The sequence below is a fragment of the Sphaeramia orbicularis genome, chromosome 20 (genome assembly GCF_902148855.1).
Source record: "Sphaeramia orbicularis chromosome 20, fSphaOr1.1, whole genome shotgun sequence".
Lineage (NCBI taxonomy): Eukaryota > Metazoa > Chordata > Actinopteri > Kurtiformes > Apogonidae > Sphaeramia > Sphaeramia orbicularis.
In genome coordinates, this window is record NC_043976.1 from 6,061,768 (window position 1) to 6,274,267 (window position 212,500).

The window sequence follows — 212,500 nt, forward strand, 5'->3', positions numbered from 1 at the left end:
ATCTTGTCCTTCACGGTGAACAATTTCGAAGTTTCATCCACCATAAACAAACCATGTGTTTACAAACAGAGCTGGGAGGTAACGCGGGCATCTTTGGAATTTTGTTGCGATGCGCATTGTGGGAAGCGGAGGTTTGCGCAGCTGCCTGGCAATGGCAGCACAACCATATGATATTATGTGACTGCAACAAACACGAAGTGGAAACGACTGAAACACGGAAACGGCTGGAGGGAAGCGGAGCTCCAGCTGTTTCCGCGACGTGTTTCTTGCAGCTATATACATATATACATATATATACATATATATATATATATATATATATATATATATATATATATATATATATATATAGTATAATTATTATTTCTCTCCAGTATGGCACTAACAAAGAATTATTATATCCCTTCCAAATAACTATTTATTGGTTTAAGTGATTATTGATTACTGATAATTGATAAATGCTTTGGCCATTAAAAACATATTAGTTGATCCCTAATAACTGTGTTTGCTACTGTAAGCTTGAAGATGATGTAACTTTCTTATTTTACTCCTAAACATGATCTTTTTCCAACCCTAATGTTCATGTGCCTAAATCTCAAACTAAAACTTACATATGAAACTGTCACTGTGAAATAAAACAGTCCAGCAGTATATCTTTATGAAATTTGTGATACTAGTGCAAACTGTGTGAATAAGTGCAACATTGGGAGTGATTAGTAACCAACCTATTCTGTCACTTAGGTATGAGAATGTGTTGTGAGGAGTGTTACCGTGCTACACACAGTGGTGGCTTCACTGCTGCCACATTTAAAGGATGACAGCGGCGAATTGTAGTAACCACAGATCATTTACACAGCAGTCTTACTACTGTTTCTAACTGTGCTGAAGCTTTAAATGGAGAAGCTGTGTCATATATTTTGATGCCACATATACACTAAATTAAGCATCAGCGTGTTTGAAATAAATTAGGGCTGAACTCTAAACTAAGAACTTTCAATTCCAAAATCTTAGTTCAGTCTGTCTGGTTACAAAGAAACAGAGCTGACCTCACACCACAGTGAAAAATGTGGAAATCAACACACCGTTTTGTCAGGTTAAATAATCAGATTTCTTTCAAAACCAGCAGTGGTTTAGTCAAACTATGCATACAGTATATAAAATATATTTTCATTGGCCATCTGATTTATAATGCAAAAAAACCCAAGATATGCATCTTGAATTGCTTTTAAAACAGGCTCTGTTGGAGCTCAGGAGGTGGGCAGCAGGTCATTCATTAGTGGGTAAAGTGGACCGACACGTCCACATTAATGCCTTGAGGCATTCCTGGAAAGTTTTGGGAGAAAGAGAGACAGAGGGGGAGGGAGGTGGCTGTTTGATATAAAAATAATAGGGTGAAAACATTGTGCTGGAGTAGAAAGGAAAAAGTCCAGGGATACGTCCTTCAGCACAGGTCAACTTAACCTCTTCTATTCTGGATGTTAATCGTAGTTCATCAGCTCAATACTCAAAGAGCATAAAGAGCATTTTGTGATTTCAACCTTTTCCAAACTCATTTCTGACATAATCAACTAGTAGTGCTTGAAAATAATTTGGTCCAGACACACAGAACAAGATGACATCATGTAGTATGCAATAGACCAAACTATTACAAGCCATAATGTGCAAATTTCCTGAAATGAATGAAAACCAGGCTCAGTCACCCAGATAGAACACTAAAACTGAAATCAACAAACACCCACCTAGCACATAAATCCACTCAGTGCAATATTACAGCCAGTAAATAACACAGACTTTCCAAAAAAAGAAATCAATCCTTAAATGGCAAATATCTCATCTTTACAATTTTAAACTGTATATCTGCAGTGAAGTCAGTTTCACACTGTAAAAACATATAGATATAATTATATTAACGGTAATTAACAACCATTCTCTAAATCCATTGCATTCACTCCTCAATTCTTCACTCAATGTCTGGTTCAGACACTTTATTAGGCCCGAGCCACACAGGCACTAGTCGGCGAGGGCCTATTAAAATCGCATGGTTCTGTATTATTATTCTGTTGCTACTTTGAACGCAAATTTGACTCCCTAAACGTTAACAAAAAGTCAATTTTATTAAACCAAAAATTCAAGCCTGGCGAAAAATTTATTTATTATTATTATTATTTATTTTACAAGAAAAAATATCACAAAATGACTTGGCCATGCCCCCTCAAAAATCAAAATGCATTACGTGGATGGGAGCCCTCCCCAAATTTTTTTCATCATACAAAAACATGAAACTTGGTACAGACAAAGCCCATGATAGGACAAGTAAAAAATTACGTTATGGCCCAACCCTGAACCCAACAGGAAGTTGGCCATATTGGGTGGAAGTGTGGACCTATAAAATCCCACCCCTCATACTTTCATCATCTCCTCCTAGGGTTTACATCCAATTTGGATCAAACTTGGTGAAAATCACCTACACATACACGTGACCAAAAGTTACCAATTACATTTCTGATCAAATGTTGGGCGTGACTGTGATGACCTCACAACGAAGCAGCCATTTTGTAAAGTATAAAAGTGTTTATATCTCACACACAGAGTGTCAAACTGAGTTGGACCCAAAGTAACATTTGTGTGGAATGACAACCTGAACACGATATGTAGCTCGTATAGTTGGATTGTAAAATGGCTCTCTCACGTCCCCTAGAGTTTTTGAATGGGAGTGAATTTTTTTTTGACATAGTCAAAAGAAATTTGGCACACACATCCCTCATGCCAAACTGAACCAAAAAGCCAATGAACCACCACTATTTACAATCGTGTTGCTATGACGACACCAAAACTGTGCAATTCAAATGAATGGGGTTTTGGCACAACAACGCTATTGATGAAAAACTCTTTGTGTCACACTAATGGTACACAGACTGAAAATTACACTGTGGAAAAGTAGATTTTTCCAGCAAGAAGAATTTTCAAAATACTGAAAAATGACTTGGAAATATGAAATACAGTGCGCGGATGGGAACCCACCTAAAAAAAATTTCCAGGTAGAAAGATAAAACTTGGTACAGACACAGCCCATGGTAGGACAAGTAAAAAATCATATCATCTCAGCCCCCACCCCCCCGATCACCACCAAAATTAAATCATTTGTTCCTTGTGCCAGTATCAACATTTCCTGAAATTTCATCCAAATCCGTCCATAACTTTTTGAGTTATCTTGCACACAAACAGACAGACAGACAAACCAACGCCGACAAAAACATAACCTCCTTGGCAAAGGTGAAAATGAAAAGACATAAAAAGAACCATCTCTAAATTATGGGAAAAAGGTACAAGGGGCTACAGATATTACAGAGCAATGATTACTGGTATAGAGGGAGGCAGAGAAACATAAAGCAGATCTTTTACTGGCCCTCTGCTTTGTTACATTTGAAATTGTCCATAGGTTGTCCTCCAAATTACGGAAGTTAATTGAAAATATTTACATTAGCATGACAGGTGGGAGAGGTTCAGCATCCTCTGTGGACATACAGGCAAGAAAATGGGCCTGGGCTAATTAGCAACACGGCTGATGAAGTCCATGCTCTGGTGTATTTAAGTGAACCAAGGCCCGGCCAATCATGCTCAACACAGTAGAGAGTTTGTGTATGTATATAAAAAAAAAGAAAAGAAAAAGTTGCGAGTGGTTTTCATTTCTACACTAACCTCATGGTTGTTTAAAAATTGCTGTCAGAGGATGTGAAATGAAAACTCATTCCTTGAGTGCATCTCTAGTCTTTTCTTGATGAATGGAAATAGATTGGAAGGAATTGAGCTGAAAATTTGGGGAATGTTTTCTTCCATCTGTGCCTGGGACATTCTTGTCTTTTTAGAAAAAAAAAAAAAATCACAAACCTAAAAAGGAAAAGCTGTGGAAAAGCTAGAACTTACTGATGGTATGGTTGGTCCAGAGAAAGATTTAAGTCTTTGCTGTTGCACCTGGCTTTTCCAATTGTTCCATCGTTCGCTGGCAACATTTGTCCCCCAACCACAAACCAGAATGAGAACCTGCTAAATTCATTTCAAGAACTTGGCAGCTTCTAAAGCTCTTTGGAGGCTTTGTAAGACCAGCTCCTCCAGGAAAGTGTTAACAATTCCATCAGCTCGAAATACTAAAAGGACGTTGAGAGTGAGGTGTTGTAAATGAAATACTCAATGTGACTGATTAATATGAGGTCTGCTTTGTCGATCACAGTGGGTGATGACAATCTAAATTAAGGTGCCACCACATTGGGAAGCTCATTTCTGGGACTGGGGGTCATGGGACTGCTAGGCCAGGCCACCTGGGGCTGCAAAACTCTGAGTGACACGCTAAGTTCTGGAAGTGATGTGTGTCACCACACTGGAAAGGGAGCTCTTTTATTAAAATCTACAGTATGCCTCGTACAGTGCCAAGTTTGACAGTCGTAGAACTCCACACTCACAGCAGACAGCTCTGTGTGGGAAGAGATGCATTCACAGCTCATGGATATACACTTCCTTTAACATTGGTGGAGACACACTGAGCAGGGGTCAAATGTCTTTCACAAGGAAAATTCAAGCATTATAGTGGATTTTGATGCACTAAGGGCCAGATCTACTAAGGTCCCAATTTGCATGTACTAATTTGCATGTGCAATCTACACTGAAAACAAAATATAAACGCACCACTTTTGTTTTTGCTCCCATTTTTCATGAGCTGAACTCAAAGATCTAAAACTTTTTCTGTGTACACACCAGGTTTATTTCTCTCAAATATTGTTCACAAATCTGTCTAAATTTGTGTTAGTGAACACTTCTTCTTTGCTGAGATAATCCATCCACCTCACAGGTGTGGCATATCAAGATGCTGATTAGACAGCAGGATTTTTGCACAGGTGTGCCTTAGGCTGGCCACAATAAAAGGCCACTCTAAATGTGCAGTTTTATCACACAGCACAATACCACAGATGCCACAAGTTTTGAGGGAATATGCAGTTGGCATGCTGACTTCAGGAATGTCCACCAGAGCTTTGCCTGTGAATTGAATGTTCATTTCTCTACCATAAGCCATCTCTAAAGCTGTTCAGAGAATTCATGAAGAAGACTGTGCGAGGAAAATGGTGGTCACACCCCAAATACTGACTGGTTTTCTGACCCCCCTGGACCACCAATACAGTTAAAAGTGCACATTTAGAGTGGCCTTTTATTGTGGCCAGCCTAAGTCACACCTGTGCAATAATCCTGCTGTCTAATCAGCATCTTGATATGCCACACCTGTGAGGTGGATGGATTATCTCAGCAAAGGACAAAGGAGAAGTGCTCACTAACACAGATTTAGTCAAATTTATGAACAATATTTGAGAGAAATAGGCCTTTTGTGTTCATAGAAAAGTTTTAGATCTTTGAGTTCAGCTCATGAAAAATGGGAGCAAAAATAAAAGTGGTGCGTTTATATTTTTGTTCAGGGTAGAATTTGTGTGTGGGGTTGAACCGCCATTTTGCAGGTGATTTAATAAGATTGCTTGTGCAAATGTCAACAGGTACAAAGTCTTGGAGACCACCCTATTTAAAAGTGGAATTTTGTGTGCGCCAGTGGAGACAGCACTAATGGTAACAGTACGCTGAATGATTCAGAGGCACAGAAATGTAACGTTGGAGGAATTTGTCATAGAAGGTATTACATGAGTCATTCATTCATTTATTTTTCATTTTAGAGGTGTGGGGGCCATGGGGGTGTTGGGTTGACTGTCAGAGCACATCATTTTGTCACACTGTAGCCTAATGATGGTCAGTAAATGTTGTATTTTCAATCACAATTGTTCAGATCAAGTGGAAAAGAATCATTCCAAAAATGTTCACACGAGGTGAAAAATGCATTCCCTCCATGTTGTTTCATTGTTTTGATGTCTCCTTTTTGCGACAATAACCATTTCAATGTGTGCACAATTATGCATCCAAACTGTTTGCACCTCCCTTTGACACGTGTTAAATATAGATGCAGTTTCTATGACCAAAATTGCTTTGGGGTTTGATAAATTCACTATGAGTGTGCTAATTAACATATTCACATTTTCTCCTCCCAACACATGCACAATTGCATTGGAACACCCCATATTACATATTCATTGTGGCAAAACATATTAACTGGATGCAGATGTGGAATGTTGCACCTTTGAAAACATGCAACCCTTGGTGCGCATTGTTAGAAAATCTGTTTATACATTTTTTGCATGTGCAATGAGTTTGCACATGTTTTTTCTACATGCAAACCTTTAGTAGATCTTGGTCCTAATTGTACTAAATTCTGTTTTCTGGTATTTTGTTCCTCTATGTATGAAAAAAGAATATTAAAAATAATCTAAAATTTGGGTGAGGTGACGAGTACTATTCATTCATCATCATTATCTGAACCTGCTTTATCCTCACTAGGGTCATGGGGTCGCTTGGAACCTTATCCCAGCTACTTACGGGCAAAGGCGGTACACCCTGGACATTTCGCCAGTTTCATCGCAGGCTGAATATAGAGAAACAATCACTCTCACATTCACACTTATGGGCAATTTAGATTAACCTATCAGTGCAGTCTTTGGATGGTGGAAGGGAAGCCAGAGTACCCGGAGAGAATCCACGCAGACACGGGGAGACATGCAAACTCCACACAGAAAGGTCCCACCCCCCATCGACTGGTGTTGGAATTGAACTCAGGACCTTCTTGTTGTGAGGCACGAGTGCTAACCACTGCACCACCCAATCGAGTACTAACGTTAACTTATTGAAATACTACATGTTGTTATGTTAAACACTGCCAAGTCATTTCCTCTAAGCAAAACAACATACATTTGTAAAAACAATGGAAGATTTGCATAATGTAGAAACAGTACTAAGTAGGAGGCTAGCAGCTAAATTTAATACAAATTACTTCTAACCGAATGCCACTAGTAGCTAATGTCCCTAAGGAATTACAAATGCCAGGTATAATTAACCAACTGTAAATGTCATGAAAAATTTGCACAAAAAAATGTTAGTGTAGCTCCTTCAGAATATAGTCTTGCTGTTCTTTTTTTGGGGTGGGGTGCATATCTTTTCCTTTCTGTATTAAATTCTGGTCAAATTAGAGCTGGACAACACAGCTAAATAATGAAATCTCTTTTTTCAGTGTTAATATTCAACAATTTTTATCAATTCTATTCTGGTTCCATAAATTGAAAACAAACATGACCTAAAATACTCCTTTACTAAATCTATGCACCATATCTGATTAAAGAAACACATTTACATGTCACTATTAAGAGAACCAACCATTCTGAATATTTGTTAAGAAAAAGCTCCTGAAGAGAATCATTTAAATTTTGCTTTTTTTTTTTTTTTTTTTTTGTTACCATTTTCAGACAGCAAAACCTCAGTCAATTGAATTAACTCAAAATATTGAGGTTAGTATTAGGTTTTTCAGCTTTTCAACAATACTTTCAAATATGTATTACTCACCATAACTCACCTTGATTAAATGTTCAATGTGCATGCTTCTGTGCTTATGCTAAGTATATGTCTGGTTTGTGCTGGGAGCTAGTTGTAGTAGCAGCTAACTGTTTCTAACCTTTGACTCCATTGCCGGAATTCATTAAAACAGTACACTAATTTCTATATAAAAGACATGGGCAAGTTTTTTCGATAAAATCCATATGGTTCTCTTTATCTGTTCAATGCCTTCCTGCTGCTCTACAGTGATCAACACAGGTAACATTAGCTTTAAAATGGACTTAGCGTCATGTACACATGAACACACAAAAGATGCATATTGAACCATTAAACACTCATGTTTTCAGCGATGATTTACAGTCATGTTCAAAACAGGTAACATATTCTCGGTTTTGGGATGATTTATGGAAATACTGAAGCTAACTCAAGGCCTGCAACACATTTTGACCCAAACCAATTAAAAATTACGATCGAAGCTAAGAGTGAAAGAGAGCTTATTAAAAGCTCTCTTATGGGAATAATTTCATTTACAGATTCAGTGATTGTATTAGCTCACATGTCATAATATTTCTGAAATACATAAAAGATCCATGGTGGGGGAAAAATTATCTACCCCTGTTGGACATATTTCTGTTTAAAATAAACGTCCTCTACTTTCATATGTTTGCCAAAGTTGTACTCACCGACCAGTACAACCAGTCTGTGCTTGGCCCCACTCTGCCGGCGGTACGCAGTGACCTCCTCATATGTGGGCACGTCTGCCATGTCATACAGTTCACTCTTCTTACACTCATACATGGACTTGTTGGTCTTCTTGTCCTTCCTGCTGAGACGGAAGCTTCTCCTGAAACCAGCTGGATGGACGTTGAGATGAAACGAGAGAGGACAGGACGGAAGACAAAGAAAACACTATTAATCTACAAAAAAAGAACATGTGTGTAAATTCAAAGTGCAACTGTACTGTATGTACACATAAGCCCACAGCTGTGCACTTGGATTTATGGTCTTTTCTGTGTCTTGGCAAACACCTCTTCGTAGGTCGATGTCCAATACCTCATATCGTATCATGCAGCTCTGTTTTATGACACCTATCTTTGCTGTGGGTGAAAGAACTACAGTGTAACACTCAGCCAGCCTAGTTTCCCTGGATATCACACTCAAACACTTTATCACATTTTCCCCTGGTGACATGTAATGGATTTTAATTTTCTTCTTCTGTGCATTCCCATATAAGTTGGAGACTGGTTTAATGTTTGCAAAAAGCTCCAACAACATTACTGAATTTTCTTTTTTTTTTTTTTATTAGTTTTATGCCGTTTACTCAAGACCCAGTTTTGTTTTTTGGGTTTTTGTGCAACATTTTGGGACCTTCTTGTTCTTAGCGAGAAACATAATAATAATAACAATAACAATAACAAAAAATAATAATAATAATAATAATAATAATAATGGATTAGATTTATATAGCGCTTTCTATGAAACACATACTCAAAGCGTGTGCAGTGGATCCATTATTCATTCACTCACACATTCACCCTCTGGTGGTGATAAATTATTTATGTAGCCACAGCTGCCCTGGGGCAGACTGACGGAAACATGCGCTGCCAATTTGCGCCTACAGCCCCTCCGACCACCACCGAACATTCATGCACCAGTGTGAGTAGCAGCACTGGAGGCAAGGAGGGTGAAGTGCCCAAGGACATGCACATGACTGGGACAGGGCGGGATTCGAACCGCCAACCCTTCAGTTAGTGGGCGACCAGTCATACAACACAACGTGAATTTACAGCTAGATCCCCAATAGTTGTTCATATCACGGCCAGCTATGAGTAGCTATGCATTTACATTGATGTTGTAATGGTGGGATTGTGTGTGTGGATCTAAGTAAATGTAGCATGACTGCCATTATATATAACATGTTTCAAGGAGACAATCATCACTAATTTGAGGACAGAAGTTTTATATTCATGGGTCAGTCCAAGTGAACTCAACAGAGGTCTCCCAAATGACCCATCTCCAATTCACCTCATACATTCAGAAATAATGTTATTTGTTCTAGTAAACCACACACAATTTCAGTCTTTGCTTTTTGGAATCAGAAGTAACAAGAATTAAAGCCGCAAGCGGCATTGAAAGGCCCTTGCCATGGGCACGTCGAATACAAGTATGTCCATCATTCAGCAGGTGCGCTCTAGCACCAAATTTTATGTCTTCTGATGTAGGACTGTTAGATTGTGTGCCAGTTTTTGTGGCTGTACGACAACTTTACGATGGACGTGGTCCCATTGGCATATGTATTTCACTTTTCAAGGGGGCGCTGTGGCAACATTCTTTACCGACATCTACGAAACCTATATGTAAATTCAATTTCACGCACTTCTGAATTTTGGGCAAAATTTGGTGGGATTTCGTAATGTTCAGGGGTCAAATTTTAGCTCAAGGGTAGGAGAAAGAAAAATAAAGCAAAAAATAAATAAAAAATCTGAGCAAGAAACAATATATCCGTTTTCGTGGCAACCACGCATTTGGCTTTATTTGAAAAGTCTTGAGGTCCCCTACGTCTCTGTGGGGTCCAGTGTCTCGTGCATGTACATGTCTGAAAAGGTCTTCATTACCCTGAATGTAAATATGAGTGAGAGTGGCAACAGTGACGAAAGGCGACTGCGTTAATGGCGATGTCGTCCCCATGCGCCCACTGCAGACTCAATAGGCCCTGTGCCGGCATTACTCAGCTTGGGCCTACTAGACAAGAGGGAAAAGTTGAGGAAGACTGAGGGGTTTAACTCACCAAGCTAAATGTACATTACAAACTGCTGATCAGAAATGTTGAGTTAAAACAGTAATTTCAACTACTTAACAAGTATTAAAACATTACAGATGAGTTTGATACGAGCTAGGTCGTATTAGTGGTGTTCAAATCCACAAGTCAGCAGGCTTGTCCACAGACTATGAAATACAAAATTGAGTTAAAGATAACATTAGCTAATATGGCTATGTTCTTCTGTTAAGATATTTTGACTGTAGATTCCTAACCAAACAGAGCTGTCTGTAAGAGGAAAAAACACTTCATTCAATAAACACAAGCTCTGAATGTCCAAATAATCAGATGTTGTCAATCACACCAGTAATATCTAAAATTATCTTCATTATTATTAATGTAGAAATGATTTACAAAATAACAACTTCTTATCTTTTGAGTGTCCAAATAAACAAATCAAACCACAATGACATTTGGAAAAAAACATGACAGTTTTTTCCAGTGGGAATCAAAGAAGCCAGTATATAGTGTAGTGTTACACTTGTTTGAAGAGGAAAATCTCCAGAATTTAACATGTGCAATGTCCTATTTCTGTTAGTACCCTGCCTTTAGCACTTGAGATTTTTTAGATAAAATGTAAAGTGCATTACAAATAAAATTTATATTATTATTTGTAGTCATGGCTTGTTTTCTGCCTTTTGTTCATTATTTCAGTTTTCAGATGCACAGCATAACAAAGGGTGCCAGTTTGTGACCGAAAGGAATTGGTGTGCGAACGATGAAACAGAGGTCAAAGGTCAAGGTCAAATACATTGGCTTTTTGTATGCCCTTTCCCATAAGTATGGTATTTCAGGATTTTTTTTTTGTACCAATACTTTCATTGAGTCAGCATGAACTGATCTTTTTGGCCAAAGGTCAAAGTCACCGGTATTGTGACCTCACAGATCACTTTTTAATGCAATAAATGCTAGACAGTGATAGAGCTGCATGAACAGATTATGATGCAATGACAGTGGATGTATCTAATTGAACTTCTTGGTTCTTATTCATCAATATGGTAATAAAATCCATTAAGGAGGACAAAAATGATGAAGAACAGGGACTCTGTTCATAGAGTTAGTATGAGTGTGCATTCTTCTCAGCTTGTTCTTTCCAAAAAGTTTCTGAATAAGTGATAGAGCTACAGACCTGCCCTGAGCTACAAATGAAACACAATGTCCATAACCAGAGGAGAATATGAATGTTTATGCATAAGCCTTGTGTATACATACACACACACCAGAATATAATGTTACACTGAACATTCAGGACAGACTTTGTTCCACTGTGGGCATACTGTGGCTTACATCGTCTGTGCCATTTCTCCTGTGGTTAATCTCCTCATTCAGCACCCTCACCCCCACCCCACCCCTACACAGTGCTGTGGCCTATCCCCACACATGTTGTAACCTCCCTGCCACCACAGTGGAAAACATACACCACTCATCTGCATTTCTGCTGTAAGACATCAAACTGTAACCAATATCCTTCAGGGCTGACATCAGTACAATAAACATTAAGAGTATAATGTTAATGATATCCTATTGAAGTTCAAACCCATAATAACACGTGGTCAGTCATTTATCACAATATAAACACACTAGTAGCTAATTAGGCTTTAACTAATACTAAAGAAGTCATTTATTCTATCTGTCTCGGAGTCTGACAAACTGCCATGTCCTATAGTAATCTCTGATTCTTTCCACAGGGCAGGCAGGTGCACAAGGGTTTCATTAACAATGCTCAACCGCAGTACTGCTACTCTCTAATGCAGTGCCCCCTCAAAATCACTTAAAAAACAGCTTCAACCAATTAATGGAGAGAATTCTCCTTGCTCTCTCCCTCAAGTGTTGCCAAGGAAAAATAAATAAAAGCCTAATGCAGCAGCAAGTCACACCATCCCTCACCAAAAACCAACGAAGTTGCATCCTCAGTAGTGGCGAAGGCTGGGTTATATGTACAAAGGGATCAAAATTAATTCAATCCCGAATTAAGGAATGATTCAAGTCTGTCTGAATTAAAAAATCTGTCTGTTTGTCATTAAAAGCCTTAGCTATGTTGGAACACTAATATGTTTGTTGCAGGATGATCCAAGCACACTGACGGGGAAAGAATGATGCTATGTGTGGCTTTGAGAACCAGTACCTCTTTTTTTGTGATGGGACAGGTTGCATCAGGTTTGTTGACAATAGATCGGTTCTGAATTTCTCCAGAATGAGAGCAGAGTAGTGGAAGTGTACTGGTGAATTTTTCCACACCAGAACGTCGTGTCTTTCGGGAATCAAGTTAGTTTTCCTTGCTTGTGTCCCACACACATACACATGCACCTCCTAATGGTGTGCACCAGGCCGTGACTGGGTAATTGCCAGAAATGCAACTGAAAACTTGCGTGCATGCACACCTCCCTACACTCATCACTCTCTCATGCACACACTAGCATTTCAATTGAAAGAGTTTTTGGTAAACACAAAAAAAGCGGAGGAAAAAGGATGAGCATATTTAACACAGTGTAAACACAAGCTGTGACTACACACATGCATGCACACGCAATGTGCTTGGAAATCACCAGCAGTCCTGCAAGCCCACTTTCCAGTGTGATAATATCTCACAGCCACGTAGGAAATTCAGCATGTGTTGTAGAGAAAGCACCGGATGGCCTCTGCAAACTGTGAATTCAAACTGCCCACTCGGTCACTAACATCCTGTGAATAGCTACGACCACGCATCTTAAAAAAAAAAAAAAAAGAAAAAACTACGACTGTAAAGGAAAAAAGCAGTACAGTAAGACAAATGTTCCTAAAAAAAATAACAGATGACTCAAAAAGACTTGTGTCGTGCCAATAGGTGTCTGAAAGTAGAGAAGCCTGAGAACAATTCGAGCATCAGGTCTTCCAGACGTCATGCGTAGGCGATCAGTTAGACGACAACGCTGAGAAGAATAAAAATGACTGCCATTTTCCTTCCAATCAAACTTCATTTTCTACAGAGAGGGAGAAAGAAAAGTGCTGCAGAGCTAAAAGGAAAAGGCTCATAGTGAAAGCACCTGTTGCAATGAGGTGCAACAAAGGCCACCGTCTGGGCCCTGTAGGTCTAACTACAGGAGACCGTGTTGACAGCTCCAGTACCATCCTGGCTCTCCTGGTGGGGGCCCGCTCTCCACAGGACTAATGGAGACGACATCTATGGAATTAAGTAGGCATGGCAGCTGGGGATTAAGTGAGCCTATGCTTTCGGCTTGAAGCCGCCTGCTGCGGTTTAACGCTGTAACACTTAGTTCCCGTTTGTGGGCACCAAATGTGGGAAGCATTACCGGCTCTCTCAGCCTCATTATATGTGCCTATTACTGGCTAGGTTGGAAGCAATGAGGAAGACGCGTAGTAGGCAGCAAGAGAGGACAACACTTTCCACACTGTCAGCCATTATTACCCCAAACAGTGAATAATAAAAACAACAGGAGCGTTGCTCCTCATGATGACAAAAATACAAAAGCACAGGTTGGGGTAAAGACTTCTACACTTGATTTATCCCCAGTTTGATTTGCTTGCCGCAATCAGAGTCTCTGCTGATTTTAACAAGTTAAATGTAAGACTTTTTAAATCCAATTTGTGAGCCAATTGTGTATTGACATGAGCTAAGTCTAGCCTAGTTGTAACCTAATTACTATCTTGGTTGCCTACATCCATGATACCTACTCAATGGTGTATTTTTTTCTCAAAAATCTTTATGCTTGCTCTCAAGTTCTTCAGTATCTTGCACCTTCCATTACTGAACCTTTCAGACCAGTCAAAATCATATTTCATTCAAGTTAAGACATTTCAAGTACTAAAATTGAGCTTTAGGATTTTAAATACCATTTCACACCAGGAGATGTAAAATATAATGCAAAAAAAATTGTAAAATCTGCATGGGAATTTCTGCACATGACAACTACACCCATCATGTCCGGTGTGATGATCCACATTTCCATGTTAAATATTGTTGAAAAAAGCTTACTTTGGAAAAGGAAAGAGTCAAAGAACAGTTAAGAAGAAGAGCACAGAACATGGTGAGTCCCAGCTGTCATTTCAGGTATATTTTGAAATCATTATAGGGCAAAGGTGTCTTTGAAAGCCATTGTGGTCCACTGTCCTGTGGTGGTCAAGTAACATCAAGCCTTGGAGAGGCTTGACTCCCGTCCAGGCACAGAGCCTTTTGTTGTGTTGTAATGACAGTGTTTTGTAGATGATAGATACACTGCTGTAGGTTAGATTTGTAATGAAAGATTTTATTAGAAAACTGAATTTACAAAAGGAGAGAATTCTCTGTCTGTGTGAACATTTCTCCTCTTGAGTTTTTCAATGTTTTTCAAGTGGACAGCAAAAATTCGTAAGACCCTATTATATCATCAGTTTTTATACAATGTATGAATTTTTTCCGCATGAAAATTTTGGCTTGGTGTGGAATGACTTTTGAGACTTCTTGAGGAGCCACTGAAACCCTGATAATACAGGAAGCAGCCAAATGCTCCCATACAACTGCTAACATTCATGTGTGAAAGGGATTGAGATTTGATTGCATCAATCCCATAAATGTTTCCTGACAGAAGAAGTGTTGACAGGATCACAAACAGTGCTTGATCTAATCTTCCGTCTGTAGGGATTTCAACAAGATGATTTTCCTCTCAGTGTCCTTCAACCTTTGAGAGATAAATACACTGAATGCAAAAAACAAAACACATGAGTATGACAGTTGAACATGTAAAAATCCATTGTGGTGAACTCATTAGAGTGTTATCTCTGGAGAACACATACTGGGAGTAGTTTCCACAGATCCTACACTAAGTGTTTGGAAAGTGGTACCCAGCCCAAGTGTTACAGGCTTATACGATGGAACAGTGCTCTAGACCTCTGGCTGCAAGAGGTCCGTTTGTGTCGAGCACTATTTGTTTTTCCCCTCCGTCTTATCCCACAGCTCTTTGGGCTCAGGAATGTCTCGTCTCTAAAATGATGCCTGATGCCTTATGTGTTAGCAAAAACACACACACACACACATACACGCGCGCACGCGCGCGCGCACGCACGCACACACACACACACACACACACACACACACACACACACACACACACACCACACACACACCACACACACACACACACACACACACACACACACACACACACACACACACACACAGCTTCTATTGGAGTCCTTGAAGCCACTATCAACATGCCAAAAAGGCCCTCCAAGTGCCAGGATTTCTGGGGCTAAATGCCTGCTTTCCTGTTTGTCTCATCAGTCAGATGTTCAGATGAAGAAGATGCTCTACAACAAAGCTTAAGTCAGGGAAATTCCACATTGCTTTTCCGTCTCTTGAAAACACTGGAATGGCTGGTTATAAAGCTGATAAGGCATACTTGTCAACCTACACTTATCCAAATGTTAGATATCTATTAAGATCTAGGTAATCTTATAAAAGGCATATTCCTCGGCATCAGATCTGGTTTCAAGGCAAAGTCTGTGTGTATTGGCTCTTGCTCATCTGAAGCTAATGAACCTGCAGTTGGATGAACTCATCTAATTTTGGAAATGGAGAAATTTTATGTCAGTTCATAACACTTCACAATTTTTTCCATCACTGTCACTGGGTTGTGAGGAACTGATGGATATCCAAGCCCTGTTTGCTTCAGCTTTTAACTGATTTGGAGGTTCTTGCCTGCCCTTCATTCATCTGTCCCTCTTTCCCTTTGAACATTTGTACTTACACATACAAATCACATTGTGGGTATTCCAAGGTGCATTGATGTGTACAAAATACACTGGAAAAACAACCATTTTAACTTACCTGATTAATCATTGCTATAAATGTGTTTTCATGTAATTGTCTAGAGAATTTGACAAAAAATTGCTTGTTTCCATTACTCAGTTTGGAATTAATAAAATAAGCTGTGCAGTGTTGTCAGAAGGTGGAGGTATAGGCTACATTATGCAAGGCTATAATGAACAGACTACAAGATGCGGAGACTATGTCCAAGCCCTAACCCTTAACTTCTAAGAAAGCATGAAGACATGTTTTTGTAAAAAAGGCAAAAACCAGTTAAAGCTATACTACATGATCTGACAATTTTACACTTTTCTTTTGTAATCTTAAAATGGTCCTAATAAGCAGCTGTCAAACTAAAATGTAAAAGAAATCCACCAAGTTTTGAAACTCAAAAAATTTTAATTCTCATAAATTTCTGATAAAAAGTCTGACCATTCATTTTATTCAGTCTGAATAAATGATTGGCTGAGCTTCCTGTCTGTCATTCATTGCCGCGTCCTGCGTCAGTTACTGATGCCTCTGAATCTGAGTCAGTTGACCAGTTTCAGTCATGCTGCTCCTCCTGTCAAGGGTGTGAATGGATAGGACTCAAATGCACGGTGCTGATAGGAAAAAACTGATTTATTAACAGAAGAAACAACCAAGGGGAACAAACAGAAAAACCCGACTGCAGCAGTCACAGTCCAGTGAAAGAAAGATTGAAAGATGGTGCTAATGTCTGGGTTATTGAGGGGTGATGAGGCAGGCACACCTGCAGAGTGAAACTGTGAGGTATGCATGGGGTGGGGGTGGGGGTTGTTGGTGAATAGTTTGTAAGACTCAGTATGCACTCAGCATGCACAGGCTGCAGGCGCCAATGTGATGAAGGTGAAGTCAATGACCCTTAAATACAGCTCCTAATGAAACAGGAGCTGTTGCTGTGCAATGCACAGCAGGTGGATGATGGTGTGTCTGATTGCTGACGATTGCAGCCACGCCGGAGCTGACCATGAACCTTCACCTCTACCTCTGGGAGGAGGTGAGCGTCAGTGGTCAGGCAGTGGGAAAAGGGCAGGGCTTTGGAGGGAGGTGGGTTTTTTATGTTCAAATTTTTACTAAGTGCTGTGCGACATGCCACATCAATAGGTATAGCTTTAAGTTAGTAAGTTTAAAAAAGGAGCTCTTCTGAATTGCTTTCTGTCAACTTTTTCTGATGCATAATTTCAAATGTGGAGAAACTACACTGAACAAAAATATAAATGCACGACTTTTGTTTTTGCTCCCATTTTCATGAGCTGAACTGAAAGATCTAAACTTTTTCTGTGTACACACAAGGTTATTTCTCTCAAATATTGTTCACAAATCTGTCTAAATTTGTGTTAGTGAACACTTCTTCTTTGCTGAGATAATCCATCCACCTCACAGGTGTGGCATATCAAGATGCTGATTAGACAGCAGGATTTTTGCACAGGTGTGCCTTAGGCTGGCCACAATAAAAAGCTACTCTAAAATGTGCAGTTTTATCACACAGCACAATACCACAGATTCCACAAGTTTTGAGGGAATATGCAATTGGCATGCTGACTGCAGGAATCTCCACCAGAGCTTTTGCCTGTGAATTGAATGTTCATTTCTCTACCATAAGCCATCTCCAAAGCTGTTTCAGAGAATTCATGAAGAAGACTGTGCGAGGAAAATGGTGGTCACACAAAATACTGACTGGTTTCTGACCCCCCTGGACCACCCATACAGTAAAAGTGCACATTTAGAGTGGCCTTTTACTGTGGCCAGCCTAAGTCACACCTGTGCAATAATCATGCTGTCTAATCAGCATCTTGATATGCCACACCTGTGAGGTGGATGGATTATCTCAGCAAAGGACAAAGGAGAAGTGCTCACTAACACAGATTTAGACAAATTTATGAACAATATTTGAGAGAAATAGGCCTTTTGTGTACATAGAAAAAGTTTTAGATCTTTGCGTTCAGCTCATGAACATGGGAGCAAAAACAAAAGTCGTGCATTTATATTTTTGTTCAGTGTATGTTAATGGAAACATGGCTAGTTATTGTCCAAGTAAAAATGACCAACACTCCTTAAATGTCACTATTTTCATCAGAAAAAGTTGTAAGGACTGTAAGTACCTAATGAAAAAGCATCTTCTGACATTGTATTGATTCTCCTTAGTTAGATTTCATTCTTTGGTGTGCCTGCTTTAAAACTCAACCATCATCTCTGAGTTCAAGAATCTGCTTGCCCCAAGTAGTCTCAAGGATTTCTTCTGGCAACAGACCCTGCAGACATTGCATCACTAAGAGAGGCATGAAGGGAAAACAAACCAAACACTAAGGACAACAACGGCCGACCCCCTCCCACCGCCTCCTTTATTTCCCTATGCAACCTCAGTAGCATTGCAAAAGCATCTGCAAGTTCTAAGATTTTCAAACTTTTAGGGATGGGCCAACTCTAAATCATACAACCACATCCAACAGGCTTGAAAAGCCATGCAGCAAGTACTCTCATGGAGAAGATGTTATTATAGCTCACTTTTTTTTCTCCTCCTCCTCCAGAGGTTCTCTCATTTCATGTAAATCCCGTTCTGGGCTGCTGGAGTCAAGAAATGCTGCTAAGCCGTTTGAGCACTGGATGATGTTTGGGTACCAAAAAGGAAGACAAGAGGTTGAGGTCATTGTCCTCATGGCAGAGTCAGGGTTATGGTAAGGTCAAGCCCGAAGGGGACAGAAAATAGTGGAAAAATGGACTGGTGTTTGGCATAATTTAGCCAGTGGAAGTGATCCTGATTGAGCTTGGCAGACATGGCTCAAACTCAGTATTTATAAACTTGCATGTGCACTGAATATCCCGCAAAATCTTGAGACCCAAACGGTATAATGTGAAAGGAGAGTTCACCTCTTGACCTCAACATCCGAATATAGACAAAAGAGACAGACAGAGAAAGAAAGAGACAGAACCAGAGATGGACTGACAGAGCATTTGTACATGAGCCAGCTAGGACGGCTTGTGGTCCTCCAAAGGGACGACACCTTATGATTTGTCAGGAAACTGACAGTGGTAATAAAAACATGATGGGGAACATTTTTTGTACAAGACAGGGAATTGGAAGCAGCTCTTTGGAAAGGGCTACAGAAACCAAAAGCTGGTAACGGTAATTGTCATTAAGTCTGACCAGGACCACATCAATGAGGCTGTCGCTTGGCCGGACCTCCAGAACAAAGCATGGAAAACAAGCCGTCCATTTAACCCAAATCTACCCAGAACCATTCTCAAAGATGTGCTCAGACCCACAGCAGAGGCAGAACAGGATAAGTACTACATTCTGCAAATCCATGACATGATCTGCCAGTGCACTCATGCTGTCAGCGAGGGGGCAGAAATAGCACATCGTAGGCTAGTGCACCACTCCAGAATAGTCTGTGTTTTACATGGGGGTCCAAATTGAATCAGATGTACCAAAAACACTTTGGGCTTTAGCATGGCATGTCAAGAGGATTAAGGTAAACAGGTAAGTCATTGTAACATGAAACAGACTATAAAGGACTGAATGAGGTGAAAGGGTAAAAAGGATGAGGGAAGATTACAGAAAGGAGACACAATCTTGGCTATTAATTTCACTGTTAATGCATTGACAACAGTCACATCAGGAGGGGAGAGGACAGAAGTAAAAGAAGAAGAAGGTATCGCTCACCTAGGTGGAATCCACTACTATAGTCGGCATCCTCTGGTAATAAGGCAAAGAACGAAAGGAAGCAGAATCCAGAAGAGAGGCACAGAGAAAGTTAAAGAAAATATTCAAACATGGTACCTACCCTTCATCTACACAGTAGAAAGAGAGGAAAAAAGTAAAATGTATGTACAAGATTAAATCAAGACACAAAACAGATTGATTTGTTTCTTTGTGTCTTTAATCTTCATAAACGTTGCCACTTTATCCAGAGTCAAAGTCATGATGTAGTGGAAAGAAAAGTCTTCAAAAATCAGAAGTATTTGGTGTACAAAAACCTGGCTGATAAGGATAAACTGAATTTTGTTTTGCACTCCACTACATCCTTGACCATTGCTTTGGTTGTACTTTCAAAAGAATAATTTTAGTATTGTGAGTGAGTGTGGTGCGGTCTTACTGGAGGCGTATACATGAATGGGTGACTGTCCAAACATTGTCTGCTCTTACAAAAATGACAGGTTAGCTGTGAAAGATGAAGCTTCAAGCGCCAGCAACCTGTTTTATATGTTTTCTCCAAGTTTTTGTTGGAGAAACTGAAAGCGATGCCTGATGTTCCCCTTTTATGAATGATTAGCTTTGACATAAGAGGACAAGCCAAATGAAAACAGGAAAGTATGGAAGCCAGGGGTGAGAGGTAGACCTTCGATTACACAATATTATCTTGAAGGGGAACTCATGAAAATGGGTTTACTGTCAGCTTATGATCTGGGAGAGTACTATTCAGCGAGTTGTCAGATGAGTAGTACCTTCAATCTCCTCAGCTGTGTGCCACAGAAGCAAAGAATGAATATAAGTCAAAGTTAGAGAGAATGCTAAATTATTGAAGTTAAAGGGAGGGGGGAGAAATAAGGAGAGAACACCTACCGAACTCTATCTCCACATCATCTTTAAAAAGAAAAACAAAAGAACAAATGACAAAACAAGAGTTAAACATTTTTATAGCTTTATACAAACTCCTTATTTAAATATTGACGTGAGCTGAATAATTTTTCAGAAAAAATGCTTGCATTTTGGAACATTTATGAAAAATGCTCAGCTCCACCACCACATATTTAAATAAATTACTCTACACACATCACTAATGCAGTACATCTATGAGTGAAATAACTGTAAATATCATAACTCATGTTCATTTACTAGCTTTTTTTAGAGCTTTCAATTGCACATCAGTAGAGTTTATTTAGCTACTCAAACATTAAATGTCTGTGTATTTTAAAGACAAAAGATTCATCCATACAATAACTGATCCATCTTCATTACAATTACTGAAACTAAATCTGCTACAGAAGACTGCAACATGCTGTGAAAGCTCAAAAAAAAGTTGTCAATCTAAATTCTAATGTTAAGGCTACTTTTTCCATTCAAGAATCTTTGAGCACCTTTAGATAATGTTCTAAGGTTCTACTGTTTCTATTTTCAAAGACGGCATATTTATATACATTGTTACCTAGAGAAACACAGTCTGTGGTACATGTCTGAGGTGCATCCCCTGTGACTTCACAGAGAGAAACATATTTAGAGTCAAAAGCCTCCTAAAATCAACATCTAACAGTGACCATTTGAATATCTTATATAGTAAAGCAGTTAATTGTCATTCAAGGTAGCTTTCCAAATGTGGCCAGATGTTTAAGCTTCCATCTGAAGAGCTATAATACGGTAGCAGAGTGAGTATGTATTTGGTTTAAGGTGCAGTGAACATTTGGAGGTACTTAGAGATGCTTCCTTCCCTTCATATGTTCCCATTTTGGCAAAAACAGGGTCAATGAAACATACACAACACCATCTACCACAGTATGGGGCTCGCGTTAACTGCATTGCATTAGAGCATGTTGCAGATTGAGGAGATGTTGCATCACAGCTGGAGTTAATGACTAGCCAAAAAAGCAGTCAGGGCTGATAACAGTAGAGGTTTTGTGCAAGAAATGTCAAACGTGAGAGCGGTGACTGTTTTGACGTGCAGAGCCAAAAGTGTAAGCTTTTATCTGACTTCTTGTCTCACATGTTAAGCGTTCACGCTGCAACAATCCTACTGATGTTGCCCTATGCCCGTTATAATGTGATGTGATAAGTTAAACCATGCAGTACCTAAAGAGGATTTTGAGAGGGGAAACGGTAATTTATAGAGGGGAAGACGGAGGAGGACATGAAAGAGGAAACAGTAAGCCAATGATAAAGATACTTAAAATCCTTCCAAGTGCTGCCCTCATTACAGCTTTCATCTGGTGCCTATCGGCCACAGGAGTGATTTGTATTTCTTAATGGCCTTGTAGCATTGCACACTAACATTCCAGGTCTAATGAAAAAGCATGTGATAACACTGCAACATGTACATTAACAGGGAGTGGCCTATCTGGGAGAACGTCAATGATGGAAGCAAACCTTGGACTTTTTGGAGGTACATTTCACCCGCCTGACCAAACAGCGATGACAATGCACTGAAGTCATACTCCCGATGTGGATGTATGTGGACAGCCAGGCCTGCAGTGATGGTGGCAGCCAAGCCTATCATTTACTGACTGCAGGGAGACATGGCCGCCCAGATTATGGCCACAGATTTTCTCAGACATTCTTAGTGTGCAGTCAACCAGTCTACCAGTCAGCTAACCAGCCTTACAGGGTGCTTCATGACCAACTCCATCCCTGGAAAGGGACGCACGCTTAGAGGTATATCACATGTTGCCCGCATACCAAAGATACGCCACAGAGAATGACAGAAGGGGTGAGATGAGAGTAGCACTGGAATCAAGTGAAAGGATGGAAGGCAAAGGGAGAAATATGAGTGGATGTACTGTTTGTTAAAAAATAATTGTAGTTCATTACATAGTGGGTCTTGTTTTCATAGTTCTGCCTGTTATTTTTATCCATTATGATAACACCATAGTCATTAAAGTAAATGCGAAGACTTGGAAATATGACGATGTCACAAAAAGAAACATGAGCAGTGAAACAATCAGAAGGGTTGTAAACACACCAGCAGTTTAGACAGACTATTGCTAACCATTTAAAAAAAAGTATGCCCTTAATGTCTGTAACAATCTGTGCTTGTAACGGAAACTGCATGGAAGTTGGACAATGTTAAGGAAACAAGGCCAAACCCTTGGTTCAGGAGATGCCTACAACAGATGTAGTTCTACTGTTTATTTGTATTTCTTCCTTTTGTAAATGTGGTAAAACCACTGTCTGGCATAATGCGCTTGAACATCTCAAAACTTGTGTTTCTTGCCCCAGCAATGCTACTTAATTGTCTACCTTTTTTTGCTTGGTGAAATACCTCTCCTTAGCTAGTTTCTATGGCAGGAATCTTAGAAGGTCCTCAGCATGTACCCACTATAGGGTCAACAGTCCACATGTAATTCCAGGGACTTTACCCCCCTCCCCAACAGTCTTTGCCTTTAGTCAGAACTTTTATCATATTACTTCAGCCACCTTAAGACAATCTAATTTTTCTAGCACTTTTTCTTTGTGCTTATGAAAAAAGGACTGACAACATAGTGCAGGCCTTTTGTGTAGTTGCAAACAAAATGTATGAAATGTAAAAACTGCTATCGCTTTTTCACACACCAGTGGAATAAAATGTCTAATCTCTGTGGTGGAAATGCAGGCACCCAGCCATCAGCAATATTTTTGTTCCTGTGACTATGGTTCCAGAACTATGTGTTTTCTCCATTTCGATCATACTACAAGACTATAGTTGATGCATCCAACTGAGCAGGTCATGGCAGTTGATTCATAACACCAATTAGATCAAGATAAAACTGCTGGTATCTTTTGCTCGTTACATGTTTTTGAGTCTACATCTGACTTCAGAGTGTTTTGTAGATTTACTCCTTCCTCCAGCAGTGTGTCAGCGCTACATGCAAGACGCCTAAAAAATCTGTCAGCTATCTCCTTCAGTCGGAGGAAGAGACAAAGGACCGACCCCTAGTCAGCACCCTATAAATGTGCTTGAGTATGAGATGATGTCACCTTCGGATCCAGGCAGTTTACAGATGGACTCCTCCTTGAAAAGACTGGACGATGTCACTTTCTTTCCTGCTTACTATAGCTCTCTTTTTAAAAAAAAAAAAAAAAACAGAATGAGACCACTGGAATTCTCCAGATGACACAGAAGAAGATTGTCATGCATCTTTTGGCCTTCAAATGCAGAAGCTGATTATTCAAAGTCAGGATAAGGAGCAGAGCTGGTACACATTAAGACACACTCTTTCTGTATGTCTGTTATAAAATAAAGATTTAACAAATTAACTCATCATGGCAATGCAGAGAATGTAGTGATACACAAGAAGCTTTAATGCAAGGGAAAAAAAATAACAACTGGATCTACGGAACTCTATGGGTGGTCCCTGCTGGTTTATCTAGACTTAATCTTTGGGACTACAATGGAACTTTTCTCCTGCACCCAATGCAACTCTGAATCGAGTCTGTGAGCACTGAAGTTGAAAAATGAAATGGATGGATAAATTCAACACAGGGCCAGGTTCAGGGCCACTTAAGACCAATCCTGGGCGGTGTTTTGAAATGGTTCAGTCGTTCATTGGAGGCAAAAGGAGCAAGTGGACAAGGGCTGTTTTTTTTTTTTTTTTCGCTGTAATGTACAGACAGAGAGACAAAGGGAGACCCAAAGGTGAGCGATAAGTGTGTCCACGTGTTTGGCAAGCTACAAACCAAACCAAACAATCAGACAGTGAAAAGGTTTGCATGTCAGATGCAGGAACAGACATGCTGTAAAAAAAGCCCAGAGAGCCGTCAGGATGTTCACAGAGCAGATGGTGAAGCTGGAGGACAGCCAGATATGGATGGAGGGGAGCTGAAGTACGAAACAGATAGGTAAAACTGGAGGTAAACCTGTGTAACGGATTAATAATTGGCTTACACAGGGAGACTGATGGTACTTTAAATACCTGTTTTTTAACTGAAGAATGCGTCTAGAAGCAGCGATTGTGACCATGAGGGAAGAGATTATTTATATCTTGCAAATGTTAGGCGTAAATGGACACGGTTAAGCAATGCGCACTGCAGCCCCTCGCCAAGACCAATATTGTTGCAGCCGACAGAGCTCCCGGGCTGGAAAGAGAGAGGAAAAGAGAGAAAGGAACCCCCTCCTCAATCACCACCTCGGTCCACCGCTCGGTAACAGCGGGGTCTCCATGGTATCCTTCAATTAGGCTGTAGTTTATGGCCCGGGGCTGAGCCCAGTTGAACTGAGCAGGGCCTGCATGAGGCCTGTGTCCAAGCCTTGTCTCCCTCCATCTCTCTTGACCCAGCCACCACCGCTCCACAGGGCCACATCTGCTACTGAGTATGACCTGTGTACCACTCCTCTCTCCATCTTTTCCTCCCTCCACCCATCCATATTCCTATATTTTTTATATAGTACTGTATTGTGGACTTTTTCTTACTCACTTCACTTTAACACACTTGACTCATTTCTTACTCTCTGCCTGGATCCAACATTTTTCTCTAATTGAGTGTTTTGTACGCTTGAATATCAGTGCCATGTCTCTGCTGGAACAGAGACTGAACTGTTATCATTCCCCAGTTATTCAACAAGTCCTGAGAGTGCCATGTCAAGGTACTTCCTACTACTGCTGCTGCACTTACACACAGAGCTAATTCTTATAGTATGTATGACATTAGGAAGAAAGTATTGCTACAATTCAAAGAGAGACTTATGTTCTTTTGCTTGGGGCCTCAACTGACTCTACTACATTTTACACCTGTCCTCTGTGTATAGAGAGGAGGGCGTTACAAATCCCATAACTCATAAGAGGAACTGGACCATTAAAATGAAATAGTAAGGGAACAGTAGAGCACTGTCTGTCGAAAACTTTTTAGCAGGCTATTTTGGCCATACTGCACCATGTATGCCAGTATGCGGTTTGAACATAACCAGGAAATGACAACATCCATAATTCACCAGAGGTAAAAGAGCCTAATGCTATGTTTAGAGGTGGTCAGCGTAGCTCTGTTGGTTATTTAAAAGCTACATATTGGAAGAGTCACATTACATTAAGGGCTCACCGCCATGTTGGGGGAAACAAGTAGTCAAATGGACATGTCCGCCTGAAAATTGTAATCTACAGTGAAAAATATGGCCAATATGGACTAGGTTTCGGTTCAACAGGGTCATTGTGAGACCGGAGCTTGCTTATGAAGCCAAGTACATGTGTAATGTGCTCTCCTCAGGGTTCATATATTTGGAGAAATGAAAATGAAAGGAGGGAGAGAGAAGCTGAGTGTTACACAGCAGATTCTTTGTGCATGTTTAGGCCTTAATATGTGGTTATGAAGATGAAGATATCTGTGACGGATGGGCAAGACAATAAAAGAGGGACTGAAGGTAGAATTAAACACATTGGTACAGATGGAGGGTAGGTTGTAGTAAAAACCTTGAGGGAACTGCATTAACAAGAGTCAATTCAAAACCAATGAATTCACGGTACACTTTACATTATATAACCTGAAACCTTAAAACTACTTTGAAATTCAGAATAATTCAATGTTAAACTTCTTTTTAAACCTCAGGCTTTTTTTTCTAAGTTTTGATAAAAAATATACTTTTGTTGCATCAAAAATTTTTAACTCCATTGCAAAATGTATTGCAGTATTAATGTTAACTTACACTTGAGGAGGTCCTAACTTTGAAAATGTGTTTTTAAGATAGATTGCATAAAATGAAACGCTCAAAGACAGTCAAAGGAGCTGAAATTAGGAGAAGCCTCAAACTCCATTTTATTGGCACAAATCAAAGACTATATAAATATAGATGCCTTTTCATGCAACTGCAGAAAAGAGAAGACACTTTTCTTCTGTGTGGAGAGAGACTAAACCTGTGCCTGATCAATGCCCCATCCACACTTGTGAATTTGTTTTTACCTTTAGTTTGTATGTCTTTGTGTGGACAGGGAAACAGTGGTGTCACAACCCAGTTTATTCATGTCTATTATTGCTTTGTCTAATGAAAGTGCAGGAACGGAAGGAATACTCAGCAGCTGGAAGTCCCCCTTTATTCATTTATCATGTATCTGATTTCTGATTAATTTCAAACTGGGCAAGCAAACATCTCCATACTGATAGAAAATCTAATTTGGATGACGTCAATAAACTTGGATTTACAAAACAGATTAGTTTTTAATTGTGCAACAGCGGTCCTTTTAACCTTAGAGCTGAATTACATCAATCATCTTAAATCATTCTCACTGCTGACATACATATTATTCCATCTGTATAGTTCATGTTGTTGTTACTTTGGTGTTGAAGTAAAATGAGCAGAGTTAAGTTACTGAATAATTTGGTGACAAGGTCTATGTGGCCCTGCATCACATATTGGCATTTCATCATGCTGTGCTTCAGGTGGACACATGCAATGCACAGCCACAGTGCCAGCTGGATGGATACCCCTTTCTGCCTTCGTTCGTGCACTGTGGGCTATCCATAAACAAAGCTAAGTGGTGTTTGGCAGCGGTTTGTAAATCATAACTAATGTCTGTTCCTTTTTAAAAACAGAATAATGTCAGGTAATCCTTACAGAGCTTTTGCAGTCAGGTGCAACAGAAAGTCCTGCGGCTGCAATAGTTGTGGTATAAACAACATTTGGCACACAAGGGCATTGTCTTAAAAAGCCAGACATTAACTGCACCTATGCCAACCTGCATTTCTTTCTGGTGACTGTTTGGAAAGTGTACAAGAGGTCACTAAGTCAACACTCTAGTTAGAGCTACTTCATCATAATTCCATGTCCACCTCACCATATCAGGGAACTATGTGGACTAAACTGTACATACTTCTATCAAATCCATGACTACCTTCCAGTGGGACACCACCTGCCAAATTCTATGCAATTACCAGCACAAATTTAGATTTGCAGAGTACAGGTGTATATGAAGAAAATAGATATGGTGAGAGCTGCACAACAATAAAAATATTTTTAAAAAAGGTGCAATTGAATATAACAAGATAAAACGTAAGATGGAGTTTACTAATACCCCGCTTGGTTGCACAACACTTCCTGCTCACTGATACGCTGCCTACCCAGGGATTAATTGTGAGTCTTAACTTCAATCTTTGAAAACTTGTAAAAAAAAAAAAAAAAAAAAAAAAAGAGAGAGAGAGAGAAAGGCATACGTAAATAACATATGTGAAATTGGAAAAGAATCAGGTTAATAATGTACGAGAAATTGGTCCGTCTTGGACAGACAGACAAAATTCCTGGTATATCTTTTTACCCTGCCCTCTGGGGTGGGTGGGTAAAGCGTCCCATGCTCATCCAGGAATGGGTCATACAGAGTTAAATTAGCAGTCAGAAGAGAATGACAGACTCAAAAAAACAAAAAATCCTTCATGAGTAGGCCAATGTAACTGAACTCAGAAGATTCATCTTTAGGGCTCGTATCCATGTCTTCATGTAGACTCAGAAAGGAAACACACTGGCCTATCCACAATGGAATCATGTAACCTTTTTTATATGATCACTGTATATGAAAATACTGCTGTTTGACAGACAAATAAACTGAAGATTTGAAATGATTCAGCTTATGTAATTTTGGAATGAAGTACAACTAGTTTGCTTGCAGCTTTGATACCATTTACACAAAAGGTAGTTGTATCAATATTGATTTATGAAGTGCCCTTTTGTGTATGTGTTGCGCTTAGGTGTGTGTTTGTGATGTGTGTTAGCATGAAGAGGGCCATGGTATTGAGACATGTAAGAAGTGTGAAAGCTGCTGATGGTTTCATTTTTCAGCAACTTACTGCTTTTTTTTTAATTTCCAAAGAGTGTCCATGGAATTCTGATCTTTACAGAAAACAAACTCACAGCTTCACTATTGAGCACCCACTGTCCTCATGACAGTTAGAAGAGATAAAGCCCTTAAAAAATTATTTGTGATTAAGGTTTCCTTCTTTTGCACATAAATAAACTATCATTTCCCTGAGTTTTGCTGATTCGCTACAGCAGGCTTGTTACACTATTGTGAAATGTTCTTGCCCTTTCCCTGTGCTGCGTTGTACCACACAGAAGACTGATGTCATTGAGCAGGGTTATTAATGTGATCTACAGAGCAGCAATGAGCCTCTGAATCTTTAGATCATGTTTAGGTCTAGAATGAGATCATTAATCCATCATTATGGCTCTTGAGTTGAGAAGAGGTGAGCTGGATGGGCAGGAAGGCTGGTGTTTAAGCTGGAGGGCTTGCAGAGGTATCCATAAAGCAAACCTCCCTTTCCACCCATTGAAAGCCTCTACATGGACATTGACTGCATGACACATGGAAAAGCAGAGAAGAAACGGAGGCAAAAGAGCAGAAAGATTGAGAAAGAGGCTGAGAGAGTGAAACATGGAGCAGATGGAAAAATAAGGAGGGGTGAATCCAGAGACACAACATTTTCTCTGATGACAGGCATGAAGCACTGCTACAGTCATGGCAGCGGGTTAAGTGGGACTCAGTCTGTGTTAGGTCGAGCACCAGCAACGGCCCTGTCAGACAACCTGTTTTTTCCTCGTCACGACCTATTCCCCTTGCATCACCTCTTATTAGCCCGCTCACCTGTTTGCAGCATGTTGTCCTGTTCTGACCCATCACAACAGATAAAATATGCTTACATGCCCGCCGGGGTCAGAGCTTCTCAGGGATGGGAGAGTCGTAACAGATCGACGCAGTCGAATCTCCTGGAAAAAAAAAGAGGATAGAGAACAGAGAGGCACAATAAAACCATTAGTTTTTTATGATCATGTAGGGAATAATAAACACTCCCTGTTACACTACAGAGAACCCACTTTCCAATATCCACAGCTTCTCTTCTCTCAGTTAAGAGAGAAAGAAGGACCAGGAACTAAGAACTGGCAAATTTGAATGTGAAGTCAGCATCGCTTTGTTCGTCTCCTTCTTTCTGGTGTATTTTTATGTCTTTAGGGTGCTCCGTGGATGATGCCAAGAAGATGCCCCTGCATCCCGAGTCCGCATTGCACATCATGCGCATGGCATCTGAGCATAAACACACACCTACATACACCGATACATGGATTTTCCATCCACTTCCATCCAAAGTGGACTGGTACCAGCGCTATCATTTTCTGTCATTACTTATTTCAGGCCAGACATTGTGTGGAAATCCAGACAATTTTGGCAGTGTGAAGCAAGAAAGAAAAAACAGAGGAAAGAAGGAGAGAATGAGAAAGATGTTAAAATCTCTGTGACTATGACAGCAGCAGTGAGTGCTGTTTTAGAGGCAGCAGGAGATGAGGGAGAAAGTAATGTTGAGGTTGTGTGCAAACTATTCCATCATATTCAAAGGAGCTCAATTGTTCATGGTCAAAATCCATTAAATACAGCATTTATAAAACAGTCTAATAAGCTTTTGTTTATAGTGTTGGAATATGAATAATAAGGAGAAAAGAGTCTGCATCTGCTGCTTCCTGCTTCTGCATCTGTCAGTACAAAGAAACTGAAGATGAGGAGAACAGTTCAGTGAGAGATGCTGTTTATTTCAACAAAAACAGTATTGGGATTTTGTTATTATATGTATTTCATTTATAATATTATGTTATGACACATTTTACCTTGGTCAATTGAGATGTTACACTTGGCCATATTGTGTTTTCGATAATATTTCAATAAAAGTTTAACTCTTCCAACAAATTTGTGAAGAGGGTGAGAATGGAGTGATCAGTGTATTAATGTGCAGGTGTGGATGTGAGACATGAGCAGTTGAGGGACATCTGTAAGACAGAGAATCACATACTTATACAGAACCATATGGACCTGTGAAAGTGTTAGTTTGGGTTATCATACTGGTTTTATCACCAGAAAGAAAGGCCCACCTAAGCACTTACATGTACAGTTCATTAGATTAGTTTTAACACTTTTTCTTGCTCTCATACTATCCTTTTCCACAGTGAACTGATGCCTTGCTGCCTTTTAAACCAATCAGATGTCACCACCAAAAGAGCAACGCTGCAGCCTGTGTTTTTCTGTCATTGTGGTGTTTACAATAGGCAAATTAAGGGATCGAAGCAGTGGATTATATGGGGCAAAGTCACTGCCCTCCTTTGCATTGAGTTGAATTCATCTATAAAATGCAGACTTATTTGTACATTTTTGTGTGTATTATCATTGGTCTTAATGTGTTTCATCAAATTAAATATTCTGTTTACTGTTCAAAAAATGTTCAGTGTTTAGTATCACTTCAATCTTCATCACTATTACAGTGTTTCAACAACTTATTGAGATTCAAAGCTTCAGTCACGCCACTTTGTGGATGATTTGTCAAATATACTCTGAACATGAGGAGTTTCTATTAAATTTCAAGTGAATCTGAAGCAAACTTTTGAATAATTGCAAAAAGAAAATGCATGCAAATTAGAAGTATTTCCATAAACTGGTTTGGTGAAAATAAACTAGCGAGCAACATTAGTCAGACATTACTCTAATAACCAGAGTAGAGGAAGAATATTGCGCTGTTGTTAATCTACAAAGATGCTGAGGATCGGTCAGCCAATCAGATACATGAGTTTCAGTCATGGTTATTCAACTGAGGTAATTTCCTCCGCCAAGGAGGTTATGTTTTTGCCAGGGTTTGTTTGTTTGTCTGTCTGTCTGTTAGTGTGCAACATAACTCAAAAAGTTATGGACAGATTTTGATGAAATTTTCAGGGTTTGTTGGAAATGGGATAAGGAAGAAATGATTAAATTTGGGTGGTGATCGGGGGTGGGGGGGCCCACGGGGGGGGGGAGGGGGACTGATCAGCCTTGGCGGAGGTCTGCGCTCTCCGAGTGCTTCTAGTTTTAATGATGTTTTTTTTCTCATGTTTCTATAAAAACATAATGAACTTCAAATTACTTTGTTCTGCCATTTTTGACCAGGAAAACAAAAGATGATAAAAATTCAGTCATTATTCTATATTCAGTTTTTACTTTCTGTTTCTGAAAACATGACAGAAATTACATAAATTTATAAAGCACTGGAGTAGAAAAAAAATAAATAAATAGAATTAAAGCTGCAAGCAGCATTGGGCGGGACCTCGCACCGGGCACTCCGCCTCCCGCACGATCCGCCTCCAGTGACCGTTGCCACCTCAGCTCCACTCACACCTCTCCGTCCCGATACCAGCTGCCACCCTTTTGTGTCTGTCATCCTTACATCCCTACAGAACACCAGCGGCCCTCTGCTGGAACCACCATCACCTTTAAATGAGACTTTTATTTTGGAACCCTACTGTGTGTATGTGCGGTTGTGTGTGTATGTGAGGGACAGAATTAGTTTGAAAAAAATGAATTGAAATTGTATGAATAATTGAGCATAAAAGTGATGATTTATCACATTTAAGGCTACTATTTTGGAAAAACCCTATGTGTGTCTGTTAGAATACTTTTTAATGAAGAAACATTGTACAAACAGTTGAGTGTTTGGTCATAAAAATGAAAAGAAGTTATTTAATAGACATTATTATTTTTAATAAGGCTTTATTTTGAAAAAAAAAGTACTCCGTGTACTTTGTAATGTGTGCAAAATGTCCAATGTCCACAATACAATGCAGCAAAACCTGTTTTAAAAATGTGTGTGTGTGTGGGGGGGGGGACATACAAATTCTATGTCTGGCTTGGGATTTGAACATGTGACCTCCTGTACAATGAGCAGCAGCTCTCACCACTACTCCGTTCTCAGACACTTGCAATCATGCACCACTAAGCCTTACATAAGGATTTTTTTCAATGTGAAAAATGAAACAAAGTACTTTTCAAAAAATCACAATTATTCCATAACCGTAGGTCCTATCTCAAAAATTCTTTCATTTATTGATTCTTCAGACTTGTGGGAATTTGATGATTATAACTTTTATGAAAAATGTCCGAAATTAATGAGCAGTAATTGCAGGAACATGGAGTAACTTTTAAAGGCCGATTGCCAAATCCTCTTGGTGTTAGCTCATGGGTGTCAGTGTATGATTTGTCGGGCTCAATCAGACCAACATTTGACGTTTGTTTCATGTGTCTGTGACATTCCTACTGGCCGCTAGGGCAGTTTTTGTGTGTTTTTTAGTACATAGGTGGCGCTACAGAATCCATTTTGGCACCCAAGGGGTTAATTTTGATATTTTAGGAAAGTGCTTACCAGCCATGACATACATGGCGAATTTGGTGAGTTTTGGAGCATGTTAAGGGGGTCAAATGGCAGTTTAAAGTGGAAAAAGTACGAAAATAAATAAATTGTAATAAATCAATAACTGTACATCCTATCTCAAAATTTTTTGCATGTGAGAGTTGTGGTCAGTCCCGTGAATGGATAGATATGTAACATGTGGGGAAAAAGTCCAAAGTGAAAATGAGTTCCAGACATCGCAACTTTCCGGGCTTCTAAAAAAAAGCTAAGACAGTTATGGAAAAAGTGCGAGATCACTGTTTTTGAGAAGGGTTCAATCTATCTTTTGGTGCTATTTAGAAGTCAACACAACAAACGGTGTCAGACGAGTTAAGTTTTAGAAATTTTATTTTGAAAGGCTTATTGCGACCTTCCTGTTGGAGTTAGGTCATGGGTGTCAGTGTATCATTTGTAGTGCAACATCCAACAAACATTTTGGCGTTGGTTTCATGTCTGTACGACATTCCTACTGGCCACTAGGGCCGTTAACGTTTTTTTTCACATAGATGGTGCTAGAGAGCACCTATGGGGTTAATTTTTACATTTTGTCAAATTTTTCGCCAGACCTGACATACGTGCCAAATTTGGTGAGTTTTTGAGCATGTTTAGGGGATCAAAATCCAGTTGAAAGTGGTGTCTGAATAATATAAAAATGAACGAAAAAACAACAGGGCCTTGCTTTCAAGGCAAGGCCTCTTACTGTGTGAGAGGGCCTTATCTTTCGGCTTGGTCCCTAAATATATGGCAACGATAACTCATTGTTAGTAGTTAATGATGCGTTTCCACTATGTGGTAACTGGTTCGACTCAACTTGACTCCGCCTATTTGTGTTTCCACTATGTAAAAGAACCTGGAATCTGGTACCCAGCACTAGTTTTTTGTTATCTACTCCGCCGAGGTTCCAAGACGGGGAAGAGTAAACAAAACGTGGCGTGTAAATACTGCAGACCACTAACTGGTCAGAGAGTTGTCTCTGAATCATTGTGTCATCAATGTGCGACCCGCCATTTAAAAAAAAAAACAGATACAGGAGTTATAGTAAATATACCAGTAGACTAATCCACAGGATGGCAGCCCGCAAAACTACACCATGGTCAGTTCAGGAGATTCAGACATTTCTGTCCCTTGGTGGCCAACAAAAAATTCAGCGTGAGCTTGACGGGCCAACATGCAACGAGTGAGTTTATCAGCAACTCTCTGAGCAGATGTCACGGAAGTAACGTGCTGCGTCGCTATGACGTCCAGGTACTCTAAAGTTCGTAGTATCCTGTAATAGAAACAGTCTCCAGGAATAGTACCTTGTACCCGGGTTGAGTCAAGTTGAGTCCAGCCGGTTCCACGTAGTGGAAACGTGGCATTAGAGACTCCTCAAAATGACACAAATCCTGTTTTCAGGGCTCCCGTCTCATAAGAGAAGCAGAGCTCCCCGACTTCCTTGTAGTTCACTCTCTGCTCTTACCTCTCTTGAAACTGTTTGGACGGGATTAGGCCGGCACGGGGATTGGCGTCCCCCTCATGTTTAGCCTGCCACCAGGTTGCATCATCCTGACTCATGATTTGAAGGATGTCACCCTTCTTGAAAGCCAGTCCAGCCTCTTTACATGGGATGGCTTTGTCATCCATAGGGTCGTAGTCAAAGAGTGCCTTCATATAGACCTAGACGTACAGCAGATGAGGGAGGGGTGAAGAAAACAAAGAGCTGGATTGAAGGCACAACAGGAAAAAGCAACGCTTCACTGTAATTTATTTCTACTGGATGGAGTGTGAACTCATCACAGTAAACACAGAAGGTGCTTCACCAATGCTCAGGGTGATTATTCCAGAAAGGTCATTGCAATCAGAAGTTGAAATCCTCCAATGTTTGCCAAGGTAAACCTCTCCAAGTCATTCCATCTAACATTAGAGGCGACTAAGCCCTGTCACCAGCTTCCAAGACTTTACATCTCCTGAGTCAGAGACTCCACTTGGAAGTGCTCTGTTCCTACCACTGGCTTTCTCTAATTCTTAACACAAGCTAATATCAGTAATCTTTCCACACTGAGGATCAAACCAATGCAGAGAAATAGCTGTTTTCTGTTTTCAAGGACTCTTGGTTCAGTTCGCTTTGGCAGTGAGGGTGGGACACACCTCATCAACACAAAGGAGGTTGGACCCTACACTGGAAAATTCTCTGACATCTCTCCCTTTTGTGGGTAACGCACTGCAACCTACAGCACCTTGCTGTGCCTTCTTTCCAAACTGAGCATCATCAAGATGAGTTATCACTCCTAAGACACCTTTTAACATGTGGGAAGAGCAGAGAGAAAGAAGGAAGGAGAGTTCGAGTGAGGGAAAGCACAGGACATGGCGGGAGAAATGACATATTTCAATGTCCCACTGATTTAAAGGGTTCCTTGTGCCATGTAGTGGGATTACATTTCAGACAGAGATGTTTTGTTGGGGTCAAAACAGCCGATGTGGTGGCTAAATCCTCCAGCAGAATGCACTTATACATCTCCACCCTCTGCTCTTCAGGTTGATTTTGAGTAGCCAAGTGTTTGGCACATGCATGCTGTTTTTCAGCCAGACAGATTCCACCATTACACAATGACATAGGGTCTAAGTGGTCCACTCTATCCTGTACGCCTTGGTTACACATGCAGGGTGGGCTGAGTTGTGAATAATGATGCGCTGCCTCTGACCTTGGAGCTTAAAAGTGGGGAATGGATCCAGCCTGAGCTACTGATAGATGAGTGTAAGAAAAATGGTCTATCAACACCCCAGTGGGTGAGGATGGTGGTATGCTGGTTGGAGTAACAGTTAAACCACCCTCAAAATAGATGGCTACCAGCTACTGTCCACTGTGGCTCGGCACAACACTAAAACATATTCCTGTAAAAATGTAATGTGTTTTGGTCAAAACCAAACGTACATATAACACAGTAACAAGTAGAGTGAAAAAAGCTACAATTGAATATCTGGTTTTATATGAGATCTGCTTCACTAAAGCTGTATGTAGACACACAGGTGGCACTCACATGTTACAGCAGCCTATTGTAAGCCTTAATAAACAAGTAACTTATATTCTGCTGTAAAATTATTTTAACATGGGGGTATATGAGGAATGAATTGCTTTTAAAGCTAAACTCCAGTGTAGTGCAGTATAGACACTTATGCCTCATCATAAACTTTCATCCCTGGACTTTGCCACTTGCTTCATATTAGGAGCTTGTAAACGGTATTGTTTAAATAGAGCTCAATAAACATGATGATTAAGGCAAGACAGGGCCCACCTTAGGCTCCTTGGTTGTTGCATCCTCCTTGAGACCAGGAACCACCTTAAAGGTGATGGCTCCTTGAGACTGGGCCTGGATTTCAGGAAAGACAAGACAGATACAATAAGCTACAGTAAGAGGCGGAAGGAAACAGCACTCATCTGCACTGTGAATATTTCACAAAGCACCTAATTCAATGAAGTCACATAATGCAAAGCCCTGTTTGATTTTTCAACAAAGGAAGGGTTATTAGGATTGGATGACGCTGCCTGGCAGGGATAGAGTGTATGCGTGGGGAAAAAGTAGGAGGAGTGTTGAGAGCTGTCATCTGCTTCGGAGACTGCTGTGTCTATGAAGGCTACAGAGGCCTCCAGAGTTTAAGAGACACCCCCCCCCCCCAAAAAAAAAAAGAAAAAAAAAAAAGGGTACAATCCACACCAAGTCAGTATGAGGCCTGTGGCAGAGCTGGCTTGGAGGAACTACTGAGCATCAGTCTCTTCCAGGGGGACTGTGTGGCTCAATGCATGTGGTCTAAAGGCCAGGAAAGACTTTTAGAGAAAGGCCAGTGTTTGATTTTTCAGCATAGCCATGGGAGGTGAGCCGTCTTTGGATGAGTTAGTAGAAGTTTTTGCCATCACAAACAAGAGATTTTCATGTTGCCAAAGGGAGTGGAGCACAGGAGAAATCCTTGGACAACATACACACAACCACACATGCACAAACAGATGAGGCCTACCAGAATACGAATAATTTCCTCTGGTTTCTTGTCATCCACAGGGATTCCATTGACCTCCTTCAGTTCATCCCCGACATGAATCAACCCTAATGCACACACAAACAGACATCATACATATCCAAAAATTGTTCTGATATTAAATTTTTCTAATTTTTTGGGAAATATTTCCTGCGATAAATCCCCAAAAACCTGAGATAAGTAAGCTACTGTGTTAAAGCCCGGTGCTCAAAAAGCCCGGGGTTGTGTGCAGTACACCAGATTAATGTTTATCGTCATGGTGGCATTTAGGATTGGAAAGGAATCAAAACGTTATTGTCGACACATGTGGAAATTTGCCTTTGGCTTCACTGTGGCAGAACTGCAAAACAGGACTGGACACAATGAAAACTAAATCAAACAAAAAACATGTGCACAAGGTAGCAGAATTTCAGTGTGCCTGTCAGCAGGAACTGTATTTACAGAGCACTGAAGGAGAATTAACTTTACCAGACTGCAAACTCTTATATAAATGTTTCAGAAGAACTGACCACTTCTGTCAGCTGCTCCTCCTCTCATGATCCGAGCGATGAGGATGGCTCCTGTTTGTTCGTCTCGACTTATCGTTGCTCCCTGCACAAGAAATGAAAGAGAAAAATAAGTAATTGGTTAGGTAGGTCAATAAGTCAAACTTCAGATGGGATAGAATCTTGTAAGTTATTTCTTCAAGGAAAAAAGCAGATTCATAACCAAAGACTATGAACATGAAGAGAAGTCAGCATGTATTCATGCAAAGATCAGGGGTCCTTATTAAATTAACAAAAGTTCACTGAACTAAAAAGTCTGTCACTAGTTCTAAGTTGCTTGAAATTGAGTGATTCAACGAATTCAAGGCAGGTAAACACATCTCACTGAAATGTTCTTATTATACTGTACTAAGGTTATACCCTGGTAATCCTAATATGAATTTAAAAAAGGATATTGTTGGAATTATTGCTCTCTCATTGAAAAGGTTGAGGAGGCAGATGGTGGATAAATTGATGTCTCTGAGACTCCTCTTAGAAAAAAAAAAATGCCATCAGATGTGATCAATCTTGCTTTCACAATATCTTTTGTCCCACTGTGTGATTACATGAAAACAGAATGAGCCTGTATGATGAAAAAACTTCCATGTTTGTCTAGAGGTATATATATATATATATATATATATATATATATATATGTCACAGTAGAGATTGAAACCCAGTAGGATTTGTAATCCTACTAGGACAGATAGGAATTTTAGTTTGTCCTAGGACAAACTAAAATTCCTATCTGTCCTAGTAGGATTACGAATCCTACTGGATTTCAATCTCTACTGTCACACACACACACACACACACACACACACACACATCATATATATATATATATATATATATATATATATATATATATATATATATATATATATATATATATATATATATATCCTTACCATGCATGGAGGGTTTCACCCTAAGTCCAGCATCCTGAGGCTGTACACAAAGTGAAAGTACGGGGGCAGAGGACTAGTAAGTGTCACAGCTACTGTCCAGAAGAAAACGACAAACCTCCAGGAATTTATCAAGAAGGTGGCCCCGAATGACCAACTACTAAGTGAATGCCTCAGACAACAAAGGCCCAGAAAGGAGGAGAAGCCTGAGGGGCTATCATGCAAGGACAAGGCCTTGCATGACATGTACCACCAGCAAACTAAAGTGGCTGATATCGAGTAAACATGTCAGTGGCTAGAAAAGGCTGGACTGAAAGACAGCACAGAAGCACTACACATGGCTGCACAAGAACAAGCCCTGAACACCAGGGCAATAGAGGCTGGGGTCTAACATACCAGACAAGACCCCAGGCTGTGTAGAGAAGCCCCTGAGGCAGTCCAGCACATCAAGCAGCAAGATGCTGGCAGGCAAGGGATACATGGAGTGGCATAACCAGGCACCGGGCATTGTGTAAAGGAACATCTGTACAGAGTATAGACTGGAGGTCCCAGGGTCAAGATGGGAGGCACCCCCAAAGGTGACAGAGAACAAACAGGCCAAGATCCTGTGGGACTTCCAGATCCACACTGACAAGATGGTGATGGCCAGCCTGACATAGTGGTGGTCGATAAACATCAGAAGACAGTGGTGTGATAGATGTAGCAATCCCACGTGATAGCAACGTCAGAAAGAAAGAACATGAGTAGCTTGAGAAATACCAAGGGCTGAAAGAGGAGATAGAGAAAAAGTGGGATGTGAAGGCAACAGTGGTACCAGTAGTAATCGGGGCACTAGAAGCAGTGACCCCAAACTGAGAGGATGGCTCCAGCAGATACCAGGAACAACATCAGAGATCTCTGTCCAAAAGAGGGCAGTCCTAGGAACAGCTAAGATCCTGCGCAGAATTCTCAGACTCCCAGGCCTCTGGTAGAGGACCCGAGCCTGAAGGAGGTACCTCCCAGGTGGGCAAGAAAAACATGTTTTTTAAAAAAATATATATATTCTGGTATAAATATGTGTCCTTGTATTTGTAACATTATAGGGACATAAAAGTGACTCCTCTCCATGATGTAAGTTGTTGAAAGTGGTTTTAGGTCAACTTAAAGGGTTAACTTTAGACATACTGTCAGTTCGGCATATTGTAGTAAGTCTCCTCAAAATGAATGGAAACATAACATGTTAGTATAAGTTTGTGTGAAGTTGTGATTTAAGTCAATAAAAATACTTCAGGTAAAAACATTAGGTGTATACATCATACTTTGGAGATATGGGTTTTACATTACATTTCTGTTCTTTGTTTCCATGTACTTTCTTTTTATTTTTTATTAATTGCTTCTGTGTTTCATCATCTCATGCTGTTCAGATGGTTCACAGCATCTTCCATTATAGAGCTTGTCAGCCTGTCGGTGAGAATTATAAAAATATGGGTGTGTTTTCCATTTTTAAAACACTGAACTGATGATGATCCAAGAGGGATCAAAATGTTGTCACTAATAAACTTCTGTGGCTTGGATGGAGTATGCAGACATTACATTTTTCATGAATGATATATGAGCATGCAAAATAAAGTAAGAATTCTCCAGAAACAGCAAAGAGAGTGACACGTAAAAATGATTTGTTTGGTACCGAGTTATCTTTCATTGCTGCGATTGTTGCACAGGCAATAAATATATTTACACAAAGTGATAGTCTAGACAGAGAGGGTCAATGCTGAAGCAAATAGAAGGTATTAGACCCAAACACACACAGTAACTTAAACCATCCGTGTCCTCCTTTATGAGCCTGGTGCTCAGCCAGAAAGACACACTGAGAAGAGGATAGTGTTTCGACTTCCTTATTTGAAATCTGAAATGATGCATTTAACAGTAAACCCAAATAGTCTTTTGCTTTTGCAATAAAACAGTGGTCTTAATGGGTGTCAACCTCTCACAGCATTTGGGATTTAGGATGGAGGAGGACAGCAAACTGTGACCAAACATGCGGTGTCATGCTAGCTTAGTCTGGATGTCCCACACCAGACAGATGTGTCGTCTAGGCGACACAGTTTGTTGCAGCTGCAACTCATCCTTCCACCCATTCCTACCTGCTATTCCCATCATCCCCAAAGACTGTTTTTATTTCTGGTACAAAAAGAACAAGCATGAAGCTCTCTTCTCTAACTTTCGTCAGCAGTTGTGCTTTATTTCAAACTGTCCTACCCCATTGCTGCCCGGGGGTCAACTATGACTGAGTAACAACAGCCCGCCATGTGTCACGCTGCTCCGGTTTGTGTCACTTTCCCCTTCGCCTTTCTCCAACAAGGCCTGAAGTACTTCCTGTCCACTGCTGTTGATGAGAAGTGCAGTAGGGGGGAGATGCCCAAAAAAAACTTTAGCTCTTCAAAGAACAAAAGAGCCTCTGGATTGTGCCTCTTCACTAATGCTATTAGCATGTCATCTTGGTTGTTTTCATGACCTTTTCACACCTAATGGTTTTCCTCCTAGATAATGGTTTCCTCAAGGCCTTTGGAGTAGAGATGGAAATAGGGAATGACAACAGGATAAGACAGTGGTCGAGTCTGCAGAGAGTTGTGGACCTAATAGAATAATTAGCCTCATTAAGGAAACCTGAGAGATTGCAATAAGACAGAAGTCAGTGAAGCAGGTCATTGAGAGGGCAAGACACTGTCAGACCCCAGAGTCAGAGTCACATAAAACGGCTGAGGGTGACTTAGAGCAGCTGGCTCTGATGCAACAGCCCCCAGACAGAAAGGTCTTTATATGAGTGTGTGCCTTAAATAATTGAGCCCTGGATGGAAAGAGATGGACTGTGACAGACAACAGGCTAAGATGGGGAGTTTGAGGGAAATCTCACAAGACTATTCAGACATGTGGTCATTTACTTTCTCTCTTTACCTCCATCTTTCTGTCTTTTTTGTAAGGGATGTTTAGATAGAGTCCCCTGGGCTCGCTGGTGGCTATCTAAAGGCTAACTAAACAGAGTCAGCCTTGGATTTCAAGTCGACAATGAACTGTCTGCACAAACTCCACCAAAAGACTGTACACACCGCATGTCTACGACTATCTATAGAATCTACGCGCATATGGTGTGGAGATATAAATCGTGTTTTGACACATATGGCTTAAATCACAAGTTGAAACCCCGATGCCATTTAGATACACCACTTTTATGACCTCTCTTTAGCAAGTGGCAAGGGTGATTATAGAGCTGCACATTTAGCATGCAAACACGAACAGAAACGGTCATGAACCCTGTGAGTGGGTCATTTTATCCCCACTCAAACCACCAAGTTTTAGTGTTCCTACACTGGTAGAGAAACAAACATTGGTATCATTACACTTGCCTGCAATAGTTTTTTCTTTTATACTTCACTGACTTCTGCTCGCAGCTATTGAAGCGCCAGTCATTTTAAAACATTTATACTTTGCGATTCTTATCTGACCCACTGCCCCTGTACGTGATGGGACCACGTAGGCTGGCCAAGGCAGCAGCAAGGGAGTAGGGAATTTATGAAGGGTGGATGGAGCCTCTTTTCCTAATCTGGCCAGCCCCAGCCTGAACTCAGCACTGGTACGGTAGCCAAATGAGCTCTGTCTGATAAGCAAACCTGAGAGGCCAAAACACTCCAGTGGCAATATGAGCTAGGGTAAGTGGAAGAACAGAAGAGAGTTAGGAGTGCTAAGCTGACTGAGTGGAAGTTCGAGGAGGATGAATTAGTAGTGTTTTGATACAAATGTGAGTAATGTTGGGATGGTTACTTTGGAAAGAGAAAAGGCTAAAAATTGCTAGTTGCCCTTATAAAACTGGAATCAATAATGTCACTCTTAATAACTTCATCAAGCCAAATAGTTCTAAAAACAGAAGCTGTATAAACCTCACGAGTATCCAACATTGACAACCATCACACGTTAATTAAAAATTTTTCAATCTGACTGCAATTCAGATTGCACAGTGACCAAAAAAACTGAACAATTCAAAGATACTCTTTGTCACTGAAGCATGGTGTTCTCTTTGGTGTAGACAGTGGGAGCAGACTCAGGATGCTTAAAGCAATATGCATAGACTGAATTGGCAGATAAGAGGCTGCAGACAGATTTCTACTGTGATGGTGTTGCACTCAAATTTGCCACAGCTATATTCTATTTGCTGATGCATGCAGTATATAGTTGTGGGACATTTGCTGATGTCTGTAAAAAATAAACTAAATAAATACAATGCTGTATTCAACATATAAGCTGTTTAAAGAAAACAACATACTGAGATGTACAATGACATATTTGTGTAACACATTAACAGTTTTTAATTTGGAAATTCATAATGTTGTTGAATGTGAGAAGTGTCTCCTCAAAACTGTTAACAAACCAAACCTGATATATTGTTTTTTTCCCATCATTCCCAGTGAATTATTATTCCTCATATGTGCAGGTCCTTGATAGTGTGCTACACTCTTCCCTCCACCTCATTACAACCTGTACATGTAGTTCATGCTCTAAATCACAGGTGTCAAACATGTGGCCCGGGGGCCAAATGTGGCCCGTGGTGCAAAAATGACACTAAAGATATTAACAGTCCAGGGTGTTCAGCTGGTTTTAGTTCAGGGGCCACATTCAGCCCAATGTAATCTCAAGTAAAAGAATAAAATAAACAATAAAATGTAAACCTGGAAATGAAGTACAATTTTAACAATGTTTTAGTAACTGTTTTGTGCGTTTTTAGATCAGATCTGTAAGTCGTTAATAATAATCTGACACATCATTCCTTTTTAAGGTCGAAATTCCAAACTTCAAAATGTTAACAACATTATGTCTGTTACCAAATATTTGTGTAACATTTTACATGTAATGCACATGTACAAATGATAAGTTGAGGCATAATATTGTTAAAATCATACTAATTTTTCTTCAGAAATTTCAGTTTTTCTGGTTATTCACATCTTTTTTGTGAAAGGGCAGTTCATAAATGTGAATATTTTCATAATTTTCTGTTTTTTTTTTATTGCACTAAAACAAAGAGAAAACCTTGGAGTTGTCATTATTTATAGGTTATTATGCTGTTATTTTAATGGTTTGGCCCGCTTGAGATCAAACTGGGCTGAATGTGGCCCCTGAACTAAAGTGAGTTTGACACCCCTGCTCTAAATCCTCCAGGGGTACATCAGCCTGTGCTGGAGGCCTTATGAATTCCTTGGAAGCACTGAGAGAAGGCTGGAATAAGGGGGGCAAACCCAGCGTTTTGAACTCGGCATCACCTTCCTTTGTGCCTTGATACCCTGTGGGTGCTATCATCAGCATCCAGCGATGCGTGGCTACAATGAGGAGTCTCTACTCTGTTAAGCAAATACATAAACAGTCAGGCTAGAAGCTGCTAAATGAGCATGTGTATGGGCACATACACATAATGAAAAAACAAGGCAGGTAAAGACCTTCAAGCACTAAGCTGGGCTTCCTGGTGTTGCAGCATAACATTAGCACAACATGATGGGTTGTGCTAATGTTTACACCAAACCTTCAACGCCTGCTGGCACATGGAAGCCATTTCAGACTTTTCCTTCTGCATGGAAACAGTGCAGGAAGTCAGAGGGGGAATGTCTGCATCTGTCAGAACACATACACGCATGAGTGACAGCATGTGTAGGTGTGTTTGTGTGTGCATGCAAGCATGTCTGAGTGTGTGTTTTATGAGAGTGTGGCCATGAGCTTGCACCTGAAGTCAGGCCAAACAGGCTTGGGAGAAACCTCAAAAGACTGGATGATTGATGCTGGACAGTTGCTAAGCCTGATGAATGGGGTACGCTATGTTAACAATTAGAGACAAGGCGCCACTTAACCATCAAGTGGCTCAACTCCACAATTTGCATGGATAAAGATAATATGGTGTGCACACAAGATTATGAAAACACTTTTATGTTGTTAAAGATCAATTCGTTCTTCCTGTTTTCTGATACTGCAGCTGGTGCCCTCTTGATGAGTAAAAATAGCCTCATAAGAGCTAGGCTGTCCGGATATTAAATCTTGGAGGGCAGAAAAAGAAATGCACAGTCAAAAAGAGACAGACGGGGGGGGTCATCTTGGATGAAGTGGGCCTTCTAGCTGTGGTCAATTAGTCATCAGTAAGGCGATCCGCAGCCTCCCCTCCTAACGTGATCAGCTCCATATGCAGCTGCTGTTCCCGGCTATCGTCCTCTATTTCTAAAACATAAATGCTTTAGATTGTTATTGTTGGGCTGGCCCAAATGCAATGGCTCAGTCCCTTCTGTGTGATGAGGAGAACTGGAGTGATGCTTGTCCATATCGAGCCATCACCACCACCCCCTCGCATGTACTGAAGCGCACATACTGACATGGCAGCCACATTAAGTATGTGATGACAAATGTCTCACACCTCATAGAGTGCAGAAAAAAGAGAGAATATGGACTGAAATTTGGATCTCGTCATGTACGCGAGTATGTGTATATTAGAGGGAAAGGAATGGAGGAAAGATTGTCCAGGGAGCTGTCAACGCACAGAAGTGCCATGAAACTTCAGCAGATAAGGAATAAGGACAAGCTTAATGTTGAATGTCTAGTTACGTTGGCTTGGCTGGAGTTGGACACAATGAGCATCTGGCAAGCTTAGTCTTCATGGGGCAATTAGAGTGCCCTCTGGCTGATGAACTGGATGGATGGCTGGATGACATGGTGGAAGCTGGCTGGCTTCTAGTCTGGTTGTATAGATGATGAGAAGGCTGGCTGGCTGATTGTCTCGGCCTGGCTCATTAAGCATTTTGTGGCCTATAGGGCAGGCTATGTGTGGCCTGTCTACCAAGTGCCATAGTGGAACAGATGAATCCTGATCTTCTTACCTCAGACACGGCCACAACTAAAAGCCAAGCCACCAAGTCGTAACCTTTTTCCGCCAGGGAAAACAAGCACACAGGCTCCATTTCAAACACACACCCCTCGGCCTGTAACGACCACTCAAAACATCGCCCTATGAACCGAACTGAATGCTGTGGCATTTGACAAACATTATTCCTCCTTCCAAATTGAGAGCGACAAGGGAAAACAAACCCGAGCGGCTGGGGCAGAGAGGGTGACGTGTTTTGACATGATGTCACTTAACAGCAAAAGTGTAACGGCGACAATAAACTCCTGCTGACTGCTGTGTTGACTGCTGTGTTTAGAGGTATAAATACAAGTGTAGTGGAAACACATGCTGGCCTTCTTCACACCAGATGTCGACCATGGAAAAACCAAATAGAAAGTGGGAATGGGCCTCCTGGACATTAAAATACAATTACCTCCAATCATATCTGGTGTTGGAGTGTGTCATTTCATCTTACCTCACTGAGATGGCAAAGAGCCCCACACACATGACCGCTGCCCATACTGAACTGAGCATCTTTATGAGTTTTTACATATTTCCTCAAGAGCTACAGTTCCCACTACAGCTAAGTAAAATCTTGTAATAACTGTATTCAGCCATGATCAGAATACCCATTTAGTATTATGGTCACCTATAAATATAAATACAATGCTGTAAAGAATAAGCAACAGCCTTGATGGAAATCTGCACTCTAGATGCAAGAGAGGGAAGGAAAAAGAGAGCAATGAATGGTACCTGAGGTTTTATATCAAATGGTTTTTTGAGCTGATGTAACAGGGCCACCACTTCAGGCCAGTCCCCTCTGGGTGACCCATTGCATGCCTTTCCACCTGTTTTATTAAATCACATGTGATTGCAACTAATAAAAGCTACTCCTCCACCTTCTTCATTCCGACTCTGTAAACCAAGGCTCCAGTTTCTCGTTTTATTTCCTTAACCCCGATCTTGACCTTGCAGTCATAATTAACAAGTATACTGAGAAAAAGGAAAATTGCGGGTCATTATTATGATAATTATAGTGAGCAGGAGGGATTCCAGGAGGAGCTGCCAGGTAATGTAATGCAGAGGGTCCTCTGACGGGACGGCTTACCTTCATTTCTCTTCCTCCACCCCCTCTTTCCTCCTCCTTTGCCTCTTTAAACCTAAATGCTGGAGCAAGTCATTACCTAGTTGCTATGAAAACATACTTAGCAGCCCACCTTAGTACTTCAGACAGGTGCTGGTGGATTTGGGTGTGTAAATCTGTGTGTATATGTGACTATCTCACCAAGTGTGTGTATTTTTTTCCATACTGTCCAGATGAATCACTGAGTGGAATTGCCGCCTCTTTGCTAAAAGCTGGACAGTGCCAGATATTTAGTCATTATGTTCAGTGTGAGTATGTGTCTTGTCTGGGAGTCCTGCATGAGCTGTATGAGTGTATACAAAGAGACAGTTGTGTCGCAGAAAGAGGTCTATCTCTGCTCTGGGATTGTTTAGTGTTTTCCCTGTCGTTATCCCTAGCAAAGAAAACAGCACTTTCACATGTCACTTCTCATTTCCAAAATGGGCTGGGAAGCAGGGCCGCTGAGGAGCACCCAGCCCGACAGGCAACAATGCCTACATTCAGCCTCCGAGGTCTCTGGCTCTCGCAGCGTAAAGAGGAAAAGCGAAGCAGAGCCAGGATGTGTGTCCACGTTTATGATTACATTTGATGAGGGGAAGACGTTTTATTTAAGAGGGCTGCGAGATTAGGATCTGGGAATGCTTCAGATGTGGCTTTGGAAGTCGTGCATGTTTTCAGATTCACAACTCAACAGGCCACAAGAGTGGTGTAATAGCAGGATGTTGTTCAAGTACGAACATCTGAACAAATGCAAATATTGTACTGTACTGTTTTATGCAGTACTGAATTTTTAGCATTTTTGTGTCTATTTATAGTAAATGCTAGATTTATGCAAATATATTTCATGACATTATTGCCCATAACACATGCCCTTACAGAATATGTTGATGAACAGCACTGACATGATAACCTGTCACAGAGCTGATGGCAATTGGACAGAATGATCAAATACATAGAACAAAATTCAACATTTAAATTTTGTAAAATTCTTTAACTGCAGAAATGGAGCATAGTATTCATTATTTTTATTAAAAATAATGAAAATCTTTAGAGGGCCATGTAGAGTACATTACCCGCCCCATCACACACAATGACATGATAGGTTAATCTCATATCTTAAAATGGGTCAAAAATATACTCTAATGAAGGCATCTTTTGCTGCCATCTTCAAGATGGGTATGTACTTTGTAAAAAAAACAGCAACACTGTGGCCAAAAAAGGAGTGCCAAAAAAGTAGTTCAACATCACATAGCAAAGGAGGTAGGCTATTGTTAAGGTGTTGGAACTAAAGATAGCATGAGATAAAACTCTGCCATGTGAGAGGGCAGGCTAGGCTACAACCTTGACCTACCAACCAACCAATCACCAAATTGTATCAACAACTGAGACATTAGGTTACATACTAATTTCAAGTTTTCCTAAAAAAAAAAAAAAAAGTCATACAAACTTGCACTGTTTTTCCTGAGCCACAACAAAGTCTCATTTCTCCTCTCCCTCCTCTTTGGATTTGTTTTAGTTTTATATATAATTATCCCAATTGTAACAACAAAACATTTAGCTTAATTTTATTAGCTTACTTTAGATTTGACATATGGTAATGATGTTTTACTCGTGTGCACTGATTTGTGTCATAACCTCAGAATCAGCAGCTGATGCCATTGCATAGTCTGCAAACATGTCATTCCAGTATCGCTGGCAATAAACTTGTAAGAAAGCTGGAATCTCACAATACACATCTTAAGGGAAGCTGGCCATTCTGTTGGCTCCAACCTTACAGTTCAGTGTGTAATCCCCGGATAACACTGGGGATTACACACTGAACCTTCAATGTTAAGGGCCATAGAAGGTGGATCCCTCATTGGGATTATAGGTTTTATGGATCTTATTCCAAATCTGTTATATGAAGCAGGTAATGCTTTTGACAAATATTTTGAGGCCATATATTTTGGTTACTGAGCTGCCATGTTGATTCTGTGGCAAATTTTGGAACCAATGTCTACCCAGTAGAAACACGGCGGCCTGGCTGGATGATTTGCATCCTCCCTCAAGTCTGCCAGACTCTTGACAGTGATTGGTCATTATGGCTGTCAACCACCTGTTTTTTACATCATCAAATAACTTATTAAAAACAAAGCAATCAGACAGATGACGAATTGAGCACAAATCAGCCTGATGAAATCTTTCTAAAAAGACAAAAATCACCTTCGGGAAACATTTATTGCATATGTACTTTGAATTTTTCATTTGGCTGGGTGGCAGGGCTCATGACTTATACTGAAGCCCACTAGGGGGCAATCAATATACTCCGACTTCACTTCAGGAGGCTGTCCCATCGTCTATCTGAAAAACACACAGTGAAATTCTGCAAATGTTACCTAGACTTGAATAGAATTTGGATATTTATCTGTTTAACTGCAAAAAAACCCAAACATAAATACATGATAAATAAACATCTGTCCTAAAATAATACAGAGGCAAAGGAAAAAGAAACAATGGACAGTTGAACCAAGGTTTTCTCATGCAAACACAGATGACACAAGACAGCAGTGCTCTCCACTTGTCTTCATGTTTTAGAGAGTGGTGGGCTCCATCTTTCTTTGCAATGCTCCCAAGACACTGTGGCTTAATCTATCAAATGAAAGATGTATTGCTTTTAAAGCACATGGGTCTATCTGTGAAACACTAACATGTGTGCTGTCTGCTCTAATCTCATTAGCTGCTCCATTAATTCCCAGCCAATGTCATTACTTTCCCCTTGCTTTCCACATTCTGATGTAAACAGACAAGAGAAAAGTCACTTTAAACACACTGTTCCATCTAGTTTCTCCCTTTGATAACTCTCTCAGTTCAGAACTTCCCTCCAAGGTTTTCAGGAATACACAGCCTTTTTGTGTAAACCTGCCTTTGAATACATTCACAGCAGCATGTGTTGAATGTGAAAGGTGTTTAGACTCAACCGGGAAGGACACTGACTGCAACTATTTGAATGAATGTGTTTGTGAAGGCAAAATGAATCAGAGCAACCATGGTCCAACTGTCCTAATTTTGTCAGGGAGAGGAGGCCCGTGTGCCGCAGATGAGAAAAGCATGGCATGTCAAATTGCCAATAGCTCATGCAAGCCCCTGCCATTCATGGAAAACTAAGTTCGTCACAAACTAAATTGATCACAAGACTTTCCTGTCTTGTTGCAATTATCAGCTCTCTTATTAAGTAAAGAAAATCCTGTGGCATCAATCACACACTTGGATCTTTTACAGTAATAATGTTGGGCATGTCATCTAGATTTGTATGTGCAGCAACTTCTGAAGGTGTGCTGGTGCTATTTCTGGATCTGTGATGGGAAGTCCAGGCAATCCACTAGTATCCAGTGGTTGGGGCGTCTGGGTGGCCATGCCGAGGAGAGGTATAGCTCTATTGATTGGCTCTAACTGGTGCCAGGCAGAACATTATGTAGACTGGCATTGCCAAGCAGATGGCACAGACCCTGCAGTCTACAGTTTCCACTTAGCTGCACCCACTGACACCCAGTCATGATGGGAAAACCAATCCACTGTGTGCAACAACACAAAGCAGAGAGGGAAAGGGAGGAGGAAGAGACTGATAGTGCCTGACATTGATCCTGTCACATTCCTGGCAGAGAGGGTTTCATGGCTGCTTAATGATGCCTAACGACCTGGGATGGAAGAATGGATGGAGAGTGGGATGGATGGAGTGTCAAATTTGCGCTGTTAAAAACAACTGCACACAAATCACCAACAATGTAGAAATTTGCATTGAAATCTATAAAACCGAGCAACAGGTGTCCATAGAAGGGATACTTCCCTTGTCCTACCACCAGATTTGAATAATGCTGACCCTAACCCTGACCTAGATTAGTCATTTAAAGTAATAATAATAATACATTTTATTTGTAAAGCGCTTTTCATGGAACTCAGACACTTTACATACAGCAGATAAACACAGAAATCAAACACATTAAAAACAGATAAAAGCAGGTGCAGAAAGCATGCATATAAATATAAAACAGTTTAAACATTAAAAGCAATCTTAAATAAGTGAGTTTTTAAAAGATATTTGAAGGTGTTGAGGTCGGCGAAATGTCGAATGATAGGTGGGAGAGAGTTCCAGAGGGTTGGGGCAGCAATAGAGAAAGCTCAGTAACCCCAGGTTCAGTGCTTGGCTTTTAATGGTGGGGCGATGAGGTAGGGGGGGCCTGGTGATGGAGGGCTTTGTGGGTGAGGACAAGGATCTTGAATGTTATTCTATGTTTTACAGGGAGCCAGTGGAGCTGTTGGAGGACAGGGGTGATGTGTGCATGTGATCGGGTGTGGGTGAGGAGACGGGCGGCAGAATTTTGAATGAGCTGGAGTTTATTGAGGAGTTTTGAGGGTAGACTGTAGAGAAAGCTATTGCAGTAGTCGAGTCTGGAGGTGATAAACATGTGAATGAGTGTTTCAGCTGCAGGAAGGGTGAGAGATGGACGAAGACGGACTATGTTTTTTTACGTGAAAAAAGGAAGGTTTTGTGACCTGTTTGATGTGCTGTTCAAAGGTAGGGTTGGTGTCGAAGATGATTCCAAGGTTGCGGGTGTCGGAAGAGGGAGTCAGGGATGAATTATTGACAGTGAGACACATGTCGGGGACGGACTGGGTAAGGGATCTGGGGCTGATGATTAGGAGGTCAGATTTATCACAGTTGAGGTAGTTGGTTTGCATCCAGGTTTTTATTTCAGAGGCAATTAGACAGGTAGAGAGGGTGGAGGAGGTGATGGATTCGGAGGACATGCAAAGTTGAACATCATCAGCATAACAGTGGAATTTGAGACCGCGATGACGAATGATATTGCCAAGGGGGAGGATGTAGAGGATGAAAAGCAGGGGGCCAAGCACCGAACCTTGGGGGACACCCTGTGATAGGGGAGCAATGGAGGAGGAGTGGTTATTTATGTGCATGAATTGCTGTTGGTTGGAGAGGTAGGATTTCATCCAGGTGACTGCTGAGCCAGTGATGTGAAGTGTGTTTTCAAGACGTGAGAGGAGGATGGAGTGGTGGATGGTGTCAAAGGCAGCAGTGAGGTCCAGGGGGTTAAGAATGGTAATATGGCCAGAGTCTGCGGAGAGGAGGAGTTCGTTTGATATTTTGAGGAGGGCTGTTTCAGTGCTGTGTTTGGAATTAAAACTGTACTGAAATGTTTCAAAGAGGTTATTGGAGGTGAGTTGGGTTTGGAGCTGAAAAGCGACGGCACGTTTGAGTATTTTAGAGAGCAAGGGAAGGTTGGAGATGGGGTGGAAGTTGGAAGGGATGTCAGGGTCGAGTCCAGGTTTCTTTAGAATGGGAGTGATGGCGCCTAGTTTGAGGATGTCGGGGACTGATCCGGAGCAGAGGGAGGAGTTGATAATGGTAGTGATGAGTGGGGAAAGGACAGGGAGGCAGGTCTTAACTAGGTTGGATGGGATGGGGTCCAGGGTGCAGGTCGGTGTCTTCATGTTGGTCATAAACTGGGAAACTTGAGCAGGAGATATGGGAGTGAACTGACATAGTGACTAAGCAGTGGAGGGGGAGGGGCACAGGAGGGAGGTGGAGCAGGGGGCGCAGGTATGGAAGCTACTGTAGATGGAGTCAATTTTGGATTGAAAAAATGACAAGAAAGTCTGGCATTTGTGGGACATGAATGTTGAGGTAGTGTTGTCATGTGGTTTCAGCAGGGAGGTGATGGTGGAGAACAGTGTCTTGGGGTTATTGGAGCCTGAGTGGATGATGTGTGAGTAGTAATTTGATCGGGCAGAATTGAGTGCGTTTCTGTAGTTTTGGATGTGGTCTTTGAAGTTTTGAAGATGAATTGTGAGTTCAGTTTTCCTGTGGAGTTGTTCAAGTCTGCGTTTCTGTGTTTTCATTTGGTGAAGTGCAGGGGTGTGCCAAGGGGCAGAGTGCGTGAATGAGACTGTTTTGGTTTTGTTGGGGGTGAGTAGGTCCAGACAGGAGGAGAGGGTGTTATTATAGTGAGTGACAAGATCAGAGGGATTGTCAGATGGTGGTGGGGGGAATGTGGCTGGTCAATGGCAGAGTGTAGTGTTGAGAGCCGAAGGAGTGATGGATTTTATATTACGGAAATTTATGGTACGTTTGAGTTTGGGGGGGGCGGTGGGAATGCCTATGTCCATTTTGATTAACAGGTGACCAGAGATGTGAAGGTTATGGCAAGATGGCGGTGATATCTGGACACCAGTGGAGCAGACCAGGTCTAGTATGTGGCCAGGGTTGTGAGTGGGGAAGTGGATGTGTTGTGTGAAGTTGAAACACCGCAGGATATCAAGAAATTCAAAGGCCTGTGTACAGCTGGGATTATCGATGTGGATGTTAAAATCACCAAGGAGGAGGACGGATGTAGATATGGCACAGAGCTGTGTAAGAAAGTCAGAGAGGTCAGTGAGGAAATCTGGGTTTGGTCTGGGTGGGTGGTAAATGACAGCAGTGATCAGAGGGGTGGGGCCAGGGAGTTTGTATGTTACGTGTTCAAAAGAGGTGACTGGTGGGGTGGAGACAGTAGTGATTTTAATGTCCTTTCTATGTATTGTAGCAATACCGCCACCGCGTGTTTCTGGACGGGGTTTATCGATGTAGGTGTATCCTGCGGGTGTTGCCTGGTTAAGTGTGAAATAGTCCAGTGGTTTGTGCCATGTTTCAGTTAAACAGAGGAAGTCCAGGTTATTGTCCAGAATGAATTCTTGAAGGGTGAGGCTTTTGTTGGTGAGAGAGCAGGTGTTAAACAGGGCCAGGTGCAGATGACATGTGTCAGAGGGTGTGTGTGTATTCCTAGGAAAAAAGCGTAGATTGGATGGATTCATGTGGTGCTGTTTGTTGTGATGATTGTAATCCACTCTCAGAATAACAGTGGGACCAGATAAATGGGATGGAGTGCAGGGTCGATACCGGAGGTGGACAGTAGGGGGCGGTGTTTACAATGGATGGCTCAGTGACAGGCAGGGGTGAATCAGTGAAGGAGGCGTGAGGTGAACGCCGCTAGTCAGTCACGTGGCGTTGTGTGTACAGCATGCTGGATGTTGGCCGCTAACATGGAACTACCGAGCCTGTTGGGATGGATTCCATCATTGCAGAAGGGTGGTGGCCTATTCCAAAAAAGATTAAAATTGTCAATACAATGAAGGTCACACGCACCACAAAATGAGTGCAGCTCAGGCTGAGGAGATGGCTGAAGCGGTCCACGTTCTGAGACACCGTTAGCAGCGGACCGCTCATGAAAACAGACTTTCCACAGTTTTTAAGAGAGTCGAGGAAAACTTTAAAGTCTCTTTTCATCACTTTGGATTGATGGCGAGAAAGAAGTGTCATTGAAGCCAACGTGGATTATAATACGGTGGATGGATGAAGGAAGAGACTGAAGGAGACCTGGGATTTTATCAGCGATATCAGTGACAGTGGCTCCGGGAAAACAGTGTGCGGTGGTGTTAAAAAAGCAGATGCCTCTGATGATGCTGTCGCCCACTATCAGGGTGGTGGGAGCAAATAGTGGACGTGGTGGAGGATGTTAGGACATAATCTTGGAAGGGTTATGTAAGACAGGAGTCCCCGCAGGTATGCAGCCAGGATGATCAGCTGCAGGAGGAGGCTGTGGGTGTGGTGGCTGGGCTAGTGGGCATTCACAACAGGAGCCATCAGGTCGAAGATGAGGTGATGTGGTGGCCTCTGGCACAGGTGGACAGGGGCTGCCATCACGGAGCGATGCAGAGGCAGCAGGCCGGTGGAGTTTCTGCGAACTGGCTCCCTCAGTAGTCTCCTACAGGAGGCTGAGGACGATGTTCGGGATGTGGACGGTGGTCAGGACATTTGCCGAGATGACTGTGTCCACTGCCAGACACCGGCGGAGGGGGGGATCCCCTGTTGGTGCCAGGCTGCACCCGGATGCCACCACACGCCAGCGCAGAGGTCAGCGCCACACAGGCACCAGGCAGCGCCTGGATACTAGTCGAGACCAGAGAGGAGGCTGCTTGATCCATGGTTTGGGAGGCTCTGGAAGTTCTGGTGATATGCAGTGGGGGAACCCTGGGGACTCCGCCGGGTACCCCTGCCAGAGCCTTGGGAGATCCGGCAGCTGGTGTGGAGGATGAGGCAACAGCGTCACCGCTGATCTTGGTCTGGCTCTGAATGGTGGTTGGTGGTTGGCCCAGATGTGACAGAGCCTCGAAGTGGTTGGAGAGGGAGAGACAAACTGAGGAGATATTGCTGTCGGTGTCTTTTTTCCTGCCATGGACCACGACTTCAGACCACAGCGGCTGCCTGTTGGGTGTAGAACTGGAGGTGGGCCGAGGACTGGCGTGGTCCCATATGACCGTGTCTTGGAGGGCTGCCTTCAGTGAAGCGATATACAAGGACTGTTCATGGGCAACATCCACGCAAGAGGACAGCAGCTCCGATTTTGACCTCAGTTCCTCATTGAGTCTGTGGATGTCCTCCCTGAGGTGAGTAATGATTTTTGCTTGTTTGCTGAGCTCTGGGTTCTTTCCTTCGTTAGTTAGCTGCTCCTCATGCTCCACATGATGCTCCTCATCTTGTCCCATTAGAACTCATAGAGATCCAAAGAGAACTTAACCCATAAAGACTCAAACATCCATCGTTGACCCATCGTTGAAGAAAAAGAGTTTCCAATACATACCACATATACAGGGTGGGGAAGCAAAATTTACAATATTTTGAGGCAGGGATTGAAAGACAGTGTATGACCAATTAGTTTATTGAAAGTCATGAGAATTTATTTGCTACAAGAAAATTTACATAATAGAAAATGTTTTTATTCTATGTGTTCTCCTTCTTTCTCAGTAACTGCCTTCACACGCTTCCTGAAACTTGCGCAAGTGTTCCTCAAATATTCGGGTGACAACTTCTCCCATTCTTCTTTAATAGTATCTTCCAGACTTTCTCGTAATAGTTTTGCTCATAGTCATTTTCTTCTTTCCATTATAAACAGTCTTTATGGACACTCCAACTATTTTTGATATCTCCTTTGGTGTGACGAGTGCATTCAGCAAATCACACACTCTTTGACGTTTGCTTTCCTGATTACTCATATGGGCAAAAGTTTCTGAAAAGGTATGGATAATAGTGTTAGGTATGATTATGACATCAATATATGTTTGGTTTCAAAATAATTGGCGTAGTGCCTGCTGAGAAAAAACAACTAAATGTTCATTGTAAATTTTGCTTCCCCACCCTGTATAGGGTGCATTTGAGAAGTCCTTGGTCTAAGGTAGAAGGAATTAATAAAAAAATAAATAAATAAAAAAAAAAGATTGTTACTTATCCAATTATAAAACCTAAGTGACCGTTGTGTGCATGTGTGCATGTATGTGTATCTGCTTTATAAGTGAAAAACTGGAGAGAGCTAGCTTTTGCCTTTTGCAGTACTTATGTATTTTGGGTCAAGGATCAGACAGGTGAAAACAGCTTCTTGATTTGACCAATACTTTTGGTGGCCTACAGAAGAATCCAGTCACAGCTGCAAAGGGGGGGGGGGGGCTGGATCTGGATCAATGTAACTGCTGGGACACAAAGGGAGAACCGGGTCCAGCTGTGATCACACACAAGGTCGGTCTGGTACTTACTGGGGCCTGGTTCCACTCCACTGGTCCCCGGTTAGACAGGTTACACCAGTAAGCTTAGTCAAGTCATCAAGTAATGTGAATGTGACAAAGTCATACAGTAATGATGTAAAGCCCTTTCAAACAAATATATAAGGTAACTATGAATGCATTCTTATCTGTTACTTTTGATTTCAACACAAAACAAAATGAGGGCCATTTTATTTTTTCCTAATTTGAGTATTACACCAGTAATCTTAGCTCAGCTCCCCATTTGATCAACTCTATTGCTTCTAAAACTGGTGGATTCCCAAGGGTACTAGTTTAATTTATCCTGATAGTTCCCTGATTGTGGAACATGCGTGTCCCTTCTTTGTCTTGGACTTCCAGAGAGTGGTCCACAGCAGTCAGTGGCAGTTTCTGATACAGGCGAAGTGGTCAATCGCCCAGGGTGGCATTTCATGAGGGGGGCCATGAGCTCTTTGAAAAAAAGTGCTCATTTGGCCCTTTTCCACCGTAGGAATTTTGCAGGCACTTTGAGCATTACCCTGAACTTTGAAAAACCTGGTGTGTTTCCATCTAAATTACCCAGATAAAAATCTTTCCCTTGCCCCCAAACTTTCCCCAAGGAAGTTCCTGGTAGGGAGGTAGTACTTTTCAGATTACCTGGAATTCTTAGGGGCAAGGCTGTGTGCTGGAGAACGCTGATTGGTCAACTAAACTGTCATTTCCACAAGCTTTGTATTTTGATCATTTGGAAAATGGACCAAAAGAGAAGTTATAACAAGTGGATGGATGACGAGGTCCAGGCTCTTTTGAGCATTTTTGCAGAGGAGGAAATTCAGTGGGTAAAATTAGCCAACAAATCACAGAACTGGATGTATTTGTGTTGTCGCCATGATTGGAACACTGAATTATTCTTTATGTATTGTGATTTCCACCTGAAATGGACCGGATGGACTTGCCTCTTTTTCCGAACCTGGGCTTGTTTGTGCCCTCGTCCATCATCTACTGCTCTTTACAACGGCCCAGGTAAGACATTTCACATGTAACATCATACTAGCTGGAATCTTTCATCATGTATTCTGTTATTCATTTTTGCATTTTTATTACTTTTTATGTAGGAAAGCAAAAAAGTGAGCGGGACCAAGGAGTTCCAGACTGGCTGTCATGGACCAGCTGGTCCAGACACTGGTCCAGAAGCCTGAACCTTTCATAGATGTTTCCCTTTTAATCTCAAGGCACCTTGTTTTTTTTTGCACCTTTTGTTTTGTTTCAATTTTTAATAATTAAAAAAAAAAAAAATCTAACCAAATATTGTCTGTTCATTTACAAAGCATCAAAATATAAGTAAAGTATAAGTATTCTTTTAAGTAACATGCAGTAGAATTAAATGTAGGCATTTGAGTAAATCTGTGTGATTTAAGGGTTGAACCTGGACTATATCAATAAAACAATAGAAATGAAAAGAACTATCTATCACACTTAAAGTTAGACCTGATTTAGTTTAATGACTAAGAAGTTGAAAATACATATTCTACCATTTTTAAATTGAAATTAAGGATATATAATGATGGTTAACTTAATTTGAAATGTTTTCCAGATGGATTAAGTGATTCAATAACCAGCAAAGCCTTGCACCCAAACCGTCCACTTAAAGTACTGTGTAATTTTATTGTGCAAGAGCTTAGTTTCTGAATGTACGTGAACTGTACTGCAGTTTCTTTTACCCCCATATATCATCAGCCTGATTTGAATAAATTACCCTGAACTTTGGGTGTGATGGAAATGCAAAGCACACAGATTACACAGTAATAAAAGTTCCTGGTGTTTTGGTGGAAAAGGGCCTATTGAGTCAATCAATCACAGTGTGGCAAGGAATTGGCTAAATGGCGCCCCCTCTGCTGTGCAGATGCCCCTGCTTGCTGAGATTGTGCCATGTGGCATGTGCACAGAAGCCTTGAGAGAAGGGAAGGGGACGGATGGGACAGTTCACCTCTGGGCCTCTCAGGTGCCCAGTTTGGAAAAAAGAGGAAAAGAAGATGAGGAGAAACAGGCAAAAGATTAAGGTATGCAGATGTTCTCTCCATATAACTATGCATGTCATGAAAATAGGGCTAAGGTTAATTAGGCAAGTTATAACTCTTACATTTGTTAGCTTTTGCTATGATGCTTCCTATTCTCTACTACTGCAATATTTCGGTTGAACTGAACTAACAAACATGATATATAATTTCACCACAATGTGTGCTGGAACAAGACAGTGCTACAAGTTCAGTTATTTGTATCAATCATTTGGGTTAACATCATTGGGTCCTGTCCTGTAATACGCTAACGGAATTTACAATGTGAAGTAGTTTCATAGACAAACATTTGTTAGGCTAATTGCTAAAGCTCTGTTTGGTGATAAAGGTAGCCTATATCTTAACAAGTTGTCACTGAGAGTATGCCCTGTTCCTCCCTGAAAGTTAGATTAATAGGGTGTAAGGACAGACATTAATAGCATGCAATGGCATGTTTATTTAAATGTACACTTCATGGATGTTTTGCATCAGAGATTCAGAGTTATAATGTACTGCTTTTTGATGCACTTTCAGGGGCACTTTTAAAATATTTTGGATCATTCATCCCATGCCACTGGTCAGGATGAGCCGCCATCTACTCCCTCAGCTTCTGGAATAATCTCAGTGCCTCAGGATGAGAATTTGCCATCTACCTCCTCAGCTACATAGGCCTCTGGAATGATCTGGACACTTGAGGAACATCCACCATCTATGTCCTCAGAGACAGTGTCTCCAATAATGTCTAATACCGAGGATGAAGACTTATTTGTTTCCATTTCTCCCCAGCAGGAGGATCCTTCAGGTGTTTTTTTGCATATGTGTGTGTGTATGTGTTTGTTTCCTGCAAACATTTTGAGCATACAGTAGCTATTTATGTGATTTTAATATTTCTGACAATTTCTGAGTAGGCTTATGTGTTATATTCCACTGTTACGTGCTTTGAGTAATGCGCCGATATGCTGTCTGATAGAAATGGCTGGAGCTGAACCCCCACTGAGTCCCACTGCTGATCATGAACCTCTGTCAACTGACCATGGCTGCCAATTGGCCCTCACCTCTGACTAACAGGATTTGGAAAGAGTTGGTTCCGCAGAGGACCAAGTAAGACACCACCTGACTGTTTTCCATAGGATTGAGAGTGATGGGAGAAGTTGCCACCACCAATATTTCAAGAAGACATTAGTTAGTGGTGAAAAGATGGTTAGAAATTGGCTGATACATTTAGAGAACAACAGCAGCCTTTTTTTGCTTCTGCTGCAAATTGATTTTAAAGAGGATCATTCATTCATTTAGGAATGGCAAATTGGAAATATGTGAGCACTTTACTCACATCACATGACAATCGGCTATTGTCGGCCTATTGTCTACTTAATTTAAATTACATTACTATTTTTTTCCACACAGATCCTGTTCTTTTTTCTATATTTTTAGATGACCTTTGTGGACATATAATAAAACATTACAGTTTGTGTTTTTTGCTTTTTTTTGGGGGGGGGGGGGGGGGGGGGGGGGGGGGTCTCACTCAGGGTGTCATTCAAGCTACAACTGCATCTGATAGCAGTGATGACATGATCATCAGTGTCAAAACAGCATCACTCAGTTCTCTCTTCATCTTGGGCAAAAGGAAATGGCTAAGGTTGCCAAATCGCGTGTATAGAGCCAGTGTTCAATAAGGTTGAAACCTTGGTATTAGCCAAGACATTGCTACATCCTGAAGGAAAACTACTCCTTGTCTTGTCTGTGTCCCACGCTGGATGATCCTGAAAAACCATGTGCCGTTTCATTATTGATTATATCATGATTCTTGTCTGTTGTGTGGTAGTCATCTTTCAGGCTGCTCCTATCATGTTTCAATTCAGTTCCTGACCTCTTCTGTGAGAAGGGCATCCTCCCCTTGTGATGCCACCATGTTCTCAAAGACCTCCTGGAGTGTCAAAGAGCTTGAGCTCTTGCGGTGTGCAACTAGTTTAAGAAAAAAAAACAACAAAACAAACAAAAACTAGAAAAGCACACAGACAGGGCAGACCTCCGCCAAGGCAGATCATTCCCCCCCAATCACCACCAAAATTTAATCATTTGTTCCTTGTACCAGTATCAACATTTCCTGAAAATTTCGTCCAAATCCATCCATAACTTTCTGAGTTATCTTGCTAACAGACAAACAAACAGACAAACAAACAAACCCCGATGAGAACATAACCTCCGCCATTCCTTGGCGGAGGTAAAACCCCCAAAACTAAAAACCTTCAAACTGTCCTCATATTTATCCATAGGGTCAAACAGTACAGAGATTTTCAATGCATCACCTCCTACATTAGACAACAAACTGATCAGTAACACCTGAATGTGCGAAGATCAATATAACTCTAATACTTGTTAAAAGGAAAGGCTCTACAGAAGAACCTGCTATCTTAGCATAACATTAAGACTAGTTACAGGGAGAAACAGCCTGCTCTGCCTATTCTGTGCATACCAAGACGATAAAGCTTACTAATAAACAGCCATTTCTTCAATGGAAGCTTATTTGCCAAAACTAGGTAACATCAGTCTTCTTCATGTAACCTAAACCCTAAGTGAAAGTTCATTTAATGTTTACTCTGGGTTAGGGTTGTGCTTCTATCAGAGATTCTAAGATAATTTCATTTGAAAGGGAACATCATCTAGTTTCTGTGTTTAGCATGTGGCTAAAACAGAACCTAAACTACACCAGATCAAACATGAGTCACGATGCTGAATGATTAGAAGCATTAATATCTTGATAACAGCTTAAATAAAGTGTTATCCAAATATTTAAATAAACAAGTGACAAATCAAAGTGGGGTTAATACAAATAAAAAAAAAAAAAAACATATTGAATGAATTCAAGCCATAGTGAAACCCAAAAAGAGAACTAAGGCATATTGAGGGAGCACAACTGAAGAAGAACTGAGTGGGTACATGAACGCCTCTCAGACAGTGATGAGAGTAGGCGAACTTGACAGAGTGGCATAGATGTATAAAACAAACATGAAAAAAGCAGGCTGTGTGCAGTGATAATCTCAAAGTCTGCTATTTACATTTGCATCATCGCAGGGCTTCGAGAACATCCAAATGAGAGGAGCAGAGCTGGCCACAGTAGACTTGTCAGCCTCTAATGTTCTCACATTATGCTGATGGTCACCCGAGCAGCTGTGGTGTACCCTACTGTGAGCGTTCCAAGTCATCTTTTGTGACATTTGGTATGTGCGCGCGCCCATTTTTTGAGGATTGTTTATGGAGGGGATGCTGTGGCTTGTGCACTGCAAAAATGTATTACAAATATTAAACTTAGAAATACAGCACATGACTATAGTTCATTCAGAGAAAACACTTCTTAAGATGGACTTCTTGGCCTTTCCTTTCTCTTACTCCTGCTCCAGGCTCATGGGCTTTGTTTTTTTTGGCATGGGGACATAAATTGTGTAACACCAGTGCATTCTGGCTTACTCTGGCTTTTTGTCTACATTTCTCTTATTAGTGAGTGTGCACTTGAGCCCTTTATCACCAGAGGCCACATGCTGAAGTCAGCCCTGACGCAACCCCCCTAACATTCTGCTCAAATTTAGACCCCCACCGTAACCGTTCTGAAACCTTATCCAAAATAACACATTCTTTCAATAAAAAGACATGGCTGGGCCTATGTTTCTGTATGCACACATGTTTATGCCGCTCTCCAAACCCAGTTATTTCATTGTCCCGACACTTGAGCTAATAAATTAGCTGGTTTGGGATAGCAGCAGGAGAGTAGGGAAAACAGGAAAAAAAAGAGGAGGGAGAAGAAAGAAGTTGTCCTGGACGATAGAGTTTTTATAGTTTCACTGAAATGTGGCATGAAGTCACGCTCTGAGAAATGATAGCAATTAATCAGAGCTACTGAATACAATCCACCACAGTAATCACAATTAACTTAATGGATGAGTCACCAGGAATGGGGATCTGCATGGTAACTGCAGCCCATTCCCAGCACCATCCAGAACTATAGATTGAGACAAAAGCAGAGTACAAAAGAGAACAAGAAAATAAAAGAAGTAAGTAAAGACGGAGAGGAAATTAGATATTGTACAGCCCTGCTGTTATGATGTCAAGTTTGAGAATTTCAGGCTGATTATGTGAAATTGCAAGTTAAAGGGCACTTCTAAACCAATTTGGTGAAGCGGCAACTGAGGACTCGGCACAATTAGAGGGTTTTTTATTGGTCAGTAGAATGGCCATGACTTCACTGAGAACATTTGACCTGCTGCCCGCTTCCTTAATGTACGATCGCAGTGTTCATTAGGGTCAGTTTCCCATTTTAAGACATACAGGATGACAATTACTCCCGCATTTAGGGACCACGGGTACTGCAGATGGGTAGGTACAGAACTTCAACATTAAAATTACCTCTACAATGACACAGAAAGAAGGAAAATTATGGTCATTTTTAGGGCTGGGTAAAAAAATCGATTTAATCGATCATAGATCGATCTCATTTTAATTTTGCGTAATCGATTAATAGTGGATGAAATCGATTTTTCAGAGCAGGACTGTGAGTACACGGAACTGGGGGCGGCTCCATCTTGCGAACCCCTGGGGAAGACTTGGTCTTGCTCATGACAGTTCTGACATGGAGGAAGGGTGGCTCAAACTCGAACCCGCAGTGTGAAGGAACTGGCCGCACGGCGAGTCGCGGAAGCTGGTCGTTCTTGGAATAATAACTTGGATCCATACTATCCCCTATGGCTGAGTATGGAGTTAGAGGAATGGTAAAGCGACAATGTCCAACCGCTATGCTAACCCCCCCCCCCAAACTCCCTGACCAACATTCATGGGGCGCGCACCCACCCCAGCCCCGCTCCGACCAACAATCATGGAGTGCACCCCCGATGAAGTCCGTTCTGATCCACTGTAGAAACATGGCAATGTTTCTGTCCTGATCATTATTTCAGAGCAGATTCAGCTACTTACTGCTGAAATGTCAGATTTATTCCTTTCTAATATCAATATTGATCCCAGTATTGATGTGTTGCATGACTGTGGTACTCACATAATCAGGTTACAACTCAAAATTGTACTTTGGTGTCACTAAATTAATCTGAATGAATCAATTAATACTGAATCGAATTGATATTGAATCGAATTGAATCGTGATTAATCGATTCAGAACCTTATGAATCGAAATCGAATCGATTATGGAAATTGGCCATGATACCCAGCCTCAGTCATTTTACACCAGGTATATGAAATTTAAATGCATATCAATGCCATGTCATCACATGCATTTACTTTATAGGGTGTCTCAGGATAAGAACAGTCATGCTGTATTATATGTCTGTTCAGAGCCAGCTCTCTTTCAAGATTTCCCACAAACACAGAATTCAAAATTTGACCACCAAAGTAGATTCCTAAAAACTTACTATGTAGTTATTAGTTGCTTATTTATTGAAATTATCTGCTCAACTGGTTCTTAAAATAAAGTAAACTAGATGAACAATTTCCACACAGTCTAGAGTCTGGTTGGTAGAGATATGATTCTACATTTATAGAATAGGAGGTGGTTATTTATTGGATATTATGTCAGTTTGAAATACAGCTACAGATAAGAAGGAAGTTAAATCAATAAAAGTACAATATATGTATATTTAACAATTACTGAGTGGTAATGTATGGCTGTTTTAAGAGTTGCGTTGCAATGGAGGAAGACTGAAAAAAAAAGGAGCTGTACAACAGCTGTGGAGTTCACAGGAGGCAGTATATTCACAGGTTTCACTTCTACTGCAGATCTTATTTACAGAGATGTATGAAGGCTTGCAGGATGTATGAGGTCAACATGGGTTAAAATGTCAAATTACAGGCCATAAATTAGTTTGGGGGCGGGGGGCTTAATATCAAATACCACATTAGCCCTGATTTTCTGATGTAACAAGATGTTCTAAGCACTCCTGTGTAATTTTTTTTTTTTTTTTCATTTTCATCCATAAACCTCCCCCCACCCCGAAAATTACTTTTTTAACTCTGAAAATCACAACTTTCACAGCTTCTCCACTCTTTTGTCCAGTGCAATGCATAAATATGTTCATGATGGGCCATTTAATGATCTTGTAAGTACCATATTGTATCGTAAGAGTACTTTGCACTATGAAAAGTCTAATGTCAAGGTCATGTTGTAGGTTAAAGGTCACCAAAATGCCTAGTTTTTTTTTTATTTTTTTTATTCATACCGTTCTGACATTTTATCAAATATGTCATAAGTTATCTTCCCTCAGGTTTCCACCAAGGCCTTTGGCCCTTTCAAAGCCACATTAGAGACAAAGAATTGCAACATGTACATTCCATTTGAATTTGCCAGCATTAGTGTGGCGAGACTAGCACACCTTTTGGTGGGAGTCACTAACACTTCATTCATTCCTTTTCTGAACCCGCTTTATCCTCACAAGGGTGTATGTTTGATTCTGACATTGGTGGGGACACAAAAGTGCTCCAAGGCAGCACTCGTGAAAGTTGATGTTTTTTTGCATTTGCGATCATAATTTCATGTCATGTAGAGCTGATCAAACAAGCAAACAATCATAGTCAGTTGGTGCTAGCCATTTTGGCAGCCTAGGCAAGATATGAATTTGGTGCCCCCCCCCCCCCCCTTAAAAAACACACACATGCACACAAACACACACACATACATATGGGGGGGGGGTGCACACGAAGAGGAGATACATGAAGCATGAGAGGAGATGCACAAAGCAGCCAGCAGTAAACCATATAGAAACATATATCAAACAGCCGACTAACAGTAAACCACACAGAAACATAAATAAACTAGAAAAGCACTCTGAGAGCGCAGACCTCCGCCAAGGCAGATCAGTGCCCCCCCCCCGATCACCACCAAAATTTAATCATTTGTTCCTTGTGCCAGTATCAATATTTCCTGAAATTTTCATCCAAATCTGTCCATAACTTTTTGAAGGATCCGGATCAGTCTTTGCCATTTGATAGAACACCCCATTGTAAATCCCTGAGTCAAATTGCATGAGATTTGCACAATTCCCCCATATTGTGATTTCCACTATAAATATTAGTCCCGTATTTATTTTACTTATATTTTAAGATTCCTTGACCATGAAAACATACCATTAGCAACTGGGTTCATAATTATATCCTTATTAGTTCAATAGTTATTCATAAAAATCACATTTCTTGTAATGGGGGTTTTCTTCTGGATCTAGCTCCTTAAGTATTAAAGCTACATGAAATCCGGTGGCATACTCCCGATGCGGAACTGACTGAGCTACACGATGGCGCTTGTCAGAAATTTCTACCTTTAATATTAAAGGCACAGTAGGCCAAAAAGTAAGGGCACCCCCATTTTTTATATAAATTGAGATAAAATCCGCCTTCTGGATCAGATCCGGATCAGCCTTTGAAATGTGATAGAGGACCCCATTGTCAATTCCTGAGTGAAATTTCATGAGTTTTGGTCAATAATTAAGCGAGATATTGGGAAACGAAAATTTTGGCCCCATTTACCACAATGTTAACGAAAATTTCAAAGTGATCCAGAATCCAGGATTTCTTCCGGATCACCCCCAAAAGTTAATCATTTCTTCCTTATCCCATTTCCAACCAACCCTGAAAATTTCATCAAAATCTGTCCATAACTTTTTGAGTTATGTTGCACACTAACAGACAGACAAACAGACAAACAAACAAACCCTGGCAAAAACATAACCTCCTTGGCGGAGGTAATCAGATAGAAACATTCATAAATCACAAAGGAACATTTATAAACCAGCCAACCAGCAGTAAACCATATAGAAACATACGTAAACCACATAGAAACATTTATAAACCAGTGAACCAGCAGTAAACCATATAGAAACATATGTAAACCATATAGAAACATTTATAAACCAGCCAACCAGCAGTAAACCAGATAGAAACATATATAAACCACATAGAAACTTATATAAACCAGTTCAGCAGCAGTAAACCACACACCTTAGCAGATATCTCATAACTTAATCATCTACAGTTCCATTATTAGCCAACTTCTCTTCATTTCAGTTCAGCTAGCTGTTGCAAGCAACATAAAGCCTTTTTGACATTATAACAGGTAACACCCCTCTATAACTGGATTACTTTTCTGCCTCCTTTTCTCTCCTCTTCTAAACTGTGCAGCTAAGGGCTTGGAAGGCCTTTTCATGGTGATATACTCCCCAACCTTTACCTGGATGCTAGTTCTACACCTGTCTGACTGTCATTCAGCTCAGCTCTGTCTCTGTCACTCACACACACAGTGAGCACCGGTCTGGGAGAGCTCACCTGAGAAATTACAGGGGGGGTTGTTGTTTTGTTTTTTGCTTTTTTTCCTCTCATTTCCTTATTTTTAAGACAATTAATGAGAAATATTCATGTTATCAGTTATCAGCCTATGCCACGAACTGGCCCTGCATGCACGGACACGCATACGCACGCATGCACGCATGCAGGCAAACAGACACATGTACAAATGTACATGTAAATGACACCTCTGATATTCAAATATGTCTAGCTGATGTGACCCAGGCAGAACAAATGCAGACATGTTGACAACTTACGCTAAGCGGTTGCAGATATGAACTGCCTCCTGTCCAGACCAACTTTTTTTTTTTTTCCTGTCCTGTCCAACTAGTGGGTAACTGTAGCTTTTACAAGTAGATGGAGTAACAGCGGGGATGGCCAATCACATGTGCGATAGCAAAACTGTAGAGCCAATTGGAGAATGATAATCAGGTTAGAGGCGGGACTTCTAACAGACACCGACTATTAACTCTTTGTGTGCCACAATCACTGACTAAACACTATGGACAGCGGTTGGATTGGTAGGGAACACACCGTAGTGGCTGGATATTGGTAGGGACGTGTCCCTATGCAGTTCTACGCCCATGTATCCTCACTAAGGTCATGAGGGGCCTATCCCAGCCACTTACGGGTGAAGGCGGGGTTCACCCTGGACATTTCGCCAGTTCATCGCAGGGCTGACATATAGAGACAAACAATCACTCTCCCATTCACACCTCTGGGTTATGGTTATGGTATAGATTAACCAATTAACCTATCAGTGCATGTGTTTGGATGGTGGGAGGAGCCAGAGTACCTGGAGAGAACCCACACAGACATGGGGAGAACGTTCAAACTCCACACAGAAAGGTCAGAAAGGTGTTGGAATCGAACCCAGGACCTTCTGTCACTATACCACCATGTCGCCCATCACTAACACTACATTACAATCCATTGTCATGGAGCTACAAGTATTGCAACGGGACATTCATTCATTCATTTTCTGAACCCACTTTATCCTCACTAGGTCACTTGGAGCCTATCCCAGCTACTTATGGGCGAAGGTGGGGTTCACCCTGGACATTTAGCCAGTTCATCTCAGGGCTGAACATATAGAGACAAACAATCACTGTCAAATTCACACCCATGGGCAATTTAGATTAACCCATAAGACTTTCAGTGCATGTGTTCGGGTAGTGGGAGGAGGTGGTGGGAGGAAGCCGGGGTACCCAGAGAGAACCCACACAGACACGAGGAGAACATGTAAACTCCATACAGAAAGGTCCCACCCCCGTCGACTGGTGTTGGAATCGAACCCAGGGCCTTCTGTCTGTGAGGCACCAGTGCTATCCACTGCACCACTGTGTCACCCACAATGGGACATATACATGTAAATTACAAAGTCATGTGAAACTACCATTTGTTATTTTTGACATGTCTATGTGAATAATACACTGAGTAAATAGTTTTGTTTAATGTGCCTTATTGAATGGAAGTTGTTTGTGGTCAATAGATGTACTATGAGGAGAGAACCTGAGCCGGACATTTTGAAGAATCCACATTAACAGCTTAATTCCATGAAATATGCATTTCTGATCATTTGGGTGACCTTTGACCTATAATTTGACCTTGACACTACACGTTTTGTAGTGCAAAGCACTCTTAAGACACGACATGTCTCACAAAAAACATTTAAGGGCCCAGCATGAGCATATTGCTACATTGTACTTTATCAAAAGTGAAGAAGGTTTGAAAGTTGCCAAAAAACCCACGTTTTCAGGGTTGAAAAAGTCATTTTCAGGGTGAGGGTGGGGGGGTTTGGGCTTGATTTGAAATTTTTTCACATTTTTGTATTCCCAAGACATGGGAGCATGAGAAAATCTGGGCTAAAGTTGAATCTGAAAATTTTCCTGAAATAAGCCCCCCCCCCCAGTTTAAAGAAAGGCTTTCAGCTACACAAACTACAAGATACACTCTAGAGTAACTGAAAACATCAAGTTTTGGGTAAAAAGCACTGCAGTATTGCAAAGTTTTTACTTCATTCTCAACGAAAGTAGTTTATAAATGAAGAGCAAGCTAGCAGTTTACACCCACCAGGTCACCGGTAACCCATTTTAAAATAGTGGTTAGGGTTTGTTGAAGCCAATAATGTAATAACGACCCATAATGTAATAACGACCCATAACATAATAAATTTGCCATTTTTAAAATGTAATAGGCCAATAATGTAATAACTGGCCAATAACATGATAAAAGTCCTGAACCGATAACGTAATAACTTTTGGCCAATAACGTAATAACTTATTACGTTATCGGTTGGTTATTACGTTACTGGCCTGATAGAAAAAAAATTCTTTGCAAATGTAATAACTGAGCCAATAATGTAATAATATATTAATATCAATGTATTTAAGTTTCATTTATTAGATATAACTGTGAGAAAATCTCTCTCTCTCTCCATGTATTTGTCTATTTAACTTGATGGTTAAAATGATCTCTAGTCCTGTCTGCTGCTGCTTAGCCTTTCAAGCTATCTCCAAACAAAGTGGAAGCACATGTTAGCAAACATAGACAATGGTATGATACGAAATATGTATGACATGTATGACATGTTACTCACTCTTGAAAATAGTAATTTTTTTTTTCACTGTTAACCCTGTAAAGTCTGAACCATTGAATCACTGACAGAATATTCCAGTTCTTTAAAACTGGAGCCTTTATTGGTCCTTCTGAACAACGGAAAAAAAAAAAAAAATCAAATACTAATTTCCATGTATGAGTTTCAATTTGTATCATATTTGATACATTGCATCTCAATTCTCAAATATTATTATTTTTGAACAAACAAAAACATAATATAACACAAACATATCTAACAAATTGGTAATTCCAAACATACATAAGAACATTTTCCAGTGCTACTGTCATTGAGCAATGAGAAATCCACCAATGAAACTGGCACAGTGGAAGTCTGGAAGACATAACATTTCTGTTATCTTTATTAATTTTGTGGTTCACAAACTTTTTATTTTGCATTGTGGGAGGCCTGAGAACAGTTCCTGTCCTTGTTCAGATAGAGATTCACTCGGCATTTCTTACAGTACACATATGAGCTTATAGTTATATCATTATAATCATAGCATAATCATTTTCAATGCTTCTTCAACACTGTATTTTTTTTGCCAACTAAAAAGACACGTGCACACACAAAAACAGTATGTGTATTTTTTCTTTAAATCCAAGCAAGTTGAACATGGATGCTTCTATGAAACTGGTCCTAAAAGCAGGGCTAAAAATTCAAACCAGATGTAGACTGTTATGAAGCAAGTTTGGAAGCACTTTGGGTCTGTTTTAAAAATAAATATTTACTAAGATAAAACAAATCATTTTTTCAGATAAAATACATTTTATTTGACACGCTCATACAAAAATCAGCATGTCACCCGGTAAAAAGGACACAAAAATTACGCACTACTATTTTTGGAATATCTTTTTTTTTTTCTTACATGTACATTTTGAGAATCGAAGTAAATATGCAAGGCATATTTTTTGCATTTATCTGAGGTCATCATTAGGTACATCCTGGGGGAAATATTTTTACATTTCTCTTTTATTATTGGGTCTAAAAAGCTGGAAAAGTGCCAGATACCAAAACAGACCCAGTTTCATAGAAGCCCCCATATCTAATTTTTTTGCACTAAATGTACCAAATTATGCAATTTAAACATTTATATAGTTTACTTGAAAAATAAAAAAGACAAATATTAAGTAATTTCACATTGCATCAATCCAGTAACTCTTCCTATTGATGCTTCAGTAAAAAAAAAAAAAAAAAAAATGTTTTCTGACCTTAACCTTTTCCAAATTGGCAAAGTTCTTCAAAACCCACCTGTGCCTCTGTCCTCATTAATGGCAGTCTTGCAGTGTCACTGGATAGGCCACTGATGAAAGAATTCCTCCCCCCTGGTTGATTATCCGTGTATTGCATGTATCTAATTGTATACATCAGGTTTTTCAAGAAAAAAAAATCACACTGATCATATAGAGGGCATCAAAACTCTTGTATCAAATATGATACATTTGGTGTTATAGGGGTAAGGATTTTTTTGATTTCCCATAATTGACCACTAGATGGCAGTGGTGTGATATTGACTTTCTTCAGTTGTCCAAACTTCCTTTCTTCCTTTCTAGCACACATGTTGGAAGGTTATCAGGGATGAATTTTCTTTGGTGAACAGTTCATTTTGTTGAAATTCTTGCATATACCACGTACAATCTCACCTATTTAGTGCAAGAGGATATAACATAATTGAGAGGGTATTCAAAGTTAACTGACTATACCTAGCTAACTGTTGGCTAGTTATTAGCATTATTAACTATTACAATTTGATAATATCTGGGGGTATAAACATTTTTGAGGGTTTGTTCCATATTTTATCTATTCAATTTATCCATTCCGTTCTACAAAATTTACCAGAAGTCATCAGCTAAAGCACACACAGATACAGATGCGTGTGCACACATACACACACACGCACACACGCACGCATACACACACATACATACATACATACTTTTCTTTAAAAATTTTTATACCCCCTGATATTATCAAACTGTAATAGTTAATGATGCTAATAACCTGTCAACAGTTAGCTAGGTATAGTCAGTTCACTTTGAATACACAACGTGAACTGTTCACCAAAGGAAATGGATCACTGATTACCTTTAAATGTGTGACAGAAAGGAAGAAAGGAAGTTTGGACAACTGAAGAAAGTCAATGTCACACCATTGCCATCTAGTGGTCAAATGTGGGGAATGAAAAAAATCCTTAACCGTGAAAAAAATTACTATCTTCAAGAGAGAGTTCCATGTCACACATGTCATACATATTTCATATCACACCATTGTCTATGTTTGTAAACGTGTGCTTCCACTTCATTCAGAGATAGCTTGAAAGGCTAAGGAGCAGCAGACAGGACTGAGAGAGAGAGAGAGGGGGGGGGGAGTAGAGAGAGTGAGGGAGATTTTCTCACAGTTATATTTAATAAATGAAACTTAAATACAGTGATATTAATATATTATTACATTATTGGCTCAGTTATTACATTTGCAAATAATTTTTTTTTACCTGGCCAATAACGTAATAACCAACCAATAACGTAATAAGTTACTACGTTATAAGCCAAAAGTTATTACGTTATCGGTTCAGGACATTTATTACATTATTGGCCAGTTATTCCGTTATTGGCCTATTACATTTTAAAAATGGCAAAGTTATTATGTTATGGGTCGTTATGACATTATGGGTAGTTATTACGTTATTGGCTTCTACAGGGTTGCATTTGAGCAATTACATAGTTCAGGATGTGTTTCAACCACGCGTTAAACACAGAAACTACAAAATGTGACATGAATTTGGCCTAACACTCATCCTAAGTGACTGATTCGTGAACTTTAGTATAGGATTAGGGCTCCATGAAAAGGGTTGACAGACATGTATTCATTTTCTGTCTGCAATTTACACACAGACCCAATGTATTAAGCAAACCAAGATCAGAAACTGGCTGTAATTGGAGGCAATTCACTGTGTCCGTCTTTGTGCATGCAGTACAAACATAACACTGTCACATTTCAAATTCTTGAGACGACTCTCCCACAGTAGCAGCAGTGGTTTATCACTGACACGAAGCATACAAAAATAAAACAAAACCAAAAAAAATAGAAAAGACATAAATGTCCCACAAAGGAATCCTGCTGCTGTCCACACCACTTTAAGGCCTCAGTTACTACCACAACACATTATGTGCAGCAGATGTGACCTGTGGGTTCTTCAGGTACTGAGAGGACAGCAAGAGTATTCACTGGAATGAAATGCCCAACAGCACTTGCCCAGAAATTTGCTTTCTTTCACTTGTGTATTCCTCACAGTTGTGGAATGATTAACATGTTTCGGGAGACTTAATTTCCTTTTATAAATCTAAATTTGTAGATCGCTGTGCAACAAAGCATGAATAGAGGGAATGAAATTAATATACGGGTAGAAATTGCTACTGCTGCAACACCACTGCGGTGATTCTAATGATATACTGTACTGAATGACACCTCTTTGGAGGAGACTGGAGTATTTATAAAACTGGCCCAGCATTGACCCCAAACAGAGCCCAGGAGGCACACTTTGCACACACAATAACAAGTTTGCATTCAAAACCTATGAAGTAAAACCCGGCCGCTAGCGCACTGCAAAAACATACATATATAATTAACACCTTCATTACCGTGCAATGATACACAATATCACACATCATAAATGTGTGTTTCAGATATTCTTGGGAGCCAAATCATTTAGAGAAAAACCGAGTCATGTCGCGTAATGGAATAACACCAGCAAAATGATTAAGAGAACCGGACTGAGTGTAAATCACATTATGGTTTCAGGGGAAAGTGATCCAACATCAGACTCAGGAGAGGCCAGAGCAGGAAGCGGCCACGACAATGTGGAGAATTCCTCTGAGCCACATTATTATGTTGTGCAGCTCAACGAAACATGCAACGGGCAGTGGCCCAAAAATGGCTTAGGTGTGTTCTCCTTCCCCCTGGGATGTGGTGGAAGGATTGCGCCGGCCTGAAGCCAACATGGTGGTCAGGGTGAAAACCACAAAGTGAAAATAGAGTCAGCCAGGGCCACGACATGTCCGGCATTGATCAAAGATAGGCGGGGCGTCAGCACACAACAAAGCACACTGATGACAGGCGGAGGTCTTTGACAGGACATCGAGAAATGGAGTAGTGCAGTGTTTATGCATTGCAGGACACTGAGGTCAGTCAAAAGAATGAAGGGATTACAACATGAGACAATCATGCAACTAAGCTACAAAAAATTACAGGTATGTGGTGTAGCTGAAAACCTACAACAATCAGGTTTGGTGTGGTTGCAGAGGCCCAGTTTGCTTGACTAGCTGACAAAGCCAGGGGAATGTTTGGAATGGCAGCCACTGGACTGTGCAGACAGACACCCAGGATGTAGATGGGTGGAGTGAAAAGGAGAACGCCAGCCAAGACTCGCTGAGACAGACGAGTGGTTGTTGACGTCTGGGACGACGTCTGAAGAGCGTGGACATGAGAGAGCAATAACTGACCAGGATAGAAAGCAAGCTGTTCACAGACACCAAGCCTTGACTGGCTGAAAATACTCATGGCCAAGAACATGGTAATTGTGGTTGGTTTTGGTGTGCTTACAACCTCAAGGTTGTGGGTTAGATTCCCACAATTCAAGTACCTCAAATGCATGTATGGCATTGGCTTCATTTATAAGACAGTGTTTGGAAATTCTGGAATCTGTGTTTGACATCGAGATAGCAGTATTTATTTAATGATATAAAGATGTTAACCATAAATAATGAAGAGGCTGATGAAACATTTCTGGGAGGTGCTGGAAACAAGCGTGCACAAATCAAACATGTAATTTCTCAAGATGACTGATGAGGAACTTACAAGAGGCTCCTTGTTTTTCACTAGTCTTATGATCTTCACAGAGTCCTCATCGTCGTCAATGTCATCAGGCAATGGAGGTAGCTCAGGATCGTACCTCCTCTGGGCGACCGTGTCGTGGACCGACAACAGGCTCTGGAGGAGAGAGGAATAGATGAAACAATAGAGGGTTATCAGTCGAACCACTAAGACCTTAATAATTATTGAAATTAAGTATTGCAATACATGCCATTAGGAGTTCAATCCATCATCTCTTTCTTTATGCAGGATAGACAAAAGGCAGAAACTGTAGGGAGGATGGTTATGAATTGGGGTGTGTCCCTTAAGTGCTGGGTGATGGATTTGAAAGCGTTTAGGGCCAGTACTTGTAGCTACGTGCGTTAATTGTCATTAAGCCAATGTTCTCCCTCCATACATCTCTCTGATTAAAGGTTACCAGCACTTGCCCTGGATCATAGCTCACTGGGCCCTGAGAATTGGAAGGGTTGGGGGCAACATTTCTAGTAGTTCTAGTACTGATGCTTTCCAGGGCTAGACAGAACCAACTGAGAGGTGATGTTCTGCAGCGTTTCGGTGGCAGGCTCAAAGTAATGAAGTTCTCAGCCTCCTCAGATATTTCACACGTTCACGAGCAGACAAAAAAAAATAGGATGGGACGAAGACAAGAATGATGCCATTGAGACATTCATTTTTCAAACGACTTCATGTCCGGACTGAGATGCAGCTGGACGCGTGCTGCTTTTTCCGTGGTTGAAGACAGGAGAGAGAAGTGAGAAAAACATCTTCCACCCCTGTGTGCCAGACGAAAGTAAAGAGAGAGGGAGGCAGGGAGAAGGATATGGTGCGAAGAGGAGCAGTGTGTTTTATGACATGGGAGCATGCTGCAGTACAGCGTTCAAGATGTTGCTAACCGGGAGCAGATGAGAGGAGGAGACACAACTGAAGCTCTGTGGCCGGGATCCACTGGGAGACAAGCTGACCAACATACTGACTTTATTGTGTACGCTAGATGAGAGCTTTGCTGTATTTATTCCCGTATGCTGTATCCTTAAGGGATGCCCCTGATTTATTACAACTTGGGTTTTATTTTGGAGTTTTGATCATGATTCCTTTCGGCAAACATAGCAGTAAACCCAGAATGTAAGTGCTGCGACAAAAAAAACATTTGAACAACAAGTTGTGTGGTTTTTTTTAAGCTTTAGGCTTCTTTTTTTCCTAATCTTAGAAATTTCTTTTTTCAAATTTTATCACAACACAAGTTTTATGTTATTATTAAATTATAACTTTTATTTAATCTTAGAATATACTGAGGTGAAGTTCTCATTTGTGATATAACTGAGAAAACACAGGACTTAATGGTTGCAAAAACAGTTAATTCTGGAAACAGTAAAAACCTAACAGAATTTTAATAATGATAATAATAATAATAATAATAATAATAATAATAATAATAATAATAATAATAACAATAACAATAATAATAATATAATTAAAATGTAAACTCTAAGAACAAGGGTATCCAGTGGCAACAAAAGCAAAAACAAACAATAAATTCTGTAAATTATTTGAAAACATTGAAAATATAAATATGTATATGATATATATGATACATATGAATATTTGAAATTTAATTATTAAAAATTTAAATTGCACTAAAGGTTTAAGTTAGGCAATCTTGAGCCTTTTCTATGTATATGTTAGTACATTATATATAATTTGGGAATACTGTACATCCTGTCATCGTCCAAGTGTACTGAGACTCCCTTTATAGATGGCTGTGCATCTGATGTTATCTTGTTGTTAATTTACCTATGTTTTAACTTCTGTTCTCCATTTTTCCACTTTTGCTTTTTTTGCAGCAGCAGTAGTGTCCTGCAACTGGCCAGAAATTTCAGACAATGTCAATGTGTTTTCAACGCAATAAAATGTTTTGGGAAATACATAAATTTTGATTTCACAAACTGCTGATTACATTTTTTTTCTTTTTCTTTTTTTTTAATTAAAAATGCATTTTTTAAGTTGCAAAGACATTATTGGCAAATAAATCACATTTATGCATAAGGCAAATTCCTTTCACTATCAATGTACATGAACCAGACCTTGGTCAGACCAAGACTGACTGGTCTCCATCAGGGTCTGGGGTAGGTAGTATATATACAAACTGGGTTTGGATCAAACTGAAAAGTCCAAAAGTGAAATAAGAAATACGGAAAGAAATAAGGAAATACGGAAAATGTGAAAGCGCCTTTAGATATTTACTATGTCAGAACTTAGGAAAGATGTTTCCACCTCCTACTAAGCAGATGAACTCTTTCAACGGGTAACCTCCTCATAACAAACTCATAACAACCTCTACAGTGTGTATCAGAAAAAAAGTAGACTCTCAGAAAAAATAACATAAAACCAAAATGCGAAGACATTTTGAAAATCTGGTCATATGTGTTTATTGACCATGTAATTCTCCATTGATTGACACCAGTGGTAGGGAGTTAATATGTAATTATTTTTTTCCTGCTATATGTATGCAAGTAAAAGACCAATGGAACTTGTCATCCATGTCAACAGATCTCATATTAACCCTTCCACTTCCATGCGCAAAAAACTTTTATTTTGCACAATTGAAATTAGTGTTGTTCAATGAAGCATGAACATTGACCCAGGACACTGGTGTCAATCAGTGGAGAATTACATGGTCAATAAACACATATGACCAGATTTTCAAAATGTCTTTGCATTTTGGTTTTATGTTGTTTTTTTTCTGAGTGTACTTTTTTCTGATACACCATGTAGTAAGCATGAAAACTTTTTTGGAAAAAAACAAAAAATGCAAAAGATATCATGGCTACTGTGTCGAAGGATAAAATAATTACGTCTTTAACTTTCCAAGTGCTGTAAACTCCACTCTTATCTATGGAGCCTTTAGACTAATGAAATCTCAAACAAGATTTCCTGTATTATATTTCATATCTTACCTATACCTAAAGAAACAAACTCCCACAAATGTAATCTCTTGCATTGTTGTGCTGCATTTGTGGTATTTTATCTGAGCTTGGGCTAAGCCTATAGAGGACTCTAACACTGAACTAATCCACCAAAACACAGTGAATCAGCTAAAATTTGCAGTAATTCCTGGAAAACTCACAATTGTGCAAATGTTTCTTTTTCTTGTCTCCTCTAAAAATTTATGTTTCTCTACATCTCTATTCAGATTTCTCAGATATCATTATCCATCCCTCTCCTATTGTTTTCTCTTCTAGTTGATCTTTTAAGTCCATTTTCCAATAATCTTCCGAGCCATAGTTTGTTCATGTCTCAGAACAGAGCTAACAATGCACTCCTGGCTTTCATCTATGCAGTGCATAAACACGCACTTTGGATGTATTGTATGTCTGGGGATGCTGTCATTATGGTATTGAAATATTCTCTTGGAACACTCGAAACCAAAACTGTTTGCAGATGAGGGTGATAAAAGCAAACTGAATTGGAATGGAATCCCAAACCTGTGCAGAATATAACATATAAATTGTGTTCATAGCATCATGTCAAAGCATGGATGGAGTGTGTGCAGTTGGAGCTTCTACAGTGTTGAGATGAGATCAGTTATGTTACATTCTAAGACTCCCAGCACCACATGTGTACAGACATTATTATTATAACAGATACAGCTGCTAAATGGAAGCAGTAGTTGATTCAGACCTGGAAAAAAATAGAGCAAATATTTACAGAGGAATGCTTCTGATTTTGAGGATGCAATCTGTTCTATTTGTCTTCTGGAATTTTTCTTTCGTAGGAGGTAGCAAAAATCATATTTTCATTTGGGACTGTATTACATTCCCACACTTTTTAGAAAACTTCCCTTAGTGAACACCAGTCCTGTGCTGTGACAGTAGACATAAAGATAAGGGAGGATTTTATTTAAGTCTGAGGTTGGCTACATGTGGAGCTGCAGCTCTCTTAATGGTGTTTCACTGTCAGTCACAGCACCTGATCCGAGTTGTGACAACATTCGGGTCAGCCAAAAATCCATCACCCTCACAGCAGGGTGGGACACTCATGCAGGCCTTATGCTTGTGAAAGGAAAAGTGCTCTGCTGTTGCTGTGAAACAGTGAATGTGTGATTGGAGAAGAGCCAACACACTTCAGCACTACTGAACTGATTAGATGATGTTTCATAGTTGATTTGTGTTGAGGTTATTAGTCATGCAAAATGTCAAACATTAGCAGGATTAACCCTGCTGATTGCTGGTCTTACTCTCACAGTGAGTTAATTCCAAACTGTTGAACTGCTGTTGAATGAGAAACCTAAAATAACCTCTAATTTTATATTTCAGTACTTAGTGTATGGCCTCCTTTTCTGAAATTTCAAAGCTAAATTTTTAATGATAGGATTAAACTATGCTATACATAACAACCTGAAAACCAGCAGCAATGAAGTGGGGGGGATGAACATTTTATGGGAAAATGGACCTGGCCAGTTGCAGACCTTGTATCATTATGTGTAGCCGTGGCATGAAAAACAGTTTTTGGAATGCTCTATCTGTAATCCAGATCTTATTTTCTCTCAATTTCCTGTTTATAACATTTGCACAATATGTTGTGGGCACAGATGGCATGATGATGCAGAGGTTATATTTTGGGTGTGACCTAAGTGTTGGCCAGGTGGGCCCCTTCTGTATGAAGTTTGCAGGTTCTTCGTCCCACTGTCCAAAGACATGACCCTTAATAGGTTAACAAGCTGCTGTCATTCCACCTACAAGTGTAAGCGTGAGGATGAATGGTTGTTTGCCTCTAAATAGCCCTGCTATTTAGACCACCAGATGTTCTGCACAAAGACTATATGATATTTAGCTAATTCACAACTTCCTTCCCTAGATGGGCTTTTCAAGAAAGAAATACATTTACATTCATTCATTTTTTGTGAAGGCAATCCATTAGAAATACTGTATTGTACTGCAGAGTACTTATAACATTAACGTGCTATTGTGTTTAAACTTCCTTCCATATCTTCAACTGTACATATATTATGAGTCTAGACAAATATGGATGTAAACTGCCATTTCCCAAGTTGGCAGAAGTGTACAACAGCTTCCTGGAGGACCCCAGGAGGAGTAGCTGATGTCTGGCATCAGCTAATGGGGATCCTAATAAATAAATAAAAATTATTACAGTAATTCTTGGTGATTTATAAGTATAATAGAAGAATAATCTCATTAGCAAAACTAGACATGGTACAACCAAGTTGTCAAAGTACAGAAAAAAGTTCCCAAAAAAAAAAATCCTTCCTAGATTTCTTTGGCTGTAACACACTTTTCCTCCTGTTATTCACTTCAACCTTTTCTCTAGTAACCTGCCATTTATGGTTTCCTCTGAACTCCATCCATCAGGCTTAATATCCTGACCTGTTAGTGTCCTCTTGTTGATGGCACTTGGTTGAACCTGGCACCGATCGCCTCCCCTTCACCACCACCTTCACCCCCATGCTTGTGCCTAACAACCCGTAACAAGGCCACAACTAATTCCTTGTAAAAACCTCTAGGAAGTAGCAAAACCAGCTGCTTGCTAATAGATAGCACATGGTACAAGCCCTGGTTGGTGACCACTGACATGGGAGTACAACCATACAGGTACAAGTTTTACACACACACACACACACACACACACACACACCTCTGTATGGAAGCATTCTTCCTGAGTTAATATAAGTCAGTGGGTCTTGTTCTGCCTCAGTGTTGGTGGATTAGAAGCCTAATCAAATCTAGACTTATATCCTTCTATAAGCTCAACCCTGGGGCTGAGGCCTGAGCTGAAAAAAGGAGGAGAGTGAGAGACGGAAAGAAAGATGAAGGGAAGCAAAACCACCCTTGTTTTCCAGGCATCCCGTCCTTTCTCGGATCGTGTGTTTGTGTTCATTAGGCATAATAGGGATCCTAGAAAAACAGATCACTGAGTTTGACTAAATAAACCTGCCCGTACATTCCTGGCAATGGCCTCTCATTAAAGCCCTCGGCCCTGTCACCGGTCTGCTCGTTTTTCAGTTTGCGGTGCTGGATCGGTGCTAGGTAACTGCTTTTCCCCGGGCGGGTGGGACCCTGCTGAGTGTTCTGCCTCAGAGACACTGCTGTAGGCCAGCTGGGATACAACACTTGCATCCACCCATTCCTGAACCTTGAACCTACAGGCAATGAAACACATTCTCTCAAAGCAATATGCCTACCCCCAAACATGCCAGCGGAAACAGCCGGCCGTCATAATTGGCACTTTCATCACTGTCAATATTAGTCTTTGTGAGGGGAGCAAACACAGGCAAAAGTTGTTTTTTCATATGCAATTTGTAAAAGAGAAAGGTAAAGGCAGACAGGGAAGGCAAGGAAAGAGAAAGAGAGAGAGTTTAAAGAGCCTGATTTATATCCCCACCCTAGGAATGGATCATTTCAGCCATAATTAAGAGTGATACAGTTACTATCGTACAGAGACGCCATTCAAAGGCAGCAGCCATCTGCTTGTGTTTTACACCCCCGGCCCTGTGATTTACACTAGGGCTGGCTGGTACGGTATCAAGTGCCCTGGAGGACAGATGGAGACAGAAAGAGACAGAAACAGAGCAAAGTTTTAATACTTCATTCTTGAAGCCCATATGCAGACACTCACAAGAAGTCACCCAGAGCCTTCACACATCAGTGTGTTACAGTCTGAGCTCACTGTCCAAGCCACAACACTGGAACTAATCTATTGTTGACCAAGTGTTTCTGCTGAAACCAGCAGCAGTGTTTAACCCAGAGGGCAAAGGCCCAGACGCTCCAAACATAGCAATGGACTCATACCAATATGTGGTAGTAGAGATCATGAAGATAAGGAAAAGAGAAATGTGGAAGCAGTGTGTGTGCTAATGAATCCATGCAAATGTCAAACACTCAACTTGACAATGACAGGGACCATACTTTCAGAAAGAAACCAATTTAATAAAATATTGCAGCTGGTGGAGGTCACAGTATTCCTGTATAGAGTTCTTTAAATAGAGTAAAGGCTGTTGCTTTGGTTTTACTTTTACAGCCTTCTCACACCTCAAAGTCCAAAACCAAAGTTCATGTTTTGTTAAATTTTGTACTTCTGAATTGGTTATTTTTGACTTGACCTTGCAAAGACACTAAAGAAATTTGTATGATGCAAGTGGGTCATGTTGTCATGCCTTGTGTGGGCTGCATCTCCCTACAGGGGTGAACTCCAGCCCCGAGGGATGGATGGATGGATGGAGGGATGGATGGATGGATGGATGAATGGAGGGATTTCTTTCTTTCTTTCTTTGGTAAAAGGCTGACTAGGGACTGGAGATGGAAACTAGCAATAGCTATACTGTCTTTATATGAATTATCAGTTGCTACAGCTTGTTTGTAACAGGTAGAAGTTATACTATGTAATTTATACGGTGTTATATTTATATATATATATATATATATATATATATACATATATACATATATATATATATATATATATATATATATATATATATATATATATATATATATATACACATACATATATATATACATACATACATATATACGCACACACACACACATATACGCACACACACACACACACACACATATATATATATATATATATATATATATATATATATATATATATACACACACAGGGTGTCCCATAAGTCTCCATACATAGGAGACATAATACATTCCATACATATATGGTTCTAACATGTAGTATTTCTTTATATTTCTTCTTTATAGTTCTTCAGCAGTGGAGGACACGCATTGAAATGTGTTCCCGACAAAATGGCAGTCATATAGAGCATATTATATAAATAAAAATGGTTTATGTCAAGAAACATTTATTTTTCCTATGTATGGAGACTTATGGGACACCCTGTATATATATATATATATATATATATACACACACACACACACACACACACACACAGTATATTACAGTCAATGGCGAGACACAAGCAAAATTTGATACTTTTTGAATTCTGCATCATTTATATATGTTTACATTATGTTTGTTTAGGAGACAATTTAAAAGCCAGGGAAAACACAATTTATTCTAAACAGCTGTTACAGTATTCACCTGTGAAAATATGAAAATAAAAAGAAAACACACCCCAAAGTGCTGGTGGTGACATCGTAACGTTCTCTGTTAAGGATGTGTTCAGAATTGCTAAAGACGTCTCTGTGACTTCAACAGGACTGGATCTTTGGTTGTTGCCTCTTTTAATAGTTTTCACCATGCTCTGAAAGAACAAGGTGAATACATGCTAATTTCATCCCTGGAGCCAAACTCTACAACCTCATATTTAAGTATGTTTTCTGGCACATCACAGCCATGAATTGCCATAATAAAGCATTTTCACAAATAAATAAAATAAAAAATTAAAAAAAAAAAAATGTTTGTAGTAATTCTAGTTCAGAAATAAAATGTTGGCGGACTGTTGATCATCACCCTCGTCTGGTTGTTGTGCATCTGACAGTGCCAGTTCCTGAGGTACACTGATCGGCAGTAGCTGAATATTTTCCGTTGTTCGGCAGGGATTCGTTTGGTTTACCTTGCTCTGCACTGGAGCTGAGGTCGACGGAGTGATGCATGGAGGTGAAGGGAGAGTGGAGCAACAGCAGTGAATGGAGACACACATAAAGACTGAAGACAGGTAAATATTGCTGGAGCAAAATGATTGTATGCCAGTGTACAGGTGGCATTGTTTTCTCTTAATTTGTTTACTTTTGTGCAGATATACCCATGACAGGTTGTGGACAGTTTCCCACTGGTGAACCTAGAATTTAATTCAGTAACTGGAGGAAATCAAATCTAAGTTGCCTCAGTTTAATCTCTGTGTTTACATCTTACAAGTTTAAGATCCCTGCCTTTATTAGATATAATGGGAAAATATTTACATTCAGCTTTCACACAAGCTGTATCTGATTCATGTGTATGTACTCAAATCAACTGCAGCTTGACCCATATTGCTCATATTAGACCTGGGTAATTTTGATTTGCTAGTTTGATAGTTGTGACATGTTACTGGACAACATTCACTTGGTCTGTACACATACATCAGTTGACATTTTCTAATAAAAGCCCCTTCAAACTTTTTTACTTTTTTATGACAAATGTTTAAAAATAAATAGTAACACTTCACAGCTGAAAAATAACCTAGTCATTTCTCTGGTAGACAAATGTTTGATTTCCAGGTTTTTCTTACAGCTTCATACATTTGATACACCACATTCCATATTGCCTCAAAAATATCTGTTGTTACTCTTGGCCCTGATACTGCACTGTTAATGCTGATGCAATCCTGTTTTTATGAAATCAATACAGTACACCTAACCATATATAAAAATGCTTTATAAATGACTGATGCCTAGTTTAAAAAAAAAATAAATCTGTACATATATACGGAAAAAAAGTCTGGCCTCACCTGTGAAGCCAATATGACAGAAACACTCATTTAAGATAGAGAGTTGCATAAAGTTGGTTGTTGAATTTGGCTGGACATACTGGACGTAGCTGCTACAGGTTGTGTTCTAGTACTCCAGATTTGTCTTGGTCTTGAGATCAAGGACACTCTGTCAAAGCCTATTTTCTCTCTCAACTGTATTTTTACTTGGTCTAGGACACTGAGGACTCTGGATTTTATATCAAGACCACAATTATCTGATTTATTTGTTATCATCATTACAGTGATTTGATTTGTAAGATCATGTTTCAAACACAGCCAGTAACTTGATTAATTTCTTGTTTGAAATATTTGGAGAAGAAGCTGTGATCTTTTGGAGGAAATATCAGCCAAATCTACAGCAATAAACTTTTGCAATATTAACCACAAAGGAACCATCTGTAAAAACACAATAATGTGTCAAATCCAGCCATTCAACATTTTATGAGAAAGCTGGGGACACATCAACCTCCATCCTCCGCCAAGCATTTGGACGTCACAAAGAAAAGTAGTGTAAATGATACAAGCAAAGACAGCTTCCTCTGTACCAAAACCCTTTAGAAATCACTCCACATGTTTCTATCCATCCATCCATCCATCCATTTTCTGAGTTGCTTATTCTTTGCAGGGGTCATGGGGGTGCTTATCCTGGCTATGGGCAAAGGCAGGGTACATATACAAACAAACCAGTAACATCTATGGATGATTTAGATTAACCAGTTAACCCAGTGGTTCCCAACCTTTTTTGGCTCGTGACCCCATTTTAACATCATAACTTTTTGGTGACCCCAGACATTCAAAAGGAGACTTTTTTTTGCTAAAATTAATTTCTTTTTGATCACGTAATAGTTTGCTATACTATGTTGCAAATAAACGTTCATTTTAGATGACATTTAGTCTATATAATGTACAGTATATTATTATGGACGGAGGCAGAAAAGCCAGGTGTAGATTACTGCACAGAGTGAGTATTTTATTTTCCTTGGTCAGGATATGTACAGTCAGTCCAGCTTGGATTTACAAGGCTGACAATTAATACTGAACAAACAAGAACTCAAACTATGAATTATGAAAGAGCTGCAGCATCTTAAACCGACCACAATGAACATTTGAAAGATAAACGTTACCACAGTTCTTCAGTTTCAGCTTCACAGTTTGTCATGTCTTTTATGTATTGTGATTGTCTCTCTCAAGTCACCATATATTATAATTAGTAAGTTTTTTATTTTTATCAATTACTAGAAATTTCAGGCGACCCCATTTGAATTTCAGGCGACCCCATGTGGGGTCCCTACCCCAAGGTTGAACAACACTGAGTTAACCTATTATGGTGCATGTCCTTGGAGAACCCAGAGAAAACCCACAAAGACACAGCAAGAACATGCTAACACCCATGTCTTGGTTTGGGTGGTCCAGGCCATAACAGTAGATTCGAAGATGATCTTACTAGTCCATTGTAGGGTATTGTTTGCTTTTTTTCACTTTATATTCCTCATTTTATTCTTGCCTTGTATTTCATATGATGTTTGTGTATACATATACCTGTTTGATACTCTTGACAAGGATGCCCTAAGGGATATTTTCACCATCACTGAATCTCCCCTTGTCAAATAAAGGTTAAATAAATGTGAGAAACAGCAATACAAGAAGTTTATGTCCATTCACATGCATCACTTATGATTTCATTATGATTACTTCAAGCAGTTCTCACAACTACCAGCAGTTAAGGCAAAACATGCAATTTTGAAGGCACAGTAACCCTGACCTTTGACCCTTTAACCACCAATTATTTTTCAGTTCATCGCTGAGTCCATTTGAACATTTGGGCTGTTTGCAAGATTATGTCAAACTCATCCTGGGGTAGTGCATTTTTTCCTAATGACAGATTGACCTTCTAGAAGTTTACCATGGATGCATCTGAATAGAGTAAGAATTTCAGAAGTTGGTGAAATGGTGGTGGAAAAGTCCTTTCACATGTGTATATTCCTCAAAAAAGACTGAAATACATAACTCCTTTTAGCTTGTAACCGCCTCACGTGAATCAGTTTAAAACATCTAAACTTAAACGTAATGATCTTAAATTTATTACTGTGTGCCGCTGCATCCACTGGCAATACCCACAGAAATGAAAAGGCAGGATACGATGTTAAAGCATGAATAATTGGTGTGTGTGTTTGTGTAGACTTGGCCATCCATCCTGTCTCCACCTCATCTGTTAAAGGTGCTGACTGAGCTTCCTGATCGATGACTTTCACAAGCTCCTCGTTTTGATGGATTGACTCTTTACCACGCCAAATACCTTCAGCGTAGGTGTAATTAAAATAATAAAATGCAAGGTTTCTGACACAGGCATGCTTAATGGTGAGTGTGGTGATCAGTCGCTGGTGCATTTTGCTTTGGGGTTGACAAAGACAAAGCAGTTTTGCCGTGTCCCTGTGTAGCAAAGCGGGAGAGCGAGGCTTTGACAGATTCCAACCATTCGTCTTCAGGTTAGTAGCTGTGTATTTTGGAGTGTGCATCTGCTGATTTTGTGAGACTGTGTGTATAGTGGGTAAGCATGTGAACTCAGCCGATCCCATTTTCTAACAACTTTTTGTGGTTTTATCTGTCAATTTTTCTGTGTATGTGAATATATATATATATATATATATATATATATACAAGTTTGTTTTGCATTTATATCTTTGATTTAAAAAAATAATCATCACATCAGGAGTATGGCTTCTTCAAGGCCGATCCTACTGGAACCTGGCATCTCTTCATGAGCCTTGTGTTTGACACTAAGAGCTATTGAATATTTGTATGTGCTGCAAGCATATGTGTGCGTATCGAAGTGGGGGAGGACTTCATACTGAGCTGTTGTTTCTGGCACGGCCCGAGTAAGCATGAAGACAGCACATTAAAAAACGAGTCCGTCCAGCTGTGCTTCGATCCCGCCATCATGTCTGGCTTAGACACCTGGAGGGCCTGATGGATGGCCAGATTTATGCTTTTGAAAATAAAAATGTGTAAATTCATTTTGTAGCTGTCTGCATCTGGATAACAAGGCCACTGGACACAGCCAAATGCTCATGATAAAAAAAACAAGATTTGGGTCTAAAATCTTATTTTATGTTAAGCACGATGAGGTCAATAATTATGATGCTTTTTGAAAATAGTGTCATCCTGTACAGACAGGCTGTTTGATTTCAGTTCCTCCTTGCTGAGTAATTTATAAAGTACTGAAAAACTCACCTTCACGTGGGGCTTTTCCAGTAGTTTGAGCAGCTCTTTGATTTCACCACTGGCTAATTTCCCTTGTAACTCCTCGGACAACTAAAGAAAAGGAGAGAGATTGTTCATAAAAGACTGACTTTTCTTTGCTTTTGTCACCTTTATGCAGTTGATGGTAAACATTTTTTTCTTACAAATATTTTTTTTTCTTTTTTCAGATTTTTATTTAGAAATATTGAGAAAAGTTCAACATACATTTAAATTACATTGTGGTCACGTAACAAGTATGTGACCAATGACCAATCTTTCCATTCTCAACATTTCAGTTTTTCTTTTTTTTTTTTTGTTAATAAACAAAACAATTGTACAGTGAACAATGGATGTTTGTTACATAAAGAAAACACATACGAAAGACCAAGAGACTTTGACCTCCTCTCTCTAAAGAAAAAAAGAAAAATAAATAAATAAATAAAATGTGAAAAGTTGAATTAATTAATTACACAAAAAACAAGACAATTCCAGACACATTGTCATTATATTGTCATTTCTTGTACATTTAGAGTTCCAACAGATTGCGTTTGTTTAAGTGTAAACAAAAAATATCCACTTTGACCATAGATCAGGGATTAAAGCAAAAATTTTTCATCTGACTGAAAATTTTCTTCTGGTCAAAATCATTGGCCACTATTAAAAATGATGCAATACAATACTACTATAACGTACAAGTTTATATAGTCAAATTTGGCAATACTGTAAAACACACTGAATGGGAGAGTGTACAGGTGTAGATGATTAGTAACATGGATAGAAAAAATGTCATGAGTGGTATTGGTGAGGGGTCTGGGGTCCTCCCCCAGAAAATTTTTAAAGCTTCAGGTCAATTTTGGTGCTCTCTGGTTAATTTTAAAGGGTATGAAAACCTTTGAAGCAAGTGAAAATAATAACTAGAAGAAAACCTTACTGCAAAAAATGAGTGAAAAACTTTTTATTTAACAATCAAGCCATGCCCACCTCCATCTATTTTTCACACATCTCTCAACAGTTACCACTTCAGCACCTTCCTCTACAAACGTGTCCATGATGTCGTATATGCGAGCCAAAATAATCTGTACGTCGTCAAACCTGCGTCCACAACCCCCTCCCGCCAATATCATGTTTGGATATGATTGGAAGAAATTACATCAACTGAAACAGAAATTATATTCCATTACAGATACTCTCTGAGGGTATTTAAAATACAGTGGCTTTGCAAATACCAAGGGTGTTACTCATTCATTCAATTTTATCTTCGTACTGTACCACACAGATAGAAATAAGACGCTAAACGGGTCAAAATAAAGCACGTATGCAGTCGGGCGTGTAACCGCATAAGGCCGCGGCATGCACAGCCGCACGCACGGGAAGGGCACATCCACACAAACACTAGTCATATACCGGCAAGAGGAGATAAGCTATGAACCCAAACATGAAGGTCCATGTAGATCAGTTCTGTCTTCTTCCCTTTTCGCTGTGGTTCTTTCATAATGAAAGCTACTTGTTAGCACTAAACTAAAGTTAGCGTCTGGAGGCTGAACTTCGGTAAAGCTGAACTTGTCCATGTGTTTCTGAGGCACAGAATGAGCAGCGTTTCCTTCCAAAGATAAATAGTCATCAATCTCTCCTCCCGACATAAAAATAAAGAAGTCATCTTATTATCATCACTGTTAAACCTATCAGCCCCCTGTGCGTGGCGTGCCTGTGTTAAACACCTGCAGATTCAGGACAGCAGACCCAGGACAGGATCGCGGTGCCGACTGGACTCCACGAAACACGTGGGGAAGTTACTTCAATATGACTTTTTTCCCCCCTCAATTTTTCCATTTGACGGAAATCCGTCGTGGTGACGGAGAACTTTAATCCCTGCCATAGATTTGAAAATTTGTTCATCTGTAATCAAAGGGAGAAGGTTAGTCTTTCCATCTGGTAAATTTCATTCACAATATCTACCCATTTTCCAGATTAGGTGGTTCAGGTTGGAGCCAGTGCCTGGTCACAGCCTTTTTGCCAGCAGTTATTAAAATTCTATACAAGTAGGCATTGTTCACTAAAATTTCAGTTTTTCCCATAATTAAGGTGGCAAATTCAAAAGGTAAGGTAACATTAAGTATATATTCTATATTTTTGTGTATATCCTTCCAAAATTGTTTTATTTTTGGGCAGTCCCAGAATATGTGCCAGTGATTGGCATCTTGGCTTCCACACTGTCTCCAGCACTTAAGCTCCTCCCCGCAACAGTGGCCTTTTTGTTTAGGAGTAATGAAAAACCTAATCAAGCATTTCCAATTGAATTCCCTCCAAGAATATGAGTTTGTGCATTTCCACACAGATGTACAGTAACCTTGCCATTCTTCATCGGTAATAATAGTGGTGCTGTCCTTTTCCCATTTGATTTTCACATATTGTATTGAATATGTTTTTTTACTCATAAACCTTTTGTATAATCTGGATATAATACCTTTTTTAGATTTTGCCCTGTAGGAATCTTGTATTTCCTTAAGCACTGGTTCCTGCACATCCAAAGGGAAGCTTATTTCCCGATTAATGTAGTGGCGTACCTGCAGATATTTGTAGAAATCTTGTTTTTCCAACTTATTATTTTCTATGAGAGTTTGAAAATCTTTTATTACTCCTTTCTCTGTTAAAGAAAAATAGGTTGTTATACTTTTATGAATCCAATTCCGAAATCCCATATCATTTTGATTGGGCTTAAAATCAGGGTCATATGCACACCATCTCACAATCTTCAGATTATCGTGTCATTTATATTCATCTTTTGCATTTGACCAAGATTTTAATGATGACTCTAGCCATGGATTTTCAACCTCATTAAGGACTTTTCCTAAATCTTTATTTCCCAATACTGCCTGTAATGGGGGTTTCAATATTAAAAGGACCTCAATGTCCTTCCATCGAGCATGATAGTTAGGGTTACACACGTTTTTTAGCGGTTTGATTTGTGCTGAATAAAAATAGTCTTTTAAATTAGGCACTGCCATTCCCCCATTTTCTTTGGAGAGTTGTAATGTTTTTGAATCTCACCTGTGGTTTTTTCCCCAACCATATGAATCTAGAAATTATTTTTTCCCATTCCAAAAGCTGCTTTTTTGTGATTTCAATAGGGAGAGCCTGAAACAAAAAAAGGAATCATGGCAGTATGTTCATTTTCACTGACTCAATTCTTTGAATTAGACTCATGTAGGGAATGGCAGTCCATCTCTGAATATCTTTGTTTAATTTTTGCCACAAGGTCATCATAATTATGTCTGGATATGGTTGTAATTTCTGTGGGAATAACAACTCCTAAGTACTTTCAAGTGGTTAAATCCCATTTTAGGTTTAATTCTTTGCGTAAAGTTCTTGGAGGGTCATAATTTAAAGTGATAATCTGTGTTTTACTTACATTCAATTTATATCCTGCATAATTGCCAAAGGTTTTCAGGCAGTTGAACAAAATAGGCAATGATTTAGTTGGTTCACTTAAATATATTAGGACATCATCAGCATATAGTGCCACTTTATGTATATCTCCAGAAATAGTTATCCCCTTTATATCATCTGTCTGTCTAATCATTTGAGCCAGAGGCTCTATGTAGAGAGCGAACAAAAGAGGAGAAAGCCCACTAGTTACGCGTTCCAATTCAAATGTTTTTGTTAAGTATCCGTTTATTTTTATTTGGGCCGTTGGTTTTGTGTACAAGGACTCAATTGTTTTTATAAAATTATTATGAAAACCAAACTTCTGCAACACTTCATATACGAAGTTCCAGCTCACAGAGTCAAAGGCCTTCTCAGCGTCGAGACTGACCAAAGCTGCTTGAATCTTCTGCTTTTTAATATGGTTCATTACATGTAAAGTATGCCTTATATTATCATGCGTTTGTCTCTGTGAGATGAAGCCCATTTGGTCAGTGTTAATAAGTTTCGTTAAATCATCTCTAATCTCTTTGCTAGGATTGACGTAAATAGTTTGTAATCGGTATTGAGAACCGAAATGGGTCTAAATGAGCTACAGTTAAGTAGATCCTTTCCTCCTTTAGGAATTACTGAGATGGTGGCTTCTTTCCATGAACGTGGCATTTTCCCATCTTTTAAAGCTATATATAGTATTTGTAGTAGAAAAGGTGATAGTTCGGTTTTAAATTTCTTATACCATTCGGCAGAAAAAACGTCTGGGCCGGGCGATTTGCTTGCTTTAGTTTTGATATTGCACTTGACAATTCTCTTTCAGTTATTTCAACCATAAGTGTTTTATTTTGGTTTTCAGATAAGACAGGCAGTTCAAGCATGCTCAAAAAATTACTTATCTGTTGTTTATTTTGTAAATTTGGTTGTGTGTGTAACGGTTTATAATAATTTTGAAAGACAGATTGGATTTCCGCCTGTTTATACAAACATGTTTTTGAAATTGGGTCTTTTATCTTACATATTGTGTTATCTGATTGTTGTTTTTGTAATTTACTTGCAAGTAATTTGGCAAATTGAGAACCTGATTCATAATACTTTTATTTTGTGTAAATCATCTTTTTCCGTATTTCCAATTGGTACATAGCATTTATTCGGTTTCTTAAAATTTTCAATTTGCTGTTAAGCTCTGTATTCAAATCTCTTTTGTGTTTTGACTCAAGTTCTCTTAACTGTTTAGATCTTTTAGCTTAGACTGCCTCTCTCTCTTTTTATGTGAGCAAAAATATATAATTTTACCTCTCATATATGCTTTTAATGTATCCCATACAATTTCTGGGCTTACTTGACCATCAAGATTTTCCTTCAAAAAAGACTTACAAATATTTTTAATGTATATACCCATAGCCTGTATAAAACTCTTTGACGTGGACTGCCCTTTTGAAGCCTCGACTTTGCATTTAGGCCATCGACATCTTGGCTTTTTGAAAGACGTACATATTTAGACAACTATTTTGGAATTGGGTAAGACCAAAAAGTGAAACTTACCAAAATAATGCTATGAAACATGAATCACGCTGCTAAATACAAACCTGGACAATAAACGAACAGACAATGTGAAACATGTTTCAGGGTTTGTAAATGTACATCCATTCCTCAAATGTACACTGCAGCACATTCAAGAAAAAGCTTTACCAGAAGTTTAATTAAACAGCAGCATGTGTTGAAACTAGGGATGTAAACAATTAATCGACTATCAATTAATTATCGATAAGAATTTGTTCGATTAAATGTGTAATTTGTTTGACATGCTTTTTTAATGAAGTATATAAACAATATTTAGCTTTAATTCTTATTGACCCTGTCAAAAGAGAATTTCAGGTTCTCAGGAAAATTGCCACTTATCAATTAATCATTAATCAATCGATAAGGTCAACCAACTAATGATTAATGGATTAACTGATAATTTGCATCCCTAGTTGAAATGGCTGATGTGGATTTTAATTCTGATTTTGCACAAAAGAAGTATCCAGGAAAGACCAATTCCATTAGGAGCAAAGACAGGCAGAGGATCGCCAATTTGTCAACAAATGAATGAGAAAGTGATAGTAATGTTTGAATTCAATGATCTGGAAAGAAAGAATGATTTGAGCAGAACAGAATGAGATTAATCAAAAATCTTGGTCCCAATTCTCATAAAGCTCAATTTCAACTTCTTCTTCTGTGCCTCTCTACTGCTCTTATACCTCACCAATAGTGTGCAGCTATGGCTACTGTTAGCTTAGAAATGCAAAAGTCAACAGACATCCAGCTCCCAGCACAATACGGGCTCCAACGCAAACTTCATGTGTATGCACTTAGAAGTCTCTCATAGTGCACTTTCAGTTTAGTATAGCTACAGAAAACCTGACATATCTTGAATGGGACTCAACTGGAAGCAGGATTTTTTGGAGTCAGTATAGAGCTGCTATCAGTGCTGTTACACTTAAAGATTTCAACAACTGAGACTCTAATCTGGTCAAAGACACCTCATCTAATATGGGACAGAGTAGAAGCAGAGTCACTGCTGTGTAAAAAGTACTGGCTGAATTTAGCATTGACTTTACTGGAAGACCTTCCTTGCTTACTAATATTTTCTATTTACTATTCAGAAAAATTTAATCAAATCTCAGGAGCCAAAAGAAAACAGTCCATTGCTCTTGGAAAAGGTCGGAGCTGTGAGACCGAGCTGGACCATTTGATGATAAATGTCTGGTAGCTCCATGTGCTGTGACTGCTTCTAAAGCCCAGGCCACACTCCACCGTCTGCAGTCTGATTTATGAAGCCTCCTCCTGGACGTGGCGCGACTGAGTGGAGATGAGACGGACCTGCTCGCTTATGTTAGCTGCACAGCCAGGCTCTGCAGAAATCACATGCAGGTGTGTGTAGGTCAAGGAAGATGGAAGAGTGATAGAAAACCAAACACACACGAGCACCTCTGTGTCTTCTTTTACATGAATACTGAGCTCAGATGTGTCATATATGAGGTCAGGTGTATTTTGATTTCTTGTGCAACAGGTTTGTTGCATTTACTGAACCACACTTTTTAATTTAAATACTTGGCTTCATATTCCTGCTATTACTCAGAAAGTGAAGATCTTCTACTCATATGCTTCTATCAGTACCAAGATCCAGGAGTTTTGGGACTATTTTTGATAACAGTGCCATTTAGTCCCATTTTGTCAAACTCTCAAATGTCAGCTTTAAATACTTTCTGCCAAAACAAAACTCAATCAAGTATTTGGTTTATATGAAGTGTGGACATCTACTGCTGCTACTCTTTGTGATTGTCACTAGAAACATTTCTACTGTTGATCACTTTGCACTTTTGTCTTCTCCCCTGTGTGCTCAGTTTCTTTTGTTCTTATTTCTTTTGTGAGAAGGCCATTTAGCAATTTGGGTTGACAGTGTTGTGTTTAAAGTTGTGTATAAATAAAGCCGAATTGATTAATTACACTTTATGTTGTACACTTGATATTAAAGCCCATCTGGTATAGTAATTTTGAGGAGAATCATGAGAATCATGATCATGATGATCATGATATATAACTACTTAAAGTCTTATTTTTCTTCTCCATTCATTATTTTAAAAAGAAATGACATTACCCAGACCACAATTTAAAAGAGGAGCTGATGGTAGGCCTTTTAACTACTTTTCTATTAGTAAAACCAGCTTCATTTAAATACACACCACATAAATGACATTTTTTACGTACACTCAACACGTTCGATACTCATTGGATGGCGCTACATCATAACTGTGGCTAACTATGTTGTTATGCAATTATTTGTATTTATTTAAAGTGTATTTTTGGAAGAAAAATCTAATGTCATTATTAATTTAGAAAAAGGAGAAATAAGATGGAGTTCCTCTGCAAACAAAGGGATCTATGAGGGGCCATATGGGACATTATTCAGAAATACCATTCACACACAAATGAAATGCATTCATGTACACATGCGAAAACACACACGTACACATAGGAAAATGCACACATACACATATGAAATGCATTCACATATACATGTGAAAATGCACACAAACACATATGAAAATGCACACATACACATATGAAATGCATTCATACATACATGTGAAAATACACACACAGACATATGAAAACGCACACACACATATGAAATGCATTCACACACATATGAAAACGCACACATACACATATGAAATGCATTCACACACACATATGAGAATGCACACATACACATACGAAATGCCGCTTTCCTCTGACGAAAGAGGAGTAGATGACTGAAGTTGATACGGTAAGTTGGATCTCAAATAATGAACAATACAGCTTAGTGTAGGCTAGCGTCAGTAGCTAACATTTGCTAGTAGTACTAGCACTAAATGTTAGCTTATATAACATTACCTGTCTATATGTAACCTTAAAGCAAATTGTGTGTGTGTGTGTGTGTGCGTGTGTCGTCAGTTACGTTGTCAACTAACCATATGGTACTTATTCTAATATAGCTAATTAAATGCTAACGTAGCTTTATTATTAACACCCTTAAGTTTGCTAGCTACTCGATCTCACTAATGCTAATCACTTAAACTAGCTCTTACAACTAACTCAATTATAAGAGTTAGTTTAATGCCAGGTGGAAGTCTAATGAGGAAAGTTCAGGGGTCAATGAAAAAGAGGAGCTACGAGGTTGAAGTGAGAGCAAGCAGCTAGCGGACTTAAGGGTGTTGGCATTGGCAATAAATCTAATGTTACTGTACCTGAGTAAGGTTAACGTTTAATTAACTATATTAGAATAAGTACCATGTGGTTAGTTGACAACATAACCAACACACACATAATTTTGCTTTAAAGTTACATATAGACAGGTAACATTATATAAGCTAACATTTAGCGCTAGTACTAGTAGCTAACGTTACCTACTGATGCTAGCCTACACTAAGCTGTATTCATCATTTGAGATCCAACTTCAGCCATCTTCTCTTCTTTTCGTCGGAGGAAAGCGGAAATTAGAGTGTTTTATGTATATCAGCTTTGTTGTTGCAACATGAGGCACAGCACTGCACCATTTTACAACGTTCTGAATATTCCGCGATTGGACATGGAAGTCCAGCAACCGACTTCTACGACACAGTCGGTCAGACCCGGAGACAACCGCCTAGCAACATCCAGGCATATCTGCAGATTAAGGTAAAAGGGGATTCCCGGGAAGCTCCGGAGCCGTTGCCAGTTTGACGTGAGGGAAAAAGCCTTGTTAGGTGGTTGTCTACAGGTCAAACTGACTGTGTCGAAGTAGTCGGTTCCTAGCGGTCTGTAGACCTATTTGCCAGAGCTGTCAGTGTCTGTGCAGAAGCTAACAAGTTATGGAGCAATGCCACTGCTTCAGATAAATAATTTGCTGACATCAATACGAGCTGGGCCTGCAATTGTTTAATCTTCTGATAGCCAAATAAAAGAGGAAATACACCAGTAAACAACAAAACTGGGGGGGGGGGGTATCTGGTTTCCTCTTCTCTGCCTTCCTGTTCAAGTGAAATGCCTTCCTGTTCAACTGAGATGACTTCCTGTTCAAGTGAAAAATATCTGTTTGAGAAAGAATTTCACACATGTGCGTGAGAATGCATTTCATGTGTATATGTGTGAGTTTTCATATGTGTGTGTGTATGTGTGTGCATTTTCACATGTATGTGTGAATGCATTTCATATGTGTGCGTTTTCATGTGTGTGTGAATGCATTTCCTTTGTGTGTGTGTTTTCACATGTATGTGTGAATGCATTTTAAATTTGTGTGTGCATTTTCACATGTATGTGTGAGTGCATTTCATGTTTGTGTGCCTTTTCACATGTATGTGTGAATGCATTTCATATGTGTGTATGCGTTTTCACATGCATGTGTGAATGCATTTCATATGCATGTGTGTGCACTTGCATTTTCATATGTGTGTGAGTGCATTTCATATGATTGTGTGAATGGTAATTCTGAATAATGTCCCATACGGCCCCTCATAGAGATCAGTGATTGGCCATTAACTACATCCATTCACAGTTCATCCAAATGTCTATCTGGCTGTTGATTGGTCAATAAATGAGACAGTGTTCTGTTCCAATTACGGAGCACAGTCAGTGCAAAAAGCCAGACACATTCACCAAGCATTTGTTAGTCTTGATAGACTATTTTCACACCAGACATTTTGGCTTGTCTCAGCAGGAAAAACACTAGTGATCTAACTAAAAATTAATGAGGGTTCAGTTCCTTTGTGTCCAAGAAAACCATATCAAGAGGCCAATGGGAGAAAACCAAAACCCTGAAACCCAGTGAGATAATCCCCAAATCTGCATTACTGACATAAATCCTATATGTGTACCAATATATGTACAAAAAGATTTTATCAACTTTTGTAATTATCTCTGCGTCGAGAGGGGCCAGCTGAGGTGGGTCGGGCATCTGTTTCGGATGCCTCCTGGACGCCTCCCTGGGGAGGTGTTCCGGGCATGTCCCACTGGGAGGAGACCTCGGGGAAGACCCAGGACACGTTGGAGAGACTATGTCTCTCGGCTGGCCTGGGAACGCCTCGGGGTCCCCCTGGAAGAGCTGGAGGAGGTGTCTGGGGAGAGGGAAGTCTGGGCATCCCTGCTTAGACTGTTACCCCCGTGACCCGGCTCCGGATAAGCGGTGGATAATGGATGGATGGATTGTAATTATCTAGGTTTACTGATTCCAGGTTTAATATGAAAGGTTTGCATGCTTGTGTGATTACATTAAATTCACTGGAATCTATTTTATGCTGATCCTTTGATGACTGCCAACAACCTGTAACAACTGGTTTTTAGGTTACAAGGTCCAGTTCCCAGTCAAACCAGGGCCCTCCTGGGGTGTGTATGCTCCTCCTGGCCTTGCAGGTTCTCCCTGTTTTGCCCTTAGAATTAACCTTAATTTTATTTTTTATATCAGTGCCCTTGAATAGTTTAGAGTCTGGAGTTGGTTCTCGGGTGACTTCAGTGGTAGCCCTGTGCTGTGCTCCTTGTGGTTGGATTTCCCTACGGGGACAAAATAAACTTTTCTGGTACAATCAATAACTGGAAGCACTCAGAGAGCGCAGACCTCCGCCAAGGCTGATCAGTGCCGCCCCCCCCCCCCCCCCCCCCCCCCCCGTGGGCCCCCCCACACCAAGGAGGTAATGTTTTTGCCAGGGTTTGTTTGTCTGTCTGTCTGTCTGTCCGTTAGTGTGCAACATAACTCAAAAAGTTATGGATAGATTTGGATGAAATTTTCTGGTCTGTGCCCCCCCTGTGGGCCCCCCCACCCCCGATCACCACCAAAATTTAATCATTTCTTCCTTATCCCATTTCCAACAAACCCTGAAAATTTCATCAAAATCTGTCCATAACTTTTTGAGTTATGTTGCACACTAACAGACAGACAAACAGACAGACAGACAGACAAACAAACCCTGGCAAAAACATAACCTCCTTGGCAGAGGTAATTATGCAAACATATATATTTCTATGAAGAGGTCTCAAGTTGTTTTCCAAAAAAATTCTTAATCTGCCTCCTGAGAGAATTGTCTCTTTTCTGCTCGACACCAGCCCCTGCCATACCTTCCATTCATTATCCTCTGCTTTTCCTGATCCAAGTTGCTGAGGCATCAGCCTAAACAGGGATGCTCATATTCCCCTGTCCAACCAAGGAGGATATCAAGGCATTCCCAAGGGTGTCCTGGGTCTGCCTAAGGGTCTTCCTTTGGCTAAACATGCCTGAAACACAGCACCAAGGAGGCATCCTAACCAGATGCATGAACCACCTCAACTGTCTACTCTGATGACTGAACTCTTTACCCCAACAAAAGCTATTGTTAGCTTAGAAACATATGTAGCCAACTTCAATAAATGACCTGCTCTCACAAAGTGCAATGTGTGGTCAATCCAATACTCAGTGGCAATCTTGTCTGCTGAGATAAAGTTGACTCGACAACATACAATGAACTGGCAAAGCAACACTAAAATGAGTTAGCTAGCTAAGACAGAGTTGTCATTTATGGATATACAGTATAGTACTGAGCAGGCAGAGCTAGCAAAGCAGTTGGCTCTAGTGTCAACCAGGGTGATGCTACATGGCAGTTAACACTTCAACACATATTGTCTATGTTATAGTGCAACAAAAAGGCATGAAGAGACATGAATCATGGTGGTGCCTATATGCTGTCATCACATAAGAGAAGCACTGAAAATTTCCCCAGTGCCAAGCATGCTCCTTTAAGTGTGACACTGAGACAGACAGTGACAGAGGTTGGAAAAACCTCAAGTTTGTTTGAATAACGACCCCTGTGGTGTGGGAATAAGGCAACAGAAGTGAGGTAGAGGTAAAGGCAGGGGGCTGGCTGGGTTAGACCGAGGTTAGGGAGGACACTATGTCACTTTACCCCAAGACAGGAACATGTGCTTTTGGCTGGGGGAGGTCTTTTCATTACTTTCATTTAGTTTGGAGCTCCCGAGGGAGGGAAGCCACACTAATGAATAGCCACAGTGGTCAAGGTTAGTACTGCTGAACCCCATTCAACCCTGCATGACTTCATTTTATTAGAACACAAAAAAATGAAAGAGTAAAGGCAGAAAGACTGGAGGCGAGACAAGTGTGAGAGAAAAGGAGAGGAAGTGAGAGATGAGTGAGGGTCAAGGTCTTTAGTGAGGGAACATCTCCTCCTCTGATTCACCGTCGTCCATCATCTCCTCGCTGAGCCGTTTACAGTGAGGGGAGGGAGTCAAAGACAGACAGAAAACTGTAAATTTCCAGTCCCTCATATTGTCCTATTAAAGCACCTTGTCCCATAACTCAGCGTGGAGGACACATGGGTCATGTTTGACAATGCTCTCCACTTTCTACCTTCGTTCTCCCCTGCTGGGATCACTTTTTCCATCTTCAGACCTTCACAGAAAGTGTGTGTGTGTGGGGGGGGAGTTAAAAAAATGAGGCCCGTCTGTTCCAAGACTGTGTGGATTTCATTTGTTAAATGTCAGGGCAGGTCCTCTGATGTCTAGATAAGTTTGATCCTGTCGTGTCAGCTTATAGCATTTGACCTCGAGCAGCTAAGGGCTTGATACGTTGATATACAACTGCCAGTATGTAAAGATATAAAAAAAAACAAACAAAAAAAAAACTCACTCAAGAAAACTCACATCCCTGCCAGTAGTCCATCTCCTGTCACGGATCCAAACCAATTATGTCTGATTTAGTGTATAACTACTTAATAATACATCCAAAATGCTGCACAGTAAACCTTTAACCTGAACCCAATCTTATAGAGCGTTCTGATTCAATTTTACGCAGCTATGTATGAGGATGTGTTCCCATAATTATATTTTATAGACTTCAATAAAAGGTTTTAAAGAGTCATGGTCTAAAACTGGCATTCACACTCTGAGAAGAATAAAATAAAAAAGGAAATAATGATTATGTGAGTTTTTCTTATGAAAATAATTCAATTTCGGGAGACCAGCAACCTTCAAAGATCCCATACAAAGGCTGTAAAAATAATGTAAAGCTGTGAATAACAGTGAATAATAATGTTTGTAGGTCTGCAGGGGTGTCTCTTGGGGTTGATGAACCCAAAATTTGGAATGCATGGCTTACTTACTTGCTGGATGTCAAACACTAGAACTAGAAGAAACTAACATAAATTATTTGTGCACTAATGGAATTTCAACTGATAAAGTCTCAAAATGTTAAGCCGCTGCATTTCTCTGTGACTGGGAACGAACAGTAAAGGTCACGAGACAACAGATGAATTGAAGGAATTAACATACTTTGGTATTGATAGCAAGTTCAGGAGTTGTCCCCCATGAGTTACGATCTTAACATGTTTTGCTCAGTGCGAGCCTTATAAGGCGGTAGTAAAGCAAGAATAATCCTTCTCCCCTAACAGCACTTATGAAACAAACCTTGTGTTAATAGCACCCAAATATCTCAAAATTAAGTCTTTTTAGCTCTGAATATTTTCCATATTCTAAAGTAAGGTCTTAACTAATGCACAAGTGGGAGCCACATCAGCAAACTCTCTCAACTGCTTTAAATCATAGTTTAATCTTTTTCAGTATGTTTTATACGCAGCTTATTAGATCATAGGCCTAAACTCCTTCAGCCAGATCATCACAAATACCCCTTTTCCACCAAACTGGCTCCAGATCTGGTTCGGAGCCAGTGCTAGAGCCCGTGCTTAACTGGTTCCAACCTGGTGCCTCCAAAGAACCGGTTTGCTTTTCCACAGGCCAAGAGCCAAGTCAGAGCAACGTCATTGTAAAACGTGATCAGATGGCTGCGGGTGTGGTGTGCGAGATGTTTGCTCGGAAGCACAGCAACAACCATGGAGGACCTCATCATATCGATGCAACTGCTGCTCTTGTGTTTGCAAGTCTACACTGCAATCCACAGGCAAAAAACACAAGTATTCACTCTGTGGCATTTGTGATAAACATAAATATGTGGGTTTGTATATGTAGGAACATAATGCAAGGATAGTCTGTAAACAGATAATTAGTGAGGTCAGCAGAACAGTATTGTTACCCAAGTTTATGTGAAGCACAGGAAAATGTGGACAAAATGACCTTTTTGCATTTCAAATAGGTTTATTCACACTGAAGTAAAAGTAGGCTCAAGTAAAAAATGCTTTAAAAACTTTACAAAAGGGAAGAAAAATCCAGGTGCTGTTGCTGTGAATCTGCCTTCTCGAACCATGGACAACTGTAAAGAGCAAAACAAATAAACTGTGCTTTAATTTGACATGTTCTCCCCAATTACGACAATTACCCTGTCTACTGGAACACAGTTCAGTTAACTACTGGGTTCAGTTTCGATGTATCACCCCACCGTGGAAACAGCGTTTCGGAGACAACACAGAAATGTTATTGTTAGCTTGTTGTTAGCATACCAGTAGCTAGTGTTTTAACGTCCATAACATTTGTAGCTCGCTTTAATCTCTAAGGTTGACTTTTCGTGAACTATTAACCATGCGTTTGTGAAACAAAATTTACCAGTATCGTTTTCCGCTAATGAACAACAGACTCGTCCACAATCCAAAGCCTCCAGTTCGTGTCTGCTATGTCTGAGTTCAGTGCACCGGTAGTCAGATTCACTGGTCCCCTAAAACCCAGTCCAGCAGGTCCAAATGTGGGATTCTTTTTGGCCATCCGGGTGTGTCCAAACTGTCTTTTCTGGTCTCTGTAGTTCTTCTTTATCTTCTTTAGTTTGTTTAGAAGCTGGTCCAGGTCCGGTCGTATCCATCTCTTTATATTTTAACACCAGCTTTGTGCAAGATGCTCCCTCCAACTGGCCTTGGACTTCGGATGAAGCCCACAGTGTCAGAAAACACTGGGTCTCCTCTTCCATCCACTACTGCTTATTTTTACCATCTATTACTCCTTCTCTAAAAACTAAACTAAAAACCCACTGGTTGTAGTTTTAAAAATGCCAGTTCATAGCTTTTGCTGTTCTGTAACCTCTGCCCACCGATGACACAGGGAGTTGCATCACTGATCCTTAGTCTGGCCCTGGTTTAGCCCAGCTTGAAGTTGGTGCCTGCCTGGAACCTGTTTGGAACCACTTTGGAACCGGTTTGGCCAGTGTTTAGGTGGTGGAAACACTAAGAACTGGTGCTAAGTCAGGCACCGGCTCCGAACCAGCCCTGGAACCAGTCTAGTGGAAAGGGGTAAAAGAGTGGCTTTGGGAACCAGTTCTGAAGTGGAAAACCATCAGCCACCTCCTCTACATGGATGACATCAAGCTGTATACCAAGAGTGAGTGTGACATTGATTCCCTGATTCACCTAACTCGGATTTACAGCAAAGACATCAGGGTGTCATTCGGACTAGATAAATGTGGGCAGAAAAATAATTACAACTGAAGGGGTTGAACTACCTGAAGGGAACATTGCAGATGTGCAGGACAGTTATAAATACCTGAGGATTCCACGGGCAAACGGCAATCATGAGGAGGCAGCTCAGAGATCAGCTACAGCCAAATACCTACAGAGGGTAAGGCAGGTTCTGAAAAGTCAGCTGAATGGCAAAAAATAAGATCCAGACCATTAACACCTATGCCCTACCAGTGATCAGATACCCTGCTGGTATAATACCCTGGCCACTGGAAAAGATACAAGCCATTAATATCAAGACATGAATGCTCCTTGGCATGTATGGAGGGTTTCACCCTAAGTCCAGCATCCTGAGGCTGTACACAAAGCAAAAGGAGGGGGGCAGAGGACTAGTAAGCGTCAGAGCTACTGTTCAGGTGGAAACAGCAAACCTCCAGGAATACATCAAGATGAGGGCCCCCAGTGACCAACTGCTAAGTGAATCTCAGGCAACAAAAGCCCAGTAAGGAGGAGGAGCCTGAGTGGCTGTCATGGAAGGACAAGCCCTTGCTTTGTATATTGAGAGAACATACCAGTGGCTGGAAAAGGCTGGACTGAAAGACAGCACAGAGACACTACATGTGGCAGCACAAGAACAGGCCCTGAACACCAGAGCAAGAGGCTGGGGTCTACCACATCAGACAAGACCCAAGGTGTAGGCTCTGTAGAGAAGCCCTGAGACAGTCCAGCATATCACTTCAGGGTGCAAGATGCTGGCAGGCAAGGCATACATGGAGCAGCATAACCAGGTAGGGGGCATAGTGTACAGGAACATCTGTACCGTGTATGGACTGGAGGTCCCAGGGTCAAGATGGGAGACACCCCCAAAGGTGATCAAGAACAAACAGTACTAGATCCTGTGGGACTGACAAGATGGTGATGGCCAATCAGCCTGACATAGTGGTGGGTGAAAAACATCAGAAGACAGTGGTTGTGATAGATGTAGCAATCTCAAATGAAAGCAACATCAGAAAGAAAGAACAAAAAGAAGCTCAAGAAATACCAAGGGTTGAAAGAGGAGCTGGAGAAAATGTGCGGGTGTGAAAGCAACAGTGGTACCAGTAGTGATCGGGTCACTAGGGGCAGTAACCTCCAAGCTGAGAGGATGGCTCCAGCAGAAACCAGGAGCAACATCAGAGATCTCTGTTAAAAAAAACACAGCTAAGATCCTGCACAGAACCCTCAGGCTCCCAGACCTCTGGTAGAGAACCTGAGCCTGAAGGAGGCACCGCCCAGGTGGGTAAGAAAAAGAAAAGGTTTGAGGAGACATCTACCCCTCCCCCAGCTATGTCAGCCCTGCAGCAGCCCCCCTCCTCTGATCTCCCATCACTCTGCCCAAGTCCCCCCCTCACCTCACCCCCTACAGTTTTCAGCTCACCATCACCTCCACCCCCCAGTACTCTTCCCAACCCCCATCGATACTCCATGACACACAGCCCCACTGCTTGTCCTTCACACCTCTCCAGGTGTGGAATGAGGTTAGGAGGATAAAGACCAGGAAGGCTGCAGGACCGGACAGCATTGGTTCCAGGCTCCTCAGGTCATGCTTAGACCAGCTGAGTGGAATCATTGGACATCTGTTCAACCTGAGCCTGAAACTGGGGAGGGTGCCATGCCTCTGGAAGATGTCCTGTGTGGAACCTGTACCAAAGATCCCACATCCAAAGGACCCTAGCTGCTACAGGCCAGTGGCCTTAACATCCCACCTCATGAAGGCCTTGGAGCAGCTGGTGAGCTCACCCATGGACCATTTGCAGTTTGTGTACCAGCCTGGCATCGCAGTGGATGACGCCATCGTCTTCCACCTCCATTGAGTTCTGTCCCACCTGGAGTCACCTGGGACCCCTGTTTGAGTCCTCTTCCTAGACCTTAGCAGTGCTTTCAACAACATAAGGCTGGGCATCCTGAGGGACAAGCTGGAACTTTCAGGGGTGGACCTTCACCTCACACACTAGATTATGAACTACCTCACCAACCACCAACAGTATGTGAGGACCCAGGACTGTTTTTCTGAGCCTGCTGTCTGCAGTGTAGGGGCCCCCCAGGGAATGGTGCTGGCGTCATTCCTCTTCACTTTCTACACTGCTGACTTCCCAACTGTCACCCACCTGCCACCCGCAGAAGGTCTCTGATGACTCTGCCATCGCTGGCCTCATCACAGATGGGGATGACCAGTCGTACAGAGATCTTATCCAGGACTTTATAGACTAGTGCCAGCAAAACCACCTCCTGATCAATGTCAGTAGACCAGGGAGCTGGTTGTGTACTTTGTTGGTGTGCCCACGGCCCCCCAATCATCAGTGAACATCCAGGGAAGGGACATTGAAATGGTGGCATCGTATAAGTACCTGGGTGTTCATCTGAAACATAAACTGGACTGGACAGGACAACACCATTGCACTTTACAAAACATGTCAGAGCAGACTCTATCTGCTCAGGAAGCTGAGGTCCTTTGGGGTGTGGGGGGCACTCCTGAAGGCCTTTTATGACTCTGCCATGGCCTCTGTCATCTTCGACGGAGTGGTCTCCTGGGGGAGCAGCATCACAGCAGCTGACAGAAAGAGGATGGACAAACTAATAAAGGGCACTTTCACACAGCGTACTCGAATCCGTACTGTACTTGGATAAGTTCTCACCTTTCCCGCAGATGTTGCATTCACACGCATGTACCACGGCTCCTGCCCACGTACAAATGGGTGTTACAGGGCCGAAACAGTAGGTGGTGGTGTGGAGGGAATGCTGTTGCTATCCTACAAACGCAGAAGTCAGAAGAAGAAAAACCCTTACCTATCTGTTTGCCTGTTTGAGGCAAAGAGAAGCAGAGCAACCTTCATTGTCCCTGATATATCACTGAGTGGTTCAGTTGATAAGGCAAGCCCGTGCCGCGTGGATCTGAGGCTTTTTCACGAGACAACAGGAGCACCATCTATAGTCTTGTGGTGATTAACCCACTTCATTGTCGGAGTGGTGATTAGGTTACTTCAGGACTTGGGCACGGATGGCATTCACACAGCAACATACCGTGCTGGAGTATGGGCAGTCCGGACCCAGGACTAGCTTCTCAACTGGACTCGGGCACAGGACTCGAGCATGGAACATGGAGCATGGATAAAATTAAGCGGATTTGGGGGTCCAGCGTACTCAGATATGGACTCAAGTACGCTGTGTGAAAATGCTCAAAGAAGGCCAGCTCTGTCCTGGGATGCCCTCTGGAACCTGTGGAGGAGGTGGGGAAGAAGAGGTTGACAGCCAAGCTGTCCTCCATGACGGACAAAGACTCCCACCCTCTACAACACACACTCACTGCACTAAGGAGCTCCATTAGTAACAGGATGATACACCCAAATTGCGTGAAGCAGAGGTATCGCAGGTCTTTCCTTCCTGCAACTGTCAGGCTCCACAACAGAAACTGCTCCAAATAATTCTGTGCAATAAACCATGCAATAATCAGTGCAATAAACTGTATCCATATCCAACCTGTGGCATGATCAGCATGTGCACAGCTGTAAATTGTACATAGCTTTTTTGATTTTTGATTTGTCTTTATTTTTGATTTTGCACTTCTTTTACTCTTGTGTGCTTTTGTACTTGCTGCTGTAAACCTGGAATTTCCCCTTGTGGGACTAATAAAGGTATATCTTATTTTGTCTTATCTGTGGGGAAAAACAATTATACACATACACATGGTTAATGCATATGCTGATAACTAAACAGATCTTGGCAAATATGTGTACCCTAATATGAATTTGATCCATAATTGTAGAATGGCCTGATATGTGAGAAAATGTAAGAAAATTTTACATTTTATTAGTTATTTATTGCCATAATCCATGAAAGATGTACCCTACATGGTTTAGTAGTGTTGATAAGAGACATTTGAGTTGACTGCCAATGATGACCCTCTGTGTGATTAAATTCCAGTGCTGTTTTATGGCACATGGAGGTGTGTAAATGTAACACCACATTGGTGAGGGAAAACAAAGATGTTCGGATGTTGGCTGGAGGAGGAAGGATGTGACTCAGACTTATGATCCAAATTCAAGCAGTGCACTCTGATCTGAACTAACAGCCTGGCATTGGATGTAAAGCTGATATGGCAATGTTTTATTTTGGTCTCATTTTGAAGAGAATAAAGAAACTGTATGAACTGAGCCGTGCCACATGGGTGCCTGATTGGCCATCTAGATTCCACAGTGAGGCAATAGTGCTTCTATTTCAGTGTTAATGAGTGTTGAAAAGTGGTCAAAGTAGATGTAAAAGTGTGTCTGGACTCACCCCAAGATGTGTTTATATATGCACTATGTAATCTAGAACCTTCTCCCTGAGTATTGATTGTGTTTCAGGTGGCGCTGACGATGGTGGTATGCCTGAAGCGGTGGCAGTCACCTGCTGCGCACTCTAGACAGTGTAGCTGAGGGCAGACGGGGGCTGAAGTGTCATTTTATGTTCGGCAATAAATTACGCCTCCATTACCGGAAACCAGAGACCAAAATGAATTTCATTTAACTGTAGATCTCTTTCTCCTCTTTTAGTCCTCAGCCACCACTTCAATAGCTTTCATTTGGAGCGGACGCACAGCTGAAAACCAATCCGCTTTAAAAATACAACCGCAACTGCTCTGGGTTGGGAGTTTTGTTGCTTTTTCTGACTTGCCAAATCAGGGGAACTGTAGGACTGTGGTGTGCTCAGAGACGCTTTGATACACCATGTCCCCGATACCTGATAATCCCGGGGAGACGCTTTGCAGGGCATTTAGCAGGAAGCATAAATTTGAAAGTCTGTAATTTGACAAAAAGAATGAGAAAGAAAATCTGAAAAAAGTGGGAAAAAGGGTGGACGGTGATAGCTAGGGGTCTCTTTACTGTCCAACCCTACTGTCATTTAAACAGCCAAGCAAAGACACAGCAAGAGGTAAAAAGGTGATCTTCCCCACTTCCTTTCAGACTTTTGTGTTATCTCATTAGCCATTCTTTGCTAGGAGTAACAGCAGGATAGGACAAACACAAATACAAAAAAAGCAATAAAATGTCTATTTATGAATATTGATCTAACAAATTTGGGTGCAGCCATCCTGGTTTGGTTACAGGGACTTCTGTCATCTTTACTGGAGTGTTTAAACATTCCAGGATGGAACGTTCTGGATACTCTGCTGACACTTGTGGCTGCTAAAGGTCAGAAAAACCACACCAGAACCATGAGGCCTTTTTCTTTTTCGTGACAGTCTTTTCAGGACACTTCTGGACTCTATAAGAATATCAGCCCCCTTTTTCTCTGGTCTTTTCCCTTGACTCACTACTAATTAGGATGATGTATGGCTGTGGGCTCTTTAGAAGGGGGTGGAACAGTCGGAGGCACTTTGATTACAATAAACAGAGTTGAGGATTTCAAACAAAACCACACACCAGCAAAAGAAAAAACAAAAAAGAAAGAAAGGGCTTTCCCTCCCATTCCTCCGTTCACTGTGCCAGGCTGCCTCATGGGTTTACACAGGTGTGGATGGGTGGGGGTGTGTTTGTGTGTGCACGTGAATTTGAGTGGGGTATGTGCAAGCTTTTAATAAATACTGCAGATGAACAATGCTGTAACAAATGTCAAAACACTTGACATTTGCTCAATAAATCACACTAAATATCTTTCACAGCTTGACGACCAATGGAAGAAAGTCATCACCATGGCTTCGGTCATGAGTGGTCCAGCTGCTGCTATTATGGTCCAAGTGATGGCAGATATGGCTTCAAATTTAACAGGTTAACTAATGAAGAGCGTCTGCATGCCATAGATGATGCAGCAATGCTATGTCCTCTCTAAATAAATCAGAATATTCCCTTGTTTTCCCTCCCTCTCTCTAGCTTCTGTTGATGTGAATCAACTGATTCTCTCCGCAGTCATCTGCAGATTGCATGCTGCTGTCATCCATCAAAGCAAACCCATCCGTCTTCGGCTTTCTTCTCAATGAGTGGCCTTTCTATCCGGTTTCTGCTCTTGGAGTAAATGATTGGTCTTGTCCTTCACAGAGCTGGATTTTCGATTTGGTGGTGTATGGCTAGACGTTTGGGCAGAGAGGGGGCGGATGGGTTAGCCAGTGGAGTGGGTGTAGAGTGGTGCAGTGTTATTGTAGCAGAGAGTTTGTCTCAAAACCAAACAGAGAGTAGGACAGTTTATGGGTTCAATCCAGGGTGAGAGGGCAAAGAGGACAAACAATAGTGGGGCCACTACATGGAATGGAGAGGATGGATGTGAACTGGGGGGAGTAAGAGAAGATGTGGGGTTTCTGAAGTCAGTCTGAACACGTGAACAAACCTGCTTAACAGAAGTATTGATTTAAGTCTAGTTTGTTACATAAGTGTACAAGTAGTTTTAAAAATGTTGGGAACCACTGGCATAAGGACTTACTTCAGAGGCCAGAGTTGCAGCATTCTCCATGACAGGGGCTGCTTTGCTCTCTTCATAGTGCTGCAGCCGCTCGTGGATCTGAAAGGACAGAATGTGGCCATAAGTGAGACAGATAGACACAGAGATCCAACACACCAGCCGAGGACAGATGTATCTGTAGTAGGAATGGGAAGATTATCCAATACATATCGATATGCTGACACGCGTGCATGATCCGACTGCACCGGTAGAGAAGCTGTGAGTGACTGAAAAGTTTGGAATGATATCACGATGCATTGGTTACTGAATGTTTGTATTGATAAAATTTGATCCGTTCAATGGTATATATTTTTTACTTGCATTTAAGTGTTATTCTTTATTTGGGTTTATTTTTCTGTATTACCTTTGTTACAAATACATTACATTACAAATTGATTTGGCCGGGGAGCAAGAAGCTGACTGTTAGAAACATGCAGAGAAACGACTGGAAACAAAGTCCCAACCTTTTCACATAACTGTATGTGAGGCACGTGTTCTGAAATTGCACAAAAGCCACTTTGTGAAACGTCATGGTTTAATTTGATAAATAAATAATCAGGCTCATTGAACTGCACTGCATTTTTTTTTTACTGGAATGAATTTGTTGAATCAGAATGTGCTCAATTGCTCTGTATTGTGATTTGGGTGTGAATCGTATCTCGTTGTGAGGTGCGACACACGTATCTTTAATATATTGGATCGTAGATGCTGAATCGAGATGTGTATCGTATCGGCCTTACAACTAAGATTCCCAACCCTAATCTGTACAGAGCTACAACAGACTACTGATCAGAAGTTCTACAACACCTCCATTAATGTAAAGGAAACACCAGGACTTCTAAGGCTTGTAACGACTTGTTAATTTTGCTTGATACAGTTGTTAACTTCACGATTACTTCCTACATGCAGTGCAATAATATCTAAACAATATTTCAGATGGTGGAGTTCCTAGAAAAAGGCCGTTTTTAGAAAGTCCTCTTTGTCTCTCATTTATTGGTGACCCAAATTATTTTTTAACTCCCCATAACTGCCAGAGTTTCGGTTACTTTTAATATCTGAGTTGTGAATTTAATAAAATGCTACGTGAATGTAGAGCAGTTTTTTGGGTTTTTTTTTTTTTTTTTTGCATAACTCCTTTAGTTTCCATGAAAATGTCAAAGACATCAGTGTTAAGTCCTTGAAAGCATCATTCACATGGACATTTTCCATTCGGTGAGTTTATCTCAGAAGGCTATCTGGTATACTGGCAGGTAAATATTTGCATCTCAGTATTGGTGGAGTAAAAACTCTAGGTCTCCACTGCAGTTTGTATTTCTTTTACAGTCGTACTGCTTTTGTCCTGGCTGTTGGTGCACAGCAGACACCTTGTGAACCCTCAAATGTACCATGGTTTTTACAGGAAAACACTTTGTCAATGACAGCCTTTATGATGCGTTCAGCTGTGTCCTGCAATTCAGAAATCTCTACTCAAATGGCCTTGAATGGATTTTTCCCCTGTTTAAATATATGATGACACTCTTTCTTCTGGCTTCAAGCTTTACCAGGATACTCCACATCTAACAGCGATATCAAATGATCTATCATGAAACAGTTAATATTGATAATATCTTATCATTGTATTTGCTTGTAATATATGCTATGGAAACATGGCTACTAATGAGCAATAGTGTAAATTGTGTAATTCTGTCTTAGAATATATATTGGTATAATTGTGGTGAGAAAAAAGATTTTAAACTGAGGCCATGAATAAAATACACAGACAGATCACTAGAAACCTTAAGAGTGTGCGTCTTTGCTTCAGTGATTTTTTTGGACAGGTAGAGTGTATGAAAACATGTAGAGGCTTCATTCACACTGAGTCATTCTGGATTACAACTACCAGCAGATAAAAAGGACAAGCATTCACACAAAGAGAGAAACACTGTCAGCTGGGCACAACAAAGTGCTTCTAAGTGTTTCAGCTTGCTTAGCCACTGTACAAACAATCCAGTTTTCCAACATGCATTTGATATGCCCAAGTGGCCTGGTGAGGATTCCAAATCATTTCAACAGTCTGGTTAAATTGGCTAAACATTTCCTTATCAGCCTCAACACTGCAACTGCACAATGTTGAGAGACATAGCTGTATCTCTGGAGAGTTTCTAAAATGGAAAGTAGAATAGACTTGCGTAACGTTTACTCATTTACACACACAAAAACACTTCATCACTCAAAGGCTGATATGCAGAGCAGGGATGGAATAATTTATACAAACGGCTGCACACTCGCTCCCATGCACACACTCTCGTACACGCAGTTGTACGCCTCTAATCTAGCCTACACACACAGACAGAACACTACAGCTGTCCCACTGGTGACTTAACAGCAGCTGTGCAGGAATGTGTTGACAGGCTACAGGCTGCTGTCAGGTCCCATCAGAGAGCAGGCAGGGACGCCGAGCCTTCTGAGCGTCTCGTCAGCCCGGCATGGTGAAGGGGAGCTGGGTCATGGATCTGACTGATAGCTGGGACCTGGGCCTGGAGCTCCAGCTGGATGTCCAGGAAAATGTTCCAGCGCAATGGTGGAAGAGAAGGCTCTCTGGCTGGGGGAGAGAGTGACAGAGACACTCCTGGGCCAGACTGGCGTGTGCAAAGCCAAGTGCACATATGTGAACGCACACAAACACACACACACACACACACACACAAATGGAGCAGTGACAATTCGCCATCGAGAATCAGTCAGTCTGACACTAAGTGACAAGGAAAGCAGTTTGTTTGCCATCACACCATGAAGAGCTTCAGATGCTGTCTGCAATTAAAACATTTGTTTTAAGATATTGTGAAACATCAATTTTCATCCACACTGCACATAATGGGCTTTTTCAGCTACAAAACACTCTACAGTAGCAACACAGAGAATAAATGGAACACTAAAAAGAGCCATCAGAGAGGTGCTTAGTAATTTTTGGTTAGTTTCACTGAGGTTGAGTAGCTTCTACAGTTGTTTCAGTTTGCTGTTAAAATATTGAAGGGTTTTCTGGTGATGCATCAGAAGGTCAAGAGGCATTTTCTTTTATTCTAGCCCCCTTATGGGTTATACACTATATTGCCAAAAGTATTTGCTCACCTGCCTTGACTCGCATATGAATTTCAGTGCCATCCCATTCCTAGTCTATGGGGTTCAATATGACGTGGGTCCACCCTTTGCAGCTATAACAGCTTCAACTCTTCTGGGAAGGCTGTCCACAAGGTTTAGGAGTGTGTTCATGGGAATTTTTGACCATTCTTCCAGAAGCGCATTTGTGAGGTCACACACTGATGTTGGACGAGAAGGCCTGGCTCTCAGTCTCCACTCTAATTCATCCCAAAGGTGTTCTATGGGGTTGAGGTCAGGACTCTGTGCAGGCCAGTCCAGTTCATCCACACCAGACTCTGTCATCCATGTCTTTATGGACCTTGCTTTGTGCACTGGTACACAGTCATGTTGGAAGAGGAAGGGGCCAGCTCCAAACTGTTCCCACAAAGTTGGGAGCATGGAATTGTCCAAAATCTCTTGGTATGCTGAAGCATTCCCAGTTCCTTTCACTGGAACTAAGGGGCTAAGCCCAGCTCCTGAAAAGCAACCCCACACCATAATCCCCCCTCCACCAAACTTTACACTTGGCACAATGCGGTCCGACAAGTATTGTTCTCCTGGTGACCGCCAAACCCAGACCCGTCCATCAGATTGCCAGATGGAGAAGCGCGATTGGTCACTCCAGAGAATGCACCTCCACCGCTCTAGAGTCCAGTGGCGGCGTGCTTTACACCACTGCATCCGGCGCTTTGCATTGCACTTGGTGATGTATGGCTTGGATACAGCTGCTCGGCCACGGAAACCCATTCCATGAAGCTCTCTGCGCACTGTTCTTGAGCTAATCTGAAGGCCACATGAAGTTTGGAGGTCTGTAGCGATTGGCTCTGCAGAAAGTTGGTGACCTCTTCGCAGTACGCGCCTCAGCATCTGCTGACCCCGCTCCGTCAGTTTACGTGGCCTACCACTTTGTGGCTGAGTTGCTGTAGTTCCCAAACACTTCCACTTTCTTATAATACAGCTGACAGTTGACTGTGGAATATTTAGGAGCGAGGAAATTTCACGACTGGATTTGTTGCACAGGTGGCATCCTATCACAGTTCCACCCTGGAATTCACTGAGCTCCTGAGAGCGACCCATTCTTTCACAAATGTTTGTAAAAGCAGTCTGCATGCCTAGGTGCTTGATTTTATACACCTGTGGCCATGGAAGTGATTGGAACACCTGATTCTGATTATTTGGATGGGTGAGCAAATACTTTTGGCAATATAGTGTGTGTTGGTAAATACGAAAGGAACCACTCCAAAATGTGACTGCTAAATTCTAACAATTTTTGCTAACAGAAAAAAAAAAAAAAAAAAGACAGAAAAGAAAAAGTGAGTGGCTTTCTAGTCTCAAGAAATTAAATGATGAAAACAGGACAGATGGCTGATTGTGATATATCCCAAAAATATATGCCAAGGACAAAAGTAAATTTCACTAACACATAGATAAAATAATGGTATTCACAAGACAACAGACAGGAGGGAAAAGACCACAGTCACTTATGATACTATCATAATACGTTGCCAGAGATAATAATGAGATCATGATACAGCAGTTCTTCAATTCTTAAACCATTACAAAGCAATCATCTACAATACATTATGATGTGTGTGTAAACGTAAGGAAAAACTCAGCCATGAACATACAAAAAAGCAAGAATTACATATTTATTCACTGCATTGTGGTGGTGTTATAATCATCAAATATGACAGAGATAAGATGGTAAAAAAAAAGTATAAAGTGTCACAGCTTAGTGTACACAACTGACTCCAACTCCCATGGCCATGTGTGTCGCCGTTCCAAAAATAAGTGACCCTTAAGTTGGCAGGAGAATCCATTTACAGTCAGCATGTTTCTAAACTTAATATTTCATATCAATATGATATAGTACAGATGTTGTTCAACAGGACTGGCCGACAAAGCAGTAATGAAAATCATTGTGATTTATAATAATTACCCCGGCCCCTCCGAAAGGGAGGCAAGGGGTTTTATTTTTGGTTTGGTTTGTTTCTTTGTTAACACTCTAGCAGCAAAACTATTGGTTGAATTCATACCAAATTGGGTTTATAGATTGCCAGTGACCCCAAATAGATCTGATTACATTTTGGGAGAAGTAGTTCAAAGTTAAAATTTTTTGTGAATTTTTAAAATCTTTTTTTCCCCCATTTACTTATAATGGGCAACATTTCAAATGTCTATAAAAACATTAATTTTGTTTCAGTTTACTTCAAACTTGGCACATTTATAGAGGCAATTGTATGCTGACATCAGCACATGCATAGACACGATGATGTCAGCTGGATCGATGCCAAAATAAGCTACGATATGTGCGAGGGGCAGGGTTTGTTGTGGATGGCACCAGTTGTTTGATGTTATTTTAGGTCAATAGTATACAAGATATTTTTCCTTAAAGATCAGTGTTTATGTCCATCTACTATCTGCTTGCAAACACTGTGTAGTGAATTTGCAATAGTTAGAATAGAATTGCAATGTCATGTCTGCTCCCAGACTGTGTCTGTCTTTTCTGTTTTGTCTGTCATTTCCGGTTTTATTTTGTTAAGTTTCCCTCTTGTGTCATGTCTGGTGTCTTTACTTCCCCTCCTTGATTGTTTCACCTGCTCCTGATTACCTGACTCCTCCCTGATTATCTCCACCTGTGTCCTATTGTCTTCCCTCCCTCTTGTGTATTTAAACCCTGTGTTTTCCCCTGTTCCTTTGCCAATTTGCGTTCTACCTTTGTGTGCTCACTTACCAGCGTTTTTGGATACCTGTCAGTCTGTCTGCCCGTTCTTGACCCGTTTTGCCTTCCGACCACCGATTCTGCCTGTTCCTCGTCTGCCTGCTCGTCTGGTTCTGACCTGGTTCGTACTTCGACTTCTGATTCTGCCTGTTCCCTGATTACCTCAGCCTCCAACGTGTTACCTTGTGTTTCGACCCTCGCCTGGACCCTGACCGTGAGTAGCCTTTCCCTCATGTCCCGTTGCCTCCTGAATTGCCCTCCTGTGTATGACCTGGCTTGTTTTTTGACTATCCTCTGTTTTGCCCTAGTCGGGGTGTTGACGGGAATCCTCCGGCTTGGCCGTGCTGACCATCCATATTCCCCGCTCACAGCCCGGACGAAGAGTCCTGAATCACACGCTTTCACAGACGTGTTAACTATTTTGTGCTGTGTTTTTACTACTGTGATTGTGTTTAATAAACACTCTCAATTGGTCATCTGCGTTCTGGTCTTGCATTTGGGTTCAGCCTTTGTACTAGTCCCATTACATGCAATAGTTTTGCCTTGTTTACATTGGTGTTGCACTGCAAACACCACAAAATATTTTATTGATCTAGCCCTATAACACTATATAAAGGAAAAAAGACTTTAAGTGTCTCATGGTTTGTGTAACTATGGAAGCGATTAGTAACCATAATCTAAATTAAAATGCATTTGAAGAAATGCTTTTCATTTTAAGAATATGGCTGCATTATTTGACTCATAAATAAAATTATCAATAAATTATCCAATCTGTATTTTCCTTTTTCTCATTCAAGACCGCTCATTCTTTTACTTAATTAAAAAGAAAAAGAAAAACACATTTGAGATTTAATTTTCAAAACATGTCCCAGCAAATAGTTACCAAAATCAAATCTAAAATTCAAAAATTCACATGCATTAGCAAAAATGCTTTTTCATTTTAAGAATGTAGCTACATTGACTCAAAAAAAAAGGAGTAATCTATCATCCAGTCTGCCTTTTCATTTTCTTATTAAGACTGCTCATTCTTTAACTTAATTACAATGAAAAAGCAAAAGACATTTGAGATTTAATTTTAAAAATTTGCCCCAGCAAATAGTTACCAAAATTCAATTTGAAATCTAAAATTCGAAAATTCAAATGTATTAGTAAAAATACTTTTCATTTAGGAATGTGGCTGCATTATTTGACTCAAAAATAAAATGAGTAATCAATCATCCAGTCTGCATTTTCATTTTCTTATTTAAGACCGCTCATTCTTTAACTTACCGTACTTTCTGAACTATAAGCCACTACTTTTTTCTCATGCTTTGAACCCTGAACCTTATACAATGATGCGGCTCAAGTATACATTTTTACGGGCTAATGGCCTCCAGGGGGCACTCTAGCAGAAAGTGCAAAGGCAAGAGACAGGTGGAAGAGGTGATGCGAAGAGAAGTTTTAAGCTTAACTTTTAACTAAGGCTGCACGATTAATTGATTTTAAATCGAAATCAGATTTTTTTAATTGGGACGATTTTTAAAACAGGGGAATCGTAAAATCAATTTAATCTCTCTAGTGCCTCCAGGCTGCACGCTTGCAGGCTACCGTAGGCTCTTCCTCCTATCAGTGACAGCGGTCTGTCACAGAAGTCTGTGTAATGACCGGACGTTAAATCTGTTAATGAACCCACAGTACTTAAAGCAATATAAGCCGTGGCTTCACGCACGGATCCTGCAACTGAAATAGAACTGCATGTGGATCACTCATCTTACGTTGTCCTGGATCCGTACCGTACTGTCTTCTTCCGAACCCGGTCCAGGTCAGCAGTCTTAGCAGAGGAGCCCAGACAGCCCTCTGCCCACACACATCCACCAGCTCCACAGATAGAATCCCTCCAGCGTGTCCTGTGTCCGTCTGTTCCACCATGGATTCCCCAGTTTAAATAGAACCCATGGGGTTCACTCATATTCCGTGGTCCAGGCACACACGACTGATGCCTGTCACTGACTTACATTGGTATCACTTCTGTGGGCCCAGATACCCCAAAAAGAAAAAAAGAAAAAAAAGAAAAAAAAAAAAAAAAAAAAAAAAAAAAAAAAATATATATATATATATATATATATATATATATATATATTTATTTATTTTTTTTTTAGTCCTCTTACTTGCTAAATTTTTCATTCACAAAGGTAAGTTCTGTAACACAAAACCAAATATTTATTTTTTGAAAGGTGCTGAACTTTATTTAAAGCTGTTAGATAAATCTGGAAACAAAAAGGCTGTAAAAAGCATAAGTATTGCTCTGATTTGGACATTGTATTATAGTTTATTTCCCCCCAAACTTATGTTATTTTCTTGTTGTATACATTGTTTGTATACTCTACTTCATTCAATAAAGATTTAATTAAGAAAAAATAAACTTCTGTGGCTTCATCACGTGATACCATCACAGATTTGAGGTCAGAGCAGTGCCTTGGATTGTGGGCTGCTCATGAAAACGACATGCTGACTTCTGTTGTCTTTTGTAGTTTTACCCAAAAATCGAAATTGAAATCGAAAATCGAGGTTTTAGAGGAAAAAAAATCAGAATTTTTTTTTTCACTGATCAGCCTTGGCGGAGGTCTGCACTCTCCGAGTGCTTCTAGTTTTAAGAATGTGGCTGCATTATTTGACTCATAAATAAAATGCGTAATCAATCATCCAGTCTGCATTATTCGTTTTCTTATTCATGTTGCACATTTTATGAATCAATCAAAAAGAAAACAGAGGACATTGCTTTTTCATTTTCATGGTCTGCCCTGCAAAAAAGCTACCGTAATTCGAAAATTCATTCGCAAAGTAGGCGGCACAGGAGAGTGACGTCAGCAGCAGCTCTTCACCTCCGTGTTGACTGTGGTGGGTATGGTGGTATGGAGGGGCGCTGTGTACATTTGACGCTGCATCTCGGAACCAGTTCTGTTTAAGGATCATGGAACTAGTTTTATTTACAGAACTCAGAACCAAGCTGTCTTCCGACTTCCAAGCTCCGCTTAGCGCCCTCAAAGCCCCGGCTCCTGTGGGGCTTGGAGGTGCTCTAAACCGCAGTGAACCGGGACACCAAGCCACACCTCCATGGACCTCGGATCTAGTTCCAAATAATGCTCTCCATCAGGTCAAAGGCATAAGTTAATACACATTTGCACTCTTCTGCTGGTTATATTTTCTTTAATGCTGGCCAATGTCATTTTGTTTGACTTCATTAATGCCAACCCCAACTCCCACATCGTCGCATCGTGCCCTGCAGGAAGCCGGGCTACAGGCTTCGAATGCTGGCCCCTTGTGCCTAAGCTGCTGTGACCTGGTACACCAAACTGCAGTACGGACCTCCAAGCTCCCGGCTTTTCATCAGCTACCAGCTATGTTTAACTTAAACATACCTGAGAAAACCAGTTCCATGCTGGCAGTAGTGTAGTGGTCCCTGGAGAAGGGGGTATACCCTCAATTTTTACCTCTTTTTTTTTTTTTTTTAAAGCAGTCCAGAAAAACACGGTTTTAGAAACACTGACATGTAAAACTACTCCTTTACCAAAAATCCTTCGGTGCATTTAGTAGTATTTACTCACTATTATAATGACTTGATCAGGAACAATTTGTAGGTATTACTGGTCACACAAGCAGCTGCATGAATGTAAATGTATTCAACACGAGGCAAACATTGGATAACGTTAGCCTTTCATAACAGTAGCCTTTCATAGCGTTAGTCTACTCACATAGTTGAACTATTGGTGACACCATCTCTTCTCTAAATGTGCAGTCATATGTCCAGTAGTTTAAAACAGTGACTCATTCTGAAACCACCTTAAAACTTACCTGAGAATTATGTATTCCATGAAAGTACATTCTCTCAATATGTGTCACTCATTTGAAAGATGTTTATTCTGCCTTTCTCATTCATATTTCCAATAATCCTGCATCTTTCACAGAGACATGCAGTGACCTGTCAATCAACTGGGGTGGCACTGGCACCTGAAGTGACCAATCAGGTTCCAGAGGTGGCCAGCACTAGTTAGCAATATTTTCCTCAGAGTGACCCGCCCTACTGTGCCTCTGATTGGCTTGTCAGTCCTCACGCTTAAAGTTAACCAATCTAATCAGTGACAGCAACGAGTAATAGCCAATCAGAGGCAGAGCAGGGTGGGTCATGGCTTCACCATCCTAGGGGAAGAAATGGACAATTTGGCTCAGATACTACTATAATATACTGAATGGTGCATTTCAAGGGGATTTAGAAGTGGGTATGCCCAATGATGACTGAAAAATAAGTAGGTATACTCTGTATACCTGCATATACTCTGGACTACACCACTGCGTGGTGGTTCTGAATAAGCTTTCTTGGATCTGCTTATTCAGAACCGGTTCCGTTGAAAGATCTCGGAACCAGTTCCGTTTAAGGATCATGGAACTAGCTTTGTTTAACTAGTTTCATTTACAGAAATCAGAACCAAGCTGTGCACCGACCTCCAAGCCCCGCTTCACCCACATCAAGCCCTCCAAGCCCTGTTCCTGTGGGGCTTGGAGGTGCTCTAAATCATGGTGAACCGGGAGACCAAGCCGCTACTCCACGGATCAGATCTAGTTCTGAGTAATGCTGTCCATCAGGCCCGAGCCATAAATTAATACACATTTGCACTCTTCTGTTGTTTATATTTTCTTTCATGCTGGCCAATGTCATTTTGTTTGACTTCATTAATGCCAACACCAACTCCCACATTTCTGCATCGTGCCCTGCAGGAAGCCGTGCTGCGGGTTCCGAGTGCCGGCTGCTGTCGGGCTTGCAGAGCATTACTCTTACTTAAACCACAAATTACCTCACTATCCCCTTAATCCTGTTTTATGATACAGGCCTATGAAGACAAAATATCAATATCATATCGTTTCCATCAACTGAATGACATCTATCAGCAATTACTAACCACAATAAATATATACAAAAGACCAACCCTGTGGTAAGCGTCTGAATTTGATTGCTTTTCCACGTTACTGTAGCTAATGACCAGCACGAGATAGTAGCTAGAGCCCATTTCTCTTCTTTAAGAAACAGTCATTATTCTGACATATTTGTCTGAAGGAGATGGGTTGGAATGAAATGTTGTCATATGAAAGGATGCATTTATTTACAGCCAATAGTGTGCAGTTTCCTTTATCTGCTATGACCTCAGTATTATGGTTAGTCGTGCACCTGTATACTTCAGCTTGGAGTGGTGCTTTGCTCTCTTTCCACCTCTGATACAACACAATATATTATCCTCTCATCATTCTTAAGGCCTTTATGGCATTCTGGTGAGAAATTTGCAAACTATGATATCTGCATCACTATCCCTGTCTCTGCCCATCAAAAGTCCTGCTTGGATATTAGCTTCAAACAACTGCGTCAGGTTGAGTAAAGTGCACAGACTCTTGCGATAAATCATGGCCTATTAAGGCTGTGCTTTGGCCAAGAGAGCAGCCGCATTTCAGGGTCAGGGTAGAGGTTCAAATCCCTGTGTAAAGCCGACATTACTCGGCTATAAAACATAGTGCATTAGGCGTGTCATGGACATAATCTGTTGAAGGCCAAAGGGAGGCAGATGGCTGCTCAGCTTAGCTGTAGAGCACGTAAGTATGAGGCCCAGAACAAGACGGCTGGATGTGAAGGCAGATGGACGGCGACAAAAGGAGGAGTTGAATATGAGAGAAGAGGGCAGGTTAGGGAGGGCAATATGAATTAATACAACCTTGGAGAGGTGCAAACATATGCCTGAGCAGGCTCTATCCACTGTTTAGGTGGTGTTGAGTTTAACTGTGATCAATGTGTTCCATGTTTTATGGCATCAAATTTAAGACTGCCACTCTAGGACATTTCATGGAAATTTTCCTCCTGATCTGTTTAATTTCACATAGCCACGACATATTTGAACAGCTACTCACTGCTGTTGAATTCCCAAGAGCCCCACCCTGTGTTGTGAAGCTTCATCTGTTCTTCTACGACATTAGGCCGTAAACGGACAGGCAGGCAGCTCAAGTTACTTCATCTGTCCTGATCATCTTTGTACAAAAACAGATGAAAATAAAGACAGCAAGGTTGCCAGTCTTTTCTGCTCTCCAACATACCACAGTCATAGTGACATCTGCTTAGGTACTTGTTGCTCCACCACCTCGACTTACTTAGTTACTGTGGAATTTCTCCTCTGCTCGGTGAGCAAATGTGAGATTGAAATGCATTTATTTACAATTCAGGACACTTTCCAAGTGCCTGTCCAAGATGCAGTAATGTGTTTTAAAGTCATTACCCCGCTTTCTGCATAGCGCTCTCTGTCCCCTTGGTGAGGTAGTAGTGCGCCTGGCAAATGGCAGAAGTGGCCTGGTGGAATTAAAAAAACAAAACAAAAACAAAAACAGAGAGAGACAGTGTGCTAAAGCCAAAGAGGGCTTAGCTCAAACTAGAACACAACTCCAGGACACAACTGAAACAAAGACTGGGATTCTGATGAGCTCCTCCAATGAGGAACGTGGTGTTACTTCAGTGTAAAATAAGGCGTAAGAGTCTACATTGAATTGCCCAAAACTCAGGAAATAAAGTTCCCCGAAGTACAGGCTGAGAAAAGATGAATGAATGTGCACTTTCACAGTAAGCCTAAAAAAAACATGCTACAAAGCAGCAGTGTGTGTCCTCTCTCCATAGAGGCTTCGGACAAAATTGTATTTGCTTACAGAACAACCCAGTGGGTTTAAAATTCACACTGCAACGCATAAAGAGAAAGAAAATATGAAGCAAAACACTAACATGGGTAAGAACTGATATGACTCATTAATTCCAATGAGGATGGACTTCAACAAAAACATAACATCCATCTTCATCTTCTGCAGACACAATTTTGTACTGGTGCTATAGATCACCATTAAGGTTAAGGGTCAGACACACTGGAGACCTTTAAAGAAAATTGAAGAACTTCAATTCAAACTGAACTAACGCTTTCTTTATGATCAAAGCACGAATGACAGACTAGAGTCTCGACTGTCGATGTGGAAGTACAGCCCTGGAAAATACACACACAAAAAACCCTGTATTACCAACATTAATCCAGACAGACTATAGTATGTAGAGATGAAGGAGGAATGAGCGTGCAAGAGAGTGATAGGTTGATAGATGGAGATTTGTGCTGATGGAATGAGAAGGAAAAGTCTGGGGATCACAAGGCTGGATAGTGTTTCGATTCCTGCGTGGAGGCAAAAGGTCTCTGGTTAATGTCCACTGTTGAGAGAGCTTCATGTGGCACAGGTTAGGGTTGATGCTGTTTCTCCCACTCTTGTTTCTCTACCTACTGGAGTGGATCTGGTATCAGGCCTCCATTAATCCACCTGGGTCCGATCTCTCGGTCTGATGCATGACACCTTGTCAAGGCACCGTGGCCTGGTAGACTAGTTCAAGAAGCCAGGGAGGAGACGGGACAGGGGGAATTACAGACAGACTTGTAGGGTTTCAACTAAAATAGCTGTTAAATGATATGTTTACTCAAGAAGAAAAAGTTTGCTTTTCTCTTCTGTCACAGCGGGTCACTTTACAGATGTTTGGCTTCAGACCTGGAATGATGGCACTAACTGGCACTCAGAATAATGTGCAATGGCTGCTGAACATTCCCACAGACAACGCTACCATTTCCATCTGGCAGTCAAGGGTGAAACTGCTCAATCCTACAAACCTAAGTTTACACCTATCACGAGTACATTCACTCACGTATCATGTAAAAAAAGAATTCAGTAGCATCCAGTCAACGCTACCCCTTGTCATCTAAAGTTAACACAAGGGCAACAAACATGACTTACCAATAAATTTATATTTTAAGGACAAATTAGACTATAAGAACATCTCATTTTTAATTTTCTAAGCTCTTTAAAACAGAGATCAACCAACAATGGATTTTTAAAGACAAGTTTAGCGGAGGAAAAAGCAGATACGCCCACATCCTTAGCATTCCTGAACTTGATAACTGAGTATTTAATTAATAAATCTGGAACTTAACATCAAACTAGCAGTGAAAGATCTAAATGAAGCCCATTTTGGTTTGTCTGAGCTATTATTGCTATTATTATTATTATTATTATTATTATTATTATTATTATTATTATTATTATTATTATTACACTGGTTTTTAAAGCCTATGATTCCAGAGGTGATGTCTACTCTTAGCTGTTGGACAGTATCAAAGTCAAATTTTTGCCATTGTCCCATTGCCATCTATTAATCAGCCTATCTGTAATGTAAAAGTTTATATATATATATATATATATATATATATATATATATATATATATGTATATGTATATATAAAAAACACCTTTTAAAACTGTTTTGCTAGACTTGGGTCTTGACAAAGACCCAAAACTGGCTTGAAAATGAAGCCAGTGCATGTACGTATTTTAAAGTGTAATTTCACTGTTAGCCAATAAAGGGTGGCTCAAATTAATTTTAAAAAAAGGGGCATCTTCTTTCTAAACATGGTAAGTCAATAAATGTTCTAGCATTCATTGTGGTTCATTGTCTTAATGTTTGTACTTTCAGTCCTTTTGCACAAAAGTAGTGCTACATCAATTTCTATTTCAAGCTTCACTCAAACTTGAAATACTTTGATATAAACTATAGACTTTGATATAAATGTTGGTCATATCCTGATGAAGAGAAACACAAGCAAACAAAAGATCCTCATTGAACCGTAAAATCATCTTTTATTTGACATGAACTAAAATGAGCCATTTATAAGTTCTTTTTATTCAGCTCATTGTTAACACATTGTTGTGACACTGTTCAGCTATGTTGGTGAATCAGTGCAGGGACAGGCCCTGGGCTCTGGTGAACAGAAATGGAAAATATTACAATAAAAACATGTTCAAGAAAAATCGGAAATAGTTCATGCGGTCTCACTAGCCATGTGCAGTTGCAAAATGGAATGTGCTTCCAATTTTGATGCCCCCTTCTGTCCAGAAGGGACTGTAATATCCTTTTTTTTCCCCCTTTCAGAAATACGACAGGCATACCTTCTGTATCACGGATGTTGTTAGATTTCTTACTCCGCAGTTTTCTTGATTTTTTTTGTGTGTTTTTTTAGATGCCCTGTATTATATGATCAGTCAGCTAATGCCTAATTAGTACATTATGCAATGACGACTGTTAGGAAACACAACTATGTCAAAATTTATTAAATAGTTGCAATTACTACGTGGCATGGGATTTCCACGTTAGCAAATATATTAGTGTCAGTGGCCAAAAGGGAAAGGCCAAAGCTTCAAAACAGACCAATGGGTGAAGTCGCAGTGGCTACATCCACTGCTTTTATACAGCCTATGGCCCTGACACACAGATATGCTAGACTGTACTGTATGATTGGGCCATCAAGTCACTAGGAGTGGATATGTCAAAGATTTGTTACATGTATAGTCATGGCCACTGAGTTGAGAATTGTCACAAAAGCACACAAATCCAGCACTCTTCCCTGACCAAGACCTCATAGAGTGGGGTCTGGTGCATGAGCTTGTCCCCTGTATTGTAGTGGAAAAGGCCTGGAAAATGTGACAGCTAATTAAAAACTGGCAGTTGATGCAAAAGACAATAAAGACCAGTGCAGCTGACCAAGCATTAATGACAGCCATATCATTTAGATAGGGGATATACAACATCTCCCTCTGGATCTCTTTAAGAAGGGAGCAGTGGGGTCTGTGAAACACGTCTCTGGGTGAATGTTGAACACTGCAAAGATCACATTCATTAGCTCAGAAAAAAGCGACAGATAATGTTATTAAGTTAGGAGAATGCTTAGGGCAGCGAGCCAGGATGCATACATCTGACTAGCTGAAACTGATTCGACTACTTTAAGGCCGTCACTTCAAGATATAAATTTGTTCAGACAATCTTTAAAAGCTCCAGGTGAGCCCATGATGTCTTCAGGCAGTTCTCAAGTCAAGGAGGAGCCATAATACACTATATGGCACCATGAACCTAATTTTCCATATTTTGTGCATTGCTCCTATACTCCATGTCCTATTAAGATTGGCTTTATGTTATGTAGACCTTCTGGTTTCACTTTAAGTCCTTTTTTTCACAGATGAATACAAAATCGGGGTCGACCAAAGTGACCTGGAATAATGGTTGTGGGATCACTCCAGAGATTTTCCTTGATTAACAATACAGACATTTGACTGATCGAATGGGGACCAGAGGTTCTGTAGGCCTCCTCATTTTCACTGTCCCCCATGACTGCTAGATTTGGTTTGAGACAATGATTTTTAAGGCTATTTAGAATTCAACAGGATATAGTTGCTTGTCTGCTTCTATCACAGCTGTACCTTTGGCCTTATCTATTCTCCTCTGTGTCTTCTGAAGCAATCTGACGATACTTTGTTTGAGAACACAGAGCATAATCTTTCAGTTTCATCCTGTAGTCAACCATTAAACTCGAATGAAAATATTTGGACAGTACACTGTTGCAAAGAGGGGGATTTATTTTGGATTTGTGAAAGGTTTTCAAACCATAAATAATCACACTTGTGTCACAAGAAATAGTTTCTTTTAAGAACTGGCGAGCTGAATCACTTTAACCAGTCTGCATTAAGTCCTGTAATGTAGTCTCACCACAATATCAAAGTTCCAAGATATTTCAGTGACAATATATTGACTTGATTGTGTCACTTTGTCAGGAGTAAGCAGATGAATATGATGGTCATCACCTTTCAAGGAGAATACTTTATTCTATACAGAAGCAAGTAGGTATTTGATTAATTCCCCAAAAGGCTCCTTCTCCCCAAAATAATAAATACAGACCTCAGAGGCAACCATTGAACAGGCACTGCTGACCACAGACACTACAAGTGGATCTCTGAGGTAGTATAGGTTTACAAGCCAAGTTCTGCATCACAGACGATTAGCTTAGTTTTATTGCTACACAGGGTATGAGGCTTAAAATACTCAGAGAGCTACAGCGGTAAGGCGCAAGGTTTAGAACAATTTCCTTTTTTATGATCATCCCAGCTAATGGGACCTGGAGGCATAGTATGTTCTGAGGTATGTGGAGGATAAGATAAGTGCCCTAAAGGGCAAATCGGTGTTGCTGACAAGATTAGAGATGATAGACATTACAGAGTAAGTCATACAATTTGGAGAGCTACTCAGACCTCGATCCAGTATTCATCGGATACCAAGTCTGGTACTTCAGGAATACCATCCAGTTTGTCTGAATATGAGCTCATTCATCAAAATAGCCAAAACTTCCACTTGGTACAACCGTCAGCTGCTGCACCTTCTACATGTCATTAAAGGGCTGTACGTCTGAAGACAAACTGGCAAGCCCACATCACATTGCTGTGTAACAAAATACAAGTGCTAACCCTATTAGCTACTAACAGTAGGAGAATTTAGGAGAAAACTGACTGACCACAAAATGAGGGATTCGAGGGCCTGGCTAAATGCCTGCTGACAGAAACTTGGTCTTAAAGGTGAGCCCCACCTGAGGCAGGTGGAAATTGAAAATTGTATTATATTTCCTGTGGCTTTTTATGGAGGGGGAACCTGGCAGTGGAATAGTAATTGAGGTGGAATTTATAAAAGCACAGTTGAGTAACTCCCTTAATTGAAGCGAGGGGGAACTGCGTTGTTTTAACTATACTAGCTATATATGTCAGCGGTCACATTTCATGCCAGTTTCAATGCTGTGCTGATGAAAAAATCTGCAAATGAGACTTACTTTTGAACCCGCTACCCTGCTGAAAGATGATATTAGATAGTCTTGGTTTAATTTCTGTGACATAATCGGATTAGGAGGGACATGAGTGGCTGTCCCAACCCTCTGATGAGGGTAGGTGAGGAGAGACAAAAAGAAACAAAGTCTGGTTTAAATCTGTGTAGATCTAAATTCCCTCTTCTTCTTTCTTGTCTCTCCTTCTGTCTCTGACACCTCCTCCTCCTCTGGTCCTGGTTTCTTCTCTCCCTCCAGACAGACTGACCAGTAACTGATGCTCCATAATTACCCAGGTGAAGCCTGAGCGTTTCCATATGAGCGACCTGGGCTTCCGAGCCTGTCAGATTAACATGATGTGTGTGTTTTCTCTCTGCTGTTTAGCCTCTCTGAAAATATAAGGTGGAGATTTGGTGGTGGGGCTTTACAGGAAGGGGACAATTAAGGTTTTATTAATGGTGTGCCACTGACACTAGCCATGTACACCTAAATGTTGCGTCTGAGTGCCGGGCTCTGCTGTAAGGTGAGATGGTTGTTCTGTACTTCTGTATGTTTCAAAGTCTGCCTGACTGTCCATTTGGCTCACTAGCTGACAGGCTGGCTCACGTCTTAGTACCCAGTAGAAACCAGAGGAAACACATAGTTCTGCTTGTCTGGAACGGGACAGTTTCCACTTACGCCTCTTTACTAACAATAAGAGACGCTAAAAGCAGCTCAGCTTCTCTCCACTGAGTACAATGGAAGAGCAAGAAAACAGGTTAAGTGGGCTAATGTTGGTGGAAAAACACTTTACTTTGATGTAATATTGATGTATTTGATGTATTTTCTCCGTTGCAGGAGCCAGACCATACATGTGCCTGAGTACACAGGCATTTTACTAAGTAGCAATAGTGAATTTTAATCACATTAGCGTTAAGACCTTGAATAAGACTCACTGAATTGCAGTGACAAGGGCCTCAAACTGAGAGCCACTCAGGATTTTTGCTGGCACGAGAACAAAGTGGTTTTCACGTATCACAATGACATTTAAGGTAATGTTACCATTCAACCCGTACACACAAAAACACATACATCTGACATGCCAGCCTTCGACAATCACTCAGAATAATCAGTCAGGCTTCCCTAAGAAGAAGATTTTTATTTTTTTTTTTACCATGATACAGTTAGTTGTCGCAGAGACATCTTACTCTGGTATAGGCATCAAGAGTACTGATTCATACATACGTTCCACTTTTTGTGGTCCAGGACAGCAGTAATAGGCTAAACAGGGAAACTCAAAACTCTACAGTCCATTAGCAATGTCATTTTTTGGTCTCTACCCAAAGCTGACGACAATTAGAAATGGAATGTGTATTAGAATGACCAATAAATGGAGAGCTCAGTCTTTTTAGTAAGCTCTTGATTAACAATAGCAGTCCACATAATCCTTGCTGACGGTATTTGCACATTATTTACTTTGTTAAAGTAGATTTAAAGGGGCCATATTTTTTGCTAAACTCCACTTTTATTAGTCTTTGGTACCTTTATTTGTGTATTTTGGGGACCCTAACAGTTAAAAAAATTAGAATTTGAACCCTCCAGGTGCTGCAAAACTACCTTTATATTCATTCCGGCAAAAATCAAGTGGATTTCTACAACCCGTTTCAATTCCTGCTTAATCTGTTACATTTTACAAGTAGATACATCACGACATTTGCACACATAAGGTCAAGACTTCCGACAAACATTTCCCTCAGTATACCATTAATTGTTTATCAGTAGCAGCGGTTGTAGTAAAAACTGAAAATATGCACAAACTTCAAGCCAATTACCTAAAATGTCCAGTTGTTGGTTGTATTAATGAACACAAGTGGCTGAACAGGACAGAAAGTACGGTCAACAACCTGAGGGGGTGGGGCATGAGTGGCTCACTTGGACTTAAAACGGCCAAGTGCTCAGTCTTGTGTCATTACTCAGAAATAGGGTTGAAAGATGGGCCTGTGGAGTTTAATTAATGAAGAATTCAGACCAAGCATAGCATTTACAATTTATGTAGACCGCAGGGAAATGTTTTAAAATGCATAATTCCATTAAAAAAAAGCAAAATATCACTCCTTTAAGTGGATTTAGTGGATCAGGATGTCATTTTTGGTTTTTGAGCTATTATTTACCATCAAAATCAGTAATACCTAATGAGAAGTTCTGCTGTTACTCATTGTTATATGTCAATTAATTGGTGTTTTTCTATTTTCTAGCAATTGTTGAACTTATTTTCAACACTGCCATCTGGAGACAGTGCTCATGTCTGAGCAACATTGATACTTTCTGCCTTTTGAGTTCCTCTTGAAAGATTAGCTCCATATAATCAGTGGTGGTTAGAAAGCTAGGTGCAGTCTGGGGACTCCACCCTCATGCCTGGTGAAGTATCACAGAAACATAATGCCACCTTCATTAGCATCAATCTATCTGCCCCACACTATGCTGTGTTTTCTTTGGGGCTGCAAGAATGAGTGCCTGAACATGCACAGACCCTGCCCATCATTATCCATGTTCTACAGGCCTTTTTCTTTGGCCATCCATAACAATCCAGGCATCAAATTAAACCCTTTTGGTTTCCTCGAGTCCTGACTTCAGGCATTTACTTCAGTGTCTGAGGGATGCCATAATTTGGGCTGGTTTACATGCTCCTATTGGCACATTACAACCCTGGATCCTGAACAAACATGCTTACACTGAAAAGATTTCTTTAAATTGGAGGGGGTGGATATTATGTCCATTTTTCTTTCTCAGTCATCTTTGTGACATAATGTTTCTAGTTGGAGAGAGCAAGACCACCAAATGGGGAAATATATCATGCCAGTACATGAAAACATTTGGGCATTCTTTCAAAATGGAGACCATACACAAAGGATACAGTCAAATGCTCTGACTATTAGAGAGGTTTCCTGAGCAGACTGACTTTTGAAGCGTTCAGTTACAACAAAGAACTGAGGGAAGAGCTAAAGCGGTTGTTACATACAGTATATTTATTGGCTGCCTAATAAATGACAAGCCAGTCTCTACAGTATAAAAGTCCTGCTGTTCCCACTGCTATAGTAGGACATTTAGAAACTATCTGCAGCTGATTGCACATAATCCAAGTTAAAATGATCTTAGGCCAGACAGACAGAATGTGTTTCATTCATTACTGCTGTCTGTCTGCTAGCATAAAGATATCAAGTGTGCTCATCTTCTCCTCCAGCCATGGAGCTATCTGGTTTTAATGGGCAGTAACGTTCACACTGGCAAAGGGGGAGTTACAGGATCTGGGTGGGTAGACTGCACTGGAATGACAATAAACTTAGTAATGTATGAATTAGACTGGAATGAAGGAGGCTGAATGAGTGGAAGCAAGTGTTTTTATGTGAAGTGGAGAGGCATAGGATTAGTGGGTGATGGTCTAGACGAGAGGGGACAGAACAGTTCACTAGAAAAGCTGAGAGGAATGTGACTGGCAGATGACAAGGTTATGCATTACTATGTGTCTAATGTCTCTATTCTTTTTTTTTTTTTTTTTTTTAAAGCTGGAGTACCTATAATCTATAATAATGATGTTTTATCAAGAAAGAGGAGCATGTCAGTGAATAATTGGCAGGTAGTTATAAATTATTACACATTGTTCTGTTTTTACTAAATTAATTTCTCATCTAAGACAAACTTATTGTTCATCAGTTTCAAATCAAATCAAATCAAATTTTATTTATATAGCGCCAAATCATAACAAAAGTATCTCATGACGCTTTACATATCGAGTTGGTCGAAACCAGATTCTGAGCCCATTTACAGAAATCCAACAGAATCCTCCAGGAGCAAATACTTGTGACTGGTGACAGTGGCGAGGTAAAACTTCCTTTTAACAGGCAGAAACCTTGAGCAGACCCTGAATCCTGGAGGATGGCCATCTGCCTTGACCAGTTGGGGTTAGAGATAAAGGGTAAAGGAGGAGAAAAAGAGAGAGCGATAGAGATAGAGAGAGACTGGGGGAGAGGGGGAGAAGGGGAGAAGGGGGGAAATAGGGATGGATGCAGCTGATGCACAGATAACTGAACTAGAACTGTCAAAAGTAGATCATCTGGTGTTAGTATAATTACTATTGTTGTTGTTTGTTCTGGTATAATTACGAGAACAAAAGTGCATGACTGTTAATACTACTACTACAAATACAAGTACTAACAGTGGATATGCTACTACTACAACAGTTTGTACTAGGGATGCACCGATACCGATACGAGTACTGGCATCGGCTCTGATACTCAGTGTGTGTACTCGTACTCGTAAAAGACATCTGATACAAATGCACCGATACCACTTACGGCCGTTTGACATTTACAGTTCAGTGCAGCAGGTAGGCGGCGGTGGAATAATGTGTGGGGAGTGTGAAGAGTGTGGAGATTTTTCAAAATAAATGACGGTGATAAAAGTAACGCTGACTGACAGTAACGTTAAAGACACAGACAGATACGGAGGCAGTGTTCTGTTCATCCTCTGCGTAAATTCCATCTGTTTACCAGGTGCTCGCGGATGCGTTAACAGAATGAGAATACCAGTGGGTATACGGAGTGGTGTGGACCGCCGCCAACAGAAGTGAAAACGAAACCTATCACTCATTTCTCTTTTCTCTACCTGCTGAAGCTAAGCTTTTAAACCTTACCAGTGAAAACGCTGCAATATTAGTATCACATTAGTGTTGTCTTTGTTGTCTCCATGTTTGTTATTACTGACTTTCTTCTTCTTCTTCTCAGAAAACTTTACTCTTCTTCGTGGTATTTGTCCAGTATGGTTAATTCAGAGTGGCGCCCCCTGGTGGATTAATTGAGAAACGCTCATTCCAACACATTAAATGTCAGTAGCAGCACTTTTTTCCAGTCAGACTAATGACAACGACAATAAAGCACATTTACAAAAGGAACTAAGAACTGGAATGGGATTATTAAGTACTCGTATCAGTACTCGGTATTGGCAAGTACTCAAATGTAAGTATTCGTACTCGGGCTGGAAAAAAGTGGTGTCGGTGCATCCCTAGTTCATACAAATAATATAAACCTCTACCATCTATGGAGCTATTTAATAAACACTGTCATAACTATATGGACAAGTGAGTGATGACGATGAAGGCAGTAGAGAGACAAAGCTAGTCAGCTACTGAAGTTTTAAGAGCCTAAATTCTATGGCTATGGCTATTCTATGACTTGTTGATAACCACAGTGCTTTGTGGTGTTACAAGTTCACATTTCAATTGATACAATTTGCAATTTACAATGTGACCCTTTCCATTCATTTAATGCTACTAATGTAATATTGACTAAAATAACAGAGGGTGTCTCAAAATGTTTTTAATAGGAATCCCCTAAGATAGATACCTTCGTTACCATGCATGTTGCTACATTTCTTGCTCTGCAGTCTTTTTAAAATAAACTGATTTTTCTTTTAAACACCCTGTAGTTTAATAATATGCATATACCTTAGAAATAAAGTCAGTTATTGGAACATTTCAATAAAAAAAACATTTTGGATTTCCTTTTTAGGATTTTTAAGCAGACATTTTCATTTGGCTTGAGACAAAAATGTTTCCAGTGCTGTAGCATTTGGCTCTATAACAAAACTCATCATGTTAAAGACAATACACACTCACTGAATTGCAGGCAAATACTAGAAGCTGCATAAGGTACCTACAGGTTTCTCTTTTCTATCCTGAGCTCAGACTGAATAGAAATATAGACTGAAAATAAAGAAAGTCAAGGCAACAGCAATTCATGAAACTGGAATATCAGGGTAAAGTGAACTGCCAGAGTCTGTGCAATGGAGACAAATCTGACACCGGAGTCTTGACATTGATTCGTCATTCATGCAATCACATACTTGTCTACCCTCAGTCACTCCTCTGACTGGCCAAAATATTCCTGTCATGGACTACATTTTCTAATACCTGAAAACAAGTGGAAGGATAAACATCTTGGTTCCTGTCAGACCAGTTAAATTACAATGCACTGCAAAGTACTGATACGACAGCATAAGAAGGACAGGACAGGATGACATTATTAAAACCTCAAATGTTGGAAATCAACATGGAAATGATTATCTCTGTTACTTGCATCCAGCTATCGATTAAGTAAGATGATCACAGTCAGCTTAAATGACAGTGATAAGGTGATTATGTAATGTCACAGGCCTTATTGTGCAAAAAAATTGCAAAGGGATGAGTTTTTGCTTTACCTTGATAAGCGAGTGGAGGCTCTTCTCCCCGAACATGTCCTGGAGGAAGGCGTTGTCCTCCGGTCGGCTGACATGTGGCTGCAGCTGGGAGGGCAGAGCCGCTAGCAGTTCATACAGACCTGAAGAGAAGACAGAAGAAACAGTGGGTCAGTATGCACCAATATTCAACACACACAAGCATGGAAACAGATGTACATGAATATACAGACTGCATGTATGAGTTGCATAAAAAGACGTGAACCTACTGTAAATACCTATAGTGCATTTAAAAACTTCTTAATTTTCACTTATGCTCCCCTTGTTTCCCCTTAATTAGATTCATATACAACCATAAAACACACACCTTAAAGTGTTACAAACCACTGTAATAGAACTACTTTACGACTTTTGCATTGGTAGCAAAAGAAAACACTGCATTTCCCCCCCGAGCCTCTACTTCCCACTATTGTCCTGGCCATTTCCTGTTGTCTGAGGAAGACTGCTGTCCTAAATCAGAAACAACTCTGCAAAACTCAATGACAGGCAACAAGACATTCCACAATTTGATCAGTTGAGAAGTTCAATATGAGTCTCCCTTTTTTTTGACAAACAGATGGCACACATGCCACAGGAGCCCTTCCATCCAAACATCTTCCTTGCCTGTAAACAATCAGGTTTTGGAGAGTGCATGTGTATTTGCACCATAGAAGTTTTGAAAGAGGTACTCAGGGTAGTTGTCTGTGTGGCTGCTGTGTTTCATTTGTTAAATATATGTCACAAAATGGAACAGTTCTAAAATAACCTTATACTCTTAAAATAATCAAATTTGACACAAGTAAAGTGAACAGGCTTGGCTGATGTCATAAACGCACAGGGAGAGCGGGTTTATCTAGGCCTCTATATAGCCCATATACAGGTCATTGCCATAGCATAAGGAAAGTTTGTTGGTGACATTGAGTAGAACAGGGTGTTTGGATCAGCGGTCCTACAGCATGAATATGAACCCCTCTGGAGCACATGCTGAAATCCACAAGGCCTTTGGAGGTTTCCTAACCCAAATTTATAAAGGGAATGAGTATTTCAAATTCAATTTAAAGAGAACCAGACTGGGGATCTGATGGTTTCAAGATTAAGCAGCAGAGGGGAGGTGAAGCGATCACAGAAATAAAAGAAAGAAAGAAAGAAAGAAAGAAAGAAAGAAAGAAAGAAAGAACACCAAAACCAGTAAGGAGAGTGACGTTCTCTCCAAAGACAACATGGTCTCGGAGTGAACTGGTTACAGAGCAGAAGCAGACACTTGTTTGTTGCTAGGTTCTGGCCTTGAGTGAGGGCGTGATGCCCTAAAGATGGGTCTACACTGTACACTTTTGGATTGTCCCAGGCCAAAGATGATAAATGTAGCAATATCTCTGGTTATGGCTGAAAAAGACTGGCCTTATGTCGCACTGTGAGGGAGGTTTGCAGACAGCCGGTGTTGTAGTAATGGGGATCAAAGAGTCTGGAACAAAATTTTGGCAGTGTCAGAAATTTACTTTTTTTACTCACACAGTGCGTCTACAGTTGCAACCTACATCTACTCAACAGAGGTCAACTGGCAGTGGGTTTTTATAAAGGCTGACAAATAATAAAGACAGTTTGGAGGAGGAGTGATCTGGTGATATCGTCCCACACCCACCAAATTATTATGATACTGAAAATGAATTATGCAGGTACGGAATTAACCACTTTCTATCAAATGCATAAAAAGGTTCACTCTTGAGCCATGTAAGGGCAGTATATTGAATTATTTAGAAGTAGTGCATTGACCTGTGGGAATCCAAGGGTTCTAGAATCAGTAGAGTTGAAAAAATGGGGAGCTGAGTTTTTGTAGAAGTTGGTCCTAAATTATGCAAAGTTTGTATAATCTTAGTGGTGTAACACGCAGATTAGGAAGAAATATAATGGCCCTCATTTTGTTATGTATTGAAATCCCACGTAACCAAAAAGAATGCATTCAAAGTGATGTTAAATATGCCTTTGAAAGGGCTTTACATCATTACTGTATGACTTCATCACATTCACATTAATTGATGACTTAACTAAGCTTAGTGGTGTAACACACAGATTAGGAAGAAATAGAATGGCCCTCATTTAGTTTAGTATTGACATGAATGTGGACCAGAGACTTGATGTGGACCTTTGCGGGTTGGCTGTGACCGGGGACCGGTGGAGCGGAACCGGACCACAGCGAACTTGTTAGTATGTGTGGTGACCAGATTCACATCCGCTGAAGTCAAGTGGTGGTGGGCGGATCGATCCAAATATTGATAATATCAATACCAAGTCAGTATCCATATCAGATTGATACTAGCGTGGTGAGATCAATACTTTGCTTTCAGTTTTTCTCTTGTATGCATTGCTGTGGTTTCGTCAAAGAGGTGACGGCCAGGTCGCCGGGCTCACTGCTTCTGTCTTAGCACACTTGGCTTCTCCTCTCCCCTCTTGTGTTTCAATGTTGTGCTGTCACATGACTCAGCAGTGCGAAGCAAACAAGCAAGCCGCATGCTCAGGTGCGCCCACACACCAGCACACACACAACACATACACAGACTGAGACACGGAGCAGAAGAATGGCATGGAAGAGCAGCGCCATGTGGCTATAATTTCAGAGGCAATGACAATAAGACAATGGCAAGCTGAATACTTTGTAAAAAGGTACAGCTAATTTAAAATACATTTTTGTATTGCAGTTTCTGAACACTACCTGAAAAAAAGAATTTGTTTTCTGGTGATCATTTTGTGCACTTTATTTAAGAAAAAAATTCCAGACATGACAATGTATGGGGAAAAATTGTTTTGTAACTTCTATTGTTTCTGGAAAAAAAAGTTATTTTGATAATGAAGAATTTCTATTTAATTATAAACTTTGTCCAAATTCTGTCCTGGGTTTTAACTATTTAATAATAAAAAAGGGAAACATCACAAAACACTTAAAGATCATGAAAATTAATTGAGATCTAGCAATTTGATGATGTATCCACCTTAATTACTGAAATGTATTGGTATCGATATCGGCAACACTGGCCTTGTATTTACTTGGTATTGGATCGATACCAAAATATGCAGTATCGCACACCACTACTGATTGGAGTATGTGCAGAAAGGTCTGCCACCATGTTACTGTGGGGTGGGGTGGGGTCCAGAGGGGGACATTAACTGTCTGACCGGCAGAGTGTAACCGGGCCAGAGTAAGAACCAGACCGGCCTTGTTAATGTGTGATCACAGCCGGACCCAGTTCTTCCGGTTCTCCTGTTTGTCTATGTTTGTCTCCTGTTTGTTTATTTTTGTTGATCTGGACCCCCCCAAGTTGCTGCTGTGAATGGACTCATCCACAGGCCGCCTGAAAACCCATCGTCATTTTCAAAAGTAATAACTCCAAAAGTATTGATCGTATCAATACGCAGTTTGCGTCTGTCTGATCCTTGACCCAAAATACATTAGTACTCCATAAGGCACAAGCCATCTCTGTCCAGTTTTTCAGTTATAAAGCTGATACACATACATGCATGCATGGACACAAAGGTCACTTGGCTTTTATAATATAGATAATTGAAATTTCCCTTATCATTAAATTTAATAATAAATACAATAAATCAAATATGAAATGCCACCCAACCTCAGATTCAGTAGGTGTTTTCAGACTCTTTATATATGTGGTACCCTGGTTTATTAGATCCAAACCACACAGTGTGGCAGGCAGTAAACTTGTAAGGCTGCCGAAATCTCAGTCTGTAGGAGCCTTAAAAACAGGGTTACATAAAAGGTCAGCTCCATACAGGGTGCAGTCAAGCTGAGATATATGCATCAAAGACCCCTTTACACATGCACCAGAAAAGGCCCCCCCAGATTCAAGCCCCTCAAACACAACCACACTGTACTTGAAACCCTTTGAACTAGCACTGATCATGTGAAGAAACTCTAAACACATTCACAGCAGAGCCATCGAAACGTCAAAACAAACTCAAGCGGCTTGGCTACCTTTCTGAGAGAGTCTTTCATCAGACGACAAGAGTGAAAGAGAGGGAGGAGGGAGGGAAAAAAATCCCTGCAGACGCAACTACAGTAATTCATAGCTGAAAATGATTGATTGAAAACAATAGTTGACGTCGTTGGCTGGATGAATGACTGACTGACTGAAGTGGCGGTCTGGCGGACCGAGTTAGAGAAAGTGTGTGCTGGCAGCTCTGGACGTTTGGCGAGAGAGCCATGGCTGACTAACTGAGCACATGTCATGGGCTGCTGCTGCTGCTGCTGGGCAGTCAGATAGATGGAGTATCATCTGCCACCCTCAACTCTCTGCTTTCTATTTGGAGGTGATTTGAGGATGGGTGATCTTTGAGCAGACACACAGGATGTATCAAGATGATATCCTGTTCTGTTCTTCAACTCACAGCCCATATTCTGTGTAGTGTTAGCGCCTCATACCTCACTCTTACAAAAGTCCTGTGGTAAAGAAAGAAAAAGAGCACAAGAGAATAGATCCTGCTCAGACTAAAGATTCATGACAAGACAAGCTAATATTTGAGCCAGTCTGCAACATCCTGTTAAACTGTTTTCACCAGTTCAGTTAGTCAACATGATGCACAGTTTTCCAAGGAATAGCTCTCTGTACTTCTGTAAGAACTGCTGACATTACAGGCTTTGAATGGATGCAATTAGTGGAAACCCAAATAAGGCTAAAATGTGGAAATATAGCATATTTTTATATGACGGTAACAGTATGATCTCACAGTAGTAATGATTCTATATTATATGTTGTATCATTTTATTTGGAATGTCAATTGCTTTCACATCAATTCACTTCAGTTGAAAATAAAACTTAAATTCTTTAGAAACTGAAGCTTTTTCGTTTGAACAGTACCATTGTGCAAATGTCTGATAATAGTGCAATTCAGGCTTCACTATACTATTTTCAAGGTTTACTGGTTTTAACTTTTATTTATTTTTTATTAAAAAATAATATTTAACCAGATAGAGTCCTGTTGAGATCAAGATCTCTTTTACAAGGGTGACCTGGCCAAGAGGTCTGCAGTACACTCCATGAAAGAATACAGGATTTTTAAGACAAGTAATAACAATACATTAACACAAAGAATAATTTAATTTCAGTGCTAATATAGTTCTCTGGCGGACACAGTTTCACCAGATCTCTGAACATACTTCCATTGTCGCATGGTACATATTGTTCAATCACCCAAACCTAATTGGAGGCATCTTAAAGGTTCAGTGTGTTATATTCAGCAGTGGTGGATGAAGTACTGAAGCTTAGTACTTAAGTAAAACTACAAATATCCTGCAAAATATATAATCAAGTGAAAGGAGAAGTACTACATCAACAATCTTACTTAAGTAAAGGTACTAAGTACTTACTTTTAAATGCACTTTAAAGTATTTTTTTAAAGTACAAGTACTCAATGGGTTTTGTCAATGTCTGGACTGTGCCATTTTGATAAAGGACTTATGCCTCTGCCAATGTCACCTAATAATTACAAGTAAGCGTATTGGAAAGGTTGGGTAGAAAGTACAGGTAATTGCCACAAAATGCAATGGAGTAAAATCAAAAGTATGCATTATTATTTTTACTTAAGTAAAGTACAGAAAAAAATGTGAAAGGCCCAACACTGCCCTCATTAGAGCTAGAGTTTGTTTTGTCCATTCTGAGTGTTTAGGTTGAGGCAGCAAATGACTTTCATCACAATTTTTTTTTTATAAAACCCAAGTGATAGTCTAAGTATCACTAATCCCTTAGTCTTTCCGTGCTTACGCACCTGAATTACTTCCCTCAGGGTGAACAACTTCGAAAAACATCGCAGTGCAACGTGATTAACTCCAACAAGGCAACTTTTTCCTTGGGAAGATATAACCAGCCTGTTCTGAGATAACAATGTACATAGATTTACATGTGCTCATACACCAGTGAAAACAAAACTATGAACATTATGCTCTACACTCTATATTTGTCTTCAATCCTCTTAAATCCCCTTAAATGCTGCACACTGAACCCAAAGTTCAGAGAGTACAGAGTTACTTGAAACAGCGGTATTCTGCATATCAATGAAATGTTCAAAACATGAGAAAACAAGGCAAATGAAAATGTACACCATCAATTTCCAGAGAAGTGTTGCTCAACATTCCAGAGTTGCTGTTACCTTCAAGCAGAAAAAAAAAAAACATTATCAAGACAGAATTTCACTACAGGAACAGCCACTGATAACGCTTCCAACAGGTGAGCAATGAGCCAAACATACAAGGAAAAACAACTTTTTCCTGCCACATTAATGGGCTGTGTGTCATCGTCAATCTGGACTGAACTGGGCTTTAAAGCTGCTAAACAAGAATGAGGTATTGCACACAACACATGTGCAATGGTCTTATTACAGTGACCCCTGCGGTTTTACTCAGGGCCGGTGTGAGATACTGTCCCCGGTATGTGATCATCTGATACATGGTTCTGGGCTCCTCATCAGCAGAAAAGCTTGCTTTCTAAATAACACAAGTCTGCCTTAGGGCAGCTGGCCTTCTCCACCATTTACAACCTGGAACTCCCAACAGAACATCTCACATAATATATATAAAACAATATTTAAAGAGACAGGGGATGAGGCGGAGGGGTGTAGGAAGGGTGATGAGAGCAGGGGGGTGGAGACATGGTAATGTCATTACTATTGGCAGTGAAAGGATACCAGTAGGAGGAGATGAAGGAAGGTAGGGAGGGAAGGAGAAAGCACAAATCCCAAAGCATTATTCTCCCCAGGTGCTGAGTCTCCCCCTCTGTCTTTGCTCTAAATGATTCAATTCTTTATTTGTTCTGACACGTATTCCTCCATGCCCATGCTTGGAAAATCTGTTCCAATGGTGCATTTTTGAGGAAAAAAAAAAAAAACTTCATTAGCTGATCAGGTATAATGATATAAATGAGGGGGGAAGTTGAACCAGAAGCTGCCACTGCACTCAGCTTTTGGGGTTACTATGTCAAGCTGAACTCCATGACCCAGAGAAAAACCCAGTTTCAAAAACAACAGAAAAAGCTGTCGAGAAGCCAGGAGCTAAACAAGGACACTGCTAAGCTGAAATTAAATTTAAGAATGGGTGGACAAGCAAAGAGGAGAAATGGAGACAGAGTGAGAGAGAAGAAATGAGCCTACACACAACCACAGAGGTGGTAAAATCACTGTGTGTGGACACTATAAAAAAGTGGAAAGAGGAATAAATCCAGAGCCAGATATATGGACACATGTAAAGATCAGTAATGTCAGAAACTGTATCCAATACAGAAAGTCAGAGACAAAATGAGAGAGGGGGAAAGAAGAAAAAGAAAGGATGCAGGATCGTGCCAACTCTGTACCACTAAAGGGTGGACCTCCTAGCTTTGCAGGGCTGGTCTGGCTTCATTTGATTTGCTTTGGCCAGACTATTCTGGACCCTCTTGTGCTGCGGCCTGTGTGTAGTGGACCTGGCACTATCTTGCAGTGGACCACTAGGTTCTGTTGTGGCTTAGTTACGGACTGGCCCAGACCAGAGGTCCCAAAGATCAGCATGATGTTGTGCAGTATGGCCGAAAACGGTCTTCAGAGAAATCAGAGGTCTCTAAAGCTTCCCGCATGAAGGAAGTGACCACTTTAACTGCCAAACAGCATTTCCCCTCTCACGCCCACACCTCCATAGTGGTTTAAGAAAATAACAGTGTTTTTCACAGATCCTTTTTATGTAAGATACAAAAAAAATCCCAGACAATGAAATGAATTAAACATGATACGCGTGAAATTGCTAGTCGCATAGGTCACCGACCTCAGGGATCTTTCTCGAGCACTCTACGACAGGGAAATTACAGGGAGTAATCTTACAACACTCGCGGTCGTAAACTGTGACCTTGCCTTTACATTGTAACTCCAGCATTGTTTACTTACATACAACTCCTGGGGGAACATGCTGGGGCCTGCTGGCAGAAGAAAATGTTTTCAGTCTGGCTGTAACTTAACAGATTTCTTCAAAATATTGTTGGACAGTATAGCACTGATACTGACAGAAGCCATGTCCACTATTAAGCACATACTGAAAGACAAACATTTTGTCTGTATGTTAAAAACTGATTTGTTCGAATACAGGAAATGAACACTGGATTTCGACTCTCATTTCCTCCCCTATGCAAGCATGTTCTCCCGGGTGCTGAATGAGTTACTGACTTCCCTAATACAGGGGTTGGACAAAATAATGGAAACACCTTAAAAAATCAACAAAATATAATTTAATATGGTGTAGGTCCGCCTTTTGCGGCAATTACAGCCTCAATTCTCTGAGATATTGATTCATACAACTTGTGAATTGTTTCCAAAGGAATTTTAAGCCATTCTTCAGTTAGAATACCCTCCAACTCTTTTAGAGACGATGGCGGTGGAAATCGACGTCTTACTTGAATCTCTAAAACTGACCATAAATGCTCAATAATGTTGAGGTCTGGGGACTGTGCCGGCCATACGAGATGCTCAACTTCATTAGAATGTTCCTCATGCCATTCTTTAACAATTCTAGCTGTATGGATTGGGGCATTATCATCTTGAAGTGAAGGTGTTTCCATTATTTTGTCCAACCCCTGTATATCTTACAGGAATACACAGAGAGCCTGATGTTTGCAGGGCTCACTAGTGAATGGAGAAAACTGTGACAATGACACCTGAAGGTTTTTTTTTTTTGTGTGTGTGTGTGTGTGTGTGTGTGTGTGTGTGTGTGTGTGTGTTTTGTAGCACAGTCTTCACAGTATGTCTTGTGAACATGTTTTAGGACCATCTGTTGAGAACAATGGTAGCAAACAGGAGTGGGAGCAGCAGCTGCAAATTGTGTAGGATAATCCACTCAAGGTTTGATTAATCTCCACAGCAGAGCAACATCTGAGATCCACATTAGCCATGGACCTGTATGATTATCAAGCAAATCTAAAGTAAAAAACAAAAAAAATAAAATTAAGAACATTTAAACAGTTCAACAGATTTGAAATAAATTACAATGCAGTGTATCAGAAGCTGGCGGACTACATTACAAGTATTTGAAAATGGTGAATTCTTTTTTTTTTTTTCCAAGGATGAGTATTCTGATAAAACAATGTGTTGTTTTGTTGAATTTACTTAATGTTGGTCAAGGATATTATTATAATAATTGATATGTATATGTATTACCTCTAAATTTCTGAAAACATTCTGCTCTTTGCCAAATGTTTTTGTATGCTGTGACTATAAAGAAAGGTCTAAAACAATACAAAAATAACTGCCTTCAACTTTGAGTCAAGGCCAAAAACCAGCATTTAAAAAAGAAGGAAACAACTTGAGATGTGTCATGATAATTGCTTGTATCAATTAAGATGAACATTTTTTATCTTTTTTTTGGCTTGTTACTCAGCTGTATCAATGACCAGAGATCATATGGTCTCATCATCAATACATACAGCTCTGGAAAAAAATAAGAGACCACTACAAAATTATTACTTTTTCTGATTTTACCATTTATAGGTATGTGTTTGAGTAAAATGAACATTTTTGTTTTATTCTCTAAAACTACAGACAACATTTTTCCCAAATTTCAAATAAAAATATTGTTATTTAGAGCATGTATTTGCACAACACAACACACGGTCAAAATAACAAAAAAATGCAGGTGTTTTCAGACCTCAAATAATACAAAGAAAACCAGTTCATGCTGATTTCTGAACAGCACAATACTAATGTTTCAACTTGGGAAAAGTTCAGACATCAATAGTTGGTGGAATAACCCTGATTTTCAATGACAGCTTTCACGTGTCTTGGCTCTCCACCATTGCTGTTGAATGACTTTATGCAGCTCCTGGCATAGGAAGTCAAGAAGCTCAGCAATGTTCGATGGCTTGAAACCATCCCTTTTCCTCCAGAAGTTTTCAAAGTGGGTTCAGGTTGGGAGATTGGGCTGGCCATGACAGGGTCTTCATCTGGTGGTCCGTCATCCACACTTTTATTGACCTAGCTGGGGCAAGGAGCATTGTTCTGATAGAAAAACCAGTCCTTAGAGTTTGGGAACATTGTCAGAGCAGAAGTTCAGTAGTTTTCAATAATTATTTTTTGATTCCAATTACTTTTGCTAATAGCACTGTTTTTGCCACCTGTAAGAAGATAGAGATGGCCTCAGTAGTGTGGCCATCATGGGCGGCTGTGGCTCAGTTGGTAGAGCAGGTCATCCTTTGACTGAAGGGTCGGCGGTTCGACTATCCACATGTTGAAGTGTCCTTGGGCAAGACACTGAACCCTAAATTACTCCCAGTAGAGCCTGGCAGTGCCTTGCATGGCAGCAGCTGCCTACCGATGTATGAATGTGTGTGTGAATGGGGGAAAGTGAGGAATTGTAAAGCGCTTTGGGCACCATAAGGTGTAGAAAATGCACTATATAAGTTCAGTCCATTTACCATTCCATTTACAGTAGTGGTGTTTATACTTCTCCTTCTTAAATAAGACATGGATCAAGTGTTTATTAAGTAGAACAAGGTGTGCTTGTGCTGTAATTCTACAGACGCAGGAATGGAATGGCTGTCATACATGCAGACATGCTGATTTCATAGGAAATTGCAGTGGTCTCTTAATTTTTTCCAGAGCTGTATATACATGTTGCAACAACCTCTGATGTTTTAATGTCATGGAAGACATGACAAAAATCTTATTAATTTCTATGAACAGAAACAGCTGTTATACGACTACAATGTTTGTTAACTGTTCACATCCCCAATTAAAAAAACAACAAAAAAGCTTGTGTAATATTCTTTTCTATTTGCAGCAAACTTTTCTAATATGATTATTCCAATATGTGCATGAAAGTATGCTGGTAAAAACTTAACCACTGAAAGAAATAACATTTGTGTAAGCACAATACTATGAAAAGAAAAATAAAAAAGTTGAAAGAAAGAGAAAGTAAATTAAAAGGCTTGGAAATGAGCCTTATTTTCTTCTAAAAAACGAAGATTCATCTTGTCAGGTATGCTTTTCATTAAAAAAGTAATCTCATTGTAAGAAAAAATGTCTTGCTTTGTTTTAATAAGGTATTCCTTCTAATATTGAACTCGATTTAACCCGTAACAGCATCAAACAATGGTTTACATAATATCCTAGCAGAAGAATAAGCACAACTTGCTTAAATGTTGGCTTTTCTTCTAGTTTTAAGGCCCATCACGCTGTTTGGCTCGACTTATGTGAGTTTAAAGAAATGAAGCCAAGCAAAATTAGCTTACCCCACTGGCGGCTGTTTTGCTTAATACAAGACAATGTGGTTATGTTTAAGAGTATTTGGCTTCTTTTTAAGCAGGCCGGTTTCCTGTAGTGTAAAGACAAAGATGAAGCAGAAAACACTGAAAAAGCCTGGATGGCTTTCTGCAATGGCAAGAAACAACAATTACAATGATGATTTCTGCACTTCTACAAACAGATTAATGTCCGAGGGGAGAAACTTTAGACAAATAGTGGGAGGGGTGATGGATTTAAACTGAGTCGGGAGCCAAACAAAAGGAGAAATATTTAAGGCCCCTTGTTCATGGCCAATACAGGACAGGCTTGAGTACGTCATCACTTCACTGCCCCCAAGCGACTGACTACCTGTGCCTATGAACCTGTTTTATACTTTCTTTCCTCTACAGTAGGAGGCAGAAGCAGGGAAAACAGGGGCAGTCTAGCTTGCCTGGTCTAACTGACCATATGACTGTTACACCATCACCTACCAGACAAAAAATTATAGAGTATTATGAGGTATATTAGCCAAGTAGACGCTGTGATTGTTAAACATGACTTCCAATGAGTCCAGCAGCGTTCTACTTGGGGTATAACAGTGGTAGACCGTGGAGAGAAGTAATATACTGTATAAAGCTGGCTGAGGAACATAACAGCAGGAGTCTGTGCTCTGTTCAAACCCACAAGCCACCCATTACCAGCTCCAAAGACCAAACCACTTCTCCATATTACAAAAAGTCAGGGGTCTGAGCCCTCCAACATCATCTTCGATGATTTCAGTGTCATGGTCTTTGAATAAATCCATCCTTTTGCAAGGAGAAAAAAACCACATATGAGCGAGTAGTTTTTGCAAGATGTTAGTTAGGGCTCCACGGCATGGAAAATGACTTCAAGTACTGCAGGCCGGTCCAGGTGCAATCAACCGTCACTCCAATCATATATCGACTGTTTCACTACCACAACCTGAACTCTGGATGTATGACATTTCAGGGCCTGCAAAAGAATCCATGGCCCTTCAGTGAGGTCATGCCTCAATCAAGGGAGAGTGAAGACATTCCTGGTTGTAGGGACCTTTTCAAAGAGCCAGAATAGCCCAAGCTTTTCAAAAACGATTTACTTTATTTCATCCTATTTGCAACATGCCATCAAATATCACATAGTTAAGTGATTCACCCATCGTGTACTCCCTGCTTCGTCACACCTTTATACTTCAAAGACCTGTCAGCACATTGAAAACAGAGCTCGGGACAAAAGTACAAGTCTAATCAACATAATTGAATGCATATAGTCTGCAATATCCTTCCACCACTTTAGGAGCCAGTAGTACTTTGCAGCTAAAATAGTTTTAGCAATCACACTGCAGACAAGTAAGTGGAAGCACCTGCGACAGGTCTGGAATAAAGTAAATAATAAAATGGACTTGGAATCTTGTCCAGTGGCCCTTCTGCCCGACATCCAAAAAACTCACAAATGACATATAATCTAAAGGGAAGACAGAACATGGAGAACAGACAAAAGGTTAGAAACATCTGGGCGGGGGGGATGATGACAGACACAGTATTATGGATTAAGACAGGTAATAAGAAATGTTTAAGAGGAAGAATAAAGTGCAGTGCCAGTCTTGGGATTGCTCAATGCTGGGATGAAAGGACCACAAGGCTGTGGGGAGGCTGAGTTTGGCAGTGGCCATCCAAAACTTCTCTTTTCCCCCAGAAAGGATATGAAAGGCTGTTGTTTGGCTGAGTCTGAGCTTAGATTGATTCTAACGTGGTAGACAAAACACAGAAGCCACAACAAGCCGGCCAGATCCAAATGACCTGCCACCTCTGCTTACTGTGGCAATGGAACAGGAGCAGACTTTCTGGAACAGGCCGGCATGTTCTGTTCAGAGCTGCAGTCAGATCCTTATTTCTAGAAAATCTTCCAGGGATATGAGAGGCATGGGAGCCAATACCACCTGAAACGGTTTCATTTTAATCATACATTTACAGCAGCATTTAAGACAACGTGCTTCAAATTTACATTTAATCCCTATGTCAGAATTGAAAGACTATTACTTAACATTCGACTGCCTGTCGGTCAAACAGAGCACATGGACTGTAAAGCTGTTTTCAGGTTCTCTATAATGCAAGTGAGCATGTCCTACCCACCATTGACCAATTTAGTGCCCTGTGTGCTCTGGAAGGGGAAACGGGAGAATATCACCCTTCCTCAAAAATAGAGAATGAATTATTCTTATTCAGACAAATAAAAGTCATCATTCTTCTCCTTCAGTTGCACTCACTAGATGTCCTTCTTCTACATCTGCTTCCTTAGACAGTTCTTTTTTTTTTGCTAAAATGATGTGGAAATTTTGGTTCTGATATAACTGGAAACAGGGAGCTCTTCCAGTGGCAAGAAAAATCCAAGTGTTTCGATACTGTATCACTGCGGTGCAGAACCGGCTACTGGCCAGGGACCACGACAAATGGCTGGAAGCTCCCCTTGGGGATCAGCACCCCCCCTTCCCCAACCAACCCAAGTCGTGCTCAGTCCTCCCCCAAACCCTCCCTACCATCTCCCACGAGCTGAACCTGGCCAAGGCCAGATACTCCGGATTCTTGACATCAGGATGGAAAAATGTACTTTTATCCTTGACAGAAAAAACAATGTGGCTTATATTGCTAACAGTGCTATTATGTGGAGCGTGTGTTTTATTCTAATCTTTATCTTTTTGCATTACACTTCCGTATGTTTCCATGGAGAAACCATGAGGCAGTGGATCTCATTATCTTGTATCATTATACAGCCATCACCTTCTTTATCACTAGACAGATGAGGAAAAGATGGCTGGAATTGCTCATCTATCACACACAAACATGCACACACTCAGCCAATAAGTTATTAGTGTATCTGGTAAAATCATTGTCCTGTTGAAAGATTTCCATGTGTAGTCTTTCATGCAAGTAGTGTCGCCCACCTCTTCCACAGCTGCGCATGGCTCAGCCACCCTTATCTTTAAATGCTGTGCGGGGGCCGTAAACCTTGATAGAACATGCAGGTACAGTTTGAAATAACACAGTTAACTTTAATGAGGTTAATAAAAGGGCATGTGCTCTTTAGAGGGGCTGGTTTCAAAGCATGTGTGCATAGTTCTGGACTGGTCTGCGGTGGATGGTTAAAGTGGCACCATGCAGTGACAATAATGATACAAGGGGGGATGGCTTGTCGGCATGCTGTACATAGACACCGGCCAAAAGAACCTGCACATTGTCTCCAAACCACACATTTATTTAGAAGTGTAAGATTTTTTGGGAGAGATTTTGGAGAAATGTAAAATAGTATTTATTATGTTTCTTATCAGGAGAAAATGAGGTTAACTTTATGTTACATTAGAATGAGCCATTTATATTCACAAAGGGAGCGGATCTTGGTTCACTTGGTGCACCATGCTATACCACTGTTTGTCAGTCCCCCCAGAAAAATGCAGGCAAAAATCTTTGAACATGCGATGGAATATGCAGGGTTTTTATGTGGTGACATTGCGGGAATTTGCAAAAAAATGCTCAAAGTTGCGAAAATATGTGGGAACTGGAAAATCATGCGTTTCAGTGAAAAAAACTGATTATTCTCCCACACCCTATTCTAACTAGGCTACTACTAAGTGAAAAATGTCTAATTACATCCTATGATAAGCAAACATAAGAAAGAAAGAAAGAAAGAAAGAAAGAAAGAAAGAAAGAAAGCATACACTAAATCAGAGAAAGTGCTGGTTATGTTTAAGTTTTTCTTTATTTTCAAAGCATGGCTCAAACATAGCTTTAACATTCCTGAGTCAGAAGTGTCAAAAATAAAATAATTGCTTTCTGCTTCAAAAAGTGAGGTAGAACAAGGCCATCTGTTTCAAGGCTATTATACCTTATATGTTCATATAACATTATTATCGCTGCAGCAGAAAACATTTTCAAATTTTCTGTGCTGGAAAAGTGGCTCTCCAGCTTCAGTTTTCTTTTATGTTCCAACGTACAGTTGCATGGGGTGCAAAATAGTATGCCGCTACTTTCATGCAGGACATCAGAGTACTGGCTTGCTCCATCTTGTAGATATTTTTTTCGGCAAATGAGCTGCATTTTTCATCATCTTGCAGGATTTTTTCTGAGGCTTGCGATTAGTTTACTTTCTGTGCACGTGCGAGCCAAGGATGTTGCATATTGCATATTACATCGCTACCCATGTCAAGTTACAATAAAATATCCTTGAAACTTTACGTGCAAAAATGTGTAGATTAAGAAATCACGGGAGAACAGCAGATTTTTCGCGGAAATATGCTGTTATTGCGGTGAATATGCTCCCTTTTTTAAAAAATGCGGACCCCTGCATAATACGTGCTATTTCCTTGATTATGCATTGAATTATGTGATCACGCAATTGCATTTTTCTGGAGGGACTGGTCTTTCTATCGCACTCTAAACAGACTTCCTCTTCACAATTTTCTTATTTCTTTTTTAGCAAGTGGCATCCACTGTGAAGCTACATTATTATTAGTATCAGCTTTTATGTTTGAGTACGGAGCAGAGTTATTATCCATTTCATGTAAAATACCAGAACAGAGAAAACTTTCACTGACTCTAATAAGGGGATTTTTGCTGCCACTGTTGAGAATAGGGGGTTGTGGAGTTGGTTTCAATACTAAATTTGCTGCTAGTTGTCACTAATATCACACAGTGAACTAGTTTTTTATTGCAATCAGGGTAAGTAAGAAAGATTATTACAAGAGGATATTAGATGATAACAAAAATAGCATTAAAGCTATCTGGAATATACTAAACAATATTATAAAAAATGGATCTAGACATAATAGTCTGCCTAAGCATTTTATTGATAAGGATAGTGAAAACTATAACATGAAACAGGTGGCTAATAGTTTTAATGAATTCTTTGTAAATGTAGGGCCAGATCTTGAAAGAAAAATCCATGATCCAGGGAAATATGGTGAACATTTATCAGAAAGAAACAAGTGCTGATTGTTTCTTAAAGCAGTAGATGAAAATGAAATTGTTAATATTGTTAGAAAATGTAAGAACAAACTGTCGACCAACTTTAATGATATTAATATGTCACTGGTGAAAAAGGTCATTGAGGGGATTTCAAAACCACTAACCTACATATGTAACTTATTTCAAACCGGTTCATTTCCAAATACAATGAAAATAGCTAAAGTCATACCTCTATACAAGGCTGGAAACAAGCACCATTTCACAAATTACAGACCTGTCTCCTTACTGCCACAGTTTTCAAAAATATTGGAAAAACTTTTCAACAACAGACTGGACACATTCCTAGAAAAGCACAAAATACTTGCAGAGAATCAGTACGGGTTTAGGACAAACAGATCAACAGCATTGGCAATAACTGAAGCAACAGCAGAAATCACAAATGCTATAGATAATAAACAATATGCCATTGGAATATTGATTGATTTAAAAAAAGCCTTTGACACCATCAACCATAAAATATTACTCACTAAACTGGAAAGGTATGGCATAAGGGGGATTGTGCTGGACTGGGTAAAAAGTTATTTAAGTGGCAGTCGGCAGTTTGTGAAATTGGGTGACTGTGATTCATCATGTTTGGACATTGCTTGTGGGGTCCCCCAGGGGTCAGTATTGGGTCCTAAATTTTTTCTTCTGTATATAAATGAAATATGTAAAATTTCCAAAGTATTGCACTTTGTGTTATTTGCTGATGATACAAATATTTTCTGCTCTGGGGATAACTTACAAAAATTACAGGAGGAAGTTAGTACAGAAATGAACAAAGTAAAAATGTGGTTCGACAGAAACAGGTTATCATTAAATCTTAGCAAGACAAAAATAACAATACTAATGACATTTGGTAATTGTAGAACTAATTCACAGGTAACAATAAAAATAGACAGAATTGAAATAGAGAGAGTTCATGAAATAAAATTTCTGGGGGTAACCATTGATGACAGAATCCGTTGGAAAGCCCATATCAAATATGTACAAACCAAAGTCTCCAGAAGCATTGCAATAATAAATAAAGCAAAGAAGATTTTGGATCACAAGTCACTTCACACTCTATACTGTTCACTAGTTTCACCATATTTACAGTACTGTGCTGAGATCTGGGGTAACAACTATAAGACCTCACTACAGCCACTATTATTCAAAAAAGAGCAATTCGGATCATTCATAATGTTGGCTACCAGGAACACACAAACTCATTATTCTTACAGTCAAAATTACTCAAGTTCACAGACATTGTGGACTATCAAACAGCTCAAATAATGTACAAAGCTAAAAATAATCTTTTACCAACAAATATACAGAAATTATTCAGTATTCATGAGGGGGGTTATGATTTAAGGGGGAAAATTAACTTTAAAATTCCCTTAATACGCATGACTAGGAAGGGTTTTTGTGTTTCTGTCAGCGGGGTGAGACTGTGGAACAGATTTAATATAGAGTTAAAGCAATGTCCAAGCATGAAAGAATTTAAAAAGAGGCACAAAGACACAATTTTTCAGAGGTACAGGGATGAGGGAGGGCTTGGGGATCACTGGGTGTGATAAAGATGTACAAGTATGTGGTAAGTGTGTGTATATGTATGTATAGGTGTGTATGTGTGTGTGTATATGTAGGTGTATAGGTGTGTATGTGTGTGTGTATATATGTAGGTGTATATGTGTGTATAGATCTGTGTATGAATATGTATTTACATATATGTGTTATTGTATTATGTGTTTATGTAAATCATATTATATTTGTTCATAATAATGTAAAGCCAGAAACATAATTATTTACTAGTAAGTATCAGTCATATTATGGCATTGTGTATAGAAATGATTAGACTAGGAAGGTTATTATTGTTATAAATTATATAAGGAGAAGGGGTGGGAGTTTATAAGTTGTACTTCTTCTCACTCCTTTTCGAATATGTATTATATGTCTTATGTTTAAATATTTTGTTTATTTATTTTCTTCTGTTTGACAGTCATGTTTGAAATAAATACATCAATCAATCAATCACTCACTCAGGCTTTTGTCATATCAAACCTAAAACCCAACATAGGTCTCTATAGACTCTATAGAGGCTCTCTATGATGGGGATTCACCAACTGTTGTTATTTATCCCCCATTAAACAATTACAGATATATATAAAATATATGAAAAATATTTATAAAATCAGTTACTATAGTTACTACATCACATTATCTTTGAATGAACAAAGATTAAAACACATAAACAAAATTTAAAAACTAGAAGAAAATAATTCTAACGAGTAATACAATGTAAATTAAAAAAAAACAATGACTTGTTTCTCAAGAACTTCTGAAACATTCAAAAAGAACTTAATAATGTATTAAACATAAGAAGATCCAGATAAAATGCATTATATTCAGTATATTTTATGGTCAATATGATACACAGCTCTTAACAAGAAAGTACATCATATACAGGAGGGATATGATTTCATTACTGTTTGTCTGTCAGCAGCATTACGTAAAAACTACTACAATGTATTATGGTCATGAAACTTCTCAGAATTGTAGATGTAACCCATTCAATAGATATCATTATATAACTACACAAAATTGGGTACAGTTGTCGTTTTCATTCATAGTTTAGACATACCTAGCGTCTTGCTTATTGTACAGTCTGTTTGGGGTGTTGGTCCTCCAGCCACACCCACCTCTTCTTCATGTGTCCCCCTGTAGTGTTCATGTATAAATTCCCTGTGTGCCCGTAGCTCTCCCCTTTTGCATATTCTCTCTGGAGAGAGGTCAGTGCCCATATTGTCACATCCTCAGTATTTGTACACTTATTTGCTAATATTTCTTAATATTTATGTCATCTATGTTTAAGTCTATTTACTTTGATATTGAACTTGTTGGTTTTATTGTCTGTCCCGCATGGTGTTAGCATGATATTTTCATCACTGGGTACAGTGCACGAAATAGCATCCCAGCTAACTGTTTATATCCTGTTATCCAGGTATGTTGTTGGCCCTTTTGCATATTGTCTCCAGCGAGAGATCTGGGTACAGGGCACGAATTAGCATCCCAGCTAACTGTTTTATATCCTGTTGTCCAGGCTAAATTAATGGAGAGTGCCTCCGCATGAATCACTGTGTCTTCAGTTTACGCATGTCCAACAACAAAACAACGCAGAGGGAAAAGTCCAGTCACACAGAGCATGGATTAAAGACCAGCCTATCAAATTCTTGGAGCAGGGCCAGAAGATGGGCAAATAATCTATTTCACACTTCTTTGTGGAGGTGTGCACTCACTTCTGGCCATGTTTTATCTAGTTGAGAAAAGAGCAGGAATGTCTTGATTTTATTGCCTCTTTCATATGGCAACTTTGACCTTTGTGAATTTCTTGAATATTTCTCTTAAAGTTATTTATTCTTATTTTTCTTTAAGTCAATATGCTTTTCTTCTTTACATTTTAGCAACATAAACTAACCTGTAATTGCCCCGTATGCTCTAGATCACTTCTATCGCTATTCTACCCTATTCTACATCTTCTCCCCACAACTGAACAATTACAAAAAACAAAAAAAAACAAAAACAAAAACAAAATAACAGGCAATCACATAATAAGTGCACAAACACAGAGGAAATGAGACTACAAGGAGCAAACACCCACTCTCGCTCCAGGAGGTTTAGTGACCTCAGAACGCCATAAACCAAAATCTGCATGTCTGAGGGTCTCTGCTGGGGAAACTGAGACCTTAGGAGAAAAAAAAAATTAGAAGCTCCTCACATCCAGACAGTGTATACAAAGCTGACTCTGAATCCCAGAGGTCAACTGGACAAGTTGCATTAACAACACCCTAAACATTAAATTCGAGCCTTAATGATATCAACAGAAAAGTGATGGTAAATGTTCCCATTGTTGTCAAAAAGTGGGAAATTCCACTATGTGCTTTACTACAATATGTTAACAGTAGAGCTGACCCAGTTAACTTCCACTAAATTTTGGCATTCATATTTTTTTTTCTTCATTAAATCTGTGACAGAAGTGTAATAGACTTCATTTGAAAGGGAATACCTAGTTTTTGTGTTTAACCCATGGCTGAAACACAACTTAAACTACAACAGTCTAACATCAAATGCTCCAAATGTAACCCTCCAATGACCTGGTATTTGTTAGGACAACTTCTACAATGATGTATATGTCACAATAGAGATTGAAATCCAGTAGGATTCGTAATCCTACTAGGACAGATAGGAATTTTAGTTTGTCCTAGGACTAAAATTCCTATCTGTCCTAGTAGGATTACGAATCCTACTAGGACAGATTGAAATTTTAGTTTGTCCTAGGACAAACTGAAATCCTACAAGAAATTAGGATCTGAAGATTAACCCTAACCCTAACCCTAGGACAGATAGGATTTCAGTTTGTCCTAGGACAAACTAAAATTCCTATCTGTCCTAGTAGGATTATGAATCCTACTGGATTTCAATCTCTACTGTGATATATACATTTCCAAATTATATGGCACAAATTTTACATTTTACTTGTCTTATGTATTATTTTTCTCTCAGTTTTCCTGCATCAGTGTGTGTTTATCAGACTTTTTTGAGCCTGGCAGTATCACTATGACATTGAATGATGGCAATTCTGTTGAGGTTGATGGACCAGTTGTAAACAGAGCATAATCCACACAGAGCAACAGAAAAAAAAAAAAAATTCTCCAAACTTAACCTTGCAGCTAATGGAGTTTAATGGGAGACAAATGGTGAGCAGCAGACAGAGCAGTGGGCTGGTTGTGTCTGTCTGACAATCCCTGAGTGGGAGCTGAAATAAACTGAGAAGAGCCGAGCCAACCCAAGCGGAGGCGTAACAGTTATCTGTCCCTGACTGAGCCCACAACAAAAAGTCTATCACAGCTGAGCAGGAGGAGAAATCTCTTAACAGCAGCTGTCTGGAGGAGAGACGAGAGCTGGAGAGCAGCTGCATAGTTTGTTGGTGGGGGGAAGTGACGGGCGGAGGTTACTGAGTGTACAGGTTAATCTGAGCAGAGGTCTGACTTATTGCCGAAATATCCCTGTGGATCTGGCTCCCGCATCATCAGCCCTATGAAGTGTTTGCACAATTAAAAGCTAATTTTGTGTCTCTTCTTGGCTGCCTTTTTAGAATGTGAATTCATGGATGTTTATCTATTAGATCCTAAGAACAACGGCCAACAGAATGTCACATCACAGCTATACACATCCATCCTGAAGCATGGGGCAGGTTTTTCTGAATGATGAAGATTAGGAGCTGGGTTCACAAAAGAAAAATGCTTCAAACACCAAGAAAAGGGTCAGTAACAAACGGGGCTAAAAAAAGAACTCAAACACTCAGGTGTTACACATTGCAGTTCCTCAAATGAGCACTTGAGGCTGTCTCCAAACCCCATAAGCCCTATGTAAAAGGTCCTGTGTGTCATATTCACTGATATCTACAGGTAAAGTTGAAGATTACAACCAACTGAACAACATTGTCTCCACATACAATGGCAGCAAAAATCGGTTTGGTTAAAGGGATATGAATTCTAGTTTACACTTAAACACACTAGGTGACAGTAATGAGTAAGTTTCACTTTTGGTTTTACGCCAGTTACGGCAGTTAATGAACGCACCCCCACGTATATACCCCAGTATTGTTTTGTGAAGATGGTCTGTTTTGTTTGTATTCTCTTTTAAAACTGTTTAATTTATCTGAAGCAGTTCTTCAGCACATCTGTCATGTTCAACCTCTGACAGAAAATAAATCATATTTAAATCAAAAATAACCTTCTGATGTCTTCCCAACTTCACAATTAACTTATGCATATATGACTTCCTATCAGTGAAAAATTGAAATGAATCCAACTAGTAGTTTGAAGAAAGAAGATTGTTGATGACATTGATTAGACATTGGTGACCTTGAGTTTGACCCTTAAAGGTCACTCCAGGTCAAAGGTCATGGACACAAATGAAAGTCCCTAGTAACTATATTGACATCTCTAACCATTTCTATGCTATAAGCCATCAGAACATAGTCCATTATAACTGAAGGCAAATTTTTAATGTCAAAAATGCATCAAAAATTCCAAAAAATCTTAATTTGTCACAAATGTTAACAAGCTTTGTAGACAAGAAACTACAAATAAAATTTGAAATGAATGTGACTGTTAGTTCTGTCAGAGATGTTTGAAGAAATTGCTGACAAAGACGAAGATGACGACGGTGACAACAACACAGCCTGTTCAGCTCATGGTCTATTGGCCGGTGAGCTAATAAAACCAAGATGACAACCGCCAAAAAGCCAAACTCAAGGCTTCTAACAGCCATTTACAAACCAATGGGTGACGTAACATAGGCCTTGTTCACTTTTCATATACAGTCCATGGACCAGCAGCATCAGCTAAAGCATTATCATTAATATCTTCCAAAGCATCAATAAAAAAGTTGAAAGTTATACATTGAATTGAGTCTCTGTAACCCAATCACCAGGACAGCCTCTCCAGCACTCCCCGTGGTCGTATCTAAAGGCTAGTTTTCCAACATTTTATTGTTTCTGACGTTTATTTTCTCACTATTTCATTTCATTTATTAGACTCTATTTCACACAGAGGCCTGTTGTTTATTTGGGCTGAGACCAAGAGAAAGAGAGGGATGGTATGATTTTACATGTACCCACATTTGTCTGCCCACGTATTTGCTCTCCAAACACTCCAATAATGAGTGTTTTAATAAAATCTACAAATGAAGGGACACACACACTCATACACTTCTCTGCCCAAACCTGGTGATGAAATAGGAGAGCTGCTACTAAAGAACAGTTATATTAATGATAATATTTTCCCCATTATGTTAAAGCCTAAGCCTAGTACTTCATCATCTTTTTGTGTGCAGTGAGGTGTCTATTGATGGCAAGAAAAGATACTGACAACATACTGTAATGTCTTTGTGTTTGTTGGCAGCCTGCATAAGAGGAGGACGTGTTGGTATTGGTCTCTTTGGATTTATGTTTCTCTGTCAAGGTGTTTCTACCTTGATGCCAAAGCTCCAGACTGATGATTTGAGTCTTTCAGAAGCTTATGTACATCTTATAGTAGACTACAAATCAAAAGATGCACCAGTGGCCTGACACCACTTCAGTACAGCCATGCTTTTATTATTTTTTTCCTTATGGTATACTATAGAACATAAGTGAACACATATAAGTCAGTGCCATACATAATATTTAGAATCACAGGGCCTACAAGTGTCTTAACCAGACTTACTGAACAGAGACTGTAAACCTCTGTCAATCTGTCAAGTTGAAAATTATATATCTGTCCAGATTTATATAATAAATGTAGTGAAGACTTTGATGGAATTTAATTTTAAAAAAGGCAAGACAAGGCAAATTTATTTGTATCAGTCTCTGACAGGTAATGTCACACCAGCAAAACTGCAGTGCATTTCAGGATTGTTCTGCCATTTTGGTGAGTTAAAACAATTCAGCGCGGACTAGACATGTCTCAACCAATAATTCAAATGATTAAAAATTCAACCGTGGAATAGGATTTTTCAGTTTTCCCACCTGGAAAAGGGGTTATTATGGGCAGCAGATGGAGGACATAACAAAAAGACGTCGGATTGCCTGGATTGCTGCAGAGACTAAAAGACATCACTTTCAACAACATATCTTCTTTTGTGAGAGTTTGATCTCGGTATTTTCACAAAGTTAAAAACAAAAGTTTTTGTTTGTTTAAATAATAACTCCTTGGGCTGACTGTCTGACCTGTAAAGCTAACTAGAGCTGATGTTGTATTTTAATGTTGTTGTTTGTTACTCAGGTAAACAACACAGAGGGAGGGCAGCACACCTTAATAGGAATGTCCCAATCTGATCTAAAGATCGGTATCGGCTGCCGATCCTGCATTTTTTAGAAGATCAGATCGGATGTAGTCACAAGATCCAGGCCAGGTTCTTGGGGCGGGGGGGTAAACAAACATCCTGCCTGGTAAAGGAAAATGAGCTGCACAACAGTGAGAGGCTTAGAGGAATGACTAAAGGGTCTATCAGTTTCACTTTCACTTTATGGTCTGCGCATTCTCATTATGAGGTACGTACAGTAGTAATGTGCGAGTCAGATTTTCTTCAATCCACAGGGCTTTTGTGGAATTATTTGACATGACCCAACCCAACCTGCGAGTAACCCACTGAACCACACATCACTAATGTACGTCACGGAATGCACCCCCATACAATACCTGGATGGACCTGTCCATAGACACGCTACAGCAGTGGCAAACATACGGACATCAATTCAAATCCGAATATTGACTCCCAACGACGTCTATAGACGTCAGTTATGTTTTTTTTATGGGAGGGGGGTGCTTGTCGGTGAAAATCAGGCTTGTAATCAAAGAATTGTAATCATAGAATTTAGTGTACTGACAAACAATATAAAATAAATAAATAAAAAAAAAAAAAAAAAAAAAAATAATAATAATAATAATAATGATAAAGGATATATAACATATATAACTACAAGCACTCGGAGAGTGCAGACCTCCGCCAAGGCAGATCAGTGCCCTGGCTTTGGATGAAAATTTCAGGAAATGTTGATACTGGCACAAGGAACAAATGATTCAATTTTGGTGGTGATTGGGGGGGCCCAGTGATCTGCCTTGGCGGAGGTCTGCGCTGTCTTTTCTAGAAAAGCACTTGTAGATCACAGACCTCCGCCAAGGCAGATCAGTGGGCCCCCCTGGCCCCCCACCCCCGCTCACCACCAAAATGTAATCATTTGTTCCTTGTGCCAGTATCAACAATTCCTGAAATTTTCATCCAAATCCATCAATAACTTTTAGAGTTATCTTGCACACAAACAGTTAAACCAACGCCGACAAAAACATAGCTTCCTTGGCAGAGGTAACGAATAAATAACAGGATCAGTAGGTGGTGGCAGCGCAGCAGGAAGTTGAAGAATGAGAGAGAGAAGATGGTGAAAGGAATGAAATCGGAAAAGTTGAGGCAGCTCACACTTGGACAGAGTATGTCGCTGAGGTTCCGAGAAAAAGAGTGTTGTCAAAAAGATGATAAAGACACCAATCAAAGGAGGGAGCTTTATAGAAAATCAGCCGTAGAGAATCAAAGCGGGCTGAGTGGTGAGCATCAGCGGGTCACATGGTTTCACTGCAACAGCCCAGCTCATCTGACAAATCCTGGTCAGACGAATGTAGTGAACCTGACTCAGATTCGAAAGATGATCTGGACTATGGCAGTGAAACCATGCACCATGATCCACCGTGATGCTCACCGCTTGGATCAGATCTTGATCAACTGGGAGCAGCAGAGCCTCATCCCCAGCGTTTGTGAACGGCAGTTTTCAGATCTTGCCACAGATTCTCGATTGGATTTAGGTCTGGACTTTGACTGGGCCATTCTAACACATTAATATGTTTAGTTGTAAACTATTCCATTGTAGCCCTGGCTTTATATTTAGGGTCATTGTCCTGCTAAGAAGGTGAACCTCTGCCCCAGTCTCAAGTCTTTTGCAGACTCCAACAGCTTTTCTTCCAAGATTGCCCTGTATTTTGCTCCATCCATCTTCCCATCAAGTCTGACCATCTTCCCAGTCCCTGCTGAAGAGAAGCACCCCCAGAGCATGATGCTGCCACCGCCATGTTTGTCAGTGGGGATGGTGTGTTCAGAGTCATGTGCAGTGTTAGTTTTCCACCACACATAGCGTTTTGCATTTAGGCCAAAAAGTTTGATTTGGGTTTCATCTCACCAGAGTACCTTCTTCCACATGTTTGCTGTGTCCCCCACATGGCTTCTGGCAAACTGCAAATGGGACTTCTTGTGGTTTTCTTTTAAGAATGGCTTTCTTTTTGCCACTCTTCCATAAAGGCCAGATTTGTGCAGTGCAAAACTAACACTTGTCTTGTGAACAGATTGCCCCACCTGAGCTGTGGATCTCTGCAGTTCATCCAGAGTCACCAAGGGCCTCTTGGCTGCATCTCTGATCAGTGCTCTCCTTGTTCGGGCTGTAAGTTTAGGTGGACGGCCATGTCTTGGCAGATTTGCAGTTGTGCCGTACTCTTCCCATTTCTGGATGATGTCCGTGAGATGTTCAAAGTTTGGGAAATCTTTTTATAGCCTAATCCTGCTTTAAATTTCTCCACAACTTTATTTCTGACCTGTCTGGTGTATTCCTTGGACTTCATGATGCTGTTTGCTTCCCAATATTCTCTTAAACATCTGAGGCCATCACAGAACAGCTGTATTTGTACTGAGATTACATTACACACAGGTGTACTATATTTAGTCATTTGGTCAACATTTGATCATTCAGCAATCATCAGGGAACTTTTGAAGGCAAATGGTTGCACTCAGAGAAAAGGGGGCTGAATACTTTTGCACACCACACTTTTCAGTTTTCTATTTGTAAAACAATAATAAAATCATGTATCATTTTATTTCTACTTCACAATTGTATACCACTTTGTGTTGGTCTTTCACATAAAATTCCAATAAAATATATTTATGTTTGTGGTTGTAGTGTGACAAAATGTGGAAAAGTTCAAGGGGTATGAATATTTTTGCAAGCAAACTGTATGTGTATATTTTCTGATGTGATGTTGTGTTTTCCCCCAGTCCTGTAGGGATGTTGTGCTTTTCTTTTGCCTTTTTGCAGGAAGCTACTGATTGGTGCCGTCAGATGGACCAGCCTTTAAAGATGGCCCTGGATGCAGCAGCTCTCTCTCTCTGGTCTCTGCCCAGCTCCCAACAGAGATCCTGCTGCGTTTCGTCACCAGAAATCATGTTATACATTTGTGTCTCTAATAGTGTGTATTGTAAATAGATGTATATAGTGCTTGAATCAGTCCAAATTTCTGGTAGGGGAGGGTGGCTCTTTCTGTGTTAACACTATTCTCCTGGGTTGTTTTTTTTTTTTTTTTTTGGTTAAGGGAGTTAGGTTAGTTTATTGTATTTTATTTCCTGAATTAATTTTTTTGTAGGAAATTTAGTTTTGCTTTGAAGAAGGCTTTTTGTTTGTTGTTTTAGCTGAGCCCTCCCCTAACCCTTTTTGAGTTTGTATAAAATAAATATTTTGGACTGTAGTTTTCTGGTCTGATGTTGTGCTTGGGAGTTGGGAGAGGACTTATGCTGCGTTTCTACTATGTGGAACCAGCTCAACTCGGCTCGACTCGGTATTCCTGGAGAGCGTTTCCATTACAAGATACTACCGACTTTACAGTACCTGGACGTCACAGTGATGCAGCGCGTTACTTCTGTGTCATCGGTTCAGAGAGTTGCTGATAAACTCGCTTGCTGCGTGTTGTCTCGTCTGAATTTTTACGTCGGCCACCTAAGACTGAATCTCCTCGACCGACCATGGTGTTTTGGGCTGTTATCATGTAGATTAATGTACCGCTATATTTACTGTCAACTTCCGCATCTGTTTTTTGTAAAACGGTGGGTCACACAGACAACTGTCTGACCAATCAGTGGTCTGCAGTGTGTACACGTCACGTTTTAGTATCTGGTCCCCAGTCCTGGAACCTCGGCAGAGATGATACCAAAAAAGTAGTACTGGGTACCAGATTCCAAGTCCTTTTCGTAATGGAAACACAAAAAAGGCCAAGCCGAGTCGAGTCGATACCACGTAGTGGAAACGGGTCAAAAGAGAGCACATTATGTGCATCCTGGTTAACCCCAAGGCTGGGTCGTAACACCTGCCACAGTAAGACTGATGGCAGGAGGAAAATACTGTTAGTTTGTCCACCTACCTCTGTTCATGGACACTATAAAAGGAAAGGGAATAGGGCTGGGTAAAAAAATTGATTTACTCAATCTTAGATTGATTTCATTTTAATTTTGTGTAATCAATTAATAGTGGATGAGACTGATTTTTCAGAGCAGGACCAGGAGTACATGGAAGCGCGGCCGGCTCCGTCTTCCGAACCCCTGGGGACGACGGGGTGTCTTGGTCTTGCTCGCGACGGCTCTGGCATGGAAAAGACACGGAGGAAGGGTGGGGAAAACCCCTCCAGGCCTCAAGCTCGAACCCGCAGTGTGAAGGAAGTGGCTGCCTGGAGGTTCTCTGAGGTGAGTCGCGGAAGCCGGTTGTTCTTGGAATAATAACTTGGATGAATAGTAAAGCGACAATGTCCAACCGCTACGCTATGCTACCCCCCCCCCCCCCCCCGACCAACACTCATGGAACGCACACACCCCCACACACACACACTGAGTAGAAGCCACCAGCCATAAAACAGAATAAAGATGACAAAGAAATCCGTTCTGAGCCACTGTAGAAACATGGGAATGTTTCTTATTTCAGAGCAGATTCAGCTACTTCCTGCTGAAATGTTATATTTATTTCCTTTCTAATATCAATATTGACACCAGTATTGATGTGTTGCATGACTGCGGTAGTCAAATAATCAGGTTACAACTCAAAATTATTCTTTGATATCACTAAATTAATCTGAATCAATCAATTAATACTGAATCGAATCGATACTGGATCGAATCGAATTGAATCGTGATTAATCAGTTCAGAACCTTATGAATCAAAATCGAATCGATGATGGAAATTGGCCATGATATCCAGCCCTAAAAGGGAATGTGCAATGTTCTCTTGTGCAATATCATTAAGAGCAATTTGTGATATTTATTTTTTAGATATTTATTACTGTGCTACTGTTTTTTAACTGTTTTTAATACTGCTTTCATACTTCTATTATACTTATTTACTGCTTATATCGCTGACTTCTATTTTCATTGTATATTTTTATCTTAATGTTTTTTTTCTCCTTTTTTGCCTATGTGAAAGGCTCATATCATACAGAATCTGGTCTTTTCAATTCTGATATGGCCACTTCTACATGTAGAATTGCAGGTTTGTCATTTTCATAACTAGACCTGATACTAATTACTTTCAGTGTCAGTTCCTGAACAGTAATTTACTACACAATGTATTTGTGTATAAATGTATTTATTTGTGTAATCTATTCAATTTTCACTTTTCTACAAACCTAAAAAACAAACATATTTAATATGAGTTGAGTTGTGTATTAATATAATAGAACTGATAAGGTATAACAGTCATGTGTCTTAGGCTGTGGTTCTGAATCAGATGCAGGTCTGATTAGGGCTGTGCAATTAATCGAAATTCAATTACAATTTCGATTATTACACGCAACGATTACAAAAATTATGTAATCGAGAAAAAACGATGATTAATTTTGAGTTGTTTTAATTCACGTGCACGCAAACTCCCATGAGCTGCTCTGCCCCGCCCCCCTCTAAGATACTGCTGCCAGCTAGCCGGCAGGTCCACCCAAAGAGGAAAGTTGTACCTAGCGGTCTGGAAAAACGGCAGGAGAATCACAGCAGAAGTGCTTGGTAAACAAAAAAGGCAAGTCAAATTCAACTGTATGGAATCACTTTGGGTTTGATGAAGAAGACGAAGAGCAAAAACACATCACGTGCAAAAAGTGTTTCGTAGTTGTGTCCGTACCGACCGCTAACACAGCAAACCTTTGTAACCATCTAAAGTTTAACCACCACCACCTTTATCATAATCTTATGAAAAACTAAAACACATAAAAACAACTCCGTTTACAACTTCACCCACAATGCAATCTTCAATCTCCGAATCTCTTTACGCTGCAACTCCCGTATTAACCTAACCTAACCCGTATAACCCTAACGTACGCATTCTAGATGGCTGATGTATACAGAAGGCCTTAACTGAAACCTCACGGCACGCCACTGAATTTACTGTTTCATACTACACTGAACATACTTGAATTTATAATTTGCACTTTACGTGATTTTTTTTTTTTTTATTGCTACAGTTCTATGGCAAGTCTATAGCAGTTTCATTACAGTGCACTATTTGTTTACAAAAGGAAACATACTTGAATTTACGGTACACTTATTTGCATTCAAAGATTTTTTTGTTTCGTACAAAAGTGAACATACTTTGTTTTAGTGGTTAAAAGCTTTATTTATGTTTAAAGAGTATATTTTACATTGTTTTGCAAGAAAAAAATATACAACTTTAAGGTTAACAAATAATCGTTTTTAATAATCGTGATTTCAATTATTGCTAAAATAATCGTGATTATTTTTTTTTCCTATAATCGAGCAGCCCTAGGTCTGATATTTTGTAACAAAACTGCAGTTTGAACATTCTCACTGTAATTCATTCATGCAACTTTCACATGACAGTTCTGCACTGTGCTGTCTGTCCTCATTATCATGTTATTACAGTGTCAAAGAAAAGTTAAACTCTTGCCATATTTAAGAAGTCTGTGGTTATTGTTCAAGTTGCAAAAATCAGCTCTAGACTGTGGCTGATAGTTGCCACAATTACAAAAAGTAAACAAATCCCATCTGAGCTCTAACACAACAATGTACGGTCCACCTCCGTGTGCAGATGTGAGTTTGAAGAATTTTAACACCACCATGAATATCTGTTCCTTGAGACCTTTTTTAAAGATCAAGTGATATGAGGTGATACATGTGTTGGAAGTTTAAGCTTACATACAAGTCAACTTGTCATTTTTCATTTTAGTGATGACTTTTAGCTTACCAGCCGACAGGCCGTAAGCTATTGTCATCATGTGGCGTTCGTCGGCGTTGTCGGCATCTGTTGTTGTCTGTCGTCCGTTACAAAAATTTCAATTGTCTTCTTCTCCGAAACTACAATTCCAATTGAGTTCAAACTTGGTACTTTGGATCTGGATCTGATTCTGGATTTGGTGCGACTTTGAAAAATTTCCCCATTATAAGAGATAGGAAGTGGATCGATGCAATAACTCAGTAAATATAAATGATATCAAGTTGAAATTTCTACAGTACAGCCCTGATGGGGAGATGACCAAAACATAATGGCCACATGCTAATCAGGATCTTCTTCTGGATCCAGGAACTTACGGAAAATTTAACATGGGCTGTTATGGGGAAAACATTTCAGTTGTCTTCTTCTCCGAAACTACAGTTATGATTGACTATGATTGACTTCAAACTTGGTATACAGCTTCTTTATGATGATGCCAACACAAGGTATTGAAATTATTTCAATCCGGATCTGATTCTGGATTTGGTGCGATTTTGAAAAATGTTCCCATTATAAGAGATCGGAAGTGGATTGAATCAGTAAGTATCAATGATATCAAGTTGGAATTTGAAATTTTTACAGATTTGATTGGAATATTGCCAAAACATGGGCGATTTCTGTAATATAATAAATACACATAACTGGGTGATAATAAATGACATCTGGATACATTTCCCAAAGTTTTTAATTTGGCCGGTAAGCTACAGGGCCATTGGTCCTATTTTTTTTCAAATCAGTGATGGTGTTTAGTGCAATAGTTTGTGGATAGTGGATGTCACTGAGCTGTATGTTCTCCTATACTACACTGGGAAGAGTCCTGCAGGTCTTAAAATCCATTGTTGCATCCTTGACATTTTCCATTTACTGCCCTTCTCATAATGTCAAATAAAGCACACGAAGTTTTAAAAAGTGATTATGGGATGAATCCTACACTCAGTGACTTTATTCAACATAACTAGGATTTACCAGTTTCCAGACACGTTTTAAAATGATAATGTCTCAATAAGAAAAGATTAATAATTGAATCCACAGAACACATTGAATTTGTATTATATTGATATATTATATTGATATTTATTTCATGTTCTGATGACAACAACAGCTGGTCTTAGGTTTTAGATCTCACTCTGTTTTTGTTGATTTTGTGACAGTGGTTAAAAATCATCTATGCCTTCAAGAAACACAATATGCTCACTTGTTATGTGGCTGTGGGGGGCGTTTAGAAAACCTTGCTGAGCTGACATGAATTAAGATCAGATTAAAAGAACACTTGAAGTTGAGGAGTGGTTATTCATTTAGCAGTGGATTTTGAATCCTGTAACTATTCAAACATTTTGGAAACATAGACCACTCTTCTTTTTTGTTCCTCATAAAATTGTATTCATTATAAGAGTGTTCAAAGCTGTAGTCTCAAGTGCTAACTGATTTGACACAGAACAGATGTAGCTAAGACGTTTGCCTCATGTAACACACTACAAATGCAACAGATTTTCCGTCATCCTAACGACCGTTTATCTCTTAAATCTACAGCATTATCATGATACCCAGTGGAACAGTACCAGTATTCTCTGTAAACTTTGGTACGATGCCGTGTAGTCCCAGTGCCAGGCCAGCCACAAGTATTTGTGACTTCACCCGGTCTCGGAGATCCATGACCCAAAGTCCATCCATAATGTTCATCGTGTTTCACCTGCACACACAACTTCACAGGACCATCACGAAGGAAGCAGAGGAGATGGGCCGGAGGAGTCTTTACGTGTTTTATTTGGAAACCTGAGCCCTTGCCGGTAATTGCCCAAAATGACTCTAATCGTAATTGACGGTCTGGCTTTCTACTTTGTCTGCACAAATTTCCAGGATGACGGTAACTCTGTTAAAAGTCTGGACGCAGAAAATGCACACACTCTTTATCCATCAGAGCGGGACTTAATGTCTGTCCTCCTTTTGTCCTCTTGCTATCCTGCAGCTTGTTGGGTTGGGAAATGACTCCCACTGCACGTGTGTGTGTGTGTGTGTGTGTGTGTGTGTGTGTGTGTGTGTGTGGGATGATGTAGCCAGCCATTAAGCCCGTCTGAGAGGAGGATAGAGTTCCTGAGGAGAGAGGTGGTGATTTTCGTCAGCTGTCTGAATGCTGACAAACTTGACACACTCCTCACTTTGACATCACACACTTATCATACAGATACACACACTCCTCATGACAAAAGAAGACAAGAGTACAAGTAGTGTAAACATATTTTGATTTATGCTGTTAAACTGTGAATTAGCAATGGTGTGTTTTTCATTTTGGACAGCGCAGAAAAGATTCTGTTTATTTTTCAGAAGCAGTGAGTAAAAATAGCTCCTATTAGACATAATCTGGGCCAAGAGCAGACCAGATCAAGAATCCAGTGCACTAAAGTGGACGTCACTATGTTTTACTTAATCTAATATTAGATTTATTAGGAAGCAAACCCAACAAAAAGTTTACATGTCACAGTAAAGAGGCATTGTCTAATTTTTTTGTTGCAGGGTGACATTTGAAACAACCTAGGGATATGTCACTATTTTCACACTTTTAGATCGTTATGAGACAATCATTAAGTATAGATCTGATGTGTTTTGTGATGTGTACAATGTTTTTGGGACTGTGATGAATGACGATGAAACACATGAAAGGTGGTGATGAAGCATAGAAAAACTGATCAATTTTGTGAGTATGACTCACAACAACTTTTTAAATCACCCTGAGCTTCACATCATGATGCTGGAGTACAATCAGCCATTTGGAATTATTCTACTTCATCCAACTTCTATTAAAATTTTAAAAATGAATAAATAAATGTGAAAAAAACCCACTAGGTAATCAGGTGTGTGGCCAGATACTGATAATCCTCCTTGATTTTCTGACAGGAAACTAAAAGAAACTGCTGAATTCAGAACAACCAGATTCATTAAAAAACAAAAAATCAGTTACAATGCTGGTCGATTTAGGCTGTGGCAGAGTTGCTGTTTGGGTGGATGTTTAGACTGATGAGTGATGTATTTTTGTTATAGTTATCTGACTAGAACCTCTGTGATTTACATAATTTTTCACCAACATCATCACAATATTGACAACATACAGATGAGGTAAACACTATCAGCATTTTACTATACAAACAGCTGCAGGGTTTCCATTAATTCTAGACTGTGGGGGCTTAATTTGTCCCATAGGAGTTTTATAATGAATCAAAAAACGTTTTCACTCTAACGTAACTCTGAGCATCTGTCTTCAGAGGTCAATCCTGCAGCTGATGAACTTATGGTAAGACGTCGTCATTATTTTTTCAGCAGCAAGAAAATATGTTACATAAACTCTGCAAGTTAATGTGGACTGAACCCCAACACTTTAGTGCAGGCTTGAGGGTCACTACAAATGGCCTGAAAAACCATTTATGCTACAAACCCATAGTTGGCACAGTGCCTGTGTGCAACACTCTGAAAAATACTATATTTATGCTGATGAACGGGTTATTTAAATCAAATGTTAGCTGAGTTTGACCATGCTGTTATTTACTGTTTGGATGGTGTAATCTATACAAAGACTCTGAAAAGATGATTACATGACAAATAAAATCAATTAAACTCAAGTTCATCACATTACTCAGTCCAAGTATATATTTAAAGTAATAGAGATTTTCTATGTGGACCTTAAAGCTATACCGTATGATGTGGCATTTTTACACTTTTCTTTTGTCATCTTAAAATGCTCCTAATAAGTGTGTGTCAAACTAAAATGTAAAAGAAATCCGCCAGGTATTGAAACTCAAAAATGTTTAATTCTCATATATTTCTGATAAAAGTCTGACCAATCATTTTAGTCAGTCCGAATAAAATAATTGGCTGAACCTGACTGAGCCTCCTGTCAATCATCCATTACAGCCGTCCAGCATCCGATCCATTATCGCCGTCTCACATCCGATATGTGTCCCTCTGAATCTGACACTTCACTGGCGCTGCCCCTCCTGTCACTGACCACAGTCTACTGTCTAGGATGTGTATGGACAGAACTGACATGCACATGTGGAAGGGAAAAAATTGATTTATTAACAGAAACAACAACTGAGGAGCACAAACGGGAGTCTGATGAATGAAGGATGGAGATAAAAGTCCGGAAGTCAGCTGTACTGGACTGAACAGGTCTGCATAAAGCTCAGCTTTTATGACGGTGGGACTCATACAGGTACATGGACATGGTGTCACACAGTGTAGGATGATGTAGGATGATAATTGTATGGACTATGAAACTTCAAATGTCCACGGAAAATTTGCGGAGGCCGCGTGTTCACAGTGCGCGCACCCATCCCCTGGGCACTGCAGTCACTGACCCAGTACTGCACAGACCAGGTCTACTGATGGAACAGGAGCCGCGGGCCCGCGGCAGGTGGATGATGCATCTGATTACTGAGGGAGGGGTCCCCGGACACGCCAAAACGGACCAGACCTCCGCCTCTGCTTCCTCCTCCGTTTCCATCGCGCATCAGATGAGAGGAGGAGAGAGGAGGAGGAGCCTCAGTGCTCAGGCAGAGGGAAGGGGGCGGGGCTTTGGAGGGAGGCGGGTTGTTCATGTTCAAACTTTTACTAAGTGCTGTGAGAAATGCCACATCGGTAGGTATAGCTTTAATGCAGTACAAAAAAATAAAATTTACTCTTACAGACCTTCATGATTGTGCATAGGTTTCTTGTGATTCTCTGTCCTGTGGATGTCTGAGTTGACATACACATCTGGGCATTCACAGTTCACAGTCTCTTCCTGTTACTGTTGCACTTTCCAAATTGTGGGCGGAGAAAGACTCTTGGGGGTGGGGTGAGGGGGGTAGTAAAGTTGGACTTTAAATTTTCTATAAAATCTATTATAAGATTAATGAAACTCAGCAAAAACAAGCAGGTGCATTAAACCTCACAGCATGAGGCATATTTGAAACTAACACACTGGAAGCTTTTGTTTACTTCATTTTGTGCACTGATATCATATGCACAAATCTAAAACAGAGCTGGGGTTTATGTCATAATGTTGTTGCTGTAAACTTGTCTTTACCTGGCTCTTGGCCGGCTCCGGTGGCCAGGGCAGGCATGGCCTCTGCCTGCTGCTTCCTGGTTCCCCTCAGGCTGTGGAAAATGACAGCGGGGCGTCAGAGTAGAGAGCCGCTCTCCCCTGGGACCAGCTGAATCCACATTCACGATTTATGCCATCAAGTCCTGCAAGAGAACCAGATTTTAGTGGCTACTTGTCAAAAGGCATGCACGTGTGTGTCAGTCGGCTACAGCAATGTGTGGGTGAGTGTTAGAGTGCATGTTGTGTGTTGTAAACGTAACCATGGATATGAATACTTCCATACGAGCAAATATATGTATCTGTGTGTAGGCACGCCAGAAACTGACAGTTCTCACCGTGTGTGTGTGTTGACAGGAAGGTAACAGTTGACTCAGTGTGTTAACAACCCAACACTTTTCTCCTAAACTGCTGAACATCCTGCTTTATACCTGAGCCAAAATCACCTCGTCTGGTGTGGATATAAACACGTACATCCACGGAGACACACAACCATGGCTATCCCACACTTTATACACTGTGCAACGGAAACAAGGGAAACTTTATCCGCTGAGAGGAAAGTAAGCAAGCAAATGCAACAGACTTGTGAAAAAATCAAACAGGCGTGGAAAAGCATCGCTTCGTAAATAATGGCACTCAACTGGAAAGCCAGATAGAGAAGGAACAGGAAGAGAAGGGATGTAAAACACAAATAAAAAGCCTTTGGCTCATTGACCCCCCCCCCCCCCCCCCCTGCATTTGATGCACATGTACAGAACCACATGGTAGCACTCAATAAACTCTTATACACAACAAGGGAGGACAGTTTTTGTGTTTTAATTTGTAAAAGTCAGCCTGGAAGATGAGGCTGAGCTCGAAGTGAGATTAAAATGACTGCTCTTCAACTTGCATAGTCTTGCATGCATTATTGAGCATAGAAATCTATTAAAGAAATGACTAGATTGTGGACCCAATACATTGTAAGTAGGTGGTAAATGGTGAAAGCTTTCGGCCATCAACATGTGAAGCCCTGATCCTAACAGGTGCTGTTCCTACAATGGGGGAATGAGCTCTAATCTGTTTGCATGAGTGGTTGGCCGGACTAAGTGGACACCTTGGACACCACAACCTCCACCTGACTTTTTAAAGCTTTGACTCTGACCCACTCTTCATTATTTCTCCACGTTACTGTTCTGTTTCAGACAGCAGTGGAAGAACTACACAGACCTGTCCTTCAGAAAGATAGTAATACCATGCTGTGAAATACTCAACTACAGGAAACATTATGCATTTAAAACAAAAAGTATGTCAGCAATGTGAGAAAACTGTTAAGTACACATAGTCATTATCCAGTAAAATGGATGATCTACAAATAAATATGACTTCTATACTCATATTTGAAATGAATGCGTTGAATCCTACTCTATTAGATCATCATATGTTTGTAGGTCTGCAGTTTCTTTCAGAAAAATAGGTCTGTTTTCAGCTCTGTGACAATACATTTTTGAGCTTACCCAAGAGGTTTTACAAAGTTAACTGATTAAGAAGAATTTTTCAACCAGCCAAAATCAACTCATTTGGAGTATTAGGTTTCTCACTGGACAGAAAATAATCTGAATAGTAACTAAGCGTCAGTAAATGTAATACAGTAAAAAGTAACATACTACCTTTATGATGTAGGCATGGAACACAAGTAGAGTCCAGGTAACTCAATGTGTACAGTAACTGACTAAAATTACTCAGTACTTTCTCCACTGGTTTCAAAAATCCATATGACCCTCCACATTACCAAGGTGCAGTTCCACCTCTGAGGAAAAGTTATTTAAAATATATAGTAGAAAACAATTAGGCTTCCAGCTATGGGTTTTCTTTGTAACATGAGGTTTAATGACTCATTTTATATCAACTCCCATGTGCTGTGGCCCAATCAAAGTCAATTACCTAAACAACTGGGCCTTAGGGTCCTCTCAGCAGTCTACTTCAGAGAAGAAAATGCAAGAAATAAACACTAGCAGTGAGATAAGCTACATTCTCTGTCTCCCTTGTTGATAATACATTGTGAAAAATTGCATCTGAATGAATGGTCAGTTACAGTGGGCCAGGGCTGACTCAGAACTTGTTGGTCAGTGGCGTCTACAGCCTAGACACGCTGCACCTTTCAAGCTCATTGGGACCCCCATCAATGGTTAGCGGGTGCTAACCACACACACTTAGAAACACTGATTTCATTTCCATTGAAGCAAGCCAAACACTGCACCGGAAATTCACTATTATAAATGTGTTTTCAGTAAGGAATCTTACACTCTGCCCCCGCAGTGACAACTGCACAGGAGTGACTATTTTCTGGATTTTTGCCCTGCATGTGTGTACAAATGCCTGCAGAGCTGAGGCTGAAATCGCCAAGACAACAGCTCACATAGCAAAATGCTACCACGCCTGTCTGACATACTGTGATGTAAACTTACTTCAGGGCCTAAAAGACCCCAGGTGCAAGCTTGTGGAAAAAAACATCTAGACAATGCAGTCCAGAAGATGCCTGAATGAACAGGTAAGCAAGACACAAAATATTAAAGAAGAATATCTTTCCTCTGGATTGAGATGTACAAAATATGGTTCATTCATCAAACAGCACTTAAAAATGGATAGATTTTCCTTAGAGAGGAGATCTGCAAGAAGAATTCAAAATCTTACTGCTATTCAAGCCAGCACCAATTTGTAGGCCAGATTTGCCAGTCATTTGCATGAGCATAAAGTGCAGACAGAATCTGATGAAATTGGAGTTCAGTACTGTTGAAACCTTTGTATACTTCCATAAAATAGGTTAAGAGGAGCAGCAGAGAGGGACAGCGGCGCCTCAAGCCATGACCACAAAATCTCTCCAACAGGCCTGCTTGAACAGGGGACTGAACCTAACAGCCACTGAGCTCACGCCAAGACAACTGACCCATGCTAAATCAGTTCAGTGTTTCGCAGAGAGTGCTCCAGCACGGTTTGTCATAAGACTTTGTGATTGGAATGACAGACTAAACGAAAGACAAGGGAAGGAGGAATGAATGACTCTGAAGGTATGCCATGCTGTAATATCAGTTGTCCACCTTTCGCTGCACTCAAAAGACGAATGACTGCATATTCCCCAATTTGAGAACGGATCCATCTTTCCATTTGGGGAGCCTTTTTGAGGGCCAGGAAGCATGTCGCAGCCCTAGGAACACCTGGGACTTTTTACAAGGCCCTGAAGGATCATAATAGATGGACCTTAAAAAATATTCCCGGCTGTCAGAATCCTCTAACCGTGTCTGTTCAGATCACACAATATCAGATGGTCAAGGGGGGAAGTAAACTTACACTTTGCCATGTGTACGAGACGGGATATGCTTAATTGCACTGAGGCATTCCTTTCTCCTCATGTGGAGTCTGTCAGCTACAAATGCTTTTGCCTCCATCTAGTGGACTTCAAGGATAATTCACCCTAACAACCCAGCTGGGGCGCTAAGTGAGACTTTCTGCCTACAGATGATCGTATGCAGTAGTTGCTTCCTGAATCTGGTCAGTCTTGTTCAGTGTGAAACTTGAGGTGGAATCATTATTTGAAAAGAAAACAGCCCAAGGTGATGGATGGAAGGATGGAAAAGGGGAGGTGTAGAAGACTGTTATTCTTCCTTTCATTTCAAAAATAAGCCTGTCCGACCTGCACGGGTGGCACGGGTGGAGCCATCTGACTCCCAGCTGGATGTTGATGAAGTTAGTTAGAGGAATAACAGAATCAGGAGGTGAATGACGGACAGTGAAAAACACTGCATGACCTGTAACATTTCTAAAAAGGCCTGTCAACAGTTTCAAAGTATGCCTTCCATTGAAACTCTATCAGTTTTACAACTAAATCCTACAGCTTTTTCATGTAGAAAGATCACTGTCCAATGGAATCAGCCTAAAGGCATGATCCTCATTGGGGAACGTAATAAGTAGAAAAACATCTTAGGCATTCACTAGGCTCTGCATTCAAGCTGCCTCTGGCCCTGGACAGGAAGTGTTCCACCAGGACCCAGCAGAGGTCAGTTCAGCCACTCAACCCTACTGAAAGTTCCCCAAAGGGCTGTTGGGGTGTTAGGTTTGTCTGTCCTGATTCATCCCACATAATGAGTGACAGGAAAGCCAGCTACTGGCCCAGGGTTTTTACTGGGCCACCATGAATGACACCAGTCTTCCTCATCTTACGAGATCCAAAGCCACCCCTGTCACACTTGATCTTGTTACAGCTCAAGGACCAATTTTCTCCAAAGCTATCCCCCAGTTCTGAGTCTGCAGATCTACTTCAACCTGATGAGTTTATCTACACTGATCCATGGTCAAATGATAGGAGATCTATCTGGCAGCCTGTCCAACACGTGCTCAGGTTCCCATTTGTGAACCTTCTGTTGCCACATTGTGAGGCTTTACTTTTCACACTTATCTTAACCTTTTCTTAGATGAAGGATATCATGTTTTACAGTTTTCTCTGCTGCTACGGCTGCTGCTTTTGTTGTCTGATTCTTGACCTGTTACAGGAAGCTTCATTGTTCTCTCAGTCTCTCACAAGTGCCGCTTTGTTAGCATTGGGTATTCAAAAAATGTCTATAGTATTGTGAACACAATAGCTAAATTGTGGGACAAGTACAAAAAATACTTTCCTAAATTTCCCAAATTAAAAAGTGTTAATCTAGCTAGCTTTACATAACCTTTCCAGACTCAATACTCTGTTAACAAACTATTTGAGGGTGCTTTCACATCCAATCTGTATTGTCTGGACATTTTCAGATTTTCATTTCTCTAACTAACATTTAAATCCTATGACCTTAGGGAGGCCAAGACAGCCGAACTTGGTCAGACAAAAGGAAACTGGTTCTTTTCCAATGTGGCAACAGTTTTTGGATAGTTTGGCCTTTTGGACCAAATACAGGATGTATAAATACCATAAGGCATCGAGCAGGTCACCATTAGACATTAAACACAAGAATTAAGAGAAAACAGAAGTAAGCAATTCACTGGGTCAAAAATGCCAAGTGTAGATGCATATAAAGAAATCAGATGTTTATCAAGGACTGGAGCAGAATACATGAAAAAACATAGGAGCAAACAATACTTCTGCAAAAAACACAAAAAACAAAACAATTATCTATCAAAAAGTAAGTAATTCAAAAATACAATTACTGATACAAAATAAAAGTCTTTCATTACCTATACGGACAAAACTGTCAACGTGTTTCAAAAACAAAGTATCGTCATCAGGGCACAATACAAAAGATATCAATTTATAATTAAAAAGGAGAAAATCTCCAAAAAGAAAAGAAAACAAGAAAAGAAAAAAAGAGCCATGAATGCACATGGGAAGAAGACAGGATACAGTTTTAAGAAAAACACCAGCAGCTGAAACAGTAAACCTTTTAATACATTTTGTGAGACAGCATGATAAGGCAGCATTGGCATCATATTAATCCCATAACAAAATTTGTTTGTGTATTTTTCTCCTTTCCAGTAGAAACGCCTACCTAGTGAAATGACCAACGTCACACACTACTAACAACCAATTGATAATGACCCAGCCCATATAGTTGACTGACTGAAAATTAAATAAATAATTCAAACTAATCCACGTGTCTAATTTAACACACTCAAACATTGGTAATTAATTAATTAATTAATTAATTAATTAATTAATTAATTAAAAAACTTAATAAATAAGAAACTTTCAAAACAAAAAATATTTAAAGCGCCAACTTTCAGCAGCTGACATATCACCAAGTGTTTGTGTGCCAGACACATTTCAGTTTGTATCATATACATTTTATGACTTGATACACAGCTTCTGCCCACGTCTACATACACTTAATAATTCTCACCATGGCAGCATCCAAGGCCTCAGATCTGCTGAGGTTTCAGCTGCACAACATGTAATTGACAGCACCATGTGGTTGGAAGGTCTATATGTCTTGTTTTCACATGTTCTCGTATGTTTCACAAGGTCAGTAAGGGTTGTAAAAAGCACACAGTCTTCTCCAGAGCTCCAAATATTTGTGCTGTAATGCTGTTTGAAAAGTTGGAGATAGCTGAAAGTACAGGAGGAGGGGGAAGAAATAAAGTTGCTCCTTTTATGGAAAACTCTATTTTTCTGCTTCAAGCCCCATTGGTGAGCTGCTACTCCAGGGTGTTGGTATGGGGTGGCTGTGAAGACAGATTGGATGTAAAATCAATTTGTATTTCAGCTACTCTACAGCATATTGGCTTGTCCGAACCACAAAGTGCAAAGTCAGACAGACAGAAGTAGATAGAGTTACAGCCACATGCACAAAAACCTACATGACACAATCATAAGAGTATAATTGCAGTGTATCCAACTGTGGTAAAGGGGAACATTCATTTACACACAAGCTTATAGTGGAACTCCATTTCAATGGGCTGTGCATAATTGCAGTGTATTAAACCGTGGTCGAGGGGAATGTTCATCCACAAGACATCTCGAGATGGAAATACTGTTTGAGAGAAAAAGGAAAGAAATCAAAAAAGTCGTCCTGATGCCAGTGGTACATAGGCAGCCCCCTCTGCCTATTTCTGTTACTTCTGTGGAAAAATACATCATTGAATAATGTCTTTCTCCTGCTCCTTGCGCTGAGTTGCCAAAATGTCACTGCGTCAATTCCTATTAAGCATGACGGTGGCAGGACAAGGCTGTGTTTTCAGGGGTGTGCCATACAAATTCTCATTAGTAGTCATTCGCTTTACGAGGGGATTGGGGCAGCTTCGATTAAAACTAAGTTGTACTTGGCAGTGTTGACGGTGTTGGAATGACTGACAGGACAAGGACAGGAAAAAAGTAATACAAAAAGTAAAGGAGTAAGTACATAAATTTAAAGGGCAGTGGAAACAGATTAGGAGAGCAAATGTGGAATATCAATAAATACCATTAATCCGTGGCAAGGTAAAGGATATGTCAACAAGAGCGGTTTCACCTTAAGTGAGAGCTTAACAGAGAAAGGGGAAAAGCAATCTTTCTTCTTCTGGTCTCAGGTGGGTTTTTCTTTTGACAGCTCAGAATCGGTACTCTGCCACGTGTCGCTCATAACAGTCCGTATTTTCCACATAAAATAATACATCTGCGTATGTGTATGCGCGCGCACGCGCGTGCACACACATAGAAATCTGTCTTTAGGTCAACCTGTCTTTCCAGATGCCCTAAAAACATCTGAAGTCATTTACCTCCTTTCAGAGGCCATGAGACACAACGTGCTGAAGCATTTTATTGCTGGATTTAGAATTTCATTTATTTTAAAAGAGAATGGAAAGATTGATTTCAGAAACACAGGAATCACTGATGTGGAGAGTGTAAGGTGTTCTGCTCCCAGGAAACCACATAAGATGAGTTAATATTTATTTTAGTACAATGAATCCTTTGTGGAGATGAACCTTGAGGCATTACAACTAAGCTACTTGCATCTCTAAAACTGCTATTGAAATGAGTAAATATGACCAGAAATGTAGAAAAACAAACCATGTTAAAGCAGCAAAGGGTAAGAAATCAATAGGTAAGAGTCCTATTGTCCTGAAATGACCATGTGAAGTGGAATTCACAGATGAATATGACCAGAAAATCATCTGTTAAAGGACAATTATAATGTTTGAGGACTAAAATATAATAAATAGAAAATATAAAGCCATACCAGTGGTAAAAACAACCAGGAAAGAGGCACAAAAGCTGTGCAGGGACTTACCAGATCCCTTGCTTCCTGCAACAGACACACAGCTTCACATAACATGCATGAGCAGGCACTCCCACTCCACAATTTCACTTCACTATTATGTACTGAAAAAAAAAAAAAGAACAAAATCCTCCCATACAGGAAGGCTCACACACCCGCCCACAGTCAGGTGTATCGGCTCACCTGAACAGACCTGAAACTCGAGTTCCTTTCACTGCCTGGAGGCTCAAGCTGCTCCGCCTTCCTATTTATTACAACTCAATAGTCAACACAGTGAGAAGAGTGTCCAACAATGACACCCTGGGGTAAATAACATGAAAAATTGCTGCCGACCCCTCGTGCTGTTTGCAGCATTGAAGAAACGCTGTTTAAAAGTAAATACCAATGTGAAAACCATATTTTGAAGTTACAAAACCAACAATATTCAAAATGACTGTCATGATATCAAATTCCCTTTAACAATACATTTTTAATGACTTCTTTCTGATTTATAAATGCACATAAATTACATAATTCAATGCTGCTCTGTAAGTGTAGTGACTACCATTGGCCACTAGATGGAAGCATCAGCTCAGTAGATACCTCTAGTTGGTACAACGTATAGAAAAAACTTGTACAGCCACTAGCTACCAGAGAAGCCTCTATGGCTGCTGCAACGTGTGTGTGCATGAAAGTATGTGTGGGTTTGTTTCTGCCCTTGTGGTGAACTCCTCGGTGCCTTGGGGTGCCTGTTAAGACAGGCAGCAGTAATCCCATCCAGCATCTGGCAGGGGCCCCATTATTTCTAAAAACCAGAGAGGAGCCGTACAGACTGGTAACCATTTGGGTGATGTAGCCCTAAAACATTACATGATGCTGTCTTTTATACAGATCATAACATAATGTAATTTGAGGACAATAATTTTGCAGCTGACAGCGGTCTAAAATATCACTTTTCTGACCCAGTGAAATGCTGTCACATAGAGATGCACAGATACCACATTTTTCCAGACCGAAAACGAGTGCGAGTACTTAGATTTGAGTACTTGCCGATACGGAGTACCGATACAAGTACTTAATAATCCCATTCCAGTTCTTAGTTCCTTTTGTAAATGTGCTTTATTGTCGTTGTCATTAGTCTGACTGGAAAAAAGTGCTGCTACTGACATTTAAAGGTTGGAATGAGCGTTTCTCAATTAATCCACCAGGGGGCGCTGCTCTTAATTAACCATACTATACAAATACCACAAGAAGAGTAAAGTTTTTGAGAAGAAGAAAGTCAGTAATAACAAACATGGAGACGACAGAAGCAACACTAATGTGATATTAATATTGCAGCATTTTCGCTAGTAAGATTTAAAAGCGAAGCTTCAGCAGGTAGGGAAAAGATAAATAAGCGATAAGTTTCGTTTTCACTTCCACTGGCGACAGTCTGCACTGCTCCGTACCCCCGGCCCTAGGTAGTTGTCATAAATCTGTCAGTAGTTTTTCTCTAACTCAGACAGTCGCTCTTTGAACAGATCCTCTACTTCCATGGTTCCTGCTGGTATTCTCCGTCTGGGTACGCATCCGCCAGCACCTAGAAAATGGATGGAACGTACGCAGAGGACGGACAGTCTGTATCTGTCTGTGTCTTTAATGTTATTTGCAGTCAGCGTTACTTTTACCACCATCATTTATTTTGAAAAATCTCCACACTCTTCACACTCCCCACACATTATTCCACCACCACGTACCTGCTGCACTGAACTGTGAATGTCACATGGCTGTAAGTGGTATCGGTGTCTTTGTATCGGTTTACTTTTACGAGTACGAATACGAGTACACACACTGAGTATCGGAGCCGATGCCCAATACTGGTATCGGATCGGTGCATCCCTACTTTCACGACTATGCTTTTATTCTCATCAAATCGACGCATCGAAGAGGTGGTGTAAATGCTGTTCACCAAACTGCTGCCTATTCACTTTTTTAAAATGACTTTTGTTTGTACATATGAAATACAGCCTGATATTTGAAACTGCTACCATGAGATATTAAACAATCAAAGCACAAGTACTGGCTGTATGGAGATGTTTGTTTAAGTTACCTGCCAAGACAAAATGGAGGGAAAAAAAAGAGCAAAACAAGAATTAGGACAACTGTGCATCACAACAGCCTGGGGTTGAACGTATCAGGTGACAGTTGTTGCATGTTATTTGATGTTTAAACTCTGGTCAATCTATCTGCACTAAAATTACCTTCTTGTACTGAACATTACAGTTTACTTTGAACCTTACTGTTTTATTTTGGCACACTGACACATCCATCCATCCTGTATATAAGTGTTCTTTTTTACATTACTTTCATGATTAATCAGCAAACGTTTTCCACAGCAGACACAGGTAGCAAAAACATGGTACTTAGCATCATCATCATCATCATCATGACTGCATCCCAGTAAAGATCAGTTTCGGGCCTTTTTTTTTTGAAGCACAGTATGCAAAAAATTTATAAAAGTGAGGCTGAAGAGATCCACTTAGCTTCTAACATTTGTTTGTCATTCAGTGCCTTAAACAGATCCGTGATCAACACCCAGGTTGAAATATTTCTGGAGGAACGTTTTGCAACTCGCTTAAGTTTAACGACAAAACTCATTCCATAATGAAGCTGATTATTTGCTTCCTCCTCCGCTAGTTCCCATGAATACACAGCAGCTCTTTGTCTCTGTCTGACCCATTAAACAGAGACAAGGCCACAGTCAGTCACACATTCCACACACTCTCACCATCACCAGTGACATCGTGGAAGCACTAATGACCAATTCAATTAATACTGAACATGACAAGGCACAATTCATTATTACCGAAAGAGAAAACAAGGAAGGAAGGAAAGAATGAAAGAAGGACGGATGGATGGATGGGTAGTAACACACACTTTGCCTAATCACAAAAACATAATTGCTGTGAGTGCTTCACTTAAGCCCTGCAGGAGACAACGCACTGTGCCTGAATCAAATTCTGTTTATTCATCAGGAGGGGGAAGCCGATGCATTAACCCTCTATACAGTATGAGCATTTATTAGATGATGACAGGAGAGAGGGACAGAGCAGCAGGTACGCATAAGCCTTGCTAATCTGGGAGGCTTTCTAAATGCCAGGGTTGCTGGGTAACCTACATCCTCTCTGCATGTCACTCAAGAGGATGAGTCTACCTGTAACGCCAAGAAGATGGAAACGGAGACAGCTGTTTGGACAGATGCACAGATAAGGGAGTGGGGAAGCATGTAACATGTAAAAAGGCCAAAAGGGTGAACAACAAGTCTACACGTCATTCCTGCATTTTAGCACACACGTATGTACAATCACCTCCTGACTGTGTTTATACAGCGACTTAACAGAGCACGATGTGGAAGAGTTAAGTTAGATACACCAGCAGATACACCATTGATAAAGTCACTAAATGGGTAGAGAATTAACTAGAGCTGCAGCAATCGATTAATTTTGTAATCTATTAACTTATCAATTATTTTCTTCAATTTGATTAGATTAAAAGATTGTTTGAATAAGTGAAAAAAAATATTATTGTCTGTGAGATTGAGAAAAGGCTCTTGGTCAGCCAAGGGAGGCACAGCCCTTGGACTAGCAGTTCCTACTCCTGAATTTCTGTCATTTCTTTCACTTATGCTCTTTTAATAAGAATGCAGTAAATAATGAGCTTTTAGGAATAAAAACCAACAGAACTCAGAGATATGTACTGTTAATGAAGGCAGTAGTAATTCAGGCTAGTTTTCATTTTAAAGTAGAGCGGCAGCTATCGATTATTTGTGTAATCAATTAATCTATCAATTATTTTCTTTGATTCGATTAAACAGTTATTTAAATAGGCAAAAAAATGTGTAAAAATGTCAAACACCTTGGCTATTCCTTTAGCAGAAACAACAACCACAAAAAGTATAAAAGCAAAATATATAAAAAATATTATAACATTATATCAACAGTATATCAATCAAGACACATGGATGCCAAACAAATTGAACTACAACTGTTAAACATTACATGCTGTGCACTTTTAATACCCCTCAGCCAAATATAGTGTGAGATTCTGTTGAAAGTTACTGCCCTATAATTTACATTAGATTGTCTTATGTACAGGGTGGGGAAGCAAAATTTACATTATTTTGAGACAGGGATTGAAAGACAGTGTATGACCAATTAGTTTATTGAAAGTCATGAGAATTTATTTGCCACAAGAAAATTTACATAATAGAAAATGTTTTTATTCTATGTGTCCTCCTTCTTTCTCAATAACTGCCTTCACACGCTTCCTGAAATTTGTGCAAGTGTTCCTCAAATATTCAGGTGACAACTTCTCCCATTCTTCTTTAATAGTATCTTCCAGACTTTCTCATAATAGTTTTGCTCATAGTCATTCTCTTCTTTCCATTATAAACAGTCTTTATGGACACTCCAACTATTTTTGAAATCTCCTTTGGTGTGACGAGTGCATTCAGCAAATCACACACTCTTTGACGTTTGCTTTCCTGATTACTCATATGGGCAAAAGTTTCTGAAAAGGTATGGATAATAGTGTTAGGTATGATTATGACATCAATATATGTTTGGTTTCAAAACAATTGACGTAGTGCCTGCTGAGAAAAAACAACTAAATGTTCATTGTAAATTTTGCTTCCCCACCCTGTAAATGTGGTGCAGATATCTCAATGCATTCTTCAGATAATGCAATGATGTCGTTAAAAGAACGTGTCGCCATTTAACCTTGAAAAAGTGGGTAAAGGTCACCTATTTGCAATAGGCTTCTGCTCAATGCCAAGATGCATCCACAGTATAAATTTGGTGCAGATGTCTCAATGCATTCTTCAGATAATGCAATTGCGTCGTTGAATGAATAGACAGACAGATGGACAACAGAACGATTATTGGAACTCCTCTTACTACAATGGAAGTATATGTAAAACTATCAATAGATATAAACAACAAACAGGTCCAATGACATCTACAAACAATATACACTTTCTAAGTTACCAACAACTTAGGATGGAACTAACATACAACTTGGAAAAATAAAGACAAATATTTTTAAGGTTTGTGTGAAAGCTTAAAAGTTTAAAGGAGTAAGTGATGGTTCCAATGAAGAAAAGTGAGCATACAGACATTGTCTGACTTTTTGTCCTCATCTCTTCTGAGCTACGCTCCATGTTGTTTGTGTTGATCCTGGCATTATGTGTGTCAAAATAAGTGTCCATGTAAAACAACAGTGGAACCAATGTTTAATGGCAGTGAAATTAAGGAAACAAAGCTTCAATTTAAGAAAACGGCAATTGAATAATTTTTTTTAATGGATGCCAGTCGATTAAATGATTAACTGCTTCAGCGCTAGAGTGAACAGAGACAAAAATGACAGAGACAAAAGGGAAAAGAGTAAGAAAAAATAGGGAAATGTTTATGTTTTCATTTCATAAAACAAGTAAGAAAATCACTAATACCCACCAGTTCATATTCAAATCATATACCACACATTCAACCCCTTTGCCAGCTTTGGTACAAAATAAAACTATTCTAGTACTCATCACTGCAGCTAAATATAATCCTGCACTGATTGTTCAATATAATTGGCACATGAATTTGTAATAAATAAAAAAACACAATTATACTTAGGTGATCCATTTCAAATCACTATTTCATTTAAGAAAGCACAAATTTCATATTAATCTGACTGATTATCTCACCATTTTACTTTTTATCAGGACAGCCTAATGTAAAATTTACCATAGAAGAAAAAACAAAAACAAAAAAAAGACCATCAAAGATTGCAGAACCTCATCCCTTTAGATCAATTCATGCTTGGTGAATAACTCCATTGTACTGTGAATTCATTCAAAGCGTATACTTCAGGGGCGGCTGTCTGCTCAGGAGGTAGAGTGGGTTGTCAAATAACCAGAGGGTTGGTTCAAATCCTGCTCTGTCCTAGTCATGTGCTGTTGTATCCTAGGGCAAGACACTTCCCGCATCTTGTCTCCAGTGTCACTTACACTGTGTATGAATGTTTGGTGTTGGGCAGAGGGGCCATTTGGCATGGATTGGCAGCTACACTTCTGTCAGTCTGCCCCAGGGTAGCTGTGACTACAGATGTAGCTTACCACCAGTGTGTGAATGAAAAATGAATCAAAAATGTAAAGATTTGAGTGCCTTGAAAACCACTATGGAAATCCAATCCATTATAATTATTATTAGATGTTATAAATCATTTACCTGATCATTAAAGGACCCTTCCAGTATTTGCTTCCTGTTGCTGTAATTGGTTGTGTTTAGGTTACTTGTAGTGGAGTGGATGTGATTCCAGTGGGAGCACTATCAGTTCTATTATCAAACAACGAACAGGTCAGACAGGAAAATGAATGAACGATGAGTGCACATACAAGTTACACAGCCAATAATGTTGGAAACTGAGGGGGAAAACAAATATGGTAGGTTTAGAAAATGAAAACATGTTCTCACTTCTGGATCGTCTTGCAGATCAAGATGGTCTTCTGCAGCATGCGTGTTATTTTATTTTATTTTTTTTCTTTTTTCCGGAGCAATAGTTGTTTTTCTCAATTTCATAATTGCCCAATGGTGAAAAATCCTTTGCAATACCATTGCTAGGGCAAGAATGAAAACAGACAGGACTTCAAATTGAAGCCAGAGACTAAATATGTTAAAGTATAATACCACTGATGGCCACTGGATGCTGCCTCCAACTTCTTCCCATTCAATAAAAAACTAGTCACGTCATTAAAGTCTCACTTAATTTGGTTTACTGATAATCTGGTGCTTCTAATCCACTCCTACACACAAAAAAAAAATCATTTAATTCTAAGAGTCACTGTGGTCTTAATGCCTTTTAATATCAGAATCAGAATTCTGATTCTGATATTTGGACCCTCTATCAGTCCTAAAAGTTATAGCTCTGCTTCATAGATTTTAAGGCTTGTGTGAGGCTTTGACATCTACTGTGATTGACAGGTGTGATCTAAGCTTGCGCTAGCCTATCGCCACATCATGCATTTTCCTGGTTAGAGAAGTTGTTTTCAACCCGTGTAGCCACAGTGGCGAAGGTATTTTTTAGTAAAATCAACCAACCTACAACCTCCGAGCGATAACCAAGGAAAATAACAAATGTGGTCTCCACTACTGAAGAGTGCTGCCGAGAACGATCGAACTCACCTGAGCGTTTCCGGTTTTTTACGAATTCACACTGCACACGGCACTTGTGGTAAGTTACCGCGGAGTGGTGCAGACCGCCACCAGCGGAAGTGAAAACGAAACTTATGGCTCATTTATCTTTCCCCTACCTGCTGAAGCTAAGCTGTTAAACCTTACCAGCAAAAACGCTGCAATATTAGTATCACATTAGTGTTGCCTCTGTTGTCTCCATGTTTGTTATTACTGACTTTCTTCTTCTTCTTCTCAAAAAACTTTACTCTTCTTCGTGGTATTTGTCCAGTCTGGTTAATTAAGAGCAGCGCCCCCTGGTGGATTAATTGAGAAACGCTCATTCCAAGACATTAATTGTCAGTAGCAGCACTTTTTTCCAGTCAGACTAATGACAACGAAAATAAAGCACATTTACAAAAGGAACTAAGAACTAGAATTGGATTATTAAGTACTAGTATCAGTACTTGATATTGGCAAGTACTCAAAAGTAAGTACTCGTACTCGTACTCTGTCTGGAAAAAAAGTGGTATTGGTGCATCCCTAATGTATGGTATCATACTCAGAGGTTTCACTTTGAATTTTTTTTATGATCCAGATCCTCGTTTGTTGGAATGTTATGATCGGATCCTTCACATCATCATTGCACCTGTCCATATTTAATTACCAAATGACTATGATAAATCATGTCTCACTGGTAAAATTATTTTATATTGAATCTCATGAACATCAGTAGTCAGAATAAATGTATTTATAAGTCTATCATGTATTGTTTTGTTATACATTAGATTAAAAATAAAAACTGTTCAGATGAAAATGTTGACTTAAGTTAATTTTTTATGATTTTTTTTTTGTATGAAACTGAAGCCAGATTGAACATATTTTTAGCTCAAAATGCACCAGAATGCAGGAAAAAGACTTAATTTTTCACAAAATTTCCCGGGGGAGCTATGCTTGTTGCCGCGGTCCGTTACGTGCCCTGCTGCAGGGACCCAGTCTGGCTGTGGCTTTTTGTGGCTACAGTCATTTCTACTACTGTAGCCACAGTGGCTGTATCTTTCATTTTCCTAGCGCAAGCACAGACAATGATTGTTGATGCTCATCTGTTAAGTCATACATTTATAGCTTCAGTTTATTGAATAAAATAAAATAATTTCCCTGACAGAAAGCTCTACTCTAGTTTTGGTTAAAAGGTTATACTTTACAGACCATCAAATGATTTTGCCAAAGTGTGTTTCTTGAAGGCTACCTGTGATTATACCATAAGGCTGTTGGAATATATGAGTATATGTTAGCTTTATAGCATTGCATAGTCTGTAAGATTGCCTAATAATTAGTGTGTTTATACATAATGTGAACTTGGCTTTACTGTTATCAAACCAAATTATTTGGGGTTATTTACTGGTATTTCCTAATTAGCAGTGTAGTGGGTGTTTTTAGTAAGCCTTTGTTGGAATTGGCTTGGTCACGTGCCAGATTCTTCATAGGCAAAAAAACACTATTCTTATTTTTAAAGATAGTTAAATACAAAAATTAATATTATGTGCAATTTTTGTTAATTACATCCCTCTAAATCTTACACCGTGAACTTTTAAAATCCTATAGGCTACTTTCAATCAGGAGGTGACGTCTAGCATTTGGCTGTGACACTAAATTAACATTTAGTGTAATCCTACTAAAATTAGTGACATCCCAATCTGGATTTTTTTTGCTTCCGAGTAAATTTTTTTTTGGATTAGTTTTGCCGATACTGATCTGACACTGATCCGATACAGACTTTTTACAATAACATTTTTATTTAAACTTAGAGTCATTATTTATAGGCAATGTTATTATTTTACTTGGGATCACAATTGGGCAGAATGTGGAATTAAAACAAGTATGACGCCTTTGACTCTTAATAACTTTAGTGTAATTGTTGCACTTTCCAAATTCATACTGTGGGACAAATGAGAACCTTTGGTGGGCCAGTTTTGGCCCACGGGCCGTATGTTTGCCCCTGCTGTAGCCGGTCTATGGATAGGTCCATCCAGGTGTTATATGGGGGTGCGCTCTGTGCCGTACATTGGTGATGCACACATCAGCGGGTTCGTTGTGGGTCGGGTTTGGGCGGGTCAAAAGAATGTCAGTTTATTTGCAACGCAAGTTGGATCGAGTCAAATAATTCCACAAAAGCCCCGCAGGTTGAAAAAAACCCGACTCTAGCATCACTACCGGACCTTAAAGATGAAGACACACCAACCCGACTGCCAATTGTTGCCAGAAAACATAGTTCGATTGATCAGTCGGCTCCCGTCTCCCTGACACGGTCAAAAAAGGTGTGAAGAACACACCAACTCGACTACCAACTTAAGTGTATGTTCTGCGCTTGCGCAAGACGTAAAACTGGAAAATGACAGAACATCTCTCCAGACCAAAACACAGAACTCGCTGTCATCAGTCGTTGCCAGCAGAGAGTGCTGAGTAGTCAAGAAGGGTTGTTGTTGTTGTACTCATTGAACGGATGGCTAGTAATAAGAACATACTGGCGTTGTCAGCTCTCAGGCTTCTTCTTGTGGAAGAAGAAAGATGTCATAGGCGAAAACTAAGGAGAAATCGCACTATGCTAACAATGCTATGTTCACCTCATGGAATGAATGAAGTCCATGGGCAACAATGACTGGGCACTCATTCAGATACAATATGAGCAGTGAATGGCCTATTATAGAAGACAATAATAGTGTGAAGTACCTTGGCATAGCTGTATTCACATGTAAACTTCTTCTTCACTGATTCACTAGTCTAAGGGCTATCCCTCCACCAATGAGATTGGTCAGACTGAATGACTGGTAGTGGACGATTACAAACGTTGAATCAGACGAAAAGGCTGGTGACAGCATTAACGACAGCCAATCACACACAACACACCAAGCTGACTCATGTCCCCGACTTCATCAGACTGTTTGAGGATGTCTCCCTGCTGAAAATCAGGTTAGTGTGTCTTCGCCTTAAAGTGAAAGTGAAACCTATAGACGTTTTACTAATTCTTCTAAGCCTCCTGCTGTTGTACAGCTAATTTTCCTTTTCCCTACCTTCAGAAACTTTAATTTGAGGGAGCAGGACATGCCCCCCCGTCCCCCCTCCCCACAAATGGAATGTAAAGAATGTCCACACGTTCATCATCCATCTGTGAAAAGGCTGTGTAAATTAGGCCTTTTATTTGGACACTCCCCCAGAGATGGCTTTTTGGAAATACTGACTTTTAACCTGACAGTTCTGTTGGCCTACATTTTTAAAATATCCCCCGCTTTTCAGGCTCAGATGCAAAGAGAACAAGATAATTTTCCTTTCAAAGGTTATTTTACAGGAACGGTAAATGTAGTCGAGTCCTGGTGTCTGATTCACCTCTGTTTTATGGCTGGGATGCCACATACAGGTGTTGGATCAAAAGGCTTTCTTTTGTGCTTAGTGTTTTTGACTATTTGGGACCTTGACAATAAAGCTAAAAGACTGTGAGCAGCCCTGACAGCAGCAGCAACACAGGGGCTCATATTCAACAGGACATGACACAGTCCTGGGTCTGAGAGAGAACACTCGGCTAAACTTCATGTTTTGACTCGGCAAATTAGACACAAGCCTTTCCCTCCTGCTGTGACACAAAACACATCACTTGTACTGACTGATAATCCTGCTGCTAAGCTGCTTATGATAGAAAACAAACAATTACTAGATGGCACCCAGATGGTGATGGGGCATCATGTTTACCATGGACTGGAGTCCACAGTGGTGATGTACAGCAGGACATAACAGAGACAGCAAGGCCGTTCAAAACAGGAGCAACCTCTGCTCATTTCAGGGTTAAGTGTGTCCAACTCTCTAGTAAGGAAAGTAACTAGTGTCTGTCCTAAAATTCACAACAAGTTCATAAATGACATCATCACCTAATGTGCATAATTGGAAATGTGCATATAATTGTACTGAATGATGTAGAAGAGAGGAATAACGTTGAGTGAGAGACAAAAAGTGACTTTAAAAACACACTGCACACAACTACAAATGAACTCTGTCAATTCTTTTTTTTTTTATGTTACATTTCCAACCCTCCTCCATTATCTGGGCTTGGTTTGCTTTTTAACCTTATGGTCCATGTAAGAGCCCACAAGTCACAGTAAAACTTTTCAAAAATCGTAACATTTAAATTTTTTAGTCTACATTAACAATCTAAATGGACCAAAAAGAGACAACTGAGAAACCTGTCAATGGCATTTGGAGCGATTTATATTCAGTGCAGTGATTTGTTTTAAACAAAAAAATATATGGCTTTCATGTCAGAGTCTCCAAAAGTCTTCAGTAACACCAGAAAAACTTCAACAGACTTTCTGCGTGAGTATCTTTCTGCTTCCCCATAAAAAAGTCTAGTGGTGTGAGGTCTGGTGAACGCGGAGGATATTCACCGAAACCCCTCCATCCAATCCATCTGTTTGGCAAGTTCACCAGACCTCACAGCACTAGACTTTTTTTTATGGGGATACCTAAAAGACAAAGTCTTCACTGTGAGACCTGCAATAGTCGCTGAACTGAAAGCAGCCATTGAATGTGATTGCACATAAATATCGAGGGAATTGTTGCGTGATATGTGCGATTCCATTGCTTCGCGTTGTTAGAAGTGTCTGGATTAGAATGGACGTCAGTTTGAGAACAGGCAGTGACAAAACAAAATGATGTTTGTAAATTCTATTACATTTTGAAAATTAAATGAATAAACAATAATAATAAACACCTATTTTACAATTATTTAAGTATGTATACATTTTTTTGGGACACCCTGTACATGCCTGACCATAGTCTGCAATGTAAAATGAGATTATCAGCACCAAAATAGGTTATTCCAAATGCTATTTCCAGTGTCCCTGGCCCGGTCAGACAAGACTGGACTGCTTTACAGCAGACTTATGTCACTATGGCAACAACACACCGACTGGCAGAGTTAGCTTAAGTAGTGAAAAGTAACCTGAACAAGTGAGGAGTAAGATCTGTCCTTTTTCCTAAAGAAAGGGATTTCTTGGATTTATTTTGTTGTGATGGTGGACACTGGAACTGGAGCTGGACTGGCAGAAAGAAAAAAGAAAAATAAACGGTAGAATGAAAGAGCACAGACTAAAACACCGGTAAACCTGTGCACTGAACCAATGGATAGAACAAAGGGGTCATTCCATCCCAAATCAACCAGATTTCGAAAGTGCCCCATATGACCCCCTCAGAAAATTCTGAAAAAATTCACACTTGTTCACCTACCAGATAAACAAACACATCCAAAATTTCAATGTCATATCTGTAATAGTTTAGGAGACACAGCCCTTTGAAAATTAATGTTTTGTTTGTTTTTAATTTTGCAAATTTGCTTGTCGGCCAACTTTGAGGAGCTATACCTCCTTACGTATCCAAGCCACACTGCTGAAACTTACTGTCTGGGGTGAAATCCCCCTGAAAAGAACTGACCAGCTCCATCCAATTTCCAAGAAGTCTCTACTACAGGCATCAACCTGAGCCAGTTCTGGGAAATCTGTAATTATTCTATCTGAACCATCATGCAGTTCCACACCGTAGTTCAAATATCTCAAGTATTATCATAACTTGTGCAATAATCAATGCCATTATAAAGTTAAAAATGCCATTTACACCTATGTTTGGATACAATTTGAAGAAAATATACTCATGCAGTAAAAAAAATATTAAAAATAGAGCCAGTTCTATCCAAAAGCTAAAATGTTGTGCACAACATCTTGAAACATATATGAAGACATTGTAAAAATTTCAAAATTTTCATTAACTGGCCACATGATAATTTGGGTGCTCAAATAAAGAGTATTTTTGTGAAAAACTGAAATCGACCCATTTTATTCATTGACTCACAGCAACACTTTTCATTGAAATGTAGTCTTTTTGGAATATATTGTTGCATCTTGACCATAAGAATCCATGCAAAAAAAATTTGGTCTCTACATTCATTCATTATGGCACAGTGCAAGCCTGAAGAAAGAGGACATTTTGAAGAATTAGCCTTTTTGCCTGATTTCAAGGCCTCATGGACCAAACATGAAGGCGCACCTTTTGATATAAAATATGGTCTTTTCAGGGGGATTTCACCCTAGACAGTAAGTTTCAGCAGTGTGGCTTGAATACTTAAGGAGATATAGCTCCTCAAATTTGGCCGAAAAGCAAATTTGCAAAATTAAAAAAAAAAAAAAAAAAAAATTCAAAGGGCTGTATCTCCTAAACTATTACAGATATGACATTAAAATTTTGGATGTGTTTGTTTATCTGGTAGGTGAACAAGTGTGAATTTTTTCAGAATTTTCTGAGGGGGTCATGTGGGGACCATTGGTTGAATTGCCATGGAATGACCCAAAGGGAGTTAAAAGGAATGAAAACAGACCCAGAGTTTGCCCTCTTCCTTCTACACAGGTATAGAATGTTTCTTTTCTTTATACATATGCATTGGAACATTGTATTTTACTATTGTGGCTGTTGGTAGTTCAGTCAAACACTTAGTAAATGCTTCTGTGTTAGCCACACAGCTAGCTCTGTGACGTCGGTAATCTGTTTTATTTGGAGCATTGTTTCAGTCCCAAACTAAGGGCTTTGTGAGGTGAGACTGAAATGGTTCTGTATGGAGTTTAATGTTCATGCTGGGGCCTGAATACTAAACTGTCCTTCAGGAACAAGACAATTATAAAAAAAATAGAATACTGTGAATGCAGGAGGCTGAAGCAGCTAGCACTGAACTGCTAATGCAGAATGTTGAATGACTGTCATTTATGAAAATGCATGAATACTTTGTGGAAAAGCTAGTGCAAATATATGTTATTGGGACATGTCTTTAACACTGATCTGTGTGTAACACTCTGGAGCTCCGGAGTAAAATAGACATAGAAGCAGGAGTTGGACTTCCAGTTTGGTTCCACTTATGTTTTCACGCTAGTTACTAAACTACGCTACAAATGAACTTCATGAAGTTTGCTTGTTGTCTCATTTCAAACGTCACTTTGCACCCTGCAAGCTGCTGTCTTGAAAAAAGAAATGCAGAGTTGTAAAGATCTGCTCCTCATTCATTAGCTTCAAACGCATGCTTTGGCCAGAGTTATGCCCTTACGACAGTGGGCGCAACCACTGATTCCGGCCGAAGGTGTCACTGCAATCCACTTTAAACAAATTCTCTGTTCAGGACCTTTAAACACCATATATGATACTTCAATATTAACATTTTCTTAATTTTTTGTATGATACTTGTGATTTTGTGATGATAGAGGGAAGCGGAGCAAGCGGAGCAAGCAGAGCTCCGCTTAGCAGCGGCAGCTGCAAGAAACACGACTTGGAAATGGCTGGAGCTCCGCATCCTTTCAGCCGTTTCTGCCTTTCAGCCGTTTCTGCGTCATGTTTGTTTCATTCATATAATATCATATGGTTGAGCTGCCGCTGCCACTGCCAGGTGGCGGTGCAAGCCTTTGCTTCCCACAATGCATGTTGCGACAACATTCTGAAGATGCCTGAGTTACCTCTCAGCTCTGTTTGTAAGCAAATGGTTTGTTTATGGTGGATGACACTTTGAAATTGTTCTCCGTGAGGGAAGAGATTCAGGTGAGTAATCACAGAAAGACTTACAGATTCATGATACTTAGGCTATGACTGAGGTTTTACAGATTTGATGAAAAATTGGTGACGAAAGTCTCCTGCAGCTTTAAGGCTCTCCTTGATATCGGTTGTTTTTACAGATCCCTCGATCCAGCTAAAATGTTGATATCGGGGCTGATATCCGATCCTAACATCGGATCAGTACAACCTTACACAGAACTCATGTCAAAGATTTCTCTACCACTGGAGAAAAACTATTATTGGAGAGAAAACTGTCACCATATTAGCCAAAATAGATAAATAAATAATACTGTGTTATAAGTGAGGTCAAAACTTACGAACAAATTCAGTTAATTCTAGCAAATAATAAACAATGCCATCAAGGCATCTAAGCCCTCTGTAAACTTTACCAATACAGTCATTTGTGTACAAAAATCATGTTTTTCATGAAAATAAGTCAAATGTATTTGAAGAAAAGGAAGATGGAACTTAATCTGTAGTGAACTCTGTGGTTTTCCAGTGGAAAATAACCTTCTTCACAAAGGAAAAAAAAAACCAAAACGTACATCCTTTAAAAACAGGATGAGGTCTTTTTAGCCTATGATAACACAATAACAGGCATTTGTGCACCACATTAATCACTCAGTATTTAAATCCTATTCTCTAAGACTTTTGTCTCAGTATGGGGCCACCATGCCACCCACTGAAGCCACTTCCTCCTTTAGGCCACCACCCATGGGCCTCAGGCCCTGCCCACAACGGAAAACACAGGTGTAAATCAGCCAGGCTGTCGGCTCTCCCCGTTCAAACTGTTGCTCACGCTGGCACAGAGGTTTCCAAACCACTGAGAATCCTCAATGTGTCCTCATCCTCAGTCAGCCTCCCGTCTCCCACCCACAGAGCCTGAGACAGCCGAGGCCTCTGAAGACGGAATCACTAAAGGACCAGGGTTAAATGATGTCTGTGCATGTGAATGGAAGAGAAAATACAGAGAGCAATGAAAGAGTTTACTTCAACTCCAGCACTGAACCTACAGTGTGCAAAACAGACCACTGTTAGCATTTAGTAGGAATCTGGACAGTTTCTCAAGGTGGACAAAGATACAGAATGAATTAGAGACACACAGTGAGCTGTATCAGAAGGGCCTTTAAATGTCAAGGTTACCATTTTCCCTACAGACAGCTATGTCCAATAATATTACAAAATACAGCATATTATATAAGATTTTTCCTTTATTTAATCAGGTAAAATCCCCAAAGAGATTAAAAATATCTTTTTTTAAGACCTAGCCAAGAGAGCAGCGGGTAGGGTATGGTAAAAATCAGATCATGCCATTGGCTTTAGGAGTAGGAAATATGGCAAAAATGACATACACGATACACCCCGGACAAAAACAGTCACACACACAATAATATGTGAAACCATGTTTAACTGGTGACAGAGTTGCATTCATTTCAGTGCAGTAATTATCCAGTTCAAGGCTTTATTAGATATGTGCTTGGTTAAATACAAGTTATTGCTTTTTTTTTTCATGTCAAATCAATTAGTGTTGCCACTATTAGTTGACGTAATTGACCATGAAAATTAGTCGACGGCAATTTTTGTAGTCATCACATCATTTTACTATTGACCACTAGGGCTGAGTATCATGGCCAATTTCCTTAATCGACGCAATTTCGATTCATAAGGTTGTGAATCGATTAATTGCAATTCAATTCGATTTGATTCGATTCAGTATTAATTGATTGATTCAGATTCATTTAGTGACACTAGGGCTGCACGATTTGGCAAAAAATAAAATCCCGATTTTTTCCTCTAAAAACTTGATTTTCGATTTTTGGGTAAAACTACAAAAGACAACAGAAGTCAGCATGTCGTTTTAGCGAGCAGTCCACAATGCAAGCCACTGCTCTCTACCTCAAATCTGTGACGGTATCATGTGATAAACCTACAGAAGTTTTTTTTTTTTTCTTCATTAAATCTTTATTGAATGAAGTAGAGTGTACAAACAATGTATACAACACGAAAATAACATAAGTTTGCCAGGGAAAATACACTACAATACAATGTCCAAATCAGAGCAAATACTAATGGTTTTTAGAGCCTTTTTGTTTCCAGATTTTTCTAACAGCTTTAAATAAAGTTCAACATCTTTCAAAAAATAAATAATATTTGGTTTTGTGTTACAGAACTTACATTTGTGAATGAAAAATTTAGCAAGTAAGAGAACTAAATTAATTATTAAAAAAAAAACATTTTTTTTTTCCTTTTCTGGGGTATCACAGAAGTGATACCAGTGTAAGTCAGTGACAGGCATCAGTCGTGTGTACGCGCATGCGTGGACCATGTAATATGAGTGATCCCCATGCGGTTATATTTAAATTGGGGGATCCGTGCGTGGAACAGACCGGCCCAGGACACGCTGGAGGGATTATATCCCTGGAGCTAGTAGATGTGTTTGGGCAGAGGGCTGTCTGGGCTCCTCTGCTGAGGCTGCTGACCCCGCGACCTGGACCCGGATCTGGATCGGAAGACAGTACGGTACGGATCCAGGACAACGTAAGATGAGTGATCCCCATGCAGTTATATTTCAATTGCGGGATCCGTGCGTGAAGCCACGGCTTATATTGCTATAAGTACTGTGGGCTCATTAACACTCATTTAACATCCGTAGTCATTACACGGACTTCTGTGAAAGACTGCTGTCACAGATAGGAGGAGGAGCCTACAGCAGCCTGGAGGAGGAGACTATGGTAGCCCGCAGGCATGCAGCCCGGAGACACAAGAAAGATGAAATCAATTTCACGATTTCCCTTTTTAAAAATCATCCTAATTAAAAAATCCGATTTCGATTTAAAATCAATTAATCGAGCAGCCCTAAGTGACACCAAAGAACAATTTTGAGTTGTAACTTGATTATTTGACTACTGCAGCCATGCAGCATAGAATCAATATTGATATTAGAAAGGAAATAAATATGATATTTCAGCAGTAAATAGATGAATCTGCTCTTAAATAACTAGTGGCATTCCACCCGTGGTGCCATTGTACAATACCGCCCTCCCGTGGTGCAACAGCGGCATTGTACCCATACGCCCTCCTGTGCGGCCACATCGATGGGACACCGGACGGACACAAAACGCAGGACAGAAACATTGTCATGTTTCCACAGTGGCTCAGAACGGACTTCTTCGTCATCCTTATTCTGCTTCATGGCTGGTGCTTCAAGCCTTAAGGCACATTACTATCACCCTGGGGCACTGCAACATATGTGGCCCCCCTGAAACAGAATCATGTTTGGCCCTTGGTACAAGAAACTCACTGGAGAGGGGGGGAGCGGGGAGCTTCGTGATTTCCACTATACTATTCCTCTAACTCCACACTCAGCCACAGGTGATTGAAGTTAATATTTGTAGAACAACTGGCTTCTGCGACCCGCCTCCACCAGCCATTTCCTCCACACTGCGGGATCGAGTTTGAGGCCGGGAGGACCTCCCGCGGAGGGGTTTTCCCCACCCTTCCTCTGCGTTCCTCCTGCGACAGAACCAGAACCCCGCGAGGGGTTCGCGAGACGGAGTTGGCTGCGCTTCCATGTCAGCGGTTTTCGGGTCATTTACTTGTGGTCCTGCTCTGAAAAATCGATCTCATCCACCATTAATCGATTACGCAAAATTAAAAAGAAATTGATCCAAAATCGATCAAATTGATTTTTTACCCAGCCCTATTGACCACCTATTTATTTTTGGCCAGGGCACCTTGGGGAATCCATGTCGGCATTGCCTGTCGGCATGTTGTTTCTTTCTAAAGGCTACAATTGACAGCAGACACACACAACATTCACCGATCTTTTCTTTTCACTGTTAAAGAAAAACAAAGCATATTTTTTAATTAAAATTTCAAAGTAAAGTGCTCCAGGTTACTGATTAATATATTTTGCACAAAGACAGTCAAACTGAAAATGCACTGCGGCATGTCCCACCGTATTTAACAAGTTTCTGCTACGCATCCACAGTAGCAGCACCACATTAGTGATAGGGATGCACCGATACCGATACGAGTATCGGCATTGGCTCCGATACTCAGTGTGTGTACTCGTACTCGTAAAAGACATCCGATACAAATGCACCGATACCACTTACGGCTGTGTGACATTCACAGTTCAGTGCAGCTGGTACGCGGCAGTGGAATAATGTGTGGGGAGTGTGAAGAGTGTGGAGATTTTTCAAAATAAATGACGGTGATAAAAGTAACGCTGACTGACAGTAACGTTAAAGACACAGATACAGACGCAGCGTTCTGTCCGTCCTCTGTGTACATTCCATCCATTCACCAGGTGCTCATGGATGCATAAACAGAATGAGAATACCAGCGGGTGTATGGAGCGGTGCGGACCGCCGCCAACAGAAGTGAAAACGAAACTTATCACTCATTTCTCTTTTCTCTACCTGCTGAAGCTGAGCTTTTAAACCTTACCAGTGAAAACACTGTAATATTAGTATCACATTGGTGTTGCCTCTGTCGTCTCCATGTTTGTTAATACTGACTTTCTTCTTCTTCTTATAAAACTTTACTCTTCTTCGTGGTATTTGTCTAGTATGGTTGATTCAGAGCGGCATCCCCTGGTGGATTAATTGAGAAATGCTCATTCCAACACATTAAATGTCAGAAGCAGCACTTTGTTCCAGTCAGACTAATGACAACGACAATAAAGCACATTTACAAAAGGAACTAAGAACTGGAATGGGATTATTAAGTACTCGTATCGGTACTTGGTATCGGCAAGTACTCAAATGTAAGTACTCGTACTCGCACTTGGTCTGGAAAAAAGTGAGAACTTGTAGCTCAGTTTAGGAGCCTGGCATTGGGAATCATGTGGCGTCACCTCTTACAATTTCATTCTTTTCCTGTACTGAAGACCTTCCACATTGGTGTCATTTTAACATGTCTGAGTGGCCTGGATATTACTGTGTGCTTGATGTGCACATCAAGCTGAATACAAGCCAATTCTGTAAATAAATTCTTGTCATTCTTCTGTTTTCATTCCAACATTTTGGTCTGTAAATACATTGTAACATTGTTGAATACAGGTAAAATTACCACACAAAGTCAACAACAGCAACAAAGAAATACCACTGTCCACCCAAACCACCCCCAACCTGCTCTGCTCCCTCTTCTACATCTGTCTATTCCCCACTCGAGGCAGACATGTGATCCTCCAGAGAACAATGAAGCAAGGCCTAAGGGTGACCCAAACCTAACCCTGACCGAGACCCAGACAGAGAGAGTGATGGGCTGCAGCAACCAGCAGCTGGGCCCCACAATGGAAATAATGACATGGAGAATCCTCAAGTCCACACGCATGCAATGCACACAGGCCTGCAGAGTGAAACAATACACAGACCTGATAACAGGCTGTTATGTATGAAGGAGGAAGTGGACGACTACATTTTTCTGTCACAGACCAGCATGACATAGCACCCAACCCAACACAGGCTCCATAAACTTTACTACAAAAAAGTCAATGATGCAAACATCCTTGGAGTCGTGTATGTGTGCTTTAATATGACGGCCATCAGCATGGAAACTGCTACATTAGTATGCATGGATAACCACCTGTGTTCAGGCTGAACTCTGCTTGGTGCTGCTGTTTGTTTGGCATTACCTCATCTCATGAAACTTGAGACTCATCTTCTAGTCTGCGGTGACATGCATGATGGTCGAAGGAGCATATGTGTCTACCAACATCATTATCAATTTATGGTGAGAGTGAGGAGAGGCAGGCAGGCAGCTGAGAGTGAGAGCATCTCTAATAAGCAACAACAGTGAAAGTATGTCTTCATGTTATTGCAGCATGTAAAACCTGTGTGAACATGCACAACTGAAGAGCCTGGAACAGCGCCCCCCCCCTTATTCTACATTTAAGAACTGGTGTCATCTGTGGGGTTTGCTGGTCTGATTCTTGTAGTGTATGAGATTACTATATGCATCGATTTCCCCAAAACCAGCTGTAAAAGACACATATTAGTTTCATTACTTAAAAGGTCCTGTGCGGACTTTCTATGTGATCTTGAAAAGGTCTCATTTTTATAAATATGCCTAATCATTGTCCGCAATTTAAAATGAGATTATCAGCACCAAAATAGGTTATTTCCAAATGCTATGTCCAGCTTCCCTGGTTGGGTCGGACAAGGCTGGACTGATTTACGGCCGGCTTACCTCAGTATGACAACACCACACTGACCGGCAGAGTTTAGCAGTGAGAAGTAAGCTGAATAAGTGAGGAGTAAGATCTGTCCTTTTTCCTAAAGAAAGGGATTTCTTGGATTTATGTTGTAATGGTGGACACTGGGACTGGAGCTAGACTGGAAGAAAGAAAAAGAAAGCTAAACAAGGAGAGTGATAGATCCCAGGCTAAAACACTGGTAAACCTCTGCACTGCTTTGAACTGATGGAGAGAACAACGGGAAATAAAAGGAAAGAAAACAGATCCGGAGTTGGCCCTCTTCCTTCTAGATGGGTATAGAATGCTTCTTTTTTCTATACATATGCATTGGAACATTGTATTTTAATATAGTGGCTGCTGGTAGTTCAGCCAAACACTGAGTAAACGCTTCTGCGTTAGCCACATGGCTAGCTCTTTGGTGTTGGTAATATAATAATAATAATAATAATAATAATAATAATAATAATAATAATATCCACCGGGAGGAGACCTCGGGGAAGACCCAGGACACGTTGGAGAGACTATGTCTCTCGGCTGGCCTGGGAACGCCTCGGGGTCCCCCCGGAAGAGCTGGAGGAGGTGTCTGGGGAGAGGGAAGTCTGGGCATCCCTGGTAAGACTGTTACCCCCGCGACCCGGCCCCGGATAAGCGGAAGGAAATGGATGGATGGATGGATAATAATAATAATAATAATTTATTTGTAAAGCGCTTTCAATCAAAGTGCTGTACAGATATAAAATCAATCCCAATAAAACAATAAAACATAAAAGCTAAAAACATTAACAATAAAAGCAAAAATATGTTTTATTTGGAGCATTGTTTCAATCACAAACTAAGGGCTTTGTAAGGTGAGACTGAAATGGTTATGTATGGACTTTTATGATCATGCCAGGGCCTGGATACTAAACTGTCCTGCAGGAACACGACAATTATAAAAGCAGAATACTGAGAATGCAGAAGGCTGAAGCGGCTAGTGCTGAACTGCTAATGCAGAATGCTGAAGATACTGAATGACTGAAGTAATTTCTGAAAATGCTAGAATACTTTGTGGAAAAGCTAGTGCAAATGTATATTATTGGGACACGTCTTAGGGCATCGGTCTGTGAGTAACACTTCGAAGCTCCAGAGTGAAAGAATCATAGAGGCAGGAGTCAGGCATCCAAAATTAGGTTTCACTTTTTCACGCCAGTTACGAAACTACATTACAAATGGACTTCATGAAGTTTGCTTGTTGTCTCGTTTCAAACATCACTTTGCATCCTGCAAGTTGCTGTCTAGAAAAAAGAAATGCATAGTTGTAAAGATCTGCTCTGCATTCATTAGCTTCAAAACAAATGCACACCTTGGTCAGAGTTATGCCCTTACCACAGTAGTTGCTAGTGCTCATGGGAAACAGTGTCTTTGTTCCTTAAAAACACCACTGATTCTGACCAAAGGTGTTGCTGCAATCCACTTCAAACAAATTCTCCACACAGGACCTTTAAGGATTTTTGTAGAATGTTTTGATGTAGTGGTTCCTTTATTTAATAATGTGATGGAACAGTGTGCTTCCTGTCTAAAGTCATTCAGAATACACCATGGTTCTGTCCATGGTATTATGTTTTCATTGTAAAACAAATAACTTTAGCTACTTTTACACCTAAACTGACACTCTTAGAAACAATGATGGAAACATGTGCATTGGCTGCACCTTGATTTGTCACATTCCAGTCACATGGTACTTTTTCTCAATGTCATTATTGTTTTTTTATTTGTACTTTTACATTAATTTCTGTTAAATACTTATTGCGTAATACTTATTTAATACTGTTCTTAGTGATTACAATTTTCTAATTTTAATTTAATGTTTTGTTTCCTTTATTGTTTTTTCATTTTAATTGGTTTATTTCTATGATGTTTTATTCTAATTGACTTCAGTGGTTGGTTGCTGGCTTTGTTTTTGCTGCAATTCATACTTCAGAAAAGAAATGCACTATAAATAAAAAAGGTTTTCTTGTTTGTCACAAGTAAAGCAATTAAGATAAGGTGACTCCCTAAAAAAAGTCATCCCATCAGTTATCAATAATGTTCACTTTAAAAGTTGTGTGTGCAAGGTTTAGAGCAATTTGATTTAGACTACCTGAAGAAATAAATGGAACAATTCGATAAAGACTAAAAGCAACATAATGAAATTTGAGTTGACACTAAATCAGTAAAAGCAATTACTGTATGATAGTTGTCTATTAAGCTAACTTTATATCATGCCATCACTGTAGCATAAGTCTAATGATGGTTTAGTTATGCACATACATTATTACTTATGAAGAAGAGTCATTTATTGCCAATACTGAAATAAACCTCTACAGTGCTAGTTCTGCTTTGGAGTCACCAGGAAAAGAATGAGGCACAACAAGATGATGTCATTAAAAGAGCAGCAGTCAAGCAATGGAAAAAGATGCGGAAATAATGAGAAAATATGGAATTTTTCCGTGGCCAACTGTTTTTAGACAGGGGAGTGGTGATGATCATCAGGATAATGTGAAATAATTACAATATGATGATAAAGTAATGACTGTGCCAGACGTAACCAAACCTAACAACCATCGTTGTATATAGAGCATGAGACATAGAGGGTGGGTATGTTTATGATAATCTTTTCACCACATCACAGCATCAAGATTCTATTATCCTCTGGAGACGACACGTGTGTAGCTGTGAGCAGATGACATACGGAATCAATCATAATATTTCAGTGTTAGACATACTGAAACAGTTTAACCGTTTAATCTGTCAGAATGGAATGATCATCAAAGCCATCCACTGGCATGGTGACAGTAGCCATAATAGAGCGTCAGTGATCAGTACCTCCCATTAGCTGATACTAATGCTCATGTTGATTCGTGCTAAAGCAATTTCTAGTTTTTCTAACAATTTCAGGTTGTTTTTTTAGGGGAATGGAGAGTCAGCCCTGCAGAGCATAATGAGTTGCATATTATCTGTCTCTAATAAAAGGGATTGACGAGGCAACGAGTGCAGATCTGTGGTAAGACTTCGAGTTGTTTTTAAGAACAGTTTTAGAGTCAGGTTGTAGGGTAAAAGAAGGGGAAATTACATACAGGGTGGGGAAGCAAAATTTACAATATTTTGAGGCAGGGATTGCAAGACTGTATGACCAATTAGTTTATTGAAAGTCATGAGAATTTATTTGCCACAAGAAAATTTACATAATAGATAATGTTTTTATTCTATGTGTCCTCCTTCTTTCTCAAGAACTGCCTTCACATGCTTCCTGAAACCTGCGCAAGGGTTCCTCAAATATTCAGGTGACAACTTCTCCCATTCTTCTTTAATAGTATCTTCCAGACTTTCTCGTAATAGTTTTGCTCATAGTCATTCTCTTCTTTCCATTATAAACAGTCTTTATGGACACTCCAACTATTTTTGAAATCTCCTTTGGTGTGACGAGTGCATTCAGCAAATCACACACTCTTTGACGTTTGCTTTCCTGATTACTCATATGGGCAAAAGTTTCTGAAAAGGTATGGATAATAGTGTTAGGTATGATTATGACATCAATATATGTTTGGTTTCAAAACAATTGACGTAGTGCCTGCTGAGAAAAAACAACTAAATGTTCATTGTAAATTTTGTTTCCCCACCCTGTATACTGTCCCCATCAAGTGTATGTGTTCAAATCCATCTACAGACTCCTTGCTTCCATGCTCTTGATTAGATTTGTGATAAGAGTTGAGGCATAGGGGAGGTACAACAGAACCTGTTGGAGCAGGAGACAGGGATTACAATTTCTGAACTTGGCTCTGAGCACATTTGCTCCATTTGATTTCAGAAAGATCAGGCAACATGCTCAGGTTTATGTTGCATCACATCAACTCTCATCTGCTTGTGTAGCTCTTGCATGCCAGAGGGAAATCAACAAGTAGCTTTTTTTTTATATAAAAATTTGGCTTATAATAGCTGCTTTCGTTAACACTTTTTCTTGGAGCTACAGTTTCATATTGCTTGTGAATGTACATCCATCCTTCAAACCTGTAGAAGCCCATTGAATCTATTGCAGCTGAAATATGTCATTTGTTCATATAGAAACTACACCTAGACTCAGGACAGCTGTCATTCAAAGATCATGACCCAACATACAGGACACTGAAGATAAGAAATGTTAGAATAATAAATGCTGAATAAGTTACTGAAAGGCTTTGCTCTATATGCCCAGTTACTTTTGCATGGTTTTCTGTCTGAATCCTGTTTGAATTATTTCTACCACAAAGAGACATCATGAAGAGAGATAAGAGCCCCCAGTCCCCAACTTAAAGGTTCAAAGTAATACTTAGTGGCAGTGAAATTTAAGATGCAACTAAATGAATACCTGCATTCTATGGTAACAAAAATCTAACAATTTTTATTTTATTTTATTATACACTAATGAAAACCCAATTATGAATATCATATGTGGTATGCATTTGAGGCATGTTGGAAAAGATTTAAACTTTACTAGCAAGGAGAAACTGTATGTCATAATAGTTTAATAGTCCTCTTCCCTCCTTGGGGAGCATAGGGCCTCAACAGTTATGCATTTCATAAAAACAGCAGTACTTTAAAAAAAAGAGCTGAAACAGTTAATCGACTGATTCAAATCAATTAAAACAGGCTATTCAATTACAATTTTCTTGAATTGAAGCTTCATTTCCTTAATTTCATTGTCATTTAAACATTGGTTCCTCTGTTGGGTTTCACACAGGCACTTATTGTGACGCACATGATGCCAGGATCAACACACACAGCATGGAGCGTAGCTCAGAAGAGACATGGACAAAAAGGCAGAAAATGTCTACGTTCACATTTCTTCATTGTAACCATAACTTACTTCTTTAAACTTTTAAGCTTTCACATAAACATTAAAAATATTTGTGTTTATTTTTTTTAAGTTGTATCTTACTTCCATCTTAAATGGAATAAGTTGGATCCAAATGTGTTGAAGACAAACAACATGTGCACTGCAGTGCACATGTTGTTTGTAGCAGGGATGTCACGATACCAAAAATTCAGGCCCGGGCCAGGGGACCACTGCCTCCCCAGCCCCCCCTGAAGGCCTGCCACTGGTGGTCCGCCTATTAGTGACTGCTGGTATAGTTTTTTGTTGTCAACATTTCATATTGGCGGTGGCCCAAAAGAGCCAGGCTGTAAAAACTGCATCGGGCCATTGGACCAGTGCCATTGTGGAGCCCTGATGATATTGCATATCAAATGTTTAATGCTGAATAATGGAACTCACCTTGAATTCTTTAAACAGATCTGGGCTCCTGTCTCGAAGGTGTTTTGCTAAGTTCATTGTATCCCCACCTTTGTTTGAATTCCACAGTGGCAGCGTTTACACAGTGACTTATGCGTGTCTATAACCACGTGGTGGTCATCTACCTGAAATGCAAAATACTTCCACACACGACTTTTAGCCCCTTTTTGTCAATTAGACGAGGTGGAGCATTTGCTGTAGCTGTTCTTTCAGGAGTTGCTGTACCTGTTGCCTGTGTACTTTTGGTACATACTGCCCCCATCAATTCTGGAGGAACAGTAGCCTACTAATGGTACTGATTCTTACACAGGCGTCAGTTTTTCCGTTTCTTAAAAAAATGAGTATCGATGGGGTGTTTTTCATCATAGTATCGAATGGTATCATGAGTATCGGTTCTCATGACAACCTTAGTTTGCAGATGTCATTTGACTTGTTTATAGTTATTTACATCTATAGATATTTTTATATATACTTTTATACTGTTATTTCTATATAGATATTATTTACATATTCTTTTACTTTTATACTTTTAATGGTTGTTGTTTCAGCTGATTCTGGAATAAAGGACAAGTTGTTTGTCATTTTCAGACATGTCTTTTCACATTTTTACTATTTTTTTCACCCAAATAATCATTTAATCAAATCGAGGAAAAGAATCGATAAATGGGTTACAAAGATAATCAATAGCTGTAAGCTTTACTTTGAAATGAAAACTTTGCCTACATTACTACTGCCTTCATTAACAGCACTAATATCTCTGAGTTCTATTGTTTTTTGTTATTAAAAGCTCATTATTTACTGTGTTCATTACTAAAATGGCATAGTGAAAAAAATCAAAGAAGTCCAGAAGCAGGAAGAGCTAGTCCAAGGACTGTGCCTCCCTTGTCCTACCAGGAGCCTTTTCTTAATCTCACAGACAATAACAAAGCATTCCTGATCATCATAAGCTTTTCTTTCCTGTCTGTACTATTCAAAGAGTGAAATAAGCACACGCAGGGCGAGTTATTACATGCAATTAGCAGTCAGACTCAGATGGTGAAGATGAAGTCAAAAGCCAAAAGGAAATTAGTTCTCCGTCTGCTGCATTTATGACTCACAGGGACTCCTTTATGTCTAATTTTCAAACCTACATTGTTTATTCCAGTTGCATCAGACTTTGGTTTGTTTACTTACATGAAATGTTTACTCGTGTACATCTCATTATTGTAACTGTAGTCAGATGCAGACCAGAACTACTACACCAAGACCATATGGTGAAAGTGATCTTGGTCGGGTCATGAACAAACCATACAGTGGTTCACATGTAGAGTGGCCTAGATCTAAGTCAGTTTCAAGGTGTTTAACCTACACTGGTACTGTGGTCAGTTGAGCTTTGCTTAGAGGGAAGAATATGAATGAAATCAACAGCTTTGAGAAGCCAGCTGACTATGGAGCCCAGGTCTAAAAGCTCTAGCAACTCAAGCCAGTATGTTGAGACAAATACGGCAAATATGGCCCGTTTATGGCGTCCATCCATAAAAGAAGGGGATGTGGCCGCCATGACTTTGTAAAGTCAAGACTACAATCTGGCCTTTTGGAACCAAGGTAAAACTCAACCAAATGTCAAATGCCACCAAGCACTTTCAGCCACTTGTTAATTGTTATCAAAAAACAGTTGTGTTGTTTGGTAACACAACTGTTGGGTTTCTGTAAATTTGATTTGATTTTGATTTGATAAAGCACTTTGTGACTCTGTCTGTGAAAAGTGCTCTATAAATAAAATTTACTTACTTACTTACTAACAATGATTCCCACTACAAGTAGGGATGTGACGATTACCGGTATAATGATAAACCGTGGTAAAATTTCCGACGGTTAGTATTACCGTTTAAATTCTAATTATTATGATAACCGTGGCCCTGCAATCAACTGGCGACTTGTCCAGGGTGTACCCCACCTTCGCCCCTATGTAGCTGGGATAGGCTCCAAGCGACCTCCGTGACCCTAGTGAGGATAAAGCGGGTTCAGAAAATGAATGAATGAATGAATGATAACTGTGTTTGATTAGAGCACTTAGAAAACTCACGGTACGGTTCATTTCCTGGAGAAGCTGCGGCACTCCAGGTGTGTGTGCACAGTTTGTAACGTTTGGCCTCTGAAAACATGGCTGAAGGCACCTGCACGGACAGAGCTCCAGAGATTCAGAGATAGCGGGCCCCCGCACAGACCTGGTCCGTCCGAGTGAGCGCATGCACGGACTCCGTCCGTCAGAGTATGGGTCGGTCCGAACATGCACCAGTCCATCCAAGCGAGCGAGCGCACAGACCTGGTCCGCACTAGTGTTAACCCCTCCACGGCCCCCACTGCTTCAGATCCTCACCCAACAGAGAAACCATTTCAATATAGATACTCAGGACAAACTCATGCCAGTTCAAATGGGCCCAAATGAGTGAGCTTCAGCTGTACAAAGACACATAATATGTGGAAAAATAGGACCAATGGCCCTGTAGCTTACCGGCCAAATTAAAAGCTTTGGGAAATGTATCCAGATGCCATTTATTATCACCCAGTTATGTGTATTTATTATATTACAGAAATAGCCCATGTTTTGGTCATATTCCAATCAGATGTATAAAAAATTCAAATTCCAACTTGATATTATTGATACTTACTGATTTATAGTATCAATCCACTTCCTATTTTTAATAATGGGAAAATTTTTCAAAGTCGCACCAAATCCAGAATCAGATCCGGATCGAAATAATGTCAATACCTTGTGTTGACATCATCATAAAGAAGCTGTATACCAAGTTTGAAGTCAATCAGAACTGTAGTTTGGGAGAAAAAGACGATTGAAAATTTTTCCCCATAAAAGCCCATGTTATATTTTCCATAAGTTCCCGGATCCAGAAGATCCTGATCAGCATGTGGACATTATGTTTTGGTCATCTCCCCATCAGGGCTGTACTGTAGAAATTTACACTGGATATAATTTATATTTACTGAGTTATTGCATCAATCCACTTCCTATCTCTTATAATGGGGAAATTTTTCAAAGTCGCACCAAATCCAGAATCAGATCCGGATCCAAATAATTTCACTAACTTTTGTTGACATCATCATAAAGAAGCTGTATACCAAGTTTGAAGTCAATCGGAATTGTAGTTTTGGAGAAGAAGACGATTGAAATTTTTGTAACGGACGACAGACGACGACGACGACAGATGACGACATACGCCGCATGACGACAATAGCTTACGGCCTGCCGGCTGGTAAGCTAAAAACCAAAGGAAAAGAGGCTTTATGAACTGAAGGACATTCAACAGTAAATCCAGTGACTGACCTCCAGAGGAACTGGACCATATGCCACTGTTGTGGTTTGTCTGTCTCACCAGAAGTGAACCACTGACCAGTCTGGATCAGATCAGCCTAACATGTTTTAAAATCCTCATTCTTTCAGAATATTTACATTTGTTCATTAAATAGTTCAGGAAAATATGATTGTGTTTCACTTTCTGTTTGTGTGTACAATGGTGTATATGTGTGACACTGTGAATGATTTGATATGGAAAATGGTCAAACTCCACTATGATCTGTCCAACTACTTTTTTTCACACTCAAAAACCACTCAGGAATTAATAGGAGAATTGATAAGGAATTGGACTGATAAGAAGAACTGACAATGGCATTGATATTGATCAAATCCTATCAGTTCCCACCCCTGGTGCAGATATCTCTTTAGGCCATAAGGTACCAGCTTTAATGCACATTTGTATGTTTGTTGTTTACATGTTATTATTTGAATGTTTCTGCAACAGAAAGTACATCATGCGTGTTACTTTAGTAGTTTTTTTGAAAATACAACTTGGTTATATTATTTCAGTGTGTGTATAAGTACTTTTTGAACATTTTTAGCACATTTCAACAATACCGCGATAATAATGAAAACCGTGATAATTTTGGTCACAATAACAGTGATATAAAATTTTCATATTGTTACATCCCTAACTACAAGTAAAATGTTCCCAAACTTAGACGTGAAACAGGTTGCAAGGTCCATTGCAGAGATGCAATAGTACTTGGGAAAACTGTGTACCGCACAATCCACCCTGCACAGGGCAATCTGCCTTTATGGACTGTGGCTTTTCAGTTTTGCAACTGATTTTGCATTGGCGCTTTATATACTGCTTAACAGGCCAAGCGAAAGTTTGCCCCTGCAAGTCTCTCTCTCTCTACACATGCATGTGAACACGCAGCGCAGGGAAGCCCCGCCCCTCAGTGAGAGACAGTGGGTAGAGAAGCAGCTTTAGACTCAACACACATCAGAGTCCTGCATGGGTCCACCACTTTTCCACTATGACTTGGCCTACCATATTTCCAAACCTGCACCCGCCCGTGCCCACATACATCATACCCACAACCCGACCCAACACGTGATTAAACATATTTTCGACACAGTAAATCCCCCCTCTGTGTTTTTGACAAATTGCACCCGACACACACCCTCACACACACACACACGCGCGCGCACACACACACAAATACACAAAGTGGCCTAAACAGTTTGTTAGCTGTCCTAAAATATATAATTAGGTTAACTTTGTTGTCAATGTTGCTCTTAAGTTTGTTAAAAGAGAATACCAGTTTGCGTTCTTGTTAATGTTGCACTTCATATGGAATTTTTTTGTTGTTATTTTTATGCAGAATGTGAACTGACAGAACTGTAATTTGATTTTTGTTGTTTATTCAAAACTACCTTTCTGGGGAAAGTGCAATACTAATGTTTTAAATACATTTAGTAATATTTTATTTATTTTATTTTTTATTTGATTTATAGCAGCAGAATTATATTATTCCTGTTTTTCTATATTCTATTGTCTCCAAAAATTGGGGGAAAATGTTCAAAAATTCAGAATAAATGCATTAAAGACATTTTGAGGGGTTTTCTTTCTTCCCGTACCGAACCGAAAAAAAAACAAACCGTGGCTTTCAAAACCGAAAAGGTACCGAACCGAAAATTTTGTGTACCATTACAGGCCTAATTTATTTATTTATTTATTGGGGATGTAAACAATTAATCAACTATCGATTAATTGTCAATAAGAATCTGCTTGATTAAATTATTAATTGTTGGTTAATTGCCCTTTTCCGCCAAGACCAGAATGACCCATGGGGAAAATTAACTGACTTAATATGTCATGAAAACAGACGTCAACCAGCCATCAGCACAATTTAAGATACTTCCATATTTGATGTCACCTTCAAGCAATAGTAACACATTTCTAAAAACCGGAAATGACTAGTGCAAGCAGATTTAATAACACCCTGATTTTGAACCACCGATGAAGAAATTCCTCCTTCCGACTTAAGCAGTACACTAAGAGTGGGAACAAAGTGGAAACGAAGTTGCGTAACCCCATTTTTTCTGGCTGAGTCATTATCATGGTTGCTAAGAAAAAGAAAGAAGCATGAGGTGAGGGGGAGGTGAAGAACAGTAGCTTAATTGAGAGGTCCAAAACATTGCAGAGGGGCGCCCCAAATTTTAAATGCAACTCACCTCCTTTAAATACTGAGAGTTTACGGTAAGAAAAGACCAACAATGCATTGAAAGGGGTCATCGAGGTACTATAGAGTGCAGCGGGTGAATGCGTCACTAGTGTGTGTGATTGTGCATGAATTAAACATCCGGTCGTTTCCTACTCTGTTGTTGTAACAGAGATAATTGCCTGCAGTCATTTTCTACAGCGTCTCCTCCTCTGTCACATCCATCGGTTGTTCATTTTGGTTTCCTGCCAAAGCTTCAAAGACATTTTGTCCATCTAATAATGCTCCCATTTGTCTCTGTGGCTAAGTTAAGTGGCTACCTGTCAGCAACCAAATAATCACATGTACACGCACACACATAGAGGACCAGATTCCAACGCACACAGTAGGGCTGCTCGATTATAGAAAAAAAAAATAATCACGATTATTTTAGCAATAATTGAAATCACGATGATTAAAAACGATTATTTGTTAACCTTAAAGTTGTTTATTTTTTTCTTGCAAAACAATGTAAAATATACTCTTTAAACATAAATAAAGCTTTTAACCACTAAAACAAAGTATTTTCACTTTTGTACGAAACAAAAAAATCTTTGAAATCAAATAAGTGTACTGTAAATTCAAGTATGTTTCCTTTTGTAAACAAATAGTGCACTGTAATTAAACTGCTATAGACTTGCCATAGAACTGTAGCAATAAAAAAAAAAAAAAAAAAAAAAAACTCACGTAAAGTGCAAATTATAAATTCAAGTATGTTCAATGTAGAATGAAACATAGTAAATTCAGTGGCGTGCTGTGAGGTTTCAGTTAAGGCCTTCTGTATACATCAGCCATCTACAGGGTGTCCCATAGGTCTCCATACATAGGAGACATAATACATATGGTTCTAACATGTATTTCTTTATATTTCTTCTTTATAGTTCTTCAGCAGTGGAGGACATGCATTGAAATGTGTTCTCGACAAAATGGCAGTCATATAGAGCATATTATATAAATAAAAATGGTTTATGTCAAGAAACGTTTATTTTTCCTATGTATGGAGACTTATGGGACACCCTGTAGAATACGCACGTTAGGGTTATCCGGGTTAGGGTTAGGTTAATACGGGAGTTGCAGCGTAAAGAGATTCGGAGACTGAAGGTTGCATTGTGGATGAAGTTGTTTTTATGTGTTTTAGTTTTTCATAAGATAAAGAATATGATAAAGGTGGCGGTGGTTAAACTTTAGATGGTTATAGGGCTGGGTGATATACCGTAAATTTACCGTTACCGGAAATGACGACGATGACCGTCGTCATTTTGCCCATGGCGGTAATTTTCGGTGTTTTAATAATAAATAAAGTCTATATATTCTAACTTGTGCTGGTAGACTATTGTTCATTCCCCTTTAAGTAGGTAGTAGTAGCAGCAGCGAGTAGCGTGGCCCCTGACGTACCGTGTAGTCACGTGACTCTACCAATCCTGTCTGAACAAGAGAGAAGACATGCAGCGCAGAGTTATGGCGAACAGTTTGAATGTTGAAGCGACTGACACAGTCGAAGACGTGGAATTAGCTGAAGAAAATCCGACTGAGCTTGTGCCGAAAAGAAACTCAACATCTGTAATTTGGAAATATTTTGGTTTCGACAAAGATGACTTTGGACAGAAGAACACGAAATGCAAGGTGTGTCTGAAAGCTGTTGTGACGAGCCAAGGCAACACGTCCAACCTTTTCCATCACTTGCAGCAAAAGCACGCTGTTGAGTTCGAAGATGCACGAAAAGCTCAAATCGAGAAGCAAGGTACGAAGCGTGCTACCTCCCCCCAACAGCAGAGGATAACGGAGGCATTTGCAGGCGTGACTCCATATGAGAGGACGTCACCAAGGTGGATCGAAGTTACAACCGCTATTGCCTACCATATAGCTAAGGATATGGTCCCCGTGGGTACAGAAGAACGTCCAGGGTTTAGACATTTAATCCAGACTGCTGACAAAAGGTACGACGTGCCATCGTGAAAATATTTTTCGCAAACTGTGCTCCCCAAAATGTTTCAGACTGAGAGAGAAAAGGTTGCTGCCGAACTAAAACAGGTCCAGCATTTCGCCACCACATCCGACCTGTGGTCCAGTCGTACCATGGAGCCCTACATGAGCCTAACTGTACATTTTATTGACGAGTGGAAACTGCGCACCAGAGTGCTCGAAACGGCGTATTTTCCAAATGAGCACACAGGAGAGATGATAGCACAGGGCCTGAAACTCATGCTCTCATCGTGGGACCTCAAAGAACTGAACCTCGTGGCTATCACAACAGACAATGGTACAAACGTTGTCAAAGCTGCAGAGCTCAACCAGTGGATGCGGGTACAGTATTTTGGACACAGACTCCACTTGGCAATCGGTAAGTGTGCTCACCTAATTGGGATATATTGGTGGTAACGAAGTCAACTGTACTGTATTATTGGCATAAGCTAACTCTGTGTGTGTGTTCCTGTGACTAACTTTGTACAATGTAGGGATAATAGGAAAGAAAGCCTAAACAACCATTAATAATTATTCAGCAGTGTATATTAGGAATAAAATGACACTTACATGGCTATAGCAGCTAATCAGTGTGGAATAACTAAGTAAAAAGTACAAATTTGAAGCTATATTAATGTACATTTTGGGATGGATACTTTTACTTTATTACATTTCATAGCCTGTGTACTTTGTACTTAACTACGTTTTTGATTTGCTGCAAAAGTAAAAGAATTTTCAACATATTTAGTTCCTAAAATTAACACTTTTGCCAGGGCCTGGTTTAGTCCTGGTTTAATCTTGTTTTAGTTGAGATTTAGTCCTAGTTTATTCAGATAATTTGAGTGAATTATTTTTTACTTTTAAAGTACTTTTTTACTTTTAACCTAAGTACATTTGTTGCTTTTGTATCAGAACTTTTACCTAGATAAGAAAATTAAGTACTTATTCCACCACTGCATCTCATGCTCTCTGTGTCATTGTACAAAGTTGACCATATCAAATACTAAATTATGCTTTATCTGCAAATAAAAGCTAAATTGTGTTTATGTGTATGTCTGTTTCAGAAAATGCTCTCAAAAAACAACCTGCTGTGGACCGGGCCACAAGGATCTGTAAAAAAATAGTCAGTTCCTTCTCCTATAGTTGGAAGAAGAAGAAAGCTTTGTGCAAGGCACAGATAGAGTTAAACCTGCCTCAACACAAACTTAAAACATCATGGCCCACCAGATGGGGATCAATGCAGTTGATGACAGCAAGGCTACTTGAACAAAAGAAAACCATCATACAGGTAAGCTATGATCATTAGTGCTTTATTTTATTGTATATGTTACTGGGCTCAGAATTAGATACTAATTTTCTTTTCTGTTGTTAAATTTGTTGTCATTTAAAAGTTTTTTTCGTAACGTAAGAACTGTTTCATACAAAGCTAGGGACTTAAGTTTCAATGCATTTTAAAGAGGCAGTTGGCTTTCAACAGAAGTGATTACAACAAAATAGTTTCCACCACTCTTTTAAATTTAGGCATTTGGGAAAATAGTCAAAAGATTTATTTAAAAAATATATTAAGTTGAAAGCACAACATACATGCAATAAAAATAATAATTATTATTATTATTATCACAGGTCCTCTCTGATGACAAAACCTCAAGGCATCTGATACCAAACTGGTCTGACTTGGATGTGTTGGAGGCCATGAACAAAGCCCTTGCTCCACTGGTGGAGTTCACAGATGCTCTGTCAGGTGAATTATTATATAATTATTATTATATTTATCGTGCATTTATCGTTATCGAGGTAAAACTACCCAATTATCGTGATATTGATTTTAGGTCATATCGCCCAGCCCTAGATGGTTACAAAGGTTTGTTGTGTTAGCGGTCGGTGTGTGACAACTACGAAACACTTTTTGCACGTGATGTGTTTTTGCTCTTCGTCTTCTTCATCAAACCCAAAGTCATTCCATACAATTGAATTTGACTTGCCTTTTTTGTTTACCAAGCACTTCTGCTGTGATTCTCCTGCCGTTTTTCCAGACCGCTAGGTCCAACTTTCCTCTTGGGGTGGACCTGCCGGCTAGCTGGCAGCTGTAGCTTAGAGGGGGGCGGGGCAGAGCAGCTCATGGTAGCTTGCGTGCGCGTGAATTAAAACAACTCAAAATTAATAATCGTTTTTTCTCGATTACATAATTTTTGTAATCGTTGCGTGTAATAATCGAAATCGTAATTGAATTTCGATTAATTGCACAGCCCTAGCACACAGTTCACATTCTTACACACTAAGGTCTTGACTCACACATACACTCATTCACCTCCACTCTCCACCACATTTCACACACACAGATATACAACCAGCGCTTCCTCCACCACTGGAGCACAGTGGTATCAGTTTCCATCACAACCTGCCTCTCATCTCACTGCTGCTTTGTCAGTGAAATTGGAGTCGGCCGATGGCACTTTAAGCTCAAGAGAAGAAAATGACTGTCCTTTGTTTCTACAGAAATTATTCTCATTTTAAGAGGTTTATATCAGTTTTGCTATACAAAGACAAATTGGAGAAGGAAGGAAAACGGAATGTAAAATGTGAGGGATTTCTACCTATTATGCATTTTATCAGCTTACAGTTAGGAAGTTAGGAGACAAATTATAGAAACACAATTTCCCTTTCTTACTATAGGCCTAGTTCTCAAAAGCATGAGAAGTACATATCTACAATGAACAATGTACTATGAAGTAAGTTTAATTACAATGAGTTTTGTTCTCCGAAGTTCATGGTTCATGGGGTTTTAGAATAAAATGGCTTTGCACAATACATAAGGATGTATTTGTTACAAGTTTGTACAGTGGTTTGTAAATCGTATTTGATGTTAAGGCGGCTTGGTTTGGTGAAAAAGTCATATTGCTTGTGATAAGAGCAGAAGTCATCACTCCAACACATAACTAACAAGTGGTGCCAGGTACAATCAACCAT

General features: G+C 40.0%; 1 protein-coding gene and 1 long non-coding RNA gene across 2 annotated transcripts; both read right to left on the minus strand.

Moving 5' to 3' along the window:
- Positions 1-8,128: 8,128 nt before the first annotated feature.
- LOC115411000 (uncharacterized) lies at positions 8,129-21,547 on the minus strand. The gene is made up of 5 exons (XR_003934163.1): positions 21,239-21,547; positions 20,656-20,676; positions 20,538-20,552; positions 19,756-19,788; positions 8,129-8,324 (listed from the first exon to the last, which is right to left on the minus strand). It is a non-coding gene; the product is annotated as an uncharacterized LOC115411000 (long non-coding RNA).
- A 12,814-nt stretch (positions 21,548-34,361) lies between these two features.
- On the minus strand, positions 34,362-168,623 carry LOC115411697 (MAGUK p55 subfamily member 7-like). The gene is made up of 12 exons (XM_030123912.1): positions 168,608-168,623; positions 168,439-168,524; positions 167,993-168,138; positions 139,999-140,030; positions 132,073-132,191; positions 108,262-108,339; positions 86,528-86,608; positions 73,834-73,965; positions 37,446-37,527; positions 36,919-37,004; positions 36,201-36,275; positions 34,362-34,584 (listed from the first exon to the last, which is right to left on the minus strand). Exons 1-12 carry the CDS (start codon positions 168,621-168,623, stop codon positions 34,384-34,386), a joined length of 1,134 nt encoding a protein of 377 aa, XP_029979772.1. The 3' UTR covers positions 34,362-34,383.
- Between the last annotated feature and the right edge of the window lie 43,877 nt (positions 168,624-212,500).

Bases quoted from the DNA above. Each gene is read 5' to 3' on its own strand.
- LOC115411697 (XM_030123912.1), bottom strand. The intron at 140,031-167,992 runs GTAAAGACAAGT...TTCTTCTGCCAG, and splicing joins CGGAGCCGGCCAAGAGCCAG to CAGGCCCCAGCATGTTCCCC. The intron at 73,966-86,527 runs GTGAGTTTTTCA...TCTCTCCTCCAG, and splicing joins TGGAAAAGCCCCACGTGAAG to AGCCTGTTGTCGGTCCACGA.